Source organism: Nyctibius grandis, chromosome 5 (assembly GCF_013368605.1).
Source record: "Nyctibius grandis isolate bNycGra1 chromosome 5, bNycGra1.pri, whole genome shotgun sequence".
Lineage (NCBI taxonomy): Eukaryota > Metazoa > Chordata > Aves > Nyctibiiformes > Nyctibiidae > Nyctibius > Nyctibius grandis.
In genome coordinates, this window is record NC_090662.1 from 79,844,315 (window position 1) to 80,132,672 (window position 288,358).

Consider the following 288,358-nt stretch of genomic DNA (forward strand, 5'->3'; position numbering starts at 1 on the left):
AATGGCATTGCTACATAAATACTAGAATTATCTAGGTATGATACATTTTTCTCCTACATTATAGGCTTAATGCTCTGTACTACATTTGTGTTAGTGTTATGTATAGATAGAAGGAGCAGAAGTTAGCAAGGAGGTGAGGACGCCAGTGCTCAGTTCTACGTACACACTCTGGAAGGGACTAGCTGAGATCCATAGTTGATATATAGGGATCAATAACAACACTATATATGGAATTTCATCCAGGCGGCAGCTCATCACCAAATCCAAACATCAGAAACAGCAAAGAATCTGGCATTAATCTCTGGGCTGCATCAAAAGCAGCATGGCCAGCAAGTCGGGGGAGGTGATTCTGCCCCTCTGCTTCGCTCTTGTGAGACCCCACCTGAGTACTGCATTCAGCTCTGGGGCCCCCAACATAAGAAGGACATGGAGCTGTTGGAGTGAGTCCAGAGGAGGGCCACGAAGATGATCAGAGGGCTGGAGCACCTCTCCTATGAAGACAGGCTGAGAGAGTTGGGGCTGTTCAGCCTGCAGAAGAGAAGGCTCCAGGGAGACCTTATAGCAGCCTTCCAGTACCTGAAGGGGGCCTACAGGAAAGCGGGAGAGGGACTTTTTACAAGGGCATGGAGTCATAGGATGGGGGGTAACAGTTTTAAACTGAAAGAGGGTAGATTTAAATTAGACATTAGGAAGAAATTCTTGACTGTGAGGGTGGTGAGACACTGGAACAGGTTGCCCAGAGAAGCTGTGGATGCCCCCTCCCTGGCAGTGTTCAAGGCCAGGTTAGATGGGGCTCTGAGCAACCTGGTCTACTAGAGGGTGTCCCTGCCCATGGCAGGAGGGTTGGAACTAGATGATCTTTAAGGTCCCTTCCAACCCAAACCATGCTATGATTAAGGAAAAAAAAAAAAAGAAGAAAACCCCACACCCCTTTCAGTCACTTCTCGCATTATTTGTCTCCTGGGTAGCTTCCAGCCGAGGAAGCTTCGGGGCTTCGCTCGCGGCGCTGGGCGCCGGCGGCCGCCCCGGGCGGCACCTTCCCGCGCGCTTCCCGCCTCCCCCCGCCGCAGGCCCCGCCTCGCGCCTTCGGTTTCGATTCCTGCCCAGCCCGGCCGAACAGTCTCGTCCCTCCCCGTCCGGTCCTGCCGCGGCCCGCCGAGGCGAAGGGGGAACGATGAGCGACCCGGCGGTGTGCTGCTTCCTCACCAAGACCCTGTGCGCCCAGGGCGGGCGGCTGGGGCTGACGGAGCTCCGGCAGCACATCGGTCTCTCGGCGCAGCAGCTGGAGGAGACTCTGTCGGCGGCGGGTCCCCAGCGGTTCCTGGTGCTGCGGGACGGCGGCGGCGACGCGGGGGTCCTGGCCGTGTCGGCCGTGCGGGTCTGCGTCCGCAAGGAGTGCGGGGGCTGCGAGCGGCTGCACCTCTGCAAGCTCCACCTCATGGGCAAGTGCAACCGGGGGCCCAGGTGAGCGCGGCGGGGCGCGGGCAGCGGACGGGAGGGTGGGCGCCGCCCTGACTCCCCCCCCCCCCACCGGGCTTCTCCTCGGAACTGGCCCGGGGCGGCTCGGCGGCAGCCTGCCGCCGCTCCCCTCCCTCGGCTGCGCCGTCCCGTCCCGTCTCGTCTCGCCGCGGGTGCCGCTCCTGCCCCGGCCCCTTCTGCCCGGCTCCCTGCAGGAGGAGAGGCCCAATCCCCCCCAACCCCCGCCCCGGGTACAGCCTCGTACCGGGCGTTTCTTGCTGGCGAAGGGCTCGTTTGCTGTTCTGGCTGGTTTGAAGTGACTGACTGCCCGAAGTGACCGCGGTAGGTTGCAGTTTTCTAAAGCCTGTTTTTCTTTGTCAGTATTACGATTTTTTTTTCATTAAAGCCTCTTGCCTGCCACACCCCTCCCTCAGGCCCTGGCGTCTGCATGAAGTAGTTTACAAATGTTCCTCTAGTGAGAAAAAAAAGCCAAGCGCTAGCGTGCAGTCTGTTTTTAATCTAGAAAGTTACGAACGCTTGATTTTGCTGTAGGGCACCGCTCGGCGTGCGGCCGTGGCTGTGAGAGGCGGTGTTTGGTTTCCTGTTTACGTCAGGCCCCGTTTTCTGGACGGGCAGAGGGCTTGCAGGAAGGGTAGGCCCGGCAGCCTCCCGAGGCACAGGCTGGCCAAAGGTGGTACCTAGTTTAAAAAAAAAAACACCATAAAGGAAACCAAAACAAATGCAGTAATGAAAACCAGAAGCTTTTCGGTGGCAATCAATGGCAACAGTGAGCTCTGATGGGAGAATTTGCAGTTCGAGGCCCAGACCTTAGGCCACGGCCTGTACTTGTGCTAAAAGTCTGCTGAAGACAGGGAACGCCATGATTGCGCAGGTGGAGAGCGGGGCCGGGCGTAGGCTAGGTAGCCTCTCCCTGCCTAGTGCAGCCACCCCTGCTGTGCAGAACATGCTAAGGGTGCCTCCGCTGCTTCTCCCATCGCTTAGCCATAGCCCAAAAGTCATGGCCTAACTCATGTCAAGAGCCTGTGGTATGCTAAATGGATACCAGGGAGGAAGTAACTCTGACACAGTCAGGGCACTGTCGCCCACTTGCAACCAATACTCCCTGGAAGGGACAACAAGTGACCAAAGGTTTTCTACCCTTCTTCCTTAAATTTTTATCATAAACATAGTGGTGTATGTGTTTTGCTGAACCACAAGGACTTTTCCTTACCCTTTCTGCTGCCCATTTATCTGTAAAGACCATCCCTGTTTACCACCTGAGCTCTGGTGGGCATTCAAAGGGTTGAAGAGTTTATCTCCACACTGCATGTGCAACTCAGGGTTATAAAAGTATGGCTATGAGGGTCGCTTGGCTGAGCTCCCTCTCAGCTGGTCTGAGATCCTGTCACACCTAACCTCGCTTTGGACTACTGAACAGGTCATATGGTCCCTTTTCCCTCATGTATTCTACTTTTATTGATATTTTCTTTGCTGTGTGTTGAGCTTGCAATATTGATTAAAAATATCTGTTTAAGGATATTGACAAGAGTAGTAAAACTGCTGTGTGAATTGACTGCCTGGCATCAAGTCAGTGAAGTGTGTTGAATCTGTTGCATTGCTATCAAGTGCAGAGTTAGCGTCTCGTGACAGCCCCCAAGCCCCAGGTCTTACGCTGTTGCAGTGTTAGTAATATGCTGATACCCCACCAGATTCTTCCTCTTCCGCCCCAGCAAAATAGCTCCCTGTGAGCTCAGATCTGAAGAGCAAAGAGGAGAAAGGCCATGTCTATCTCAGAATGGTACTGGGAAGGTATTAAGATGCTAAGATTTTCTTACTGTTTCTCGCTTTAGTGACGGTACAGTAGGCTTCCGTGTGATTCACTGTTAGAAAAACCTTCAAGTGCATGTAGGCACTTGTGCTGGATGACTCCGTGTGAACAAAAATGTGCAGTGAGGAGATTCCCTTTGTAATGATAAACCATTCTCTCCTCTCAATAGCACTAAGTATTTTAAATCACCTTTGTATGTGTAAATAAAACAAAGAGTATGCCTTTTGCAAGAGAGAGGTTGATTAAAATGAGGGGGCATCCTTTTTGTTTTAAAATATCTGGAAAGAAAAATGTCTATGCAGGTTACTTCCTATTTAGTGGAATCACGATTTTAGTCCAGTTAACCCCATTTTTAACTTGTGTCTGGCAAGTAACTTCTCACTGCTTTTTTTCTAAATATGTTATTAAACTCAGCTGATTAGTTATCGCTGTATTTGTGGACTGTTTCAACCATTGACTTAGAAATACATACTCAAGTGATGTAGATCACCGTTTGACTGTCAGTGGAATCTGAAGTTAACTGTGGAGGAACGCTGGTGATGGCTCCCACCTCTAATACTCTGTAGCTTTCCTAGCTTCATAGCCATTAATCAAGTGTCTACAGAATCTAGTATCCTTAGAAGATCGTTTCTCAGGACCAAAGTTGTCACACTTCTGCCCTTCAGACTTCGCATTCTTGTTTATTTGCTTACACAGCAATGTCTCCAGCAGGTAGCGGGGGTCAAGGGCGAAATGTCTGCACGAGGGTCTGTACGGAAGGATTGGATCAGCATGAGGTAAAAAAACTTTCACGAGCAGAGTTTTGGGAGTTAACTAGGGACTAAAAGGGTAAAGGGGACAGAGACGTGAGTCTGATAGATTAGCAGGTACTTTTATTGGTTGAGTATGTCTAGTCTTAAGGCTGTATCAAATCATACTTTTGAAGAGCAAGACATAAGGAAGCTATATTTTACTGCATTGAGTTAATGCACAGGTTGACTATTTCTCTTATTATTGATTTGCACTATCTTTTCAAATAGATGCAAAAAAAAGCAAACTTTCTGTAGTTCATACTCGCTTCAGACATTTCTCTTGGGTTCGTAAGTGGCACCAGCATCTTCGTCATTGTCTTTAATCACTTCTTTATCCAAAACTCAGAAGTTAATGAACCTTCTTGGATTTTTTCTTTTAACTTCCCAGCCAGCAAAGTTAACAAATTGTGTTGATTTCAGCTTCATTATCTCTTCGTTCTGCACTCTCGCACTCTTGCATCTTTCTTTATGTGCCATCCCTGGGACAACAACCTTTGATGTTCACAAAATCAAGGGCATTGCAACTTCCATGTTGTTGATGTATTCTTCTAAAATTAGCTTTCCCTCCAGCTCTAGGTCGTGTGACTTGACTTGCCTCTTACTGGAGGGGAAGAAAGTGTGGGGTAGACGGACTTGGCTTAAAATCTGTGTTGCTAGCTTTCTTAGAAGTGGTCTGGCCACATCGATGTTTAAAATGGGGATGATAATGCTATTGTATTTTACAGAGTTATGCTGTTTGGTCTGTTCTCTAACTGATTACAGAGACGATCTAAATGTTCACAGAGACTTTTGCCAAACTGTCTTTCTTTCCATGGCTATTCCGAAGTTGCACATTATCTGAGGTTCTTCTTTAAATCAGCTTGACTGAAGAAGTAAACATCAATATTTCTGTATATTTTCTTGCAGATATTGTAAGTACTCGCACGACATCATCAATGCTGAGAACAAAAAAGTTCTAAAGACTCATGAGCTGTCTGGCCTCGACGAGAATGAGCTGCGAGTCCTGCTTCTCCAAAATGACCCTTTCCTCCTCCCTGATGTGAGTTGTACTGATTTCTTAAGAGAAGCATTTGTTAATTAGGAATGGGAGAGGGCAAGAGAGAAGCTGGAGGTCTGATCTCAATTTCAACCTGTTAAGATGTGTAAAAGAAATAGTAAGGTTAGTCTGAATGAAGTATGAATGGGAATGGCTGTGTGTGAAAGCACCAGAAGAAACAATATGGAGCAAGAGTTGTGAAAGTAAAGGTACTTATAACCAAAAAAAAATTACAGCAATAAAAATGTTAAACACTGAGGAGTGTGTTGCTTACATAAATACAAGAAGGCTTGCACCTGTGTAAGGCCACGTCAGCAGAAGACCTGCCCTCTGACAGCAGGAAGTGGACAGCAAGGCTACAGCCTGTTTTGTCTGCCATTCCTGTTATCCCAACAGGATAGCCATAAAGTTACTCAAAACAAGCAAACAAAAAAAGTCAGCAGCTTCACCAGAGATTTACCGATGGTGAGGTAATCAAGGCAGAGGTGATAACAATAATTGTACATGCTTACAGGATAAAAGGCCTGACCAAAACCAGTTTGTTGGCTGTTCTCCAAGATATTATGGAGCCTAGGAAGTGAGGGCCCCTTTCCTTTTCCAGCTTACATAGGCTTGCACATTTTGGTGCTTGAGGATATGGGGGAGTGAGAAAAATCTGTGGAAAAAATGACCAAATGACTGCAGTCAGTTTCGTGTAAAATCTGCCCCTTCCAAAGTGCACTGAGTTTTTGTACATTAATTTTCTACGAAGCAACCTTTGTCCGGTGAGTATGCAAGTCATTGATTTTGTTAAATTTGGCTGAACAGTTGTCCTGGTTTGGCCTAAAACAGACCAATTTTCCTTTCAGTGATCTTTACTTTCAGCTAAGTCTCTTCTAAGTAACTGCACTTTCTGAAACTAACTGCCTGTTTTGCAGACAGTGTCTGCTTCTAGGACTGATAGTGCTCGAAATTTATAGTTATCACTGAGGCACCAGTAGGGATGTTATGCAGAAAGGCTCTTGCTGTACTTATTCTTAGAGAAACCAAGGTCACTGCAGAATTCCTCACCGATTATGAGTGCAGAGCCACAGGGGGGTTGCACCTCCAGGGAGGAACAGACAGGACAGGTGACCCAAAATTGACCAGCGAAGGTATTGCATCCCATACATGTCATTCTCAGTATAAAGCAGGGGGATCACGAGGGTCTTGGCCCTTCTATGGCCGGTGTCCAAAGAGGACTCTGTCTGTTTTCCTGCTGCCCCCAATCCGTGCACTCCTGAGTCCAGTTCCTGTCCGTCGCTGGGCCCAGCCTGGGCCTTCCCGGAGCCTGCCCTGCAGTGCCGGGGGGTGACGTAACCGACATGGGGGAAACTCGATCTTGGTTTTGTATATATTTGTATATATTTATTTCCATTATTATTATTATACTCTTTTTCATTATTATAGTTCATTAAAACTGTTTTAACTTTCCAACCCATAAGTCTCTCTCCCTTTTCCCTTTCCCTTCTGGCAGGAGGAGGAGGGTTAATAGAGAGCATCTGCCACTGGTTTAATAGCCAGCCCAGCCTTAAACCATGACAACAATCCGTTCTGGTTCTGCATGTGTGTATAAGGGCAGTGCTATCTTCAAGGTATGGCTGTTTCAAAGCCAGGAATATCCTGTTCTGGCTACAGCTGTTCCTGGGTAAGAAATTATCAGAGTACTGCCTGTTACCCTTGTCTTTTGGAGATTGTAATCTCTGCAGACCTGTTGGCACAACAGTTCTATTGTTTTCTTGTTCCCTGCTGGGAATAAGCCCAGGCAGTGCTGGGCTTTGACAAAATAGATATTTTTTTTTTTTTTTTTCTGTTTTATAATATGTTGTGCTGGCAGATTCAAGGAACGTGGTGCTGATGAGCAAGGAGGATTAGTAATATCTTTGTCTTGCTCTACTACATCTAAAACTTATGTGTTTCTTGTTTAATTAGTCCCAGTATTACTCTTAAGCTCTTATCTATAGATCTCTTCAGCCCTCACTGCTGGCAGGCATCATTAATTACCTCTAATTGAGCACCTTAACTCCTATTGATGAGTAAAATAGCAAAACCAGCAGAAAACAGTGATTGATGCAGGCCATTCATAAACCTGAGAGCTGGGGAGAGGGGTGTGAAAGCCGACTTGGCTATTTCTTGCTTAGAAGTGTTGACTATCTGTGTGTATGCTGATAAATGACATGTATGAAGCTCTCAAGGAAGAGGAAAATGGTCTTCTGTGACCTGAACTGGGGTACAGGGTAAGAAAAACACAACAGCACCCCAAAATCAGGGGTTTTTACACTTTCCCTGGCTGCCTCTCTGGCTCTCCTTTTTTTTTTTTGTTTCTTGGCAAAGGCAAGGGGCAGTGTGCTTTCTTGATGTAGCTAAATAGTGGGTTCCTTATTTAGCTGAGGCAGCATTTTGTTCTGGTTTGGTAGTTTATTCTGATGCTCCCATGTAAAAATTTGGTCTTGCATACTAACTGGTTATCTTTTATTGCATCTTCCTCTGGATGCTCTACAAAATCGTTCTCAGCTGGATTCAGTGTCTTTAAAGCTCTGGGAGCTTCACTTTGTGACTTAAGTGTCTGGTATCTCCACTACCCTGAAGTGATATTTTGTGTAATGGATGCTCCATACAAAATGTTTGTATTTTTAGTACTCTCTCAGCTTTTACCTGATTCTGTGTTTTAGTTGCTTTTTTTTTCCTACTCTCTTGAGCAGGGAGATGCAAGCACGAAAGCAATTCCTGCGCTCTGGCCCCTAAAACCAGTCTTACGCTTTTTTTGGTAGTTCTTAAACCATCTTCAGGCTGCGTGACAAGCTGTGCTTTCTGCTTCTGGTTTTGATTAGCAGTACTCCTGCAGGAGAAAATTTCTAGAAAGGACAGGATATTGAAGTTAAGGGAGTAAAATTGGTTTGGGGAAAGACCTGTTAAAAAAGCAGTGATTTTAAGTTTTTCTAGAAACATCCAAAGAGCTATATTACTCCTTTGAACCAAGAGACTACTGTGTAAGTTTATGTTACAGCCCTTAGTTTGTACTTGATTGTCTGTCTCTGGTGGATGTTGGACTAACTGTTTGTTTCCAGCTCAGTAACTTGAACGATTATCTCCACTTCGAGGGGTGGAAAAACAAACTGCATATTTAAAGCCTTAACACATTTTTCTTGTTAGGGAGGCGCTCAGATGAAGCACGTACATTTTAGATGAAGATGAGACTTTGAGTGGTATCAGGCCGTCGAGCAACATTCTTCAGCTGAGGAAGACCATAAGATGGCAGTGGTGTAAGATTTGAGTTCTTCAGCGACTGAAGTTGCAAAGCATCTCCCACAGGACTATTTGTCATTACCTAGCACTTGCATATGTTCTTGATACATAGATCTTAGAGTGCTCTGTAGATGATAAGCCTTTCTGCATTCCCCTCAGACAAAGTTGGGGAAATGAAGGAGAGAAAAATGAAGGGACTTACCCAAAATTCTGGAGTAGTAATAATTGCTTTGCATTGGCTGGTGCTTTTGGATCTCACTAAGAAAGGCACATGATGCTTAAGATAAATAGCTGGTTACTACTAAAGGTTGTAATGAGAAAAAATCTTATGTGTCCCTTTTGATGTCGTGGGAACCAATGACAATACAGCATCAGACAGACCTCTCTGGTAGGGCCTTGGCTTGCTGTGCAGAATTCCCATCCATGGTGAGGCTCAGCACCCTTGCTGTTCTTCACATCTTTGTAGTATTTTTCTGCAAAAAAACCCCAAAACAAACAAAAAAACAAAGCTATTGGTCTTCTGTCTATATGAAATGGAATGTTCTAGATGGTACACCGAGGTTCACCGAGAGCATTACGCTCTTATGCATCTCTATAGGAACAAGCTCTTACAAGCAGTCCATACAGGTTGTGTTGTTGAAGTCAGTCCATGCTAATGGCTTGGTATGTGCTTTCATTATGTGGCTGTCACTAGTGATAACGTATGGGCCTCTGCAACCAAGGCCTACAGGTAAACTGCCTAAATTTGCTAGAAGTCACTATCTCCTCATTATAACATCTTGCACAGTGACCTTCTACATTAGCTGGAAATAGGTCCAAGATTCATTTTCCAAAATTTATTTTCCCAGTATGAGAAAGTGATGGAGCTACTGGAAGAGGAGTTCATTGAAGCACCACTGAGATGATAAAGGGACTGGATCATCTCTTGCATGAGGATAGGCTGAGAGAGCTGGGTCTGTTTAGCCTGGAGAAGTGAAAGCTTGGGGGTTCTCATCAACGTTTACAAACACCTGAAGGGGAGGATGTAAAGAGGACAGAGCCAGGCTCTTTTCAGTGGTGCCCAGGACCAGAGGCAATGGGCACAAACACAGGAGGTTCCCTCTGAACATCAGGGAATGGTTTTTTACTGTGAGGGTGACTGAGCACTGCCACAGAGAGGTTGTGGAGTCTGCCCCCTTGGGGATATTCAGAAGCTGTCTGGACATCGTCCTGGGCAACCAGCTGTAGGTGGCCCTGCAGGGGAATCTCTTCTCAGGCACATGGAGCACCTCCTCCCCTTCCTTCTTCTCACCTTGGTGTCTGCAGGGCTGTTTCTTGCACTTTCTCCACCGCCCCCCTCACTACTGTGCAGCATTTTGCCCTTTCCTAAACATGTTTTCCTAGAGGTGCCACCAGCTTGGCTAATGGGCTCAGCTGTGCCTTGCAGTGGGTCTGTTGGAGCCAGCTGTGTCCGGCATGGGGCAGCCCCTGGCTTCTTCTCACAGAGGCCACCCCTGCTGCCAGCAACTTGCATGGGCACCTAACATTGTAACACCACTGATAGCATTTTGTGATGCAGCTAAGCTTTAATATATAAATAATAGCCATAATCGCAAGGGAGTAAATGGGAAGTTGAGATATAGTTGCACAAACAGGGTGCAGGAAGACATGTAGAAATAAAATCTGCAAGTTATCTGGTAAAACTAAAATCCTACAGAGCAGGCAGGAAGGGTATGTCATGGAGGCCGAATCATCTAGTAGAACAAGCAAAACCAGAACAAGTCCAGATCCCCAAAATAAGATGTCAAAAGCAAATGAGAGGATTCTTTGCGCTCTTAGGGGTAGAAAAGCATAACCCGTCTGCAATGACAGAGGGAAGATGGGGAGGAAACCAGACAACTCCCTCTGGTTTCTGCTTCCCTCAGAGACTAAGAACCATCAAGGACAGCTGTCAGTGCTCACTGAAGTTACACCAGTTCTGTGTCTTTGTATGCTGCCACCTAGTTTTAAGAGTAAGTTTGTGAAGGCTAATTGTTCTGTACGTGGTACTGACTGATAGCGATGAGGAGCTCACCTTTGACAATGGGTATGAATCCAGTAAAGAGTTATTTTGCAGTTGGAACTGGCCTGACTTTTTAGTCTTTTAAACACTGCCATCCCAGCAATCTCTAATTCCCTAGTTGATATATAAATCTGTATATATTAAATTGCAACACAGCATAAAAACTCTCTGTTGCTTGGAACAAAGGTTGGGAAGGGATCTGTGACAGTTCTGGTGTGACGTTAGGGCTGTCTGCCAGACAGCTGTGTGTCCTTCTCAAAGCAGCTTTCTTGTTACGGGCTACATCTCTGTGCTGCAGGAGCAGAAGTGTTGCTGTGGCGCTTGGTGGACAATATAAAGGAATTTTTGGTGTGTGATTTGTTCCCTGGGTCCAATTCACTGTATATCTCTTTTTTGGTGAGCAGAGGAATAAAGAAGTGTGTTGCTTTTTCCATATGTACTCTAATCTCAAAGCATTCTTCTTGTCATTTTTAGGTGCCCAAATCTTCAATGCAGAATAAGCTTTACAAATAGGAAGTGCAAATGCAGTTTCAGCTTCATTAAATAATACCTCATTTGACACAGGAGATGTTTTTATGGAGGCACGTGTTCTTTGTCATGGTTTGGGTTTTTTGTTTTGTTTTTTAAAAGGTTTAACTTTTCTGCTGTTAAAGCTGCATGCCTATAGAACAAAGAAAAAAATCACTGATTCTAACATGCTTTTCCATTTAATATTGTATCTATCCTCCCCACTTCTAGGTCTGCCAATTTTACAACAGAAAGGATAGTACCTGCAGCCAGCAGAACAACTGCAACAGGCTTCATATTTGTCGACACTTTCTCCAAGGGGAATGTAGATTTTTGCCCTGCAAGAGGTCCCATAACCTCTTCGATACCCATGCATTGAGAGTGTTGGAAAGTGGAGGCATTAATGTGACCATAGCTTCAAACATCCAGGCTATATATAATCACAAGCATGTGGAATTCAACAGGGAACTGAAGAAGGGGAAAAGTAAGTTGTAAGAAACACTGGGTTTAAATAGGATTCTGAGTTTGATAGAGGTAGAAGCCATTCTTGCCTTACCTCATGGCTAAACCCCATTGTTCTTTCTGTGCTTTCAGTACACAACTACAAACCAAGAGAAAATTTATTGAAAAAACCGGCAGTTGTAAGGAGTAAAGAACTGAGGATACCTTTGCAAACAGTGGGCTCCACACTGCAGGTGCCACCTTCAGAAGGTGAATATCTAGGTAAGTACCAACTGCTTTCATGTGCAGTCAGCTTTCCTATTTGCCCTCTTACAACATGTATATATTTTTTTCCCTTCTGCCATTGATCTGCTTTCAGGAATGGAGTAAGTCAAAGCTGAGTCGTGTGGGAGGGAGAACTGTATTACTATTGCCTAAAATACTGCATGCGAAATTGCTATCGAGTGGTTGCTGATAACTGTGACTAGCTGGGATTTGTAACTGTTATTGCTGATCTGTTATGTCACCAGTGGGGTGCAGGTGGAAAATTATATGTGTGATGGACATAATCCTCAACACACAAATTGAGATGTTGCTAGCTAGCTGAGGTTCTGGTCTGGCAGTGCTGTTCAACTTAGTCTTCTTGTGCAGGTCTCAGTAGCAACGTACCTGGTCAGAGCCAACACCAGTTGCCAACAGGAGCTGGAGGTAAAGACGAAGGTATGGATTGTGTCTAAACCTCCAGTCTTGAGATCAGTGGTTCTCATTGGGATTTGGTTTTGCACAGCCCTACAGCTCCCTGTGGTAGTCGGAGTGCAGGTTATGTGCTTACCCTACCGTATGCTGAAAGCCAGAGCACCAGACAGCCTGCAAAGGGGTGTTGAGATTTCTGCCTGAGTATTGCACAGCACAGAATGTGTGTGTCCAGTCTGGGGAGTAGTCTGGGACTGATCTCTGTACTGTTCTGGACACATTGCTTCCTTCCTGGAAAGGAGACAGAGTTGTATCTTTCCTTGTGTGTGTGATCTTTCCTTGCCTTCTGTCCCTCGGGAATGGATATAGCTTTGTCAGTAGAGTGGCTGACTTGATATACCTTCCAGGGAGTGAATACGAACTCGTAAATCTCCTGTCTTCCTGGGCAGAAGAGCCTTGGCTTTAAAGCCTGTCAGAGTCCAATATTCTCTGAACAAGTTCTTTTAGATATTCCACACATAAAGGGTGTAATGTGTAATATCAAATTTACTTATTTGAAGATAGTTGATGTTACACGGGTGTTGTGGGTTAACCCTGGTGGGCAGCTAGGCACCACACAGCCACTCGCTCACTTCCCCTCGGACCCCCAGTGGGACAGGGGAAGAGGACAGAAAGAATAAAAGCAAGAATACTTGAAGGTCGAGATTAAAAAAAAAAAAAAAAGCGAAGGGTAAGTGGAAGAAGAAAGAAAACAAAGCAAAGCAAGTGATGCAAAGGTGATCACTCACCACCTCCCACGGATAGGCTGATGCTCAGCCAGTTCCTGAGCAAAAGATGGCTAACCCTCTAAAACTCCCTCTTTCCCTTTCATTGCTGAGCATAATGTTATATAGCATGGAATATTTCTGTGGTTAGTTTTGGTCCTCTGCCCAGTTGTGTCCCCTCCCAACCTATTGTGTACCCCCCAATCTATTCTCTGCGGGGGCAGAGTGAGAAACAGAGGAGGCCTTGATGCTGTGCAAACACTGTTCAGCAAAAGCTAGGGCATCGGTGTGTTATCAGCATTGTTTTGGTCAGAAATCTAAAACACAGCACCCTATGAGCTGCTACAAAGAAAATTAACTCTATCCTAGCCAGGCCCAGTACAATAAGATTTCTGGTGTAGCAGAGTGATGCAAAATACACTGAAAACACAATACAAATGTTAAGTTACGCTTAACATAGCAATTGCAATACACAGCTCAATCACAATACCAATGTGATTCCCATTACAGGTCTGTATAATATGCTCACCGTCACAACGCTGTGTGTCCCCAGTCCTCAGGAAGGAATATGTGGGTTGAAGCCAGCTCAAGCCCGTTGCTCTCTTTGGAATTCTTTTGTTAGTTGTTCAGGTTTTATACCCTGTGTTGGGCTGAGCCCTGTATTCACTCCCCCCATGCTGGTCTGGCTAACTCGGGGAGAAACATTTATACCACCAGTTGATCGACTCAGCTGACATAGCCGTTTATCTACAACAAAGGCCACCCTCTGGTCCCCATTGTGTTGAGACAAAGTCAGCTTCTTTGCAACAGCTGCGGTCAGTCACACCCTGTGTTACTCTCTGAGCTTCGTGACATCACACTTGGACATCTCCACTGAGCCTTCTTCCATTGTAGGGCTTTATTGGTCAGTCACGAAGCTCTAACTGGTGCGGTGGGCTGTATGGGGAATAGTCAGATCCTGAAAGCGCTTGACTTGGCTACTGAAGTCAAGTCCTTTTTATTTCTGGGGTGAAATACCAAATGCAATGTCTTTCTCTGAGAGTTGTATTTTGGTAGGGCAAATAAGGACTGATGTGTTCTTTCCTGTAGATAAAAAAGACAATTCCTCCGCTAAAGCTTTGAAGGACAAAGAAGAAAAGTGTGATGAGATATGCGTGTTCTATGTCAGGAAGTACTGCAAAAATAAAGGTAAGCTTTATAAAAAGTTATGTTATTGTCATGGTTTAACCCCAGCCAGCAACTAAGCACCATGCAGCTGCTCCCTCACTTCCCCCCGCAGTGGGATGGGGGAGAGAATCAGAAGAGTAAAAGTGAGAAAACTTGTGAGTTGAGATAAAGACAGTTTAATAAGTAAAGCAAAAGCCGTGCACACAGAAGCAAAGCAAAACACAGAATTCATTCACTTCTTCCCATTGGCAGGCAGGTGTTCAGCCATCTCCAGGAAAGCAGGGCTCCATCATGTGTAACGGTTGCTTGGGAAGACAAATGCTATCACTCTGAATATCCCCCTTCCATCTTCTTCCCCCAGCTTTATTTTGCTGAGCATGACATCATATGGTATGGAATATCCCTTTGGTCAGTTGGGGTCGGCTGTCCCAGCTGCACCCCCTCCCAGCTTCTTGTGCACCCCCAGCCTTCTCGCTGGTGGGGTGGTGTGAGAAGCAGAAAAGGCCTTGACTCTGTATAAGCACTGCTCAGCAATAACAAAAACACCCCTGCATTATCAACACTGTTTTCAGCACAAATCCAAAACACAGCCCCATACTAGCTACTATGAAGAAAATTAACTCTATCCTTAACCAGCACATTCTCCACCTCTTATTCCATACCATTTATGTCATGCTCCAACACTATCCAATACATTCTCATTAACCAACACCTGCCTTCCTATCCTTTGATACAATATATAGATAACATTGCCTTAGTCTATGAACCACCTCTGTGAAATGTCTGTAAAATGTCCATAAATGTCCACAAATGTCCACTGAGTTCATTTAGTCCATAGCTGATTTAAAAAACAAAACAAAACAACAAAAGTCTTCCTCTTCCTCTGTGAAGGGTATATAGCATTGCTGCAGGTTTTGCATGGAAAGCAGTTAAAAGTTGCTGCTTCCCATTTTCTGAGAAGCAAAGCAACAATTCCAACAGTGCCTAGCAGTCTTGTTACTAGAGCAGTGTGCTACTTGTTCGGGGGTGAGTGTAGGGTCCCTCCTGGGGGATGTTCTGTGGAGTAGTCAGTCCTTTTTGCTGCCTCATTTGTAGGGCTGGGCCTGAAAAAAAAAAACAAACCATTCAGGCCTTGGTAACCACCCCATAAGCTCTAAGGGAGTAAGGGAAAGAGAGGGCCAGATACATCAGAGTGCCTGTGTGATGTGTAGACTAGACTTTTTACAGCTGAGAAGCATGGTGGTGTGACACATAGACACACTTCCTATCTGTGGCACTGCTCTCCCAGCTGCCAATGTCATGTCTCAGGAAAGGGAACGTTGTGATTTCTTTGAAATGTATTTGGCAGTATGAGAGCTTATGTTGCTTTTCTAGATAAGACTGGAGAAACACACACCCCCTGTTGTTCAAACACATGTCTATTTTCAGCATTCTGTCTTTATTGCTCATACCAAAGCCCAGGAGATAAAGCCAGAGTGTAAAAAATGCTTATTCCTTTTTTTTCTTTTTTTACCTTGCCTTGCTGTCTGTGTTATGCTTGCAGAGCTCTTGACTATGTCTGATCTCGTTACAGATAAATGCAGATCTGTTCATTACCATTTGCCATATCGATGGCAGGTATATAATGGGATCACCTGGAATGATCTTTCCATGATGGAGGAAGTTGAAAAGGCCTATTGTGACCCAAAAACCAGCAGGTATAATGATGCTGGGCTGCTTGCTTAGAGTACTGTGGTTGAGCCCCTGAGGAAAAACTCTCGTTTTCTTCCTAAACATGTCTGACTTCCATAACTTCTGATTACTGAGCTTCTCTGAATCTGGGAGGATGTACAAATGAGAATTTTTCTTTTTAAAAAGAAAAGTAAAAGTGATTGCATGGAAATACCACCCCATTTTCGTCTTCTAAAAATAACCATATCTTGCATTTCAAACTCTATACAGGGTAAAAAGAAGTGGGTGGAATTTAGTGCTTAGAATATTAGTATTTCAGATAATGAATCACAATTTATTTATAATAATTAAATTTTTATTTATAATAATTAAGTTGGGCCTTTTAACAACAGTTCAGAGCTGGTCATTCTCTGTGGCTAGTCTTTTCCTAATACAGCTAGTATCTATAATAATAATATAATTCAATAATATCTATAATGTGCATAGCGAAATTTTATGAAATGCCCTTTGTGTAAGCAGCTCATTTTTTTTTCCTTTTTTTTTTTTTTAAGAGCATGCATTTTCCCTTTAACTTCTTTCTGAAAGCCCCACTGTAAGTCACCTGGATTCATAGGGGACCCCAAGTTTGGCCTCAATAAAATGGCATAGTCATTTTGGCCCATGCCTCTTCAGACAGCAGATGATTTTGATTTGCAGCTTGACTAGGCTGCTGGATGGTGCAAATCACAAGCAAGATTCCCAAGAGGAGGCTGCTTTCAAAGTCTTTCTCCCTGAGAGTTAATTTTTCAAGCCTCCCAGAAGGAAGAGCCCAGGTGCCTCCAGTGATGAATGCTATTTACAGGACTCACAGCTGTGATTGCCTCCTGTGTCACTACAGAAAAAGAACAAAGTTGATAAGCTGCAGGTGTTTGCTGGCAAACTCAGTCACGCACTTACCAACTTGAATTTTGGTACTGAGAAAACCTGTAACCATGCTTATTTATTGCAGAAATACTTTTTGCCACGTTGTGCTTGTAGCCCTAGACTGTAAAGCTGGCAGTGCAACATCTAGATGTCTAGCAACTGAGATGACTTTCAGTGTCTCACAGGCCATAGTTCGCTTCAGAAAATTGGAAACAGTTCTCAGAGCTGGCATGCATGCTGTGGTAAATACTCTTATTTCAGGCCTAATTAAGTTCAAGCAGTCACATTAGATTAAAGAAAATTGTGCCAGCTTAAACTGGGGATTAGAGGATAAAATATATACTGTTAACTATAATAAACCTGAATTTGTCCTTACAGCATACCAGATAAGAACATTAATTTCCAGACAATGACCTGCTGTTCTTCTTCACTTCGACGCCTCTCTACACCATCATCAGTCACAAACCCCACGTTTGTATTGACCACGCGGTGGATTTGGTATTGGAAGAATGACCAAGGCCAGTGGATTGAATATGGAGAACAGGTGAGTCCACATCTTGTGCTTTGAACCACTTCTGAAGAAATGTGTGGAGCCTCTTACCCCTGCTCCCCTTTACTCAGCAAGGTTAATTAAGCAAATACTTGTGCTTGAATTCTACAGTATCAAGTAAGGCAGTGAAGCTACAGATGTTCGTAACAGATGTGAGAAAATGATGACAGGCTGGAGGGGAGGGAACATGTCTTATCTCCTTGCAGTGAGGTTCAGTACGAATGCTTGTCTGTCTGTGTCTGGATGATTTGTTATAACTACTTTCCTGACAAAGACCTTGTTGCCAAATGCAGGAAAGCAAAATTCCCTTTTTTCAACTTGTGTTGATCAGACTGTTTTTGATGATGCATGCTGGCTTCTCTAGTCAGATTCCCTTTTGGAGTTGTCCATGGCTTCTATGCAGGTTTAAAATGTGTACACTGTCCTTGAGATGTATTGCCTTTTACATTATTTAGGAAGTAGTCTTGCCTCTCTTCTGAGAATTGTCCTGCTTCCTTGGATGTGCAAGGATTGCTCTGCTCTCTCAGATCAAATGTTATCTTTTTCCTTGAGTGGCCAAATCCTCTTTGATGAGTGATCTATCTGAAAAATGCAGGAAAAGAAATAAATAAGGAATCTCTCCTTCCCCCAAGGCAGATGAGTTTTCCCCATCTGGTTTACAGTATAGCTGCACAAATGGCAGAACACAAAGGTGATCCAGGGATGTGGAAAAGTATGCAGGGAAAGATGAATGGATACAGTGGCTCTGGCAATGGTGGGCCTTGATTTCAGTAGGCAGCTTAAATAGAAAGCATCTCCATCAGCATACCCTCGTATTTTACATTGTTTTCTACTTTAGAGAATTATACTTGCATCGTGGTTTAACCCCAGTGTCGCAGAGCAGATTTAGAATCTGCTGACTATGACAGTTTGTCGCGGGGGAGATTTTAGACCATTTGAAGAAACCACCACCAAAGGTAGCAGCAAAAGTAGTTCTATTGAAGTAGGACGTTGTAAAAGTGAGACTTAACAGAGACTGATGGCAAGGTTCACTCTGTTACTTATTGCACGGAGGATATAATAATAACTCGAAGTTACCAGTACAAAATCTTAGTACACTATAATACAAGGTTATGCACGATGTTGGTCACTTACCAAAGATCTGCAGTTGGTAAGGGGTCTCTCAGCCTCAAGGAGTAACTTTGAGAGGTGTCCCAGCTCAAGGGGAGGTCACCGCTGGGCAGCCTGCTCCTTAGCAGGAAGAGCTCAAATAAAGCTCACTCAGGCTGTCCAGTTTATGGAATAAAGGGATTGGCTCGTAGTCAAATTACACGCGATGGAAAAGGTAAGCATGGGACTCCCTGTACCTGCAACTTTCTTTGTTCCTTGACAAATTAGTCTTGGAAGAACCACCAGCTATTCATGTGTTAATCGCATGATTGATGTTCCAGTTTACAAGCTCATGCACATGCTCACAGTGTCACCCTGTTCCTGTGTAGGTTTTCAGAGAACAGGTTGGAACTTAGAGAAGTTCATGGCTCGGTCATGGCCTAGGGCTTTACTTCCTTTGGAGCCTGAACCAAACTAACACTAGTTTGGTCAAGGACTTGAGTGCATCCATCACAGGCGGCCAGCAACTGAGCCCCATACAGCTGCTCACTTGCTTTCCCCTGGTGGGACAGGGGAGAAAATGGGAAGGGTAAAAGTGATAAAACTCATGCGTTGAGATAAAGACAGTTTAATAGGTAAAGCAAAAGCTGCGAATGCAAGCAAAACAAGGAATTAATTCACCACTTCCCAATGGCAGGCAGGTGTTCCACCATCTCCAGGAAAGCAGGGCTCCGTCATGTGTAACCATTGCTTGGGAAGACAAATGCCATCATTCTGAACGTCCCCCCTTCCTCCTTCTTCCCCCAGCTTTATATGCTGAGCATGACGTCATATGGTGTGGGATACTCCTTTGGTCAGTTGGGGTCAGCTGTCCTGGCTGTGTCCCCTCCCAGCTTCTTGTGTACCCCCAGCCTCCTCGCTGGTGGGGTGGTGTGAGAAGCAGAAAAGGCCTTGATGCTGTCTAAGCACTGCTCAGCAATAACGAAAACATCCTTGTATCATCAACACTGTTTTCAGCACAAATCCAAAACACAGCCCCATATAAGCTGCATGAAATTTAACTCTATCCCGGTCCAAACCAGTACAACTTGTTATGGAAATTTAAATGGGATACATGGGTGTCCATCATTAGTAATTATGTATTTGTGTGTATGTTATGAGTGTTTGGTAATCCCACTTTAGGCCATGATAGTTCTGGGTAGATTCTTCTTCGTCCTACTCTTTTCCTTGTCTCACCCTCTACCCAAACTAATTATCCAGGGTTTAGTGCTGACTGTGTTTACTCATTACTCTTCTCTCTCTTTTTTTTTTCTCCCCCCCCAACAAAGGGAGAAGGGGATAGCGCGAGCTCACCATCTTCTGATATTCTTGAGAATTTGTATCTAGCAGATCCAGATGGCGCCATATCTTTCCAGGCTGGCTTGCATCATTACCAGCTCAGTTTTAAAGGTACTCGTTTTAAAGGTTCTCATTTACAACTATGCGGTGCTTTACAAAGACTAACTTGCAAGCTATCGCAGCTCTTAGAAGCTATGACTTGTGTTACTGACATTACCAGATCTACTCATTGCAAGGGGAAGTGAGGTAGTGATGGCCCAGAGGAAATTCCTTACAAAAGTAACCTTCCCCCTTATTCCTTGACACTATCCAGACTCACATTGGACCAGAAATAGAAAGATTCATAGTCTTCACATAAAGGCATAGTAAACCTTAAGTAAAGTGAGTTAACCCTGTGGATGGTAAAAATGAAAAATCAAGCATCTTTATGTCCTGCTGGAGCAACATTTAAAGAGCACGAATGACTTAAGGGAGCAAGCAACATAGGCACAGGTTAAATAACAGAGTTACAGGAAGGACAAGAAGCTTACATAGGCTTTGTGCAGCTATTCTTCAGCAGCTAGAAATGACAATGAATATGCACTTTTCATTAATGAATGACTGTCATTAATTAATGACCCCATCTTGTAGACTTATTCATGACTTTTTCTTTTTCCTTCTCTTTTCTCCTCAAGAAATGACCCAGACAAACACCTTTTTTAAAACTCAAAGACAGGTCTGCAGGCGACCAAAGTTTGTGTCTTCTGAAGATGTGCAAAAGATAAAGAAAGGGTAAATGATGCTCTTTAAGTTGTTGGTTTTTCATATTTCAGAAGTAATTATAATGCAAAATGGCTGCCACTGCTGGCAGTAATTGTGCAAAGAACACAGCTGTTGCTAGAAGAAAATGTATGCATTTGAACAGAAGCTATATCACAAACTGCCAGCTCGGTGCATCACCTGGTTTCTGGGGTACATGTTACTCCAGGACTGGTGATGGAAGCAAGTGAAAGAGGACTGTGACAATTGAATGGCAGCATGCAAAGCCCAGCTCACAGACTGAGACCATTTCCCAGTTTCTTTGTGGTTTGTTTTGTTTATTTATAAATGTAGGAGTTGGCCAAAGGGGATGCTGCTGCCAATTTGAACATTCAGAGCAGGACTAGAATTACTAACCCCTCGTTTTCTGTCTGTTTGCAAACAGCCAGCAGGATTCTTCTATTCCAAATAAAGCCTGTCCTGTCTACTGGGATCAATCTGCACTGCCTGACTTGGGATACAAGGTATCTTCTTCCCCCCACCCCCCCACCCCCCCCTCCCCCTCCCGCCGTCTTGTAATTCTGATGGAAAGACACGATTCAAAGGAGGATGCTGCTTAACTGAAACAATTGTAACTGGGTAGATGCTAAAAAGGGACAGGAGTGATTTCTTGGGTGGGTGTGCTAAAGGTCTAGCTGATCTCCCAAGAGCTCCTGGAAAAGGTGCCAAATTCCCATGAACTTCATCTGCATTTTAGGCATCTATCTTAATGCAAAAACAACACTCATCAAATTCAAGACAAAAAGATTCACTGTTAAAAATGTACTAATGGCTTACCTGGGTGACTTGGTGGACCAGTTAAGCAAGAGGCTTCTATGAAGTGTGTATTTCTTTACTAGAAGCTGGGCTAAGACCCAACCCTTTGTGTAGGCCATTAAAAAGCCATCCAATAATAATACCATATTAGTTGTTGGTGGATAAAGTCTGGATTGGAGACCTAGGAAAGGAAATGCTCTTTCAAGTCGCCCAGTACTGTCACGTACATCAGAGATCTGAGCACAGGCCACAGCCTGGAGGAATGGCAGAAATAGTTACAGCCAATAATATCTAAAAACATTTACAATGATCTCTTCAACAAAACAAAACAAACACCTGCCAGCCCAAAGTCTGTGTTCCTATTTGGTCTACAAAGATCAAAAATGTGCAGGTATTTTTTAAATTACTAGTTCTAATGACATTGAGGAGCAGTCCTTCTGGAAGAGCAACACAGACTGTGGAATTAATACAGTATGCTAGAAAAAAAGGCTTTTCATGTAACACTTGTCCTTTTTTGTAGTGGTTTTGACCCGGATTAAGGAACAGCACATAATGTGGGGCATAAGAGGTTTTCCTTGTTGACTATGTCACAAGACCTTGAATGATGCTGACCACATTGTATTGGCACAGATACCTTGATGGCTAGGAACAGGATGGAAGTAAAATCATATTTCCAGAATTCTTTCTGTCTGCTTTCAGTTGACAGAGAGCTCCATTGCTGTTCTCACTCTTTGTATTTTATTTTCCATAGTGTAGTTACATTGGCAGTGGCAGGAGAACCAGAAATACCACATCTGTCAGCTTCCGTGGGCTGGTTTCTGCTATTCTGCTTTGTGCTGAATGTTTCATTTTACCCTGACTACCCTCTTGTGTTGGATTATGCCTTCCTCAATGTAATACCCGTATCTGGTCATGTGTGTTGTCCTGGTTTCAGCTGGAATAGAGCTAGTTCTCTTCGTAGTAGCTAGAATAGAGTTGCATTTTGGATTTAGTGTGGGATTTTGGTATGAGAAGAATGTTGATAATACACTGATGTTTTTAGTTTTTTCGAAGAATTCAAGGACTTTTCAGCTTCCCATGCTTTGTTAGTGTGCAGGTGTACAAGAAGCTGGGAGGTAGCATAGCCAGAGCAACGGATCCAAACTGGCCAATGGAATATTCCCTATCATGCAACATCATGCTCAGTGTATAGATGAGGGTTAGCCTGGAAGCCAGGCTCCCTCTCTTCTGGGATTGTGGGTTTGGGGTTTCTGTCCTCGGGGATTGTAGCCATGGACAGGCTGGGCATTGGTCCGGAGGTGGTGAGCAGTTGAACTGTGCATCACCTGTTTGTGTATTCTATTGTTGTTATTATTGTTGTTATTGTTATCATTATTATTTTATTTCAATTATTAAATTGTTTTTATTTCAGACCATGAGTCCCTTTACCTTTGCCTTTCCAATTCTCTCCCCCATTCCCTAGGGGGCCGGGGGGAGAGTGAGCAAGCAGCTCTGTGGTATTTAGCTGCCTGCCTGGTTAAACGATGACAGTGTATATAGCAAATTAATCTACATACAGTTCTGATGAAAAAAGAATGGGTAAAATTTAAGTCAACTGTTCTGTACATCAGCTCCCTTCAAATAGCTGTTTTTCACAATTAGCAAAAAACCCTAATTTTTCAAGATTGTAAAAGTGTCAGCTGTCCAGCACCTGCTGAATGAACTAATAATGAGCTTGTGTGGGAATCCAGCAGCCAGACCTTTTGAAGATTTGGGCCTGTGATATTTTGAGCTCTGTGAAATTAATAAAGGATATAGCTAATCAGCTCTTCCCTTGGCTTATCAGCAGCTTAATTGATTAACATAAGCTTGAATTTTTCAAAACAATGCCAGGAAGACATGTAGCTCAGTTCCTTTTAGGTCCTGAGTTGTATGTACTTAACTACTTCCATTACTTACTCTGAAAATTTCAGTCTGAATTTTAGTTGAGTCCATTTGTTGGGGTGTTTCTGGAGTCACTGAGGTGAGTGTGAGAGGCTTTGGAATGCGATCTGCAGATCCATGGTATCGCTGGTGGTACTCGTGGGGATGCATGAAATAGAAGGATCATCTTGTTTCCCAGAGCTCAGTTTGCTCGCTTGAGTTGGCACCTAGACTAAATATTTCTGTGGGACCCTAAGCTTGTTTTTTTGCAGTAGGTGATATTGGGACTGGCTGGGATTCTGCATGCGTGTGGTGACCATCGTAGGATCTGACAATTACGACTTGATGACTTCCCTTCTCTTCAGACATTGACAAATAATACTGGCAAAATTTGCTGCGCTGGAAGTGATGCATTTTAAAAAAGGAACATCTGTATAAGATAGGGAGAAAATCGTCTTTGCTTAAAAAGAGCAGCTCTGTTTTGGTAACATTGCTTATTTTTTGAGTGTTGCAAGTGTTTTAATCTGTAAGTCATTTAGAATCATAGTTCTATAGAAGGTGGAGTGTATGAAATGCACAATGGGAATTGGTAACACCAACTGGAAAGTCGGTGTGAATTTCTTCTGTCTTTGTTTTAACAGACAAAGTGGAATTAGTAGTTGGTAAGCCTTTTAAAGGCAGAAAAAAAAAGAATTTTTATTGTCTTGGAACTTCATGCTGGGTTTTAAATTACATCTTTAATGTACAGCTGAGAAATGTGCGCAATGAATGCGTGGTTTTATGTCAGAGGATTAGTCTTTGTGTGGCTGCTATGTTGCTGAATCCTGACACGCATGCCAAAGATTGCTGTGCTGTAACAGGAATGGGAGCTGATGCAACATGAAGAGTCTGTCTGTGTACTTCATAGACATCAGTTCTAGTTGGGTCACTGTCACTAATACAAACGATGCTGCTTCCAAAACCTAAGTTAACTAGAGATCAAGGTTTGATATCACAGAGTACTGTTCTTGTACAGTCATACAATAACAGAAATTACTGTCAGGGCAGTGATTCTTTCTCTGCCTCAGAAACTCCTGTCCTTGATAGTGCGTTAGCAAATGCTTTTGCTTGCTAGGATTTTCCTTTTTAGGTCTGAAGATGAAAAGAGCTGAAGAAGTTACGTTGTTACGCAGTATCAACCTGCAGTAGCAATGTGGTGTTACCCTTTATTAGCAGGGGAAGCATCCTTGGGGAAATAAGGACAATCCCACAAAGTTTTCATGCAAAAGAGAACTGGGTTTGTTGCTTGGAGGCCATCATATGATAAAATAATTGAAGTACCTTTCTTACAGGATTAGGCCTTGTACCATTACCCAGAAAGGTTACAGTTCCTCAGTAAAAGATGCACCATAGCAAAAGCTTATTTGTAGTCTAAACAAGAATTGTTTATGTATAAATAAAAGATGTAGTACTGAAATGTAGTGACATAATTTTCATCTTGTAGGTGATGGTGAGCAACTTGAGCTGTGGTGTCATAGAGCATGCAGATAATAAATACTCCTCCATCCAAATTGTTTTATGTGTTGTATTGTAAAGAAGCTTTGGAAAATACTCTTGTATTAAGACATGGGAAATTTCATTCAACCTTGTAAAAGCTTTTTAATAAATTCAAAGAAATAATTCTTCCTTGTGCAGCTGACTTTATTCTTCAGCCTTAGAGGACTTTCCTATGATAGGCCTCTTCGTCAGTAAGTACTTAAAGCACAAGCTGGACATGGTATCCAGAAAAACACTTCTTTATTTATATGCAGTTGTGAAATATAAGTCCTATTTTATCTCCTCTCTAAACTCAGCCTTCTAAAACACGGAGCTTTTGCCTGACAGGTTAAGATGCTGATTTCATATTACCTCCTAGGATGACTGCAGCTTTTCAGCTTAAAACACAACTTTGATACGTGGGATGCTGGGCATTTACTTTAAGTCATCTTGAGTCCCCACTTGGCTTAGGCAGCGGTAAAGTGGAAAGTATTACCAAGTGACATCAATCTGCCATCATTAAGTTTATGGAAGTTTAGTGTTTGTTCTAGAAGATTAAAGACACAGATTACTTTGGAGAAAAACTGGAAAATTTACGCATGACATAAGCAAGCAGAGCTTGAATCATGTTTTAATTATGTTTTGTCTTAACTTTTCTTCGGGAAAAATGTGCATTTCTTGGTGAATTTTTAAAAATGAAAAGTGTGGATGGAAAAGACTTTGTTTCCTTTAGGAAAGGAGGAGATGTATTTGCTTAAGCAGGTATTTAGTGTAGCATAACTTTTAGAATCTTAATTGTTCTCGTGTCTAGAAATGTAGCTTTTTTTCTCAAGTCTGTGTTTAAGTGCAACTTTCCAAGTTTTACCTTTGCCAAGTTAAGGAGCTATGATGCTGGGAAGTTGTATGTATTTTGTTTTTCATCTTTAATAGCTGAAGCTCCCTTAAATGTCTGGTTACAAATGATACTGTTATCTAACATACTTTGTTCTTAATCAGCTTTATATATAAAACTAATATTAATCTGGAATAATCAGTCAGGTTTTCTTTTTGAAATTACTCTTCCATTGAGATTTAAAGTTACAAGTGTCAACCCTTACTTGGAGATGATAAACATTTAATTGATCCTTTTGCTTTCAGCATCCTTCCTGAAGAGAATTGAGGTGTCCTTGCAAAGCAGGAGTGACACACTGATTTGTGTATTAAGCATCTGTCCCAATTATTCATATAGTCACAGTCCAAAGCATTAAGTTAATCTTCATAAGTATTGTTTGGGGACGCTTCTGAAAGTATATCTGCTGTAATTAGGCTTCTGCGTGTTACGAACTAACTGAAGCCTCATGTCTTCTTTTGCTTTGCTTTATATTTTATAGGCAGTGGAGGTCAGTAATACAACCTCCGAATACAACAGAATAAAGCAGCTGTTTCTTCAGACAATGAAAACCTACGATGTCGTTAAAATATGGAGGATTCAGAATCCATCCCTCTGGAAAGTGTTTCAATGGTTAGTATTTGTTTCCTCATCTTTAAGGGGAGGGAGTCTCCAAGAGCTGGTGTCCTGTAACTCCTTTCTAGGGAAGGAAAGAAGTTAACCGCCTTTAACGTGACTGGTATTGCCTTCTCAGGGCATTTTCAGGAGTGAAATTAAGGTCTGAGGCCTTCCAGAGCATGCCATGCCCCAGGGGGAGGGTTCCCTTTCCATGACTCCTTGGAAGATGCTGGGAGGGGGACGGATAAAAAGACATAAATGACACGAAATTGGGATAAGGATACCCACAGTGATGTGAAATAGCATATTGTCTCAAGGACTGAACAGTAACTGCCTGCTGCACGCGTGTTCTGTCCGTTACAAATGTTGATCCATTAGAGTATATGAAATACTTGCTAAAAAAGAAGTGGGTAAGGGTGCTTGGGCCTTTTTTTTTTCCCAGTCAGATTTATTTCAGGCTTCTTCAAGAGTTTTTAGTACCTTTGCTGAATGAAGTCAGTATTCACTGAGAAAGAATCCTTGTACTTCAACATAACGATCTCTGAGTTCCAGAGCTTCTTTCTGCTTTTCAACATCTGCATCAGTGATACTGAACGCCAGGTACTTATGCCAAGCTAGATACCAACAGATTGAGCTGGTGATGGTGACAATAAACAGCAATGTTCAAGTTAACCTGGTAGCAGGTTAAGCTGTTGCATAGAACAGTTGTCTAGTTTAAAACAAAAGCATAGATACTTAATAGAAGCATTCAAGGACTGTATGGAATGGTAATGGAGAAGAAAAATACTGCTCAAATAAGTACTTTCACCTGCGAAGTGACTGAACCCAGGAAGTTACCAGCTAATAATTTCATAAAACCTTTTCATCTAGCAAAACTTAAGACACTTCAAAACATGTACTACTGCATACTTTTTTTGTTGTCCTCCTCCAATAAGATAATTAAGCTAAGCAGGCAGAGTTTAACATTGCCAAGTTCTCAATGAACAAATTTCAGTCCGTTGCTCTGAACTTTTCATTTACGCAGTATACAAGTTGGAAGGTTTCTCCCCTCTCCCTGGCTCTGTTTACTTTGTAGCTGATCACTTCCTGAAGAATATTACAGTCTTGTCCACTTCGATAGCTTCTGAAAACCTGTGGGATGTCTGGATGCTGTGAAACAGTGATGGGAGATATTAGTTGAGCCTTCTGTTGTGATTCCTCTTTTGATGCTGGTCATAGCTTACTCTGGCCTAGATCAGTAACGTCTTCAGTGGTGAAAGAAGGCTCAGTTTCTCCCCTTCTGGTTCTGTTTCCTCAGCTGCACTGATCTCACTGAGGGGCAGGAGCTGCGGGTGCATGGCAGTTTGAGTTCACTAAGGGAATGAAGAACAAGCTGCCTCTAGCTTTTACCCACTGCTGGAGCATGGAGGCTCAGCGGTTAGTGCAGCCTCCACTCCAGAGAGTTTGGGGTGGGAAGGGACAAGAGACATTAAAGCAGAACTAGTAGGACGCTACAAAAGAGCAAAAGGTTGGTACAGTGGGGACTGTAATAGTGTCAATGCTTACTTAAATTCACTGAAGAAAGCCAGAATTTAAGAGTTGCTGGGCAGTGGTGTCAGTATATTGCTTGTCTTGTAATTGTTCATCATACTGCTAGTCTGTCTCATCTTCCAAGCTGAGAGAGGAGAAAGCAGACTGGAAATCTCATCCAGCTGGTATTTACATGTACATTATATACTTTTTTTTTTTTATAAACCCCTTTCTCCCTTTTCTTCCATGGCTCACACTCTTCTCCCCTGCATTTTTCTGTTAGGCAAAAGGAGCAGATGAAAAGGGAAAATGGAGGGAAGGAAGTAAATGAAAGGCTCCTGTTCCACGGAACCAAGACCTCCTACATGGAAGCCATCTGCATTCACAACTTTGACTGGAGAATTTGTGGAAGCAATGGAACTAACTATGGAAAGGGTATGTAGGAAGTGACTCTGTGTGTTAGACATCTACTTAAGACTCCACTGATACTAAAGCAATCTAAGTTTTGAAGTCTAACTATAGAGGGTGAAAAAAAGAGGGAGGAATTGGTATTATGATCTTCCCTCTGGAGAGGACAAGGATTTTCTTTGTGCAGGGGTAAGTCTTTTCACAAGGTGTGAAGAGAATTAATGAAAAAGCCTCTGTTACTGTAGGTGAGATCTTCTGAAGGCTCCAGGTTATAATTTGAACTTGCCAGAGAAATGGCTTCTAGTCTTCATGGCAGGGAGCAAGAAGGATGTGCATTCCCTCAGTATGGTCGTGGGAGGTCCTCATGTTTTTTTGTCTGTCTCATCATAATACACATACCTGTAATGTTTTTATATGGTTTGGTCTTTTAAAAATTATTCCTAAAATAGCAAATTCTGAATGGAAATTCTGTGGTGAAATCCTTTCTCTGGTAAAAATTTCTCTGGTATTATGTAAACTGAGTAAGAGGAGACCTGAAAGTTAGGTCAAATGCCTCCTGAAAAACAAGGAGATGCTCAGTTTTTGCTGTCACTTTATACATATTCCTTATAACCATGTTTTCGTATCATTTTCTAGGAAGTTACTTTGCTAGAGATGCTTCCTATTCCCATGGATACTGTCAGCCTGCGGTGAAAACAAATGTCATGTTCGTGGCTCGTGTATTGGTTGGAGAGTATGTTAAAGGCAACGCAGCCTATGTTCGCCCCCCGACAAAGTCTGTTGACGGGCTTCGGTTTTATGACAGCTGTGTGGACAATGAGTTAAATCCCTCCATTTTTGTTGTCTTTGAAAAATACCAGATTTACCCAGAGTATATAATAGAGTATAGGGAGGAAGAAAAAAAATGTATTGTATCTTAGAGGGACCAGAGCTGTTTGTATCCCTTGTCTGATTTTCTGTATTGCAGGTGTACTTATGCTTGGTGACTTCTTTCTTTTTAATACAATCCTTTGGAATGTTGATCCAAAGAATTTCTGTATTGAGGAGGGCTGGCAAAACAGATGTTGGATTTGTGGAGACTAATTGCCTTGTCTTCTCCTCTTCCTCTCTTAAATGAAGCATAGACATTTGGATAACCATAGCAGAAAAATCAGAATCGTGGGATGGGAAATAGAATGTTACGACTTCTGTGGGCAAATAATTGCAAATGCATTTTCTTAGAAATAGAGTAGAGAGGATTTCTCTTTGCAAACAATTCAGTTAAGAGGAGATGAACAGTACAGTAGTTTTTAAGCAAACTCTCAGATTTTTAGTAGTCAAAGATTCTTTTCAGTGCAGGGTATGGCTGTTCTTGATCCTCTTGTCTATCACAATTCTAAACAAGTCAGTGTGCGTAAGAATGACTTGACTTAGTTTTCGAAGTGCTGCTTGTTAATGCTGATACTAGTTTCAAGTTTAAGACGGTAAAACAAAAAAAAAATAAAAAGCTTATTTTAGATACATGTCGTAAGTTCTCAAGTGGAGGTTTTATCTGTACGACAGCAGCTACTGTTTGGATCAGAAACTTGTTGGATCAAATTCTTTTTGCAGGTCTACAGTAACTTGCTCTGTGACCTAAACAAAAATAGACCTCAAGTGAAACTGTGAAAGTCACAACCTACGAATAAGCGGGTGATTTGCCTGCAACTAATGGCCATAAGTCTGTAAAGGCTGTGTCACAACGAGCCAGGCTTTCAAGTGAAAGGGGCCACGTATTTTCTCAATGTGAACATTTGCTTAGCAAATGCCATAGGACAGAAGAAACACCTTAAGAAGCATTGATATTTTCTGTCCTATTTGTATACATTAATTTTCGTTTTTCCAGAAATATGACATGACTGGAAGAGATCAGTTGTGTTCTCTCGAGGCCAGTGGTAGAACTGCTGTCCTAAGACACTTCGTATACCGGTTTTGTTGCCCATGTTGTGTTGGGCAACTCGCTGAGAACTCACTGACAAGTGTAGTTCCTCTCCGTGTTTTGAGGTCGCTGTGGGTGATCCTGGATGCGGCTTCCCTGGGTCTGTTTTTTGATATGCTTGCTTTGTCTTTGTCAGTGATGTACAATCCTACTAACGGTGGTTAAGCCCTTTTTTATGAAGTTACATGCTTTTTATTGTCCCAAAAAGAAAATATAGAAACTCAGAGTTTCTACTGAATTTTAATACAGAGTTTGTAAGTTAATTGAACTGAAGACCCTCTGTACAAAGGTGTCTTATTTGGGCAGTCTAGCTGTTAAGAGGGAAACTGTTGCTGAGGACAGAGGAGCAGTAACTTTTGCTTTCAGATAAGCTTTACAGTAACACGAATAGCCTCCCAGTTATTTGCATCTTCAATACAAATCTGTCCACCACATGTACTACTCAGTTTGCAAGTCACCAAGAGGACGGGGAAATAGATAAAACCAGGAAATCTTATTAAAACTACTGTCTCAGAACTAAATGAAAAGATGCATCAGTAGTGCATTAAAAGGGGAAGATTTTACTGCTTTTTAAGCTCTTTCTCACTTTTGTTTGCTTGTAGAGTTCCTGAAACGTTGAGTTTTGCCATATTTGCAAATAAAATGTGTTTTCACTCACTTTTTGCTTGTTAGTGTGCAGTTTTGTCTCCATACATAAACTTACGGCACAACTGAACAGACCTAGTGAACGAGTGACTTAATACATGTGCTCAGCATCTTCCTTTCATCGGTGTTTCTAGACCAGGGAACTGCATGGATGTAGCTTTGTGTTTTAGTGTAGGTGCTTAGCTAAGTATGAATAGAATACAGTCTGATTCATGGAGAATATGTCTGTAAATGAACTTCCTAAGTAGGATACCCTGAGTATTAAGTGCTGTGGGAGTTTGGTTGGATTCTGTGTAATTAAACAGCTGCTCTGAGCAGTTGTTAAAGTCCTAAAAAAGGGGGGAAAGAATAAGGTGAAGTAGCTGCAGAACTACTGGTTTTAATACGTAGAAGTAGACAGGTGTTGACTTATTCTAAGGATGTACTTTTTTGAATATCTAGATGAGTAACTTTTAAAGAATCTGAACTAAGCACCTATAAGACACAGTGCTGCACTTCCTCCCCCCACTGTAAGCTACAAGACAGGCTTATGGAGAATGCTGGTGAGATGCTGACAACTTAAAATCAGTCCAAATCACAAAATCTAGAGGAAGGACAAGGGAAAAATATGGGAACTGCAGGGCTGTGCTTCACATTTTCAAGAACCCTTCCCTAGGTCTGGCAGGAAATGCTGCCGTGTGGGGTACAACTCTCTGGTGGTACACTGGATATTGGCTATTTAATGGGTGGCAGGGTTGGACTGTAGATGAGAGCTGCTCTGGGGGAGGAAGGAAGAGAAGAACTTCAGTCTGGGTAACTGAGCTGAAGAGGGAAGAAAGCTAGAAAAAACATACTCTGAATGCAGGAGGATGGAGCATAAAGAAAAATGGTTCTTCCACCTACTGGCACCTCAGCCTCTTCCCAACTGATGCCAGGAAAAACCCCTTGCAAGAGAAGTGCCACGCTTGCCACAGGCTGACGGTAATCCTTTGCCCTTTGAGCCTGGGCAAAGGCATCATGTGTGAGAGGAAAGGCATAATGCCTTGTGTGGCAGCTGTGTACCCACTGGGCTGAATTATGGTTCCAGGTGTTGCTGCAACAAGCCAGCTTCAAGGTAAGACCAAATCAGAGCATGCTTTCATGATAACCCAAAGACTTTTAGAAGTAAATTTTTTTCATTCCTAGTGACTCTGAGCAGAAACCGTATTTGCTTTATTTCTGGCAATCCTAGCACTGCCGATTGAGACTGCCACTTGTGGGCCATGTTTTTGTCTGAAATAGCCTATGTGTGATAATAGCACTTGGATTTGTCACTGCTGATGCTTTTCTTGGCTTTCTGGATCAGCCAAAAGCAGGTTATTGACTGCCTTGCTGTATCTGCCTCATTCCGCGGATTTTAACGCGGTGAAACCAGAACAAACAGCTGACAGCGGCGGCAGCAGCGAAAAGCGGCGGCAGCAGCGAAAAGCGGCGGCAGCGACTTGAGGTTAGTGCGGGGGCGAGGGCGACATCGGGCTTAACCGGGCGGTTTTTCGTACTCTGGGCCCCCCCTGAGCCCCCCGCGAGCATCAGCCCCGAGCTGCTTCCCTCTGACCCCGGACCCGGAGGTTCCCGGCAACGAATCAGGAGAGGAGGGGGCGTAGCCGGAGGCACCACCCCCTGTTACCGTTGATAAGAGCCTCCTGGAGGGCAGGGACTAGTCCCTGGCCAGACGGGAGAGGGTGAGGGAGACTCAGCAGTGCCTGGGTGAGTCAGCAGTGACTGGGTGTGTCCCAGGGCAGGAGAGGCTGCAGTTGTTTGCAACACGTTGGGGAGGGCACTGACTCCCTCCCAGTGCACAAGGCGAGGAAGGTGCCAAGGAGCTGTGAACCAGGGGTGGCACCAACAGGTATTTCCCAGTTCAGTGAAAGAACAATGGTATCTACCCGGTGGAAGAAGACCAAAATGGATGTGGGAACCCAGACAGAGCTCCCACAGAAGGAGGCGATGGTGCAGGTTGCGGGCTGCAGGGAATGCTACAGCATCTCTGTGGTGTCAGGGGGCTGTGTGCGCTGTGAGCAAGTAGATGATCTGCTTGGCCGAGCGGCACAGCTGCAAAACCAGGTTGAAAGGCTTCAAGCCGAAGTAGAAAGGCTTAGGAGCATTCGGGAGGCTGAAATGGAGATAGACTGGTGGAGCCAGGCTCTGCCCTCCCTGCAACAAAAATGGGAGCACCTGCCGGAGAGCTCCCAGGATCGAGGGACCCCTGTACTCTGCCCCTCTCAGGTGGAAAACAGTAACCTAGAGGGGAGGAGTGAGTGGAGACAAGTCTATGGCCGTGGCAAAAGGCGAGTGCCCTCCTTGCCTACTTTGCCTCCACAGGTGCCTCTGAGAAATAGATATGAAGCCCTAGTGGAATACAGCCGGTCCAAGGGGGATGTGGTAGAGAGGCAACCTATATCAGAGGTCCCACCACAGTCAGAAAAACCTGACAGGCGTATAGCTACCTCCTCCACAAGGAAGAAGAGAAGAGTTTTAGTGGTTGGAGACTCCTTCCTAAAGGGATCTGAGGGCCCAATATGCAGAGCTGACCCCCATCACAGGGAGGTCTGCAGCCTGCCTGGAGCCCAAATCAGGGATATCACCAGGCAACTCCCCAGCCTGGTGAAGGCCACAGACTACTACCCCCTGCTGATCTTCCAGACAGGTGGGGAAGAAGCTGCATCCCGTAGTCTGAGGGGGATGAAGAAAGACTACAAGGCCCTAGGACGGTTGGTGAAAGAGTCTGGGGCACAAGTTGTTTTCTCCTCCCTCCTTCCATTTTCAGGTGATGACGTGGGATGGAATAGTAGGATTCTCTCTATTAACGCCTGGCTACGAGACTGGTGCTACAGGCAGGGCTTTGGGTTCTTTGATAATGGCTGGTTTTATAAGACAACAGGCGTGACAGTGATACATGGGAAAGGTTTATGTCGTAGGGGCAAAAGGGTTCTGGGACAGGAATTAGCAGGGCTCATTCGGAGAGCTTTAAACTAGATTCGAAGGGGGATGGGGTGGTAGCTGGGCTTGCACCACTGGGGCAATGCTCTAGTGTTGAGGTAGACCAGGAGGCCCCCCATCCCCCTGGGGTGAAATCAGGGGGTGAATCTGGGATGAAATCGGTGTGCCCAGCTCGCTCCCTGAAATGCCTGTACACCAATGCACGCAGCATGGGGAATAAGCAGGAGGAGTTAGAAATCCGTGTTCGGTCGGGGGGCTATGATCTAGTGGCAATTGCAGAGACTTGGTGGGACGCCTCGCATGACTGGAATGTGGTCATGGATGGCTATGTCCTGTTCAGGAAAGACAGGCCGCTAAGGAGAGGTGGTGGAGTTGCTCTTTATGTGAGTGAGCAGCTAGAATGTATTGAGTTCTGTCCAGGGGCGGATCAGGAGCGAGTTGAGAGTTTGTGGGTGCGAATTAAGGGGCAGGCTGGCAGGGGTGATACTGTTGTGGGTGTCTATTACAGGCCACCGGATCAGGATGAGGACGGTGATGAGGCCTTCTACAGGCAGCTGAGAGCAGTCTCTCAATTACAGGGCCTGGTGGTTGTGGGGGATTTCAACTACCCTGATATTTGCTGGGAGGCCTACTCAGCCAGCCATCCCCAGTCCAGGAGGTTTCTCCAGTGCATTGATGATAACTTTCTGATGCAAATGGTGGATGAGCCAACTAGGAGAGGAGCACTGCTGGATCTGATCCTCACTAACAAGGAGGGTCTGGTGGAAGAGGTGAAGGTTGAGGGCAGCCTTGGTTGTAGCGACCATGAGATGGTAGAGTTCAGGATCTCATGTGGCAGGAACAGAATAGCTAGCAGAATCGCAACCCTGAACTTCAGGAGGGCCAACTTTGGCCTTTTCAGGCAATTGCTAGGGGAAATCCCATGGGACAGGGTACTAGAAGGTAAGGGGGCTCAAGATAGTTGGTTAGCATTCAAGGACTGCTTCTTCCGAGCTCAAGATCAGAGCATCCCAACAGGTAGGAAGTCAAGGAAGGGTACCAGGAGACCTGCATGGTTGAACAGGGAACTGCTGGGCAAACTCAAGTGGAAGAAGAAGGTGTACAGATCGTGGAAGGAGGGGCTGGCCACTTGGGAGGAATATAAGTCTGTTGTCAGAGGATGTAGGGAGGCAACTAGGAAAGCTAAGGCCTCCTTGGAATTAAACCTTGCAAGAGAGGTCAAGGACAACAGAAAGGGCTTCTTCAAATACATTGCAGGTAAAGCCAACACTAGAGGCAATGTAGGCCCACTGATGAATGAGGTGGGGGTCCTGGAGACAGAGGATAAAAAGAAGGCGGAGTTACTGAATGCCTTCTTTGCCTCTGTCTATACTGTTGGAGGCTGTCCTGAGGAGCCCTGGACCCCTGCGGCCTCAGAAGAAGTCAGGATAGAGGAGGAATCTGTCTTGGTTGATGAGGGCTGGGTCAGGGACCAATTAAGCAACCTGGATGTCCATAAATCCATGGGCCCTGATGGGATGCACCCGCGGGTGCTGAGGGAGCTGGCGGAAGTCATTGCTAGGCCACTCTCCATCATCTTTGCTAAGTCATGGGCAACAGGAGAGGTGCCTGAGGACTGGAGGAAAGCGAATGTCACTCCAGTCTTCAAAAAGGGCAGGAAGGAGGACCCGGGTAACTATAGACCGGTCAGCCTCACCTCCATCCCCGGAAAGGTGATGGAGCAACTTGTTCTTGGTGCTGTCTCTAGGCACATCAAGGATAGGGGGATCATTAGGGGCAGTCAACATGGCTTCACCAAGGGGAAGTCTTGCTCAACCAACTTGATAGCCTTTTATGAGGATGTTACCCGGTGGATAGATGATGGTAAAGCTGTGGATGTGGTCTATCTCGATTTCAGTAAAGCGTTTGACACGGTCTCCCACAGCATCCTCGCAGCTAAACTGAGGAAGTGTGGTCTGGATGATCGGGTAGTGAGGTGGATTGTGAACTGGCTGAAGGAAAGAAGCCAGAGAGTGGTGGTCAGCGGGACAGAGTCCAGTTGGAGGTCTGTGTCTAGCGGAGTTCTGCAAGGGTCGGTTCTGGGACCAGTTCTATTCAATATATTCATTAATGACTTGGATGAGGGATTAGAGTGCGCTGTCAGCAAGTTCGCTGATGACACAAAACTGGGAGGAGTGGCTGATGTGCCGGAAGGCTGCGCAGCCATTCAGAGAGACCTGGACAGGCTGGAGAGTTGGGCGGGGAGAAATTTAATGAAATATAACAAGGGCAAGTGTAGAGTCCTGCATCTGGGCAAGAACAACCCCATGTACCAGTACAAGTTGGGGACAGAGCTGTTGGAGAGCAGCGTAGGGGAAAGGGACCTGGGGGTCCTAGTGGACAACAGGATGACCATGAGCCAGCAGTGTGCCCTTGTGGCCAAGAAGGCCAATGGCATCCTGGGGTGTATTAGAAGGGGTGTGGTTAGCAGGTCGAGAGAGGTTCTCCTCCCCCTCTACTCTGCCCTGGTGAGGCCGCATCTGGAGTATTGTGTCCAGTTCTGGGCCCCTCAGTTCAAGAAGGACAGGGAACTGCTAGAGAGAGTCCAGCGCAGAGCCACGAAGATGATTAAGGGGGTGGAACATCTCCCTTATGAGGAGAGGCTGAGGGAGCTGGGTCTCTTTAGCTTAGAGAAGAGGAGACTGAGGGGTGACCTCATTAATGTTTATAAATATGTAAAGGGCAAGTGTCAAGAGGATGGAGCCAGGCTCTTCTCAGTGACATCCCTTGACAGGACAAGGGGCAATGGGTGCAAGCTGGAGCACAGGAGGTTCCACTTAAATTTGAGGAAAAACTTCTTTACTGTAAGGGTGACTGAACACTGGAACAGGCTGCCCAGAGAGGTTGTGGAGTCTCCTTCTCTGGAGACATTCAAAACCCGCCTGGACGCGTTCCTGTGTGATATGGTCTAGGCAATCCTGCCCCGGCAGGGGGATTGGACTAGATGATCTTTCGAGGTCCCTTCCAATCCCTAACATTCTGTGATTCTGTGATTCTGTGATTCTGTGATTCTGTGATTCACTAGCCTTATACTGTGATCTGATTAATGGCTTTCAGGGAGTTCAACAGAGGATTGGACTAGATGATCTTTCGAGGTCCCTTCCAATCCCTAACATTCTGTGATTCTGAGATGCAGAACAAGCGTGTTCAGAAAAGGCTAAAAATGCATTTGCTAGGGGCACATGCTCTGTTTAATCCAGTAACTTCACCTTCTTTTAGGCACAGCATTATAGGGTCTATTCATGGGCACAGATACTGCTGCTCTTGACTTTGGATGCCTTCTTTTGGTTCCTGTCTTTAAACTGACTAACTACTTCTCATGTTTCAAGACAGACTTATAGAATAGCATCACAGAATGTGCCAACCAGCTAGTTTGCTTACAACGGAGCATAGGCCAGATGCAATCCTAGCAGTCAGCTGGTCAGCAGCTCTGTTAGTTGTGTCTCCTCCCTCCACCCCACCTAAAACCCTTCAAGTATTAAAGACAGTGTGATTTGAGGTATCTGTGAAAGGGAATGGCATGAGCACAGTTTCCTAGCCCCTGCAAGGCTCTGGGGCTTTGTTTTGCTTCCTGGCACATGCAAGCCTCTGCCAAAAAAAAACCAAAAAACAACCAGCTCTGAAGACATGGAAGCTGTGACTGTGCAGCCCTGTGGCACAGCTGCTCTTTGGGTTCTTACATCTCAAAGACCAGGCAGCTGCAGTGGGAGCCTGCAAGACAAATGCAATGCCATTTTTCAGGAAAAAGACTCGAGGCCTTGGAACAAGCCCGTTCACCGATGCCAAGTGGTGTCATAGCCTGTGAGACTGCACAATGGTGGCTGTACACAGGTAGGCACCATCTCCTCTCGAAAAGCCTTGGTCCATAGCTATGCATACAAAGAACTTAAAGAAGCTATCATCACTTGCAGAGGTTCCTGCAGCTGACTGAGGTCTTTATTTTGTATTTGAAAAGATCATAAGTATGCCTTTATCAGGAAAACATGGGTTGAAAACTTGTTTAAAAAAACATGCTTCACCCTGGGTTAATAAATCTGGTCTTGATTTGCAAACAGAAAAAATGACTCAAAACCAACGTACCTGCTATGATAATTGATCATGATACCAGTAATGCTGTGATATGCTTTCTTCACCAACAGACCCAAGAAGCTGTAGTACTGGAGGGCTTTGGGATTGAGTCTAGGCAAGGCCTTAGACAATGGGTGACAGCTGTGCTTTCACAGCAGTCTCCTGTACCTACCACAAATCATCACGGTAGCTTTTGGTACAGCTTAACAGCACTAACATTCTAAACCAGACAGACAGGTCTTTAACCATTCTTTTAATGGGTCCTAAATGTAGACCCACTGTAGCAAAGACTTTCTAAGAACCTTTTGGTTCAGCTTGCTTGATGTTAACAGGATTGTTATAAATACTGCAGTAGCAACTGTGACTGACAGTACTGAAGTCCAACAGAACATCACCAGCTCCCTGCTTTGTTGCACTGAGCTACACCAAACAGCTAACGCTGAGAAGCTGTTGAGGTAACTGAGCTGATGTTGTACACAGTTTCAGCACAGATGACTAAGCAAGCAGTTCAGTAAAGGCTTGTAAAGTGGGGGTATTGCCCGTGAAGCCACTCTGGGGATCATGAAAAATACCACTGAAGTTAAAAGTAGATGGTTCCTGATGTAATGTTGGCAGCGGAGTGCGACGGATGCACTTGACCCCATACCCAAACTAGCAGTAGTTTGGTACAGGCTCCAAAGGAGGTGAAAGCCTGAGCCATGGCCAGGCCGTGAACTCCCCTGGTTTCAACCTGTTCGCTGAAAACCCGCAAAGGAGCAGAGTGACACAGTGAGCATCGATGCCTATGAGCTTGGATCACCAATCATGTATCAATACATGAATAGCGGCTGGCTTTTTCAAGAGTCATTTATCAAGGATCAAAGTTGTGGGTACAAAGAGTCTCATGCTTACTTCTTCCATCACATGTAACTTCATGACGAGCTAACCACTTTATCCCATAAATATGACAGCCTTGGTGAGCCTTCTTTGAGCTCTCCCTGCTAAGCAGCATGGCAGTGATCTCCCCTTGAGCTGGGACACCTCTCAAGGCTGCTCCTGGAGGCAGAGAGACCTTTTACCAATGGCAGATCTTTGGTAAGCGACCGCTATCACAGAATCGTCTTGGTGGAAAAGACCTTTAAAATCATCGAGTCCACCCATTAACCTAACGCTGCCAAGTCCACCACTAAACCATGTCCCTAAGCACCACATCTACACGTTTTGTAAATACCTCCAGGGATGGTGACTCCACCACTTCCCTGGGCAGCCTGTTCCAATGCTTGACAACCCTTTCGGTGAAGAAATTTTTCCTGATATCCAATCTAAACCCCCCCTGGCACAACTTGAGGCTGTTTCCTCTCATCCTATCACTTGTTACCTGGGACAAGAGACTAACAGCCTCCTCACTACAACCTCCTTTCACGTACTTGTATACAGCAATAAGGTCTCCCCTGAACCTCCTTTTCTGCAGGCTAAACAACCCCAGTTCCCTCAGCCTCTCCTCGTAAGACTTGTTCTCCAGCTCCTTCACCAGCTTCGTTGCCCTTCTTTGGACTCTCTCCAGCACCTCAATGTCTGTCTGGTAGTGAGGGGCCCAAAACTGCACACAGTATTTGAGGTGTGGCCTCACGAGTGCCAAGTACATGGGGACGATCACTTCCCTTGTCCTGCTGGCCACACTATTTCTGATACAAGCCAGGATGCTGTTGGCCTTTTTGGCCACCTGGGCAAGCTGCTTCCTCGTATTCAGCCGGCTGTCGATCAATAACCCCAGGTCCTTTTCCACCAGGCAGCTTTCCAGTCACTCTTCCCCAAATCTGTAGCGGTGCATGGGGTTGTTGTGCCCTAAGTGCAGGACCTGACACTTGGCCTTGTTGAATCTCATACAGTTGGCCTCAGCCCATCAATCCAACCTGTCAAGATCCCTCTGTAGAACCTTCCTACCCTCAAGCAGATCAACACTCCCACCCAACTTAGTGTCATCTGCAGACTTACTGAGGGTGCACTTGATCCCCTCGTCCAGATCATTCATAAAGATATTAAAGAGAACTGGCCCCAACATTGAGCCCTGGGGAACACCACTTGTGACCAGCTGCCAACTGGATTTAGCTCCACTCGCCACAACCCTTTGGGCCCAGCCATACAGCCAGTTTTTTTACCCACTGAAGTGTACGCCCATCCAAGCCATGAGCAGCCAGTTTCTCCAGGAGAATGCTGTGGAAGACTGTGTCAAAGGCTTTAATAAAGTCTAGGTAGACAATATCCACAGCCTTTCCCTCATCCATTAAGCGGGTCATCTTGTCATAGAAGGAGCTCAGGTTAGTCAAGCAGGACCTGCCTTTCGTAAACCCATAACCCTGTAGTATAACCCTGTAGTATGGTAACTTTGATTTTTGCCTTGGTAACTTTGATTGCACGCTGAACAGATGCTAATGAAACATTACATGAACTTTGCATATATGATCCTTAGACATACATAAACTGTTGACCAAGTCTGGGACTAAGTCTGGATCCAGCCGCATCTAAACTCCTCTCTGAGAAGGAGTGTAGAAAGCAAGGGGGTCCATTCTGAACCTCGTGACTCAACAGGAGGGTCTTCCTTACTCTTTTAACCTCCGGTCTCTCTCTGTGAATCATTCTAACTTGAGTGTAACTCAGTTTTCCTTTGTATGTTTCTTCCATGTAGTAATTAATAGAGTGAACCTTGCCCTCGAACTTTGTTAAGTCACACTTTTATAACGTCATGTTAAAACCACTTTTGCTAACACAAAGGAGTTTAAGCGATCTAAATCACCAACTCTGTCAAATTATTATTCTACCTCAATAAAACATATTGCTGCCTCTCTCTTTGAGTGAGGTGCATTCCACTCATTTCTGTGACAAATAAGCAGCAGGATGGCAAGCACTATCTCTCATTACTTACGGAATCATGGAATAAGTCTGAGTCCCAAATTCTCAGAAGAATGGGCTCATGAGGACTGGTATGACGGCGAAGCTGTGGAAGAACAGCTAAAGATTCCAGGGGGCATACAAAGGCTGGAAAAGGGAAAGGAATTATTTGCAAAATGCTAGGTACCTGTTTAGAAGCTGCTTATCAAGACGGGAAGAATAAAAACAAAAAGGAGCAGGACCTAAAAGAGGAAATAGAAGCCAGAATGGTAGCTGAATTAACACTGTCCTTGAAAACTGAACAGCTGCAGAAGCAGTTACAGGAAGAAATGGAGAAAAAACAAAAATTGGAAGAAAAGACCAAGATGATGCTCATGTGGGCCTCGCATTCCCCTAACCCCATGCCAATTAGGAAACTAACAGTGTCCCCGGAGGACTGGGATGGTGATAGTTGGGGTGATCCTGATGACTGTGATGAGGGAAATGATGACCCTTTGTTCCCCTCAGATTCCTCAGTATGAGGCTAGACCCATCATTGAAACAGAATACATGCTGACTCCAGTTGGTCCTCAATGACACCTCCTGAAATTTTTAATAGACACGGGAGCACAAATTTTAGTACTAGCACAACAAGATGCCAAGATTGTGGGCGTACAACCTGGACAGCAGACAGTTAAAGTCACCTGAGTAAACGGAGCAAGTGTTATTTGCCAAACCACAAGAGTTAACTTACAGCTCCCGGGCGAGAAGCGCACGTCCTCTACTCGCTTTGCAGTTAAAGAGCACAATTAAAATACTTTGGGTTTCAATGTTTTGAACAGCTGAACCTGGTGCCTGCTGGACGGCAGTGTGTAGTCCTTCAGTTCAAATGTCAGGGTTAGCCCTGACAGAAATTGGGAGGCTACAGTGCATGTACTCTGTGCAGACCCTGCACTCCTTGATTCAAAAATTACTAATGTCTTGCAATACCCAATTCCTGCTGGGGCACGAACTGAAACGTCTGAAGTAATAAAAGGTTTGGAAAAATGGCACATTATTTCCAGAAGCCACTCCCCGTACAAGTCACCTGTCTGGCCAGTCCAAAAACCACATGGGAGATTGCACCTAACAATTGATTATCGGCACTTAAATGCCAACACAGCCCTGCTAACGGCTGCAGTACCTAATACTGCAACTTTAACAGCCACACGACAAGCAGCCGCACACCCAGGGATGGCAGTGCTAGATGTGAGAGATATGTTCTTTATGGTCCTCTTACAGGAGAAGGATAAAGATAAATTTGCTTTTACTTGGGAAGGTGTACAATACAGCTTTAACACACTCCCACAGGGCTATAAACATTCACCCACGACTGCTCATGCTGCGCTTGCTGAACTTTTACAGGCAGTCTCCCTCCCTCGAGATGTGAAACTGTACCAATATGATATTCTAATCAGAGGAACTTCCCCTGAGAAGGTGGGGGAAGCAGCAGCAGCAGTGTGGCAAGCACTACATAAAGCAGAAGTTGAGATCCCACCTGAGAAATGTCAGGGACCAAGTGGAGAAGTACAATTTTTAGGTACCTGGTGGATTGCAGGTAGTGTGGCAATTCCACCGGACACCCTATGTAAAATAGAAGAAGTGCAGATGCCCCGATCTAGGAAAGACTTACAACAGCTTATGGGCAGTGGAGGGTACCAGAGGAAACATGTACCTGGGTTTTCCATCATTGCTCGCCCGCTGTACTCACTTTTATGAAAAGGAAAACTGTGGAACTGGAACCCAGAACATGAAGAGGCAGTCAAAACTCTAATACAGGAATTAAAGACATATCAGTCCCTGGGGCCAGTACACCCTCGCAACCCTGTTATAGCAGAAAGGGGGTTTGCTGAACATGGTACTTACTGTCATCTGGTCGTCAGGGCCAGTTTGGAATAAAGAGACCTTTATTATTCACCTCGACTGTGTTTAAAGAGACAGAGCAGAGATGTTCTGATTGGGAAAAGGGACTTTTGTCTTTAGTCCAAGCAGTAAAACAAGTTGATAGAATACACCAGGGACAGCCCGTACAAACCAGAGGACCATTTAATTTACTAGAAGCAATCCTAAAGGGGACTGCTCCCCAAGGAGTTGCACAGAAACCCACTATCAGAAAACAGTATACCTACCTAACAGGAGTTGCAGAAAATATGCAATTAACTGAAGGACACACTAAGGTTTCCAAATTGCAGGTGCCCACTAACACAGACCCTGTAGTGTTACAACGACCTTTTAAACGTTCACCCACCCCGGATGCACCGCCCCTCCCTGAGGAGACACCGACTGAGGGCATTTGGTTTACCAATGCCTCAGCAAAGAGGGTAAATGGCAGATGGTAGTATAAAGCCGCCACATTAGAAATTACCACTGGCAAACAAGTAATAGAAAGCGGCAAAGGTAGTGCACAAGTAGGGGGATTACGTGCAGTTGTTCTAGCAGCACAAAATGGAGCAGGAGTTATCTATGCCAACTCCTATGCAGTATGGGAAGGTGCCATACAATGGCTTTGTCAATGGGAAGCCCTAAATTGGGAAGTAAATAGATGCCCAGTTTGGAAAACTGGAGATCGACAATTACGATTAGATATAGCCAGACAAACGCCATTTAAACTAGGGTGGCTAAAAGCCCATGTAAACAACGACCAACCAGCCACAAAATGGACCCAGCAAATAGATGAATTAGCCAGAACTAGGTGAATAAAAACAGGAGACATACCAGATACTGAATGGTACCGACCAGGGGAATGGTTACATCAGAAATCAGGCCACACAGGCCGAGAAGCACTTTATTTTGTGGCCCAAAGCCGAGGCTGGCCTTTAAACAGAAAAACATGTGAAGCCATCCTTACAGAATGGCCCCAATGTAAATTGAAATTGCAAACAGATCACCCTGCTAAAGCACCACCTCTACATATCAATGAAGGGAAAACTTTATGGTCTACAAGGCAAATGGGTTATATCAGGCCATTCATACCTTCTGTGGGATATAGATATATTCTCACAGGAGTAGAAGTAATCTCCAGCTTGTTTATGGCAACTAAGTGCCAAAAGGCCAATGGACGAAATACACTACAAGGGCTATCATCTTGGTTCTCAAATCTACCTAATCCTGATGTCCTCACACTTCTCATGTAATGAAGCACATGGGTGGGAAAAGCAGGAAGACATTCCATGCGTACTTCATACCCCCTGCTATCCACAACCGAATGGGACGGCAGAAAGAGCTAATGGCTTATTGAAAAAGAGCCTTAAGCCACACGAGGCCCAGTGTGATACTCGACTTTCCGAAATACTTCATCTATTGAATAATCCCCGTGGACCCACTGGAAGCCCTATAAACTGAGCATCACACACACAATCACACACAGAATCCGTTTAAGTTCACATACAGAATCTAATCAGCACTCTTTGCACAAATTGAGTTTAGCACTCCATCTACTGGAAAAAGAGAATATCCAACAACATTACAGCCAGGACAGCCTTTGATGGCCAATCCACCATCCATCGATACCGTACCCATGACTCTAACTAAGCCTTGTGGCCCACTTGCCTGGGAAGCTACTGATAGCAGTGGTACAAAACATAGAATTACTACATGATGGATTTTTCCTTCTTTCTAACAAACAGGGTAACCTGTCTGGAAAACCCCACCAAGACCAGTCTATTTTACATTTTTGGCAGACCTCCTCCGAGAGGAGAGTAAGATACATCATCCTGCTGCTGTTGAAGATTTTAATAATCCTCACTTCTCCATGAACGCCCACCTGTCTCAACTTGATCGTCAATCAAAAAATCAGCCGCGATTGTGTCAGTACAGATAAGTCACCTGTCTTGTTACTGACAGTATAAACGTGACTTGTAAAACACGACCACCTGTTAATAAGGGATATAGATGTGTTACGATTACTCACAATAACTCTTACATGCCATACAGAAAACGCTGTAACGTCATTGCTCAATGCATGACATAGCGAAGGGATGTTATGATGTTGCTATATCATGCAGATGGAACACTCTAAAGGGACGCAACGTAATGCTAGGAACAATGTCTCTCAGGATCACTAAACCTATCACAATGATGTCAGTGCCCATCTTGAATACTCCCCCATTTTTACTAAGGAGTCTTACTGAGAAAGCCCTAAAGCGGCCATGGTCTCCAGCTTGTGTTAAGTATACTGGAATCATTGGAACAGTCTCTGGTAAGGGAAATTGAAATCTTTCCACCTTGGTCATGCACAGAACTGAAGTATACTTAGAAAATGAATGGAGCTGGGATAAAAATGAAACTGATATTAAGAAAGTTCTCTGACTTTGGGGGACAGCAGGGGAGGAAGTGAAAATAGGATGCCAGATGATCAATGGATCTATCCATGAGAAGGCAATTGAGATTTCTGTGCACATCAAACACCACAGACACGAAACACTGCGCCTCTGAAAGGCTGGACTATTGGTACAATTTTACCTTAGTACAACCTGTCTTCATAATCTGCCTCAGGGCTCGCAGGGACATAGGATTATCGTTTAAATTTAAAATACACATTACTGAGCCTAGCACAACAACATCCACCACTCCTCACTTAACATCTATGGCAACTGCAAAAGACAAGAAAACTCTATTCCGACTAATTTCTGAAATTGGACTGTATGTAATCAAAAATACAGGCGAGGAACAAACATTGTTTAACCCATCACAGTCCCTCAAATGAGTCAAACTATCAATGCAACTTAATATCTCTACAATTACACCTACCTGCTCACCATTCCTAAACACATCTTACACAGGATGGTTAGAGTGGTTGCTTAGGCACACTCTTCCCTCTCCAAAACAATCAAGGAGAGATGTGACTGGTGTCCTGGGAACAGGAATAGGAGTATTAAACAGCATGAATACTGAAGTTTTAGCAAACAAAATAAGCTTGGCAACAAATGATTTGCATAAACTATAGCACCCATTACGATCTTCTTTGATGGCACTGGGAACTAATCAATGGCTTTCCACTGATATATTGCCTAAGTGGGAAAGAATTAATAAAAAAGACCACCAACTAATTGTAGACACATTTGGCATTACCCAGAATAATGTTTCTGTAGCTCTCAGCTGCATCCAAGCTCAGTTATGGGTGCAATCTACCGTAGCAGCAATTATACGGGAAGGCGATGAGGTCACCTTGTGCACTGAAATTCAAAAGGGAATTTGGGATAATGCAACTTAATTCAAAAGGGATTTCCAATCTTAGTAGCATCTAGTTAATTTCACTTATGACACCACCGACAACAAAGCCACAGCTTTTGTTTTAACAATTCGCAATGCTTCGCTATACACCATATACCCAATCATTGCACTGGGATTAAATCACAATGGAACTGTACTCTATCCATTAGAACATAGAGTATGGGCCCAACAAAACGGAAACAAATGGCAAACTGTCGATGTTGGTGCATGTGTTGTACAGGAACAACAGGGATTTATTTGTGAAAGTAATACTATTAAGGCCCAAGACATTTGTCTTGATACTGAACAAAATGTTTGTCATTTTGAAATACATTCCAAAGAAACCCCTGAAACTGTACCAATATACATTGGAAACGGATGTGTTTATATGAGGACCCTTTTGTGATTCTGTATCGATAGATGACATCACCATAAAACCACATAATCACTCAAACATCTGTATTTGTAATTTTACCAGACTTACACGATGTGACTTCCAACTATTCAGCTCCTGTCATAACCCACCAATTGCTACAATCTAAGTACATGTTGTATCAAGATTTATTGCCTGCCCTCATTGGAACAAACCTCAGATTGGTGAGAAAACTGTTACGTCATGATGCCCTGAATCAATTGCTAAAACAAATTCGAGACAACAGACAAAGAACCCTAATTACCGTCCATCGTGATACAGAAGAGATACACCTTATCCTAGAAAGAGTGAAGAAAGATGGGGAACATCACTGGTGGGAAACTTTGGATGGTCTCCAACAGCAACTGGAACACTGAACCTGATGCTACATCCCATCGTGGCTCTATTGGCTCTTGTCATACTATTTTTAAACGTTGTCCTATATATCAGAGTTTGGAAGATGACAAAGCAAGTTACACTATTACAAGAACTTCCCCGCATATATAAAACTGTCTAACCACATTTGATAAAGCAACATGTATATTCTTTAATAGTTATAGAGGTTAACCTAACATAAAATTTCCCACACATTGTAACTGGAATGCAGCATTATCTATTTATAGGCACAGAGGCAAGTGGTGACCACGCTACCACTCTGTGAAGAGATAGATTGACTCCAGTCACCGGGTGGAATGTGGTGGTGCAGCCCCGCCCTGGGCCACTTTGCGATCTCAGGATAAGCCAAGACTGTGTTCTTGTTTTGGCTACAAGTGCAGTGAGCTGGGATGATCAGGCACTCCCCAACTGTACCTGACTCTTGCTGCCTGGATCATAGCCCAATCTGGTAGGTACCAGAACTGTACAATCTGGAAAATACTGGAATTGTACGGTTGCTGAGATACCAGAATCACCTAACACAAGTTGTGACCAAAATGAAAAAAAAAAAGGTACTGACCAAAGGCAATCATCTTGCGATCCTATAAATACTGACCCTAAGTGCGACCCTTTGAGCTCTCCGGGATCGCAGACGGCTGTGACCCACTATCTCCCCCTGGGCTGGGACGCCTCTCAGGGTCGATTTCACGAGGTTCACAGATCATCTGCTGATAGATGCCGACAAAGAAGAGTGAATAATTGACTATAATTGGCTTTTGTGAAGTTTAAGGATCATTTGGTACCAGTAATTCATTACAATTTACAAAGGAGAAAATCTAAATCATAGGCTAACCTCTGTGTTTGTGTGTTTGTGCGTGTGTAATTTGATTTAAGAAACTCTGTCGTAAGTCTTGTGTGAACCTTGCCATTCTTGAATCTTTAATTAAGTCGCTGTTTGATGTAACAACTTCTGTTAAATCACTCTGTTAATTGGCTGATGATCAAGTATCAATAAATACCATACAATCTAATCCTGTGATTTACCTAAGAATCAACCCTAAATTGCTGCTACCTCAAAGTTGTGTAAAGTCTCAATTAGCAACAAACTACCTTCCCACTCTTCCATCCAGGACAGGGATTGTTACTGCCTGGGCTCAAATTCTGATGCACAGCAGAAAGGACTATCGCCTCTGTCCCTCTTAATCCAGAAAAAGAAGTGCCATGGAGGCTGGGGCAGATGGCCTGCTAACTTTAAAGGGAGTGGCAAAGATAGAACAAAAGCAAGTATGCACAACCTGTGCAAAACCAGTCTCTCTTTTGTAAGCAGCAGATATAAAGTTTATGTCAACTGCTTTCCAACTGCTCTGCTTAGATATAAAAAGGGGAGCTTTTAGGAGTCAGCATGGTCCTTGGCGAAGTTCTTCCTCTGCTTGTTCTTCTTCTCCTGTTGTTCTTCCTACTGAGCTACCTGCTTGTTAATTATTTTCCATAATGGTAATTGAAAACAATTCAGCATAGCATGATGAAGCAAGGGGAAGATAAGGCAGAAAACCAGAAGTTCTCATTTAGGGCAAAATAGGTAGTACTAGTTGAATGAAAAAGCTTCTAGGTCACATTCACGGAAGGAAAGAGGACACATACCGTTACAGGTTTACGAATTTAAGCTGAATAACCAATTTAAACGCTTCATCCATACGTGCAAAGAAGACATGTACTTGCTGCTCAGCAGAGCACATCTTTGAATTTATTGATGTAAAGCAGACAAAATTCTAAATCACATTATATTGAAAGTACTACAAATGTCATTCTTAAATTTGTGTAGCAACGGATCATCAAAACTACACACTTCATAAACAGCCAGCAGATTTCCCATGCTTTTGTTCCCTAATAAGAATTGTTATATTCCCTGAGTAAAAAGTTATCTGTCTAAAGTCATTGCTTGAAATGCACTAATTAAAATAACAATAGTAAAAATCTAGTGTAACTTTAGCACAGAGCAAGCCAATCACAGCCATGGCTAGACAGATAAAGCAGTGATGAAGCTGAAGAACCGGGAACTATGACTGTCCGCAGGATTCAAAAGGCTGCAGGCAAGGATGCAATACCCTTATCTGGTTTTCACAAATTATCATTGATTTAAAAAGAAACTATTTTTTCCTCAAGTGAGGGCTGGGGGAAGAAGGGTGGCAGCAAGGCACTTCCATGTCTTATTCCTCTATGCAGGACCTCCCAGGGCAGTGCAAGGCCACCTATGAAAGTGCTTTTTTAGCGCAGAAGGAAACTGTATGTGGGAGGGGGCTGCTGTGGGACATGGGGAAGAGCCTGAGCTGGACAGGAAGGAGGGACAGGCACGTGCATGTCCAGAAGAGCTTGTAGATGTGATACCAAAGCCAGAGCTTGGGCAGCTAAAAGCCATGGCATTTCTATTCGGGAAGAAGAAGAGGAGGCCTTAGTTCAGTTTTCGTTTGAAATATCATCTTTCCCTTCATTAGGGATTTCTGGATTACTGTTGCAAGACAATCTGCTAGCTCTGCTACGATGCAGGAATCCAGACATCAGAACTTCATAAATGTACATGGCTCATATCGTGCCTCATTTGCAGCACCAAATCTTGTCACATCAGTTGTGCCAGGACAAAGCTTTGTGTGAGCTCCCCCCTTAGCTCTCTTCTGTGAGGGAGCTTCCTTCCAGTTTTCACCCGCTCTGAGATGCCTCTATAAAGTACATGCTTTAACACGGGTTTTAAACCCTACTTTGCTAACATCTAGGGGCTCATACTATTGAGATGGTAGTAAGGCCTGACTTTCCAAAAGCTGAGGTAAGCCCAAAGACGCCAGTCTGAACTACCATTCAGAGCTGACACTGTTTTAGCTGAAATCCAGGCTTTTTCTTTTTGTTCTGAAAGATTTCAAAGTGCCAAGGGAGTAGCTGCATTAAAATAGTTGCAGTCAGCTATTACCCCTTTTGCCTGGTTTCATTCACATAGTAATTTCAGAAAGCTCTGAGGCTCTATATTGAAAGGAAAAAGTTTAACATTTTATAAGAGGGAGTGTGAAAATACGCACCTGGAAAGAGATCCTGAATGCAAACAGATCTGTAATGCCAGAGCCTGTGACTCATGCCTGAATGGACTGGAAGCTTCATATGGAATTCAGTTTATGCCTGTATTGGGTTTGGCCCCATACTTTCCTATTAGCTAAGTTTAAAAGTTCCATTTGATTTACCTGAGCAGTTTAGTGATTATTTAACATATTAATGAAGTAACAAATCGGGCCAATGAATGACTGAAATCCAGGCACTGTTACTGTACTGTATATAATCAGGCTCAGAGGGAACTTTCAGGAAAATATACCAGAAAAGCAGTGTCCAGGGATGCTTCAGAAAGCTGTGCATTATCAGCAGGTTATCTTCTTATTTCCTTGTGCAATCATCTAAGATACAACCTCCTGAAGCACAACAGCTGTATTTTTTTTTAAGGAAATTGTCATCAGATCTCTAACTCATAGGTTACCCTTACCTACTGTGAATCTCTAGCATGGTTTACAGCATAGCACCCCTCCACTCCCTGCACCCAGACTTTGATTGGTAAGCTTATTGCTATTTCAGCTGAAGCACAGAGGAAAGACTTATGTCATTGAATGAACAGCTGCTGCCTTCCTAATAAGTCGCTCCGTCATTGGTGAATTTGGTCTCATCACATCACGTTCTCTCAGGAGGCACCTGAGAAAGGAGGAGAGGTAGGAGAGAAATAGGAAGAAGGTCATGAGTACATTAGTTTTCCCCTAAGATTACCAGCAGTATCCTTGTAAGAGGAGGAAAACAGTACCTAAAGACCTGCTCTTGAGGTGCAGGTTTCCCTTATTTGGCCTTGGCAGTAAGTTTGGGCAGAACAGTGTTCTTTTCAGCACTTACAGAGACTGAAAATGAGCACCCAGAGATGAGAGTGTACAGAAGAATAATTCTGATATTTTATCTAATTTTTATATATTTCAAAGAGACCTCAGAAGGGGAACAGGCAAGGCTCCATACTGTCCCGAGGATCCGTTCTTTTAAGTGCACAGGCAGACCCAGTCAATACATTCCAACAGAAATCGATATGGGTGAATAAGCAACATCTATGATTTCTACCAAACAAGGCTCTTGTGATTTGTACTAAAGCAAGCTCACATATCAGGCTCTGTAAATCCTAGTTCCCAATAAAGCAGATGTCATCATTAGGACAGATTTGATTTTCAGCAGTTCACAGACATTTAGCAGTCCATTAAGTACACTGATCAACAGGCAGGAGGCCACATTTTAAGACAGAACCATTTGAAAATCAACTGTCCTTGAACAAATACAGATCATTCATCTAGACTGTAAGAGTGTACTTTTGGAACTGAAAGCTATTTTACTTTTTATCCTAGTTAAATGTTGCTACATTTAACACAAATGCTCATGCATAATTTTAGCCTTAATTTAGTGGTTTTAGTATACTTGCTGCTGCTTACTTTTAGCAACAGTACTACTTCCACAAACATTTATCAGGAAACACACTCACCTTGCAAGGTTTTGTTTGGCTTGTGATTTAGAATTTAAAGCAGCGTGAATCAATAACTGGCTGAAAACGTCTCTCTGAAAAAAGAAGTCAGCAAAAATGCAAAGTAATAAGTAACTCATAAAGTATTGCTGGTTACAATGTCTTGTTTACCAAATTATTAAAACCACTGAGGAAAGAAATATATCAACAAAAAAATTAAATAACTAACACTGCTAGTAAGTGTTTGCAAACAGGATTCAGTCACAAGCACAGTTTTGCTTTTCACTTTCTAAGAACGAAGTGTTGTTAATAATCTAAGTTCCTAATGGAGGCTACTGAAAGAGGATTAAGTCACATCAAAAAGTCTTTTATTGATTTACCTGAGCATTACTGCCTCCTATTTGGATTAGTTGATAACGGATTGGGTACAGCAGGTCTACAGCTTTATCACAATTTCCATTTTCAAATTCTACAAAAGCCTGGCACAGTGGCAACCCCAAACTAGGAGCCAGGGAAAGCTCATGGTCTTCAGAAGGTGATCTGTAGAATGAGAAAGTGGTTAACTCCCATAAGTCACATTATAAATACGCATATTTCAGTGCCAGTCTGTCACTGCCTCAGACAGAAATTTTTTTTACCATGTATGAGGCTGATGTTTCAGGTACTTTATTTAGATAATATCTTCTGGTGTGGTTATGTTACTTTCACTTTTTTGTTACTCATCAGTCAATCAGTTTTCGTTCGTCTGAATATATCTGCAAAAGGCACAAGCCCAACCCCTCCTGCCTTTGCAATAACAGTTTTTGCTAGAAAAAGCGAGAAAACTGCTTAAGTTTCTCTTCTGATTATCTCACCAGAACACCCTACTGCTAGTTCTTTGACTGTCCTCATCTCTGCCAAAAGTGGCAATCAGTCCCTTGCACACAGCTCCAAATAATAATCTTGCAAAACAGCCCGCCACACAGCACAGTGCCCCACTGTCTTTGTAATACAAACTGCATTCCCAGTGACAGCTCTCAGTCTGCTCTCTCTTATTCTAACCATGGCAGACTGCTTTTAGGCCCACAAACAGCAACAGATTTTAGCTAGCTCTTACGTTCTTTTTTTTAGTGCTTGTGTCCTAACCCGCTGAGGAGTGGAAGAGGCACACAGCATGACAATATGCCTGCAGAAGAAAGTATACATTCTAGCAGGCATCCTTGCCAATATTTAAAAAAAGTAAAAATACAAGTAACCACACTGTAGCTCTTTGGTCTAGAGGCAATACCTGCATGGGACAACATGGAATGGTGTTTTTCCACTGCTACAGAAGGAGCTGACTGTGATCAGGTCTTGGAGGTAGTGCCATTTCAGTGCCAAAAGGTTAGCTGGCAATACAAGGAGAGGAGGGCTTTCTATCCCAAGCAGTATAAATTATTCCTGAGAATACAGCACACAGTTCAATGCTAGAAACTCCATCAGTTGTTTAGAATAGATTTTTCTGTAAATTTTCCAATTAAATCTTTAACATTGAGGAACCTTAGTCACTGGCTTTTGCTTTGAGTGCTTGCAATGACAGAGTCACACTCCCACACTTGTACCTTAAATTTACCAAACACAAAGCATAGTCTGTGCTCTCCTTCTTGAGTCAGTATTACAAATTTCCCATTTCTTCCACTAGGGTCAATGTTGATTTTTCAGTATGCAGTGTTGCCCTATGTGTTGTCATTCCTTAAACAAAATATGGCATTCTGAAAGTTCGAAGTGGACAACAGATGTGCATTTTAAGTAGTTTGAGATAGTTAATGATGAAAATGATGAAACAATTCTTCATTTAAACGTGTTTGAAAAAACTGGAGTTCTCTGAGAAAATGCACAGGGAAGACTCCCTTTCTCTTGCAACTGATCTAAAGTATTGATTCGTGAAGAACAATGTACCCCCTGCATTAACTAACATTTCCATCCATGAAAGTAAGCATGTGATACCAACCACCAGAGAGCGCCATGGAATACTTTAAATTGCAAAGGCTAGGGAAAAATAGCAATGAAAAGCCAAGAATGGCTGTTGTTTGTGCCAAAGTTCTGTGACTGCTTTTTTTACAAATACAAAACGCATCTTAGGCATCATTTAGCTATTACATATTTGTGATACACCTAAATTAATCCCTTAAGCCAATCATTAATATAATCCCTTCATCTCACAGTCTGTTTTCTCAAATAATAAAATTAAGCTTTATAATACCTCAAACTACAGCTAAAAATGTACAGTTGTGTTACTACAAAAGGCTGAACACACAGGCAATAGGAAGCACTGGGTGAAAGGATAAGTAGCATATGTTCATTAAAGTTTCCCTGAAACGGTGTGCATGTGCAGTTTTATATACTTCAGATATACTTACATATATTTATATACTTATATAAAACATATTTGCCATTTCCTACTTTCGTCAAATCATACATGCTTAGGCTAGATTTGACAGTTATTTGTTTTCATAAGTATTCTTAAAAATCACAGTTATTTTTTATTATTTTTGATTGATGGGTATTATAGTCAGGAACAAATAGTGACAGTTTTAGGTTCTCCTTCCTTCTTTTTTAAGGCAAGGGAAGTGATAGATGCTGAAACAGAGGAAAAATAGGGTGTAGAGGGGGAAGAAATTGCATTTAAAGCATCTATATATCAACCCCTTCAAAAAAATCAAGACAATTTACAGTTATTTAAAACATAAGGGAACCTGAAAAAAACATTGTTTAGACAAAATACTTAAAAACTCAAATTTTGCAAATAATTGAATTTGAAAGCAAAATGTTCTCTACAATTACTTTGCAGAACTTTAAATTCAATTTCCTGCAGAGGTATTTCACAACACATCAAACTCTAGCTGTTAAGAGTAACACTACCAACTAATGCTCTATTATTAAAGAACCTTTTAAATGAGAGCAAAAAAGAACCACCACAGATAGCTGACATATGTTGTAGAACACCCTTACTAATATACAGGTGAAAAACTTTATTCATTGTATGTAACATAGCTTAGGGTGAACCCACTGGAAGGAAATATACAGCAGCTGCTCAGTTAGTGTCCATGACCTCAAACGTAAGAGATTTCTGCCTAACAAGAGTAGAAGCCCCTCTAGACATCAACTCAAAAAATCATTAATTATAGGGGTTTCCTAACTGGAGATTGGCCTCCTGAAACCAGACATGTCCCAGTGACATGCTAAAGCAGAGAAGAGTGTGTTGTAGTGCTTCGGCAAGCCAGAGACTTTATCGCCCTAAAGTTCAGAGGACAAAATATTTATTAAATACAATACTTCAATTCACTTGCTTACTTGGCAAGTTCCTGAAGAGTTGTTAAAAGCTCATCAGTGGTTTTGTGGTCTTTGGCTCCAAGTGAGGACATCAAGATGTGTACATCATTGAACAGAAGAATGTGATCTTTGGTGTGCTTCTTTGTAAGCTTGAGAACATTGTTCCACCTCTCTCCAAGCTTTACACCTAAGAGTAAAAAATATTTTTCCTCAATAAAATTACCACATGCAAAAGCATGACTTTGCAATATACATTCAGCCACCCAGCATAAACAGCGTTCCTACTAAATTCAAGAAAACATTCCCTGATGTGGCAAAATTTATAGGGTAATGCTCAGCTGCAGCCTGCCATATTTGGGCAGAGAGTTTATTGACTATCCATAATTTATAACCAATATTCTAAATTGCATTAATGTGAGATTCTGGCTTTATTACAAGATTGCTCATGTCTTCTTGGAGATGATGTTCATAATGAACCGCCTGTAGCAATGAAATTATACAGTGATAAGACAGATTTCGTAAACAAACCCAATGCATTATTAGCATTTCAGCAGAATACTGTGAAAATAACATTCTCCCCCCTTCATGAACTCTAGTGTATAAACACTAGCTTTAAAAAGTTAAGGAGAAATGCCACTTAGGAGAGCGCACGAAAGTCAGAGGCTAATATATGTATACTATATATGTATGCTATTTCAATCAACATCAAAATAGATAAGTACCTAACTTGAAATTTACTTCAAGGAAGCTCTACAGCTTTTTAGAGGCTTAGGTACTTGCCGGTCCAGCCTCAAATCTCCAGGGACAATAGAACTGAATTTCTCTAAAGAGAAATATATGACCTATGCTAGCTTGAGCTGAACGAAATACCATACTGGCATGGAAAAAAGAAAAGTCCTTGGAAAGAATAAAGGTTATGTACATTATTAGGAATTTCGTGTTGAGGCTTTTCTCAAGATCAGAATTTTCTTCTGTAAAGATTTCTTCTGTAACACTGACCAAGCTTGCTCTGTAAGTATCTTTAAATATTACTCCAACATGCAAGGCAGGGAAGGTGAGGCAAAAACTGTTCCCCTTACAGTTTAAAAAAGAATGGCAGGTGGATATCCTACCTTCCAGATGAAGCCTGTAGAGCATTGAACAGTTATCTACTACATCCAACATGCTTCCACTTGACAGACACCGGGGAGCAATCTGTAATCACAGGTATTCATAAGCTGTGAAACTCATGTGCTAGTAGGAGCTTATTCAGATAATCAAACTCATTTTCACTGTACATAATTAATTTTCTCTTTTCATTCATTCAAAAATACCTGTTTTGCAATAGCCCTAATTGCAGCTTTCCTGAATACAGCACTTCGCAATGACAAACACTTATTTGTTTCATTTGTGTTGTTTTTCCTGTTATGAAGTTAAGCTCAGTAAGTATGGAGAGTTACCAAGGTATTTTACTTTTTCCAAAATAAATATTACTTCACTTTTCCAAGGTTAGTAGATAGGAGTCTGCCCAGCAGCTTTCTTAATGCTTGCATTATTTTTATAATCCTTACAAAGATATGTTATCCTATCTAATTTGATATTGCTTCTTTACAAAGATTGTTTTGAAATCCAGACAGTAAAGAATAATAATAATTTAACTAGGAATGAAAAGACATGGTTTTGTTGACTTAGTAGCTAACATGCAAAATCCATTCTTTGTAAAGGTAACTTGACTTTATAGGAAAATTATTTTACATCCTTTTAAAAAGCTTTTTTCAGCAGCAGTGTTTAGACCTACAGAGAATGAATAAGAAACACGGGCAGAATGGCAAACAGTACCAATAGTGCCATTGTAGCTCTTTCAAGCACAAGCACAAGAAACACTTGAACTATATAACATGTGAGTCTTTTGGGCATTTCACCAGTTAAGAAACAGTTTCCCTAAAAAACTGTAACAACAGATGTAAATAATATATATACTTATATGGCACACTGTGATAGGTTTCAATCTCATACAGAAGGAAGAAAGCACGTATCATGGTCTTAAGCACGTTCTCAGTAAAGAAAAAAAGGCCCCCTACTCACATGATTGTCATAAATTGTCAAAGCGGCCTCATATTCACCCTGTAAAAGCAAATGAGGACTGCACCATTAACATTCAGATACAGTAACCAAAAGTGACTGGTAGTAACCAAAGACATACAAGTTAATAGATGTCATAATATTACTTCACAACTGCCTCATGGCTTGATCAAAACAAACTGAGTCAAAGAAACCTTGAGGTATTAAAAGAAAGAATGAAGCCTAAGATAAACCAGGATTTACTAGGCAAAATAATCAGTATGTTTAGGTTTCATTTAATAATATGTACCAATACTGGCCTAAGCTACACATGAAGGAGAAAGACAAGGTATTATCTCTCATTCTAATGTTCCTTTCAGGGATTTTTGCAAAAATTAGTGCATCCCACGGTGTATGCAAAGAGGTAGGAAGAAAAATAATTTTAAGCAGGCTACAAAAAAGTTGTATAGATAGAAGACGGCAAAATTATTAACAAGTTATTAGACTACTATTGAGAATTATGCTCCTTCTATGTTAATAATACTGAACACAAGCAAGTTGCTCTGTTTTCAAGTACACTGCGCCTTTTCAGCGATGTCACATTTGTCTTCCTACTGAATTGAACCCCTCAAGTGCTAAGCATTATTAAATCCAAGGAAATTCTGACAGGTTGGGTAAAATTGCAACCATTTTTAAAGTGTTTCAATAATAAGAATTAGTAACAATAATTAATAACATTGGTGACCAAATTTAGAGCTCACTGCCTCTTTCTTAATTTTTGGGCCAGCAAATTAGTATTAAATTTGAAGATAATTTTGTCTAATTTTTGCCTGAAAATTAGAGATCCAAGTTCATCCTTCTATCAAATAAGTGTGCCAAGTGTAATTACTAAGACTATTTGATCTTTAAACATGCAATAATCTCACAGCAATTTTTCAGCGTTCTAACAAAGATCCTGGAACTTTGACCAATGTAATTAAAACTCCTCAAAATAATTGTAATAAAAGACTAGATTGTAAAAATGGCATTGTGCTATTTTATAAAAACATCCCTTTAAATAGCTGAAAAAAAACCCCTATAAATGTTAGCTCTGCCTTTCAAATAGCATTAGATAAATGACCCATCTGGACCATAAAACACCTATATGAAAATATCTCATACCTTTTCAATAAAGTACAAAGCCCAGTGCCAGTAATTATGGCAAGCTAGCATATCACTGTTCTGGAAGAAAAAAAGAAAGAAGAGAAAATATTATTTACAAAATAACTTCCCATTTAAATGTATGTAGTCAGATTTCTGTTTACTTCTTCAGCAAAACTGAGTACTTCATGAGACAGAAGATGAAGGAGCTTTAAATCAGCTGGCCATGATACCTTCTCATTTGATACATTTGCTCCTTGCAGCTATTCAGGAAGACACCTCAAAAACAAGGTTTTCCCCATATAATTTTCCAGAGAAGAATTTCAGTTGGATGTCTCAGAATTCACCCTTCTGCAGCCTTTTTTTTTTTTTCTTAGGAAAAAAAACCCCATATCTATAACAAGACTAAGATTTCTCTCATCTAAAATGTAGGTGTCTTGTCTAAAGTAACCTGGATAGATAGTGGAGAGAGATACACACCTTATGAAGGCCATCCATCCCGTCCATCTAGACATCCAGCTCAGACAGAGAGGAATCACTTCTTAAACATATGTTTGACTATGGACTACAGAAGATGCACTAGATACCAAACACATTGGTAGGTCATCAGATGAGATGAATATTTGCTGGACTGTACCAACTTTGCACTGTCCTTTTCAGCTGGCACCAGAACTTCAAATACTCTTCCCTAGCCTGCACTTCAAGAGAACGTCATTGCAGTTTACTTTTGTGAGTGCACTAAGAACAGACAAACAGGAATATAATTCCATAATCCTTTGGTGAAAATTAAAATACCAGAGAGGTTTGTCCTTCTTCTCTCATTCTCTCCCAGGGCTGTAGTTAAAGTTAGTATCTCACAAGTGGAAAAAGCACCTTCATTTTCAGTGGCAACTGTAAAACCCACTTTCAGAAAGCACAAAGGTTCCCAGTGAATGTCAGAGCTTTATGGTGCTAAGATAAACAAGTAAAGATTACCAGAATGTTTAATATTAAATCGCAAACCAAACCTGAGCAACTGAAGTAGTTAAGTGCTTGGCATAAACCTGGTAATATCAAGTTTAATACCATACTACCATTCCAAATGTCATACAAACAAGAACATGGGATTACCTCACTGAATAAAACCAAACCCTTTTTCTGCTGCTGATTTTGAGTTCTGAACGAGATTAAATTGCTAAAGGAGAAGTGGGCTTGCAGGTTACTAAAGTAAATAAATAAAAGCCGACTATGGGAACTCATTCCAACAGCTCATGAGAAAAAAACATTCCTATTTAATAATGAATAGCACTGGCAGAGAGGTAAGATAATTTTGCCCCTTTTGATTTTATGCTGAAATAAACACATAAAACAAATGGCATCTGCTTTTTTTTGGGGGGGGGGGGGGCGGGGGGGAAGAAACAAAAAAAATAAAGTACTCTGTAAAGAAAACCTGTACCTAATATTTGCTGCTCTTACTGGGAAAGAGAAAGATGAATTAAAAGCAACAGAAGGAGCCTGAATACTGTGGCAGTACAGATAGATGATCCTGGTCATTACATAAAAATTAAAAAATTCAAACCACCAGGCAGAATAGAAGCAACTTTATTAAGGCCCTTAGAGAGACGTGCTTTTTTTCATGCGCTTACATTTTAACGCTCTGTGTTCATGATGCCTAAGATGAAAAACACTGCACAAAAGACATGATTATACTCATTATCATTATGACAATGTCAGCTGTTATATATCTTAACTACACTGGGTCAGGCACGAAGGTACATCAGACAATTCTACTTACTGGTCTTGCACTTTAGTACTTTTAGTTGGATAAAGGGTATAAGTGACAGAGGCATACAACTCTTAAGAAGGAGTTCAAAAATCGATCCAAAAGTTAGTGATTGGGGGTATTTAAGGCATCACCCAAACTGTCAGTCCCCTGCATCACTGTCTCATTAAAACTGATATATCAAAGGACAAAATGGTTTCTGAGAAATGACAGACATGAACCTCAAGCAAGGGTTTTCTACCTGCACTTCGAAGCTCGGTGTCTGAATGCTTAACTTAAAAACAAGTACAAAATAAACAGTCCTTCGAGCCTCATTATCCATCCCTGCTCTTTGGGTGTGGTGGAATGGTCAGCTCAGATCACTCTAAAACAGACTCTTAGCAGGTTCTAACAAATTCAAACCTCACAGCCTTCTGCTCTGAATATGACACAATCATTGGGAAAACATGCTGTCCAACACAAATAAAAACTAAGCTTCACTTACAGCAAAGGACCCTATAACAGACTAATTAAGCTGTTCAGTACTCAGAGATACTCAAATTTGTTGGATTTATAAAGTAACTTCAGTACACTAGAAAAGAAACAAAAGCATCATTTTGCTTTTCTTTACAGTTGACCTTTAAAAATCTTTCCCCATCCAGGAGCAAACAAATATTTTATGAGTCTTCTAAAACATTTGATTTGACTGTGTCATTTCACACATCATCTTAGGTCCCCGTGAAGAGGTTTAGCCAGGTTCCTCAACTGACTTTAAGTGCTCATCTCAGCATAAGCAAAAAGCTTCTGAAAATATCACTGGTCACTTTACTTTTATAAACACAATAAATCACATATCAATAAATCACAATTTTCACTTCTGATGTTTCACCTGTCTACAACGGCCATGTCTTTATGAGATGTAAAACACCTAATCAGCTCCACCAGCAAAAAGAAATGGGGGGTGAGGGTGGGGGGTGTTTGTGTGTATATGCACATGTACAAACCACACACTTGTTGAAAAGCAGTATTTGTTACAATAGTCCTAGCTAAAGTAAGGCAGTGTGAGAGGACAGACTGTGTGAATCCCAGCCTACTGACATGTTTGCCATTTTTGTAATCTAAACAGTCATAGTAACAACAACTTAAAGTGGTCCACAGTATGTGTCCCTCATAATATGCCATTTTTCCTGCCTCTTGCTTCAAAAGTAGCATGGCTAGTAGCAGCATCTCAACTGATGGTTTCTTCTAATATGTAAACTTTGCATTGCTTGTAACATGTCTGCAGACAGAAAGGAATTGCATGCAGAGGAATCAAGAACTTGGCTGGAGGAGATAAAGACGACCTAGAAGGAGCTTTTTCAGAGATGCTACAAGAGTGTTTACCTTCCAGTTGGTTTCCGTTTCCTTCATAAATTCTAGCCCTTTCTTCACCTCTGCTTTCATTTCATTTACGTGAGCTATAGTATGAACAGACCACGCATCTGTCTGATTTATAGCCAAAGCCTATGAGTGAAAAAGGGAAAATGTGATTAAGCTTAGAAACTTGCAAATAACAGTATTTAGAATCATAGAATCGTTTTGGTTGGAAAGGACCTTTAAGATCATCAAGTCCAATTTATCACTGCTGATATAGAAACAAGAGACTACTTTTTACTTGCTGCATGTGAAGTACATTCCTGTACCATTCCAACTAACTACAGCCAGGAAGTTTGATTTGGACAGAAAAGGAAGAAAATGTTTATTGGCTGACTTCACTTCCCAGCTTGTACTGCACAGAGATGAACACCTGCAAAACACTTTAAAATGCAGGCTTTAATGAAGATTATCAAATGACATTTTATTTTACAGACATGCATCAACATCAGCCATGAAAGAACTGCATGCACAGGCATGATAGATTCCATGACATAGTGCCTTGCAGGTGATCATTTCTTCTTCAAGAACATGGCCAACTCTGAGTACTGAGCAAATTCCTCCTTCTTGCTCCAACAACTCCCACTAGGTTTTAGGCATTTTGTGAGGTTAGTCATTAACCTTGTAAATGTTAAATGTTAAGGTTTAGTCTTTGTTGTCACTTTCAGCAATTTGATGTAACAGCAGTTTGGCAAAAACACCCATTAGAAATTAATTGTATCTGAGACTCCTGGAGGACAGGGATAATCCTGGGGACTGGAGAAAGTCACATGTAATTACTACCTTCATAAAAAGGAAACAGGCCGGCTAATATTGATCCCCAGGAACATTGTAGAGTTAATTGTCCAATAATCAAGGAACAAGGATCTGGGAAAAAAGGGAGGGGGAACCCAAACAGGATGGATTGTCAATAGTGGATTACAAACTAATCCAACATTCTTTAATGGGAGTAAACAGCCAATTATACATGGGGAAAACAGCAGATGGGATAATATACGGATTTTACACAGGTGTTTTGACACTGTCTGACAAGGCATGCTCATAAGCAAGTGAAGGAAATACAGTCAAGATGAAACTGCTATGGTATGGCATAGACATGGGAATCTTTCAGTAGTCTCTTCTGAACCTCTACGAGCATTTCCATGTTGAGCTTTCTCTCTTTGCTACTTCTGTTAACAACCAGGATGATGGAGAGAGTCAGTTAATGGCATTTGCGCAAACCACCACCCAGAGACAGGGACCACGTTTAAGAATTCTAAAACCTTTTAGCACCAGTAACAGGCAGTTTACCTCACGGGCAAGCTCCTCAGCACGATCAAAAAAGTTTGTTTCCATGAGTCCAAAAGAGTAGTAGCCTTTCACGTAGCTAAGCAAAAGGGGAAAAAACAGCACGTCATCCATTTAGAACTAGATTTAATCTAGGACTGAAAAACGTATTAGAAATAGCATTTAACTCAAAACAGTCCTTACAATGCACATTACAATGAGGGTTCAATCTTGCAGAGTACAGAACAACTAGCTAGTTGTCATAGGAAATGAAAGGCCCAGAGACACCAGCATGGGAAACAGTAACAAGATGCACATCACTAGTGTCTTGAGAACTGATATTTACATCTTTGGATAAGCTGGAATTAAGAGCTGCACAGAACTATGTGCTGATCTCTGCAACAGCTGCAAGACACAGAATTAGAAGGCTGGAAGCAAGACAGTGCTGCCAGCAAAGTTATCTGAGAGTCTCAAAGGCAACACGAGTGTAGTGATCTGCACTTTCTTCAGTGCCCACAAAACTACAGGAGAGCACTTTTGTGTGAAGTGACTCTTTAAAACTGGTTAACGTCATTGTAAAGTCACAAAGCATCCCCATTAAGCAATAAAGGCCCAACATAAAGGAAAATTAGGGGTGTCATATGCTCTTAACGTACATACTTGATGCAGTCATTTTAAGAAATATTTAACTGCTATTGTATTTGCAGATTTGTAGATTGCAAAATACCACAGGATATGTTTCTGTTTCTCAAAATATCTGTTGGGATTTTGGTTTTAAACTCCTGAGGCAAAGGAACTACTAAAATGTGCGGGGTATGTGGCAACTGATTTATTTCATGGATCAAGATGAATAAAAGCTGATTTTTTTGTTTTGTTTTTTTTTTGCCAATGTATCAATTCATGTGTAACTCTACACACCTGTAAGTTTGAAGGCAAGGGCTTGTCTCCCTTTAGCCCATGTCCAGGGCTAAACAATAACCAGCTGTTCCATCACCCAGTGACCCTTCCCCAGCCAAGAAAGGGAATTGAGAAAAGAAAGGAGACTTGTGGGTTGAAATGAGAACAGATTTAATAAAATAAGAAAACCAACATTAATACTAGAGCTGATATAAAATACAGAGTTACACTAAGCCCATATAGTTGTCGTGAGCTGTGCACTCCCAGCAGTGAATGCCAGCTGTCAAACGCTGCGAGCACCACAGCTCCAGAGAAACTGCGACGGTCACAGCAAGCGGGAGAGCAGCCTCAGGAGTAGAATGACGGGTGAGATCCTCTAGGGATGGCAACCATTGAGAAGAGAGAGCCGTCCCCAGCAAACTTTCCAGTTATAGTGAACTTGACATTTATGGTATAGAACACACCTGTGGGCCAGCCTGAGCCAGCTGCCCTGGCTTTCACTCCTCCCAGCTTAAGCACCTGGCTAGCTCGAAACTGCTAACGGACTTGATCACCATCCAAACCCGCACACCATGGCTGGCCATGAACTAAAACAGAGTGTCTTATCAACTTTGCTCCCACCGTATCGGGTGCTGCAGCCTTCTCAAAAGTGCAGCTTTTCTGAACAGAAAATTGATTCTCTGATTCCGTCCCAGTGAAAGCAGGACAGGGGTACTTGCCAGGTTTGTATACTTCAGGAAATGCTTGGCATATGGGTGTTTCCTGTTGCTTTACAATTAAGTGGACAACAACCTGCACTTCTGTAGCATTGTGTCTAGAAAATGCAGTCAACACTGCTAAGCTGTCTTACTTCCCCAACAAATGAAACCAGCATTTTGTAGTTAAAAAGAGCTAAGGGTTTGAGATTTTTCTGAGCTGAGGTAACACAGCTGGAAAAGTGAGACTCCTGACACTACTCTCTGAGCCATGAGATTGTGGGGTACCTCACTTAGCTTCGTTATTACCTTAGCATTCAGTCTGTATTCGCTGCACTATTTGTGGAAGAGAAAAAAGGAGAAAAGATTGTGCTGGATATGGAGGTACAGTGCATGGGTCTACAGCAACATTTATAAAATATTCAGAAAGTTATGGTTGGCTGTGGATTGGATCACCTATTCATCTATCTCTAAATTATAAGTCAAGACATACATTTAATGTTATTTTTTATATAAAGCTTTTTATATTTTTTATATAAAGCTTTCCAATAATTTAACAGGTCTTAAAAAAAATTTTAAAATGATCCCAAGTTAGTTTTTATAAACGATTCACTTGTCAATAGATTCAGATTATCCTGAATTAACTTTGGGAAACCAAAACTTTCAGGATTAAACTAAAGAAATTTTTAAAACATTCTGCCTTCCTGTCAGTCTTGGCTGCTGTTACGGTATATCCCAAAGTTTTATTTCAGAACTACGCTTCGGTATTCCAAGTTACAACTCCTTTCTTCCTTCCACTGATGCACTCTATCACCCACAACATGAGCCCCAAATGAAAAACTGGACCCATAAAAGCCTGAATGAGTTTTGCCACTGCTCTCAGTGAGGACATGATTTATCCTGTTTGTACATGCCATGTGCCATATTTGACAGCAAAATTAATAATGGAGCCACAGCTCACTTAAGGAAAAACCTCAACAACAGTGTCAACAGGGACACAGGAGAGGTGTTCCAGCTGTGGTCAGGTTTGTTTCAATTCGAAGCCCTTGACTTTGTCTACATGTCTGTTTCCAACAGATCCTGTGATTTAGAAGTGTCTGAACTTAAAAAACACGAAGTACATGCACACCAGACAAAGAGCAAGTCTCAAAATAAAGCATGACCCACCTGCTCAGTGGAATATCAGGTGTCCAGAAAGGATAAACGCGGGCAACAGAATCTCGCATCTGTACCTGATATCCCAGGTAGAAATAAGTGTCCTGGGAAAATTTGAGGGCTAGAAGGTCAGTTGGGTGGCTCTGCAGAATCTGTTCCCACAGATCACAAGCTTTTGGAAGCTGGCTAGAAATAAAAAAATATTTTGATTGCTGACAGAAGGCACACATATCTGCCTCTACGGTTAGTTCTGAACTCATGCTATTCTCAAAAATAGAAAATTCAACATCAAATTACTTTTTTTTCCTCAAATTTCTTAGTCTTTTTTAAAGCAATAATGCCATTATCTTCACTGAGCACCTTCTGGGAAATCTTTTCAAAGAAATGCCTTTGGGTTACAAGTCACTGAAACACATAAGGAAAATGAAACAAGCTTAAAGGATAAATCTAAAGACTTTCCTACAGGGTTCAACCATTTTTACAGAGACCTACCATAATTAATCTAACTTCACATGCGTAACGACATCTTCCCTCTCCTCTAGTGGGAATTAAACCCATAGTAACAGGGCTTCAGTAGCTTCCTCTTTACCTTTGCTTAGAAGTATGTGAGGTAAATCCATGCTCATCTGTTTAACAAACAAATCATGAAAGTGAATCATTAGCCCATACTTTCTGCAGTGCACAGAAATTCATCATATTGAATGGAACAGTGAGCCTCTATAGCACTTCTGATACTGCTACCTCCCTGTTTTACAGAGGAAATAGTTTTTTTGACCCACGGAGACAACAGAGAGGAGAAGTCTCTTTATAGCTTTGCTTCTGGGGACCCAAGGCAGTGTTACATTCTAGTGGACCTTACGGTAGTTAAATATTTAGTTTCCTAGTTCTAAGCCATATATTCCACTGACAGATCTATGATAGATTTAACCATGGAGTGCTTAATGATATGAAGCAGGGGCAATAGAGCACCTCCCCTCCTACGGGTCTGCTCACTAACTAGTCACACTACTTACAGTTTGGAGCGATACATTCAAGAACAACCACTGACATGATCCTTTGCTAGATGTCAGCTAATGTCAAGCAATGCTACTACCAACTAGCACTTCCACCTATAGGGGCTAAAACTCTTCACAGACCTTTAAATGGGATGACAGTGCACTTACCCACTGGCAAACATGTACAGCGCTGATACATGAAGCTTCTCCCGCTCAGTCAGTGGCTGTGATTTTGAGAGAGTCATCATTGTTCTCATTGCGCTGTCCAGCTCTTTGTTGAGCCGCACTGAGCTTCCAGTGCCAATCAGCTCCAAACCATTAGCAATGACATGTCCCATTGCTACAGAAAATAGAACATTACAACTTGAGCTGTACAGCATTGCAGGTAATTTACCTCTACAGAAACACAAGGGGAGGTTGGTTGGTTGTTTGAAACACGACTTTTACTCACAGGGGTCTGGGAAGTCCTGTAAGCCTGAAGTTTTTACAGGCTTTTCATGATAGCCTTTTAAAAAGACTTGAAATTAAAAGAAAGGCGAGGCTGCACCTCAAATACTGTGTGCAGTTTTGGGCCCCTCACTACAAGAAAGACATTGAGGAACTGGAGCATGTCCAAAGAAGGGCAATGAAGCTGGTGAAGGGTTTAGCGAACAAGTCTTATGAGGAGCGGCTGAGGGAACTGGGGTTGTTTAGCATGGAGAAAAGAAGGCTCAGGGGAGACCTTATTGCTCTCTACAACTACCTGAAAGGAGGTTGTAGCAAGGTAGGTGTTGGTATCTTCTCCCAAGTAACAAGCGATAGGACAAGAGCAAACGGCCTCAAGTTGCGCCAGGGGAGGTTTAGATTGGATATTAGGAAAAATTTCTCCACCGAAAGGGTTGTCAAGCATTGGAACAGGCTGCCCAGGGAAGTGGTGGAGCCACCATCCCTGCAGATACTTGAAAGACATGTAGATGTGGTGCTTAGGGACATGGTTTAGTGGTGGACTTGGCAGTGCTAGGTTAACGGTTGAACTTGATGATCTTCAAGGTCCTTTCCCACCAAAATGATTCTATGAAAAAACACACACAAAACCATCCTAGCCTGCTCTAGACTCTGAAGAAGTTTTACAGAATTCTACAATCCAACACTTCCCACTTGCCAAAACAAAGTAAGTTAAACACCAAGACACAAGGTATTATCCAGCACTTTCCATGCTAAGAATTAAAGGTTATACTTACTAAAATTTGGGTCTGCTGCCTTTAACTTGGAAAGACACTCCTCAATACCTCCAAGGCTCTCATTATTGGCCCAAGTAGCATACTGTGAGAGAGACAGAGAAAGGGGCAATGAATACCCAATAGTATTGGGCTTCTTTTCATTCTCCCATGTGTGTAAAATCCAAAAAGTAAGCAAGACAAATGCAGAAAAGACAAACTGTGGATTATGATAGGGCTACTGTAGTAGGAAAACAGAAAAACTGTTTTCTTTAAGGTAGTTTGGCCACCAGCAGAACTAATAACTGTGGATTTCTATGTGGTTTAAGTCGACTGCTTGATCCTCCCATGTCAAGTAGGGTGAGCACGCTGGCAGAAGTTTTCCTCACAGCTGCAGCATCTGGCACAGCCCTCTGCTACAAGGGTTTTCTGCTGCCTGCTAATGGCTGAACTCCTGGAGCAGCCTGATTGAGAAGCTCTCCCAGCTGGTAAGAAATTTAAACACCAACTACAGCAAAGACTGTTTCATGCACAAGTCCCTTCAAATCACATTTTCTTACACTTTTTGGTCATACCTGGGTCAGCGCAGCATCAAATAGTTTACAGGCTTCATTGCTGGTAGTGGACAGGACAAGTCCAGCATCCTGCCAGGCCTGCACAACAAACAAACACAAACCCGCTCATTTTACACTCTCCTTTTCCAGACTAAGCCAACAGATTTGCACATTGATCATGTTCCGATATTTTTGTCAACTATGCCTTTTCTCTTTAAAAAAAGAGAAAATCTGGAAGGACAACGTGAGCAGATACACAAACCTGTTGTGTCGTTGCAGTTACATCCGAAGACTCAGTAAGTTGGGGTTAACAGTGGGAATAAAGCAGCAACAAATTTTAAAGTGTAATAGAAGATCTTGATGGGTTACACATCTCGTAATGAGAGACCCTTCTTAATTCATTACAACTCAATTTTTGGCTAGTCCCTCTGCTGCAGTCAGACCTCAGGTGAAGCAGAGACATGGTAAAAGAAAACCCTGGGGTTTTTATAACTTCAATCAATACCTTAAGTAACCTCTAGGCCAAACAGCCTGACAAAGCAAACCCATCAAGTCACTGGAGTTCAGCCAACAAAGAATTTGGACCACAGCCTTGTACACGAGCCTTATGAAAAGGAAGAACATCGGCATTTGATAAAGCTAAAATGCAAAACAGAATCAGGCTGCCACGGTTTCTTAACAAGCTGTCTAACACTGACTGAGGCGCTACATCTCCTGGAGAACAAAAAGAGTTTATTAGGCAGAGGTGCAATTTACTCCGTGGTGGAATTAAGCTGCACCAGCTATAGCACCCCGGTTCTTGGTTGTCTCCACGACTGCTCTCTTAAGTAACAGGCAACAAAATGAAAAATCCAATGCCCATTTCAAAATGCCTAACTTATTCATGTGGGTGCCTCCAGCAAACAGGCATGTAATCTCTTGTTGCTTGCACGCCTTTTCCCCAACACAGGATGGCCACAAAACCACAAAGCCTGTCATCTCACAAGCTGAGGTGCTTCCCTTGGCAACCTGTTCGTATCACTTTAATAACATTTGGGTTTATTTCTACTAATCACTCTCCATTCAGCATTCCTATACTCTAAGACCATAGGCTTCTCGAGCATAGACTTACATTCAGCACACCATATATATTCTTGTTGAAGTACACACACATCTGAGGATCTGCCCCAATCACTTCGGCATCACTTTTATTCCAGTACACAGAACGTACAGTACAGACATAAAAAAAGACCCGGGGCAAGCCAATTCAGACTCCTCCTAATGGGGGATTAGTCCTTCCAGATGCTGCAAGAATTTAGTTAGTCTCATTTTACAGTTTAGGGTATTTCCTGGTGCTAATGACCCAACTGTCAAAAATTTTAAGTAACTAGGCAAAGACATCTTTGCTAACAGTATTCTAAAGCTTTGCCACTGTGATTGGATTAAAGGCTCCCATTCCAGCACTTCAAGAACTTGTGTGTTCAATTACAAGCCTGAAAGACAACTGGAATGTTAAATTACAAGTTTTCTTTACAATCCACGCTATATCCAGAAACAGTGTAAAGAAAGAAGTCAAGAAGGTAGCCAAGTTAGGCCTGCTACTTACAGGTTACCTTTCAAGATGCCCTGCAAAACAGGCCACAAACCACTTTCATCACCAGTTGTCAAAAACAAGCTCCATTCAAAGCAGCTCTCGATGCCGCTGCCTGTTTTGCTCAAAGGCTCAAGGTACTTGCCAAGCAGAAAGCGTCATCCCATTTTGAGGAGATTTGTTAATACTAAGATTCACTGGAACAAAAATGTCAGTGCAAAAGCATGAGAAAAACCAGCAGAACTAGGGTTGGTAAAAAAAGGCCTGCATCCATCACTAAGGACACTGCTCATCTAGTTGAGGTACACGCAGCTTCCATCTACTCTAGAAAGCCTCTGCTCTGCCAAGGCTACAGCCCAGGTAACTCACCCCTCACTGCAAGACTCCCACTCTGGCAATAGGAGGATGGCAGCAAGGCTGCATCACATCATGTATGCCAGTACTACTCCTGTTAGAGTGCCAGGACAAGAGACTGCAGGGAAGAAGCACCCTGTAACAGCTGCTGACTCCTAAAAAACATAAAAGATCTGCCCTAAACCTAATCTGTTGTTGCCAAGCTAGAACCAAAGAGCTACAAGGAGCACAGAAGAGCCAGCACCCCTCGTCCTCTGAGTCATACACAAGTGGTCCTGCCCAGACAACTTGGGACACTCGTGTCTTGGGGCTTGTCTGTACTCAGCTATCAGCCTGTGGCTGAAGACATCCTCAAGAGAGGGAGTGCAAGTAGGTAAAAATTAGCCTGGAGAGTTTGTAGAACAGTTATCACCTCCCATTTCCACACAGGCTGCTTTTGAGTTCTGTTACACTACTTTCCCACAACCTTCCCCTCTAACTCCAGAAGACACTCTTCTCTGTAATGTTTCTTGGAGGAGAGCGCCATGGCCTTGGCTCTTCTTACTGCTTCTTGGTGACACCAAAGCTTTAACATGAGAGTTTAGTCAAAGGATCTGGTGACTGTCTATTTGTATTTTTGTTCCTGCTAGAATCCCAGATGACTCTCAGGAATCTCTGCTCTTTGCGGGTTGCTGTTAGCACATTCTCTATTACTCGAGTGGTGGCTCTCCAGAACTCTGGCACTCATGAACCTATGACACTCTCAGAAGATCTTCAAGACTTCTTTTTTTTTACCTCACCCTGCCTAATTAACCAAAAAACAACAAGAGGAGTAACAGAGAGAATGAACTTCATCGGGAAGAAAGCATGCAAATGACTAATCAGTAACTAGCTCCTGCAGACAGATTTTTAACCCTTGGACTTGAAGCTGGTTTAGAGTTCATAGAATCATAGAATGGTTTGGGTTGGAAGGGACCTTAAAGATCATCTAGTTCCAACCCTCCTGCCATGGGCAGGGACACCTTCCACTAGACCAGGTTGCTCAGAGCCCCATCCAACCTGGCCTTGAACACTGCCAGAGACGGGGCAGCCACAGCTTCTCTGGGCAACCTGTTCCAGTGTCTCACCACCCTCACAGTCAAGAATTTCTTCCTAATGTCTAATTTAAAGCTACCCTCTTTCAGTTTAAAACTGTTACCCCTTCTCGTAAAAAGTCCCTCTCCCGCTTTCCTGTAGGTCCCCTTCAGATACTGGAAGACTGCCAGAAGGTCTCCCTGGAGCCTTCTCTTCTCCAGGCTGAACAGCCCCAACTCTCTCAGCCTGTCTTCATACAAGAGATGCTCCAGCCCTCTGATCATCTTCGTGTGCCTCCTCTAGACTCACCCCAACAACTCCATGTCCTTCTTATGTCGGGGGCCCCAGAGCTGGACACAGTACTCCTGCTGAAGGAGGCCTGACCGGTTCTTGAGGCCCACAGAAAGGGCAGGGGAGTGCCCGTCGCACCAGTCTACACTATGAACTACACCCAGAGACGTTCAGACACGCGTTTGCTTCCCCCGTGGTAGGGAAGGGTGCGGCGACACCTCCCCATTTTCAGATCCCAGCAGCTGCCTCACCCCTCCTGAAACCCACCCGCAGTGGGAGGTTACCGGGGGGTTAAGGGACATGAGTTCCAACCGAGGCCTCACCACAGCGGGGCCGGCTCTCCGCACCCTGCCGCCAGCCTCAGCCCGCTCGGCTCGGCTCGGCTCGGCTCAGCTCCCCTCCCGCCACCGACCCACCGCCCGCCAGCAGCCTCCCTCCCAGCACGGCTCTCAGGCGGGCCCGGGGCCTTCCCAGGACCCACACGGGAGGACACCGCATACCCGCAGGGCACCGCACGCCCGCCGGCCCTGTGCGCCCGGCAGGAGCAGGGGCTCTGCCCCCGCGCCCGGCCGCTGCGGCGGGGCCGGGCGCTCAGGCGGGGCCCCTCGCCGTCCCGCTCCGCCTCAGACCTGCCCTCACCTTGCAGTCCCTCAGCGTCGCCATGATCCCGCGCGCCACCTCCGCTGCAGCCGCGCGGCAGCTCCGCGCTTCAGCCCCGCCCCCGCAGGAGCTGGAGCCGGAGCCGGGGCGGGGCGGGGCGGGGCCAGCAGGGGGCGGGGGCATCGGGGGCGGGGCCAGCGCTGGCGTCCGTTCCCTCGGCAACGGCTCGCTCCCGAGGCGCCGGGCGGTTCGGACGCGTTTCGTGGGGACTCTCGGCCCCGAAGTACCTGTCTCGTGTGGCACCGAGTGTACCCGCACACGACCGGCTGTTCCGAAAGAGAAATACCTTTCCCACCAGCTGTGCCGGGGACGAGGGTGGGGAGGAGGCTCGGGCCGCCTCGGAAACCCCCTCCAGCAGCTGGGACTCCCCAGCTGCCCTCCCTGGGGCTGCGCTCCAACGGCTCTGCTCCCTCCTCTCCTTCGCCTCACACCGCGATGGCAGCGCTCCTTCTTCTCCTCCTTCAGCTGCTCCTCTGCTGCCCCCGACTCTCCTCTCCAAGGCTCCAGCCACCTCCCCTGCTGGTCACCTGCTGGGGCCCTCACGGACAAGTCTCTCAACAGCACGACAATGAGCGCTGTGTCTCGTGCCTGTGGAACAGCACCACGAACCTGCGTTACCAGCCCACCTCAGGAGCAAGACCAGAGGCGGAGAGGAAAGAGGGGTGGCCACCGGCCCCACCACGCTGCTTCTGGTACCTGAACTCAGGCTGGGTGAAGAACACCTCGTGCTGGTCAGGCCAAGTCGTGCTGCCCACAGGCCTCCTCCCAGGAAGCGCTCCTCCACCCATGGCCTCCAGCCTCCTTATGGTGCAATGCTCATCTGCTTCATGCGCTGCACCCGAGTGCTTTCACCAAAACCTAAGCATTGAGATGCCTACGCAGGAGATGCGGCTGTTCGTGCTTTGGCTGCAGACACATCTGATCCACACGTGGCAGCCAGTAGAGCTGGGCTGGTGTGCACGCCTCAAGAGTGCCAGCTGGCAGTACCGCTTCAGCAGCCACGGAGGTAGCCCCTCTACCCTTCTCCTTCCCAGCAGTGAGCACCAAGAGATGCCACCACCTGCTGTCTACCCAACAGCCAAGTTGCAACAGACCTGTGCCAGCTACTACAGCTACCGCTTGACTGTGCGCGACAGGCACCATGGGCTCCACGTTGCTTCGGTCAGCATCGAGCAGATGCCTCAGATAAGCCTCAGCCTCTCTCTCAAGGTAGAACGTGACTTGCTGCATGTCCTCAGTGTCAGCTCCAAGCTCCTTAGTCTTCCTCAACAGCCCCTCAGCCTCTCCTGGAGGCTTCAGCCCCTTACCCCAAGGAGACTGGCCTTCAGACTGGTGGACACTCAAGCTATAGGAGGTTGGCTCTGTTCCTACAGTTTCTTTACTCTGCAGAGCAACTTCTGTGCCGTTTCAACACCTCAGAGCCCTGGTGAGGTGGTGGTGGCCAGCATTTATTTCTGTGTTGATGCAAAGAGCTTCGAGGAATTGACACAACAACATCTACTCAACAGTACCCTGAGCCTAACTGCAGGCAGAGAAATCCCCACCCATGTCAACCTTCACCCGGGAAAGACCAACAGGAGCACTTACATTTTCAGGTACAACCATGGAACGTTTTACACGACCAAAGAAAAGAAAAGCCCTACTTCCACAGATGGCCCTAACACACGCACTGTGTTCTACCAACACAAGGAGCTCTCCTACTTACTCTCCATAGAGTTTGTGGCCTTCCAGTGGTACAAGTTCAATATGTACCTTTACATGAATCAGAAGAGGGCTTTGTTTAGGTCTCCGGCAGAAAGAAACCTTGAAGTCCACGTATTCAGCAGCGGCCGTCCTTCTTTTCTGCAGAGCTTTACTTATTTAGTGTGGTTTATCCCTGCACAACATTCGATGCTACAGTGCGAGTGGACCTTCTATTTGCAGCTTTTTGGAGCACAGAAAGACCAGCTTCTCCAGAATAGCACGTACACATACAACGATCATGTAAGCAACGCCACACGTTTTGTCCATCGCTCTGCTTTACCCTTCGATCCAAAGAAAGACATGGGGTTTGTGGCAAAAGTGAACTGTCCCAGAAGTGCAATTACACCAGCTCTTTTAGGAGCCAGAGTCAAAAACTATGCTGCAAAAACCACACCGTCTCGCCAGAGAGGACCTTGTTACATACACACCGTGTATATTCAGAGACCTGTTCTTCACACCTCTGTTCTGCGCCAGAAAAGGGGGACATCTTTTTACCTCTTTGTCAGATTGCTAGTAGACTGCAATGTTGGTATAACTATCAAGCCCCTGTGGCGAGTCTATCCCGTTCAGGACACAACAACTATTCCTGACTGGAGAAACCCAATTAACTCTTCTTTGATGTACGGTGTAGAAATGATACTCTTAACGGTTCCCAGTTTCGCTTTAGATTACGGGTTGTATCTGTTTTATTTCACTGTTGAGGTAATCCCAATTAGGACCACAACAGTCCTCAGGGGCTCAGATCAAATTTATATTCTGATTGAGAGCATCGATCTAGTGGCAAATATTGCAGGAGGCATGTTCCGCACAGTGGGTTTTTCTGATAATTGGACTCTTGATGGCTCTGCATCCTATGATCCTGATTCACAGGAAGGACTAAAGGGAATCACATTTACTTGGTACTGCACTAAAGAGGCGTCAGACTATACAAACATGAAAGTCAGCCCGGGAAAGAAATGCCATCCGGCCCAGAGGGATTTGAAATGGTTAACATCCTCAGGTCCAGTTCAAGCAATGCCACCAGAATCCCTCCCAGGAAACGCTATATACTACTTTCGTCTAGTGATTCAGAAGGACAGTAGGATGAGTTATGCCGACCAAACTGTAGATGTGCAGCCCGGCTCCCCACTCCTTCTGGACGTGGCATGCCTTGAAAACTGTGGTAGCACTCTCATTCCAACAGAGAGATTTATCTTGTCTGGAAAATGCCAAAACTGTAGAACAAACAGCCAGCCAGTCTACTACTGGTCCCTTTATTCAGAAAACTCTACAGAAGTCAGCTTTGACTGGGCTTCCAGAACCTCAACGGGGAGGTCTGGGGCTTACCTGTCTATACATGCTCTGACATTTACAAAGTCTGTTCGTCAATCCTACATACTTCTGCTAAAAGTAACTACCTGGGATGGTAGGTCCTCAATCTACAGACACGCATTTAAGATAAATTCTCCTCCTAAGGTTGGCAAGTGTACCATCAACCCACAATGGGGTATGGCCTTTCTGACAAAATTTGTTGTTCAATGCAGTGGATTTTCTGACAGCAATTTACCTCTCACATATAAAGTGATAGTAGCTTCCAACGTACCCAAAACTACCAAAATAACTTCTGTGGAGGAAAATACATTTGGCACAATTCTGCACTTTGGTTATCAGTCTAAAACTCCACCGTCTTTTCTCCCAGTTGGAGTGCCTTCTCAGAAGTACACCTTGACACTTTACGTTCAAGTCCGCAATTCCCTTGGGGCATTTACCCAAGTGAGTTTATATGTCCACGTACGGAACCCAGTTAACAGCCGACGAACAGCTGTTATGTTTCATGAACTGCTGGCCTCAGTGAGTGGTTTAAGCGCACCGATGACATCTTACCTCCAGACTGGAGATTATTTTAGTGCAGGTTATTTGGCTTATGTGGCAGCCTCAGTCTTAAACTATATTAAAGCCGCTCCTTCTCTCCACCTCCCTAAGGCTCAGTTTCGGGAAAGCCTGATTAAAACAGCCCTGAACATTTCAGTTGAGAGCACAATGGAAATCAACCAAGTAGTTGCTTCTCTTTCTCAAGTCACAGAGGAAGCTGATGAAATGAACGTCAGATCACAGGACCTTGCCATTAGGAAACTGACAGAAGTAACGGCAATGCTGAAGATACAAAGGAATGAGAGCCATTGGTCTGAGGAAGCAGAAATTCAGACCAGTGGAATACTAAGATGCTTGTCCAACATCCTGAAAGCTGCTCTTCTGCATCGCAGGAACATCAATGTAAGTGGAGCTAAACAAGTCTTTTCCATCATGGAATATTTAACAGAGATAGTTTTCCAGGGCAAAGTCCCCGGAGAAACAGAAACTGTAATGGAAACAAAACACTGGAATATCACTCTGAAGAAAGACGAAACCTGGAACATTGCAAATGCTTTCTCTGCCAGAAACACCTGCAGGAATTGCTTTTATCCATCACTGAAGAAGGGAAATTATTCAGGACTGCCCCATGATGCTGTGATTTCCACTGCCCTTTTTGAGTTTGATGAGAACCCCTTCCCTTGGTTAGGTTACACATCAGAAATAGCAACAATGGTCTTGGGGTTCAAAATGGCAGAGACCAAAGCTAATGGGCACCTACAAGGGATCGTGCCTGAAGGAGCAGAAATTACTCTTGCTAGGAAAGATGCGGAATCTTCAATTTTTCAATTAGCAATGGGACCCGATCAAACACAAGCTTACACAACTGGAGGATTTAGTTTTGAAGTCAGCAGAAACATGAAAAGCCTATACATCCAGATCCGGACAAAATTAAAAGCTACTTTCAAGGTGCTAGTATTTACAGGTGCCAACATCACTGACGCTCATCCCATAGCCTCGTTTGCTGCTTTTCACAACATGTCAACAGTTGCAAGCAAAAATGAGACAGCTAGCGCTGACTGTAACATTAAGGCTCCCTATATTATATGTCTCCCAGAGTCCTTCCTGACAGCCACAGCTCAAGCAAGCGGTACAGACACTTATAACATCTCCATTGTCTTGCTGACACCCTATGTCGTAAGGTATCAAACCCAGAGACTGGTGAGCATATACATTTTTAATGATCAGTGCTTATTTCTGGATGGGGTTCAAAGTCTGTGGAGAGAAGACATATGCAGGCTTGGCTCCCTGACCAACTGGCAGAGGGTACACTGTGTCTGCAATATGAAGCAGAGCCGCAGAAGTCTGTCAGTCCACACTGCATCAGATGCATCCACGTTGAACATCAGGTTCCTGGCAGCCAAAGTAATAGTTATCCCCAACACAGTAGATCTGGGGAAAACCCTGATAGCAGACATACCTAAAAACCCAGTGACCCTCTTAACAGTGTTCTTTATTTTTGCTCTCTACTGTCTTTTGTTGCTCTGGGCCATAAGAAAAGACAAGGCTGACAGGGACAGCAAAGGCACCATCATAGTTCTGCCAGACAACGACCCCTTTGATAAAGTGAGCTTTTTGGTCACTTTATACACCGGCAGTCGTTGGGGAGCGGGCACCAAAGCAGATGTCTTTCTTCAGCTCATTGGCCAGAATGGCACCAGTGACGTCCATTGTTTACGGCACCCGCAGTTTCTGTCTTTCCGACAAGGAAGCACTGATTGCTTTCTGTTAACTACTAAGAAAGACTTGGGAGACATTTGTTCCTTCAGGGTCTGGCACAATAACAAGGGCCCATCTCCAAGCTGGTTCTTAAGCAGAGCCAAAGTTGAAAATATGTCCACCGGGAAGACCTGGTTCTTTATGTGCAGGAAATGGCTTTCTCTTGACAAGGGCGATCACGTACTAGAAAGGACATTTTCTGTCACAGACCCCAAGACACCTCTGCCCAGAATCGACTATTTTTTTATTAATCTTGCCAACAGCCTGACACAGGACTATCTGTGGTTCTCGATTTTTGCTAATGTTCCCACTGGCACTTTCAGCAGGGTCCAAAGGTTGTCTTCGTGTTTAGCAATATTATTATTAGACTTGCTTGTTAACATTATTTTCTTCAATTCTGACAAGTATGAAGAAGCTCCAATACACTTGAGGTATTTGAGATCAGTAACAGTAGGAATTGAATGTGCTTTGTTTACCATACCTGTGCAAATGATAATAATTTCCTTATTTGAGTATTCCCAGAAGGAACCTTCTCCTTGTGGTGTGGCTCAGATGGACCCCAAGACAAGGTCACCCCTCCTGTCTGGAAATCTTAAGAATTTGAAGGAACGTTTGCAAAAATTGTACCTTTCAAAAACTTCAGCACAATCGAGGGATATTAGTCCTTTGGAGAACCTTCCTGGTCCCACCAACTCACAGAGCCCACCATGTTCCAGAAAGACAAGAAGCAAGGGAGCTCCCCGGAACGGGAGTAACTGCACAGTTTCTGAAAGAGATGCAAATGTAATTGAAACAGAGGAGCAGGCGATAAACGTGAATTCCCCTCCAATGGCTAAGGCCTGCCAGAGAAGGCCACCATCAAATTTCAATTGTAGTAATAATTACGCAGAAGAAGGGGGCAACTTTCAGAAAGAAAGGAAACCATTAAGCGTTACCTCCACGCCCTCTCGCAAGAGATCGCAGATAGTTTTTTGGTGGTGGTGCGTTTATCTCTCATGGCTACTAGTTACAGCTATCACTGGGCTATCATCACTTTTCATTGTGATATATGGTTTGTCTTATGGCTATCAGACTTCGATGGAGTGGCTTTTAGCATCTGCAAGCTCCTTTATTGAGGACGTGTTTTTCATTTCAATTCTAAAAATCATTTTTTTCTCAGCTATGAGTACAATTTTTCCAAAATACTGTGAAAACATCATATGGTTAACTCAGGAAGAGTATTCTAAGATCAAGTTGGCTAAAGAAATGATGAGTGCTGATGAGATGAGAGAGATGCATGTGAAACTTGCGAAAGTCAGAGGCACCAAGCAGTATAAGCCTTTAGAAGGTGATGAAATTGCAAATATGCTGAAAAGGGCAAAAATTAAAGCCAAGGCATTTATTTTCACAAAAGATTTCATCAGTCACTTTGTCTTTTTAACACTGCTATTGAATTTTGCCTATTCCACTGAGAACACCAACAGTTTCCACTACAACCGATTCATCCATAAGCAGTTCTCTCCACGACTCTCCAGTGTAGATAAGCTAGAACATATCTACACCTGGGTGAAAGACTTGTTCTTGCCTTTGATCCACAATGACATTCAGCCAACCTTTCTTCCCGAGAGCTGGTCCAAAATCATTGGTTTGCCTAGGATGAGGCAAGTGCGGGCCAAAGGTACTGAGAAAAAATGTTTCCATCCTCACAGCTTTGTAAATAACTTTGTGATCAGTAAAAGCCACTGTCTGCATAAATATGGCAGTGACATCCCAGAGACAGGTGACTATGCTGGCACTTGGACAAATGTTGCCAATCAGTCTGTTTCCAAGGATGCCAGCAGTTACAGTGGGTTCACTTACCAGCCAAACAGGACTCCGTGGATATATTATTCATATGGAGATTTGCACACATATGGACCAGCAGGATACACGTTTTACTTTTTCCCTGAAGAAGGAAGACCTAATTCAACGACAAGGCTGGATACTCTACAACAGAGCAACTGGCTTGATGAAAACACATGGGCTGTGATCATTGAACTAACTACATTTAACCCAGATGCAGATCTCTTTTGCACCATCTCAGTCATATTTGAAATGTCTCATTTTGGGATTGTAAAACCAAGTTTGTCAGTACACTCTTTTGCACTCCCCATTCAGCAAACTAAAGCTCAAATGTTTGTGTTTGTAATTGTTCTCGCCTTTCTGTTAGTTTACATCGCAGATGAGCTTCACACTGTAATCCAAGAAAAAAAAGAATACATTAAAAAGATCTCCAATATAATCAACTTTGGCTTAAAATCAGCATTCCTCCTTTTTGTTTTTTTAAAGGTCATAAAGTTTAAGATGGGAGCAGATATAATGAAGTTTTACTTACTTCACCCAAATGATTTCATTCATTTTCATGCAGTTTCTCATTTAGACCAGATTTTACAGAGTACTATGGGCTTTTTGGCATTTCTTGTCATTTTGAAAACTCTAAAATATTCTCGACTCTTTTATGATGTGCGCCTGGCACAAAGATCGATCTTGGCAGCCCTTCCTAGAATCTCTTCAATGGCCCTCATGGTGCTGGTGTACTTCTTTGTATTCACGGCTTTTGGCTACCTTGTGTTTGGGCAGCATGAATGGAATTACAATAACATGATGCACTCAGCTCAGACTGTATTCTCTTACTGTGTCTCAGCGTTCAGAGGTACCACATTTTCATCCAACAGGTTGCTGGGTGCTCTTTTCCTAGCTTCTTTCATGTTGGTGATGATCTGCGTCCTGATCAGTCTCTTCCAAGCTGTTATTATGGCTGCCTACGGAGATATGAAACAACCCGTATATGAAGAACCATCTGATGAAGCACAAGTCGTTACTTATGTATTGCAAAGGCTCAGAAAGATGTTTTATCTTCTGATCTGGAAAACATCCAAAAATAGTGAGCCGTGAGCCTGACCTTTTTCACAGTGTACTCTATGGGCAGCCTGAGAGAAGATATCAGCGACACTTAGGGCTCAAGAGCAGAAAAAGAAATGGAAAAGAAATGGTTTATGTCATCATATGAGCAAGGAAACATTCTGTATTCAAGACCACCTTTACTCTGTAATACTTCCGTTTCAAATAAATGTTCATAAGCAAATTATTGGCTTTTAAGAATTTTTTTACATTCAAGCCCTTACTAGTGATTGTGCTCAGATTTTCTCCACACTATTTTGCATCAATTTCAGTGGTACTTGGCTGTCACAGGGTGGTGGGTTGACCCCGGCTGGCAGGTAAGCCCCCTGCACGCTCACTCCCCTCCCAGCGGCACGAGGAGAGAATCGAAGGGCAAAAGTGAGAAAAAAAACTTGTGGGTTGAGATAAGGACGGTTTAAGAAGTGAAGGGAGAAAAAACCCAAACCCACAAGTGATGCAAAAGCAGTCACCATCTGCAGAATGATGCCCAGACAGTCTCTGAGTAAGTTGTTTTCAGAAAACTTCCCTCACTCCAGTTTTCTTGCTAAGCATGACCTTATACCTCACGGCATTACTAACCCCATGGCAGCCAGAGCTGGCACACATGGGAACTGGTGCCCATTCAACAGAGGTGATGCATAAGGAATTAACTCGGGAGTCTGAGCGGGACTCTTGCCTCTGGCTGAGCACGGGCTAATATAAGAGCAAAAACGGCCTGACATCTGAAAACGCTCATAAATCCTTACTACTCGGAGCACAGGGGATAAAAAAAGACGGGATGAGTCAGCAGGGTGTGACCCAGCAATTAAAAATAAACCTTCCCAACACTGCACTGCATTTGTATGCAGAAGACACCGTTACAGCGTCCCTTTGGACGACATTAACCATGGACTATAAAATCCCGTTACACAGCCTGGGGGGCGGGGTTAGTAGACTTCTGTATTGTATAACTGTACCTGTGCAGCGGTCACTGCGTGACCTCCTGTAAGGTAAGACCGTCCAGGTCAACTGGGAAGACTGGTCAACTTGCTCAAACCCCCTATTTCTTATTCATAAAGCTTGGGGCATCCTCCAGGCAGGTCACTTTCAATACAAACAGACCATACATTTTTTTCCCCCTAAATCCCGCATGCTGTTCGGAATGCAGTGAGTTTATGGGGAGCGTTACGGCTGGTGGGACGGCCTCTCCCAATGGCCCTCAGTCACTCGCTCCTGGCTGCACCGGTCGCGGCCACGCACCGCCTGCCGTTCCCCAAGTCAAAACGCCTTCCCCGCCTTGAACTCCAGGGACCATCTGAGGCAGGACCGTCGGGGCCGATGACCGGCAGCCGCACGGGGAGGCCCCGGTCCCACAGCCCCGCCAGGCCGTCCCCGCACCAACCCGGGGCGGCGCCGAGAGAAGCGGCTGGCGGGACCCCAGCATGCGCACAGCGCCACCTGCCGGCGGCGCACGGCGCGGCCCGCTGCGGCGCTGGCCCTTTAAGGGGGAGGATCGCCGGGGGCCGGGAGGGCCGGAAGTGGCCCCGTAGCCACCCGCCCGTCGCCGCGCGTGGTGGAGGGGTGGCCGCGGCGGCCCTGGTGGGTGCCGCGCAGTTCGGGTGGGCGGGGGTCGGGTGGCTCTGGCTGAACCAGGCTGCGGCCTTCCCGCGGGAATGGGGAGAGCGGGGCTGAGGGCCGGGCCCTTGTGGCAACCGGGCCCCGGTGCGGGGGCCGCGCGGGCAACCCGAGCTCGCCGGGAACAAATCCCGCTGAGAGATGATATTATTGCTAATAAAGGGGTGTGGGCATGAATGGATCTTTAATCTCTCCTCAGCAGACAGTGTGTCTGGGATCTGAAAAAGGATTTGCTTTTCTCGTTAGCAGCCGGGATCTCTCTCTGGAAGACGGGCGGTCACAGCCCTCTTCGGGGCAGGAGCCAGACGGGCTCATGTGTTGCGGCGGAGGCAGAGCACAGGGCTTCTCCATCACAGAAGACAGCGAGTCGACGAAGCCTTGCTGCAGAGGTGGGAGAGCGGAGTTCAAACCCCTGCTTTGCTTGGAGTGGGAAAGGTTGAAAATCTGCAAAACCTGCGCTTCCCGCCTCCAGAGTGCCTGACTCACACGCTGAGTGGAGGGACCGTCCCCTTCAAACTGCAGAAGCAAATGTGAGAAGAGTGTAGGTCAAGAGAGAGCACGAGCCTCCTGAGAGCGGCCTGCTGACCAGGGTCACTGCTTCACAGGAGACACTCGTGACTCTGGCTCTGGAGCCAAAGTTTGATTTTGATTTTTTTTTTTTTCTATGCAAGGGTTTTAATATAAAGTATATTCTTTGTTTAATAGAACGTAGTGGCCACAGCTTGCTTTTTCTGAGGAACTTTATGAATTGAGGTTGGAGCTACATGATGCAGCCTCAAAGGGGACTGGGGAGAGGATTCCAGGGAAGTTCCGAGCTGTTTGAGGGCACTGTTTTTGGACATACACAAAGAAGGAGCTTTAAGGAGTCTAGGGAACTTAGGGGAAACCTTTTTTTCCAGTCATATGTAGGAATTTCCAGTATGAGGTTGCACCTGAACAAGGTGGTGTTGGGATCACAGCATCTACGAGTCAAAGAATTGAATTTATGTAGTAGCAGTTAGTTATACCAGTACTTATGGGTTTGTGCATTGGTTAATTTTTTTTTCAGTTAGGGTTTTTCCCCTGCTGTAATGTTACCAGTATACCACCTCGGAGGCACCACTAGAAGTATACCAATGCAAAGATACCGTATGCTGATTAATTTCCCTTGATTGTTATAGTTTACAAGTTGTATTGATATGAACCCCTTTTTGTCATCATAACTAATTATAACATGAAAATGTTGCACTACTTTAACTATATCCTTACAATTGAAATGGTATGTTTTATATAAACAAAATTCAAGACCTTCATGCTTCTGGATCCCATGTCAAAAATGTTTTCCTTATGTCTTAATTTCCCATGTAAAGGGAGAAGTTTGCCAGGCAAAGTAGCTGTTGTAATGAGAGCGTTACTTTGTATCTTGTCTCACTTTGTCTTGCCTTAAATGGAGTCAAGATGCACATCTGTGATCTCTACAGATACAACAAGGTTGCATCAACAACAGTGGAGGATCCCCCGAAAGTTTTACTCTGCACAGACACACCAATCTGGGGTTACCGGGAGGTGTTCTGACCAAAGAAGGTTTTTATTTTATGATAATGGTAGGAAAAGATTTGGATTTCACTGTTAACCTGACTTGGAATGGGGCTTTTCTCGCCAGGCTTGTTGAGATGCTAAACTTTCTAGCCTGTACACTACCTTTGCACTGGCCTGTTTGCTAAAGCAGTGCTTTTACTGGCACAAAAGTCAATAAACCAAAAAAGCAGTGGAGGCCCAAAACTCTCAGTAGATAAGCACAGATCTGAGATTTGGATTAAGAAAGAAATTAGTTAGCTATGTGATTGCAATGGTTTGGGGTTTTTTTGTTTTTGTTTTGCTCTAGGCCAGGATAAAGCAAGAGGGGGTCAGTGAGTGCTTTGTTGTTTCTTTTCTCAATGGCTGGTGAAAGTATTTTTCACCTGCTCTTTCTGTATTGTTTTTTACTGGCCAGCTAACACATGAACCATGCTGCCTTCTGTAGAGTCTTCTTCTAACCACATACCATAATAATTTTCCACTAAGCCTTCTTCCCTACCTGTTCATTTATTTAGCCATAACTTTCCTAACACTGAGTAAAGTTATTACTAATTAACCACACTTAGTGGTGTGTATATGTGCAAAAAGGAAACATGCATTTAAATCTGTAACACACATCACAGCGTTCTTAAGCCCTATCTATCTATATCTATAGCTATAGCCAGGACTTTTACAAACTCTTGATGTAAACATAGGGTGTAGAAAATTTCTATCCAGACCTCATCAACTCTGATGCTTAATTAGCTTCACTCTGCAGTCCACACTTTTCTCTCGGACGTCAGTGAAATCCTATTCAGACCCATCTACGCTTGCTGAACAGAGATCTGAAGCCAAAGGAAAGTTACTTAAGTGTCTGTGACACATTGAGGATGCTGCTAATTCTCACTGGATTTTGAGCTTCTTGGGCAAAAAGACAGAACTGCATGCCTGCCCTCCTAGCATATGTCCCAGTAGGAGCAGTCCACTCTGGTTTTAGGGACTTCTAGGATTCACATGTCTCCATCCATGATTAAATTTGTCACATGTGAAAAACCCGCCTTCCTCCTGTTTTTACAGAGAAGTAAATTTGTCCAAAAGAACTTCTGTAAGGAAAGAGCATAAGCACACATGCTCTGGAGAACGGGCTGTGCAGACTGCAGAGCGTGCACAAAAGAAATGGCCTGGCTGTCTATGGTAAAATACGTCTCCAGCTGGCTAAGAATAAGTATCATTCCTCTGTGTCCTACAGAAAATTATGGATGTGGTTCTTGTATATGTGCCTTGATACCCTATTTAATGAGAGTATGAAGTGTTGAAAGAAGTGCAGCCTTAGTACCTGCATATTTTTTAGGCAGAGTAATCCATGTACTGGTTGGGAAGCAAAGCCTTTCTGAGAGGAGCAAACAGACCAACCTGAAAATGTGCTAAAAATTCACGGTGTTTGTGCCTGGCTGAATTCACATTATTTCGTATTGCTTCATGGTTAGAAAACAGGAATTTACCATATGTGTAAGGAAGTCTTGAAGATGCTAGTCCCTGACTGGAGTACTAATGTCCTCTATAATCAAAGGGGCAAAACCAAAATGACCTCCACGTGAAGGTGTGAAACAAGGCACCTATTTGTAAATGCTTGTGACAGAAGTCCTAGCAAATGCCCTGGAAAAGAAAGCTTTGTAGGGGTTGAGTGACAGTGGACTTCTTTGCTTTCTCAAACATGCTGGAAATACCTCTCTTTGGTGTTTTCTTGTGCTCGCTGTTCACAATAGCTGGGATACAAAACTTGAGGAACATGTCTTTCAGAGGAAACGGGCATGCCTGTAAGACGGTGTGTGGGGCTACGTGCATGAGAAGGTATAGGTGTAGTAGGTACAGGTCTTTATTTGTAGGCTTTCTTGAAGATGACACTCTACTCCATACCCCCACCCCTCCAGTAGTTTTGTGGGGTTTTTTTTTTGAAGGTTTTGCTTTACTTCGTTATGCAGTCCTCAACTTGAGCTCAGTCCTAACAAACGAGAGCCTCAGTCACATTTTACTGGAAAAAATTCTCTTCTCCAAGTATATTAATGTCAAACAACTTTCTATTCGCAGGGGAAAGTGGGCACTGGCTGTCACAGCAAGGGCGTTGTAACATGCAACCCCACATAGTGGGGGCTGAGTATTTCCTTCCAGTACCAACTTTGCTTTCTCTAGGGAGATATATCACCAAAGCTATATTTATTTCTTTCAGGATTATGTCAAGTTGCAGTGTCTTATTTCCTGAAACACTGTGTTAGCCTCTCCTTGTGTATTTCTATAAAATCTTGATGTTCTTATTTTTAGACTCTGTTGGAAAGTGTTGGACTAAGTTTAGATTGCTTAACCAAGCTGATACTTTCAATGGTACATGTGTAGCCCTCTGTTACTTTTCTGAAAGGACAACTTCAAAGGAATCATCATCGCATATTAAAGCCTTACCATCTTACTCTTCTCCAGTATGGATATTTATCTAACAAAGCTATAATAGGGAGCTACAGTTTGGAAAGAAGACAAAATCAGTTCAGGGTAGCAGGTAACCTATGGCCATAGCATGCTTATATATTGTGGCTATATCAGAAGGGAGATTTAATGAAATCAGACCTCAGGCCTGGTTTCCTCATTTTGGCAAGGAATAACTGTAATCCAGAACTGATGTTCACTTCAGTGAACACTTCAGTGTTTGGATCTCCTGTGTTACCTCCTCTCCAGGAGCTTGTTTTGCCTTCCTTTAATTTTAGGCCATTTTACGTATAGAATGTTAGAATGGCATCATGGATGATGATGTGATAAGCTTTGTACTCTGCTTAGGAAAGCCTGTTGGAAGAGAAGGAGAAGAAAGCGGAATGAGGAGGATTGAGCAGAAAACCAGTATGACCATAGATTAATTCTGGGGGGAAGGAAAGGAAGAACTAATGATAGATACTGTAGTTCTCCTTTCTCTGTCAGGATTGTTTGTTCTGTTACACAGCAAAGAGATCCACCATTCACTGTGCCTCTGCAACCAGACATGGAGGTGGCCTCTACCATGCATGCTCGGGCAGCTTGCTTTTGTTTTATTCTATCATTCCCTCTGACTGTGTGATCCACTTAGCTGGGGTTTTACAACTGAGTCACTGTAACCAGCTGAGGTGCAGAAACGACAATTCCCTGCAGCTAGTAACGGTGATACTGCCATTCACCGAGGCTGTACAGAGCTGATGTGAACGCTAGAGGACAGTGGTATGTACCGGTTAATCGGTGCCTTGTTGCAGCATTCCTGTGTGAAGCTGTTAAATTCTCACCTAATTTGAGATTCTTCTCTATTAAATTCTGTGTAATTCAGAGCTGGCTGCCTGCCACATTCAAGTAAGGAGTACTTGGGCTAGATTTTTTTAAGTGTTGGTTTCTCAGCTTTGTTAAATCACGCTTCTTACCAAGAGATGCCTTTCTGAGAATCATCTTGTGTTCGTAAAACCTTTTTACCTAAGGAAGAGTTTTGATTTGCTTGTCTGTATTACTCCTTTCTTTCTTCTAACACACCCTGTTCAAACATTGCCTACAACTGTTCAGAAAACATGCTCACTTTCACATCTATGACCACCTAGGCTGTTTATCCTACTGCCACGGGGAATTCACATAAGCTGTCATTAAAAGGCAAGGCTTGGGGCTTGCTATATGACCCATACTTAGAGGGAAGCCTGTGTGCTGCAGTGATCTCAGTTCCTTCAGAGCAGAGAGAGCATAGCAATACCAGCACAATCCCCCTGGCCTGAAGGGAGAAGTTGCTGCAACAAGTCAAGGTTTAATTCAATCAAGTGATCTTTGGGAGAGGTAATAAGGGTAAAAGTTCCAAATAGCCATGCTTGGTGAAATTGCATTCCTGGCCTAATTTGTAACGCTGAACCCAAGGTAAGTCACCTGAAAGGAAGAGCAGGAAGGCAGCCAACAGGTGACCTAAACATGCCTTTGGGGCAATAACATGAAGGAACTGGAGGGAGCGAGTTGTTCACCTGGGGATTAACTAGCAAGTAAGAAGGTTCTGCTGTTCCATCTATTACCTGAGCAATTAGGCAACAGATCATTTTTCTGAAGGAGATGAGTGCATTCCTGGTGCTGAAGTGTATTTAAATTTATATCACATGAAACACTGCAAAATAACTTGGCATTTACCAGGCTATGAACTCAGTGGCTCCTACCCTTCTATTAGAGAGCATTCCTTCCCATAGAGAATCAAGCTGTGAATATTTTAATAGGTCATCATCATCAACAGTGGATACTGCAGGAAAATCTTGGCAGGGAAAAGAAACAAGGGCTTAATTGGAGAGGATTAAAGGTGTGTCACTGTTGGTTTTCTCTTACATCCTTTCAAATCAAAGTCTACATCTGTTTGTAGGCAGTTTGTTTCTTGTATAGTTTCTCTGGTTTATCAGTGACTCAGAAATACATGAGTCTTCTGTGGAGTATTAAGAGGGGCTTAACCTATGCATTGTAAAGACTTGTGCTAATGAGGTTTGAAGCAAAGAAAATCAGATTACTTATCTGTGCCACTACTTTGCCACTGACCCTGACAATTTAATGGTGATTTATTATTTCTGGCATGCTTTCCAGGCCTGTTAGCAGAATGCTCCGAGCAGAACTGCCCTGAAGCTTTTAGGAGTCCCTAGAGAACCACACTGAGAGCCGTTTCCCCACATCCATATCACGTATCAGTCACAGCATGGAGAAACACTCTTATAGCACTGCTATCTAACCTGCACCTTTATTTTACTTCAATTATTTCCTTAGTATGGCATTCAAATCTGTGTGCTTTTATCTTTCACCATGACACGTGGGCCAACCTCACACATGTCCTGCAGCATTCTGGGCTTGACTTGGCAGGTTTCTGCTGAGCATGCTAGTTCGGTGTTTGCTTCATAATCAAGCATGTGTGGGTAGCAGGGTTCTTTTCAGAAGAGCTATGCATATGCTTAAAGTAAGTATGTATCTAAGTACCTTGCAGCTTCCAGCCAAAATGGCAAACGCTTGTGCAGAATTCAGTTCTAAACAAGCTGTTCTAAAAGACTTCTTCAGTACATACAAGCCAGCCAGATATTTGACATGTTACTGGGACATGGTGCTGCTTCAAAAATTTTCAAGGAAAAGAGAAAAAGCCAGTGGTAGCACTGGTGATGATTTGAGTCACTTGAGGTCCCAAATTTGCCTGTCATCATTATGAAGAAATTAGCACCCTAGACTTTTATCTCCTCAAGAGATCCTTCATCCTGCTGTTCGTATGCTCAAGAGAAACGAGTTCTCACTCATGCTTCCTATGTCTGCTCGGAAGGGAGGCAGACACCTTGTCATAGTTGTCGTATCAGGCATCTTGCTAAAATGGTGTAAAGGGCCAAACCAATGAGCTTACTTTGTGATAAACCAATGCCTGTCTTGACTGTGGTTTTATCCCAGAATTGCTTCTGTGCATTTGCTATCTGACATAAAGATACAGTTCTTTTAATTGCATATGAGCTTTTTGGAAGTACTAGAAGCTTTGTGAGAGAGCGCATCTAAGGACTTGTCTGCTTGGTGGTTTAGACTAAAGGTGTGAAGCACATGCATAAACTAAAAGCTTATTCCATTTGCCATTAAATTTCTTTCTTCAGAAGGAAAATGGCTTTGCTTTGTTATATAGAAAACTTTACTTCTGAATGGGAGCATTCACTCTGAAATCTGTGCATTCATTAACTTCACACCTTGAGTTAGTGACCTTAACTTTCCCAAGTGCTGTTGTGTAGACAAACTCTCAGGACAAGTGATGTTCCCAGTGAAATAAGGCTTGGTACAGCTGATAGCAGTAACTTGTAAGCTGGGAGTAAAATGGAAAGAATCATAAATTCATCTGTGCCTTGCAGGCAGGATCATATGCTTTTCAACTGGCATAGCCAAAAATCTGTTTGTACATAGATATCATTCCTTCCCAGTGGTAGTCACTGAACAGATTCTGTTCTACATGCCAATGGTCTATAAGAGAGCAGGTGTTTCTATATCTAACGTACTTGAGCCCTGAACCCAGGGCTGTTATTTTGACTTGGAATCAGGACACATTCATACCAAAGTCGATGATCCTCACTGCCATAAATACTCTTTTGTTGTTGTTGTTGTTGTTCTTAGTGTTTTGCATTATTTTAAAGAAAAGATCACCATGATAGTCTTCTCTATTTGATAAAAGTGACTTTCCATACTCTACCTCTGCAGGGTTAATTATTTCCCCTTTTTAAAAAAGATTGATTACAAAAAATTTCATGCAAGGTTCTGGACTGAATCTCATTTAGACAGGTGGGTGTCTTGCTATTGCTACTGACCTCCTACAGAAAAGGTAAATTTAGGTATGTTTGGGGGACTTACCTGGTAATCCTAAAATGCAGGGTTCAAAAAGCAGACTTAGTTGAGTTTGTGTATAGTTTGAAGAATCCCAGTTTTAATATACAGGGAGAAATAGGTAGCATGTACATGCCTTATATCTAACTGAAAAATCTGAAAGCACTTCAGTTAATTAAATTCTCTCAAGCATCCCTGTGAGGTAGGGAAAATACATGATATTTAAGGGTTACATCACTTTCGAAAAAAATGTAGCTGCCTAAGGAATTCATGAGTTGGATTTATTTATTAAACCAGCACCCATCCCTATTTGTCTTACATTTGAAGAACTCCCTGTATTACTGAAATGCCAGGAATGGCAGCGGAAACGCTGGTGGTGAAGAAATGATGGCGTAAGGGAGATTATTCCCAAAATTAAGTTTCAGGATTTAACAGGCTAGGGCTTTCTGAACTGGGTGTCTGTTATGAAGCCTCTGTAACCTCTGAGGATCTTGGGGCTCCCTGTTCTTCTGGAACATTAGATGACAAGTAGTCACAACTCTGTTTCACCTTGCCCCTAATTCACCTTAGCAGCATATGTCTCTAAGGATTCAGTTTCACCACATAGGGTGAGCAGAAACAGCAGCTTACTGTCATTGAAAGAGGGAAATACAGGTCCCTCATCTCAGCCCTCCCTTTCTTCTGGCTGTGCAGTTTTGCCTCTTACCTTGTTACCAGCTGTTAGCAGTTGTTGGATTCCTCTGCAAGCCAATTTAGTTCCCTAAAACAAGAAATAAAGAGACATTGGAACAACAACAAAAAAAATAGTTCTTTTATTTGTTACTTCATTAGTAAGTAGTGTGATGCAGTAAGAGTAAAAGCATAGACCAAGGTGTTTGACGCTGGATACCAGCTGTCCACTCTCTGTGTTTCAGGGTATTTCAGATTATCTCTGGTCCTAGCCAGTAGACTGCATGGCCATTAGTTGGGGAATCAAGTTGGAGTGTATTAGGTGTGCTTCTGGAGTACATCTTTCAGTTTAGTTTCATCTGAAACTGTCCGGTTTGTGTACTTCAAGACTGCTCTGTGATGCAAACCAAGTGTGGTAAGCGGGGACAGTCAGGCAATTTGTTCCCAAAGAAGACCCCTGAGCTGAGCTAAAATATAAATGAGACATGGCCTTAGTGAACTAAATCAGCTCTGCAGGGGAAGGGTATGGCTGCAAAGCCAGAAGAGTGGGAATGACCTGCTGTCCTTTGGCAGGCTGTATGTCTGCTCAGCTGTGAGCACACACAATCTAACTGCTGAGATATTGCCCAAGTCCAAGCTCCTAGGGCTCACCTTCCTAACAGCTCGATGCCAGCTCCACCTCACTTAAAAAAGCTGACAGGCTTGCAGCAGGAGGGGTTTTAGCTAAAAGCTTGAGTTTTGTTGCTGACTGCAAGGTGAATGTGTCGAGTGGTGCAGGTGAGCGAAGATACCCAATTTGCAAACAAGCGATCACATTTCATTCATGGATTCGTGCCATTTTTGGGCACGCACATGGTTAGCTGTGTTTGATCTGATTGTGCACACATACCAAAAATCAGTCCTAAAAGCATACTTGCGACGCCATGCTTTTTGAAAAACTCAGGGTGTGACTCTCAACTAAAGTGGTATCAGTGAAGGATAAGCTCCCAAATGTAAATCAATGGCCAAGATTTTAAGCAAGTCATCTTGTAAGCACCAAAGCTGATGAAGCATGGCTTCCTATGTTTTATATCCCATGACTAACCGCTACGCCTTTGTAACGAGTGTCTGAAATCTTTCAGACAGATGGACAATATGTGCAGATTCTCTGATTTATAGAAATATATGGGTATCCTCCATGAGGATAAAGCAGACTCTCCCTCTTCTGCCTATTTTCATAAAAGTTATAGGACCTCAGCTTTTCTGAAGGTACGTCCTCCTCTGTCCTGCATGGCTTGAATGGGCCAACACTCTATCTAGGCACAGGGTGATTACATCAGCCTCATTGCCACGGGAAGCCAGATAAGAACAGGGAGCCAGGGTTAAGCTCCCAAAACTCTATTCGAAGGTGAACCAGAAGCAAAGAAAAAGACACAGTAAATCATTGCAACACCTACCTTTCTGCCACCTGCCTCCCGAGCGGGCTCCCAAACCTTTTCTTGGCTTCATGTGCAGTTTATGGGAGGAGACAGGTATTGCAGAACTGGATTGGGATTCTGCACAGCAGACAGGGAGTTGTTTCCTGGAAAGTGCTTAGGGAACACAGGACTCAGTTGAGCAAAGGGTTTTCCAGTCATAGCCAAATACTTTGTTATGTAAATTCTTTTTTGGATCAAGTTCTAAATTAATAGGTGAACTTTTATAATTAGGCTCATAGGCTGCAATTTCTAAACCTATCTAAGGAATTTTGAAATTTAACTGGGACGTGGGAAACCAACTTGATTTGGGAGAAAAGATTTACTAATCAAGGTTTGCAACAGTCAATTTTCCTTTGGATTTTAATTTGCATAGCCAGATGTCCCACATCAGTTGAATCTTCTTGCAGGCGTGTTCCCAGTACTGCATTTTGGAGCTAAAAGATTTTTGTGTTTCTTGTAGGTAGCTTAAAGATGGATGCTCCCAAAGAAACTCAGCCTACAGGAGAGTTCAAATGTCAGCTATGTGGCTTAACAGCTCCGTATATGTACTATGGCCAGAAGCCACCAAACACGCGCTCTATTGTGTAAGTACTGTCTTTCATATTACAGACTTCATTTATACTATGAGCATTAGAAGCCTTGTACTGTGGAAGGATGTGCACTGCATGAACCCAATAACATGCCATATTGCCCCTAAATATGAGGCTTGGTACTTACAGTGACCTTCTTTTTCCAAAGGGAAGAAATATTAAAAATTGTTGGCATCGATAGCAAAGACAAAAATCAACTTTCCCATCCTGCTTCAATACATGCAAAGATTTGTATTTAACCTATTTCCTAACCCCGCTGGCCACCCTACTATTTACCATATTTTTTTTACTAGAATACTGTTGACTGTCAGCCTAACATTTCTGGGAATAGCCCTTTACTCACAGCTGTGTCAGCTGGGCAACATGTAAACACAGCATGAATTAAATAATACATATGGTAAAACCACTTTTTAAGAGCTGTTTGACATGGCGTGAAATTTTGAACAGCAATGCTTTTTTGCATGAATTAGACAATTCTTTGGCAGATTGTGTGTGGAAATTTAGTACATATTTACATTTTAGGAGACTGAAGCCTTTTCCGTCTCTGCCAAGTAGGGATAGTTTGACCAGAAACTATGCAGTTATGACTTTGTCTGCAGACATTAAACTCCCCATAAAACAAAGCATTTAGCTTTAAATGTGCGAGTAGCTCTGTTGAAGCCATCGCGGTCAATGAATCCATCAGGCAAACATGGTCAGGAACTCACTGGATCTGGAAGTCAGACATGTACTCAGTATTTCACCTCACTAAGACTGCTCAGTTTCTTCTATAATGGAAACAGCTGTTGATCACCACCTGCTTGGGCTAAGACCAGATCTGTTTTCCTTGGGCAGCTGTATTTTTATCATTCCAAATCCCATGGTGCTACTGGTTTTCTCTCTTCTATTCAGCAGAGCAATGGCTCACCTTTGATCAGGTCCATTCGTAAAGAGTCTGAATCAAAGCTGAACATGAATCTTAACTTCAGGTTATCCAAGCTCAGTGTTAACATCTCAACTTTATTTGTATTGCTGAGGTTCAAAAAGCAAAAGAAGAATGCTGAAACATAACACTTCTGTACATGCATGCAAGAAATAGCTTTGCACACTGCCTGTATTGGCTTACTTTCTGGTCTACGCACACATTCTAAATGCAGCGCTGCAGGAAACATATGCCAGACATGAACGCTTGTACAATGGCCAGGTCTCTGCACTGATGATGACTACATTAAGACTGTGAACCTTGTAAGGGTAGCTTTGCAAACGTAATCCAGTCTTTGTACATGAGGAGACAAGGTGACAAGGTGATCTGCCATGTTAAGATGCCTGATCTTTCCTAACAGTGGAAGGCTTGAGACATACCATTTTTTTGTTTGAGTAGAGAAGAAAAGGAAAGGATGCACACTCAGATGCACACATACGTGTGTGTGTGTGTGTGCACGCGTATGTATGTATGTAGAAAATGAGAAGGCAGTATGAGTTAACAGAATACTTTTAAAATATGTATTGTACTCCATATTACTACAGAATGTAAGTTTGATTTAAGGCCAAAAATAAGCCAGCCTTGCAGGGTGCCCTGTGCAGGCAGACACCCAACTGACTTCTGTAATATTTTGCTAGGAGCTTCCAGGAAGAATAAGGCCTTAGTCTTTCCCAAGCAGGTTGCCAGATTATTAATAAATCTACTCCCTTAATACCCTGAAGCAAACAGTACAGTCTCTGACTTAAAGTAAGCCTAATTCAGGTCATTGTATTGTTCTGTGCTAGTAGCTCTTGCTTGCAAGAGGTGCGAACCTTAGCTTTACAGCAGTGAGATAACTAAGAGCAGTAAAAACTTTTTGTTTTATACTCACATGCACACAGCTTTGGAAGAGAACTTATAATTAAAAGCTGTACAATTTAAATGATAACTTGACAAGGTGCTGAAGTTGGCCATATGAAGGAGAGCCTGACATAAAAATGGAAGATAAAAAATACTTCAAGGTGGAGCACTGAGAAAAACCTAGTAAGACAACGTTGAGGTGATCACCAATTGCCATAATTTTGGAAGACAGATAGAAAGTGCAGTATAGGACTGAAGGCAGCCACCATGTTGGTTTTGAAGAGGAAGGGAGCTGCATAGCTGCTACATTGCCTCACGTACAACACCAGGCCTGCAAATCAAGTAGAAAGGGCTGATACCTTTTCAGCCTCCACAACTTCCCCATTTCAACTCTCCCATACTGTGAAATCTACCCTTAAACGCCTGAAATTACTCTCTTACAGGCTTTTGGAAGAAAGCTATGTCATGAAGGATCCTTTCATCCCTGACAAGGACAAATTCCTCATCCTTGGGTCTCACTGCAGTTTGTGTACCAGATCAGTGTGTGTTGGTACAGTAAGTAACAAGCAAAACAAGCTTCCTCAATCATTTCTTTTTGTTCTAGTCCTGGTGACCTGTTAGAGAAAGACCAAACAGCAAAACCCCAAACAGCCTGTTTTTAAGGCAAGCTAATTGTATGTTCTTGTTGATTTCCCCAGATAAAGCTCTTTGCATTAAATAAAAATGATCAGCAACTTTTAAGTGTTCTATTTACAGATGAGCACAGTCCAGCCTCACAAACACAATGAGTACTCTTTTCCAGTGTCTCAGCACAAGAAAATGCAAGGGAGAATCACTTTAAGACCTTTAAGGTTCAGTAGATCATACTATACCAACAGTAGATTTTTTTTCCCATAAAGGAAATATAAACATCCATGGATTGTTAGGTTTACATCCACAGCACAGGGCTGCCATCCTATTTGTGAAAGCTAATGTAGAAAGTGAGCAGGGAGGGGAGTTGTGCAATGCTATAATAGCTCTCTGAAGAAGAATGAATTTGAGTAGCAGCTGGTAGGCAACCTTAAAGCTATGAAATCTGAGTGGGGTCCAGAAAGATGGTGTGAAATTACAGTTGTCTTAATTCCTTCTCCTCAGTGCAGAACTGATCCCTTTGTTTGCTGTGAGTTCAAAGCAAAAATGAAGACAAGTTATTACACAATTATCAGTGTCTGGAGGCTGTACTGTGCTTCTTTGAGGCAGTACAATGAATGGAGAAAACTTAAGTTCCACTCCTTTTCCTCAGCAAGCCAGTTCTGTGGTATAAGGAGACTCGGGACTCATGCAGTAGTCAGGGCTCACGCATGACTCAGCCCATGAGGAGACGTCACCTGATTGCTTACACAGACAACGGCATGTATTTGTTATACCAGGCACCATTGCCCGAACAGCAGCCAGATCCTGGCCTTCTCTTTCAAAGTGGTTGTTTGCTATCCTAGAGTAACGTACTTAAATCTAGAGTGCAGCTAATAGCATGTTGAGAGCACACCTTGGTCTTCAGTGTCATCTTTAGCAGTTTCAAATGCAACCTTTTCAGCCTATTCTTTAATTGCAGTGGTTAGGGGCCAGCTCCAGTGACATGATCCTTACTGAAAGTAGATAGTAGCAGTGTCACAGTTTAAGGCTGGGCTGGCTATTAAACCCGTGGCAGACGCTCTCTATTAACCCTCCTCCCCCTGCCAGAAGGGGAAGGGAAAGGGAAAAGGGAGAGAGACTTATGGGTTGGAAAGTTCAAACAGCTTTAATAAACTATAACAATATAAAAGAGAATAATAATAATGATGGAAATAATTAAATATATACAAATATATACAAAACCAAGATCGAGCTCCCCCCATGTCGGTCATGTCACCACCAGCACTGCAGGGCAGGCTCCGGGAAGGCCCAGGCTGGGCCCAGCAACGGATGGGAACTGGATTCAGGGATGCACAGATCAGGATCGGGGGCAGCAGGAAAACGGACAGAGTCCTCGTTGGACACCGGCCATAGAAGAAGAGCCGAGACCCTCGTGATCCCCCTGCTTTATATTGAGAATGACATGTATGGGATGGAATACCTTGTTGGTCAATTTTGGGTCACCTGTCCTGTCCGCTCCTCCCTGCAGGTGCGATCCTTCTGTGGCTCTTCACTTGTAATCAGTGAGGAATTTAGCAGTGACCTTGGTTTCTCTAAGAATAAGTACAGCAAGAGCCTTTCTGCATAACATCCCTACTGGTGCCTCAGTGATAACTATAAACTTTGAGCGCTATCAGTCCTAGAAGCAGACACTGTCTGCAAAACAGGCAGTTAGTTTCAGAAAGTGCAGTTACTTAGAAGAGACTTAGCTGAAAGTAAAGATCACTGAAAGGAAAATTGGTCTGTTTTAGGCCAAACCAGGACAAGCACAAACCAGGACAAACCAGGTGAAAGAGTCTGGAGCACAAGTTGTTTTCTCCTCCCTCCTTCCATTTTCGGGTGATGACGTGGGATGGAATAGTAGGATTCTCTCTATTAACGCCTGGCTACGAGACTGGTGCTACAGGCAGGGCTTTGGGTTCTTTGATAATGGCTGGTTTTATAAGACAACAGGCGTGACAGTGATACATGGGAAAGGTTTATGTCGTAGGGGCAAAAGGGTTCTGGGACAGGAATTAGCAGGGCTCATTCGGAGAGCTTTAAACTAGATTCGAAGGGGGATGGGGTAGTAGCTGGGCTTGCACCACTGGGGCAACGCTCTAGTGTTGAGGTAGACCAGGAGGCCTCCCATCCCCCTGGGGTGAAATCGGTGTGCTCAGCTCGCTCCCTGAAATGCCTGTACACCAATGCACGCAGCATGGGGAATAAGCAGGAGGAGTTAGAAATCCGTGTTCGGTCAGGGGGCTATGATCTAGTGGCAATTACAGAGACTTGGTGGGATGCCTCGCATGACTGGAATGTGGTCATGGATGGCTATGTCCTGTTCAGGAAAGACAGGCCGCTAAGGAGAGGTGGTGGAGTTGCTCTTTATGTGAGTGAGCAGCTAGAATGTATTGAGTTCTGTCCAGAGGCGGATCAGGAGCGAGTTGAGAGTTTGTGGGTGCGAATTAAGGGGCAGGCTGGCAGGGGTGATACTGTTGTGGGTGTCTATTACAGGCCACCGGATCAGGATGAGGACGGTGATGAGGCCTTCTACAGGCAGCTGAGAGCAGTCTCGCAATTACAGGGCCTGGTTGTTGTGGGGGGTTTCAACTACCCTGATATTTGCTGGGAGGCCTACTCAGCCAGCCATCCTCAGTCCAGGAGGTTCCTCCAGTGCGTTGATGATAACTTTCTGATGCAAATGGTGGATGAGCCAACTAGGAGAGGAGCGCTGCTGGATCTGATCCTCACTAACAAGGAGGGTCTGGTTGAAGAGGTGAAGGTTGAGGGCAGCCTTGGTTGTAGTGACCATGAGATGGTAGAGTCCAGGATCTCATGTGGCAGGAACAGAATAGCTAGCAGAATCACAACCCTGAACTTCAGGAGGGCCAACTTTGGCCTTTTCAAGCAATCGCTAGGGGAAATCCCATGGGACAGGGTACTAGAAGGTAAGGGGGCCCAAGATAGTTGGTTAGCATTCAAGGACTGCTTCTTCCGAGCTCAAGATCAGAGCATCCCAACAGGTAGGAAGTCAAGGAAGGGTACCAGGAGACCTGCATGGTTGAACAGGGAACTGCTGGGCAAACTCAAGTGGAAGAAGAGGGTGTACAGATCGTGGAAGGAGGGGCTGGCCACTTGGAAGGAATATAAGTCTGTTGTCAGAGGATGTAGGGAGGCAACTAGGAAAGCTAAGGCCTCCTTGGAATTAAAGCTTGCAAGAGAGGTCAAGGACAACAGAAAGGGCTTCTTCAAATACATTGCAGGTAAAGCCAACACTAGAGGCAATGTAGGCCCACTGATGAATGAGGTGGGGGCCCTGGAGACAGAGGATAAAAAGAAGGCGGACTTACTGAATGCCTTCTTTGCCTCTGTCTATACTGTTGGAGGCTGTCCTGAGGAGCCCCGGACCCCTGAGGCCTCAGAAGAAGTCAGGATAGAGGAGGAATCTGTCTTGGTTGATGAGGGCTGGGTCAGGGACCAATTAAGCAACCTGGACGTCCATAAATCCATGGGCCCTGATGGGATGCACCCGCGGGTGCTGAGGGAGCTGGCGGAAGTCATTGCTAGGCCACTCTCCATCATCTTTGCTAAGTCGTGGGCAACAGGAGAGGTGCCTGAGGACTGGAGGAAAGCGAGTGTCACTCCAGTCTTCAAAAAGGGCAAGAAGGAGGACCCGGGTAACTATAGACCGGTCAGCCTCACCTCCATCCCCGGAAAGGCGATGGAGCAACTTGTTCTTGGTGCTGTCTCTAGGCACATCAAGGATAGGGGGATCATTAGGGGCACTCAGCATGGCTTCACCAAGGGGAAGTCATGCTCAACCAACTTGATAGCCTTTTATGAGGATGTTACCCGGTGGATAGATAATGGTAAAGCTGTGGATGTGGTCTATCTCGATTTCAGTAAAGCGTTTGACACGGTCTCCCACAGCATCCTCGCAGCTAAACTGGGGAAGTGTGGTCTGGATGATCGGGTAGTGAGGTGGATTGTGAACTGGCTGAAGGAAAGAAGCCAGAGAGTAGTGGTCAGTGGGACAGAGTCCAGTTGGAGGTCTGTGTCTAGCGGAGTCCCTCAAGGGTCGGTTCTGGGACCAGTTCTATTCAATATATTCATTAATGACTTGGATGAGGGATTAGAGTGCGCTGTCAGCAAGTTCGCTGATGACACAAAACTGGGAGGAGTGGCTAACGCGCCGGAAGGCTGCGCAGCCATTCAGAGAGATCTGGACAGGCTGGAGAGTTGGGCGGGGAGAAATTTAATGAAATATAACAAGGGCAAGTGTAGAGTCCTGCATCTGGGCAAGAACAACCCCATGTACCAGTACAAGTTGGGGGCAGACCTGTTGGAGACCAGCGTAGGGGAAAGAGACCTGGGGGTCCTAGTGGACAACAGGATGACCATGAGCCAGCAGTGTGCCCTTGTGGCCAAGAAGGCCAATGGCATCCTGGGGTGTATTAGAAGGGGTGTGGTCAGCAGGTCAAGAGAGGTTCTCCTCCCCCTCTACTCTGCCCTGGTGAGGCCGCATCTGGAGTATTGTGTCCAGTTCTGGGCCCCTCAGTTCAAGAAGGACAGGGAACTGCTAGAGAGAGTCCAGCGCAGAGCCACGAAGATGATTAAGGGAGTGGAACATCTCCCTTATGAGGAGAGGCTGAGGGAGCTGGGTCTCTTTAGCTTGGAGAAGAGGAGACTGAGGGGTGACCTCATTAATGTTTATAAATATGTAAAGGGCAAGTGTCAAGAGGATGGAGCCAGGCTCTTCTCAGTGACATCCCTTGACAGGACAAGGGGCAATGGGTGCAAGCTGGAACACAGGAGGTTCCACTTAAATTTGAGGAAAAACTTCTTTACGGTGAGGGTGACCGAACACTGGAACAGGCTGCCCAGAGAGGTTGTGGAGTCTCCTTCTCTGGAGACATTCAAAACCCGCCTGGACGCGTTCCTGTGTGATATGGTCTAGGCAATCCTGCCCCGGCAGGGGGATTGGACTAGATGATCTTTCGAGGTCCCTTCCAATCCCTAACATTCTGTGATTCTGTGATTCTGTGATTCTGTGAAGCAGGAATTTTAAAACAGACAGATCTGTTAAAGACTTTCTGAAGAGGTAGAATTTTTTTTTCATGGTGTTTGGTGACCAGTTATAATTCTGGTGAGACAAAGTAACATCTCTGGCCTCCTCAGAACATGAGATGACATAATCTGGGCGACTGAGAAAGCTCATGTGCCAATGCCAGAAAGTTTCTGTGTGGGGACTTGAGGAAATTATCTTGAGCAAAAGAAAGGGTCAAATTACACTGACAAAATTTAGAGGGTTGGACAGGCACAGCCAAAAGGAAATTGGCATGCTTGGTCAAGTTTGGCTGCTATTCTGACTTGCATCCACCAAGGATGGATTTGGTCCACTGTCCTAAGAGGAGCGTGCAATAACACCTCTCTCCTGATTAGGTTTGTTTCCTATTTCTGAAGTCTCTTCTGTCATTTAAATGAATGAAAATCACCAAACAGTCAGACTAGAGATTGCAACTGAGATTTTTTTTTTTTTTTTCCTTTCTGGAACTACCTGAGGACTGTGTGGGAGACAGATGAAGAGCCAGGGGTCTCTGGTTATGTCTCTAGTAGCTGGGCTCAAGTTTCCAGAGCCAAGTAGCTCAAGCCAGTTGTGTGGAGGCAAAGTTCACATGTGAGCAAGATCTTCCTAGTGACAATGTCCCTGTCTTGGCTGGTAATGGACTCACTCCCATGCACAGCCAGAGGAAGAGGCAAGTGCAGCTAGTCAGATGGTTTGGGCCTATGAGCTCGATTCCTGCCCTGAAACATATCAGGTTTATCCCTCCTTTTTAACAGCAGAGGATTAGCAGCTCCGATGGATTTTGGGCAAACTTGAGCACATTTAGCTATTTTCATTCCCAAATGAACTGTCTTGAATTTATGAAGGATTCAATGGATATTTCCAAGTCTGGCAGTTAAATCTGTCAGAAATACAGAGTTTCAGCCTCTCAGTATCTTTCCACACAGTGTGCATTTCTGAATGAAGGTGGGGCTTTTTCTTTTAAAAGATTTAATAATTGTTTCAGTTAATCTAGGGCATAACAATGTAAGAGCATATTAGCAGTGAGCTAATAGAAGCCTCTTCTAATCTTTTTGACTTTCCTGCCTATTTTGGCCATTGTGGAAATACGTCAATCATTTACTTGTTGTTATCTGAGTCTTCAAGATTCCCCCATTGGTATCACTCAAAGAAAAACCTTGACTGTAAATAATTGAGAATACATTTCTTACCAAACTGTCCAGGCCAGATAGTGAATCACAGAAATGACTATGGTTTCAAAATGTATTTAGCAATACTGCTTAGGTAACATTGAAAGAGATCTGCAGAAATGCTAATTAGTGCTTTAAACAACCACACCACGAAGTAGGTAAACATATACTATTTCTCTTTCATCTAGGGAAAATTAAAAGTCCAGAGAAGTAAAAACTTATCCAAGGCAGTAGAGAGCGCCAAAGTTAGGATAATATCTCTGTGGATTGGTTTTGGTTCCTGCTTGTGCTTGACCCAAGTAGATCAACTCAGCCCTGCACCGAGTGTTTCCATAATGTTATAACATAAGAATTGAAGCTGAAGAAAATCATGCTCTCTTGGGCCTCTTTGGCAAAGAAGCTGGACCAATTTGATGGAATGTTTTCAGTGACAGGTTGCTTTCATTTTTATGTTAATGCAAAATAGTACTAGACTAACCTGTGGCAAAATTAAGACTTTTTCAACCTTAGATTTGGCAAAGGGATTGGATTTAATTTGCTAGCTTTTCTATCTAAGGAGGCTTAGATACAGATCAGATTTTAGGCTTTTCGTGAGACAACCCATGCTAGCTGAAGTGTCTTTTCCTTATAGTTGCTGTGCCAATGAAAGTAAAGACTTAGCAACTGTTCTGTATAATGGTCATAAACTCACTTCAAATATTCTCTTAATTCTCGCTCAGTTAATTTACTCCAGTCACCCTACTGAACCAACCATAAAAGCACAGAGTATTGGTAAGTGCTATTATTTCCAGTCCAACCAGAAATAATTCTAATGATTTTTCTGTGACATCTTAAAACATATCAAAACCCCACAAAAAGGAAGATAATAAAAATGCTTTTAAAAGTCCTTAGGAAGGTCGAGTGCCCTTGTTCCTGTTTCTCTTTGAGAAAAGGGGAGAGGAAATGATATAATCTGACCCTATTAGTCATTTAAAACTGTTACTTCTTTTTTATTGAAACACTTACTAAACATAGGAAAAGAAAAGATGTGGCTTTTGAAGAAGAAAGGAGGAAAGGGAGCAAGTTTCATCCCTTATTGCTCACCTGAGCAGAGGGTGACTAAACACTGATCTTGGACATGATTGTAGGTATTAGTTGATAAACGTAATACTACAGCTACTTTCCACTCAACTTTCAGTCAAGAGAGGTCAGTCCTGGGCATAGTTAGGCAGAACCCTTCCTTTACATAGAGTTTCTTTTAAAAGTGTGGTAAAGATAATATCCCTGTATGTATTACTTTCAGACATGATCCATGTGAAAACAGAAAGAAACTCTGGCAGTATGCTTTGGCAGCTCAGTTTTGCCTGAATTTGACTATTAAGTTTGAAATTGAAATGGGTTCCTCCTGCCTTGGTCATGGAAGGGATGAAAGAGTAAAGAATTACCCGATTAAACCCAGAACCCTGTCAGGATAATGGTCAAAGAAGGGCTTGACTATACATAATAAGTGTAATTTGTAGGGCTTTAAAACAACAGCTACGCTGAATAATCCCATGACAGAGTAGGACTAAGGGTAGATGGACCCAGCACCCAGATGTGCAATGGTTCCATATTCATGATTTGTATAAGTCCCATCGGCCGAATAGCAAAAGTTGGCAACTCATTTGGGCTAAAAGAATGCAGGTTGAGCACCTGTATATCCGTGAGGAGCTGCATCTTAACATCAGAGTTCCCCATCTGCACAACGGGGGAAAAGCCTCTCCCCTCCTTTGCCACTGCCCAGTAGAAACCAGTGGTGCAGTGTCCATCGCTGTGGAGCCATGAACTTAACCTGGAGGTGGGGGGAGCTGTGTGCCGTTTTGCAACACAAACAAGAATAGCAGGGCAAACTTAAACTCTAATCTTCCATTTTTAATTGGCAGCTTAAAGTATTACAGATACCAAGAGACAAGAAACAATAGGCTCTGGAGGTTGTGCAACTGAAATCCAGTTTCAGGGCCTTTCAGTGACCAAGGCCTCACACTAGCTCTGACTATGAAGGGGCCTGGCAGTCAGTGCAGAAAAGGACAATAGATGAAGAGAAGTTGTTCCTTGGGCTTGAAAGTTGCACAGAGGCAGGCTGATTGTGATTTTGATACAATCATCTGCTGAATCTACTGCTGAAGTCCAGATAGTGACATGGGAAACAAAAGCAAGAACAGAAACACAGAAATATCCAAGCCAAGCCCCCGAGAAAGGCAAGAGGAAAATGTCACTATTTAGGTAAAACTCATCGAGTCCATTACTCCCCAAAAGATGTCCTAATCCATCTGAACTTATGTCTTTATTCATGCTTAAATCTCCAAGAATATTAAATCTCCTCATCAGCAACACTAGCTCCAGCTTACCCATTAAATCCTATTTGGAATTTAGTGATCAGCATGCCAGGAGAACCATGGGCTTCAGTCTCACCGCAGTGCAAAGGAATAGTACATTAATAAGCTGCTCTTCCAGTTGTCCAAACTCTATACTGCAAATAGATTAAACTATTCCATCAGTTTTGTTCTTCCTCGTCAACAGCTAACATCTGGTTAAAGCTAACTGGGTGAAAAATAAATATTGGGTCTGTAATGCTTGCTAACCAAATCAACTGTGAACGAAACATGTCAGATCATAGTGTCATTCCATTTCAAGAGCAGGGAAATACCTTCTTTGTGCACAACAGCTTTTCTACTTTACCATCAAGAATTCAGAGAAGAGACATCAGCTCAACCTTTAGTACCATCTATGTTTTTTTGGTTTTAATCAGCGAGTACATTTATTCAAGGTAAAGGTGGTTAAATGGATGAAATCTCAGTTGAATTGTCTTAGCTGAATTAAATTCTTTTAGCTACTCTCATTATTGGACACCTCTATGATACTGATGTAATGTTTACACTTTTTAATATTCTCCCAGGGCAATACAAGCACATAGATTAATAGAAAGAAGAGTAGGTTTTTTGGGGAGTTGTGGAAAAAGATGAAGCTAAAGTCTGTGAGAGCCTACAGCCCCTGGCCTACGTTCTTTGTGCTTGTGTTGGCCTTTAGGTCATTTTTGTGGAGATTGGTGAGGAAGAGTGTTCTGAGACTTCAAGTCTCACATACCAGCGCAGGAACTTGGAAGATACTCCCAGGAGGGAGAAATCTTCATGAGCTAAATGAAGATCTAGCTTTAGAGGAAAACTTTCCTATTTAGGTAAAACCCATGGAATCCATTATGCCCAGAAAGATGTCCTGATCCATCCGTGCTGATGCCTTATTCATGTTTAACTCTCCAAGAATAATCCATCAGCCACACCAGCTCCAGCTTACCCATTAAATCCTGTTTGGAATTTAGTGATCAAGGCAGGAGAACCATGAATGATGCTTGAAGGACAAGCCATTATTGTAAGGAAATGTGTTACTGTTCTCTGTAGCAGTGAGCTGATGAAGGTCACTTCTTTAAAAGGAGCAATGTGATAGTTCATTTGATTAGCGATTGTTACAGACCCAGTTTTTATTTTTTAGCCAGTTAGCTCTAACCAGATGTTAGAATTATTCAATAGGAAGAAGCAAAATTGCTGGAATATTTCAGCCTAGAAGAAGAGTTTAATTTAGAAGAATTCTAAATATAAATGTGGTTAATGGGACTGGAACTTAAGCAGTTCCATTTTGTGTATCCTGCTAATAATGTTATTTTCTTTACAGGAATGTAGTCTGTTCTACTCCAAAAGGTTCTGCCTCCCCTGTGTGAATGAAAACCTAAAGGCCTTTCCTTTGGAAATACAAGAAGATATGGATAAAAGGAAGCCCCAACCAAAATCCTTCCTATGTGAAAAAAAGGATACAAGAACATAAACACTGAAGGACCAAGAGAGACAGTTCTTTGGCTGGGGTTTCTCCTCCCTCCTTTTGGAGACTATCATGTTGCTCCTTTTAAAGAAGTGACCTTCATCAGCTCGCTACTACAGAACATAGTAACACATTTCCTTACAATTGGCTTGGCTTCAAACGTCATCATGCAGCGATTGCAGTGCCAGCAGTATGGCCGTAAGGTGTTGAAGGGCCAGAAAGAAAGGCAGACAAGCCTCTTGTCACCACATAAAACCCATGTAGTAAAAAAACTAAGCCGCGTATAGCATAGGAACCATGTCCAAATTTTCACATTTGTTATTTTAATGTTTTGTGTTGTTCTTGACACTCCTACAGTGTTATGAAAATCCGAGACAGATTTATCTGGCTTAATTCAGAATACATCCAAGAAAGTCAGTATACACCAATTGTTAACCTGACAGTGCTGTCCTGATCAGATTACAGTAGGCAAGGAATTCAAAGCTTTATTTTTAAGTCTAAAATAAAACCATTATGAGAAAATGTCACAGATATTCATAGAAATATCTAGATTCTTCAAGAATATAATCTCAATACTATTACAGCATTAAGACTTCTGAAGGTAGGTGCTCCTATAATAAAATACCAATATAATAAAAAAAAATAAAATAAAAAAAGAAGATATTTACCAGTCACTTGCACTTGCAGTCACTCTTCCAGTCCATGTCAGTACTGCAATAGGAGAGGACCCTTAATACATCTAGTTCATGCTTTACGAGTAAAGATGACTTCCTTTTCACTTTCACATCAGTTAATCTGGAAATAAAAAAGTTCAGTAATAAGCTCTATTCTTTCCTGAACTGGGCAATTAAACTGCAGCTAGAATAGGGATTTCAAAAACATAGTTTCAGTCAAAAAAGGGTAAAAAATTCTTAGGGAAACAGCAGTTTGTTTAGCTCAAAAATTAGCTTCACAATTATCTGTGTTGACTTTGTCTTAATTACAAGGAAGATTTAGGTGGCATTTATATGAAGCCACTTAGTCACACACTTTAAGGATATGTGTGGAATGCTCCCTAATCACCACATCACATTATTTCCTCAAGCTTTTGTTGGTCATTGGTTCAGAACTTGTTAATGCCTTGGTTAACATCATCTCTTTTCTCAGCTCTTCCATCCATATCATTTGTCATACGTCAACATCTAAACTTGATCATTTTAGTAGAAAGAACCACGTGTCTGTTAAAAGAAATCAACATGATTTCAATGAGTTAATTTTTAGTTGTAGTGTGTCTGCTCTGTACAAATAACAGACACATATGTTATGCTAAAAACCAGAGTTGTAACAAGAGAAATGCTAGAAAGAGAATCACAGCGCTTTTCCATCTTAAAATTGTAGTCATTATAACCAAGCTGACAAAAAGCAACATCATTACGTGAGATCACATTCTATGTTTATACCAGCAAGTGTCTTTCTAAAACATTTTATTTCCTGTATTTCACAATGTTTGCAACAGGTTGTATCTTAACTCTTAGCTTGAAAGTAGGTTTTAAAAGCCTGGCTAGTGCAGTTCCTATCTAAATGAGAATGTGCCTTTGGGTTGTATGACCCGGAGGCCTGTCTTGGGACTGGGAGATGCAGCCACTAATGTGGTGGGAAGGATCTAGTGTCTCTGAACTGTTCAACCCCCTCTGTGCCCTTTAAGAAAAATGCAGTTAACTCTTGTATTCATAATCATTATCTTTGCCATCATGATATGACAGAAGAATCATTTAAAGCCCTCAGAAATGACCCTACCTTTAAGTACTTGTTACGTTGAACTGGCCGGGGAGTAGACTCAGTATTAAGAAGGAACAGAATCTGTAACTACAGGATTTTTAATTTGCCCCAGTACAGCTCATTTATTTGTCTCAAGTACAACAGAAAAAGCCAAGTTAAGGATATCTATGCTTCACAATTACCTGGTTACACATACCTTTTAGGCGAAGAAAAGCATACTTCCAGCAAGTACCACAAAGTGGTTCAGTAGCCCACGGTCCTCCGAGGTGTTCTGTCATCTCTGGTCCATGCTTTAGGGAAAGAAAGCTGACCCACATGCAATTTGGTATCTCCTGGAATGACAAGGGATTATTATCCGTGCCTAGCTGTTAAAACTTATGTGTTGCACATTTTCATAGTCCCATTGAACATGGGCATTATGGTCTCTGTATAGAATCATAGCATGGTGTGGGTTGGAAGGGACCTTAAAGATCATCTAGTTCCAACCCCCCTGCCATCGGCAGGGACATCTTTCCACTAGACCAGGTTGCTCAAACCCCCATCCAGCCTTGCCTTAATGTTCATAATGTTTTGGTATATATATATATATATATGTGATTTTGCAGACCAAATGCCATCATGCCCAAACTTACCAGCCATGAGGCCTACTCTTCAAGACATGCAGAGCCTTTACAGTTTGGTTTCATCAGGTTCTCCGAGCATTTGCTGCTGCTCAAAATCAGGCCTTCAGTGCTCCTGAGCACAGCTGATGAAGAAATGTGATTCTTTACCCTCTGCTGTAATTTTTGCTTCAGCACTCTTTTACCAGCTTAATAAATCCCCAGATTCTTGAAGGAGAACAATCATCTGTGACATACCCTCCCAACTGATTCAATTGAAGCCATGCTCATCAAATTAGTTAGTATGCTACACTTCACATACAAGTGCATTCAATGCTTGTTGAATTCAACAAATGTCTCAAGCTGGTCATACAGTCAGAATGGATGGAAACGGCAGGACAGCGGGTCAGCAAACAAACTGATGTAATATGTCTATATAAATATATGTGATGTATATATGTATGTTACACATTCCTAATTTAAAAGGCATCTTAACAATGAATCTGTAAGCATCAGCACTTTAAAGACGCTTCAAAAATCATTCTGCCTGTAAAAGATCCTTGCAATACACACATCTTACTATGTAGTAAACATACTTAATACAATTTGTTAATAGATATTTGATGTTAACCCAAAAAATCTGGGCACCAATTCCACCAAGGTTGTTTATCTGCTTTTGTTCACTATTAAAAAAAATCAGCATGATTACTCACCGGTATACAGTTAAGCAGCTAAGTGTTTTCTGAAGCAGGGCTTCGTATACCAAATTAAGGCCAAATCATTCAAGTTCTTAATTACAGTAGAGAAGCACAAAACGCACGTTCACGCCACTGATCCTATCGCAGAAGGAGCAATGGGTGTCACCATTCCCAGGTGCGCCACCACCCTGTGCTCCCCAGGTCGTGATTCTGCAAACAGTGACACAAGCTATCAGTTGAGATCACAAGTGGTTGTACAAGAGCACAGAACAGAACTACTTTCGTGTACGTAGCAGTTACTTGTGCGTGCATGGTCATTGAATGAGGGACTCAAGTTAAGACTTGGCAGTGGCTTTGGATAACATACAAGAGGCAGTCAGCAGAGGGTAACAAGTATGTTTGTCTCAAAACCATGACATTACAGTGAATTACTTTCCTGGAAATAAAAAGATCAGCAGAAGTCATTAAATTAACTTTTAAAAATACTTTATTTTTTTAAAACCATTAAGGCAAAACCATATTTCAAAGTAAGTGTTTACATTCAATCTTAAAGGATGACTTTTTTTTTTTTTAAAAGCACATTGGTTCCTACCAGTCTCTATACAAACACTATGAACTCAACCTCTTATTTGTAAAGGAGACAGAAAAAAAAATCAGAATGTAAAAAAGAAGAAAAATGTTTAGTTCAAGTTTTTTCATCCTAGATCATAGGCTGGTAACATTTAAGAATGCATCATCGTATTTAGCTCTATGTAATTTTTATCTTCACAAGTGCAAGAGACTTTGTCTTTCCTATAAAGCCCTGTGAGAACAGGGCTTCCGCTCTTTCTTCAAAATGTCATTTGCATTGTTCTGACAGAAAGAAACTTGGGAACTTGGCTTGAATTAGTGGTATTTTACTGGGAAACCAGCATTCCATGAGAATTAGGTTTGACTACTCCCTGCAAGAAATGCCTGCTCTTTCTAAGTTCCGTATTTACGTACCCAAAAAATCCTAAACGTGCCCAAAAAAAACCATAGGTGTCTGGAAACAATGATCTGTGTTTTTTTTCTCTTTAATATTAATATCTTGATTTAATTAAATACGTGTTAGCTCTAGTGATTAGGGTTTGGCAATGTTAACAAAAAATGTGCTTTTTTTGTCACGACAGATAACAAACAATTTAAAATGTGATAAAGGGTTTTAACATCATGATGTAATTAAACTCTTGTGTTACGTTCCTAAAGAAAATTCAGAGCAATTGTTTGTAAAAGCTGTGAAATAGCAGGAGCAATATGAAATGCAGCTCATCCGAGAAGCTGATAAAACAGACTTTGTCAAACATTTAAGAGGGGTGTTGTTAAAATCTGCAATATTAAAACGTCAATTAGATTTGTTATTACTAAAGAAATAACTAAAGCAATAAATGTTCTTCCACTTGTGAAACCAGAGGAAAGTATTTGTGGCTACTGAGATGGAGCCATGGCTTTACATATCCACCTGTCCCACAGGATTCACTTCCCAGGGGAGAGGGAGGAATGATTCGATCAGAAGCAGCTCCCTCCCACCATCTGTGCAACATGCCACCGGCCGAAGACCCACAGCAATCTGCTCAGTAACCGTCTGCCCAACGGCACTGCTGGTGAGTGCCCGTAGATACTCATCTGAATACCCACACGGCACCCCGAACAACTCCGCTACTAACAGGAGGGCAAAGGCACTGTCTCTCCATGTGGCAAAATATACCTAGAGTATCTGTATGAGCCAGAGGTAATGACTGTGTGGATCTGAACAGCACTCTGCGTGGTTATTTGCATATGAATCATCCACCAGAAGATTTGCTGACCTTCTTACAGTTCCTGTTGCACATCACAAACAGATTTTGAATGATTATACTGCACTCCTACGCAGTAGGAGTAGAACGCAGTACTTGCATGTTGCCAGTATTTCGGTGGTTTAGTACTTTCCCATACCATCAATTTGTTTTTCTTTCAAGTGTAAAGAATGCCGTGAAACTTTTTGCATTGATCATAAGGCTGGTGTCTTTTCCACAATAGGGATTACTGTACCTGCATATCCAACCTGAGAAAATATACCAAAATACTTAAAAACAACTTCAAGTACCTTATGCTCGATCTTGCAGTCCTTATTTAAGGCCCAGCCTGTAATCAGATTAATCTCTTTTGTGCATGCAGCCTATCCCCTGGGCAGAGGCAACTCATCTGAAACTGAGGTGCCTGCAATAGGAACTCTGTTTTGAAACATCCTTGCAATGGAATCTGACAAGATCGACTAGCACAATAAAAGAGTTCAAGAAAAAAAAAAACAAAACAGCTTCAGAAGCCAAAATAGATTTAAAAAAACCTGTAAGCACATTAGAGAAAACAAAAGAGGAAATACCCTTACCCTAGGATGGGTTTAGTTAACAATGAATTTGTATCACATATTTACAGTGTAAAGTGACATATCTGTTAGTACCTTTTACAGGGTTTTTTCATTGCTGCATATGAAATTGAGAAAAGAAGTAGCTGTAGGTTACCGCAAGAAAGTCCAGTAGACCTTTTACAAATATGACGCAAACAGCAGACAATATACCTGTATGGTGACACTGATCAGGTGAAAATTTCAAGTTGCAGTGATTTGGGGAAATAAAATTTCATCTATTACAAATGAAATACAGTAAGTACAAATCATTGCTGGAACACTTGGAATATACTGTGCTTGTACTAGATGCTATGTTTTGACTACAGCAAAATAAAAGGTATACCTTTAAAAGGCAAACCTTTAAAAGGCAACTTTGATCCTATATCAGAAGTCATTAGCAGGAATGCTGTAGGCACAGATTGTCACACCTGAATCACAGGACACAGAATCCCTACGAACAGATCCTGAATTCATCTCCACTTAAAATCATAAAGGGAACACTCGTATAGAAAAGCCAATAATGGCATTTCAGCATTTTGTTTTGCACTGCCAAATCACATATTTTAAAATACATCTATAAAAACTTCAGATCAACCTCAGTGCAGGTAGCAGGAAGTAATACTGAATACACATTGTTATTTCTCGTTAAGCCACAAGTCAGTTCCTCACAGTATATCATTACCATCAGTAATGGAGTACTAACAGAATGTAGCTGCTCTTAGCGCTCTTTTCAGACTTTTAAGGAAAACGAACTACCGTGCTGTAAAGCAAACATGAACTTAGTTCTATAAACTGTCTTTTATATTGGTGAACTTGAGTTAAAACATTAAAAATATTACCTCGATTTTGAGATTACAGCCCTTCCTCACCGAGACTTACTTTTATTAAAATTGAATAAAAGGAAGTCTATGTTCTATGTGAAAATATATTTTAAAATTTGGTTACAGTTGTCAATACCAAACACTGAGAAGTTGCAGAATTTGTGATACTTCTTCACAAATGACACAGTAATAAAGACGAGACAGGAATAAATAGCAGTTTGTCTTTGACTTGAGGCCCATCGTTCTTATCCCATAAAAGTAAATCTTTCCTCACTGTACAAAAGGGTTCACAAGATCAAGTATGAAACAAATATTTAAATTAAATAATTTACATATTTTTCTCAAAGCACCTCTGTAATATAATTTAGTGAAAGTTTATATCTTGCAATTATATTCTTGTATTTTTACAAATTGAGACATGAAGAAATGTTATTACATTAAATTAAAAAAATCCCACAATACATAACAACATCAATAATCTTAGATCAAACCCACATATAATTTAAATCTCTAGTAAAAGAAGGATAATAAAGCTGATTGATTAAACCTAGATTAAAAAAATGATATGCAACTGATTATCAAGAAAGCACTTGAAATATAAGCAAGCACCAGATACCACACTACACCTTACATTTCAACACTTACTGAAGGATTAGGGTTTTCAGGGAAGGACCATTATTGTAAGACCTTGCGCTTAAGCAATATCAAAACAGCTGCAAATGCATTTGTTAAATGTAGTTGCAGATTTTCAACTAAGTAACAGGGATGCTTTTAAAGAGAGATAGAGCTGAAATTGTTCCTCTTCAGACACAGTACAGGCAGCTCCAGTGTAATCTTCCCCAACTTTGTCTGAGATGGTGCATAAGTCTTGCAGGCTTTCCATTAGAAATAAGGAGGAAATTCAAATCTAATAGTATGTGACCCAGCTCTCATGATGAATAAATCTCCCCAGGTTTTAGCAGTTTGAATAAACAAACAAATGTTTAGATGCTTATTATAAGCTCTTTGATTTGCAAACTTGTGCTAGCTCTCTCATGAGAACGGACTTAGTGCAACTGCTGGTATTTCCTAAATCTGTGCGGGCCAGAAATAATGCAAAAATATGCTCTTTGGCAACACATCAGCTTTCTAGCAGCTGGCTAGAACCAAAGCACAAAGGCACATGGAAATGGCAATTAAGTAAAAAAGATTTCTTTAAATGTGAAGAAAGATTCTATTTCTTTAACTGGAAAACATTCCTATCTATTGTCTGTCAATTTGTGTTTAAAATAAAAGTGGGATTCTGAACTTTAAAAAGGTACACAGTAACTGATTTTTTTTTCAAATGGCAGTTGTGTGGTTACACTGAAGACAGTACGCCTTTAAAAAAATATTTAAGAAGGAAATGAAAACTAACATCAGATTTCCCTAACACTTGACACAAAAACCTTCCTTTTTTTTTTTTCCTTCCCCTTTGTCAAAGTACCTAGGGCATCCCAATAAATAAATAAAAAAAAACCCAAACAACCCTCAAAAATGAGTAAGATGTGGGTTTGTTGAAAATTTAAGTCGTACCATTGTTTCCTAGGATTTTTCTCTATCCATGTGCTGTCTCTTGTCTTAAGCTGTCTGTGGGTACCTGGTTGCTCACCAGAGTTCTTTGGTGCTATGATAGTAAGATCTTCAGTGCTATGTTAGGTATAGATCAGAACTATACCTAACAAGCCAGTAAATCTTTAATAATTTTTTAATCCTAAAATCTGATCACTTTATTTCCCCCCTCCATAGAATGGGTATTTTAAAATATTAAATGATCTGTACAAGGTGGAGATGCTGAAGGCTCCTCAGTAATGTATCTCAGACCAGTTCAGATTGCAAACTTCAAAAAAAACCCAACACAAATTGAGTAATTTTGAAATCTCATTGGCAAAAGCCTGCTGCAGTCACCTACTGAAGCAGCTAATGGACTTTGTTAAAAGTGTTATGTAGAAATTAAGAACTTCTTTTGCCCATTAACAGTCGGGAAGTGAATTGTCTGCGCTGTGTCGTTCTTTGAAGAGACTGTGGGTATGTGCAGGGTGGAGCAGTGCGGGCAGTGTAATCTATACAGGATTTTAGGCTCTGTTAACATCTTGTTCATATTTCTGTAATTCAGAGATGCGTTCTTTCCATTTTTTTTCATTGAAGGTCTGCAACTTAATTTAGAACAGAAATCAAACTTCAGTGTCCAAAGAACTAGTCAAAAAACACTTGTTGGTTTTCAAGTAACAAAACAAAATGGATCTGGAACAGGAAAAATGCAAATTACGCACTTTCCTAATGCCGATAACAGGAACCTGTTACAAGGAGCTGCTAATACAGCTAAATGTTATGCCTTCCACTGAATGATGCTGTTTTCAATTCTTTATAGTTCTGCTGAGAATTTAAGTATTTATTATTAAAGTTTCCATGCTTTTTAAAAGTTTCACTAAAGTGTCTTAGCCACTTTTCAGAACAAGAGCAGGAAAAATAGTTTTTGTCCACACTGACTGTGTCTGATTTTCCTGAGAAACTTCAGCACACCCAAACCATGGAACACAACTTTGAAATTTACCCTTTGAATAAATCTGAGCTTTGGGGAAAAAAAAAATCAGCTTGTACTTTTTTTAGAAGATAAATTTAAAACAGTTGGCTGTTAGAGTTTCAGTATGCCATCACAGAATGGCTGATATTTTGACAATTTTTTTGAGTAAGCAATATTGCGTATCAGTTATTTCAATGCTCTATGTCTTATGCGTAAACCCCACAGTTCCTTAGTAAAGCATGGCTGACTTGAAGAATAAAGCAGCGTCATTGCTAAAATCCTCTTGTTGTTTCTGAGGACATACTACATACTGCTGTAAGACACAAAAGACAACCCATTTCTCATCTGCTGTTTCCTGGTAAGACCAACAATCTTCTCTTAATGAAGTGTTAGGAAGAACAGGCCTTATGTTACAGCTACTTCTGTTGCTGACTGGCGACAGGGAAGGGGAGAGAGTTTTGTGCGTGTGCATTTATTGTTTCTATCCTGCCCCAGCTGGTCACCAAATTTGAAGACTTCAATATTTTACATTAAATATATCTGACACTAAAACCTCTGCTAATGACCATCACCTGGATAAATACCAAATTGCTTTTAAACCTGTAATTTATCCAGTGTCTAGCCATGCCAGCAGGCCTGTAAAGAAACAAACATTGTGACTAAAGTAAGAATCATAGTGTGATGCTCTCACTTTATCGATCTTGCTTAATTCTTGTAGTGAAGGTTTAAGATGCTGAAGTCTTCAAACGTGCTACAATAAAACAAGTACAAAGTGTCCTCCCGTGCCACTGAAAGCTTAACTACTGTGAAAATGCTAAGATTGGCTCCTGAGATCTTTGTGTTATGAAACAAACAGTAAAATAAAGAAATAATAATGTGAAGTTACCATATTAAAAAAACAAAAAGAAATAGCACAGTGTCTTACATGCAACCAGCACTCTTGTGTTGTACTCTCTGATACAAGGTCCTGTAAAATGGCAAAGTCGAGTGGTTTCCTTATGGCTTATTTTGCATCAGGAGTAAGTATTATTATAAAATCAGAGTTTGCTCTTAGGAACATAATAAACTTACCCTCAACTGTGCTCTCTTTCATAATATTACGCAATCAACACCTACAAACACTGTTCTTGGTTATATTGTCACCTTATCCACTATGGCTGTATAGACAAGGACAAAATTTGGTGAAATAATCTAGCTAATACTTCTATTGACAAGGCCTAAGAAGGAATAGAAAGAAATATATCCAAGTGGATAACTGGAAAAAAATGAAACCGTGTACTCATCAGAAAAGTAAACGGGTCCAAACAACTCTATACCGCCAGGACGCTTGTCAAGAAAGAAGGTGCCTTTCCTATACAATCATTTCTTCAGAGTAAGCTATCACTGCACTAGAATGCTGTGCAGTTGAAATTCTTTTCTTCTGGGCTAGGATCAGATTTTTCACTCTCTCCAAGAACTCTTGCTAATTCAAAATAGTATTTTAAAGTTAAACCTGCATCTTGAGCTAGTAAAAGTTCTCCAAAATACACATGGTATGATATATTTTTCCTCAGGGACATTTTCATATTTTCTGAAAACACTTTTGAATAAAGGGTTCCATCGTGTTATTACATTTACTCTTCAAGAAACACCTGAATGGAGCATCTCTGCTGTATTTTAGGTAACTCTTCGGATTTTATTTCATTTCATAAAAGAACCATCTTTTAAACACGCTAATCCTGAGGTATACCAATGTGACACTATATGAAGCTGTACTGCATTTCATGGAATTAAAGCAGCAGCGGATCAAAGGTCTTTGAAATTTTTTAGAAGTGTATGTACAGTAATATCCAACCATTTGATACACCTAGACTGACTGCTGTAAGAAAAAGTATTAGTTGGTTCTCAGCAATTACCATTAGCCAAAAGTGCATAATCGTTATGATTGTGCATATACCTGGAGAGAATTTGCTGAATTTGTTATATGAATTCTAAAATGACTAAGCCAAGAGGAAATTCAGTTTTGTTCATTTCTGTTACTTAACATTCTGATTTATTATACAAATATGTGTTTCTTACCAATCTTCAAATTTCCAAATAAAAGAACCATTGTAAGACACTTCATGAGCACTATGATCAGTATTTTTCTGCAGAACTCTTTCAAAAGAAGACAAAAGATCCCAAACCAAAAGAAGTGTAACACTCCAGTTATCTGGCTTTTAGATTTTTCATGCTCTGGGATGAATGAACAGCAGATAACTGTGCAAGTAGTTTTGCTCCCATCTATTATCAATATTGCTCTTCTCTTTAAATATTGTGGAAAAAAAATACTTAAAATCCTTAATACATATCCCTGTAGATTTCCTGTAGTAAAGGGTGTAAATGTGCATCAGATTCAGTCTTCTTAATTATCTGAACAAGTTGAGCATGCTCTGTGACGAGTTGTCGGAGGTCAGCCATTTTTTGAAGAAGTTTCGGGAAGAGGAAGATGTCATCAGGATGGTTGGTTTGCAAGTGAAGTTTCAGTACATGCACAATGCTCTCCTGCATTTTTTCAATGTGTCCTACATTTACAAGACCAGGACGATCTGTTCTCAAAACAAAGAAAATAGTACAGGTCATAATTTTATGATTATTCTTTAAAGTAGGCTACTTTATAGCTTCTATATTGTAGGCTACAGTGTATATTTACATTATACACTGAAGGCAATGAGGCTTAAAATGAATCTTTAAAAAAAAAAAAAAAAAGGGCAGTCTTCCTTATACTTTCGGCCAAAGTTTTGTCAATGCCCACAGTTATTTGAGGAGAGGTTTAATACTACTAAATACAACCCATGCTACAAAAGAAAAAAAAACACACCACCCTCTCACTCCAAAACCCAGCAGAAGTATCCAGCCTAGCAATCCAATTCTATATTCTGTATGTCCTGATAACAGAATTCAAACACTAAGGACAGAGAAAAAGGCATGTGGCTACTTCTAGAGAGTTCTTGAAGTTTGGTAGCAATATAGCAAGACATAAATGACAGGCTTTCATGCTTGGTTCCCATACGTATATTGCCATAGCACAAGTTATTGACAGGATGTAGAGAAGCACCTGTTAGGGATGTTTCACTCTTTCTAGTACATGATCTCATTTTCAGCTACTTACAGTCCTGTAATAGCTTCACTCTCTAGATCAAACTTCTCTGTTAGAAGTCTGGGACAACAGACTAAATATGTTTCTTGAAAACTTAAGCTAGTTCCAAGGAGAAGGATAGAGGTGGAAAAAAAAACCCCGAAACATTTTGCCTGCAAAGAACTCTCTTGACTTTTGAAAACGTCAAAATACCAATGTATTGTGCAAAACTAATTCAAGATTTGATGGGAACCTGCTGTCTAAACTAGCACATGAAGCTTTTGAAAGTCTACAGATTCTGCCTCTGTTCTTGTAATTGCTGAGGATGCAACCGGGGCAGTGAGACACCCTATGAGCTTGGCAAAACACAAAAAAGGCAGGTAGGAGTAGTTGTTGGAACTTTCTTGACCTTTTATTTCCCTTTCTCAAAATGCTTATGGATAGTTTTAAATGTAACCTGAAATATGGACGTCCTTACTTTCTGGAGGAAAGAAAGGATTAATAAATTGTTATTATGTTTGTGTTCCTTCACTCACAAAGAGTTCAAACAACAGGCATTTAAAAAAAAAAAAACACCAAACCCCATATCCTTAGGTACTATGAAATAATTTTTTAAAATGCTAAGTTGTTTTTTTAAAAACAGCCTGTGATATTAAAATCAGAACACAGGAAGTGCATCAACAGAGCTGTGCATTTGTGCAGAACTCATTACATGAGGCAATCAGCAAGTGTCAAAGATGAGCAAAGCTATAATCTGCACCTGCCTCCAGACTCATTACATGGTATTTTTCTGCCCATTTGGCAGATACAAATACTGTTTCCAACACAGCCTTAAACATAAAAAAAAGATCCTCCAAACCCCCCAAACAAAAAACCACAACACTCTTCACATCCCACTTCTAAAAACAGAGAGTGACTAGACCCCCCTCTAAGCGAGGCTAAACAGTAATTCCCAGCACATCTACAATTCTGCAAAGCAAAATACAGAATCAAGACTGTTAACAGTTACACAGTGTCTTCCATGAAACATGCTAAAAGGGAAGATGACACTGTTAGTGGTAGAACTGAATCTTCAAGAAATATAGAAGCTTTTCCATTAAAATCATTAATTCACATGAGGAAAATTTAAAAATTTGCTACCTTAAAGAACAAATATGTAATGCTTACCTCCACAGCAAATGATGGCAGCAACAAAAAGGGATATATCGCTGTCATCCAATTCTAGTGCATTGAATTTCATTGCAAAATCAAATTTTGGCTCCATTATATCACAGAATGGCTTTCTCAGGCTTTTCAGGAACTCTCGGGTTATAAAACCATTTCCATAGGCTACCAGCATCCCGTCCTTGTTCATCACAGATGCTAACATAGCAAATATGGCTTCATAAACTCCATATTTTAACAGTGTCACTTGATCATTCAAGTCAAGATTGGAGAAGCCAGGGATAGATTTAGCAAATTCAGTAAGTTCTGTGACAGTCTCTACAGACGTACACTGGCAGCAGTGGAAGATTCGAACTTCCGCTTCCTTGTTCTGAATTCCATTGGCGACCAATTTTGCCACCAGGGTCTTCTCTGCCATACACAAGGTAACCATATCATGTATAACAAATGGCTACAGAGAAAAAAATACTAGTTCAGTTACAAAATAATGCTTATTAATCATTGTTTCCTGAAGAATAGGAATTTTGATTAACTTTCATGCTAATCAGTCTTCAGCTGTCAATAAACCTCGAGTTTTTTCATATTTCTGCATAAAGAGAAATGACGTATTACAGAACTACAAACTGCAATGTCTAAGAACAAGTCTGCTCTGCAAACAACAATGCACATAGTAAAATGTTAACATGTATGACATATCTTTAATCTAGTTTTATGTAGTAGTTATAGTGAAGATCCAGAAGTACTGTGCTTAGTATGCATATATCCATCTCAGAGCAAGTCCCAGAAGGTTCACAAAAGACTTGTATTACCTTCTCCAGAAGTCCAGGTTATTCTGCCTACACTCCTATCGATTCCTAAACTAACTACACTTGATGCACATCATGATGCTTTCCTGAAGTATCCTAGGGGGAATACAGACAGTCATTTAAATATAGGACAGCATATTTGCACAAGAATGTGAACCCTGTCCTGCTGTGTTTTATTATCCCATTTTCATAGATTATGTCCCAGCTGATCTACCACAGAAACTCAGCTCATCTTTCTAGCTACTAGTGCTAAGTCATCTCTAAACCCAGAATCCCTCTAGAATGTCAGACAACACAAAATTTCAGTCTTGATCATGGTCTTTTCCATAACCTCCTTAATTTAAAAAAGTACATGCATTACAAACTGATGAGCTGGCCTCTTAAAACATCATATAAAAAAAAGCATTCAGACTTTCTTAAGAATAATCAGAACTCAAAAATATTTTGATACGTTTCTGAAGAGAAGTAATCAAAACAGAGGACAATTCACTAAAGAAAAACAACAAAACCCAATGCTTCCCAGCCCACCAAAGTCATAGCGATTGACCTTGAACGTTACTCTAGTCCCATAAATGCTAAGCAAAGCACCTTCCCTGTGCTGTTTTGCTCATCTCAGATTAAATGTCATGAGGAATATTTGGTGTTCTGTTAGAATTCACTTATTTCACTTAGAAAACTATCAAACGTAGTTTCCCACAGTTGTCCACTTTTTAAATGCTTATTGCAACCACACATTCCATCTCGCTTCAGTACTTATTACAGAACAGAACTTTCTCTGTGCATGTGGATATGAGCAGAAAGTGGCAAAGCAATAAACCCACCACATTTCTAAACCCTTTAAAAGATGTAGGCTATCTTGTAAATCCTTTTGGAATTTATCATCATTTCACTATGCAGAAAAAAGGTATGGCCAAGGACCATTTAAATTTAAAAATGATACCTTGTCATCATGAAAAATGCTAGTTCATTCTGAAATCAGTTAGAGTGGTGCCAAGAATTGGGATTCACTGAAACCGTTAACGCATTGTTCAGAAACAGGTGGATTACTAATTACCAACAAACCCCTCATTATCTTTTTTTTTCTTTTAAAAAGTCAAAAGAAAATTAAAATGTCTGTTTTCCCAAGAGATGTTGAAATAGCTTAAAAACCCTCTGCTCTTCCCTGCATATTGAAGAATGAGGAAGCACCCTGTTTATAATATACTAGGTCTGATTCCTCATTAATTTTTACTTGTAAATTCACTAGGACACGTGCAAGCCACTATTAGCTAGTCAATTGGATGACTATAATCTGAGAGCCTTGATCACATAAATGCAAACACAAAAATTAGGATGCAGTGATCTAGAATCCCTGCATGTACAATACATATTGTTACTTATGAATCTGACATGTGGTAACATGCTTGCAAAGAACTTTATGCAGATACCTGCTTGGTAAGGTGTTAAAACGTGGTGTTTACTGTAGGCTTATGTCAGCTTGTACCCCAAAAAAAGTTTTAAGCCTGTACTTAATTTTAGGCATCTCTTTAATCCAGTGAAAAAGACTTGCATTATTTGTATGTCTCTCTTTTAATGTAGAAGCCTGTATGCTTGGCTAGACTAGACTATAATACGCCAAACTTGCTTACAGCTTTTATAACACTCATCCCCACAGTTACACGGTTTTTGTTACGGCATATGTAAAACTCCTTCCCTGCAAATTTTGACTGATATTAAGTATCTTATTTTACCAACAATTTTATCTTCTACATACAATTAACATAAATCACAACAGAATTTAAAAAAATATGCATAAAGTGAAATAAGTCATTCCTTAAAATGATTGTACTATCTCGTACACTACAAAACAAAAAGCAGTTGATAGCATTAGATAGCCCAAACTTTTCATTGTCTAATGATGATTTTCTTACCATACTCAATCATTTTTAGGAAAATTATGCCCAATTGTCAAAACAGTATGGCTCAGAGTTAAATCTCAAAGATGTTGTGCAACTAGTAAATATTACACAATACATATTAATTAGTAATGACCTAAGTACCGTAAGTAAAAAGTCTTAGAGAACATTCACTATTTGGTGTAAGACTTTCACTAAATTATCCTGAAGGAAAAATAACCTCTACAGCGTAGGCATCTTCACAACCATGCTTGCTTCTCCCTTTCAAAGTAACCATACAGTAAAGACCAGGAAGGTAGGGTGAGGAAATGGCCAGAACTGTAAATAAAGAATTACAAACTCAAGTTTTCTTTCCCCTCTTGCTATTAATATTGTTGTGATTAAAACAAGAGTCATACAGAGCTCATATACACCCTAAAAGATAACAGTATTTATCCTGGCATTTGTGGCAGAAAAGCATTATATTTTTTTTTTCACTGTCATAATAGGAAATTAATTTTGAACCATTTCCCCCATGCATACCAAGAGGCATTCACATTCAGATGTCACTTTTATTTTTCTTTCCTTTGTGTGTCTATTACAATTTAAGGTTATGAACTTCTATTTACAAGTTAATCACCTGATTTTCCTAAAGCTTCCTATTATTCTGATAGTGGCTAAAAGCAACCATATTTACTACAGGTATTCTTTTTGCATAGTTCATGTCTGTATTAGCATAATATTTATTTTCTAAAAGATTTGCTTAAGAGTTTCACAAATTATTATAATCACCTTATGTACTTGCCAGCTTTACTTTAAAGTTACAGCAAAAGTACTTACTGGATTGTTATTAGTTTTCCCTGCAAGGATGATTCTGGCTTTAACCTTGTTCATATTGAAGTTTTTCAGGTAAGCATCATGAATTCTTTTGGCAAGTGATTTAAGATCTGCCATTTCTGAATCTTCTACATAATTTTCACCTGTTAGAATTTCTGCTTTCAACTTGGCCTTCTCAGATCTTGGCATTCGTCCAAAACGTATTGCTGATGGGAAGACATAATTGTAAAACAAACGTATGTTATACAAAAACCTATGCCTTTTACCGTTGCTGATAAGAGCAGTAAGACTTTCTGTCTAGAAAAACTGAGGTAGAGGTACTAGCTTTATTATGATAAATTCATGAGTGAAAAAAGTAGTCAGTGACTAATTATCAAGACAATATGCTAAAACTGAAGGTAATCAGGTGTTTCAAAACACAAACTGGTATCTGCAATGAGCTAGAACGCATGCCTTTCTCCTTCTACATTACCTAAGTAGTTGTACTTTGTTTTTGCTGTATTGTGTTCTACAACTCTCAACATGAAACTCAAAGTCCACCTTGGGAATTCTAAAAAACTGAGTAAACTCATGTCAGGAGCCTGGCAGAGAGCACACACGCCAGCTGGAGAGCTGCCTGGGGATTTACTCCACAGAGGACACTGCAACTGATTAGTCAACAAAACCTCTTCCTAGACCCAGCATTTTATGCTTCTTTGTTTCAATAAATTAGCCCTTTAAGACTGGAGATTATGAGAATAGAGTTTGAGTATCCATTCTAGGCATTAGGATAATCTTTTGAGAGGCAGGAGATGCAAGTTTGAAACATCACTGGGTATGGAGGTCTCCCAGTTCTTGGGCAAGTAGTCTTGCCATTTAGCAATAAAATAGGCATGTCCACATCCTTCTTCAGTTTCAGTTTAAAACTAAACCAGCTCCACTTCAAAAGGGGCCTTACCCTCTGATGGTGTGCAAGGTTTTAAGACGGCTAATACAGCTGGTTACTCTTACTGCATTTCAGCATCTAACCAGTGAGAGGATAGAACCTCACTGCTTAGACTGAGCAATTCAGAGCATGTGCAGAATTAGCCCTTCAACATGCCCAAGGAATTTTCTCATGACATAAGGAGGTGTCTCATGACATAAGGAGGTGACTCTACGCATGATCTGAAATACAGTTTTGGACTTCAAAGGAAGTTCAACATGGAAGGCCTGTTAGGAATCTGGCCACGGGTCTATTGGAAAAGTGGAAGAATATCTGCTCTAAACTGAAGCTTACAGTTTTAACGTCGTGGCTGTAAATCTAGTTCTAGCTCTTTTCCTGAGAAGTATTGCCTGCAAGTTAGCAGTCATCTGCTTCCCCCACTGTCTCCCATGTTTGCTGCAGTAACACTGCTACTACTCCCTTCAGCTGGAGCGCAGGAGCCCACAGCGTTTTAGTAGGATGAAATGCCTTCAACTGAATGTCAACTCCTGCCAACCAGCACACGTCTCTGCTCAACTCCTGCCCCTGAGATGTTACTTTGTCGGCTGGCACATGCTTCCCAAGTCTGCTGCTTCAGGAAGGTTATCACCAGTCTTGCAGAGACTATCACCCCTCTCCCAACCTTAACCTCAGTCAAGGCTCACCACAAGGGAGCCAGACTTCCCCAGAATCAGAAAGTCAACTCTCCCAATGTCTCTTTCTAGGACTCTAGACTACAATGACATAGGCAGCTTCCCCAACCACGTCCCCACGCCAGCTATCTTGACTGCATAGTTTCCTTAGGAAGTTCATCTCCTAACCCACAGCTTTTCACCTAGCCCAGCATTTTCACCTACTTTTCACCTACTCCCAAATTGCACCTGCTCCCAAGTTCAGCCTTGACACTGTCAGACCTACGTAGGGAAAGCAAACTGCTGTCATCTGGCCAACCAAAATGTGCTTTCTTATGGCTTGGCCTCTCATTCTTTACCACAGTTGCTTAGCAAGCTACATACTGTGCATAAAACTGCCTTGTGGGTTGAAATTGGCCTGTAAGCCACAGGCTTAGCAGCCTTCTCTTAAATAATTAACATAAACAATAATATAATTTTTAAACTGGATATCTAAACACTCTGAATTTTTACCATTCCTTTTAACAAGCAACCTACCAGAATCCTGTTCCACAGTCAGCACAGATCTTTACCCTTCCCCCACACTCCCTGAACCATCTGCCCAAGAGCTGTTGCACTGTAACTTGAAAAATAATGAAGTCTGGTTTCCTACAGATTTCTATCCTATGTCATTCCCCTCCACAATGAGCTAGTTGTTCTCCTCCTACTCCTTTACAATGTCCTTGATCAGAATTCTTCCAGTATTGAAATTTGTTTCAATGGGACAAATGGTGCCAAAGTTCTGGGTGAAGAAAGCAACTAAATGAACATTCATATGGACAAACAGACATCCAGCACAATTGTGTAAAGCTGACAAAAGTACATTTGGCAGCTGTGTATCTATTACATTAACTACTCATTAGGGAAACTGGTGTCCCCCCGGCACGATCTATACTGTAAAAATCTGAGGTTCAACTCATATGTGTAAGTAAAAAAGCTATCCAAGTGCCTGCTTCCAGAAGCAGACCCTGGGCAGGAACAAGCAAATTATTAAGAGCACTCTTACCTACCATTATGTGACATTCCAACTGAAAGGCACTTTTGAAAACGACAGTATTGGCACTTATTACGATTTTTTTTCTGAATTTTGCAGTTGCGATCACATTTATCATAGATGAGTTTTAATCGAATTGTTCTTCTAAAAAAACCCTATAAAAAGTTTGAGAAAACAATATGTAATGTTAAAGAATGTCGAGTACTAAACTTCAATCATACAGGTACATTTTTTTTCTTTTATTGTTTATTGATGTCACTAACAAAACAACAGGCAAAGTATAACCTGTGCAAAGGTAAGAATCTCCTGTGCTACCCAGCTTAGTGGTGTGTATAAAGGCACGTATAGAATGGGAAACACAAAAGGAGGGAGCAGCTCTCAGCCCTCTTTCTTGGGATAGGACCAAGAGCCCAGAGTACCCGAGCAGATTTGCTCTTAAGGATTAAGCAAGACAGTCACATACTGCTTTTGTATGCATTCTGTCAGCATCCTCTGTCAGAAACAACCTTCATCATTCACATGTGTAAGTCACAAACACACAGATTTAACACATCTTTTCTTCATCCAGCAAATGTGAGGGGTATGACAACACAGCATAATGTATAGAAAAAGCCAAAGACACAAAAATCAGCATTACAGAAAAGCCTATAAATCAACAGTTCTTACTGTGATGTCTTGATACTGCAACATAATGCTAGTCTCACACTATGAAATTATAGGGTTAGCAAAATTTTTTAGACACATTGCAATATTTTGCTTCACATGACATAATGACATGTCATTTAGACTGTACGACACATCTGACTATGAACTGGCTCCCCATCTCTAATAGAGATTCTAGTGTTATTCCGTAAGATTTATATTTTAATTATCATCTTCTGACATTAAGCATGAGAGAAAAATGTACACATACAATTATTTCTCTCACCTTACATTGTTATTTAGAAAAAAATGGAAAATAAAACATTAGAATGAAAAAGAAAAGAATCTTATAATTCCTGGGCCATATCAAACCAAAAACTATACATTAATGATAACATTAATTTGCCCCAGAGACGTGCACTGGCCCCGAAACTACAAGAGGTACAATACTAAGCGATTCACGCAGAATGTGGTGGAGATGAGAAATTCAGGATTTGTTACTGTTGTAATGGAAATGTAGCAAACTCACATGCTTCTCACAGCGATAGTCCCAACACAAATAAAACACTAGTGGAGCAAGTAGGCTTTGACTTTTAGTCACAGTTTAGCGTTTTAAGTTGTTTTAGTGTTTAACTAACTATATCCAGCAAAGCAGCATTAAAATTATCATTGTGAATTGCCCCTGCTTGATGAAGGTCTGGTATTGACTTACGGTATCTGAACAATTTATTTCGGAAAAAAGATCACAGATATGTTTATTATTTAAGTAATTGTAATGGCTAGAATTATATTAATTAAACATTTACGTAACAAATGTTTATCTTCATATAACCCTGTAAATAAAGCAACATGATTTAGGTTCTTAAAAAGAAAATTACGACTGTACCTTACAACCTTCACAAGCATGTACGCCATAATGGTAGCCTGAGGCTTTATCCCCACAAATTCTACATTCAATGTTTAATGCTCCACTGGGTGATTCATCTATGCTACCAGGTGCTGTGGCAAAATTAATGGATGAAGGACTGGATGCTGGTGAAAGGGTGTCTAAAAGAAAAAGGAACACTTTATAAATACTATACTATCAAGACTGATACTGTTTCTATACTAAATCCACACAAAAATGAGCTTATTCTAAAAAATAATCATGAGTTAACAGTCATTAAGTGGACTAATAATTTGGCCATAAGTGTTTGAAAAATAATTAATGTTTATATTAACAGTGCAAACACACACAACATACAGGGCGTACACTGCTAATTGTCATGAGACATACAATGTCAACAAACAAAAAGCCTTACCAAAGTAACCCTCATAACAAGAACTAGAAGGGTGACAATAGTTCTTGAGGATTCAATAAATATGCACCACACAAAATAAGAGAAAACCAAGCTTTTCTGGATTTTCCCGTGTTCTATTTTTTACTTTGATTTTTTTCAAATGTTTCTCAATTTGATGTGAACATGAAATTTTTTTATCCCACAATTTAAAATAAGTAACTAAAAAGTACTGAATTAGCATTTCTTTTAAATCAAGGAAATTTTCTTAACCATAAAAATGCACATATACCGTCTTCACAAACAACATAAATTTGAAATTGAAAAGCAGTATTCAACATGTATCTGCTGCTCAAGACGAATAGTACAAAATATAAAAAGAAAAAAAAAACCCACAATGAAATAGAACCCCCCATGACTTCAAGTGTGTATCACAATATCCATTCAGTCTGACACTCACTCTTTCCAGAAGGGTTACTAACAGCTCATCTTGCCATTACATCTTGTGCCATAGCATTGAGCATCAGATCGATTGCTATGGTATGACAAGAGACATATTCCTAGCTCATGCTGAGTTACACTTAAGATACACTTAAAGTCCCCTTGACTTTCGAAGAGCTACTCAGTTTTAAATGATGATCTAAATTGAGGCCTAAAAAGCAGACAACTTCTCTTTCTAAAGACTTTTCTCCAAGTGAAAGCATGCTCCTGCACATCAGTAGAAAGGCCGAACAGTTGTTAAAAGGAAGGTAATGCAAACGTCTGCTTCGAAGATAATCCAGCGATAGAAGCCTTGCTCAGATATTTTACCTTTTGATTATAATGGGAAAAGCATCTCTGAATTGTTGTACAATGAAATAAACTCTCCAGACATTTTATTACTAGGTGAACTTGTTACAAAACTAACACATTCCAACCTTAATTATTTCAATTAATATTTCCACCTTCTTTGAGGAAAAATTTTTTCTGAGGCCAGAATTTCTTTTATCTTCCATCTTGCAACTTGCACCACAAGACTTCAGCAAATTAATGGGTGTGTTATTTTACAGATTAAGAAACACTCATGAATGTAGATCAGCAAGTATTACGTTGGAAAAAAACTTGGCATAGAACTCAGCATCTGCATTGCCAGCACTGCCAAGCCCACAGGCATCAGAGTCATTGAGAACAGCCTAAAACCCAGGATTTTTTTAAAGCGCGATTCTCATTTCTTTTTACTTGCCTTACAGAATTCGAGCCTTAAAAGTTTACATTTTCCATCTTCTCTAACAGCAAAACTAGAAGATTTTGCAATGAACTCTGAATACTCAAATTAGAAGGTGACAGTAGAAGCTGATCTGAATTACTGTAGGACTCGTGCACACATACACACAAAAAATTAAAAAAACCTTCATGCGTCAGAAGGACTATGCTATAAACCCAGCACATCATAACTTTTCCTGTAGAAGGCATCTCTCTAATGTGAAGGTCTGCAACGAGAAGGGTTCCAAATCATATTTCTACAAACATTCCTGTGGGCAACAGTGCCAGGAGGCAGGTCTCCCTTCTCCCTTCAAAACTCAAGACTATTAATTTCAACCACTTTAGCACAGAGGCACACCTCACCTGTATCAGTGCAGTTTTTGTAAGGTAAAACAGTGATCACAGCCTGGGAATCAATTTAAAGAAAGAAACCCCCAAAACAAAAGATAATGTAAAACAACCAGAAAGTTAATCATAAACTGCTTAAAATGGCTCTACTGCTAAAAGATTTGTAAACCCACAGTTTCAAAAGGAATACTTTACTGACATTATTTCAGTGTCCCATACCACCTCAGTTATTTCCATTTTGATCTCTCAAATAAAGCCTCTCAGAAAGATCTTTTGACTCTTTAGTATGTAACGTATTAGCACTCTGGGACTGTTACTTCAACCAGGGTAGAAGTCATTAGCTGAACAATGCTACTCTTGAGAAGGGGCAGAAAACAGCATGTTCAAAGCATCAGTACACGAAAATATACTGGAATTCTAGGTCAGCTTGTAAGGGTTAGATTATAATATTTGGCAAACATTTCACAATACTTCTCAAATATATGTGATCTGAAGAAACTTTAAAAAATGGGGAATTCCTTTAGTGTAATATTGTGACTTCCTATATGACTACAATACATAGTAACTTCTTTGCCAGTAATAGTGATTTTTAACAGTTATTTTGAAAAAGGTATTGATACTAATGATAATTTGAAACAGCAACTTTACCTTAAGTAATTTTTCAGTGACATTTGTCTAATAAATTAACTTCAGCCTTAAATAATTTAAGACCATGCTATAATCAGCTTATATATTTCTAGTGTCACTTAGTCACAAGCAACAATTGCATTTTAGAAGTTTTTGGTTTCTATCACTATGTATTTATAACACAAAGTTTCATGGTAAACCAAAACTCTCTTACCTGTTATAACTGATCCATCAGATCCTGGACCATTTCCCAGTGACTGGAACTCTGTTAAACTTAAAGCTCCAGAGCTATCATCACCCAGAGACTGAGAGAGGTCTTGAATGTTCTCCATATCTTGTAGGAACTCTCCAGATAAAGGGCTGCCTATATCATCCTCCTCCAAGGGAGTAAGGGGATAGAGCTGGTTTTCAGTGTCCACCATTTTGATCAAGTCGAGCAGTCACTTAAACTTCTTTACACTGGTGAAAGAATAATTTAAAAAAATCCTGTACTTACAATATCAGAATATTTAGGGTTTTTTAAATATTTGAATCAGTTACAGCACACTGAATATATTAATTCTAATCCAATAGCGAAATGGTATACAACCTGCTGCTCCAGAAGCTTTATGCAACAGGAATCATCAACAGGACACAGGAAAAAAAAAAAAAAATCCCCAAAATACTTCAATATGAATTAAAATTATGATGAGATCAATCTGTAAATTGTTGTTTTCTCTTGTTTGATGATAGTGATAAAGTTACATATGGTGTTTCCATAGCTGGCATTATGCACTTCCCACCAAAATCTATAGAAAAATGACAAATATCAATATACATACATACTATGTTTTAGCAGTGTTTGCTCAACAGCTTTAGATATATTGGCTTCATCCTCTCTTCTCATCTCTTAAATTTGTTCAATAGGTCTTGCGACACTGCAGAGAACAAAATACTGTCTTCTACTAAACATCTTTGTAGAAGTGGGTCAAACTAATACTTTTTGATCTACTTCGGTCAAAGAACACCTTCAGCAAGAGTGCTCCAGCACAAACAGTCTTATATATCTGTAATTCCTACAGTTAGTTTTATTTCCTACAGTGAAATAAGTCTTTAAAGTTGCCTTCAAAACTAGCCACCAGTGTCATCAACTTTGAGTAACAGCAGAGATTCCTAAGAAAACGTTGCAAATTTTAATTGTTCTTCTATTGACTTGTCAGGTAAGGAATTGGTAAATGTACTGCAGAACATTACTACTGCTGCATAGATACACTTCTGCTAAAAGAAACTCATCTTTTACACCGAGTAACGAACACTTGCATTATACTCGGTATGCGTACGAACACATACTGCTGCAGTCTTGTCTGTGCAATGAATATGCATGGGCAGTTAGAGGAGCTCTGGTTGTTACTGTGGTTACCACTCAGCACTGGCCTTTGCAAAGAACACGTGTTCACTGCAGTTTATTGTCAAGCTTGAAACTGCCAATAACTGGCTATATGGGGATATACAAATGCTGATTTTACAATAAAAGTGCTCTGTTATGATAAAAAAAAAAGAAATCTTCCTTGATGCTATTTATAGTTGTGAATACCAACTGGTTTGATTCCTATGACACTAAACATTTTATATTAAGAAATCAATCCTTTTCTTTGATAATCTGCAACAGAAAATCAGGCATTTATTCTGGAGAAAAAACCATATTTTTTTGGCTATGTAATTGACCAAAAGGCTACAGTTAAAAGTAATACAAAGTGCTGACTACTGCTTTACATGCTAATGACAAAAGACAGACATAATTTGCATTCAGTTATATAAAAAAAACCCTTCAAGATGTTTTGAAGCAAGATATCTATAATCAAGCCTTTTATCCCCAGGCTGGTGGCAAAAGGCTGCCTTCAAGTATATTTGCAACTTTACAAGGTATTACACAGATGTAACTGAGGCCAGAATGACCTACTCTAAAGACAACTAAAAAGTTATGCTTGTAACAACCTGCAATGTACACAGTTTTTAAATTATTTATTTTTCAGGTGCACTTATCAATGCACACTGCTACTTCTTTCTGCTATTTCATGGAAAACCAATGGTGCATATATATCACTCCTAGTGTTTTCCAATGTGCTCATTACTGACCATAAGGCAAAACAAACAATTTAAAAGAAAAAAAAATCTGTATTACATAAGGCTTTCTATTCCACAATTTGCATCCTTCCAGCTAATCAATGTTGTTTAAAGTATATACATTAGACTTGGCAAAACTTTCCTTTGATTTTCAGAGTACCAGAATTTTTTAACTGTGATACCAAGTGGCTGCAGTGGTACATCCTATGTACCCATTATTCATTTTGAGCCAAGGGAATACACTTAAAAATGTCAGGTACAAGGGCAGATGGAAATTGTAGTGTAATCATAAACTCTGATGATTAGAACAAAGCAATATGTTTTATACATCTTTGGGCAATTTATTACAGCTCTGTGCACCATTGTACCTGTTTTTGAAAGAAACTATGTTGAGGCTAAAAAAAAGAGTTTAGTTAAACAGTGTCTAGTTAGATTATCTTTCCTGCATTTCATGAAAATAATACTGTTATAGTATTTAGTTTGTGGCACATTTTTTTCCAACCCAAATACCACTGTAGTGCAAAGATACAGATTTTTTTTTCCCCCAGTGTTATACCTTACCATGTACCTGGAAGGAGAGAACTAAAGGAGTAGTAGACACAAACACATAGCAAAATCCAGAGCTTCTACTCATATTACTCAGTTCACACACTGAAATGGAGTTCTTTATGAAAGTAAACACTGAAGATTTCAGGATCTGTCCAGCATAACTGAGATAACAAAGTTTTCAGAAGGTTCATCGTATTTTTACTATTAAAACTAAGCCAGATACAACAGACACTTCTGAAGGCTGAAGACTGAAAGGAATCACAAATTATAAGAATCAGATCTCTAAATATCTGATTTTATAAACCAAGTCAGATACAATTTCACTCTCCTTTGAGTAGGAAAAAGCCAGATGCTGTCACTATTACTAACTTGCCATCTCAAACTACAAGGACGCCTAGTAAAGATCTATTGCCCAATTTCTTTGAAACACGATAGTATTAACTAGAAGAAGAAAATACGTTCTATACCACGTGGTGTAGCAAATAAGAATACCTAGGAGACTAAGAATGGGAATTTATCCACAATTTCTAACACCCATTACAGCCAACAGATATGTTAGTGTTGATTTTACTTGGACGTGTCACATTGCTACTCTATCACTATGCACAGCTTGGCTGTATTTAAAAATAACAGTCAAATTAAGCTTTCTAATTCAATATATTAAATACTCATTAGGACATTGTGCCAGATTGCCAGAACTGTAATAGAATATTTATAAGCAATACAAGAGTTTCCATGCATAGCTCAACTTCTTTCTGAAGGGATCAGTTGAAAGGCTGGTGCAGCTTTTATTTTAAGAGCATCCAAGCAATACTGATTGTGATGCCCAATTATTTTACAATGTAACAGAACATTATATTGGAAAACGGAAACAAAATAACTTCTTTCACATAGAGGACTGAAGTGTAATTGCTATCAATTATAGTCCCTACAGAATTTCCATAATCTGAAACTATTGAGTAAAATAAATTCCAATTGTCACTTTCTTTTAAAGCTCAACAGTTGTCCTGTCTCCAAGAACCATCTTCGTTTCTCTTATAAATACTACTGCCTTGTAACCTGACAAAATATTAAGAAATATCTACATTCGATACTCATAAGCCTGTCAGAAGACATAAAATAGAAGTTAAAATTATTGTAACATACATGACCATAGTTACTGAAGAAAAAAATCAGAAATGACATGAATGAGGACTCTAAATAAAAGACTACTTAAAAAAAATTAGCCTAATGCTTTAGGAATGTATGGTCACACCCCAAAGGAAAATAGCACAGATTATTGTAGATTATCTGACAAGCATTTTATTGCTAAACCATCTGCATGTTTTCAGAACGCTTCCAATCTCATGAAGACTCGAGATGCAGAGTAATTTTGCAGATGCAGAGTGCCTTACGAAACATTACTTTGTACAAAGTATGAAAGACAAACGACTGCAAACATTTCTGGTTAACATAATCTGTAATCCTCTGCCAATACTTTCAGTCTTGAGTATCTATACACAATTTCTCTGTTGAGGCAGCATGAACCAGCTCAGTAACACCTGGAACTAATGGCTGTTTGCTGTTAGTTATCTAACAGAGTCCAAAACATGACATTATGCACCTGATATCCCTGACATAACTGGAATATGCTCAAGCCGAGAAATGAGAAATCACTTTTATTGTATGTTATTTGTGAAAATGAAGTTAAATTGATATCCCCATGATGCAGCCATTTTGTGGTGAGGGGAAAAAGTAAAGAAACCTTGACGTATGTTGTTTTTGTAATGATAGCCAAGAATAATAACCGCTCTCCAGCAATCCAAAGACGACTACCAAATTTGTCTCCCTAAGAAACCAACAGCAAAAAAGGAAGAAAGGAATGACAGAGCATATGATCAGCACTGCTCCTCCAGTGTGCTCTTCGTGAGGTTCTCCCAGGCTAAAACCGTTGTTCATGGCACAGAAATATAATATTCCTCTGCAGATAACGTAGCAAGAGTACTTTGCCCCAGGATAGCTGCGGAGGTTCCAGGAGGCACTAGGCTCCTTGTAGCCAACGTTACTTCAAGTTCCCCACTGAATCATGTACATTTCTCCAAGTACGACTTCTTCGTCCAGCACAAGTATTTTTAAAAGATTAAGTGAACACTGAAGTCTGCCTTGAAGCAAAATAGGCATTATTTGACAGGAAAGCGAAGGAAAGGCTCAATAACTGAATCCTGAACATGGCAACAGCTCTTTCAGCAGTGCACCTGGTATTGCCCAAATTGCACCATACTTTTCCACATTTACAATAAGTATTTAAAATTCAGCAGTCTTTTTAGCTAAATTTATATAAGAACAACCTAACAGCTAGCAAAACATAAATGAAGGGCTTGTTGTTTTAACTATTAAATTACATGCCCTTTTGTACTTTCAAACACTACTGGTAAGTTACAGCTGCTTAATCATTAGGGCTCTTGTCAATGATTAACCAGCCACCTTAGCAAGCACAGCGATTACATAACCATTTCTGAAGACTGCCAAAATATATTTTCATTACTGAAAAAGTTATAAGTAATTTTAGTATTTTTTCATAAACATGGAAAACCTTTAAGTAAAATGTCTAGTATTCATGTAATAAACCATTTGCCTTCTGTCTTCTCTGTATTTTGTGCATGTTTACGCATGCGTACGCTTTCATTGGCAGGTTTCACTTAATATGCATTGCTCCTTGCTTGTATGAAACTAAAGCTTCTAAAATAAAAAGGGTAATGAGTATGAAGTTCATTCAAGTAATATTCACAGAGACCATCTTGCTTTACAAAAAAAAGCTGTACATGTACAGTAGATGTGGTAGCTGCAGCATGATGATTCCACTCAAGTATCTGTATAAGTCAACATTTCTTCTTACTCTTAAGACTTTAGAAAAATTCTGTGTCACAAAGGCATTGGCAGAGGATTTTCACAGTTTCCCATACAATATTTTAGTCTCCATACTTCCTTTCCTACACCTGCATACAAACACACACAAAGTAAACTGAAAACAAGAGAGTATGGCATAGAAAAAATAAGAACACAATTTAATGTAATTATCGTTTTAAGGATGAAGAGGTTTTACTGGTGCTCTCTCAGAGCGTTATCTCTGAAATACGTCTCTTTTCAGAAGTCCTCTTTTCCCACCACCACACTGCGAATACCCAGTGAGTAACTTACCTATAAACTTCAAACAGGTCTTAAAGAAACTGCAGTCAGATTATCAAAGAAAAATACCTAATCATGCAGCAATCGGTGTATTTTTGCAAAGCGATAGTGGGAGACTAAACCCCCGGCCCTTCCACATTTAATGCTTGCCACACTAGGGACAATCCCTGTAAGGAAACAGGTCTCTGAGATGCAAAGGTCTCTGAGAAGCAGTAACAAAGTCTGGATTTACTGCATAAACAAATTGATCATGTACAGGGCTTGCTTGCAAATATCAAGGTTAAAGTTGAAACAATCATTACCTCTAGGTCACTTTGAGGATGTTGTGGTTGAACACAGCACATTTAAAACCAGTGGCTGCCGTAGATGCTTTTAGAAAACTTAAGTGAATAGGAAAAGCCTAAAATACCTAAGCTACAGGATATTTCCAATATGCCGATTCAACACATAAAAACCAACTGAAAATAAAACCATCTGAAAATAAAATCTGCCACCTCAAATACGAAGTCCAGTCTCCTATCTGGGAAAGGATGCATGTTTTCCTCTCTATCCTGTGACATTTGAGTCAGTTTTCATACTTTGTAACCTTACGTACTAGTAATATTTTATATTTTACAAAGTATTAAGAACCTAAGAGAATTTACTATGCATGAGATGAAGGATTTTCATGAGCCACCTCTTCATCAAGTCTGCCAGTTGCACCCCCCCAAAAAAAAAACCCAACCTATTTTTTCCATCTACACAGTTGCACTCCAAGATATCATATGTAACTTATAAGCATCCTTGTATTTAAAACAAATCAAAATTCACATACTCTCATTTTGAAAAATGATACTAAAATTGCAAAGTTAAGCTCTTAAAGGTTACGTAATGAAAAATTCTATGCAACCTTGATTATGCTACCTTAGTTTTTATGCGCTATGGTAGAGTGTACATATATGCTGCACAATGTTCTTCTTTCCCCAAATCACTCCCGTTATAATTGGGCAATGCATTAAACAGAGGTGGAATTACACAGCTTGTAAGGCAACCTGGTCTATATTAGTCTGCAGCAGGAAAAAAGCTGTTAATTTATTGGTTGATTGACAAGGAAGAACATTCTTTCCCTAAGAAAAAAGGGAGAAAAGACAATCTTCTTTCTCTGATCCATAAGCACTTGCAGAACTGGAGGAACACTAGAGAGTTTCCTGAAGGAAGAATACAGGCCACAGAGGCAAGACTACTGACTTCAGAAAGTGGGGACCATGATGAGTTTTACTTTCCTCTCCTGAACACATTTCCCTAATTGCATCAGAAGACGCAGAGATAACACACTTCTAATCTCACATGAGAAGAGTTGATACAGCTTTGAAACACTGCAAATATTTTGCTGATTGATATTAAAAGTAGTAAAAAAAATATGGGAATATTTGTTTTGGTTTTATATTACTCAGCCAAGCCCAAGCAGAACTTTCTGAGCCAGTCAGGAGCATTTCTTTGGTCCCAGGATTTTCTGTCCCATTGAATTTTAAAATACATGATCCAAAAAGAGAGAGGAAAGGCGAGATTTTCTTATTGAAAATTAACAATTTTTATCAACTTTTCCATATGAGTAACTAGCCAACACCATAAGCAAATACTTTTAAAGGCGAGACTAAATCAGATGAATTAACATGCTGTCCAAGTAAGTAAGTCAGCAGTAAGAAGATGCACATAAGAGCAGTGCTGATTAACGACAGGTCAGGTGCAAACGGTACTACATGAGCGACTGACTTTGTACGTTACACTAAGCAGAAGTATTCTTCAACTAGATGTACTCTGTCAGACTGCCAGGAGCATATACGATTCTTTTATGTTGCAGCACCAGCTCCTATTAGCCCACCACGAGTCAAAGAAAATGTAATGATAAGGCCAATGTGGCTTACTTAGCCAAAGTGTTGAGATTTTAAAATTAAGTTTATTTTGTGGCATATGCAGAACAGATGTCTGCCAGCTATATAGAAAGGTATAATGATGTTGCCAGAAACTCTTGTATCATGCAATATACATATTTGGCATGTAGGTTCCCACTAGTTTAACAAAAATCTCAGTTCTTAGAATGTCACTGTTTTGTTAGTTGTTCAGTTAGTTTTACTTTGAAAAAAATAAGGAAATGACTTAATAAAATTATAAAATGTAATTTACAAGTCAGTGTTACAAATCCACACTTTTCCTGGTGTAAATCACTTTTAAAAGTAGGAGCATATGTAAGGAGATACTAACATAAGCAACACCTGTCATGTGGCAAGAAGAGTATTATCAACAATAAAACATAACATCAGGATACAAATTCTGTAGAGAAAACAAACAAGGGTTGTCAAAGAGGAGGCAGCCATACTAAACATGAAAGATTCCTTACATAATATTCAAGTGCAAAGCAGCCATAATGCATAATCTGCATTAATAGAAATTTAAGGCTCTAGTAACATCTGTTTAACATTTATGTCCCTCCCAAGAAAAATTCTAAAACCTCAATCTATATGATTATAAAAACACTCCGTTAAAGGTAAGACATACAAAGTCACCCTGGATTGCTAGACAAAATGCTACCGTAGCTCCTTAAGAAAGAGAACTTTGAATTGCTTATAATTGCAGTACATCCAAAGACACGGTTAAAAATTTAGCATTTGCACCAATATCACAACCTACAACGACCAAAAAGCCCAAAATACTTGTTGAAATGATTAACACAGCTCAGCTACAAAAATCTGGGCAGACCCTACACAGAAACAGCCAGAAAAAAAAAACAGCAAAAAAGCAACTAATCAGCCAAGGAAGCAGGGGGAAAGCACAGACTGAAAAAACACAGAGAACAATAACATAATCGCTAACAGTCACTATTCAACTACTTTGCGGTTAGTGAGCCAGCTTCAATCCCTGTTGGCATCTCCCTGTAGCTTCTTTCCAAGATTTAGTGGCACAGGGTAGAAGCTACTTCACGGGTCTTGACTCTCTGAAGTGGAGTCTCATGGCCTTCAATGTATTAAAGATAAATGTCTCTGAACAGGGTCACTCATCCCCCTTTTAAATGCAACACTTCTGCTCTAAAACTGTTCAGCTGCTTTCTATACCTTCATGATTATATATTCATGATTTCCTCCAATGTTTTCTTTCAATTATGTAACACATTCATTATACTCTAACTTGTTCTAAAAATTGTTTGTTATGCCAAGAATACTGTTTAAGAAGTAACTCACAACAGGACAGCAACAAAACTATTCAGAAGGTAATTAAACTATTTATCCCAAATATCATACCCTCTCACTTTCTCACAACAGATGCAATTACTAATGGAGAAAAAAATTACAAAGCAGAAACTAATTTTCATCAGACAGACTTAAGAGGGGATTAATCTCATCTAATGTCAAGCACCTCACTTACATGTTTGGGTTGAGCAGAACTCAATGGACTTTCTAGAGCCATGACTGATCTTTGAGGCCATGGTTACAAATTAAAAAGTGATACTTTTCAATCAGATCTCTTCCCTGATCCAGTTCACTGCAAAGCCTTACAAATATTTGTGCTGGCTCAATGGAGGGAGCAGGATAAGCAGTTGGGGAGAGGGATACATGCACTGCACGGCCAACAAATACATGTGTTATGTGCAGCCTGAATCCCCTCTGAAGAATCCAATGATTGTACCAACAGGCTGGACATGTAAACCAGGCACTTGCATTGCCTGAAGTAAAGCAGCCATACTTCTTAAAGTCTCTGATGAGAATTGAAAACTGCTCTACAGATCAGACAGCATCTCTATTAGATTAAGCAGTATCCTTTTTTGACAGGACCATGGAACTGTTATATAGGCTGGGGAGATCATGCACATCCCATAGGTATTCATCATCCTTCCAGCAGTAAAACTCCCACAGAAATGCAGTAAATGGCAGAAACAGGCATTTACTCCGAGTTGAAACAACAAGCTCCAATAAATAAATAAAATAAATAAAATAAAATAATAATTCCAATGCTGAAAACTCAAGCTGAGAGTACAATCTAGCTCAAAGACTTCAGCTGCTTGTGAAGGATAAAACAACATCCTAGCATCAAATAGCTTTCTAATGGGAAATTTTAAATTCAAGAAGCCCGTCAAGAACTGTGTAACTAGGAACTCAGTTGAGAACGCATGACTTTTACACTGACTTTATATTAGACCAGAAAATATATTTCATCATATTTGATCCACAACATTAGACTAGTCAACCTCTAGCAGACAGAGCTCAACTTAAGATGTAAATACCACAGTTCCAGGTTATCAGTACGAGATCTGAAGCCCGTCTTTAAATTAGCCACTGCTAACCCCTTGAACAACAGGAGCCAGATTGACTTCATCAGCAATGGGACATAAAGGTTTTGTAACCTTTGCCTTCAGGCTCCAGAGACAAGACTTACAGGTCTGTCATCTCAAGTTTACATCTATCTATTTTTTTCTCCTCTAAATGTGGGTTTTCATATCCAAAAAAGTGAATACTTTGATGGTTTCTGTAATTGAGAATAGAAAGACCTGACTTCTCTGCCTAGTGAAAGCTGAACTGAAACTAAAGTCAGAAGCAGCTATATGTCAAAGTCAAGCTTCCAAATCTCTCTTTTAAATCTGTCTACTGAATCCTTTAAATTCTTGTAAGAGTTGACTAGTCAGGGCTTCAGTATCAGTCAATAGTAATGCTAGCTAACTATATAATATTACATTAGGGTTATTGGTAACCTATAATGTTCTCCTTCACTTTACTATTTTCTTCAAGAAGTGTTTTTGGTGGGGTCTTTTCTTTGTTGGGTTTTTTTGGTTGGTTGGTTGGTTTGGTTCGGTTCGGATTTTTTGAGGTTCTGGTTTGGTTGTTTTTTTTTTTTACCTACCATATAATCCAGTCTGATGTCTAGATGATTCTTGACTTTAAAGCAAGCAAGCACTGTCAAAAACTTAAGTGGAAAACTTTATGTTAAAGTCTTTAGTCTTGCTTCAACTTCCATTGTCAAGGTGCCTAGAAATCCTGAAAAACTGGCAATTTGTAAATTTTTTTTCTTTCTCTATTTATCCTGTCTCTGTATCCACTTTTATAGTAAATAAGGAGCTCTGACACATCGTTGAGAATTGACTACAAGCTTAATCTACAGAATAAACATACTATTATTAACATGACACTTAAAAAAAAAATTAGCCTGGACAACAGTATGAGGGAAGTTTATTTAATTTATTGCGTTAGTTATTAATGCATGTAAAGCAAATATTCAGACTGAAGTTAATAATAACCAGTATTTTTGGGGCAGGACCATTGAAGCAAGTCTATTTTATTAACAGAGATTCAAAAGAACAACAGGATTTTTTTTGTCTGCAAGAAACTAAGCCATGGCAACATCTTAGTAACCACTATGTTATAGAGTACTCTGTGTTCTCTGATATGCGTTCTCTTTCAAGTTCAAATACAGTTCCACAAGTACTACTTACAGCTCACCACCGTTTCTAATAAAAACCCCACTTCACTGTTACATATACCTTTATGCTTGCAACACACTCTCCCTTTTTCTTTTCCTCTCTCCAAAGAATCTCCAGGTTTTGCTCTTTATCCAACGCGTTTCAATGTCAGTATCTCTTCAAGTCACTGTTATACTCCACTCAAATTATTCCATATTTGAGCAAGATTCAATTGATTACACATATTAATCATAGCAGCCATAGCAATTTCTGCTTCAAAGTTTTACAGATTCTAAATCATTCATGACAACATCTTGTAGGTGATGAAGCTAAAAGAATATAGTGTTTAGCATACAGATGCTCTGTGTTTGCTGAACACTTACACGTGAAGACCCCAACTACTGAGAATTGAAGATTTGATGCATCATTTAAGAGTCTGTTTTCTTTACATGTACATTGAAAGCTAGGATTTGATTTATGATTGATATTTGAACCAATGCAAGGTCACATTCAGACAACCATGACATTTATGCATTTGCTATTTGATCCAAGATCCAAGGTCACGTTCACACAAATGTGTCATCTGAGTATTTGCTATATTTTTATTACCATGCAAATGAACTCCAAGCTCTCTTACTTTCCCCATGTGTCTCAAAACTCCTTACCCATTTATTTGGAAGTCATCTGTTTTTTCTAAGTTTTGCAATACTATACAAATGTCTGCCGAACTAATTACATACGCCAAGATTCTGAACTGATTAACAGTTAGGGATACCTCAACTTTTGAAATCAGTGCTCTGATTGATGCTAAATCTGGTTTCATGGTATGCCCAGAATTAAGAGAATTTTAGAAAAGGAACAAACCAAAAATCCCACAAAAACTATGTCTTATGAACTGCTGCACATATTACATGTCCTAAACCATTTTTTCTAAAAATAATATGTAAAAATAAGTGGTGAAGACAAAGTTGATTCTGACATGTACAGCATTTACAAACAGCCTACACATCTGTTCTAACATGCTGCTCACTGTAAACTAGATCCTGAAGACTAAATTGGAATGTTGCAATTGTTTCCTTACACATATGATCACGGCAGCTCAGATTATGCAAAGTGGCTTCTCAACAATTTTCTAACTATATCCTGATATTCTAAAGAGTTCATTTGTTGAAGGATAAAGATATCTGAGGGTAAAAGGCAATTACAAGTTGCATTTTAGTGTGGTGACTAAATGATTATCTCCTATATAATCAATTTTTGAAGTAAATAAAATATAAGCCCCTTGCTAAGTCTCCTGCAGAGTGCTTTTTCATTACATGTGGTAAAAATAAACTTCAGAGGGTAACAAACTAAAGACATCTGTGCAACTAAAATTGTCAATTAAAATTATAATCTAATACATACATAGACACTGCCAGGCAAAATTTTTGGCCATTCTCCATTAAACATATTGACTGTGCTATTACATAAACCTCTGTAACGCAGAAGTTTTACTTGCTCACTTGCTTGATAAAAAAAAACAAAACCAAAACAAACAAAAAAAACCCCACAACATACATGACTGTTCTATCCAGAAAGACATCATAACCTTTACAAGCAAAGCTGCCTAGTACCTCTTACTAACAAATGTGAAATTTTAGACATACTATATTTACAAAAACAAATAAAAACCAATTGCCACTAACTTACAGAGTCAAGCAAAGACTTTGATGCACTTTCTAAAATTCTGATAATATTTCAACAATCTTTAGGGTTCACGTGTATGTATGGATACCTTAAAATGTATTCTTATAAACTAGGACATAAGAATCCCTTTTAGTTTATATCCACAGACCTTTACGTGTGATAGCAATTGGTGTCTATTGTCGATAGTTCCTTATTGGCAGGACTGGTAGTAACATGCTCTTTAGAACTTGGAATCCTTGCTGTGTTATAAATAAAAATACCTGCCTTAAGTTTAAATTTATAGTAAAATAAAAGAGAAGAAATAATTAACTAATCTTTTGTTCTGTGAGTATATTTATTATTCCCATATGATTTCAACCTTGCTTACTCTTCGACAGAAGAGCAAAGGAATGTTCCTGTGACATAAATACCAACTGAATACAACCTAATTCAAGGCCACATATTATATATAATAATAATACATTATTATTCTGCCACATAATCTAATATTTTACAATTACCAAGTAGTTTTGAGTTTGTTGACTGGTAATGAAATTTTTGAAGTTATATGTAATTTGGGGAGTTTAAACGACATGACAAAAGCTTGAGAGCATTAAGTTGTGACAGCACAAAAATTTGAAAGGTAGAATTCATATCAGTTTTTACTATTACCAGCATTAAAACACTGGGAAAAGGGCAACTTTGGGGAGAAGAAACAAAAAAGCTTTCATTTCTATTGATTTTCTCCCAAAGACATATTTTCGTACCATTGTCACCCCACATTGTCCTAGCATGTCTCCCTGCTCTTTCCCCTTCTCACTACACTTACAGTTCCCCCTCCCCACACAACGTCCCTGAACTACTGACTATGCAAACAGCAAACGTGCTGTAGCTGGTTCAGAGCTACGTGTTGCAACTGGCTCACTAGCGCTCCTATGCTGATTGGCAATTGACAGGCCAAACAGAACAGATAATGGTTGAATTCATATTGCATCATTTCCTCAGCTGGGTCAATAACGTGTTTTCCTTTCTTCTTTCCAGTTACCAACTTTCATGAAAATTATAGAACTTTAATGCCTTTGCAACCACCACTCTTCTGTCAGATTTGACAAGACTTGCAGGTTCAAAGTTATTGCAGACCATAAAGCATATATCTCACTTTCTTAGGTAACTAGACTAAAAGAGATGAGAAAACAATCCTGAAAAGTTTTCAGTATAGCAGTTTTGGAGCATAACTCTCTTCTAAGATAGATGTGGACTTTTGCCCCCTCTTTTTTGTTGTTGGTTGGTTTTTGTTTTTTTCTTTTGCGTTCCCTTTCAGTATTTGTTTTATATATACTGAGGTTTGTAGAACACACAAACAGTACAATGGGTGCCTGAAGTTATGTCGGTACTTAGAGTATTCTACAATTTTCCAGGGTCCCTCACTTTGACTCCTACTTGCATACTTTATTAAGAAAAAGAAAATGGGCTGTCCTTGAAATAGTGGTTGAATATTCACTTTGGCTGAGGATTTCTCACCTGTGGGCAAAAATACTAGTTCTTACAGACATCTTAATAATAACATTCCTCCTAAATAAAGAGCTATTGTTTTGGAACGATACTTTTTATCTAAAAAGAGAGAGAGGGTGGAAAAAAAAATTAATTAAAATTACTTAATGCAAAAAGCTGAAAGATGATTTGGACTTTTTAGCATATTGGTTTAAGATCAGGAAAAGCTTCACTTGACTCTTACCTGCGCTCCAACCACAACCTAGGCCTTGCAATCCCCTTTTTTTAGAACATCTAGTCAGACACAACTTCTCCGCCTGGCAAACTCCCACATTTTGCCACCCCGATCTCATTAAACAGGTCCTGTTCAGAACAATCAAAATAAAAACCCCACAACTTTGTATCTCTATCTGTTACTACAGTAGCTCTCCTACTTAACAACCAGCACTCCTTTAGAAGGAACATAAAGTCTTAGTTTCCTCTTTTCATTTACAGCTTAAACTTCCACATCTAAGCTCGGTCTCCTTGTTTTGGCTTGGGACAAATGTCCAGTTTGATGTTGCAACTTTTGCTTCAAAGATCAACAACAACAACAACATATCTTTCTGCCTCAAGTATACCTCCTTTTCAGTCTCCAGCACTCTCCCCATCCCCAGTCTCAGGTTTCAGTTTCGGCTTTACCCTGGCACACTCAGCTTCAATACTCTTTCAGCTGCCTCATCCCTCTCTTTCATAAGCCATGTCAACCCATCCTCAAATCACCTGCATCCTCTTGTGTCTTCTAGCCTCCCATCTCCGCCCCTCTAGTATCTGCACAGCTGCACCCTTCTCACCATCTGCAACCCCTTGCATGATTCATCACCAAACATAACAGACCATGATTATTCACTGTTTGAAAAGCTACAGTGGAATTTACATCTGTTTCTGGAAGAGATTCAAGAAGCCTGAATTCGTCTTCTTAGCAGAAAACACCACCACTGTGTATTTTCAGTGGTTTTATTTCACTGATAAACTTTATTCCCTTGCCCAGACATAATAACAAGACATATTTGATAACCTAAATTCAGCTTAAAACAGAAGGATCTATATCCTATAAAAGAGAATGACCCTCAGCCAAGATATTACAGATTTAGGCCCCTTCTGCTTGCAAGTGCCTTTTTGAAAATTAATTGAATAAACCCAGTGGGCGAGCTTTGATACTTTTCTACCAGTAGACAAAATCTAATGTCTTCTACAAACCATCTGGAGTTGTGTAGTTTACTTATTCTTCAGAGTACTACAATTTTACTCATTCCTTCAAAGTATTTTTATGGTGTCTTGTTGCTCAGCTATCACATTTAAATAAATAAATAAGTAAAAACTGCTAAAAATAAACCTACTTTGATTTAATGGCATGCCACAACTCAGAGTACCCAGAGTGGAATGTGAAACAAAATGCTTTCAGTTTTTGTTGTTGGTGGTGGGTTTTTTTGTTAAGAAAAAGGCCCTCAGTTTTGTACTGGTAATTTAGAAATTTCTGCTTTAAAAAAGCTTTTCTTTGTGATAAATGTATCACACAAAACCAAAGTTTACACTGCCTTAGCATTGCTGACAGGAGTCTTGGCAACAGGTATGAATGCAATGAATCTACTTTTTTTGGCAAATGGACATCAAGTACTTGTACTTCCAAGCTACTGACACATGTCAGATAGAGGATATACTTAGGACACATGACTTCACAGTTCTAAATCAGGTCATTTGCTACAGTATAGAGATCACAAGCCTCACACTCCTGCACAATCAAAAAATGTCAAAATACAACCAATTATTTTCCTGACATCTAAGCTCTCTGCTCATCCTTCATATGACATGAAGGGTGTCTACTTACCAGTTTAACAGCCCCATATTGACAACAGTATCACCACTGCTGCCTGCCTGCCATCCCACTTCTCCTCCCCACTTCTCTTCACTAAGAAAGCACCTGAATTACAGGAAGGTAGAAGAAAAACAACAGTCCAGTGAAACAGCCAGGATAAGAAAACCTGTTTAAAAGTCATATATACTTTCGCATGCCAGTTTTAGTTCACTTTGTGAGGCATTTTAGATGACGGATTCAGACTTTGAAAAAGAATTATAGGGACAGAGCACTCACAGCCCTCTGCAGAGCCAAACTGAGGGTGTTAGCTGCAAAATAAAGTTATGTTAAGGGTACAGTTAGACAAGCCAGCTTAAGTAATGTAATAGCTCCCTGACATCAAAAGGATATCCCTTCTGTAGCTCCCTGACATTGTCAGCCCTGCACCTTCCCTCCCCCTTCTTCATTTCCAGCTGCACAGCTCCATCCTGCCTGTGCTGGCTCTCACACTTGTCTGACCTCTCTGGCCACATCTATACTAGTAAATAAAAACGGGGCCAGAGCACAGGCTGGAGCCATGCTGCTAGCGTCCTCTCTGACACCATTCTGGCCCATACCAACTTGGCACTCTCCCAGACAAATGCACAGGCATGGTTAAGGGGACAGCAAATGTGGAGCAGCAAACTGCTCTCCACTGGTGGTTTGGATGCAACCATGCTGTTTCAGGAGGAAGGCTGTTAGGTGTGTGCAAGCTTACCACTTTGTTCCGGGTCCAGAGAACAGTTCCTGGCATATTTTATTCCCTAGTGTAGACACAGCCTCAGTGAAACAATCCAGATCATTAAGCGGGTAGAAATGTAACACAGGAAAAACACAGCTAGAGACAGGTGAAGAGACTCACTGAGGGGCAGCAAAAAGGAAGGATAGAAACACAGCAATGGTAGCAAAGGAGAGAAGCACGAAGAGGGAGCCTGACTGACCTTTAACAATGGTTGCCAGATCAGATCAGGCCATGCTGTGTAACCACACCTCTCGCTGTAAGCCTCATATTTGCAGGGCGATCAGGAACACCACAGAGAGGGGACATCCTATTCTATTTTTTTTTCATATTTATGTGCTCATATACATATACACACATGCACGCACACATGCATACCACGTAAAAGAGAAATAAAATGAATAAACTGAACAATTCTATATTCTTAAAGGATAACCACTATTACATTTCCACGGTATTTATTACAGGATTTACAATCTTCAGAAAATGCAACTCCTTGTAAATTTAGTTAGAATTATGGCAGCTCAGGATGCTGAAAATCAGGTGCCCAAAACATACATTTAAGTTGAACATTTGACAGCCGTTTGAAAGTATTGGCCTATTTATGTACAGTCCCACCTCCATGGAAGCACAGTACACAAAATGTACAGCTGCTGCTTTTTTCAAAAGCAGTATCCTGTGCTGCTTGTCTCTTAGTTACATATATTCTAAAGCTGCTACCTGACTTGCTTCTGATCAGACTGGCCTGCCTAACTGCACACAGCAGTCTTTTGTCCTGAAGTGGATAAGAATAAATAAATAAATAAATAAAAGAATTTATTTCAGAGGTAGAAAACAGTTCGTATTTCCTATGTGCTCTTCTCTTTGGGCAGCTATGTGGAATATGAATATACACATTACGCCATTTTTAAATTTCACATCTATTCAGCGTAACAACATAAGTTTATCTTATGCCCACAGAGCAAAATTTCCAACAACCAGCTGGTCAGAAACGACCACAGACAGAACATTCTCCTGTTTAGATAGCTCTCTCATAGTGAAACTGCATCCATACAGCATCTTACACTGACCATAAACCCAGGCAAAACCCCCTCACAATGCAGCACACTTACTCCAAACTGAATGTTTACCTACAGGCTAAGAAAAAAGATTTGAAAAGCCACACTTAACCATTTTCAACTTCGCTGAGTAAAATTCAACGTCCAATATTCTATGCATATCTACACTGGCTAGTTTTTCAAATTACTCTTAGGACTCCTAACTTCATCAAGAATCTAGTTCTAGCCTCCATTAGAAACATAATTTTTATGCTAGCAATGCATAGTTCTTGTAATCTTCCCCTGAAAATTGCCAACAAGCCACCAATATTCACTATGTCCTGTGGGTTGCCATTAATTTTATTTTATTTTAACACCAGAGTGGGTGAATTCATCGACGGTTGTAACAGAGCATTCATCAGCCCTATTGTACAGAATCCCGTCAAGCACTCCCTGCTAATAAACCCAGGAGTCTCCAAAGCAGCCTCTTGATACAACACCCACCTTCTCCCTCTTCCTCCCCCTCAAATCCAAATGGTTCCGTATTATATTTTTCAGCCATACTACTCTAGGCAACATGTTCTACATGTTGAATAAAGACGCGAGAAGGTTTTGTTTTGTTTAATATGAGCCTGTGTCGTGACTCCAATGCCACGTACTTCATAACATTCTTGCTGAAGCAGTAACACTAACACAGGAGGCAAGGAAATGTCAACCATAATTTAAGTCTTCACTTTCAAATAGGTTTTGCAAATAGACAAAAGTTCTTTTTACCGTCTGAACACTCACATTCAGTGTTTTCTTCTGTGAATTGTTATACAAGTAATTTCCAGTAAATAATTATTTAAAATAAAACAGGCATGTAGCACTCTTGTTTGTGTACCAAAAAATGAATGGCAATATAAGCCTGTATGCAGATAATAGAACTTACTCCGACAGCGTAACTGTGCTGGATGCATGGATACATACAATAAGACAGTAAGCCTGCCTGCCTCCAAACCTTAATCATAGGCTGTAGAATAGTTTCAAACGATGCAATTTTGTTAAATCTAAATAACATTAGGGCAGATTGTGGTATCATTTTTGCATGCAAAATGCACCAAACTCTGAACTATTCACAACAACTGTTCTCAGCTCCACGATGTTATACATTCATAGATGAGTAAGTAGTTACTCAGTCAGCAGTTAATCTGCACACTGAACAGCAGCTCTGGTTTCCTTTTACATCCTTATCAACAAACTGAAAATGGACTAATGAGGTACAAAAATATGAAATACGAAAATACTGGACTAGCTCACTTTCAAATGTATTTCAGTTACCTGGAATCAAATGCCAAAGAATCTTACAACTTCAGTAGCTGCTAACTACTCTGAGTTCCTCAAGGCAGGCACAGTTATGAACAAGTTTCTTTTACTATTTGGAAAGATTAAGTGAATAATCTCTTAGTTTATAATTTTTTTAAAAAAACATGATAGTATATCAGTACTTCTAGAAAGGGATAGGTAATTTGCCAAATGCCTGCAAATTTATCTCATACTGTTAGTGTTTCCACAGGCACGAGACAACTTGATCTTAAAACAATAAATTTAAATGAATATAGTACCACAGAACAAAATATGCCTGTTTGGTAGTTCTCATCTTTCAATCTGCAAAGTAAAAATAGTTTCTACAGCTTATGCTTACAGCATTTTAAAACACAGCAAGCCACCACACAAACCAGTCATGTAACAACTTAAGCCTAAATCAGGATTAGAATACCAATGAATTGTATTTTATAATTTGTATTAATCTGTGCACGAGAAACCTTTCACTGGACACAGAAATTATACTTCCTAGATACTTAAAAGACACATGCAATGCACTTATAAATAAATATTGTTTCATAAGCAGAAACTATTACAACTGGTATGAGGAAGTGGAATCACATTTGGCAACATCTCAATGCCACATGCAATCTGGTCACACAACAATCTGCTTGTATCAATTTAATGTTTTTAAAACATGCCAAATATGACACTTCACAACAGAGAGATTTTAGTTTTGTTTGGAGGACAGTGATGATTTAGAGCCTAACCTTATCAGATAAGTACTTTTTCATTCAGTGAATATTCAGCATTCTACTTAATAAAGAGTCATTCAATATTTAATTTTACAGACCTGGTCTGGTCAAATGCTGAGCACTCTACTTCTAAAATATTAAGAATTCAGAATTCTACTGGATAACGCCTTTATAAAACTTTTACCTAGAAGTCTAACACAGCAATAGATACTGGAACATAAAGAAATTTTACTTACTTTGTTCTCCTGATTGTGGTACTACATTTATCAGCTATTTGTTTGCACTACTTGCTTAGATTTCTTTCCTTGTCAGCTGACCATACATTAGTTACTCTTTACAGAAATTCTACCTCAAGTGTTTTTTCTTCTGCAGTTGTTCAAAAACAATGCCAAGATAGCTCCCAGTCCACATAGGTACTCACCATTTCATGCAGCATCTTGCAAGGTTGAAACAGAAGTTGTTTTCCAGAACCCGTTCCCCCTCCATTTCATGTGCACACTGGCAATAACAAGTGGCTCTTTATCAATAAAAGGCTGCTGACATTCTTTCTTAAAAAAAAAAAAAAAAAAAAAAAAAAAAAAGAGTCAACAAAATTTCCCAAAGCTTACTATTCTAATTTTATATTTATATCACGGAATATAATGCTTTTTAATATTTCTTTATGCTTCTTCAGAAAAAAACACTGTCATTTAACTTGGGAGGAAATGATTTTTAAATGACTGAGGTTTTAAATAGAACACCTAGTTTTCCTAGTTTTACAGCAGGACTACACTGACATCTAGCTAACTAGGGTATATGACTGGTATATTGCAGTATCTTTCTGATCTTTTTTCTTCATACTAGAAAAATTCTAAAGCACTCAACTAAGACCACTACAGTGAAAGCCTTGTGCTATTTTAATCACCTTTTACAAAGGAAAATACTTTTACTCATAAAGAGCATTCTCACAAACGTCCAAGTCTTTCTGTGGACAAACTGTTAGAGTAGTTATGGTTTCCGAGGTGTACACACACACGTCCCAAAACAGGTCTTTGCAATTGGCCTTTTAACTACCTTTACACCCCAAAGGTAGAGATTTTACTTTTATAGACTTTATAAGGCCTGTTAAAAAACAAAACAACAACAAAAAAGCATACATAGCTATAAAAATAAATAAAGGTTTGATTAAATTGACTCCCCTGTCCACTCAACTAAAAACCAACCAAATTAAAGATTCAGGGAGATTTTGCAAAAGCAGTCAGATTAAATTAAAATGTTAAAATTCAAAAATACTGCAAGAAAATATGTTTGTCTTTATAATAAATATGAATTCAACTTAATTTATTTTCCAAGACAAGTAAGGTGTTCTCTTTTTTCCCCTTGCCACAAATATGCCATGTGCAAGAGAAACAGAACTCAAATCCCAGCAGATAAGCTAAAGCAAAGTAAAGAGAAAAAAAAAAATGCTATTTGCAATTTCAAAGTAAGAGCTTCTAAAAAATACTAAGAAAATATACATTGCCCTCCTTGACTACTTTGGGTCAACAGTGGGCACCACAGTCTATTTTCTAGAACAAGATGAATATCCTAGGCCATGTATCCTACTCTCCTGTAGGACATTATCTTCTCTCATATATTTATAACACTCAACATGTAAAATATTAAAAGCATAACGATACAAAATCACAACTGAAATGCAACCCTTCCTCCATGGTTTAAAATTCATGATGCCCTACAGTATTGAGGGATATCAATGGCAAATGAAGACATTAAAGAACTACTGAAAAGCAAGTGAGAAAGCCAGAAGGTTTTCAGGACATACGGGTTTGTAATAGGCAGCCAAAACTCCCTATGCCACCTGATTGCAGAGGATGACAGTCAATATAAGGCATCAACAGGTTGATAAGAACTTTTTTTTGGACTATACCAAGTGTTCCTTCCAAACATGGGAAAAGAAAGGGAGCGTGCTGGCTAGGCAGTTCTACAAACCTCTGACAAGCTCTGCGCACACCCTCATCCTTCTGAAACACTACATCGCGCTACTTAAAGTCCAGAAAGTTGCCACTACAAGTAAATAAGAGCCAATGGCTGCTTGATAGCTCATGCCAAGTAACAAAGGTTATGATACTGGTTTAGCTTTGAGTAGACTTGTGACCACATCGCATGAATCACAACTGCCGTCAGTTTCAGCCAGGTAGCCTCAATATTAAGTCAGTGATTCAGAATTTACAAAGGAAACACTTTTTATAGCTTATCAGTTTTGCTGCCTGCAAAGATGACGCGCATTTCAACCCAGCAATCAATGTTACATGTCAATAAGAAAGCCTGTGCATGTTCTATAATACAAGTACAGTTTGATTAAAATTTTCCTTCCCAACAAGTTATGCAACATCTTTACTTGTGCAGTACTACTAAGACATCCAATGCCACCAAAGTGCCAAACATCATTATTCCAGATAATCCTGTCTGACGAATCCTGTACTCATACTTCTTCCATCAGAGAGCTTAGGAACAGCTACTCCAGTCAGTGAGGCTGCGCTAATCTTAATATGAATACAAGGCAATACCTGTTAGCACTCCTTTCCATTCCTTTTTCAATGTTACCTTTTTCACTTGCTTTTCAGAAAGCAAGCAGACAGCTCTGTAGTGACAATCAAGAGCACGTTTTCCTCATCAAACCACAAAGGCAAAAAACAGGGGGAGCTCCCAATGACCCACTCCTCACTCCAAGGATACAGGACTCTCCTCTGACCAACCGACTGGTAAAGGCACAACCTGCCTGACCAAACCAATCCAATAAAGGTAACCTCCAAGCAAGGTATTTTCTGTCTAGTGCCCAAGTTCATTTGTCAAACCAGGTTACAGACAATTAAAACGTGCTTCATTTAAGAGTCACGACAGTTGCACAACAGCACCTTATATGACAAGACATTGTCTTCTCCTCCGTCCCCCTCACCCCCCAGCACCCTGAAGTCTCCCCACGACGTTTTCAAGATCGCTCTTTACCTCCACAGGCCAGCCTCCGCCGGGGCCGGCTCTTGCTCGTCCTTTAGCCCCTCTGACCCCGGGCTGCCGCCCACGGCGGCCCCCGCACGGCGGGCGGCTGGCGCGAAGCCCGAGCGCAGCAGCAGGCGCAGCTAAAGCATCTCCCCGGGCCAGCTACCTCCTTCCCCGCGCCTTTGCCACCGCCGGAGTTTCGCAGACGGCTTCAGGGAAAGAGAGAGAGAGAGAGAAATCAATAAATACATAAAAAATAAAAAGGGGGGGGGGGGGAGGACAGGTCATTAGCAAAACCGGCGCCGTGTTAGCGGGGCGGGGGCGTCACCCAGCCGCGCTCCCGCGCCTCCGCCCCCTCCCCGTGCGCCCCTCCGCCGCCGGAGCCCCGGCTGCGATACGGGAAGCCTCTGCGCGGCCGGGGCGGGGGGGCCGCCCCTAAGGCACTACCGTGCATTACGGGCACTCCGGCCCGCTGGCAGGCGGAGAGGCGCAGCCACCAGCGGGCGCAGCGGGCCGGGGCCGGGCAGGGTCTGATCGGGCAGGCACCGGCCGCGATCCGCTGTCCAACGCCTCCAAACCACCCTCTCGCCGCCAGCCTCGGCCACGGGCAGCAGCCGCCCGGCCCTGCCAGCCCGGCGGGGCGGGGGTCGGTCGGGGGAGGTGTGGGGGGGGGGCTGCTGAAGTACCCCGGTCCAGCGGCTGACGGACTGCGGGCGGCGGGGTGACAGGTACCGGAAGTGAGGTCGTGGCACACACCTCCCGCAATGGCCGCCGCGATTGGCTGGGCGGGGAAGAGACCTGCGGGGGCGGGCGGGGAGGGGCAGCCCGGGGCGGGCGGCGGCGGCGCCGCGTTCCGTCAAGGGCGAATAAAGCCCCGCCGGGCGGAGGGGCCGGACGGCTGCTGGGGGTGGCGGGGGGCGCAAAGTCTGCGCTCGCCTCCTCTGGCCGCCCGGCGGGGCTGCGGCCGGGACAGGCTGCGGGGGGCGAGCGGCCGTGGCCGTGCTCCGGCCCTGAGGGGAGGCGCGGAGGAGCCGTGCGGCCCGTGGCGCAGGGGCTTCTCCATGAGCGCTGCCGGCTGAGGAAAAGCTTTCTCGTGTTCAGAAAGTTATCGCGGGTCACGTCTGCAAAGCAAAGCCCGAAATGCTGAATAAAATCCAGCGAACCCCTGAAGGAGGCTTTGAAACAGGCTTTGGCGTCCTGAGGCTCTGAAATCTTGGAAAGGGAACCAGAAGCATAAACACAGTGGTTTTAAAAGGGGGTCAGCTTCCCCCCCCCCGCCTCGATTTCTGATTTTTGGCTGCTTCGTGTACATTACATCTTATGATCCTCATGATTGTTGTCATTGCTGTGCAAAAAATATCACTAGCTTTTTTTTTTAATCATATAATTGCATTTTCACTTTCATGTTCTCACTCCATGTGGGAGGGAAAAAAAAAGGCACTTTATTACCAATCTTAGCAGTCAATAACACGGGTGCCAGGAGGAGAAGCCATCATGACCTATTTCAGATGTTATTTTACGTGTACCAAGCACAAACACGTGCAGCTTCTGCTTATTTTTACTCAATGGAAACAGTTTGTGGCAGTTCAGAAAATAGAAACAGGCCCAGAGGGGAAGGAAGGGGAGCGCTGCCCTGGAGGCTCGGTCACCACTGCAGGGAGCAACATCTGTAATTCCATACGTTTCTCATAAATTTGGGTTAAGCACGTGGACCTGGACACCGGAGCACTCCATACAGGAACAACAGTAACGGTAGAGGCTGAAAAACGACGAGAAAGCATGCCTCAATGGGAACCCATAAAAGGCAGTATTAACAGCAAAAAACAGAAGCTAGTGAAAGCCCTCACATTTACAGTAATTTTAAGGCTTTTCCAGAATGTTTCAAGCAGGTTCCGGTCACAGCCCGACTTCTCAATGGGTAGTGCTGCTCCGAGTTCTCTTCCAAGCTGGGCCAACACGAAGTGCTACAAGAATCAGTTGACTTAGAAAGTTAATTCCCAATTTTAACACCTACATATTTCCCCACAGCCCATGTGTAACAGAGCTCAGCTGATAACACGGCTAAGGGACTATTTCCATAAAAGGTGTTATCTGAGCAGATGAGCTTTTCATTCAGTTTGGTTTTCTTTCTTTCTTTCTCGCCCTGCCCCCCCCTTGAAATATACACAAACAGAATAAGCTTCTGTGCAGTTACAAATATGTATTGGTTTTCTTTGGGTGTGTGATCAGCTCTTAAAACTGTTTCCCCTCTTGCTTATCAAGGAAGCTGTGGAGAGTGAGGACGCTTGTATTTGAGTTTCCATATTGACCTTTCAGACTGGATTTAGGAGGTCTGTTTGCATGCGTACTTGTATTGCTGGTCCCTGACGTGACATTGTACAAATGCTGCAGTACAATTCTCAAAAGTAAGATCTGGGTATGGTGTGGGCTTTTGCCTTTGAAATATTCACATTTTGAGGGATTCACCACGTCAGGGTTTCGCTGTGGCCAGTGAGAGGCATGCCAGGCTGCCTAGGCTTTATCCTAGCTGTTGAGCTGGGCCAGCTTTTCCTGAGGGGCAAATAGATGTTTCATACATCTTCCCGTGTCTCAATCACTAACGCTGTCCCAAAGGCAGTAAAAACACAAAATATTTATTGGAATTTAAAATAAGTTGTGGGCTGTTTCCTGTTTATGAGCTGTGGGTTCCCCATCCCACACTTGCTGATAACCAAACTCGCAGCAACCTCTGTCTACAGTGTGGTCAGCAGACTGTGTTATTCCAGACATGGAGAAGAGCGCTCTTAAGCCCTATTTTGGAAGTGTTTTCTTCTATAGAATTTGCATACATTTTGTCCATAAAAACGGCTGGTATTGCAGAAAGCATCTGTAGTGAAGGAGGAGAATGTATCCCGCGTTTAAAATATTTACCCAGGAGACCGTACTGATTCCTTTTGTACCGAAAGCACTTTTTAAGTGTAGATTACTGACTGGATTGCGTAAATGTGTATCGCGGTTCCAGTCTTAATAACATACTAAATATCATAAACATCCATTAGCTATTTAAATGTGCAAGCTTTTAGAAATCAGAAATTAGATTATTTACTAGGCTTTTAGCTGGAATAAGCTTTAATTAAGGTTATATTCTATTAATATGCAATAACCATATTACTATTGCTTAACAGCTCGACAGTTGTGAAACAAGCAGCCAGACTTGTGCAGTCGTTGATCTTCCATCTTTCCAGTAGCCAGCTGGCTTGGTCAGAGGTCTCCATGGTCACATGCAGCATTTCTGTCACAAAATGTTTTCATTTGCAAAACAAAAGCACCTTTCCGTTTATTTAAAGCCCAGATACGGAGAGTCTCATAACAATTCTGTGGAAGCAGATGAGCAGATCCAAGTCAGCACAGACTCATTCAGAAGTTTAGGAAACGGACTATACCAGCAAAACTTGGCAGCGCCTTCGCCACCTCCTCCAACTACTGGTGAAACGCAGGAAGTGGGCTGACCCCACGCTCAAATATTTGCTGTGGTTTCTCTTGCTGATCTGATGATAGAGATTTTTAACAGACAAATGTGCCTCGTTTTTGCTGGGTCATCATGAAAGACTTTCCTGACAAAGTCGATATAATAAGTAAAATAAGAGCCTTCCCATTGAGGTTATTTGAATGGGAACTGCAGAGACCAAGCATCATAGCCAGCATTTTATAAGCTGAAATAGCATACGTGTGGTTCTGTTTTTGTGCAACTACTGAAGTTTTACTGAACCAACATGTACTAAATGAAAATTATTTTAATATTATACTCTTCTTAAAAGAACAAAAGTGACCAGACCGTTGCAAGACAGCAAGTTTTATGAACAGAGGTCACTAACAGACGTATAGAAAACCATTCAAGTGTAATTTAAGACTTTTTGCGTATAATTTTGTGCATGCTGAATCCTGCCCATTTGTGCCTGGTCAAAATAAGTCAAAGCCAAAAGTCCCATGTGATAATGAACAGGAGATGATTACATCTGATTTATTGAAGTTAATACGTGGGTTACATGCATACACAGTATGCAAATTATTGTTAAAAGAGCAGTTCTCTCTCACCAAATCAACCTGCTTAAAAAAAAAAACAACCACCAAGCAAACTGGTGAAACAGAGGAGAAAAATGTGAGATTTATCCGTCCTGAACTTTCATTATGAAGCTCTGTCCCAGCATAGCAGTCTTGTTACGGAAATGTCTGTGCTACTTTGCTTTGTTGTTGGTTTTAGGGCAGTTTTTAGATGCACGTCTCTCTGCTGGATTAGAGCAAAGCTCTGAGACGAAAGATGATAAATGAAAATGTTTTAAGATAAATCATATGAGGCTCATCTGCCTCATTTTAATATTATAGGTTTTGGATGGAACCAGAATGCAGGTTACAGGTTTACACAAGTCTCACGTTCCACCAAACTATTTAGACATTGGGTATATATTTTTTTAAAATCTAAGATGAGATTTTATTTCCCAACAAAATAAGCGAGTAATGTTGTTACTTACATTCAATTTTCATTAGAGATGTTTACCATGCCATCTCATCAATGTAAGGTATGGACTCTGTCATTCAGATCATTTCTATCCATATTTGAAAGTGACTTTGCTCATTACTCTTTACTTACTAGTGAAATAATCCATTATTTGTCAGAGTGTCGAGATCAAACATTCCAGAAGCCTGTACGTCTCTTTCTGTGTCAAAAAGACTAAGAACAGTTATGTATAAGATGATGGCGCTTTAAACTTATCAATTATCCCTTCTTAACCCAAAATGTTTAGAATTTCTTCAATAACCAATATTCTTTTTATGCTGGTGCTGTCATCGTCGCTATGGATAGCTGTTTTATTGGCAGCAATGTTGAGAATTGTGGAATTAACATTTTTTTAATGTGACAGTTCTCCCCCCCCTTATTACTGTCAGTCTGTTTCATTTCTCCATTTTAATAAAAAAGTTCTTTAAAGAAAAACTATTAGCAGTGAGCAAGCACCTTTCTTACAGTAATGCAGGATGCACACAGTAACAGTGAACTGAAAACAGCACACACTCCCCCCCCTCTTTTTCCATGGGGAAGCCCACACTTGAGCCTTCTGCAGGATATGAAGGAACCATAGGGGAAAGTATCAACTTGAAAACGCTTTATGGGGGTAAGCAATTACTCTTAAAACTCCACTGTGCTGTTCTTTTCCAAATCCCCCCTACCTTCTTATCTGTATCATTTCTTTCTCCGGTGTAAGATTCCTTTTCTATACATTTATTTTTGTACTGGACACTGTATTACCAGATTCAGCAGGATTTAGCAGATTTATTTATGGTTTTATTGTCTCTGAGAACTGCTAAAATATCAGTTAGACTTAGTATAATAAAATCACACAATTTTAGAAAAGAAATCACTGCTCGGTATCTTGAACTAGGGAGAAGTTTTGGTATTCTGTTACCATGTTTCTTTGCTCCTTCCTTTGATGCACATGGTACTTGCCATGATGTGTCACTGAAGGGATAACAGTTTCCTCCCATATGTAAGTTTTTTTCCTATTATCCTTGGTAATAGATGCACTCAATTTAATTAATTCTTAATTTAATTGCTTAATGCAGTTTAATTTATCAATCCCTCTATTTCTATTGAAATACTATTTTTACTGAAATACTATTTCTACTAATACTCTTTGAATGTTTCCCATTTCAAAGAAAGAGTTTCTTTTCTTATCCAGGCTTCTCACTTCTTCCGACTTTTGCTCTGTTAGCTCAATGAAGTCTTTGTTACCCCTTTTCCCCCAATCTTGGTTTCACATTTGGTGTTTTATCTATCTCACTGAGATTCTCTTCCCGAGAGACATCTTTAAAAATCTCTCCCCGTCATCACCACCACAACTGTGATTCATACCTTATTCATTAGTTGACTATTGCAACATCTTTTACAGCCTCCATTCTTCCCCCTCTCCAGCTAAAGCTTTTACTGTCCCTCTCAAGTCTCTTCACTATTTACGTCAACTCCGTACCCATCTCTGACGTGTGCTTCCAATTCCCAGCCCTTCTTTCCCGTAATACCCTGTGCTCTCCCTACTGTCCCTTAATAATCATGCAGCAAATCGGCCCTTTCCCTGAAGAGCTTGTATATTAGCAAGACGTATTAGAACAAAAAAGCAAGAAAGAATGTATGGTGGAATGTGTTTCTTGATGCAATTATTAGCAACTTCTGCTTGGTTTTCTTTAAAATGTGTCCTCCTGTATACTTCTGTAGCATGTATGTATTCCTTTGCATGCCTAGATTAGTTTACACTGTAACTGGTAAATTCTCCCAGCATACTTTGACCAACACTTATTTATCCTTTTCTGGCTTTAGTTGTAGCTTTAATCTAAGCTTCAGTAGTTTCTGCGCCTTTGCTCATGTTTTATGCAGATTTTAAGAAGGAATTACCATGTAAACGTCAGCTTGCCATGATCTCATCTCTTTGTAAATAACTCAGGCCAACTGCAGAAATTAAAACTGAAGTTGGAACTTATGTTTGCCTCCATACTAAATATGTACAATTCAGACCAAGTTCTTCATGCACCAAAGGTGTAAGCACGTTTATTTAGCAAGCAGCTGCAGTGATTTTAAAAGCTGTGTTAGTGCTAGAGCACCCAAGGAGAGTCAGTGTGAATCATGTGCATGTATATTTGCTTTGGTGCAAAGTCCGGTGGCTTTTGAAGGTGAGTTTAAAGTAAGCTGTTTTGTTTTTTGTTTAAGTGAGGCAATTAAAGGGAAAGCACAGGTTGCGTGCTGCTTGCAGAGTGATAGCACGTGGCGAGCAGGTAGGATACGCACCACACAGCACCGGTGCTTTGTATCCAGTCCAGTGCATTTTCCAGAGCTCATTGAATCACAGTTTTGCAGACCTCCAAGATCCTTAATGCAAGCACTTTCTTCCCCTGTTTGCTTGTACTGCTGCAAACGCAGTTTTAGAAAGCCTCTAGTACATTTTTTTCCTCCCTGGAGAAAAGGCAAGTATTTGTCTCGTACTATAAAGTAAAAATTTTGAGTTTGGGTTCTAGTGTGTGTAAATCTGAGACTTACTCAAAGCAATTAGCTGAGTAACTATTCAGCTTGAATTGTTTTCCTACCCTGTTTCCAGGCCATGACTAACACTCACTGTGCTACACCCAGTCTTTTCCAGCATTCGCAACTGATACACTAGGCATATGCTTGAACTGCCTTCTATGAAGAACAATCATATATTTAATTTCTGGGCTCTTTGCTCAATCACTGCGTATCTGCAAGTCAGATTTTTAAACAAAAGCTGCACACCTACAGCTGGGCTCATGCTTTTCAGGTACCAGTTTTTCCTTCACACTTTGTCTGTCCATGTGCTCATTCAAGTATTTCTCCCTGTTCTTTACACTGGTCAGCTTTGTTGCGTTAGTATGAACTGCTTATAACTAAGTCCTAGCTAGATTTTTTTAAAAGCAAGACTGTACTTCAAGAATTGTTTAAAGTGTTTGATAAAACAATTTGCAAGCAAGACATTAAATAACACAGAAAGTAAACAGAAGAGGGAGGTTGGATGAGATTTGAACACACATGCAGATTTACTGGGCTATTAGACATATTAACAAGTTTGCTAGAAATTGAGGGAAGGCTCATCTCAGGCCGGTAGCAGAACGGCTACAGTTTTCTGATCCTGTGGCCTCAGAAACATCCTGACACCCAGTTCCAACTTTTTTTTGTCCTTGTGTAATACTGCACCACCCTTCAATTTTCCCAACTCCAGCTCTTTGCAGGGCTGTGCAGTGAACCAGATCAGGGGACCTGTTCCGCTGAAAACTAATAAAAAAGAGCAGCAGGAAATAAAAATGATTTCCTGATCTAATTCATGGAACACCTCCCATGTCCTGGAGAGGTGGTGTGCTGCAATGGAGGAGCGCTGGCTGAATTCCTTCCATCTGCATTACCTTGGAAATCAGCCTGGCATCAAACCACAGTTGAGCCTGGCCAAAGAAACAGAGAAGATGACTGTAGCGAGTTATCTGAGGGATAAGGAAAGGGACGAAAGGGCTCGCTTTAGGTAGAAGGCGGCTATAAGGAAAATCCTGGAAAAGAAGGTGATTTTCTACGGGATCATGAGGAGCCAAGCCAGAAGATGTCTGTATGACTGGAGCACGGGCAAGTCCCGGTTGTTTGGACATGAGGAATGTAAGCAGCAGCAGGAGTCGTAACATTGAAAGGCTTCTGAGCTTGGGGAACTGGGAAAGGACGTCATTTCAGCAACACAAAAGCATCAGCTGCTAACACTGTATTTATCCAAACCATAAAGAACACTTTTAAATAAGAAGAGATTGTGGAGCTGTGTTTAGCTGGAAGATCTGTGTGGGAGAGGGGTGGATACCTTTGGACTTTGTTAATAATTAAGTGGAGGAGTGTGTTAAAGCCTATGGAATGGATAGCATGGTAGTAAAAATACTGTGACTCACTGAAATTGGAGGTTAGCAAACAGGCAGAAGTAAACAAAATCGCACATGACAGATCCTTGTGCAGCTAAACCTGTCCCTCTTTAGTGAAACCATGCCTGAAATGCTTCATTCACTTCTGAAAATCTCATGGAAATCATTTGATACTGAACTTGCAAGAAATAAAAATTGTTGCGTTCAGTGCTGGATGCAAATTCAGCATGTTTTCCAAAGCTTTCCTATAATAACTGCAATATTCAGCATTTTTTCCAAACATTTTTTTTCTCATAATAATCCCTGAGCTGATGTCTTGCCAGTTAAAAAAAAAATACACAAAGAAACCTTTTCTCAGCTCATTTCACTCACCCCCAAATGCAGTGAGAGCCAGAATAAAAATCTGGATATATGGTTTAAAAAAGGCAACAGCAAGGACTTCTATGAGCAGCAGACCTTTGAAGTCTGCTTTTTTGCATACTAGTGTCACCAGATGTTTAGTTTTTAATTGAGCTGTTTTAAAGGGCTTCCCCCATTTTTTAAAATTATTATTAATTTTGCATATATTAATTCCCTTCCTTTCTCCCTTTTTACCTCCTGTTTATGGCTTGAGGTAACACACAGCCTGCTGCTATATTTAGCTCTAGAAACTGGCAGACGAAATTCGTAACGGTTGAACGTAAAGCAGCAAATACCCAAGAGCTGGTCTCCTGCCAGCTGCCTACCTCTCAGAGTTTGCATACACTTCTTGTCTGGGGTCCCTGCTTCGACAGCCATAGCTGGGAAACACGGATGACAGGACCAAGTGGATCACCGATGCCGTTCCACAAGAAGCATCATTCAAGAGTGTTTAATTAGAGCTATATCATAGAGTTTCGCATCCGTTTTGAGACATGCTACCTGATTCCAGTTTCTTTGATTACCTAATTCATCTGTGCGTAACTCTGCAAATATTTGATAAAGAACACAAAATATTTGCTGTTTATCCTGGCGCTCAGCATTACAAATGTTTGTTTAATGTCCAGACTGGTGACTGAAAAAATGTGGTGAAGGCAAGGCACTGTTATGTTATTATGGAGTAAATGAGCCTAGATTAACCAAAGGTGTGAGTGTGCTGACATCACCTAATTACCTGGTAGTAGAATTACAAGTGTCGTCTCTCCACTTCAGATTTTACAGTTAGATTAACTATTACATATTATTGTGCTCTAAGACAAGTGCTTCGGTGTAAGTAAAAACAAACTCAAGCCTTTTTTTTTGACCCAGTAAAGCTCTAATTACAACAGAAATTAAAAATGCATCTTTTTTTTCTTATAAAGGGTAATGCCATAGCCTAATTTTAAGACTGGAAACTGAGTCAGGAAGAGATCCTCAAACCGAAGTGTCGCAGGCTACAGAACTGTATGATGTGGTGTTCTGGTTGGGATAGTGTCGATGTAGCTGCTCAGCATTGCTGAAAACAGAAAATCCCATTCCCTTGTCCTACCCCTTCCTTCAGGCACGTGCTCCACTGTTTACCTTCTTTGGGCTTTGGTGTTTTTCAAACCCCTTAGTGAATCAAAATTTGACTCACTAACCTGCCAAAAAGACTGGATAGTTTTCTGTAGGTTAGTGAGTTGAGTTGCGTTGAGTTGACCCAGCTAGGAGCCACCAAACACCAGAGCAGGCACAAGGGCAAGGAGAGGACCTCAGAAGAGGGCAGAAGGAAGCGAGATCTTCCCCCTTGCAGCTATAAGGTGTTACGTCAGTTCAGTTGTTTGTTAAACGACACCTTGGAAGAAGGTGATAAAGGCCACTCGCTTTGGATATTCCATTTCTTTTGCAAACTTTTTTTATTTTTTTAATTAGCCAACTCTTCATTGACTGCTATCAACGTAACTATACTGGAATTCTTGCTCCTTTTTACCTGAGTATTCAGTTCTTTGGGGCAAAATCTTATCACTTCACTTGGCTTTCTAGAGTGCTCTTCACCTATACATAGCTAAAGATCCTAAGACAGTTTAGCAACTTTAATTTGCTCTCAGAGAAGAGACAAAGACTTGAATCATTCATTATCCCACTATCCATCGCATGAACTATATACCAGAAAATATGTATTATTAAGTAAATAAAGGTGAACTATACATTTAAAAAATTGGAGTGGAATACTGGAATCAAAATGTACTTAATCCAAATCCAATTATTCTCTGATTAAATATAAAATATTAATACAAAGCTGATTTTTTGTAAACTCTGTGATTCCTAGAAGAGGCCAGTTGGAACAACTAACACTTTTTCATTATTTTTTCTGTTTCTAGCTCTTAAATTGTTTTTTTCACTCCAGAAACAGAAACTTTACAGCTGGTATATATATTACACTAATGATGCTTTGATATAAAATATACTTACAGATGTTAAATTAATCTGGTCAGATTTTAGTTACCTTTGAGACCTAGCTACAGTGTTTTCTTCTGGAAGGTATTCACATTTTATTTGACCCTGTGGTTCATGAAAGTCAGGCTGTCTTTGGGTAAATTATGGTTGATTTCATGTTTTTCTCAGATAACCACTCGTGCCCATAAATTTTAAAGATGTGTATTGTACTAATGGAGAATGTACTTTGCAATCAGTTTTAGATTTGCTTGCTAATCTGGTGGCCCTGCTTTTCTCTTCTGTAAACAATGTTAAATAGCGTCCAACAGGCACGAATCCAGCAAGGCTGTTCGCTAAACAGCCTCCAGGTAGAGTTACTCTGTAGCGAAGGGACAAACCCTTCATTAAAAGAGAAGTTTGATAATACAAATGTATGACAATCTATACTGAATGCTATACATCTGTGTGCAGCTTTCTGAATTTGGATAGATGAACTGGATACCATTCCAGCGAGAAACAACAAGCTGTACCCAGAGCAGCCTATACCTGATACGAGGTTTCTGATAAGGTCCTGGATACCAAAAAGATTATCGAGCAAATGTGTTTCATACAGTAGTCTGCTATTTTATATTGTTTTTCCATTCCTGATCACAAGTAATCACAGGGCTCATAAAAATTAGGTAATTCAATTTAAAGGCTTTGTTGCTCCAGCAGAACTAAAACTTATTTTTAAAAAAATATTCGTGTGCCTTAGGAAAAAAAACCCTCCACCTTTATTTGCTGGATTAATCACTTGGAGCAATGTGCTAAGAACACTGAGCTGTTCTTTTTGTGGAACACCAGGATCAAGCCTTCGTTCTTGGCAGTCACGTCCTTCATGCCATGCATACTGTAACCCACCGTTGTTATTTTTTATTCATCATGGGAGAGCAGAGTGCTTTATAGCAAATAAAGGGATAGCTCCTCCCAGAGGAGCTTATGCTACAGCAGGAGATAACACCCAGGAAGAGCAGAGGAACACAAGGGTCATAATAAAGGTTGCAATGAAAGTTTGACGTGGCACATATGTTTTGTTAACGCTGCTTTGGACTTAGCATGCTTCATCGATTTTTAAGGGGGGTATTCAGATTGAGGCTGAGCAGTGGGAAGCTGGTATAAAAACAAAGCAAAATGAATGTACTGCTGAGACCTACCCGATGCAAAAACATCATGGAGGGATGAAACAGAGACCTTCAAATTGTACTTTCTTAACAGTGAAGAACTTTGAGTGGAGCCTGCAGGCAGGATGGCTGTTGACACTCCTGCCCTTTAGTCTCTGTTAGTACCATGCAACCTGTCCACCCCATACCCTTGTGCACTTGGGCAAAATGACTGGGTTTTATCTCATTTTTAAGGGGTTCTGTGAGATAAAAGTGTTGTGATTATTTTTGCTTTGCCACATTCACCAGTGTAAAAGAGGGACAAAACCAGAAAGTTATTTTAAAAAAACCCCAACAAATAGCAAAGTTACATTCTCGTCTTCCGTATCATTATCAAAAAGTACCAGTGGTCAACACAGCAAAACTACACCCTATAAGGCAGCTGATGGGAGGTCAGTTCTCATGCAGACCACATAACAAAGTTATAATCCCTGTCTCAGGGGTAACATATATGGATGCATTTATTTCTTTTATATACTCAGCTGTTATTGACATGCCTCCAAAAAACTGTGCCAGAACTTATAGAGAGATGAAGGCAGAAGCAGAGAACACATTGCTTTATACTAACCTTTCTAGCATTAAATGGATTTTAAAAGCTTTGCTTTTCAAAAAAAAAAAAAAAAGAATAACTATCTGCAGTGGCTTAGCTTTACGAAGCACAATAATCTAGTGTTAACAAAGTTATTCTTCCTGTTTGCCAGCATGCACAGAAACCTTGCACTGCTCACACTCAGAAGTGTATCATCAGTGTGTGGTCATCATCATAAAATTGTTTTTAAGAATTCAGCCCTGCAGAAAACAGCAGGGCTCACCGAGAACACTGACAGGTTGTACTCAGGAGTTGTTCAAGCCATTCCTCTAAATATTAGTCAAAGCTAATTTAGCTACTGCAGGTTTTACAAGGACTGTATGTATGGAATAATTAAAAAAAAAAAACAAAAAAACTTTTGTGTTAACTTCAGGCAAAACCATTCTCGGATGCCACAAGAGACGATGCAAACTGAAGCCTGAATGGGTCTGTAAAGACATCTTTTTCAGCCCTACAGCACGAATGGAAATTACTTCTACAGCACCCCAAAAGAAACTGTGTTGTAATGTACTGCTGTAAGCACGTTGCCATACTCTCCAAAGCATCTAGCATCTGCACAAAACAGGAGCTATGAATACTCTCTTATTTAGGCTATATAGCTTCTCTTTGCCTGCTATTCACTAGGCTTTACCTTCTGCTGCTTTTCAGAAACTCACAACTTTTAGGGATGCCTCTTTCCAGTTGAATTTGTTATGCTTATCTATCACATGGACTGGGTTTAACTGCGGTGTAACAGCTACAGTTCTTTCATAGTCTTGTATGTATTATTACTAGCTTCCTTGTCCTGGCACCATAAATAAGGTGGCTTTTTGCCAAATTCATAGTACAGAAAGAAAAGTGACTTTTCTCTTCTTAACTGGTTTCACACTTGGATACAGAGAAGATGTTGGCACTGTTAAGAAATTAATTGAAAAGTTGTCCACAAGGATAAACGTCTCTTGCTATAAGTTCAGGATATACCAAGGTGCACGTGAAGCTGGGAAAATTTACTATTTAAAAAAAACCCAGTAAAACCCAAGCACAGTATATATTGTAGAGATGTCAGGCCTGATGACAAATCAGTGGGAGTTTGATGTAACAGGTGATATTTTAGAATGACTTTTTGACATTCAACATATTTACATGACGTTTCCAACAAAACATTGTAGTCTCTCTTCTGAGAGCATTCTCAGAAGCAGACAAAGCTTTATGGCACAGACAGCAGAATCTAAGCAATGTAGCCATCAAAACCACTAAAGTAAACCCTAAATCCAGTTTTAGCAAACCATAAAGTAGTATTGTACAGTACTCTGTGAATAGTTTCGTATTACCAGCGGCTGGTTTAAAATAGTAACAGGACAATTGTGCCATCCTCTAAAATAATGATTCTATCATAACAAAAATATTTGCATGAAGTAAACGGACATTGAGTAACCGTGGACTTTTGTACTGGTGATTACATTGCATCAAGCCATGTTAAAAACAAGGTGAGGAGACTAGAAAAAACCTGGACATAAAATGACTCGCACCCTTTTTCTATTCTGCTGCTTATAAGAATATCCATTTGTTCTTTGAACAAGGACAAAAAGATTTACTTCTACTACCAAAAATCCCCCTGCCAAAACCTAACCCCTCACAAAATCGAAATAAACTTGTAGCACCACAGTTCTTCCTCATTCCTAGTCCATTTGACTCCTACTCAAAGCTTTGTGATTTTTATTCTTTCTTCTGAAACTATCAAATATACTTTTGTAGCAGAGAAAGCAACAATCTCTCTCTGATAGTCTGCAGTTTTTCATATTGGGCCAGATCCTGAAAGATGTTATGAGCCTACGATGCACTTCCCTGAATCATAACCCCTAGAAGAAAAATTGAGCGTACCTGTCTCTTGGAAAGAGGGGAGACTAATGTGCCCCAACATAAAGAATTTTAGGATACGGTCTGCACATATTTAGATCCTGAATTTAATGTCTTGATTCAGTTTCTGCAATTTAAAAACCCCTCTTGCATTCCTTTTCTTCCCTCTGCGCTCTTGGGAACTGTAACTCCAGGAAATTACCATCTCCAGGTGGCTTCTGCTTTTTTTTTTGTTGTTGTTTTTGGTTTTTTTTGTTTTTTTTTTTTAAATGAAAAAGGCTGCATTGCTTTTGACTATTCAGTTGCCAATTTTTACGTAATTTGTGAGGACTTGAATTCTTTGAATCTAATATCCCTCTGGCAATTTTGGTTTAAGTCAGACTGTGGGGTCTATGTTGCTAGGTCCACACCATCTCACTGTTCACCTACCAGAACTCAGTCTAAATGCAAGGGACAGGAGTATCCGTCACCAAATGAGAAGCGTATTCATCTACTTCGGGCTGGTAAAAATTACTGTAAAAAAGCTGCTGTACACAATCCAAAAAGTACAAATCCCACATCTAACAATTACTTTTATCACCATTGCTAATGTACAAACTTCCTCTAGCTCCTCTATTATTTTTGGTAGAGCAATAACTCAAATCAATGAACGTTCATTTGCGTGTTGGGAAATTTCACCTTTGTACATAGCACATTACAACATCCCCCCCGCCTCCCCAATTTTACCAAGTGGCAGTTCCAGGAAGACTGATAAAAAACTTAATAGTTTACGTTAGTTTGGTTTTTTGAGGATATCAAACTGAGACAGGCACAAATTACACAGACACGGGCTTTCAATGGAAATCAAGCTCTACAAATTTCTTACACAAAATTCTAACTAAATTTTAAGTGTTCTGATTTCTAAAGGGTGTCAATCACATCTGTATTTATATCTGTGTATAAAGAAATAAGAAAGAGAAGAATTTTAGGCAGCTTGCAGTGATGTTGTTTTCAAACTGTACAGCACTAATGGTTATTAATGTCATTAAAGAGAGTGACATCTGACCTCTAGTGGCAGCTGTCTCAGGAACAACTGCAAAGCGTACATGATGTGGAAGAAGTGAGGGATTTGGGAAGGGGAAGAAAAAGCGGTTCTAGAGTAAGCTGGAATTGTGAAGTGGAACCTGAACTTTCATTAGTTGCTTTGTTAGTTTTTGTTTCATAATCTTTTCTATTGAGATCCCAGTTCAGAATCCAGGATATTTTTGTTTCTAAAACTTTTATTCTTGACTCTTCAGAGTTTATTACTCTGTTTAAGAAATGTGTACGTGTTCTTCCAAAAAGAAGTTTTCCAAAAGAAATACAGCAATATTCTAACAGGTTTTATATCTTCATATAGGAAATTTTTGGTAAGTTTGTCGCTTTGGTTGTTTCCCCTCTGTGCACACACGGTTATTCAACAAGCACATTTGGACCCTCATTAGACTTCATTCCTTCTCCTCAGCTGACACAAAACATTTCCCCAGTGAAAATACAGACTTCACTATCAGCACTCTATACATCAAAGCTTTCATTCCTATTGGGCTAAAAATACAGAAGCTATTCCATAAACAAAGGTCATAACCTTTCTAATCAAGTGGTTAATCCAAATATTAAATCCCCTCCATGAGAAACAACAGTCTTGTTTTTAACCCCCGTAGGATTAAATTTAAAAGCGCTAGTTTACGCAAACTTTATCCTAAGCCAAAAACATTATCTGTAAGCTGAGGTTAAACCTAATTCTCATTACAGCTTTGTGAAGCCTTCAGACCATTGAGACAGTCTTTTTAACATGATGGTGACAAATCTGCAGGAGCGCTGGAGCAATATCAATTTCAAAGGGCCCTTATTTTTTGAGTTGGAGTTAGAATAACTTATGCTTATTTCCTGAAGCCAGAATGAAAATGAAATTATGTACGAATCAAATCATTTTGTACATTAAAAACAAGTCATTACAGCTATATGAAGATACTATTTCTGTAAAAACAGCCATGATAGCAATATTTTAGTCCGTTTAAATGATCAGATTAATTGGGACATAATAGGGGTAAATTTACGTTTTCCTTATGGCTGACAAGCGCTGATTTGAGAAGGGCATAGACCCAAGTACTAAATTGTTTAATTTTAATGTTTCTCATTAAAAAATGTGAAATTATCATAGTTATATTTAAACATCCTTTAATGTTTGAGCCATTTATATGTTTTCTATTTAATGGAAAACTTTCTGTAATATTTTTCATCTAGAAGCCTCTGAGAATCAGACTTTTCCTCTGTCTGTTGAGACTACTTCAAAATCTCCTTCCTTATCTTCAAGGTGCTTTGGCACGAGCCCAAGATACCCAATGGTTTGTCCTGCACAAGATGTCAAAGTGAATTAACAAAAAAAGATATGAATTTAAAGTGAATATAACTTGAGTATATGTAATTTCTCTACGGCCACTCATTTAGGAGTCAGCTGGCCATAATTACCTTAACTTAATTCATGCTCAAAGTAAATTCACAATTCATCAGCTACTTTGCTCTGACTTGCCTTGTGGAAATACAGCGTGCCCTCAAGGTGCCTTTGTATGAGGTAACTTAATTTTTTTTTAGGGAAAAAAAAAGCTGTATATGGAAGCGTAGGCTGATTGATAGCAGGTGCAGAAGTGATTGTCTTTCAATGGTGCTACGTGTAGAAAGAAGGTCAGCATGTATCATCTGTTCAGTTGAAGTTTCTCTACCGTCTTGTGACCATAATGGCACTTTTCTATGCTATAAGGTCTATTTTGAACTGGAGAAAGCCAAACAGTATTTTTGGTGTTTCCATAGCAGGGAATCTGCAGGCAGCAGATTAGTACTGAGTACCTGGTCTACCATCAATTCATATTTTAACCTTGTAGGAGTGTAGAGAAGCCTTAACCATTTCTGAATGAAACCATCCAAAAGCAGTTACATACTTTAAATTTACACCGTTACCTAGCTTGGTTTAACTTTGCTGAGTATCTCGGCATTAATTTTCCCCTAAATGATTTCCTATGTTTCTTTATTCATTGGATTTAATGCTGTTTTCTGTTAGCATAAAAAAAGCAAAGCAATAAGGAATATGGAGAAATACCCCTACTTGCAGTATCTCCTTTAAATTTAATCAGCATCGTCAGGCAGTCTCTGACATTATTATCCAGCTATGAAAACATCCCCAGCCCTATTCATTCAGCCTTTTCTGCTCATTTTTCCAGGCACAGAAAGTTTGCGCCGTAGCATGCCTTGTCAGATTTGGAGCCCTTCCAGTACCTGATGAGCATATTAACAGTGCTCCCATTCATAGACGAGAGCCTGCCAGTTCTATCTAATTTTAGTTGAGTTGCTATTTATAGTTAGATTGCTGCGTTTTTCTCTCGTGAAAGCCTTGCAACTGCTAGGCGTGGAGGGAATATATTTTTTTGTGCTGTTTTAGTTGGCACACAAGAAGCTCATGGTTGTAATTTACCTAAGTCCAAAATACTCTGCAGTCCTCCCGAAGTAACAGCAATGCTCTGCATGATGATTTACACCAAAAATATTGTGATACAGTTGGCTATTTGTTTCTCAGTCCACCAAGAAGCTTACTGTGTCAATAGTATAGGCGACCCAGGAGTCAGATGATAGTACGAAATCATAGGCTTTGCTAAATATTACTATATGCAGAAAGGTTTCAAGGTCTAAAGGATTTGGAAGAGGGGAAGAATTTTGTGTTGGATCTCTCTATGCTGTAACACCCGTAATACAGGTCAATTGAACTGAATTCTTTCTGCCCTGTTTCACTGTATAAGAAAGAGCGTATTAATAACAGTAGTAATAATACCTACCTCTTCACCACAGTATTTTGTGAGAATTTATTCACTAACTTTGCAAGTAGTGTTAAATGCCAAGAAGTGTTATGGGGAAGAGATTCTCCACTGTAGACTTGGTGGTCAAATTTACATATATAGGTTGTTACAACTTAGGCATTTCATTAATGTACCGAGCATTTATGCTCCACTATGTATATATGTACATATATGTGTGTGTGTGTGTGTATATATATATAAGGGAACTTGAGAGACAGCTGAGAGGAAATCAACATTACAGTTCATTCTCTCTTGCAGCAAAACATGCATATGAAAAGTGAGCACTTTGAAACTATTTCATTTAGAAATACAGTGTTCAAATCATATATAGCATAGTGCTGCAAAGTTGTATAAAAATCCTTGGGCAAACACAAATTGGCCTCTTCCAGTTAAAAAGACACTTCATTAGTTTTAGTAATTGATAATTTGTTCCCAGTTTTGTTGACATGACAGGATGGTGGTTGAAAAATTAAATTTATTTTTTGTAAGTTGAAACTGGGGTTCATCTCATCTTGGAATTTCAAAATCAATTCTGACCTCGGTAGAGGGAGGTTCAAGTGACAGAGTTTCAGTCCAGATTGGAGCATTTTGGGTTCAAAGTTGATAGTGGCTTGCAGGGGTTGTTTAGTGTCTTTCTGATGTCATATCTTGCTTACATAGAACACATATTCTGATCATCCCTCATTTTTGCTCCAATAGCCATGAAGACTTAGAGGTTGGAACAGATACAACTACGACAGTCACAAAAAGTCAGAAAATAAACTTCGTACTCATCAATCTTAATTGCATTCTAATTCCTAGATAATACGTGTATCACAACAAGAAAGGGGCATTGAACCAGCAGAGATTTTGTTTCAGATGAAATTCCTATTCAGCCTGGCTGGGATTATGCCGAGGCGGAGTTGAACTGGAACTGAACCAGAAAAGTAGTTGAAGAAAGAAATAATGGCGTAATTCTGTGGCTAGCATCGTTCACAGGACAAAAAATAATTTTTTCTCAATTTGTAGCTGACTGCTCCACATGATAAAGTCCATATGTGCCAATCCAGAGGTCATGGGCTGGCAGAGGACTGTCATTCCTCTAACTTTCAGAGGCAGAAATGTGCTTTAGCTGCATGGTTGTATCAGTAAAACTATACACCTCCCTCCCTCCTCCTCCAGCTGAACACAGATGTTCCGGAAAAATGACTGGTTTAGATGTTATTGCAGATACAAGCTGCAGTGTTGCTTAATGAGAACTACAGGTAAAGCTGTAACACAGCTTTAAAACGGTCCTAGATTAACAAATATTTATATTAGTTTGAACACAATTTATGGTGGATGAGGATGTTCCTTGTGTGTTACCAGCAGGATAACATTGAGAAACCCTTGCAGCTGCAGGTGTATTTGGGTCTTTTTCTTTAGGGGATGTAGAAGGAGAGGTGACGCAGCATGCAGAGGTGTCAGCACTGGCTGAGAGCTGGGAGTCCAGAGGGTTTCAAGCTCTCGTGTCACTGGCAGACCCAAACCTCTGCGTGGGAGGTAAAGCACATACATGTGTGCTCGGCCAGCCTGTGGTTGGCATCATACCTATGTCTCACTGAAGTCCTCAAAATCTTAAATGGGGCTAAGAGGTAAGCAGCCCTTCTGCTGGGTGCCCACACCACAGGTTTCCCCTTGTGTGGTCTTGGCAAAACAGCCATCCCCTCACGCCTCAGTCAGACCATGGCTACGGCTTCTCTGGCAGAAACCCACCCCTCCTCGCAGTCCACGCTCTTCTGGAGGCTGACTCCTGGGCACATACATTGCTTTTTCCCCCTCTGCCTCACTGCAATATATTACTAACCCTGTTCTATAATCACAAATCAAGATTTTTTTTTAACAGACTTATTTCCTAATGCTTCGATCTAGTCACTTCTGAGAACCTCCTTCAAGCATAGCTTTTCACAAAAAAACCCACCACAATTTGAGATATTCGTTCTTGCTTCACAGGCTGTCAAATCTCGCCTCTTGCACCACACCAAGATATCTTGTTTGCTTATCTTGTGTTGCTTTGTTGTATCTATTAAGCAAATTAATTACACTGTCCTTGTTTGCATTACTGTATTTTACGTGTCTTTGCAGCCTTCCCAGAAAAAGCTGTCACATTATTGCGGCTCCCACAAATTGTACTTTCTTCCATGTTTTCTTGCAACCCATGGAGACATTATGCAATTTTTCAACGCTAGATTCAGGCCCAATGTGATTTCTCTTCATAAATGCCTCTAATGAAACCTAATACATCATCTCCTGTTGCTCTACACCCTATAAGAGAGAGTAAGAAAATTGTACGTGGTGACCAGCCACAAAAGCTTCTCCTGCCACCACCTGGTGGGTTGGGGCTGGGTTTTGCAAGCACGGAAACGCAGTGTCTCCATCCTTCTTGGATTTTATCTGGCTTCAGTACTCCTACTCATCCCAGGCATTTAGAGCATTGATGAGCTTAATTACAGTGACTTTATGGAACGATTTTGAAAAAATCATCCAATGTAAAATTGGTGACGTTTTTCATACACCTGCGGTGCTTGAACTACTGAGTTTTCCTTTATGGAGAAAATCTGGCTGATAGTGAGGCAGGGATTATAACTTCAGGGAAGGTTTTTGACCTATGTGCTGAAGTAAGACATTTTCCTCTACAGCTAATATTTGCCTTTCCTAGTTATTTTAAGGCAAAGCAATCACTTTCAACCTTCCTATCCCTCCTCCACCTCTTTATGTTTTAGGTTTATTCTAGTTTATTGTTCCCAAAGCAGGGGCAGCAGAATCACTCTATAGAGTCTTGACTGATGCTGTGTCTCTAGAAAATGTAGACTTTTACAGTAATAACCTTCCACTCTCTCTTATGGCACTCATTTTTGGGTCTATAAACACTAGCATCTTTATCCAAAGTAAAAGAAAATTTGAAATACTGGAAGTACCCATGGTTCCATATCAAGGAATCTTGACAGCTTTTAATTTCTCGTCAATCTTTTAATTTCCTTTTGCAAGTTCCTTGTTGCTGCAGTTTCTCTCTGCTGGTGTGAGCCAAAAGTTTTTTGCTCTTCCATAGTTCTTCGGACATTTTCTGATCAGTGGCAGCCAGCTAGCTGGTGGCTTTATCTATCCATCTTGTTTTTCTGAACTGGCAACATTGCATCTGGGCTTCCTAATTTGCCCAGACACTGTGTAGCTGCCCCAAAAGGTTTTATCATCTCCCCAGTTCTATGCCACCTGTAAGCTCATTTTGGGAAGCTACCTGCTGTTACTTTAAATATTTTTAGTAAACATCCAGCTCTTACTTAAGATTTTGGTCTTTTTGATTTTTGTGAGACTGTCAGAGTTTATTCTCTTTAGCCCCAGCAGTTAATCAGCTTTCAAAATCTTGCATGTTATTTCCATTGGGAAGACTAACTGATAAAGGTACAACTTGTACTTATATTTTTTAATATATAATCCTATTTATTTACAAAGAATGTACTCGAAGTGCTGTTTTCCCAAAAACACCTCTCTGCTTGCATTTCTACTTCTGGCTTTTATCTTGGACACACTCACTTCACCAAAACAAGGACCTGGCTCCCACATCTGCTTTCAGAGTCAGGAGGTCTATTTTTGAGGCTTCAGCTCACAACCTACCCCAGTATTGCCATACTGATTTGCAGCTGTCATGGTTGCATCTACTACTTCAGCTTTCAATACACAAAATGGATGAAAGGAGCTGTGATGTCTACAAGTTTCAGTGAGGTTTGCGGCCTCCTAAGGACCAAGGACACGCTACTTGTAGGAGCTACCCAACCTCAAGCATAAGATTTTATCACCACTCTAGAACATGATGTGTACTAAACAAATGACCACAGAGAGTTAAAAGATGAGACAAAAATTGACCGTAATGCTTACAAGGTATTCGGTATCTCGCTACAGTGCAGAGCATTGCTAAACATCCCAAAAACAAGGTGGTCAGTTCAGCAGTCTATGTTCTGGACGAGTTATTTGGAAATCAGGGATTTTTGTTCTCCCTGTGCAGTGTTTCTGATTCCAGTCTGCACATGAAGTTCACCTAACAGGCACATCAAACGTCACTCTGCAGCCCCTTCCTTGTCAGTGTCGAAGCTTGTCTTTTTCATCTTGCCCACTCTCTCTTCATGAAAGCGCATTGTCTTTTAGACAGGGAGAACATCAATTCTGTAACATTTTTCCCAACCAAACTCATTATGCATTTTTCCCATGAGCATCTAACTGCAGCTTTTAAGATTTCATGCTGTGTAATTCATTTGTGAATAAACTCTTCCCCTGAAAAGTTAAAATTAAACCAAGCAGCTTACTGCTTACATCAAAGCCAGTACAAATAGGCCTCCACCAGGGACTGAAGGAAGCAGCTCTGCAACTCAGGTCTTGGGGGGAAAGTAGCACAAAGTTGAAACAGAAATATTTAGAAGTGCCAAAAGGGAAAGTAAGTCCTCTTTCAAAGAGCAGCTTTATATTAAGTCAGTAACACTTGCTGCAAAAGAGCTGAAACTTTGTATAAAGGCACTATTGTACATGGAAAACATGTCAAATAAGTACCAAGTGAGGAAGGAAGATGTTAAGACAGATGCGTATTGGGGGTTGGTAAGCCATAAGTAAAGTTTCAATGCTTTTCTTTATAATTTCTACTGCTTCATTATGGATTTTCTTAAATAAAATTTCCTAATATTTTAGGTGTCTCAGTTTCTGCCTTTTGCCAGGGAGCTTCACGTGCATCTCCCAGAATCTCAGATGAGTCTAGCAGCTGAAGCTCTAACCCAGATTCCCCGTGTTTGGAAGTTGAAGTCCTCATTTTATATTTCTGATGCATCTAGAGATAAAATACTTGCCCATCCCTGCTGTGATCACTGATGCCCCAGTCCGATCTTTCTCCAGCCTCTCTTCAGATCAAGTTTATTTCAGCTTGATGTGTTATATCAATTCAGTATTTCATTTTTCATCCTTGCCATCTTTAATACACATACTGACAATTTCGACAGTGTTGAAACATTATCTTTCTCAGCAGCTTCTGTGTTTCTCTCCAAGTCCTCTCTGCCAGTTCCCCCGTACTTACTTCAATCTTCAGTGGACATTTACACCTGCAAGTCAATAACAGTGCTTCTAAAAATCTCTTTTCCCCTGACTCTTTTTTCCATGACTCCCTCTTGCACATTCGGGACTTAAAAGCTTCAACAGCTGCTGAATATTGAATTGCAGGAGATCCTTCTGGCTCTTGCTTGGCTTGCAGAATCTCACACACACAAGAGTTCAGATATTGTTGGAGACAAACTCTCAGTTTGAAGACCAATTCAAATGGAGTTATTTTAGGCTAATGATGTCCTGTTCTGCATGAGGAATTTGCATTTTGAAAACTCAAATCGGATTGATCAGGCTCAGCTTCAGACTCTCTCCAGCATCAGATTTCTGTCTCCTGACTAAGCCAACTTCTTTCACTACAGGTTCGTTTTGCCATCCTGCAGCTCAACTAATTATTTTTCCAACCTGATCATGTTGCTTGTATACAATCTATTACATTTTCATCACCTGTTGAGTCATTCCCTACATCCTCCCTCCTGCTTCTTTTTTTCCATTTTCAGGATTCCCTCCTCCTTTAGGAGAAAATGGACAAGTATCATCTTTTGGCTTTCAACCTTATCTTGGCTTGCAGTACTTTTAGCCCACTAAAAACTTGATTTAGCATCCGGCTGGACACATTTCAGGGCATTAATTACAAACACCAATCCAATAGTGCATATCCAGACCTTATTCTGCTTTTCAGGAACTCCTGTCATGTAGTTAGTCTATGTTAGATAATGTAAACTTAAAAATCAATCAATCAGTAAATAAAATACTTTAGTACATTTACTCTATTGTTCAATCAGAAGGAATGTAAGAGACAAGCAGAATTTTCTCCCAAGAATTTCCATTAAATTTTGTATTTTACAGCATATTACTATGCTTTGAATATTGGGATTTCTTATTATATAATCTGAACTCATTTCCCCCTGCTTTACTCTCCATATCACCCTGCTCATGGCAGGACAACTGCCATGAATAAGATGAAATAGACAAAATAAGTAAGATGAAAAAGCCAAAATTTGCTTTAAGGCCTATGTTTTGATGAAATAACTGGTATTCAGGTTTTTTTGTTTTGCTTTGGTTTGGGTCTTTTTTGAGGTCTCGTCTTTGTATTTGTATCTTGCAACAGGAGTGAGTTAATCTGTGGTTCTGAACTTGTTTTGGTACAGAAAGAAATTCATTCTGTATTTCCAAGCTGAGTTTTAGATGTTTTAAGCTGAAGTCTTTTATTCTTTTATTCCACACATTTGGAAATTTACTATTCCATATGAAAACAACCTTGAAGCACAGGTAAAGATAGATATTTTAACTGCAGACTGTCACTTCGGTTGCTTTCATTTGTGTGATCACTACTGCAGTAAACAGAGCTTCAGTTAATGAACAGATATTCTAGTGGGTTTGTGTTGTAGTGTGTTTTTTTGTTTTTGTTTTAAAAGCCTCCCCTTAATACAAAATGCAGTTGCCTCTTTTGGTTTAACAATAGCTGGTTAGGATATCCCTAATTCAATAATCTTCTGGAGGTCTCCTAATACATCTATGAATGCAAGACTTATCTTTATTGATCTAATCAGGTACATATTGGCAACAGATACATAACTGTGTTTCCTCAAGAATGCAAGAAAAGTTTTGGCTATGAAGACTCCATAGTTCACTCTTGTTTAGCAATGCATCAATAGAGTGCATAACAGCCAAAACACCGTATGGATGTAAATCAACAAAGACCACTATAAATAAAATGAGATTAATAGATTAATTTTTGCTCAAAGATATAAGGCATTGTGATTTGGTCCCCAATATACATGGCCTCTAATTTTTGAGAGCTAGTTAGAACTGTTATTTCATATTGTGTCAGAAGCTGTTTTGCCTCTTGAATATTGCTTTAATATATTTTATGCCAGAACTCATTAATGTCACATATACTTTTTACATATTTTTATTTTCTGAGGAAAAAGGATTTTTATTTTCTGAGAAAGCAAAAACAACTAACTCTTGTATTATTCCCAAGTCCCATGACAGTTGTCAACCTCCTCCTTTTCCAGGTTCAGAAAAATCAGCATCAAAATATTGTTGGTTCAAAGTCACACAAACTGCCAGTGTCTGCATGAACATACTAATTAGACCAGTCAATGTATATGTAACTCTACTCAGGACTTGTTAGGCTATGCATGGAGTTTAATGTCCACTTTTGGGCCCCCAGCTCAAGACACTGAAAAACTGGAGAGGGTCCATTGGAGAGCCACCAAGATGATTAGAGGGTTGGAGAACCTGGCATATGAAGAAAGGCTAAAGGAAGTGGATTTGTTCAGCCTAGAGAAGAAAAGGGTCCGGATGGATCTAGTCAGTTTCTCTAAGACCCTAAGAAGGTAGTTGTAGAGAAGATGGAGATACTGTCTTCAAAAGGATTCCCGGTGGCAAAACAAGAAGCTGTGGGCACAAGTTGCTTTCGGGGAAATTCCTTCTGGATATAAGAAAAAATTAATTATTCAGCCAGAGAACAATTGAGTATTGCAATAGGCTTCCCAGAGAAGCAGTGGGACCATTTTTGATGGAAATATTCAAGACTTTGCTTGCCAATGCCCTCGATAACCTAATCTAAGGTGCTGCTTTCAACAGCAATTTGGACCAGATGATCTCCAGAGTTACCATCTAACCCAGACTTTTCTGTGAATCAACTATGGAGCTTACAGCATCATGTCCAGCAAACAGCTAAAGTGCATGGGGGTACAGAGGGAGAAAGGGCGAGTTCAGGCTGAAGTCTGTAATGCTAGGATAGACTTAGGACACAATCAACAAGAAATTGCATTTCATTAAATGTTTATAGAACAGCTTGTCTAATGTTGCTAATGTGAGCAGAGCTTGTCTGGTGCTAAAACATCAGCGAGACATTTCCTCAAAGTTGCCAAGCTTACTTAAAGCCAAAACACGATCTATTGCACTAGTGCTGTCATACCCATTAACTGCCAAATGCAGTTCCTTCTCAAAGCTCAGAGATGCCTGGCTGTTTAGAGCACAGGAAAATGTTGCCGAGTCTCTTAAATTAGGCAAATAACTCAACAGCTGATAGGCTAGGCATGTAAGGCAATGGGAGATCAATGCATTTAGTTAACAGAAAGTCTTTTTGTAGTGTGTGCACAGACACTCGCTGGATAGTATTAGTTGAGAGGCTTCTTAAGTGAAATTGAAGTCTAAATCATCCAGTGTCTCCAGGAAGAGGCCTATATATATTTCAGATGCATGAGTGAGAGATTGCATCAGCAGATTTATATATATCAGTTTACTTTAATTAAACTTTTTGCTTGGCTCTGGAGTCTGCAGCATTTATTGCAGCTAGGGAGTTGTGGTTTATTACAGCCCCTGGTTGAGATTAAGTACTCTATAGAGCCAGAAGAGCGTTTAGAGGCCTTCGTTATTGATTCATGGGTATGTTCTGCTTGTAGCTATGAAGTAGAAAACTAAAGCTGTATTTAAGAGTTTTTGGTTTTTTCCACATATAAAAGCTGGATCTAGATTTGCCACCAAAAGAAGAATGAACATTTTCAAAGTTTAGAACTGATCAGTAATTTCTGGTATTACTTTATCAGGAGTACGGTCTATATTTGAGTCTTCGATTGCGTAGGAAACAAGAGGCTGTGTTCACCTGAAACTGTTAAGCGTAAAGCAACAGCAAGTGCAAAAGGTTCAGTCCCTCATCTACTGTTTGACAGTTAACCAGTATCTGACAGTTGTTACAACTTATCCTAGCCATGCCAAATAAAACTTCAGGTTTTGTGCCCTTAGACTTACAGTAAGTCTTGGTATTTAAGCATAGAGTATTATGTTTTACAGATAAAGACATCATGTGCCCCTTTCTATGGCAGTGCAGTATTTTGACCTTTCTTTAAATATGCATAACACAGCCCAGCAAGAAGTGCAATACAGTTTAAGCTATGACATTATACTTCCATTCTACCGTAAAATCCGAGTTATGTGTCCCACTGGAATGGTTATAATTGAGTGCACAAATTAAGTGCAAGAACAAGAGGCTCCTGACAGAAAGAACAGAATCTGAGGAACATCTTCATGACTCTTGCGTAGGCCAAGTACATTATATTATAAAGGCAGTAAAACATAATGCAAAAATTACTAACTTTCACCCCTAGCAAAGTCTGCTATCAACTCGAGACTGCTTTCAGTTGGAAGTCTACCCCTGGCCAAAGTGGGGGACACACACAAATCCAGCAGCTTTGAGATTTATCTTCACCATGTTTATCTCCACAATTTTCTTTTCAAGCCAAGTCACTTCTGCAGAGCAAGCACATCAAAGAGAAAACCACCTAAATGAAAGCAAGCTTAGTACTGTGGCAGCTTCTTGCTGAAACTCTTCCAAGCCAGTGCTCCTACTGTAAGAAAAACCTTTCACAACTTTTAAACTTAAGTGAAAAAGTCCCTTCATAAAATTAGACTCCGTCCTTCCAAGAATCCATCCTTAGCTGAGACAGGAGTGCTACATCTGCTGTGGTCATCCACATACGTCTATCACTCTTAGTGCTCTTTGAGCTGCCAAGGGCACCATGGTACACTCAACAGAAAAGATCTCCACTGTTTAACCATAATAGCTTGGGAAAAAGCATCCCTTTTTGATCATTTTGAATCTGCCATTCCTTAGGTCTCTTACTGCATCAGGCAGGATGCAGTTGCTCCCTGCTCACCTTCTCCACATCATCAATAATCAAAGACTAAGCTGAGGACAACCACTTAGCAAATACGTAGCATCTTCTGATGAGGTAAGTCATCAAAACAACATTGGGAAAAAAAAAAGGAGGTAGCATGTTCATATTGTACGAGGTCTTGCCATATGTCGTGAGTGGTATAGCATATTCAAAATACACAAGGATTGATTTAGATGTTACTCTTAAACACATACTGTAGTGTTAATATTTCAAAAAGAGATTGTTTTTCATGTCATCATAAACAGTACATACTGTGAGGAAATAAGCATGAGAAATTCAGTAATCAGTTGGCAAATAGACAGCTGGGAACACATGGATCCCGAGGTTAGTGGGAAGGCACCCATCTCCCTTTCCAGCAAAGTTACATCACTCACCCTTCTTTGGATGCCATTTTGGAGGAGACCATGTATCTCAGAAGATCCACAGCTGTGACCTTCTAGGGCAAAGCCCCAGGCGTTGAGGCACTACACCTGGGGAAGAAATGGCAGTGGTGGTGGGTAACTGAGCAGTGTAACAAACCTCAGACAATTATTTCCAATAACCGCTATACTTGTCTTTAAAGATATTTCATGTTGAAAACTAAAGAGGTGCTGCTAACTTTAGAAACTTGAGTCACCTCTACATTCAGGTAAACAAATTTGTCTGCAGAAGACCCCAGGGAGGCAGTTTTGTGTTGACCATCAGTTCTGATGTCTATCTTACATCTCATGAGAGTCCAAACTTCCAAAGAGAAGGTGCTTCAGGTGTGGACTAGTGGCCAGTGAAATTACCAAAGACTAATCCAAGGCACGACTTGCTTTAACTTTCCTTGCTTTAGAAAGGGCTTACAGCGTGACCAGCGCCAAGCAGCTGGAGAATTGGAGGGTATGTTGCTCTGCAAGCTTAGAAGAGCAGATGGACTATTATTTGGACTGTTGGATGCCTTTCAAAAAAAAAGAAACCCCCCCCAAAAAAACACCAAAAAAAACATGCCATGGGAGCCTTGCTATAGCCCTAGGCTGTAACCAGAAGGGAGACAAATCGCTTTCCTTAGATAGAGAAATAATGATAATAAATCTGAGCGAAAAGGAGCACACCAGAGCTTGCCTGATTGATGAAGGGAATGATACTGTAGCTGGAGGGGATTACGGAACTCACCTAGGAGGGAAAAAGCTCCTGTTCCTGGCTTCTGTTTCAAGACCAGGGCCTCAGCAGTAGGTGTTGGCTCAGGAGTCATTTGTTGGCTGTAATTACAGCTTTCCTCCCTCTTGCCAGCTGTTTCGCTTTGCATCTTGATGTAGAATGTTTAATGCAGACCATGGTCCTGCAGGTGACTCCGTGCAGCTCTGCCCTTGTGCTCGTGTCATCCTGCTTGTGCTGCGGGTGTCATGTTATCCATCTGCAGAGTAAGGGCAGTGCCTGTGTTTTTCCTATGTGCCACAGTTTTGGAATAATTGATGAATATATGTAAATAATGCCACAAAGTAGAATTACTTACAGCATTGCTTTCCTCCTCACACCATCATATTGACGAAATCAGGCATAGCTTTTGCTCCACTTCCGTATGAAAGACTATCACAAGTTATTTTCCTTCAGCACCAAAAGCAGAGGAGCTCTGCAGGACGTATTTAACCTAGAAAAGCAGAGGTTGGTGCCATACTAAGAGATGGCACGAGACAGAAAACCTGTTCGGATGAATGTGGGATTCCTACCTACCCTGATGCTATGTGTCTGTCTGGCACTCTGTGTCTAAAGTTCATTTAATTCACCAACGGTATTTTGGGATTTCCTACGCGTGCTAAATCCTAATAAAAGACATCCGCCGACGCCAAAGCGTCTCGGCTCAGTGGATTACAGACTCCTCCCCAGCCATTGGGTAGGGCCGCCTGAGACAGCCAAAATCCACTTGAGATTGAAAAGGTGTGAGCAGTAAATAAAAGGAAATCCTGGATCACTGTATAGTGTTCAGCTCCCACGCTCTGACCTCCTTTGGTCCCTTCTCTATTTTGTTAAGATCATATTTCTTTACGTGCTGCCTGGCTTAAAAGCCGTCATAAATCTGTGGCGTGCAGTAAGAATAACAGAGAAGGCACCGTGTAATACAAGAGGCTATAACTCCTTCCCAGTCACTCGGAGGGAGTTGTAAATCAGCGTGGCAAAGCTTTAGCTGGGAGAAGCGGGGGCTGAGGCAGGAAAGGCGGCAGCAGCCTGGCCCCTGCCCACCACATGGCAGCCACCAGACCCCAGCCTCCCTTGGGCTGAGGTGAGGAGCCCACCTGCCTCGGTGCTTCCTTCCCAGGGTGGGGGAAACAGCCTTCCCCCCGCCGTGCTGTGCCCAAACCCCCATGCCCTCTGCCAGCAGGTATGCCCACAGGCTGTGCTGGCCCCTCCTATGCTCCCGGTCCTCTCCCTCACTCAGTCATCAGGCTACCTAAATTAAGGTAGAAACTCTAAGTATCTAATGAGTAACACATCCTCAGTGTTGCTGGTGATTAAAAGCATGGTCTGCAATTAAGCCAGAGCACCAAAAAAAAAAAAAAAAAAGTTCCTAGCGTTCTCCAGGCTTGGACAGTGATAAAAACACTTTAAATATTTATTGGGAAAAAGCGCACCTTACTGCCTTTGGGGGAAATAACCTGCTGAATGCGATGTACAGCTGCAGGTTGGAGCAAAGCCCAGACGCCGCTCACGCCGTGCGTGCTGAGGTGTTTACCTCCACTTGGCATCACCCGTATAAACGAAGTCACCACATGTTTTGGCTCACATATGGTCAAACCACATCTTGTCTTCCAGCTGCAGATGCTGAGCAGGGTTCACATAGCTGTAGGCAGGAATACGCCATCATCAGCTGAGGGTGGTTTCTTTTTGTAGCTGCTTTAGCTTTATGTGAGCAATGACCGTTTCTTAGTGTGTGTTCATGTACTTGCCCAAACTAACGTAGGTGTAGCTCCTCAGTTAGAAATTTTGGCATAGCTTGAGCTACACTGGATAATACAATCTCTTTTTTTTTGCTCTAGCGTGAAAAATCTTCTTTCAAGTTGAAATCTTCTTTAAACTTTCTAAGGTAGATTTTCCTAATTCTCATTTTGCTCAAATTTTAATAAAATTTGAGAATGATAATTTTTCTTTTTTTCTGCCAGCTAGTACAATGTGATGAATGTCTGAAATGTAATGTATTTAGAAGGGTTTTTTTTGCTACAGTTAAAACTTGTTAAGCTTTGGAAAAGCTGCTGAATTGCAAAGGGGAATGAAATGGAAACTAATTTGTCCATTCGAACTTCCAAACTCATACTCTCAGTTTTGATAAGATGGAGAAATAAAAGGTAAATCATTAAATCCTGGGCCATCAATCATTTTATTTTGCCTGTGGTAAATAGCAAAAAAGGCGAGAGAAAAAGAAAATGTAACCAAAGCTTTGGACACATTGAAACCTTAGAGGAAAAAAGTTTTTATATTGTAACCATGTGTACCGTATGCCTAGGGCCTCAGTGGAGGTCACTGGAACAAGCCAGCAAGCCAAGCCTAAATAAAAATAGGACCTATGGGATTCCCCATCTGATTTTCAAATAGTCACTGGTGCAACACCGTTTGTCAAGCTCGCAGGGTAGCTTTTTAACAGATGTTAAGACAGACAGTACCAAATTCAGGTCAAATCCAGAGAGAAGAGCATGTATGTGTCCACACGGGAATAATCGGCTCAGGAAGGACTGTAAAGACCGAGATTAGGTTGAAGCCTCCCAGACCCTGCAGTGCTGCACACTGTGCTTTACTTTTAACAGTTCCGCAAAAAGTGAGATCACCGAAAAAGCGAGATGTTCGAAAGACCTGTCTTGCTGTGTAAAGGAAGGATTAGCTGCCATTTTTCACAAAGGGTAAATGCCAATTTACCTTATCAGGAATTATTTTCTCTTCAGTTTAGATGTTTACATTGAGAAACATGTAAGAAAGGTACTTTCTATTTGTGTTAGTTCTAAGTGCATCCAGTGCTTCTTGCTTTCTTCCAAGTGTTAATTAAAAACATATACTAATATGTAAACTGCTGCACACTTTCAGCTGATTGAGGGACCTTTTTAACACACTAATGCCTTTGTCTGCATTATAAAATCTCACTGGGGCTCCTCGAGGCTGGAAATATTATTGTTTACGTTTGCATACGCAAGCTGGACAGGGAAAATCTCAAGTAGGAGCCTCAGGCCCTGGCTGGAATACAAACATAAGCCACATCAGGGAACTTAGTTACAACTTGGTTGTCTCTTAACCTGGTTACTCATATGGTTTTGATTTGTGTTGGAGACCAGGCATGGACTGTATTCCACCACCAGACAAAAGCCTTTATACCATCAAATGCTTAGCGTGACTGGTAATTATTACTGTTAATTGTAAAACAATTAGAAGTGACATGTGACTTAGGAACACAGATCTATTTGAAAATCAGTGGGTATTTTGGCCTCATTTTTTTGATGTCTTTGTCTTGCTCTGTCAAGAAGTGCTGGCACTCATTTTTTTCCTGAGATCTGGGCATCCAAGTCACTGAATCCCAGATCCTCCTAGACATCTTCAAAGGTTCCCATCTCCCATAGTTTTTGTAATGGAAGTTAGTATCTGGATACCTTCATGGATGGTTTTGAGCCACACAGACCAGAGCCATACCAATATAGCTTTCAAATGTTTTGGTAATACTCCTGGCATTCAAGTCTGGTGTGCTGCTCTTAGGACTGGGCTAAGTTTTACTATTTCCCACTGATGCCACTTCTTGCATCTGCACTTGCAGCAACAAAGATGTCTGCAGCTCAGCTGCTCACAGCTCTCCCAGTTCTGCAAAGGCCATGGTGCTGGAGGCTTTTAAGCGGGAGCCCGGACTTGCTTCCTTGATGTTGCCTCGGTGAAACTCCAGAAATTCACAGGGAGAATAAGTCAGGCAGCCATGACTGTGCGCTTCAGCGTCACTGCAGGCAGGTGTATCTATGAGCCTGGAATAAAGGAGCTGGGCTGTGCTACAGCCCAAACCTGAACACAACTTTGGGTTCAAGCACTATGGAAGACAGCTGAGGCTGTATTTAATCAGGGCTAGAGGCTGTGCTTGAAGGCCCTGGAGCATATCCTGGGTGGTCCTAGGGGAAATCCCTCTCTGCCAAGAAGAGACATGCCCATCTTGATGTCAGTGCAATTGTACCAAAGGCCTGGCTGGGCTGGGGGCTCTAAGAGAGGGCATATGAGCAGACACGCTCCTTAAGCTGATCTTACACATAGTTAAACAGCTTTTTTTAGAGCTAACATCCTTGTGAAGTCTCTAAATCTCAAAAGCAAATTGTTTTGATCTTTTCCTAGTACATTTTTGTAAAGTTGGTGCCATTCTTTTTCGTTCAAAAACCTCCCAAACATTACCAGCGAGTGGGGCACAATTTGGTGCATCCTGTTATTGACGGGCCCCTGTACGCGCCTAGGTGGGCTTCAACTCTCGCACTTGCATTAAGGGTATTAATTAATGCAGTAATTCAGACAAACACAGCTGCAGGGGAGAAGCCCAGCAGAGCAAACAACTCTCACGCAGAGAGAGAACTGAAGATACAAACACTTACAATCATAGAATCGTACTGGCTGGAAAGGACGTTTAAGATCATTGAGTCCCACCCATTAACCTAACGCTGCCAAGTCCACCACTAAACAATATCCCTAAGCACCACATCTACATGTCTTTTAAATACCTCCAGGGATGGTGACTCCACCACTTCCCTGGGCAGCCTGTTCCAATGCTTGAAAACCCTTTCAGTGAAGAAATTTTTCCTGATATCCAACCTAAACCTCCCCTGGCACAACTTGAGGCCGTTTCCTCTCATTCACCTTCTTGCTGTCTGTAACTCTTGCAGCACTTTCACATCGCTCTGCCCCACCTACAGTGATGCAGCACGTGCGGGGAGCTGCTTCCCGCGCTCAGGCCACGCACAAGCACTTGGCGGACCTCACAGCTGGGCTGCTCCTTCCCATCTGCCTGCCTGGTGGAAAAGTGAATTCAGTGCAAGAGGTGGCATCTTCCTGCTTAGATGATCATTTGTTGGTATTCCCATTTTTTTTTCCTAAGCATATGTACTTTAACCATGGAGTCCTGGTCAAATTCCAGTTTGTACAACCACCACCTTGCTTTTACCAGTCCCTTTTGCAGTTTTAATCCAGTTCTGTACCCTCCCTCCCTTCCCACCTTCGATTTGCTGTTGTATTTCATGACAAAAATTACTTTATTTCATCAGTAATCCTGATAACCGTTATTCCCATAACTGGTATGCATTCATACTGTGAGAACTGCACAGCGCTAGTTACAAAAACCCCTCCAAGCCCAAACAGGTTTTAGCTACACCAGCTCTAGGATCACATTCATGGTAATTAGCAATATGCTCAGGCCTCTGATTCTCTGAATGGTGCATGTTGTTTTACCACAGACAACTTCTGCTAACATTTTATTTTGTTCTCATTTAATATTTGTCTCCCAATACGAGCACAATCCTGGGACCAGGCTGGAGTGGGGAATCTCCCTGAGCACAAGGGAAGGCAGGCATTTTTATTTTCCTGATGAGCACCAGCTCTTTCGCTGCAATCACAAGCGTGACTCTTGTTTAGCAATATGCAGTGTGTCACGTTGAATCTGTACCAGCACGGACTGGCATGCCAGCTACGGTCTTACTGCATTTTTGGCTTCTCTCCCAGTATAAATCCCTCTCTGTAATTTGCCCTTGCAGCGGAGCACCCGGGAACCACTTCTGTGTTCAAGGCCTTTGCCCTCTCAAGAGCAGCCATGGAGGAACAGCCCTGGCAGTTGGCACATCGTGGTACCTATGCACAGTCGCAATGCTGGATTTTCACAAATGGGGCCGGTAGCACGGCCTGTTATTAGGGTTATCTGGATTGTCTAAAACATTTACCTTTGCTTTATCGTTTTGCCAAACGGAGTAAAAGTTTTCATGCTGGGCATCTGGTTTTAGAGAATATGGAGGTTTGCTTACTTTAAAAAAACCCACAAAAACATAACAGCCTTGAACAGGATCACGGAAGAAGAGGTATAGTGCTCCATGCATCCATGCAGCAGAGATCTAAAATTCAGCAACAGTGGCTTTAATGTCAGGGATCTGCTTGATGTCTTTTTCGTGCCTTGTCTCAAAACACCATGTACTTTCTCCAGGGCACAGAAGGGAAACTAACAACTGAAATCCTGGCCTCACAGAAAATCCTGTGCCCGGCAATTTTCACCTGGTCTGTTATAAGCAAATGTACAGGCTTTGTTCCAGCAAGATGTATTAAGCTTCTGCCCATCGATTAATGCTGTTGTTACACTAAAAAAAAATATATATGTTTAAACAGACACAGATTATAATAAAGTGTATGTTATGATATACAGTTATCATATGTTCTGTTATGTGTACTCATGTTTTTTCCTCACACCTAACGTGTGCCACACAACAGCGCATGACCTCAAGAAGTAGTAACGCTGACTTGAGTTTTAAAAAAACAAATTGTTTTTCATCATGATTCCAGCAGCCCGAGCTACTACTGACATTTTGATACAAACATTTTCAGTATACAGTTCTGGAAAATATTTGGTACTGCAGAGTTGTGCTTTAAAGTTTCTGTTGGACTTCCCATTAGCTGTAATGACATCTACTGCTAAGGACAGACCTGATTAACTGCAGGCTTGCACACTGCTAAATATAGGCACATGTTTTTGCATTTACTGTGGATCCTAGCAGAGAGAACACTATGGATTTTTTTGGCCCTTTGTTTTAATGGGCTTGCCAGAATGACTAGAATCTGAAAACTCACAGCTCGTTACCAAGAACAAAATGCTGACCCAGGCAGAGCCAAAAGATTTTAAAACTACTTCAGAGACAAGTTCTAACAGGCTGTTGTAGAACGTGGAGAGTGTTTTCCTTCTGTTCACCCCTTTCTCCCATACAGAACATTTGCTATGTATTTACTGAATGTAAGACTAAGCTAGAAATTTCCAGCCAATTTTGTATCCTGGAGAGGAGCAGGATGTTTTAGGCTAAACACAGTGCAGTCACTACTCACACTCATTTCAGATGTTTACACTGCAGCTGTGAGTCTGCATTTTCAGCAGAAGAAAGAGTTCAGAATCTGCAATGCATGTACCGCAGCCCTTGAACATGGCCAGCATGGTAAGTATCCTTACAGCAGTTTTAAATTAAGAGATTCTCTTTAAACAGTAAGAAGAAAAGAGAAGATTAAAACCAGCCACAGTATCGCCTATTCTCCTATGCTTTTCAGACACGCAGCAATTTTTCCTCTTGTACCAATGGCCTTTATCCCTCTCTATGAACACAAGTCAAATAACATTCCTAACCTTTCATTAAAAGTATTAACAAAAGGCCCTGTTTTGAGGTGTTGAATGACCTCAAGTACCGAGTCCAGATACGTGTGATATTTTTGGACCAGAGAAGCAATAAAATACCCAGTTTTGCTGTCGAATGTAACATCAGGGGTTTTTCATTTGCTCTCACTGTGGATGCCTCAGCTTGCCTAGATACAGATACGAGGGTAATGCTTTTTGCGCGAGCAAGGCTTTCTTTTGTGTAGCATGTAAGATAGGAATAGAGGATTTTGACTAACTTAAATTTTCACTCTGATCTACAGTAATAAGATGCGGTAAAATCAAAATATATACAAATGGTTATACATAACCAGTTTGATACCTCTGGTCTTAAGGTAACCTTAAGTTTTACATGATTCCTATTTCCTGGTATATTTTGCATGTGGGAGAATGATTTCTGTGTACACAACCAAAAGCAGCACCTTGTTGTTATATTCCCTTTTTTCCACAGTTTTTTGGTGTAAGATTCTTTAGTTTGTATTCTCAAAATGTCTTTAATAGACCTAAAATTTTCTGACCCTGGTTTTCCAGGTGCAATTTGTGCCTTTTAGATAACAGAGAATTCTCTTTTGGGGGCATTTAGATGTCATGAAATGAGCTTGCTTATGGGAAACTGAGGGTACAAATCAATGTCTGGTTTTGTTTTTTTAAATCTGGTCCTTGATTTTCATTGCTACAGCTTTTTATTTGTAAATAAAGGTGACCTGCTGGAGAGTGTTGTGTGACTTAATCTGGTATTATTTGTAAAACACTGGAAGATTCCTGAGGAGGAGGTACAGTTGAACAAAAACAGTGCGTTGCTAGTAAAATCTGTTGCACTTAAAATAAGATGTCAAGGAAATATGAACATCTCAAGTGCAAGTTCACAGCATTTTTTGAATAATTTCCCACAATAACTTCATTCTGCTGAAATGAACCAGAAATGAAACAGATCAAGAGCAAATGAACTTTGAAATAAGCAAAACTTCTTTAATTCATTTTTTCATGATAAAGACTTTTAAGAAGATAATTATTTTGTAGGCAGTTATTAAATGTGAGACACTAAATTTAGAGCTATTAGAGACAGGGTAACAACAACTGTATGAAGACTTACTTTTCTGGTCACAGAAGTCTATTCTAGCCCTTGTTCTTCTGTGAATTAAGACACCGGTGATGTTATGCTGCTTATCAGGGAAGGCAGTAGGTTGTATAGTTATCTCCTGATTGGGGCAAAATCACTACCCTGAAACCACACAACCTACTACCTCATCCTGTTAGAGCATTAAGCGCATCTTCCGAAGCAAACTAACATTTCACAATTTGCAAGTAAGACTCTTTTAACACTTTCTAGCCCACACATTTCTTAACCTTAAACCAACCATAATTATGTCCTGTTGGCCCTTCCTCACAGTTCTTCCCAGAAGTCAGTCGGAATTGGTGGAGTAACTCCAGAGACATAAGAACTGCAGTGGCACGCAGTCTCCTTCCTGAATTAGCATTATGTAATAAAAAAGCAAGTTAAATCAGTGTACAAAAACTGATTAAAGAAACCTCTTTTCTTAGGGCTCAAGCATTTACCAGTTCCAGGGCAGAACACAAGCAACTGGAAGACATCCTCTTCATTTTTTGTCCAACCTATAACTTCATGGTTTCTCAAACAGCCTATGCAAAGTGGATCTAAATAGCTGCTGAATCAAAAGTGGCATTTTCCGCTGAATATGAACACAAATGCCACAAAGTAATGGAGAAATGGGTCAGCTGTTTCCAAATGGCCATGCTAATGGCAGCCTGAGAAAGCTAAGCGTAAGCAAGCCTGTTGCAGACTGGGTCGTACCTCTGTGCCCTGTCACTTATACCCCACCCTCTCCGAGAAAATGACAAAAAGGAAACTGCTTTTGAACCTGAATGAGAAATATTGGTATCTAAACACTATGAGGACATTTGTGTTCTCTCATAACCCTGCTACAACAACCAAATCCAACATGTAGACAGAGCCAGAGAATGTTATGGTTGAAAAATGTTTGCTTTGTCTTTTGAAGACATATCCAGCGATGATATCACAGCCACTTCAGGAAAGACAGTAGATTGTATAGTTATCTGACAGGCAGGGCATAACCCTAAAACTATACAACCTACTACCTCACCCCAAAGGACAGTCAGACTTTGATCAGATGAAACACAAGCTGTATTCCCAGACAGATGGATTGCTTGGTGACAACCTAGAAGACAAAAAACCCTGGAGACAAATATTAACAGTCTTCAGTCTGAAACAGTTTGCTATACACCAGTCGACATTTTGCTTAATGAGCTCTAGTTTCACGTTTGAGACGTTTAATAGATTTGCAACTTGTGAAGTCATGTCAGTGACAAGATACATGAGGGGAAAGAGGATACAGCATTCATTTTTAATAACTGCACTTTTGTACTTCCAGCTCTGACACGACTACATCTTATCAAACCAGTTTTTTGTCACTCCAAGACAGGCATCGTTATGACTTAGAGAGTGGGTGCTGACTTAGAGGGATTGTTTAACATGCTTCTAGATATTCCTCTATTATCCTAATGAGGAAGAGCTGAGTTTCTCTAACTGAACTTCCCAAGTTCTGCATGGGTAAGTCCATAAGACTGAACAAAGAATTTGTCAAGACCATGAGGAAATGTTATGGCCTACTTAAACAATATGCTACTCCTCAAAGAACAGTAACCCAGCTCTGAATCAATGGCCAAACTAAACATACCCCACTGTAATACACAGACTTTGGTTAATGTGACTAGCAAAACTGCCACTATAGTATAGTCTACTCTAACTTCACACATGCTAGAGTTTGAGGGGGTTGTTATTTCCCACAACCTGGTTTGATGGACCACAACACTTCTCATTCAGGGCAGATCTAAAGAAGTGGAAATAACTGAGATACCAGTCCATAATGTGATATAAATACTGCTTTAATAAATAAGCAAACTTTTAAAGCAAATACCCTAACTTAATCAGCTAACTTACTTTTTGTTAACAGTTAACTAAAGAAAACAATAAATGATACATACACCAGCCACACCCGGACAAACTAAAGTGATGTTTGACTATAAAGCAGATCTCACCCCAAAGGCAGTAGGTCACATTTCAGGGTAACTGAACCGATCTGCTACTGCGTTCAGCATAATTGATATGGGGACCTAAAAAGAGAGGAGAGAGAGAATACACATACTTATCAATTTCATTTCACTGCATACTGAGACAATTACAAGGTGCATGAGAGCACAGGCAAAAGCAGAGAGCAGCTTCTCTGTACATTTTCTCAAGGAGACCATGCACAGCACCAGCTTTCACATTCAGTTGTTACTACCACAACTATATCGTGGCCCACAGGGACCCTCAATTTGAAGCAGACAGGCAAGAGACAAAGTATAGTGAAAAAAAAGAAAAGGTATTTTTTTAGATTGACTTAAATGTTAAGAGCATTGCAGAGACAGGCAGAGAGAGGTGTCTGCTACTTCACCTTCAAGGAACAAACACACTTTTAAAAGAAGCAGAGAAGGAAGGAGAATGCAGATGTCTAACCAAATCAGATAGCAACGTGTTAATCTACAAAAGGCAATGTCAACTTCAAAGCTCATTTCACTGTAGTGGACTCAGCCCACATGTAGAAAGAGGTTACTGGTTGTGGTGAGCTGTAAATGATGCGTATTTGTTGCACAAAACAGGAACGGTGCAACTCTGTCTGTTCTGAGACCACTGTATTGGAGGAAATATTGTACAACCCCAGGTTTCACATCTTGTAATATCAATGCCAAAAAGGATATAAAATATTCTCTGTATACTATACATAAAGGGTAGCATGAGAGATTTCAACGTCTCATTAATGTAAATGGGAAAAATTGGTAGCAGAAGCTGCTCTCTAACCACTATCAAACAAACCCATTTGGAAAGCTCTGCAGCAGAAAGCATTGTAGTTTTCTCTCTGTACTTAAGGGTTTTAAATGTCTGCATTTTCTGACTGCCAGCTTTTTGGCAAGGTCAATTACTCTCTGAATAATTCTCTGAAAAAAAAACCCCTACCCTGTACCTCTGTTTTTTAGATAAAATATTTTAAAATAAACATAATCCTTATGCGTGCAGTCAGAGATCTCAGTATTTTTCCTAGGAGCCCAGAATTTCTATTGGAGCTTTGGCTAAAATTCTGTGCAGAAGTCCGTGAATTTTAGCAACGCTGGGTGGGTACCTGTGTATTGTGCAGTCATCTCAGAGAAAGTGCTTTCAGTGTAAAATAAACCCCATGCTTATGTAAATATGACAGCATTATGTAACATAATTGGAGGAAAGCTCTGTATTGTGTGATTTACTTCAAAGTGAGACTTGTATAAGCATTTGCTTTATAATGGAAGAATAAAAACAACATACCCGTTCAGTGTAGCAGCTCTTTATGCTAGATGGTCCAGAGAAAACAGTTCAAAGGACCAATCTAGCATTAAGAGGATGTGTCCACAGGAGTGAAAAGCCTGAAATACCTTACAGACCCAAACACCTCCACACTGGAAATTTCGTATGAAGATCCTACACTTACGGCTAATTCCAGTGACTGTAAGAGACAGAAGTGAAAAAACAGATCCAAACAATGGCAACATTTTGGAAAGCCTGAATGTGTTCTAGGGATTTACATTGTCTGTTTATCACTTCACTTTCGCTTTTTGGTGCAATGCTAGGTGGGAGACTGGAAAATGTTCACCCTTGTTGAAAAAATGGTGAGCTTTTATTAACCGTTTCAAAAGGTTTCTCATATTTTCTCCGTTGATAACAATGTTAAAGATTCTTTTCTCTATGTGCAGTTCTGATATAATGTTGCCTTAATGTATATTTTCCCACAAAAATAGGAGTAGTTTGTTAATTCACAAAGACATTGAGATAATTATTTGTAAACTACCACAAACTTTGTGTAATATTATTTTCTATAAGATCTGTTATTATGGGTATTTGTAGTACTCATTAGCAGACAAAAATGGAAAAGAATGTGCTTCATCCAACAACTAAAATTAATTAGTCTTCTGCTCTCTCAAGCTGCTCATAAACTTATTTTAATTGACTAGATCACCAAACAAGGATGAACTTTAAAATACTTAATGAAAGGAAAATGCATGTTCATTTTCTTTCGATGAAGAAGACATGCATACAAAATAACTAACTGGCAAGAGTTATGTTTCTAGTTTAACAACTGTTTAACACTAGGAAAAATATGACATTTCCATATTCCAGCTCTCACTGCTCACTGAAAAATGTCTTGGAGCTGATGTTAATAAATACCTCAGCAGTCACTTTTTAAAAGGCACAGGGCCAAGTCTGCTATTTCTATGATGTAACAGGAAAGAGGACAGTTTTGCAGTAGGGTTGTTATATAAATTAAAAGCCTTACTAATTAACAGACTCTGGGACAACATAGACCGAGTGTTTTGCTATTTCAGAGCACCTTCCACCCAAAACCTCAGAATGATTTACAGACGCAAAACCTCTCTGGGCTCCCAGGAGGAAGGTAAATGCCTGGGTGCATGCTTGAAGTGGTGCACCGTGACTACACCGGGGGAAGAGGTGGCTCACAGTTCTCTGTACAAGTGTTTGTCTCTCTCAGCTGGCTACAGAAGAACATTAGCCTGCATACACTAACTTTATAATATCTTTACCTAGGCATTCGTATAGCCAGACTGTAACTAGGAGATCAAATTTAAGCAACTCAGAGGCTAGAGACAAGGTAAGGATGTTCCCCTGGAAAGTTGAGGGTCTGGATGCGAGCCAGATCAGCGTTTTCCAACATGTCTCCATATAATGATTATCTTCTGGCTTCCAAAGTGGTGTACAGTCACCGCTCTGCTCTTACAGACTATTTATTCACTATTAAAAACGTCACAAACATTTGCTGTCAAGAGTGGTTGTGGGGTAAATGGCTGAGGTTCTGCTAAAGTGGATGCTGAGGCCAAGGGAAGCTTTCTGACTGAATTGCAACAGGCCCTAGATCAGGGTCTGGGCAGGAATTTGAACTGCCACGTCATCCTTCCAGGACAGGGTTGTGACAGAGCAGTACCATGGCAGGTAAGTTTTCTGGAGATTTCAGCCAGAAATTACATGGTGGAGGGAAGGATTCAGTTTCCTGTGACCTACATATGACAAACTTCACACACAATATTTTCAAATATATTTTAAAATAAATATAACAAAAATGACACACCGCCTTCATGCAGCTTGCGTCCTTCAAGAAGTAAGAAGTATTCTGGGAAATACTCAGAAGACCAACCCTCCACAGCCTCCTCCCACATTCAGTGGACAGGCACAGGTTTTTCTAAAACTCTGTTCAGTCAGGCTCCTGCTCCAGACAGTTCTCTGTACAAGTGTTTGTCTCTCTCAGCTGGCTACAGAAGAACATTAGCCTGTGTACACTAACTTTATAATATCTTTAACTAGGCATTAGCATAGACAGACTGTAACTAGGAGATCAAATTTATCATTCTCCACCTTTGTGATAACATCCAATTGGGTGATCAACTTTGGTCTGATGTTAGCTCATCAATGAGGTTACTTGGTGCTATAACGCTCAGGCACGCTGTTCTGGTTTCTACAAACCCTATTCACAGTTCTGCGTGGAAACATTTTCCTCAAAGTCATCAGGAGACTTCTTTTAAGAAGGGGAGCAATTCACACACTATTGATACCAACAGTACGTCTTCACTTGGCATCAGTGGCTTTGAAGAAAGTCCTGATAATCCAATATCAGTCCTGATAATCCAAAGCACAAATTATGGGGCTGAGAAGTTAAAATCAACAATTCCAGATCCTTAGAAATCTTACACATCAGAAAAGAATTTAGGAGCCAACGACTACTTTCATTGAGCAGCAATTCTATTAAAATCAATTATATAATATTTGTTTACCTTTGTCTACTTTTTTATTACATCATAGGTATTGTAACATGGTTCTATTTAATAAACAATTTTACATATTCACTGAAACCATTGTCTTTATGTTTTGCAAATATTTGGGAAAAAGGAGCAGCTGTGAAATGCGTCAGAACTCTGTGGCTAAATGTCTTTGAGCTCTGCAATAGTTTATGTGTGTTCCTAAAATCTTGAACATTTTATGTATCAGGGGAAAAAAAGGCAACAGAATGTAAAAACATACAAATACATTAGCTTAACTAATTCCATCTCACATACTGTAGCCTGACTACCAGTCCAGACCTGCGCAGGAGCTTCCTTAACCTCACGTGGATCCATGCAAAAGTCAAGGAAATTCCTCTGTAGAAATGATTGCTTATGCAGCATGTTTCAGAAGAGATTTATGATGGTATCAAAAAATGGGACGTGCTTAATGATACATGCTTTAACCTACTGAATGGGTGTACAGAGATCTGACCAGCAGTAAAGACAAGGAGCCAGGGCTGGGTATACATCAAAGGTGTTCTGCACCTTCACAGCCATGTTCTATACATATATGTTACGCATTGCATAGACTTACTGCTGTAAAATGCCTTAAATGTTAAACAGATGCTTCAAAATGGAATGCTTTAGGAAAAAGACAGTTTTCCATCAAAACAACACCTCATTTTTCTTGGATGTGGGATCATGTCTTCTGCTTATGCAAACTGCAGTACCTATGCTGACAAAATTTTTATTTTTCTATTGCATTTATTTCTGAGTTTTGCTAATGTAATACTCTGAACGCTAAAAAGCCATAAAAGCTAGTATTCAAGAGAATGATGAAAGCACTCAGAATCTCTCAAAGCTTCCACAAAAAAGGAGAAATTAATCCAGGGCTAATCACTGGCTGCTCTGTACGTTGCACTTGTATTCTTAAGCAAACAAATATTTAAGGAGATATATTTTTTTAAAATAAACTCCAAAAGGAATGCAGAACTGTTCAGTGTATTATGAGCTACTTGTTTTGTAGGACTTAAATATTTATCTTCCATGTTTTCTGGCATAATCTTTCCATCTACTTACTTCTCAGACGAGTTGTTGTGTTCGCCCCGATGGGCTTTCTGCCCAGGTCTAAGATGGCTGCCAGGCGTGAGAGCAGCAGCAGCAGCAGCAGCAGCAGCAGAAACTCACGCCGGGCTGCGTTTCTGAGCTGTCCACAGCAGAAATGACGATTATCAGATCCTAATGCCCAGAAACCAGGGTGAGGCTGGCGTCCAGGGGAGATGAAATCTGTGTGGAGATGGCAAATCCACCTGGGTCAAGTGAGGTATGTCTTATGAAAAAGAAATGTTACAGTAAAACAGCAAGGGCTGGATTATCTGAGAGATGAGTGTCTGCAGTAAGAGGAGACGAAGCTGTGACAAGTTAGGGATTGTTTCTTGTTAAGAAAAGAGCTAAGAAAATGTGTCAGTTTTATTTGCCCTTGTCAGGGATAGCTAAGAATAAAAGGGGCATATAACACCTTTCTTGCAGTAAGCATTTCCTAAACATTCATAATTTATCTCCACGCTCTAATGCAGATTGTATTCATGCAGATGACACAAAAATGAAATATTAATGACACCCTCCCAAATATTCGCTTATTTTAGGATGTGGAAAGATTGGACCTTATTTTTGGAAGAGCTGAACTCACGTAACTCAGCTGACATTACCTGGATTTGCTTAACATTTTTGAACACAAAATTGGATGCTTGAATTGAGCACCATTGTCTTTGATTGGACATGTGATGTCCAACTCCTCAAAATCGTGTCTCTCCTGCTTTCCCTCAAGCCCCGTGAAAACAAAAAATGCAACTCGGCATGGTCACTGATGCAGAGAACAGACAGGATCACAGTCTTCCAGTCACTCTAGCTAAATACTCTGCCATCCCACAAAAGCAATTATTTGAGTAATGTTTTTAAGCATTTTTGAATGGAAAAAACCCTTACTACACAGAGAATCTTAAACAAGCCATTTGACTTTTAAGTCAATCAGATTTGGCTTTTTAATATGTGCAATTCACACACTGTCACACCTAACCTGTGTGATACCACTGACAGCAAGTGTTATTTATTTCAGTTCCTTCTGTAAGCTAGGAAAATAACATTAACCAGAGCCACAAGATTGTGAAAACAATATTCATCTGACATCTTCTTAAAAACCGCCATGTCCAATCTCAGCCCACAAATTCCTTTTTTGGAAAACTGAATTTTCACTCTGAAATGGATTTAAATCCTTGGAAATTGTGTTCCTTTTTAAAAGACATGCAATAAACCAGTATGTGCAAGTCCTAACTTAATTAAGCACCAAGAGGGAATGTCTGTCTGTTCTAAACCTCAACAAGAAACTAAAATTCATTTCACAGAAATGCAGCTGTGCCAATAATTCTAGTTGGTAGAAAAATGTCTTCTGCCCTTTACCCCATAAGGCTTTCATTTTACATTTTAGCCTTTAGTGAGATCAAGCAGCTGACAAGTAGGAGTGAGGAAATTAGTAGTCTGGGACCCAGGATTAGACCAAGGGTCTGAATAACCCAGCATTACATGTATTTAGCCTAAAATTCTGTATTTACATCAATGCACACTTACACTTGTCATCACCACAAACAGGATAAAGTTACTCGAGTGCTAACGAAGAATAAGCTTTGTATGATGGCAGGCAAGCAAAATCCATCCCTTACAAACTGTTACATTTGTCATGATCACTTTAGACCCGTAGCATTCAAAATCATTCATAGCATTATATGAAAAGCTGGCATAAAATCACCAATTTATGTAGGATGTTTGTTTTAAAATATTGTTAAAAACTTAAAATTCATTTCCATTTTAGAACGATGTTCTGAGGTCTGGACTGTATTTTGGCTCAAGCTACTGGGCTTGGTTCAACCTGACAGTCCAGAAGTAGAAGCCTGGAAGTTCACATACATTAACACAGGGAAAATACTTGGGCAGGCCTTGTAAATCAAAACTGCAGTGGGCTGTTTATTTCTGTTACTTTTTTGGGGGGGAGGAGAAGAGGTTATAGACCTGCTCAAAAAAGCCCTTTTGCAAGAGCACGTATTTTCATTGACCCTGTCAGACATTTTCATGTCCCTGTTAGGACATGGCTTTACCAGGCCAGGGCACACCAGCTGACGGGTTCTGGAGGTGCAATGCCACCCCAGTTCACATCCTGCCTTGTGTCCCCTTCCTCCACCGTCCTTCTGGAGCCTGAGCTGGGCCCTGCCTCTTGCACACCTCTAACTCCCAGGGACCTCCATGAATTCGCCACTAAAAATGCTGCTAATTATTGAGATCCCTTTTTTTCCTTTTAGTGGTTGTTTTTCTTTGTTACCAGCAGACGATCTCTGTGCACAGTAACAGCTTTGTTACCACCCTTTGATATCGTCTCAAGTTGTGTTATGATTAAAAAAATACACACATGTGCTTTTGTCACGATTACTTTGCCTCTGCTCTGATCAGTTATTTTCCATTCGGAGTACTCCACGCTGCGGGCGCAACAAAGACACCGAAAAGAAGGCTTATACACAGACTCGCTGTACAAGCTAATGAGATTACCAGCCTCATTAGCCATCCAACGCAGCCACCTGTCCGAGACCCAGACCAGGTGTACACAACACAAGTCTTAAAAAAAGCAAGGGGGGAACCACTGAAAATTGCTGTTTTCACTGCAAGGGCCCGATTTGAACATTTGTACCCACGCATTGTGGAGGATGAAGGCTTTTGGAGTGCTGGGGGTGACCGGGGCAGTGACACCGATAGGGCACTCCCTGGCACAGGGAGCTCTCCTCGTGAATTACAGGTGAGGCGCTCGGGTGGCCAGACACACAGCGCTGCCTGTTTCGGCTCCCTCTGAACAACCTTTTGTTTTCTCAGGTGACCGGGGCTCTCCATAGACTTACTCTACTGTAAGTCTTTTTACCTGAGACAAAAGCTTTCACTGGTTAAACATTCATTAATGGACTTAAAGCAGGGCTTCAGGTGGCAGAGAGTGAGCAGATCTCTGCCAGAGCTCGACGGTGTGTCAGACTCTTTGTGTCCATTATTCATGATGCTGTTGCTACAGGCCCTAATTTTACATAAATGAAAGTCACAGGAGAACTGTTAGGATGAGCAACTAGGAAGAGCACAGGAAAAGAGCGCCTCGTCGGTTGGTATTAAAGACACAGTTAGTATTACATTTTCTGATTTTGAAGCCTCTTGAGAGTGGAAATATGCAACACATGTTCTCTGAAGAGTGACAAGCTGAAACCTAAAATATTGAAGACGGTCTTTAAAATCAATTTCTTCATGTCCTCTGCACAACTCCATTCCAATTCCCCACGTATGAAAAATAGATAACCTCTTATCTCCAAATTCATGTGCCTTACAGTACCTTTTAGCTCCTGTTTAAAAACTACTAAAATCCTATCATCTTAGCTAGCTTCTGCGCCTGCTCTGGGATGTTGGAAGATTTCAGAATTTAAAATCTGTTGGGCAAGGAGCATTTTATACCTTCTCTGAAAACAGAAACGTGCATACTAATAGTACCAACCCAACAATACAGCAAGCAGACTTGAGGCAACTGAAATAATTAATTCTCCTTCCCTTATTAACATAAAAAATAGAGTAACATAAAAATACCTACTTTTCTATCTCACATCATTTAGAGCAAACATACTGGATAGTATTTCAACATTTTCCTGTAGGAGAAATGACTTTGAAATAAGCTTCAGGCACAGAATCCATGACATGTAAATTGAGATATACTGCTCAAGATATATCTTAGTTGTGAAAGTAGGTCATGCATTTAAGACACTTCTAGACTCTGTTTCTTGATGTCAATATTCTGAAAACATTCTTGAGTGTATAGAATAATATTTTAATTATTTATTGGATTTCATTCTCTAAGAACAGTAAAGGAACGGGTATTTCTAAGAGTCCTCAAAGGTTAATAACTATAAGTACTTTTTTATAACCTTTTATAACTTTATGTGGTGTATACTCGATCCCTAAGGGAATTGCATGTTTGAAGCACACCACAGAAAAGTTGATGCAGTAGAAAAAGTTGATATGTGAAGATCACACACTGCACTCGTAGGGATCCTGACTAAACAATATAATGAAATTTTCAAATGTTTACTACCTTGTATTATTTTGGGACTCCTGGAATTTCCTCAAGAGTGGTGTTGGGTATTTGTTCACCTGGCTATAAGCAAGTTATTCCATGAGCAAAGTTAAAGGGGGAAAAAAAGGGAGGGAGAGAGAGAAAGTAAGAAAGCAAGAGAGTCTATGTGTTTGTAATGTGAATTGAGTTTCCAGGCCAGAATGTCTATCAAGAGAATCTAAAAAAAAAGAGGAAATTCAAATTGGCACTACTAGCAATTTATCCACTAGGTGTCACAAAACAATCATACAACCAGATGAAAAGCAATTATACGTAAAATGTGTCAGTGTACTACATCAATGAAGTGCTGCTTTGAAACGAAATCTGTTATAAGAGCAGATGCAGGAAAATGTCATGAATCTCATGAATATACATACTGTCAGGAGTGTATGGGAACCTGAGCCATGATACACAAAAGCTGTTGCTAAGAACGGTGTATGTCATGTAATGGATTCACATACAAGCATACAAATGTTCCATTAAAAAAAATCTTCCTAAATCCTAAAAATGGTATTACCAGTTCTTAGAATCGTGAGTCTTATGTTTCTTGCTTTTTAATGCTCCAGCTACTGGACTAATGTATTGTGTCAGAATCTCTACAAATATGTCAAAATCTCTCCTGACCACAGGGAAAACATTGCAAAGAAAACAAGTTCTAAAGGCTAAAATGTATGAGGAAAAGAAACAAAAATATATTATTAATATTACTATAAAATCACAACAAATGCCAAACATTGGAATTGGCAATAACACGCTGATAGTCACTCCTTAGATTTTGAGTGTTCTTATGGAAGGGTATATTATGAACGTTAGGGTAGAAAATTACCAAATCGTTCTGTAGCCATTATTCATGAGAAATTAACCTCTACACTGGAGGTATTTTTGTTCTTAAATATTCCTGGATCATTCTAAATTCATAATTACATGTACACCTGCACTCATCCAAAACACTGACTGCATTAAAGGATCAAGGCTGGGCTGCTGAAACAGGCACTTTGGTTTCCAAAATGGTTCTTTAATAACAGTGACTTTTCCTCAGAGTTGCATAAAATTTTTACGGGTCAAGTAGACTCCAGTGTGAATTTATCATTATCTGTACTCACACATAATCCACACAATTAAAAATATTGTAATCAATAGTATATGCAACATTATAAAGTAGAACAGGCCAGTTAGATAAGAGGAGGAAACATACCCTGGACACTTTTTATCACACAAACATAACAGTAACAGGGCTATATACACTGTGCTGACAAGTGCCGTTTCATAAAGCCAGCCTAAGCAATGTTAGAAACTCTTCCCCCTTTTCAGAAATGCAGGAAGGAACATATGCCCTAACATGGCATTGTATGTTTATACTGCATTTTATATGTTTTATCACGGTTGTAAAAAGCAAGCATTTTCAGGGTGTAATTAAGCTCACATGATAAGGTTTGGACTTTTACATAGTCTTTCTTTATAAGAAATGCTTTGTAAATATCAGAGCTGGCCAACAGTTTCCAAAGCTTTGAAATACTGTCTAACTTGGGGATCATAGGAAGGAAGCTTTTCTTCCCTCCAATTTTCCCTCCTTTTTTTTGAACAACTCAATCAAATACTTGTGCTTACAGGAACACAGGTACAAAGCTGAGAGAGAAATAGTTTTTTTGCTTCCAACACTAGCATAACTTTATCCGTATATGCTGAAGGAATCTGGTGGTAGTGAAACATACTTTCAGAAAAAATGAAAACCATTGTCTTGAAGTTCTCCCCACATTAGAACCACTATCTAACTTTAAAGAACCCTCCTATGATCTCCATTTAAGCTGACAGAATTCAGAGCCCCGTGAAGTCAATGAGAATTTTGTTATCTGACTTCAGTGAGGCTGTGACTTCACTTGAGGCAGAACCATATAGAAGAAATGCTGAGGTAACTATTCGTTACATAAACCCCTGACTCTTTTGATGCCAGAAGGTGAATTGATCAGATGTACAATATTATTAATTCCACTCTGATTTTCAACAAGCTCTTCCTTTTCGATCTTCCAGTGGTCCAAGTCTGCCATATTGTTCTTGTTTTAGTCCTTGTTATGACAGAATCAAAGAACCACAGAGCAATTCATGTTGGAAGGGACCTCTGGAAGCATCTAGTCCAACCTCCTGCTCAAAGCAGGTATAATTAGATCAGGTTGCTCAGGCATGTATCCAATTGAATCTTGGACACCTCCAAGGCTGGAGAACCCATAACCTCTCTGGGCACCTGACCCAGTGCTTGACCATTCTTTGGTAAAAAAGAATTTCCTTATATCTGACTGGAATATCTCATGTTCCAACTTGTGGCTGTTGGCCCTCATTCCATTGCTGTGCACCTCCGAGAACAGTCGGGCTCCATCTTCTCCTTACCCTGCGATCAAGTAGTTGCAGATAGCAATAAAGTCTCTCCTTTGCCTTTCTTTTTCCGGCCTGGACAGACCCAGCTCTCTCAGCTTCTCCTTGCTTACCATGTGCTCCAGCCCTGACTAGACTGGTGGCCCTCCACTGGGCTCATGCCAGTATGGCGGTATCTTGCTTGTACTAGGGTGCCCAAAACTGGACACAATACTCTAAACACAGTCTCACAAGTGCTATAAAGAGGGGAGGATCACTTCTCTTGGGCTGCTGGCTGTAGTTTTGCTAATGCAGCCCTGGATACAGTTGGCTCTTTGCCGGAAGGGCACACGGATGGCTGACGTCAACTTGTGCACCAGGACCCCCAGATCCTTTTCTACAGAGCTGCTTCCTACGCAGCTGGCCCCCAGCCTGTTTCATCATCATCTCACTGATGGCAGTATATACACCATTTCTCAAATTATCAATATTAAAACTTTTTTTTTTTTTAATTTGAAACCTCATCTATCCTAGGCCTCACTTGGCCTTGAAGTACCATGAGTAAACCGGCTTAGGAATGTGAATGTACAGCAAATGTGCTTCCCATTAGCTCTTAATGCCATAAATCTGAAATCCTTGATACTAGTGCTAGAGCAGTGCTTCCACTCAAATCTTAAAGAAGCTTTAGTCAAGATAGTAAGTCTCAACGGCAGCATATAAGACACTTACTTTTGCGTAGGGCAGGCTTGTAAATGCTGGTGGTTCAGAGGTCCTGCCCTTGTGCATCAGAATTTCACTTACAATGGAATAATTTTAAATTACATTAAGAACTATAATCATATTCTGCTATCCTTTACTTTTTCATATCCTCTGCCACTAGAAATAAGCTTGAAGACATCCAGTCCCAAGTGCACTATTCTGGAAAACTTTAGATTTAGATGAGAACATTTATGTTCATAACAACAGGATTTTTTTTTAAGCTTAATTCAATACGAATAACTGGTTCAACTTGGTTTCTGCTCATTAGTGAGCAGCTGGAAGGAACTGGTTAATCATTGTTTGCCATCTGCTTTGGAGAATCAACACTGTACAGAACCTTTTCTGCAGCCAATGTAAAACCACAATGCACAAAGAGCACTAAAGGAAAATCCTGTTTTCAGCTATGGTTTTTTTTTTCACACACTAAAATGGTAAATATTTTGTGGTTAACCCCCCTCACTCTTTTGACAGCACTTTCCTCTGGACAGTGGTCTCTGTGGTACATACCACATCATTTAGCAGTCCCTATAAAGGTACAGCAATAGTGCTGTGGAGAAGCATTAGTGGTCTGCCCAATAACAACTTGCTCACAGAGAGCCAACCTATCAAACCACAAGGTCATCTTTCAGAAGGAGGTCAGGAGGCTCAAGACCACATACAAGATGTCACCTGGGGACTTTGCTGTAATTTACATTTTTAGAACACAAACCTAGAGGAATATTAGCAACATTATTAGTTTCATCTTTCCCCCCACCCCCCCATCTTTCTTCACATATGAACAGTGAACTGCTCCTGTGCACTCCCCATTGGATTTCCTGGCCAAAAATGAAGGCAGCCCCTTTCAGATATTTGCAGTTCTCCCAGGAAGGCTCTGAATTCTCTAAACTTCTCCAGGCTGTTTTATTAAAATCAGCTTTAAGTTCTTCTAAACTTATAGGCCAGGACTTAAAATGCCGTATTGAGTCAAAGAAAGCATTTTCCTCCTCACAAAAAAAGTGAAAATGAAAGAATAAAATTGGTTGACTATCCATGCTACTTTCTGGCTCATCTCCCCCATCTGGTGGGATTGACAAGAGCTGTGTCATAATCAGAGAGGGAAGGAAGTTTCCATTTTTAGATTAGTTTTGGAATCCAGAATCTTCCTCAAAAAATGCATTTTCTTCAAAATGCGGGAAAATATATGTGAATGATGTAAAAATGTTCCACTTAAACACAGAAAGATTGCTGGGAAAAGACGCTTCATAAACTGAGGTTTTATTAAAATATACATTGCTAACAAGTGGCAAAAATATCAGAAGAAATGCTGAGCATGAGAAAATCAATACTAGTAGTCTCACTCTCCTATCAAAGATCTAGCACTGGGGGCCATAATTCAGGTTATTAAAGTCTTTTTTCAGGATTGATTAAAGTTCATTTTAGTAACATCAGCAGGGAACCCTGGCTCCAATGATCTTAATATTGAGAGTGCTAAGACTGCAGTCTTCCAGCAGAAAAAAACCCCCTGTGTTCCTCTAGGCCTTCTTGCAAATACAGAACTCACAGAGTATTCAATCATTTGAAAGGCCTGTCAGTGAAAAATATTTTTCCTTTAAAAAACCTCATAAAAACAACACTGGGAAATGTTCCCTCTGACTTCTTCTTGCTCAACCCATAAACTTTAATCATCCTCCTTTTCTTTGCAGATCTCCCTGGATATATAACAACTGGGGAGACCTACTCTTGCAGATTTCTGAGACCTGCCAATGGTTTGTAATTTGAGATAACTGGTACCAGCAGAGGTCTTAAAAGGAGGATCATCCAGTAAGACTTTGGAGACTTTAGGGTTCAGGACCCAGTATTGTCTGATGTGCACTATGAGACTTTCTGAGAGTACTGTTGGGGGTCCCCCTCTATTACAGCTTGCAGGAAGAGAAAAAATGATTCAATTAGAACAGTTCACAGAAGAGCTGCATTGTCTTCCAAAAACTCAGCAAAATAAGGCATTGGAACAGAGAAGAGAGTAAGGTGGGAGGGAGGATGATCCTTTGGTTATGCAGAAAGCTGAGAGAGCTGGATTCATTTCACAACTGTACCACGTATTTCCTTCATGATCTTGGGCAAATACTTGGTTCAGGTTTTCAGAAAAATAAATTCCGTTCTCCTGGCTTCTTTAGATGCTAAAATAACTAGTCAGACTTTCAAAGGCAATCTGGAACCTGGCTGTTGTTCTCCCTGAAAATGTTATAAGATGAGCTGACCCATGCTGAATGCTTTTAAATATCCAGCCTCAACTGTTGAGGCTATGCATCTTAAAGTATTCACATCTGTGCTTCACTTCCACACCTGTAAAATATTATGTTCCTGCCTCTATGAGCTGAGGAGAATGAATTTGTAACATTCATGAACCAGCTTTGAGAATCTTCAGTGATAAGACCATATAAGTATGTAGACTGATACAGGAAATCTGTTTCCTGGAGACCCATATCCTACTTCTGGCTTTGACAAGAAGGGAACTGTGATTCTACAAACCCCAAACTCATGATCATGAGATGCCACAGATGCCAGGGTAGGTTGCTCTAAACTCTGTGGGGTGTATGGCCTTCAGGCTGGTCATGGGAATGAAGAGGGCACTTTTCACTCCTTTCTTTAACCGAGACAAGTGCCCACTCTAACTTGTCTGTGTTGAGTTCAAGGGTTTGCTGTGCAGGTTATTATTATACAGTACCTCATTATAAAGCAGAGATATTTAGATCAAGATATGACTTCCCTTCCTGAACTCAGCAATGTTCTTTGACAGCAACAGGATACTTGACCAAACAATTCAGATCCTGTTTTTGAGAGATTAAGACTATGTCAATACGGACATCTTAATACATCTTCAAACTCCTAAAGGTGTCTTAAAGTACCCTGCATCTACCATAAAGGTCTCTAGCTTGCTTAAAATTTAACTGAAACTTTTGGACTTGGACGCGTTAGGATTAATGGATCCACTCTCAACATCAAACTTCTGGCATTCCGGATCACCCTTGTAGCATTCCCTCAGAAGGAACACAGTGTTTCTTGAACTTATTTTTCCAGAACAATTTGGAAACACTTTAATCCACTGCTCATTAGGGTGAGATTGGAACGGGTAATGACCTGAAATACCTGCAAAAGTCCTCTCTTTCATCCCTCAGCTGGGTCCAGCAGAAGCCGCAAGACAAAGACCTTGCCAGCAGGAATTTCTCACCAATTGACTCCACATTCTGCAGCCGTTTTTTCTAAGAAATTTTTACATTTGATATGTTTGATTTAAAAGACCCATCAGGAAGATGTATCAACAGTTTTCTGCAGACACATAAGAGTAGAGGGAAAGCAGATTATTAATGCTAGAGTATCACCCTTAAGTTGGGCAGGAATCAGGCACAATAAACCATAAGGTATGGGCAAATACTTTCAGTCTTTATCTATGCCAAGACACAGCTATATAGGGCCACACTCTTGTAGACACAACCCAAGACAGACATAAAAAGTCTATATTCTGATTTTTTCCTATGGATATATCCACATGAACGTCTTTGGTTGAGGATCATGTATTTTTTATATACATTTTCCATAAAAATCAACAGCCTTTCCTCTAGCATTCCACTCATTATCCACACTCCCTACATCACCATATCAACATTTTATTTGAAGTATCAGCGATAGCATCCCATCAAAATTTGATAGCCACTTTCTATAATTGAAACTTATTAACTCTTGGTTTCACCTATGCTAAGGTTTATCCTTCTCCTTCTTTTAAAATTCTAATGATATTAAAAATAAAATATCTTTCTACAGCATGACTCAGAAATGCATAATATTCCTTTCTTCAACTCATGGTAAAGGAAACAGATACAAACAAAGGCAAAAGAATTCTCTGTTCCAGTCTATAGCTTTGTACTGAATCTTCAGTGTCAAATGATCACGGCTTTTAAGGAAAATGTCAACAACTGTAACAGTTACATAAGATATAGTTAGAAAAATATTTTGCAAGGAAAAATGACAGTTTCTGTCACTTGAGAAGATGATTTATACTTCAGTTTTAGAATGCAAGCAGCCAACGTGTGACCTGACATTTACTAAAGGAAATCAGAGAGACATTCGGCAAGATTACAAAAGGAAAAGCATTAATCGTCCCATAACAGCAGTTCCTCTCTGTACTACAGAAAGATCTGCACAGTCTTCCTCTCAACATTACTAAAAAAAACAGAAAGAGAGGTCACAATAACAGATCTCCCTTTTGGCATTTTGCACTAACTTGCTCAATTTATGAAGGCCATCTGGTGCTGTTTATGCTGGCCTTTTTGCATTGTGTCTCATGTTGTTCTTTATGGACGAGCATGATTCACGGTTCACATTAACTGTGTGTTTTAAGTTACACTGCAAGAGAATTTGATGGTTAAAACTGTGCATAAAGAATGTATAGCTATTGATGTACACATTCCATGCATGACAGAACATAGTGAAAAGGATACCAAATGCAGGGATGTCCAAATAGGAAGGATGACAGGTCAGGTGAGCTGGCTTTCATCGCTGGCTCTATCTTATACTTCCTGTATGACTCAAAATGATTACACAAGCCCTTTGGGGCTCAGTTTTATCACTTGTTAAATGGAGATCATAATTCCCTATCTCACAGTGACACTGTGAGGCTTATTCATTAATGGGTTCAATTCAATGCTGGGCAGATGGTCAATACAAATTTTATGCATCACTGAATCAACGTTTAACCTCAGAACTTAAGTGGCACATAGCCTTGTGACAGTCTCTTAGCAGTCACTGTACCAATATTATACATTCACATGACTGAAAATATTTGAGAGTCATGAGTTGTTAGTAGTGCTCATTTTGCATTCCTCAAGTTCCAAATCTACAGGATGACAAATGCAAGAGAACATACTCTTTAAATGCAGTGCAAAACAGGTACTAGCCCATCTCCTTGTAATGGTCATAAATGACAAAGAAAAGAGAAAACGGTACAACTTCTGCACTGAACGTACAGTGATTTAAATGAATCCATGAAACAATTATTTTAAAGTCTCAAGAATGATCATTGACAGTGTCTGGAGGGATTTCAGTTTGGTGTTGGGAGAAAGGTTGTTTTTACTGGGCCCTGCCAAAAAAAAAAAACAATTCATGAATGTGACTGCCATTTACCTGTAGAAATACAGCTATAATTCAGCATAATGATGCTGATTTAAAGGTGTATCCTCAAGATATTTATGAAGATGTAAATAGTTACTTTGCTTACTCTGGCAACCAAAGAGAAGAAAAAAGTTCTTTTCAAAATATCTTTTTCAAGGTTTCTGAGGACTATTTTTAAACTTTATTGCCAGAAGTAATCTACCATGAAGACCTAAGCACCAGCAAGAAATGAATCTCCAGTGTGATTGCTATGCATACCTTGTCATTTCCTCTGCATAGATGACCAATCTTCACTTCTTTCATCTTCTAACTTGGTTCCTCAGTAAGTCATTCTTTCTGTTTCAAAAAAGAAAGAAGAAAACATAATAAAATTTTTATGGTTCATTATGAGGGGAAAAAAGTGAGAAAGAGACATACAGATATGAAATGCAGGCCTTCCAGAGTCTTTTCTGCAGGTGAGGAATGTGCTTCAGTAGAAGGTCAGTGTCCCGCTTCAAACTTATTTTGAAAGCCTTAATCGAGGGTAAGTGGGGCATGAATGGCATTGTAGAGGGATGACTTTACCCTCAGGGAAGCACTATGACTTAAGATTTCTGAAACTACTCAATTTAGCTGCCACAAACCTTGAAAGCTTCTAGTAAAAAGTCTCCTCTACTGAAGTGATTTAAAGGAAAAGTTACCAGATAAAAATATTTCAGCCTTTACTCTTGAATATCAGTCTTGTTTTCCTTTAAAATTACTATACTGAGTGGTAGTAGAAAGATTAACTGTGCTCAGACTAATCAACCAAGCATGGACATGAATATATCCAGTATAAATTATTGATAAAATGTAGTATTTAGCAGATTAGTCTCACTAGCCAGTGATACTAACATTTTTGGATAATGCATTTGTATCAGTAATACCTTGGCATATGCTTTGTAATCATAGTCATATACAGAAACCACTAATCACATATAAAATTATATACCATATGGTAAAATAACAATTTTTATTTTCTTGTATTGCGATAGTGATAGAACTATGGGGAACGTGAAACAACACTCTAGACAAATTATTCTGGGTCATCCCAAAGACGTGATGCTGTGACTGTTCTCTGCCTGTTCATCAGACCACATCCTAAATCTATTAACTTTTGTTGCTTATTGCTTCTAGTTTTCTTCAGCTAATTCTGCTGCTGTTTTTTGAAGAAAGGTTACTTTTCTCCACAACATACTTAAAACTTGTATATATGCAACAGCCCATAAAATCTCCTCAGAATACTGTTTTCCTCTGACAAAAGACACCTCCCATTTTGGCATTTCTCAATTGGTGACCACCATAATATGCAAGTGCTTTACAACTACTGTTGAATGCTACTACTCTCACAACCTCACAGTAGAAAAATTATTGCCTTCATTTACAGAATAGGAAAAAAAGAGACAGAGAGAGAGGATACAGCTCACTTAATTGTCTAAATCAAGATGATAGAATCATATATAGTGTCAGTAGATACAGGGTCCTTCAGAGAGAAATCTGTAGTACATATCTAACATAGGTACCCCGAACCAACCCCTTAGGAGCCTCTCTCTTTTTCTCTCTCCATAGCAGCAGCTTAGAAATAACAACTACCTATACACGCACCTAAATAAATTAAATCTAAATGCAAGTGAATATTCTCCTCACTGCCAAGTCTAACAGCAAAGTCCTATAAAGACTTAAGCATCCTAAAATTCGGGTTTGGGTCACCCACTATGAGATACCCAGCCTTGGAATGAAATACAGTAAGGCATCAGAGATCCCCACACAATCTACAAGGAGAGCTTAAGACTTCACACTGGTATTCCCATGCTTGGATATCAGACAGGTCTTCATACTAATGCCTATTCACTCTTCATTCCAGTCTTCTCTTTCTGTGAAGATATCATGAAGATATCAATCACGTTAATATTATGGCTTTTATAAGCTTTCTTTTTTTCCTCCCTTTTATGCTTTATGTCCCAAACTGATTTTCTATTTTTCTCCCACCTGTTTCAATATTGCTCTTTCACTCCACAGTATACCTTTATACTTTTCCCACATTTTTCCTTTGGTAAAATTTTTCTTTCTTTTATTACTGCTTCCATAGTTCATCTAAGTACTAGCATAGTCTGGCTTATTTTTCTCAAAGCCACCATCTTAGCACTGCTTTATTTTGCTTTAGTGGCCAGAGACCAGCTCCTCTTCTTCTCCTTTGGTGACATAATACTTTGCTCTCTATTTAACTAACTGAAATGTGCCAGTACATCTGTGTACCATTCTGAACAGCTGAATGAATTTATTTTAAATTGTCACTCAGTTTATTAAGAAGACAAATGCATGTGTATATTTTTTCCTTAAAATAGAATATAGGTACTGTACAAAAATGTACACAAAAATAATCTTTAGCCTCAGTCAGACATGTGGCCAATGGGAACCCACAGGCAGAAAAAAGTCCAGACACAAGATGGGATAGAAATGCCACAGATAAAGAAACTCTTCAAACTTGACTGCCTTAAAGCTGTATAAAGAATATGTGTTGATACAGTGCCATACTGAGATTTTATAGACATGGTTTTCAGACTATTCCATTATTACAGTAGGCTAAAATCCTGCAGATGTTTAGACATGAAGAATTTTACTCAGTCATGTCAGTGTTTTCATGACTGGGTCTTAAATTCCTTCTCCAGAGACTTAATAAGAAAACCCTCACTCTTAGATTTATCATAGAAGAGCAGCAGTTGCCAGGTATATTTCTGTTGAAAAATGAGAATGTACAACAAGAAACACCATATTAAACTTGCGTCCATTTTCTGAAATCCACTATGCCCATGCTTCAGGGGCTTCAAGGGCTTACTTAAATACGGAATTCAAATTAAAGACGTGTTCATGTGCTGTTCTGAATTGGGACATTACTGAACATCACATATATTCTTCTCCAAGCAACAAATATGACCTTCTTTAGCAAGAACTGTATTTTACCATTGTGAGTAAAAGCAAAAAGAGAAGGCAAACAGCAGGAGTGTGTTAACTGTAGTATCTGAGACAGCAAAGTGATATAGCCTGAGAGCCAGAGAGCTAACAATAATGCATCTCTAGAAAAGAGAGTAAAATTGTCCTTTGTACTTAATATCTACATGCTAAGATAGTTAAGCAAGTCTACATCTAGTTTTAGCCAAAGTCACAGAGCTAGTGGTTCCTCACTAAACCAATGCACCAAAAAAGGGTGCTAAAGATAACCTCAAGGATTAATGGCTGGAAATGGAAATCAATGTGCCTGTTTTAGCTTAATCTGGGTATACATTTTTGAAGGCCAATGGGATAAGCCACCCTTTTACCATGGCAGGTTTCAATACAACAGGATTGCTGTTTAAACTCGTGATTTTTTAAATGTAATTCTTACACATAATGACAGTAGTCATTAAAAAGCAGTTAAAAAGCAACCTAACCACAACTGGAAGTACAGGCCTATGCTGCCCACTACGGAGATATCACCTCTACCATCATGACCAGACTAGAGTTTTATTCCTTTAAAATGGTCAACTATCTTGCTATCTTGAAATAGGAATCTGATTTAACAAAAATTGATCTGAGTTCTGAATGCTCCTTAAACAATCTAGTGTCCTCAGTTTAGCTTGCTGGGTCTGATACTTTTATTTTTTAACTTTATGGAACTTTATTCAACTTTCAGGAAAAGAAGTGAGTATCTCCTAAATATATATTGGAAAACTGTAATTCATTTCTGCTTCACCTGTTCAAGATAATCTTGGTGGAAGTAAGAGAACATATGAAAAGCATAAAATAGCATTTGTGGTCAAATGCAGTCACATGACTGCAGAGGTGAACCCTACTAAAAGACAATGGATAAGGCTGAAGTAGGATCTCCATGAAGTGGCATTACAAATCCCATTTCAGGAAAGTGTTGGCTATGAATCTTTTTTGAAATAATTTCATATTTGCCAAAAGACATCCTAGGTGTGGTAACTACAGCTGTTTCCCATGCCCATAAGCTCCATAGCCTGACTGTGCAACTTTACTAAAACACTTCTACGCAAAATGCAAATTTTCATGACATGATGCCACTTCAAGCAGCAATACAAAATTGCTTCGACAGTCAAAGTCCTCAAAACACCTGCAAAGACTAGAAGAATGGGGTTTATGCTGGAGTAATATGGAAACAATCAAGGCAAATCAAAACTATTATGTAAAGAAGAAGGTTACTAAGAGTAAGTTAGTTATTGACTGTATTTGAACAATCTTGTATTTACTGTCATTGAAGATGAATGCTCATACAATTAGATCATTTGCAAACGGCTGGAGTTTGTGGACTTAACCCCAGACTTGTCTGGTGTTTGACAAGATGCACTGTGCAGGCCCGTATGCTCAAATATGTTATTGTGAATCCAATCATACAAATTGCAGGTTTTTGCATAAGAATGCTCTGGCCTATGGCAACCACAGTCCAGGGTGATTTTCCACATGCAGTGTGACTAACTTGAATAACCACAGCACTTCTGCCTATTTATTCCATACACATACCAGTTGTATTTTTTCCATAACTATAGTCTACTAATCACTGCTGGAAACAAGACAGTAGCCCAGACAGACCCTTGGTCTGGTCCAGACTGTTAATTCTTAAGTTCTTAGGACTTCTAACAGAGAAGACTGTGTTTCTTAAAGTTGTGTTTAATACACATGCATATTGAAATTGCCACATACTTCTCAGGCTATAGCAATTCACAATCAAATGCTGCAACACAGTATGAGCAGAAAGAACATCACTGCAGATGGAGAAGTGCTGGAACTGAAGTATAGCAAATTCAGTTCCTCCAGTGTCTCTCTGATTCACTGCAGCACATTTCACAGTAGAACTGCTGGCTACTGTGAGCCATCAATAGCTAGTGCTAGGATTCAAACCTTACTGAAAACTTCCATGGAAAAAGCTTTGGAAACAAAAATAAAACACGGACATTATCAACTGTGTATTGTGAAAACAATCATGAAAACTGTGAATGCAATAGCAGATGTGCCTGCTTACAGAAATTTTGCTCCACACATGATGTAACAGGAGCCACGCAACTACCAGGGTGTCCCTCGGGACCGACCTGTGTGCAGATAAGAGCACGTTGCTGGCTTCTGGGTAAGAGCCTCAGAACATCACAGCTTTGCAGCACCTTTGGACATGCTTGGGGGAAAAACATACTTTCCTTGAGAGCTATGTGAAGCAAATTTACTGCTCTTTTATGCAAAATGTGGCAAGGGCCTAGAAGAAGTACTGACACACATGATTCCCAACGCATTGGTCAGGAAAACCAAGCTTGGTAGCCAGAAAGTATACGGCTCCGTGGCTATGCTAAGCTTTTGTTCCTGTGCTAAATCAGCAGTTGTATCTGATACTGCTTTTGATCCTTTTTTTTTTTGTCTTTAACAAAGAAGATATGTAACTTTTGAGGTAAACCCATATTCTGGAAGGTGCTGAACAAATATTTCATAAAAGGGGAAAAGTTTATCTTAGAGTCATTTTGCTGTCAAATGATATATTAGAACTCAGAGCCAAAACAGGTAAAAGCCCTAAGGAAGTGCTGTATCTTTCAAATAGTTCAACTCTAAGAGGAGTTAAACTCTATACATGAACAGGAGGGTTGGGGTTTGGGAGGAAGGTGAGGAGCAGAGTTTTGCCAATCAAATAAAGATTTCCCACACATACAATGCACATACTCAATTGTATGTGCATGTAATACAATGCACGATGCAATTCTCTGCATCAATACCTGAAAAAGGAGCAGGCATTAAAGAAATGCACGCTTAAAGAGGCTACTAATGAAGTTACTTCTGTATCACAAAGTCTGGATTAGCCAATGAATCTTTCAAACTATCTAACTTGAAAAATAGCGTTTGGCAAAGTGCGCTGACATCTGCCACAACTTTATTTAGCCTTCTACATTCCCTGGAGGTACTGCATACGAGTTGCTCTGCAGTACCACACTAGAGCAACTGCAGACAGAAGGGAATGTAGACAGACATGCAAAGTGTTTAAAATAGGAAACACAGGCTCTGTGCTGGGGGCTAGTATAACAGGTGTATATATATCGGGAGCTTATATTAATGAGGCTTCTATTACACACGTACAAGGCTGCCAGCAGCCTTTTCAGAAGTAGATGGGTATTTTGGTTAAAGTCAGACAGAGTAACCTCGTAGTAACCTCTAGTCTGGCTCACAGCCACTACGGAGGACTCTGAAGGACTGTCCCTTGCTGCTGCATTGATTAGATTTCTTCCCATAATACATCCAGTGTTTTTGCTCAGTAAACCTTACTAACAATTGAATCAAGAATAAAGAGTGAGAGGGGAAATAAAAGCTGATCTCCATGTGAAAACGGGCCATAAAATTAACAAGGTTCTCAACATCAAGTAATTCTGTCTGCTCTGTTGTGGCCAGAAGATCAGAGCCTGTAAAATACATAAGCAAGCAAGGAGAAAAAAACAAAGAAAAAAATCCATAATTTATACAACATCAATGTCGAATATTTAAACACACAACACCGAAGAAATCTAAAAGCTTAACTTTCCCTACCAACATTTAAATATTTCCTTGTCCGTATATTGTACATGCATCATTTTTGGATACTAGTTATGTTGGCAAGAGCACATTTTCCACAATCTTTTATGGTGCTGTGGAAATGTTAATATACAAGTTTCCTAATTTCCACGTCTTGCAGCATCAACAGTGCATAGAAAGCGCCTTTACAAAAAACAAACAAAAAAGCCATATACTCTTAAATAAAATGTGGATGATAAACTGGGACATAACAAGTCTACAGTGGAGTACTTTTTCTTCTAAGAACATTAGCATCAATGCACTGGGCTACTATAATCCCAGAACACTCTCTAGTCTAATTGCTGGATACTGAAAGTGCACCGTTGTCGGTTGTGTGCTGATTTATTTCGGTGAAGGCAGACTGAGCCTGTCCAGTAGGAGATGTTTTGAATGTACAATATTTTAATTATAATTATAAACAAACTTTCATAGAAAATTTTCAGGTGAACGAGAATTTGCAAATGCAAAGATTCAGCACAAAAGTCTCTCAGATTTGCTGAATTCTTTAATGACATTTCCGTCTTTTGCAGCGTGCTAATCTGCCTCCTCCAAAGATAGCAGATATTGTCTATACAAAAAGTTGGGCTGGCAGTAAAACAGGAACCTGCAAAGTTTGGTGGTGGATTACCAATATTTTTTGCTAGAATGATTCTTAGTTGCTAAAAAAGAAACCAAACCCCAAATCATCATCACTGGAAAGACAACTGTAACACTGAATGTTCCAAATAAACAGCCCATTCATTTAAGAAAAGAACACCACTTTCTATCAATAATGAATCATCTAAGCTCTGAATAACAATTATAACACTCACCTACTTGGTAATTCATGTAAGAAAAACTATGATCTTTCTAATGTAAACATAACCTTCTACCAAGTATTAAAGTATAAAGGATGAATAGGATTGTCATGACTTCAACTATCCACACTGCATGATAAATGATAAAGCAAGTAAACAAAGTATTTTGCAATATCTAGAGTAAGATGGGAACATAATACATAGGATTGCTTTAATAAAGCATATGAGAATACACAAATAATTCATTTCTATCTTCTCTAATAACACAAGCGCTCTCAGAATCTGTTATCCAAAAATGATCGATATAGGTAGGAAGACTGGTATAGCATGCAATGCAATTTTTAGGGGTTTATAGCTGTATCTGGATACCAGACTAGATCTTAAGTATATCTACTCAAGCTACACATGTTATCATAACTAGGACCTGATAAAGTAGAAGCAAAAAAAGCTTCTTGCTATGTGAAAACAGGTGTCTAATATCAAAGGGAAACAATGGTAATGACCTTTAAATACTGGCATTTGTTTGAGGTCTTCACCCTGAGATCTTTTGAACAAATGACTCTGGTAACATAATGTCAAGAAGGAATAATCAGATAAAAAATACCCAAATAAAAAGTCATCACCACAAGAAGCCTAACACAGCTGATGCTGAATGTTAGCAAGCCTTTTCGCTTCTGGAAACATGGGCGCTGCAATTTTTACAATTTTGTTTAAAAAACTGATCTGATCATTTCTGACCCTTTGACATTAACTGTGGGAAAGGAATGAAAGCTGGCCATTCACCTGGCACTAGCTTACATTCCTAGCCACAGCTGATCTGTAAAGTCCTTTTGAGTGTCCAAACACTGTGCAAACTAATTGCTTGCAAACTACTTGCAAAAACTTGCAATCTACATTCAGAGGAGAAAGGTCTTACTTAAATAAAAATAAAAATCAATTACAAAATAAGCCCAAGCATCTTCATGAAAGAAAATGAGATTTTCACGGAGGGTCTTTATGTGTTTTGGAGCTTAAAACAATTGTGTGGTAAATATATGATACATTTTGCAGAAATGGCACTTCAAATATTCAAATACAACTTAAGTTTTTGAGTGCCATGCTCTTCCTATATCCAACATCTTCTTTTCAGAAAAGGCTCAGAAAAGAATCAGACGCTTGATATACTCCACCATGATAGTCTGTCCTCTACCATTCAAACAAGCAACGCATAGAACTGTAGGATGAATTCCAAAACACATACTAACAACATACCCTACTAAGAGGCCTATTAAGTCTTTCATTTATGTCATAGGTATTTAAATATGATGAACTAAAACCACACATACTTACATAAATGTGCAATAAGCTTAAAAAGCACGAGTATCAATGTCACTAAAAACAAGCTGCTTCCACAAACCTCTGAGAAAGGCAGTTTCTTACAGAAACGGAGACTGCAAAATTTTGCAGAGAATCTACACGGTTTTTCATCCTCTCCACTGCCCTAGCATTTGGGAAAACTCTAGGCCTTTTCCTGGCTTTGGGCAGAACAACAGTCAACAGCCCTTCTTAGAATTATTGGAAAGCTGCAGACCTCAGCTGAGAGATCCCAAAAGAGAGTTATTAATCTATTCAGTTGTAGGATGCATTGTTCATGTGTGTGCTCTGCTGGTGGAGTACATCATGTCTGCTATTTTAGAACTGGAGTATTCTGCCCAGCATTGTCCTCCAAAGTTCATTACGTGCTCCCATGTCTCATGAGGATAACAGAAAGGACAGTGTAAATCCCACTTTCCTTCCAATTTCTTTGTCAACTCTGAATACAGTTTGTGACATTATACTAATGAGAGGGAGGCAGGTCACGGAAGGTACGGGCAGATAACTCACCCTCAAGCACTTTAACTACCACACAGAGAAGTCTTCCTTTCTTCTTGGAGCGTCTGTCTACAAGCCACACTCTTGTGGCTCACACACAGTAATCTGATGTACAAGAGTTCAACTAAAAATAGATGGCAATAAAGTTCTGCCAAAAGAGGTGTCTGCTCTGGATCGTTCCATCAGCAAATTGTGTTTCCAAAAGCTACGTGTGGAACCCCGTATGGCTGCTTTCCAGATGTCAGCAATGCAGACGCATCTCAAGAAAGCAGTGGAACATGCTTGCTGCGTGTTGAAATGAAACATGTAATGGGAAGGGACCTAGTGGACCAGGCAAACACAAAATATAAGCCCTTTCTATTGTTACTTCAAAAAAATCCTTTAAGATATTGCCTAAGATATGGCTTATCAACATGGTAAACGTTTTAAAGAAGTCTTGGCATGAATCTTTGTATTCTGCTTGCTGAGGCAGCTGTCCCTAGGAAGGATGTATTTATATGCAAAAATCACAAAAATACTCTATTACAGTTATGAATGCATAAGGTTAGGAAGTACTATCATAAACTGCCTTGTAGTTCCAAGTTGGTTATTTTGAATTAATGCAAAAAAACTTATTAATCCCCCAAGGCACCTAGATCTCAGCCACTGAGTAAAAAATGCTCTTCTGTAAGTGGAAAGCAAACCTTATTAACTCCCAGTTACACCTTCAGAGAATTGACTGGAAATACAGACGTCTTATCTCTGTAACCTACAATCTGAGTCCAGATCATTTGCGCCTTTGTCTCCAACTTCACCTCAACTAAACTTGCTTTGCATTGTGTTATTTTTTGTAACATAAATACCCATTTGTGGAGGTTACTGTTCAACTGAAACTGAAAATCTCTTTCAGAAATTCCTTGTTTATTTATTGTTGGGGTAACAAGAACGTTTGAAATTAATTCACAATTCATATGAGATGATTTTGGCCATTTTTGGTCCAATGTGATGGTCCTACCAGTTTGATGACTGAAAACATCACTGTTTCTTGCTGATCCTTTAAAAAAAGCAAAGCCTTTGATCAATACAATGGGTGAGGGTCAGTCTCAGAAAATTAATGACCAAGAAAAAGCTCACTCATGAGAAGATCCACATGGAAGTGGAAATATGGGTAATATACTTACAGAGGTATGCTCTCACTGTAGTTGGTTATTTGCTGGAATATGGTGCTGGTATTTTTATATTCAAGTTATGTTAAAAATCCTCCCAGTTAATACACCATTAACGTGACTGAGGCACGTAGTTCACATTTGTATCACTAACAACAGTGATAAGTATATTTGCAGCACATTGGAGGAACTTCAAAGTAATTTATAAGCACTATCGATAAGGAAGCATTAATCCGTACTTTGCAGGTGAAGAACACATGCACAAGACACTTCTGTGCTTTTGTGTGAATCACTGCCGCAGAGGCAGAAACTGAACTTGAATTACCTACAGCCTCTAGTACATCTATATGAACAGCTTTCTGAAAGAGCATGGTAGACATAGGAAACTGTCCTGAGAAGAAAACAGAAAGAAGCAATTTTCAGTGTAATCTTCTTAAAAGAAAGTCTAGCATCTGTATGCAACTCCCACCTCAAAAGACAAAACCAAAACCCAACAAAACCCAAGAACAAACCAGGACATCCTGTATTTCTAGAGAGAACTGTCAGGTGTGGCAATTTCTCTGTCCCTCCTTGCTCAGACCATAACAGCAATCCCCACCTGGCAATTGGTCTTGTTTGGAGGACTTACTCCCTTGTTATGTCATTCTAGATTTTTCTTGCAGCTTTGAGATTTCACTGTATGTGTATGGGTAAGAAAGAAAGGAAGAATGACTCTATAGAAGAAGTTTCAGATGCTTTCTTTTTATTGCCATACACACTGTTTTCTGAGGTGTTTGGCACTAAGGGTGCAATGTATTAAAATGATTGATTGCATTTTAAAAATAGAAGTACCGTCCTGATACTAGGATTGACTATTATCATTAAGAAATGGCAGAATTTTAAACAGCTTTGAAGCTGCACCCTACTGTGAATGTAAAGCGTCCTGTCCCATCCCCCTTGCCCACATTATACACACAAAACAGAGTTTTTCATAAAGGAAGCAAGTAAATGCCACTAACTTCACTCCTCACACAGTGAGTACTGTACCCATACGGCCACAGTAACAACTCCATAGTGTCCTTTCAATTCCCATCATGCATTTTTAGTTTGCTTTCAGCAAACTTGTAGCCTCCCCACCTTTTATTCTGAACAACACTATGTGTTGCTCTATGGGAGAAGCTTAATCACAGCTATTTTGAAGGTTCTTATTTTTAAATATCCCATATATTCTAGATCAACTCTTGGTTATTGAAGGGGCTACAAATAATATTTGGAATAAATGGCATAATTTGGTGGCCGAGTACAGTGTAAGCAGGTTCTGATTCAGAGCTGGGTGAGCGACTGCAGCTACAGGGAGACCCTGCCAGCAGCATGTTCGTGCCAATAGAAAAGAACAGTTGATGGCATCTACCCAAGGTCAGCTCCTCAAATTCGGGAGCTGGTTTTCTTCCAGACACTGTAAAGTCGCTTGTTTAAATGCAGCCAGTCGGCAACAATTAAGCGTCTAAATAAAACATGCAGATTTTGTACTCCTTTTGAAATCTCCTCCATGCCACGTTGTTTATTTTCTATTTCTCACAGTCTTCATTATCCAACAATCAGGCTACAAAATGGCGGTCAGAGTGAGGCAGACATTTTGTAACTGTCTCATTAAAAGCCTAATAGAACAATGAAAATGCACCGAATGAAACAAAGCAATCCGAAGAGCCAAAAGGAGAATGTAGCACTGCGACAACTGAGCTTTTAAGCAAATCCTTTATCTTATTTCATAGCAAAGCTAAAACAAAGCTGCACTGAGAAGCAACCTGACCGTATTTCACCCCCGTGCAGGCAAAATACAGTCTAGCACGGCCCTTTTCAAACACTTTCACTTTGTCGAGCGCAGCTTGTCACCTATCTGAGCAAAGGCTCTTCTGTGCCCCTGTCTACTGTGTGCCATATGGACTCAAGACCACCCATTGACAGTGACTCAGTCGCTATAATCTTAACCACATTCTTCCCTTGAAAGTCCAGACACTAATGTTTTCTATTACAGCTCCAGGAACTTTACACTCTTTAGCACAGCTTTAAAAGCACTTGCAATAAAATCAGCAAACGAACATTTAAAGAATGAAGCCTACCTCCATCTCTGCAGATAACTTTTCATTCAAATTTAACTATGTAATGTGAAATAAGCTAGGGACAGCAAAAGCAGAACAAAGTAATACCGTAGCTGATAAAAGCAAAAGACCCCAGGAATTAATAAGCATGTTCCTTTTTTTTTTAATTATGTGCCCACCAGACTGCTCCTAAAAGTATTAGCAACTGATGTATCCTAAGGAGAAAATATGTAAATCTTTAGAAAAAACTGCAAAGCCATAATACTCATTAAAGATTTAGGTACCTGACAAATTTCAGGTTTAAACATTCAGACATTTTACACTGTTCCCTGAGGAAAAAAAAAAAAACACAACAAAAAAACAAAACCAAACCTACACTTTTTAACACAGAAAAACTACATTTTTGTTACCCTCCTATGAATAAAAAATGGCTGAGGGAATTTGGCTTACATTTTTTAACGACACCAAATGACCAAAGAGGCTGGGGTAATGTTATTTTTGAAAAGGGGGACACAGGTTTCAAAAAAACACCCGGGAATTATATAACGAAAAAAATAATCATTATTAATTTAAATGCATCTCTGATTTTGAGGGACTTGTAATATAGAACTTAAACCAACAGAAAAGGTAAGGAATAATTACACAGGCATGCTGAAAAGACAGGCATTACACAGATGATACATTGATTTTAGAAGAGATTAGGCTAAAACACTGCATCTCTGTTCCCACTCCTCTTTTCTTACGAAGACTAGCACTCCAGTGTGATGCTGCTACCTGATGTTCAACGAACCAGGCCCTGAAACAGGCGACTGAATGGGAAGAAATGGATGGCACTCAAAAGCCGAAGTTAGGTAATCCTTCCCAGAGTGCAGGTGGCAAAGTGAACCAGCTACCTAGAAAAACAGCCTGGAGAAGCTTATTTTGAAACTTTATCTCTTGCTGGTAAATGAAAGAAAGCTGGTACGTCTGACGGTTGAAAGAAAACGACTCTGAGCCCCCAGAGGGCAAAATGTTCTCAGAAAAGGGAAGAATTTAGACTATAGTTTACATATGACTGTGACACATTTGCCAGTAACACTGTATCTCTCTGTGCTTTTTACAGGTGAGAAATCTCCAAGCTACACACTGACCCTTCTCTTACAAGCAAGTAAGAGATACAGCAAGTGAAAGGTGATTTGTTTGGGCCTCCTAGACCTGTAGTATATATAAAAGGACAGGAGGAGAATTATTACCACAGCCTGTACCCTCGACGGAGCCAGAGCTGCCCGGGACAGGCACATGTGCGATGCTGTTAACATATGGTGGAGGTCCCACTCCAGACTGTGCTACAGCAAGCCCTGAGAGAGACGGCGTCTGAAGAGTCCAGCTGCTACACAACCCCCTCCAGTGCTCGCGTGAAGGCTGTCTCTTACAACACAATATAGCCCTCTGTGTTTTACGGGAGATGTTATTTCTCCGAGACATATTTTGCAGTGTCCCGTATCTCTGCGGCGGGGCTAGCAATCTGCCGCGCTGCTGTGACAACAGGTGGGACAGCTCTTTCAAAACTTGAACAAACCTGCCAAAATCCAGATGCCTGCCAAGCTTGCTACACAGATGCTACGTTCAAAGGTTACGACCCATCTCTAAAACCACCGATTTAAAAGCAATGTTGATTACAGTTGTCCTTTGCTTTTGTTACAAAACCCCGAAATTGTGGAAAGAATTCTGAGTTTTGTTGCGTACTTGAAAACAGGCTAAAGCTCACACAGAAGTTCCCTAAGGGTTGTGATCCTTCAGAGTTAAGCTAACTCCAATCCGAGCTGGAAAAAAAATCTCTGAGTCAACACAAGTTTTCACACTGGAAGTGTGGGAAATTCATGATTTGACAAGATTTCCTTGCAAAGCCAGGTGAAGTTCAGTGGTTTCTGTGATATTTCACAAAGAGCGTCTGGGTGCCTTTGAACTTGAAACTCAAAGCAGAATCCAGCAGCTGCAAACTTAAACACAGCAAGACAAAGATTAAGAAAAAAATGTTTGCATGAGCTCCTGGGAAGAACATACTGTGTTTCACTTGCTGACATTTGAAAAAGCAAAAGTCTACACACCCTACTGCTCAGCTTTAATTTAAATAAAAACATTAGGGAGGTCTGTTAGAGGCACAGTTGCATTACACTTTTGCCTTACCTAAGTGAGGTAGCTGTGGGCAGATTGTAGGCTCCCCATTAACATTGCTGCCCACTGCTGTTGTTGCAACTACTCACACTGATTTCTAGAAGTTATGCAGTGCCATCCCCACAGGCTGTATCACAGCCCCTGTTCTACAACCACCAAAGCTACCAAGGCTTGCTTTCAACAATCACGAGGGAATGAAAAAGAAGTTGGTTCTAGCCCTTCAATTTGGAGAACTGGAATTAAAAAGACAGAACAATCACGCAGGTTTAAGGTTTGAAGCAGTGTTTTTCTTCAAACAGCACTTTTCAGTCATCTCCTCTACAACCGCAAGCTTTCAAGGATGATGAAACACTAAATGGCTTGGAGTCACTTCCATGAGGGTTATTATATTAGTTCACAACAGTGTGAATCTCTGTGCTGTTTGGCATCTGTTAGCTAGCTGATGCAGAATACTCTGAGCAGCCCCAGTCTTCTGGTCACAATAAAGAGCAGCTTGTAAGCAAGAGAGGGAAACCAGTGTGGAAGAATACCGTTTGCATGGGCACCAGTGGTCTACAGCTGCATAACTTGTTAGCTTTGTTTTGCTGTATGTTAGAATAGGAATAATTGTATCCTGTAGGGAATTTATAATATTTTATATTTTGAAAGGGCTTTTCTTACTAGCACTGAAAACAGAAGGATCTACATGCAGTTGTAAGGGAAAAAGTGAAAATTAATTTAGGCATGCAGGAAACAAGAGTAAAGGACTGTAAGCCAAAAAAAGAGAGGATAGGAAAAGCGAGATGATTACAGACAGATGAGAATAAAGATTAAAAAACAACTGGCAAATATTGTGAGAAAGGTTTAGAAATCATACTGAAAATCAGGTAACAGGGATAAAAAGACTACACATGATAATTATGGCACATTTCTTTGACATGTTTTTCTTATGTGTAGTAAACTTTTTGAGAAGTAAACAAATATTAGTATTGTTTAATTTTGATTCTACTGTTAAATCACTAGGGAAAGAATCCTAAAGTCTGTCAGCACAGTTTTGGTCTTTGGGGTTCTACTTCTTCGGTGAACTATTCCTTAACCACTTGTAAATGCTGGAAATTATATATGCTGATCCTAGAATAATATCCCCTGCCCCTCCAAGTCTCCAATTATCCTTTAACACAGCAAAGCTGTAAGAAAATTAACCATTTGTATTAAATGGTTAATCAGATCACCTCAGGGTCACTGCAGCACTCTCCCTATCTTTGTAGTTTCTGCCTATCTGACTGAGTGAAGTTTTGGAAAAGAAGGGCAGAAAAATATTTTGTGAAGAATCACCAAGTATCACATCTGGCTTTTTATTATAGAGTTCTGCGCTTGTTTTTGACAAATCTATTTCCTAATGGAGGAGCTTAATAGTTATATAGATGAGAGAGTCAAATTGATACAGCTGTGAGCATACAAGTGTTGTTGTTTTTGATTGTGGACCTGGACAATACTAAAGTTGTAAAAATCACCTGGAATAAAATGTTCTACAGCAACAACAAACCCCAGAGTGCCTTCTTGTTAGTTTAAAAAGTACTGGATTTAGCATTATGACCTAATGCATCTCTTTATATACGTTCCTCTTCTCTTCATCATTTATGTAAGACCAGTTGCCGTAACAACTAAAAGAATTGTTTTAACAAAGCAATGTCCCCCTATATTTTAAATACTGCAGGTTCCTGAGACAAAGAAATCCACCCCACAACTCCAAAGATACAAAATAATACAACACAAAAAGAAGCTGAGGAAAAAAAAGGAGAACCCTGCACAACGAATGAATTTTGCAAGGAAGTGATATTTCTGGTCCACAACTCCAAGCACAAGCTTACTGCTTATTGTAAGCTTTATTACAAAGACCTCCTACATCCATAACTTCGTTCTGTGCCCCCATGGCAAACCAATCAAAACCTGTCTCTTAATTGGACTCCAATAAAATAAGCATAACACAAGGCATAACGCAAGTATTGCGAGGATGCAGCCTTAAATGCTAAGAGCTCTATACCTACTGAGACCAAGGCATCAGTTAAAATCTGATGTGAGGCAGTGATGAAAGACTCGTGAAATGCCAAGGGAGAGTAGATCCTGTACATCTGAGCAAACAGTCTTCAAACAAGACTACACAGATGGCCCAAAGGAGGTATGTCTTTGCAGGATCAGGTCCTTGCAGTGTAAGCAGCAATCCTAAAGTTTACTCTTTATTACAGACGCATGGAAGTGTATTGGTCAGTACAAATAACCAGAGCCTGGTAGGAAATTCGGGGAAGGAAAATGTGAACCTCTTGGTTCACTGGAGTGAAATGCTAGTTCTCTCAATTCTCTCTGCATGTTGGTATTCTTCAGATACGGACTTCTGTGTGTTTCGTGCTGGCCTGGAGTGACGTCTACCTATTCCACGAAGTTATCCAGACCACTAATAGTTAACAGAAAATGTACAAAAGAGAACAATCACACATTGTCAAGGGAGATGAAATTAAATATCCCAACAGACATTCCTGTTCATACGACATTCTGGCCAACAGGCTTTCTCAGATACTACAGTGATAACAATACAATTAGTGTCATTATTAATGCTAATTCTATGGGAATTTAATGGAATAAATTGTTCAAATTAGCAACTTCTTTTAGGAATTCTAGGCTGGCAACAGTAACATCTGTCTCTCTGTAAAGCGACAACAGACAGCTCAAACTTCAGGTTTGCCTCCTCTGCAACATCAGGCATCACATTACTAACCCGGAGCTTGGTAATCATTCTCCTGCCAACCTTAATGAGTTTTCAGCTACCTAAGCGGGCTTCAAACTAATGAGCACAGGTAGCATTAGCAGCAGCATGGTGTTCGCAAGGGACTGGTTTAGCTTCCTTAGAAGCTGATCTCTCATACTGCCACATCCAGACAACGCCTGGGACCCAGACCAGCCAGCCAGACCTGGTTTGGGTACGTTCTGCTAAGTTGCAGTTCTGGCATGGACTTCAACCTAGTTCTTACTTGTGCGACAGTGACTACACCAAAAAACAGCTCTTGGACTACCAGGATGATTTGATTAGCAGCACAGCATGACTGGATTAGCAGCTGATGCACTGTGTTAACTCCAGTTTGAAGTCTCTCGCCACTTCTCTATTGCACTACCAAACATCGGTAGCTATGTTCTTCAAAACAGGCTCCCGAAGGACTTGTTGACTCAAGTGAAAAGCACCACTCCGCACAACTGGAGGTTTTTGTAGGTGAATGAAGTTAAGGTCCCAGTAACACTTGAGTTGAGTCTGTAGTTAACACTTCAGTGAAGACAGATCCTTATTTTACACATGCACACTTTTATGCTCTTTTTTTTCCCATAAAGTATTTATTTTCTGAAACACTTTTAGAACTGTGTAATTAACACCATGCTTCTGATTTTACATGGGAGGCTGCTTTTTAAAGATATTTTGAAGCATAAATTCTGCACAAACTATTCCATATACATTTTTTACTTTTAGAAGCTTCCCTCTGCCACATTACATATTTCTGAGTAGGAATCACATAAAGATTATCTAGTTTAGAACCATTGTTTACAGGAGTTTTACTTTCAAAGATTCCATCTTTCATTCCTTCACAACTGTGAAAGAGTTAATCTCACATCTTAATGGGAGTTTGCCCTTAATAAGAAAGCATTAAAGCAAGCCAATAATAATAAGCTAAATGAAGGCCATTCTTTTGTCTTTTGTCAATATTTTCACAGCGACAAATAGATCAAACACAAGATATTTTTTAAGGCTTTTATTTTTTCCCTCTTTGTAAATCATAAATGCTTTGGTATATTTAATTTCAAAATGAGTTCCCTGCAGATTAGGCTAACACGACGGATTAAAAAAACCTTCCCAAATCCTGCAATATCTTAGATGGAAAAGTACACAAAATGTTCCTTTGCTATTTCCCTCTGCTCACTTTCTGGCTGTTCCTCTTTCCCCTACACCTAAAGACCAAGCTGTCTGTGTTAATCAAAGAAGTTTCATAGTCCTATTCTGAGATTTCAAAACACGGTAACACATATTTTTCTAAATAAATGAAGGATTTTAGACTACATTCAAAGGAAGATACTCAAGTGCCTAAATATTTGCTACACCACACATATAGCTGGCATATTCATATGGGGAGAGGTAGAAAATTCCCCTCTGCAATATCAACGCAGCCCTTGAAAAGCAGAGGGAATACCTGCATTTTGTGACAGTCTGCACAGGCATTACTTGGTGTCTGTTTGTGGGAGAAGGGTTTGAAATGTGTCTGAAAACACAATGGACTGTTACTCTTGAATCTGTACCAGTTTTAAACCTTCCAAAGCAAAGTCAGAAGACGCTTCTGCCCAGTGAGAGGTATTTGTAACACCTGACTAACTTTTCCATGAGAGGGCATTGGCCAGACTGAAAATATTCCTCTGCAATACTTGTTTGTCAGAGGGGATGTCACCTGCAGACTTGAGTGTGCTTTCTCCTGCCCTTCTGTCCTTACTGGTTATATATGACCAAGAGCTCCTCAATCAAAAGTATAGCCGTTAACAACCACTTTAATGTATGGGACACAAGCCTTCCATTAATGTAACAGGTTGGGGCTTGGTTCGCCCCCTCCTATTAAATCTGTTTGATGGTAAGCACTTTTCCTGGAAAAAGCTTTTGTATGAACTGTGAACTCTGGTCCAGTTGCAGATGGAAGTGAAGGCAGCAGTGGCAGTGGTGACAATGAGACAGCCTATGGATGGGGTTATTCCATGGCCCCAATGCAGAGGGGAGGTCCACGCTGGACAGCCTCCTCCATGCAGCTGAATCGGAGTCTTAAAGCTAGAAGCAAAAGTAACAGAACAAGCTTTCTGTTCGATAAATTGTCAACTGTTCCAGCTGGCCCCAGGCAGCTGTGATGTCTACCAGCACAAAAAGAGACCATCAGGAGAACGCCAAGAAAACAGCCCAGGATCACCACTTCCTTAGCTGTTTGATGCCCCACCTGGCCCTCGTCCAAAATGTAACTGTCCCCTCTAAAAATCTTGCAAAATTTTTGTAAAAGCATGGCATCCTAAGTTTTAACAAATTTCTTTGGAGAGAGAGGCAGGCATGCAGCATGAAGACAAAATAATGAATGCTAACTCTCAGAGAAACAAAAGTCCCAGTTGCAGCTCCAAAAGATTATGAATTTCAGCTTTAGCATGGATGCAGTTTTGGTTACTTACCACGTATTTGAAACAATTGAAGCGTTTTTTTTCTATGTTTATTTTGGAGCCAGCTATTTTTAAGGTCACAGTCCCTGCTAAGGGAGGAAACTCTGTCTCTAGGGTATTGGGAATTAAACAGAGGAAAGAAAAAGGCACAGAGAAAGTAGCTGCCTCACAGAAAGAACTCAAGTGTTTTGTTTCCTTCCTTGTTCAGTCTGTAGTCAAAAAAGAATTTTACAGTAAACATTAACTCATATTTTTTAAAAAAACTAATGTAATTCTGAATTTCACAGGAATTATTTTTTAACTTTTTCCCTCCTGGAATCCCTTCCGATAAACTGCAATATAAACGGACATTACCACTTGTCAATCAGCTTTTACAATTTCAGAGGTTAGGCTTACCACTCTCCTGTCTGTGGTGACTTATGTCATGGGACCTATATCAAGCCAAATATTTTGTGCAGGCAGTGTTCTGACTTGGAGATACAAGTGAGGAAGGGCGGTGAAGGCAGCAAATGTTTTGAGAGCCTTGGAAAAGCCAATCGAGACAGAAATCAGCTACTGCAGAGGGCACATACTGCACTGAGATCACAGACCTTTGTGCCGGAAACCAGACAAAACCAGTGAAGGAATGGTGCCAGAAAGGACGGGAGTGGGTGAAGAGAGAGGCTGTGAAGACAACCAAGACAATTCCAAGACATAGGAAAGTGCAGCACCTACTCCTATCAGCCTGCAGTCTGCTCTGTCCCTGCTCGAGGAGGTCACGTGAGATGTTACCACAGCAAAGCCACACTCTGTAACTGACAAAAAGAATTCACTCTGGAGTCTTTGGTGTTAAATAATGCAAAGCAGGATCAAAGCCAGCAGCTATATGAAAAGAGGCTTCTTTAATAACTTAATTGCTCATTTGCAAAATACCAGTGTTATTTATTTAACCAACTATGACCTTTCTTGATGCACTGGTAATGTAAATGCGCATGTGTGGGTGTCAGAAGAATCACAGAATCATCTTGGTTGGAAAGGACCTTTAAGATCATTGAGTCCAACCATTAACCTAACACTACCAAGTCAACCACTAAACAATATCCCTAAGCACTACACCTACTCCTCTTTTAAATACCTCCAGGGATGGTGACTCCACCACTTCCCTGGGCAGCCTGTTCCACTGCTTGATAATCCTTTCCGTGAAGAAATTTTTCCTAATATACAACCTAAACCTCCCCTGGTGCAACTTGAGGCCATTTCCTCTCATCCTATCACTTGTTACCTGGCAGAAGAGGCTAACACCCTCCTTGCTACAACCTCCTTTCAGGTACTTGCATACAGCAATAAGGTCTTGCCTTAGCCTCCTCTTCTCCAGGCTAAGCAACCCCAGTTCCCTCAGCCGCTCCTCATAAGACTTGTTCTCTAGACTCTTCACCAGCTTCCTTGCTCTTCTTTGGACTCTCTCCAGCACCTCAATGTCTTTCTTGTAGTGAGGAGCCCAAAACTGAACACAGTATTCCAGGCTCTGCATTTGCAGAAGATAAATGCATTTGGATGCATTTTTCAGATGTCTTTTACTCATGTGCGTACCATGAGAAATATACCAAGATTTGGGGAATCCCTCCTTTTAGCTAGTCTCTACTCTTCTTGTCATATCCCAGATTATGGTAGATGTCAGGTATGTTCCTCCAACTGTAGTGCCAAGAAGCATTATTTTGAGGTGTACAAGATGTCTTCCATGGCTCTAATTAAACAGATAAAGCACGTACAGGCAGGGAACAGCATGTACACACCAGTCCAGAGGATACATAATGTCAACTAGAATTGTTTAGGGAACAGTGTGACTAGAACAACATCAAGAAGGCTAGAAAGTGAAGGAAGACACTCCCATGCCCTAACAGTGGTACAACACTAGTCGTAATCTATTCCTTACTTACAAAGATGTCAGTGGTAAGATACAATGATGAAGGGAAAGTCTGTAGTTTCTACTGATTACTTGGGCCCAACTGGGATAAAGAACATGAAGAAAGTGCAGCAGTTCTTGAAACATCAGATTATAAGAAACTCCAGGGGAAAAATAAGTGCATGTGTGGGTAGATATAAGAGTTCTAGAGAGTGGAAAAATAAGGAAGAATTTATCCAAATTATTCTTAGACAGTGTTATTTTGCTTCAGAAAGGGCTCTCTGTCTCACACCCAGGCATTATAGTAAGAAATTCTCTTTTGTTTCAGTAAGGATTCTCAAATTTGGGACATTAATAAAAATGGGACAGGAGCCCATGATGGTACAAAATAATTTTCTCTTCACAAATTGTCTTGTAGATGTAATGCAAGGTGGTATCTACGTGTTCATATGCAGCCTGACCTGAGTAGGGTACACACCTGTACCCTACTTTCCAGTGACACAAGAGTTACACAGCTTTTTCTTTTCATCACCTGCATAGATATTCTGTAATATAGCTCAATGTAAGTATGTAAAAATACATATCAGAACTGATTGCTACTGGTGTGAAGGGAAACTGTGTGACCTCTCAATCCCATTTGAACACATTAGTAGGCTTTAATAAAGTCAAGCCATATTTTTAGCTATATTAGCACAACTAAAGAGTCCTTGAGGTATAAGAGAACTGTACATGCTAGAATGAGAGTATCAGTAAATTTAAGAACAAATAGTATTAAAGCCATATGGTTACCACATTAAAAAACAAGCTTTTAAGTGTTCAGGAAGGAGATTAAAAACCTGTAAAGCATATTTAGATAGTGAATACACAGGAATTAGGTGTGTGTTGGGATTTGTTTTATTTAAATCCTGCTGTAATCAATACATATTTTGGAAGGCAATGAGAAATTCTGCAAGCAGATTATGTTATTCAGTGGATATGAGAATACTCCTTCTGACATGCTGAGGGAACGTAGGCTTACCAAGATGTTCTAACCAAAACATGTGAATAATTAACTCTGGAAGAACATGGACGCTGCATAGATAGGAAGAGCACTGTGTTACACTTGACCAAAACCAGAATGCAACGCGGAGGGACTGCAAAATTTTCCAGAAGTTTAGGCTGTGGCAGGATGTTCTAACTAACCATACCTTGCAGGAAGGTACTGGTTTTGACTCACTAGCCTTCTGAAAGGATAAACAGTTTCCAAAATGTGATCAGCCTACTGTGTTTTTAGCAACGTTTCTTAAAAGCATACTTTTTAACTACAAAGTAGTAGAAAAAAAACTGTTCAAGTGAAAGATCACTTTCTCAACTTCTTAATGCACATTAGGTGACTTACCAAAATAATTCTTTTTTGAGTCACTACTTCTAAGTCTCCCTTGTTTGCTTTGACATCACATCTGGAATGGACAATGGTAAGCAGACTCTGGTTTGCATGTGATCAGTGAATCTGAAATAAAGAAAAGAATTTTGTTCAGAATTACTTATATTCTCCATGCCTCAGGGAACACAAGCACTGTCAAACTTCAGTACCGACATATCTGAAAATCCCACTGAGCTGTCGAAGACAACATCCCAACTCATCAGAAGCTAGTGCCAAATGATTCCATACAAGACGGATCTAAGTGAAGGCAATTTTAAAATAAAGTCTCACCTACAAAAGCTTCTTACTCATAACATTGTTCAGCTGATGTCCAAGAATAAGGCTGAAGTTCACTTAATTTCTTCTTGTTAGGTCTGTTTTCAGTGGCATGCTGTTCAAAATATGACCATTGCTTAAATAAACTGGAAAATTTTCTATTTCTGACTCTCAGATTTTCACTGTGACCATTTCAAAACCTCTCTCTTATGAAGAATGTCACATTTGTATTTATGAACAGCATGGCTCATGCACTTTCATAATGATTGGAATACTTCAATAAAAGCAAAAAGCTACAGCTTTTTGCAGCTGAATCTGGTGAGCATGCAAGGCAGCAACCCAAAGTATCAATGTAATTAATCTCCATGGCCTTGATTCTATATGTTAATAATCTGATCATTATTTTTATCAAAATCGAGAAAGAGTCCGTGTAAGTTGATAATGAATTTCCGTCACCACACAGCAATGTCAGACTGTATAGAAAGAACACAGTCTTCTGATGATCTCTGCAACAATTATGTAACTTACACTTTCTGGTTTTTAGCATCAACTGTTTCCTCAGTTGCCATAAGACCCAGAAAAAGCACGTGAAGCAAAGAAATCCTGTTGCATTGAATGCGAGAAACTAACTGGTGGGAAAAAAATCGTCTACCTTTTACACTACGCATTTTTGTCTAGGAACAATCCTAAACTCGCCCTCAGGACTGTTCCAAGAGTTCTACCAGAACTGTTCAGTGCATTTAACATTACATCACTGAGCTGCAAAATCCAATCATGGCGATAATAATGTTTGCAATGTTTGTAATTACTCCAAGCATCCCAGTACCAAAAGCAAAAATACACCATCTTTCTCTGTTAGAAAGTTATTGAGAAGGTAGTTTTAGCTTCAGAAAACTAGGACCACTCTTGTTAAGTTGGACACATTATAATCATGGTCTTTTCTGTCATCCTCAGGTCTGTAAACTTGTTAGGAGAAAAAACTCCACAAGCCTTGCTTTAAGGAAGACCTGGTGCCAAAATCTACACTGAAATAATCTAACCATCTTCTGTATAGATTAAGTTATACTCAGGATATGAGACCTTCCTTTTTTGGTGGCTGAACTCTCACTTTATAGCTCTTCAGAACATTATGCAGAAATACATTTTCTCATTCTTCCCATGTGAGAGCTGTGCAAACATCTACTGCTGACACAAGCAGCAGCATATCCAACAGTGAAACAGCCTGTAAATGTCATTGGCAAAATATCTTTTAATTAAGTACGAAAGCACACCCATGATGGAATCTGATTTGTGTTTTCCTGCTTTTAAAACTTCACAACTTACTAATTCCAAGTAATGATGTGCCTACCATTTTGGTAAGCAAGTGCAGCTTTTTAATATAACATCAGCCAGTGGTTGTTACTGTATTATTCACATATCCTTTCACCTTTCCCAAGGTAGGGCTCACTAAAAGTAAGTTTTGATGGGGCTTGCTGTCTTGAAGAAAAAGTTTTAAATAACACTACAGCAACAGAATATAACTTCTCTTATATTTCTGCATTTCTAAAGACATAAATTAGTATTAATAAAATACTCTTAATAGCAGCTGCTGTAATTATTCACCAAAACACTGAAAAAAAAATATTCTGTTACAGCTTAAAAAGCTATTAAACCCATTCAAAAATAGCCTGGTTGCATCCTTCAAGTCAAAGGGAGTAAACCAGGAAGCTGAGTTTTAAGGTATAATTCATGATACAGTTTTCATTAAGCACCCGCTGCCAGAGGGACTGAATAGGCCCAACATTTGTTATTCCTCAAAGCACTGCACTGAAAATGCACATATGAATTAAAGAATCATACAAAGTTGTGTGTGTGCCTCACTAGGCTTGCCCCCATGCAGAGAGACATTAGTACGTTCCTCGCCTGGACTCTGACAGTTGCCTATGAACAGTTATGATTTGGCTACAAAGAGCAAAACTCTCTGCAGGGTGCTTTAATGTGATTTTATTTTTAAGGGAGGAGTAGTATTTAGTCTTGCTAATGACATTTTCCAGAAACAGCTTCGGATACATTCTTTCCCTCCCCAAAATTATTTTTATCATCATCAGTACAAATTAGGCTCCCAAGAATAGACTGTTTTCTTACTCCTACAGTGTCAAATTGAACAGATCAAAATCTATTTTCTTTTCTTCCTAGACTTTTTTCTACAATGGATATATACATATATGTGTAAATATGTACTGCAAACATTATTATTTTAAATCACAGAATCATAGAATGGTTTGGGTTGGAAGGGACCTTAAAGATCATCTAGTTCCAACCCCCCTGCCACAGGCCCAGGGACACCTTCCGCTAGACCAGGTTGCTCAGAGCCCCATCCAACCTGGCCTTGAACACTGCCAGGGAGGGGGCAGCCACAGCTTCTCTGGGCAACCTGTTCCAGTGTCTCACCACCCTCACAGTAAAGTTCCTAATATCTAATCTAAATTGACCCTCTTTCAGTTTAAAACTGTTCCCCCTTGTCCTGTCTCTACTTGCCCTTGTAAAAAGTCCCTCTCCAGCTTTCCTGTAGGCCCCCTTCAGATACTGGAAGGCTGCTAGAAGGTCTCCCCGGAGTCTTCTCTTCTCCAGGCTGAACAGCCCCAACTCTCTCAGCCTGTCTTCATAGGAGAGGTGCTCCAGCCCTCTCATCATCTTTGTGGCCCTCCTCTGGACTCGCTCCAACAGCTCCATGTCCTTCTTATGTTGAGGGCCCCAGAGCTGGACGCAGTACTCCAGGTGGGGTCTCATGAGAGCGGAGTAAAGGGGCAGAATCACCTCCCTCGACCTGCTGGCCACGCTTCTTTTGATGCAGCCCAGGATACGGTTGGCCCTCTGGGCTACAAGCACGCACTGCCGGCTCACGTTGAGCTTCTCGTCAACCATCACCCCCAAGTCCTTCTCCTCAGAGCTGCTCTCAATCCATTCTCCGTCCAGCCTGTATTTGTGCTTGGGATTGCCCTGACCCACATGCAGGACCTTGCACTTGGCCTTGTTGACCTTCATGCACTTCACACAGGCCCAGCTCTCAAGCCTGTCAAGGTCCCTCTGGATGGCATCCCTTCCCTCCAGCGTGTCGACCACACCGCACAGCTTGGTGTCGTCGGCAAACTTGCTGAGGGCGCACTCAATCCCACTGACCATGTCGCCGACAGAGATATTAAACAGGACCAGTCCCAATACCGACCCCTGAGGAATGCCACTCGTCACTGGTGCCCACTTGGACATTGAGCCGTTGACCGTAACTCTTTGAGTGCGACCATCCAGCCAATTCTTTATCCACCGAGTTGTCCATCCGTCAAGTCCATGTCTCTCCAATTTAGAGACAAGGATATCATGCGGGACAGTGTCAAATGCTTTGCACAAGTCCAGGTAGATGACATCAGTTGCTCTTCCCCTACCCACCAGTGCTGTAACCCTGTCGCAGAAGGCCACCAAATTTGTCAGACATGATTTGCCCTTGGTGAAGCCATATTGGCTGTCACCAATCACTTCCTTGATTTCCATGTGCCTCAGTATAGTTTCCAGGATGATCTGCTCCATGATCTTGCCAGGCACAGAGGTGAGACTGACTGGCCTGTAGTTCCCTGGGTCTTCCTTTTTCCCCTTCTTGAAGATGGGGGTTATGTTTCCCCTTTTCCAGTCAGTGGGAACTTCACCAGACTGCCACGACTTCTCAAAAATGATGGGTAGCGGCTTAGCAACTTCATCTGCCAGTTCCCTCAGAACCCGTGGATGCACCTCATTAGGTTCCATGGACTTGTGCACCTTCAGGTTCCTTAGATGGTCTCGAACCTGATCTTCTCCTACAGCGGGCGGTTCTTCATCCTTCCAGTCCCTGCCTCTGCCTTCTGCGACTTGGGTGGTGAGGCTAGAGCACTTGCCAGTGAAGACTGAGGCAAAAAAGTCGTTGAGTACCTCAGCCTTCTCCATATCTCGGGTAACCAGGTCTCCCGTTTCCTTCCAGAGAGGGCCCACATTTTCCCTAGTCTTCCTTTTATCACTGACATACCTATAGAAGCATTTCTTGTTGTCCTTGACATCCCTGGCCAGATTTAATTCTATCAGGGCTTTAGTTTTCCTAACGGGGTCCCTGGCTTCTCGGACAATTTCCTTGTATTCCTCCCAGGCTACCTGCCCTTGCTTCCACCCTCTGTAGGCTTCCTTCTTGTGCCTGAGTTTATCCAGAAGCTCCTTGTTCATACATACAGGCCTCCTGGTGTTTTTGCCTGCCTTCCTCTTTGTCGGGATGTGTTGCTCCTGAGCCTGGAGGAGGTGGTCCTTGAATACTAACCAGCTTTCTTTTGCTCCTCTTTCCTCCAGGGCTTCATCCCAAGGGACTTTCCCAAGCAGGTCCCTGAAGAGGTCAAAGTCTGCTCTCCTGAAATCCAGGGTGGTGAGCTGGCTGCATGCCCTCCTTGCTGCCCTATGGATCTTGAACTCCTCCATTTCACAGTCGCTGCAGCCACGGCTGCCCTTGAGCTTCACGTCCCCCACCAGCCCCTACTTGTTGGTGAGAACAAGGTCCAGCATGGCACCTCTCCTCATCGGCTCCTCTATCACTTGGAGAAGGAAGTTGTCATCCATGCATTCTAGGAACCTCCTGGATAGCTTGTGCCCAGCTGTGTTGTCCTCCCAACAGATGTCAGGGTGGTTGAAGTCCCCTGTGAGGACCAGGGCTTGTGAACTTGAGGCTACATCTATCTGTCTGTAGAGGGCCTCATCCGCTTGGTCTTCCTGGTCAGGTGGCCTATAGCAGACACCCACTATAATGTCTCCCATCCCTGCCTGCCCTTTAATCCTGACCCATAAGCTTTCTGTCACCTCCTCCTCCTTCCCCAGACAGAGCACTCAAACTGATCATTGACATAGAGCGCAACACCCCCTCCTTGTCTCCCCTGCCTGTCCTTCCTAAAAAGCCTGTATCCCTCCATTCCAACGCTCCAGTCATCAGAGTCATCCCACCATGTCTCTGTGATGCCAATAAGGTTGTAGCCTTGCAGGTATGCGCACGTCTCTAGCTCGTCTTGTTTGTTCCCCATGCTCCGTGTGTTTGCATAGAGGCATTTCAGTTGGGGCCCCGACGAAGCTGCCTTGCTGCCTGAAATTCCTATCCGTGGCTCTTCTGGCGCTCTCCTGCCGACCTGCCATCCTTCTCCAGTCTCTGGGCACCTATTACTGGCCCTGGCATCGGACTGGCTGAATTGGGTTGGTGATAAATAATAGATAATATTTTTTGATAATAAGAATAGATAATATTTTTAAAATATAATGTAAAATAAATTAAAATAAATAACAACTTTCTAAATTATAAATAATAAATTAAAAAGAAAACCAATACTCAGCTTTCACCATCAGACCTATCATTTCAAACTTCTATAAGGAAATTAAAGTTTTATGCTGCCAGTACTGAGAATCCAATATGAGCCCAATCCTTTGCACATAAAATGCCTTGCCTTTTCTCCAAACTCTCAAAGCCAGTTACGTTATGGTTATCTCCTTCATGTGCCACATGTGCCCTACAGCACATTAAGTACCACAACTTCTTGCCTCCCTGAGAAAAGGCAGTGCCAGCGTTTACACCATGTTTTGTATGCCTACAAACAGCAAGTGCTAATTTCACAGATTAAACAAGTTTTCTCTAACTGTAACCACAATCTATGTATTGCAATGCCACTAGGGATTTCTTTCTGCTTTACTCTATTCAGAGTTTTACTGCATCGTATCCGTTATAACCAATGTATATTTATCTATGCACATACATCTCCATAAAATAACATGTTCTACGTTTTTATCCTCTGAAATACGAATTAAGGAATTGTCTTTGGTGACAGTCTGCTCTTTTGTCTGTGTATTACCAGCAAAAGAATAACAATGCTCAATGGATTTCAATCAAGAATTAACAAGAGGAATGATAAATATTTTATGTAGTTCCCTTTCTTCACATGCACAACTAAATCAGGTGTGTCTTCTCGGTATTCGTGCAGATAGACACTGTTTTCGTCCAGTTATAAATAATCACTGAGATTATTATCACAGGAAGAAGTTAGTGGGGAACAAACACAAAAAAAGCCTTTCTGATTTTGTTTATTTATACACTGTATTTCACAGCACTTTTTCGTATCCTAAGTCAACCAGTTAGGCACTGCTGAAAGAAACCTTGTCCAACAACAGCAGGAAAAGAAAAGAAGCCTTGGAATTATTTTCTCAAAGAAACTAAAAGCAAACCAAAACAGAGCACAATATTCAAATGACATTATATTAGAAATTATATACTGAATTGTACCAGCTGGGGGGAAAAACGGCAAGCTAAGCATATCCCTTTAGCTCTCCCATTTTGTTAATTCTTCACTAGTGCACGTACCTACAAAGGACTTCAGCTGAATTCCAGTTTAATCTCTCCCTAGACTATCCTGGAGACATTCTATTTAAATATGTTCTCATTTTCTTCATGTCATGTCATGTGTTTCTTCCCTGGAAGTGCAGTGTGTTGTCCTGAGAGAGTAATACAGGTAACATTTAATATATAATTGTAAAATAATAGTAGCATTTATCAACTCTGAATTCCAGCGGCACTATTAATTCTCACAGAATATACCCACATAACTGAGGCCACAAGCTCTGGGACTCCAAAATGCTGCAAACCATTTTTAGCTCCAGCAGCAGGGAAGGAGGGAAGACAAGAGAAGTCAATTTGTACGAAGACCGGTGACTAAACCAAGTCTCTGTTTGGAGACTTGCCCTTAGAACTTTAGCTTACTCTCCCAAAAATACAGTGTTTGTGTAATCACAAGGAAGCAAGAAAAAGAAACTCTCCATAAAATGTATTTGAGTTTCCCTTTCAATGGCATCTAAGTTTTCTGTTGCTGTTTTGCACTGAGCATTCACTAATTCAACAGCAAAACAATGGAAGAACCGCAAAGTCTGAGAGGAAGTCTTTAGTTTCAATTTTCTTTGTCTAATCATTGACAAAAATATCCTCAAAGTAGATACCTACTAGACACTAACACACCTGTATCTAGCTCCAAGGATGTAGATGAAATATGTAAACTAAATGATGTACCAACTAGTATATACCACTAATGCAGGTATAACCTTAAAAAACACAAATTCTGTCTAAAATCCAGGAAAATTCAGTTTACAAAAAGATCACCATCTTTGCTTCTTACTAGCTAACGGTATACGCTGCTTTCACCTGAAATATTGTTGCATTTTTCAGAATCCTACACTGAACTGAGTGGCTGCTTTACCACATGCACTCTAACTAATATTATTTCAGCAAGTGTCACTGGAGAAGCCCAATGCAAATAGAACTTGTATTCTCAGCTCTACTTCTAAATTGTACTCCTGCCCTGAAAAAGTAGAACGCATGGGATGAATTCAATGCACTTCTTTGTACTTTTCATGAGTAACAGAATTCGGGAATGACCTGAGAAGCTCAGGCATACGACTAACATTATGCATGTGAGTGGTTCTCCACATCTCAGAGAAGCCTACGCTGACCAGTCACCAAAAACCCACTGAAGCCTAGTTAAGAGAAAAACAAACATCCTTGCAATGAGTGTATCTGCTCAAATCCAGTTTCCACTTCCATCACCAAGAAAAGCTAGCTGTGGTGCCCTGCATGCTGGTCTGTATGTACGAGCCTAGAAAACCATGTCCTCTTTGCCTCTGTTTCTCTCAAAGGCTGCAGACCATCAGCCACTCTGCTTAAAAAGCTGGGTGGCGTGAGATCTGTAGCTCACAGCCTGCACTGTGTGGCCCGAGGAGGACACAGAAATGAGCTCTATGGCAGGTGGCTCAGAGAGCAAGTTCATACATGCTGGACAGAAACCCAATCTTTCTAAAGACCTAAGAGGATCTAAATACCTACTCTTCTTTTGGAATCTGTTAGCAGTCACAAACCTATGAAGTCTGAAAACCACTCCTTTACACAAAAGCTAATCCACCAGCACATGCAATAGGATGCTCAGGTTTGCTCACTTCGTACTCCCAGGCTAAACATCCTACTTGAGCACTGACACCCAACAAAAAGACTTAAGAAAGCCTTCCTATAGTTGGATGCATACCTTCTTCCAACATTAATAAGTTACTCCAGAACAGTGCAACATGGATGAACATCTGAAAACACTATGGCTATGTGAAAACGGTATGCCTGCATTTTACACATTTTTTTTTTCATTTTAATTATCAAAGTACAAAGAAGTTTAAGTATTGAAGGTTATAAGTTTAAGTTCATTAAACTTGTAAGTTCATTCATCTAAAGAAAAATCATCGAACGGAAAAATAACTGAAAAATATTTTCAGTAATTGAAATTAAGTAACTGACATTAGGTAGGGAAGGGAAATTTGTATTTTGTTTTAATATGCAATTTTAATGTAACACCTACTTAGGATGGTACTTGAGAGTTCACATAAATATTTTAACACTCTAAATTGCATCTTTACTGAACTGCATATAATCACACTTATTATTTTAATAATTTTCACTGAAACAGAAACCTAGTAAACATACATTTAATTTCAGTACCTTAAAGCAGTAACAGAGCTGTACCTTTGCCTGCACTCTATGTCCATCTTCGCTGTGCCCAGGACTATTTTCAACTGCGAATGACTCCTTAAGCTATAAACGCACAGTAAGATACATAACTGGCTGCATGATTGAAATGGCCTCCGGAAGGAGGATGCAAAATCTGAACTGTCACCTCCAACTCTGTTTCTCAGTGACATGGAGTTCCACAAATAGCTGGGAAGTTATATTAGGAGGTTGTGTGATGTCCTGCCAGGGTCTTTACTAGGCTTCTAGAGTACAAAGGTCATATATTATTTATTTATAGAGATGGAGTATACTGTACAAACCATATGAGGCTTTAGGAAGCCCGTACCTCTAATCTAAATGAGACTGTGATTTTGTGAAATAATGCAATGTACATCACATTTTGAGAAATGGCACTGAAGTATGCCTATAATTGAAAAGTGTCCTCTTCAACTAATATATGGTCTTGATTCAAGAAGCAAATCAAGACACGTGCTTAAATCTTGCTCAGTTGGGACACAGCTTACCTTGCTTTATGATTTAAAAGAAATTTACAGGAGACTTCCATCTCTTTTAGGCAGTTAGACTGAGCAGTGCCAAAATGAGGATTCCTCTTATTATGTGTTTGTAGAGCATTTAGCACAGTTGTATCTTTTTTCTCTACACATAAAATGACTTTCTCTTCTGCATTCGTGTAGCACACTGTATGAGATGTAAGTATAACCACTACGAGTCCATCCTCCTCAGCCATAACATACATCACTTTATCATAAAGGGGTTGGTTAAGATTTGATTCTCACCCCAGTTCTGCCATCTAGTAATGCAGTTGCTTGGTCAAATCACCCCTGCCTTGCCTCTGCTCTCCTGGGACCAGGTAGGAGAGCGCTCATGTTTGCTAGACAGCTGTTGTGTGGCTTAATTATCTCCACGAAGGAAAACAGAATTACTGCAAATTGTTGTTCAAGGACTTGAAATGCATGCCATGTCTGTCAATAACATCAGCAAATCAATCAGTATTTTCAGTACATACAAATACAGGCTGTTCTTTAAAAAATAAACATCTTTCCCCCTTTTCTGTTAAAGAAGGGACTAAAGTAGCCCTCAGTCCTGTAGTGAACCCTGCCTTCCCTCCCACTTGTCACTTATTAACAGCCTGGAAAACTAAAGCATATTGTGCCTCTCTCTCTAGACACTGTTTTTATTTTAACATTACTGATTTTCAAATTTGACAGAGCCTTTAATAAAACATAATAGAAAAGCTGAATGTCAGTCCCAAGAGTCAGAAAAACACTCCATTTTAACCTGTCTGAAATGCAGCAAACAGCTTCCAGATAGAAAATGAACAGGCAGAATTACTCCAGTATTCTGTGTTAAGGTACTTCTATTGTATCAGTACAAACCTTGAGTATACACGAAACATATATGCCCTCTGGACGATGTATAAAGTCACTGATTTTAGAATTTTATATTTGAGATTTTTTGCTTAGGCTGCATTTATTTTGATTATAAACAGTATTCTGCCAATTCAATTTAGAAATAAACCAATTTCCTACCTTATCTGAAAAAAACAGCTATTAGCGATCTTCCTCCTACAATGAAGCTGGTCATTGCTGGCACACACCAGTCCCATAATGGTGGGTTTTATGGTGTCCTTTTATGCTGTCTTGATGGGCAGTACCATTTTCTGAATGTATTGATCCTCACAGTTTCCTTCTGATTTCTGCTTGACAGGAACACATTGTGGGAAAAATAATTCCCATTTTTGTTTACCTCTTCTGGCATCTCAAGCTACTTTTGACATTTCTTTTGATGGGTTCCATCTTTTGGTGCCAGCAATGTACTGTCTTGGGCATGTTCTTACTTACACCTTCTCTCTTGTCTTTATTTCTCTCCACTGTAACGATGGCTTTTTGTTCCTTCTGTTTCCTTCCCCTTTACCATCTGCCTCTTAAAAAAAAACCTAGCAAAACCCAGAAACTTTCATTCAAAACACTGGATTAAATGTGAGCATCCAGGTTTATTTCCTGCACTGAACCAGATTTTCAAAACAGCTTCTCTATTTTCCAGTGCTAAAAGCCCACCACTGATGTCAGATTTTCAAGTGAGCTCAGTATCAACTAGTTCCTGCTTCAATTCTTATGATATTTGGAATAGCTCAGGGCCAATAGAGCTGAGCATTTTTCAAAGTCTAGCCTTCTGTTCTACTGTCTAAATAGGACTTCACAATTTTTGACATTCTGTCCCTGATCTTTCAGTGCCCCAGTTTGTCATATGAAAAGAAAAAAAAAAAAAGGTATTTGTCTTCTCCCAAGCTTTATCTTTGCATAAAAGGAATTCAGGATACACACGATCAGATATTTTACTATACACAGCTTGTCTTTAATTTTAACCTGGAACTCTACTATAAGACTCACTTAAGAATACCATGGTTATGTAATGTAATGTTATAAATTATATTTACTATAATATTTTGCCAAAAAGAAGATTTGACATTTAAGACAGCTCAGTTTCAGTGGACTAAAATGTGCAAAGTCTGTTTGCATTAAGAAACCTTCTCAAAATGAGATCCAGTAAGGAAAAAATCCCACAGACAGCGAGACTGTATGGTGATTTAGTTAAAAACAGTCTCTCAATATCATGATTTTGCATGTTTGTTCGTCTGGTTGTTTGGTTTTGCAGGAGTAATCTTAGCAGCCTGCAAAACTTGGTGAGTAAATAGTGATTTTGATACTTTGCTTTTTCCATTGCTTTCCATTTGACGCTCTTAATGTGTTTTACAAACACAGCAAAGAGCTTTTCTTTTTATTTAACAGAAGATGTTATAAAGGGGCAACTGTGTCTGAGGACAAAGAGCAGCTCAGGCAGTTGCAATTCGCTAATTTCCAACTCTGTGCTATGCCTGTTCTGAAGGATAGATAAATCTGCTCACTCTTTTCATCCCATAACCTGAGGGTTCGGTGACGCATAGAGGCTACATGGGACCTATAGTACATTATACGTGTTCTACTGTTATGCCCAAAAGAGTTTAAGGACAGTCTAATCTTAAGCACATCTTGTGACTTCTGGCAACGTCCTAACTCATTAACCACAGGTGTGTTTATAAAAATACTGGTTCTACCAGGAAATAAAAAGTACCATCAAACACTTAGAAGGTGGAAAAATTGAGAATTTAACTCTTAAAGCCTTTCCAATCTCTTTCGTCTATTTAAGTAGCATTTAACCATTTATTAGCCCATTCTAAGGAGATCTTGAGTCTCAACACGCAACAGACTGATAATTTCTGTTCTTCCTATCTTCTTTAAATGACAGGGTTCCTCATGCACCTTTCCTCTCCTCTTCTCACTTCTGTCTACCATTCATCTCTCTTATCACTGGAAAGCTGAAGATCACTGAACATGTTGATCTCAATGAGATTCCAATTAGGATCAGCGCTCTACACAAAATGAAGGATATCCAACACATATCAAATAATAGCAAAGTCAAAAGCATATGGTGTTTATCAAGCAAATATAAAAAAAATATACATGTGCCAGCAGCATTAAATTTCAGAAATGGAGAGGCACCTCAAGAATAACACCCAGACTCTACTGTAAAGTACCCTAGCATATACTTAGTCTGAAACATGGCAGTGGAGTTAAACATATGCTTAAATGCCTCCTTTAACTAGAACCTATAATGAGTTTTTCTGCTGTTACCAAATATGCCCATGCTTATAACTGATACGGCTGCTAAGACACAATTTCTCCTGATGTACAGACCTTTTAGGTTAGTAATTTCATTTACAAGGCCACCCTGTCCTGGATTAGTTAACTGTGTTCTATCTATCACACTAATCTAACTTCTAAAAATGAATCACATTTCAAAAATAGAATCTCAATAATCCTTTACCAGCTTTACTGTCAGATTCCATAAAGCATCCTTCCATCTCGAACTAGCAGGAGGTAGTTTCAAAACAAACAAAAAGGAAGTAGCTCTTCATAACACGTGTGTTAAGCTGTGAGACTCCTTGCTACAGAGTAATGCGGATGCTCAGAGCTTGCAGGGCTTGGAGGGAGATCGCGCAAGTTTACAGAATAGAAATCCACTGTGGTTACTAAACAGAAAGAAACTATGCCTGGCTGCGTACATCTCTGGGATGGCTGAACACCAAGAGATTACTTAGTTGAAATACGATATACAATTTCCTTGTTCTTACACACTTCCTTCGGCATTCGCTTTTGGCCAGTGCTGAGGACAGGTGACAGTCCGAGCGGCTGGACAATCCACCCGCTGCTAGATGACTCCCGGGACTAAGCTCACGTGCTCATTCTTACACTCAGATGTTCCAGCCCTTCCTAAAGAGAACTCCTACTCCTTGTACCCACTGCTGTTGAGTGAATGATCAGCAATAGTTAAACGAAATGTAAAATATTACAGACTAAGGCCTAACCAAATCCTGTTTCAGCCTGGCTCAAATTGAGCAAAAACATTTCAGCATTTTAAAATTTTCCTGTTTTAAGGAAAAAAAATACCCTTTTTTTTTCAGTTCCATCCAAAACTAAATAGCTCCAGATACAGTTTTAGAATAATAGAGGTTTCATGAATTTTTAATGTAGTCCACTTTTACATTCAAAATTAAATTTCAAACAAAAAGTTAACAACATTCAACAAAATCAAAACTGCTTTATTGATTACCTCAAGCTCTACCCACCAGTTACGAAGTTTAATGACTTAAAAGTCAGTTTAATGACTTAAAAATCTGACCAGCAGCACAGATGTCCCCTAGTATTCTTAGCTAAGACATGGAGCAAAAATGATTGAATCTGTGAGAAACACTCTTTTGCGTCTTCCCAATTCCTATCTATTCCTATCAGAATCAGATATAAGAAGAAATTCCACCAGAAAAGTTTTTCTCAGGAGCCTGCCAACTGATTCTGCAGATTCAGCTAAATAACAGGCTTCTGTGCACTCCTCTGAGATTAGAAAAGTGGCGGGGGACGCGACTAAAGTAACACAGAAACTTCACAGATCTGTATGTGCCATTTAATACTTTGTGAGCAGCCAAGTATTTATTTTCATCTTTTAGGTGGGAATTTTAAGATGCTGAACCTTGAAACCGATGATAATTGTGCCAACTGAAATTTCATTCAAATAGACTTGGCAATCAATTCCACCACTTATAATTCATAAAAATGCTTTGGCTGCAGCGTAGCACAAAGGACGTAGTTACTTGGAAACACGCTTTCAGTTTCAGGAATGAAAGGCAAATTTTAACATTTTAAGAAAACTACTGTATTGTTTAGATTGAAGGCGAGAATTTTACTGCCTGCCTTTATTCTAAGCAATGCAGCAGTTTCCTTAAAGTGCTGAAAATTGCCTTGCATTACCAAAACTGAAAGCATGTTTATGCAATTTTAGTGAGGTGGGATTACCATCAAGGTGCATGGTCTCCACATGCTGTTGAAGGCTCAGAGTCATCCTAACTGTTGTTTCTCTGTTTTTTGAAGCGTAGTGAGAGAAAAATCAAGCCCCTCTGAGGTTTGGGATCTAACCCATCGTTACATCATTTTTAATACTAATTTTCCTGTGGCTTAAATCAATCCTCCCACTATCCGCAAGAGGCTGCTGGGATCTGTCCTGTGAACCCCCTCCTTTTCCCCTAGCATACTTCTTTGTGATGATCTCATTCTCCACTCATATATCTTCACATTCCATCTGTAGGCCGATAACTCATAAATCTGCCCCTTCTTTCATGGCTTGTCTCATTTCATCTCATCCTGTCTCATGTCTCTCCTTGGGTGTTTTGTTGTCAGCTATGAGTCATTGTAACTTAGGCTTAATTCACATCTGAAAACCCTCTTCCCTCTCCACATTACTGTCCAATATATGCAGCTTAGGTCCAATGAATGTCCTGCCTCCACGAAAAAAAAATAAGAAAAAGGAAAAAAAATCAATTCATATTTTTGACCATTATCAAGGAAACCAAACTTTTAGACCACAAGTTCAGGAACTTCCAGCATGAAGGCTGTCAACTAAATCATCATCATGTCTTAATTTTTTATTTTCTTCCTCCGCAGCATCCTCATTGCATTTAGATTTTTCAGCTGACATTCAACTAACCACTGCTACCTAGTCTTCATTTTGCAGTAAGAGCTGCTCATGCCTGAGCTGCATAATAGATGCAAAGCTGTAATTTTGAAAGAAAGGCATCCAAACATCATCATCAACTTAACAGCACCCAGACATCACTGTCACCACTCAATCCAGAATCAGTGTTCAAAAAAAGTAACTGATACTCCTGCACTTTCTGAAGTGCAGCAAATTGCCTTGGTTGCAAGATGCAGCAAACAGGAATGAAAGGAGTGGTTAACACAATTAACTGGAATAATCCCACATCACATTCTCTATTAGTATTTTGATACTAATTCTTCCTATACTCAATGCAGAGTGTTTTGGAATGAGAAGGACTAGGGTTTGAGAGCTTCAAAAAGTTTTCCAATTAGGAAAAGTTCCTTTTAAAATGCCATCATCTTCCAGAAATATTGACTGTGATAATATACCGATTTCAAGTTATTCAGGTCCCAAAATTACAGAAAATTTGTGAAATAGAAGTACTCCTTCTGTAAAAACCGAAATTAATTAAAATCTGCATCTCTTGAATACAGCAACACTTGTAAGTAGCTTTGTTATATTATAACTGTAATTTATTTAGAAAATAGTGTATTGAGGTAGTGTTAGAAACATGAAAGTTTTGCAATGAGTATTAAGTGTAATTTTTTTCCCAAAGAAAGAAAAAAAATCTTCCTTTCTAAAGTAGTTTGTTACTCATAGTTATTCAAATCAGATATAGTTTGAAATTTCTAAGAGGAAAATCTGACTTTTAGATTTTTCTTATTTTGAGGGAATTAGAAGTACTGGAACAATCACAACCTGAAATTCGAAGTTAAGCTTATTTTCCCCATAACTATGACTTCTTAGAACATTAAGTAAGGTCAGTAATTCATATCTAAAATACTGGATGTTTGATTTGACTACTGCCTTTGGGTACAGAATTAATGCTTAATTTCAGGTTATAGAACCTTCTCAGGCACTATCCCCCCTATCTATTGTGAATAAAATTCGTATAAGGCTCATTTCTCCTGTCTTAAGAGTGTTAACTCTCTGAAGGAGCTGCATAACTGAGTAGTTACACTTTTTAATCTTGAGTGTACTTATTTTCCAAAAGCTTAAAAGTTAAAATGATTTAGATACAATTAATCTTCTTAAAGGAAAATAGTATCACTCTTCAAAGTTGAAACCTTTCCTAAATCTACATTAGAAGATTCTGACAGTAGTTTCCTTTTCTTACAGAGAAAACTGCAGCTCTAAAGAGAGACTGAGAATGTTTCTGAAGGCCAATGATGTGACTCAAGGTTCAAAAATACTTGAAAGAAAACCAAGAGTTTTCACTACTAACTTTACATTTTGCAATGCCGCAGCTAGCAACTATTTGCATTGGAGGACCAACGTTACAAAAAAACAGCCAGTGAAGACAAAATACTGAAATGAAAAGTACTAATAATACTACATCATCATTCACTGGTCCCATGTGTTACCTCTGTATTATGTGTAGCAAAACCTAGTGCTCTGGGATTTAGTATCAATTTTGCATATGAGTTATCTGACGCTCGTTCAGATGAAGCAAACTGCACGAAGTCAAAGAAGTAGTTTGGTAGCAAAATACGAAAGAGTACATCAATACTGTCTATGAACACATTGCCAAAACCACGGAATGCACACATAATATGAATGTGAATAAATATCTGGAAGCTGATACAGTGTGTAGTTCAGGATTTAAAATAATATTTAGAGTGACTTTGCTGTTTATTCATATTTGCTTTTCAGACAGTCACATATGGTATAACATTTAACAAGAGTGATTTTTCACATATTAGTGAAATGACCATTAAATATATACCCTCACGAGGTACCTCTGCTTTTGTGGTTTTGTTTAAAACACTTAATTATGAACAATAGTTTGCAATGTTAATTATACCAATTTAATGATTGTAACGAGATAATGTAAGATTGTAATGACTATACAAGTAAAATGTTTTCTCTGAATGCACTTCGTGTTGATGCATTCTGTAAACACAACTCTTACCTTTATGCCTGTTAGCAATCCCATTTGATTCACTGAATTAATCAGCTATAAAGGGATCTAGCTGTGTACAGACAATCTCTCTACACTGTTATCATAATACAAAAATGTATGTAATTACTTGTTGCTATTAAGTTATCAGTTTGCACATCTACAGCACCTCTGTCATCACCTGCTCACAAGGAGCTTTGAAAAGTAAGCACACAATTGTTCTCCTTGCTTCAGAGACACATAACGTAGACTAAACAGACTTGTACTACTATTCCCTGTATGTACTCATAAAACAAAAATCTATTTTCTTATAACCTAGAAATTTACAACCTTTCTCTGGATTGCCCTTGCTATCCAACTAGGAAGTCCCACTTCTGCACTGGGAAGAATTGCAAATGCCTTATATCCTTTCAACTGTATACAGGACACATACGCTATTTAAATCTCACTAAAATCCTGGAGGCCTGGCAAGAGGTACACAGGACCTTCTGTCGTCTATGGGAACCAAAATTAATTTCACCCTCACTGCAGGCCTAACCCAGGGCTTACACAGTTCCCAGGATCTAAGTCCTGAGGTCACTGGGAGTTTTATAGTGCTTTAGCCCATCAGTAGAGGAGAACCCATTCACTTTGCTCCTGTGAATGTCAGAAAACAATCCATTTTGTCCACCGTTCCTCAGATGGTCATCGATGCTCTGGGTAGTAACAGATGGTAAAATCTGACTTAGCTAACAGATGCGATGGAACATCCAGAAGCATCAATGTGTGTCGAACTTTGAGCTGCAACTCTGATACAGCACCTTTTCAACTCTAGCTTCATCTTTAAGTTGCGTGGTGGCATTTTGACTAAACAGCTTTAATCCTTCTTGTGACTTATTCATTTATTTTATGTCATTTTATCACCACTTTGCGAGAGGTAACAAGAACGTTTTCCTTCAAGTGCATGAACTGTAGAGTACCCCACATCGCACACCAATTACTGCTATACGTAACAAAAGCGCAAATACCTGAACACCTTGCAGATTAGTCTCTAATGTCGTCTTTTTGTGTGTCTTGAGTTCACTTTGCCAGATTACTACTTCATCTTTTTAGGGGCAGCCTGAGACAGATATGCTGTAACAGCAGAAGAAAAAGCTATCTGAGTATGAATTCAGTCAGAAAATGCAGAATAAACACAGCAAAAGCCAAAACATCATAAAATAAACATTTAAGTACTGTTACCCCCTACAGTCTGTTTTACTGATAAATGTGACATATCATGCAGAGCAGATAAACAAGAAACAGTAAACAAACCATGTCATTTCATATAAAAAGATGGAAAATATTTGCACTGTTCCTTTAAGCAGTGGTTTTGAACTTTTTGAACTGAGCTGCACTCACAACTATTGGCAGTGCTTGACGCTTTGCTGGATTTAGAGGCTTCTTTGCCAACCCCTCTCCTTCTCCCCTTCTTCAGCTGAACCAGAAAAGCATATTAGCTGGAGTACAACATCTCCGTTGTGATACACAGACACCTCACTGGCTTGGGACTACTCATCCAGAGTATACACATTACAGCAACTCGAAGTCTAATGAAAACTTTCCCTCTACTGGTTACTCAGGAATTGGGAGAATGAGAAAAAAAAACATTTGTTGTACACCGAGGCCAGATCATCTGCCACATAAACTGGCATAAGCTTGCATTCAGTAGAGTGATGCTGTGCCAGTTCATACAGAGAATTTGGTCACTACATGTATAAAAATCTCTGTGAAATATCTTTTAATTCATCAGAATAAACACAAGAGAGCCCTTTTCTCTTTGGCCCGGTAATAACACGCTTGTTCTATTTTTGTGAGTCAGATCACTGACATTAACATAAAGATAAATCAACACGCACACAAATATTGCAACTTCACACAAATCTAGATGAGAATGAAAATGTTACAGAATGTAGTACACCTCAGTTCTTCTTCTGTATTTTCCTTGATTCTCTTAATCTTTCAAAAAAACAATCCAAAAACCTGCCTCCCTCTCTAACATTCTTAAACCACTGTGAGCCTTTTCCTGGTTGAAGCAACTTGGATATGGCCTCCTCAATACAAAATTTTGAACATCAAATAAAATGCATTCTTGTTCTCACTGCCCCTTCTAAATACTGCTAGCCTGTGGTACTGAGTACCCAGTACAGATAGCTGGTGCAGGACAGAAACACTCTCTCACTGGAGGTCACCTGGCTAGTCCAGTCATCACATGTGTATCATAGCCTGCATCAGAAATAGTGAGGCCAGCAGGACTAGGGAAGTGGTCGTCCCCCTGTACTTGGCACTGGTAAGGCCGCATCTTGAATATTGTGTTCAGTTTTGGGTCCTTCACTACAAGAAAGACATCGAGGTGCTGGAGAGAGTCCAGAGAAGGGCAACGAAGCTGGTGAAGGGTCTGGAGAACAAGTCTTATGAGGAGCAGCTGAGGGAACTGGGGTTGTATAGTACAGAGAAAAGGAGGCTGGGGGGAGACCTTATTGCTGTCTACAACTATCTGAAAGGAGGTCGTAGCGAGGAAGGTGTCAGTCTCTCCTCCCAGGTAACAAGTGATAGGATGAGAGGAAACAGCCTCAAGTTGCACCAGGGGAGGTTTAGATTGGATATCGGGAAAAATTTCTTCACAGAAAGGGTTATCAAGCATTGGAACAGGCTGCCCAGGGAAGTGGTGGAGTCACCATCCCTGGAGTATTTAAAAGATGAGGAGATGTGGTGCTTAGGGACATGGTTTAGTGGTAGACTTGGCAGTGCTGGGTTAATGGTTGGACTCGATATCTTAAAGGTCCTTTCCAACGAAAACAATTCTATGATTCTATGATAACCGCTTCTAGACTGCTTCTGTCAATTTACCTACATCAGCTGTTATTGCTGACATGGCGTCTCAACTTAAGGTTCATGTTTATCTTAAGAAATAACCATTGGTATGGTCTGAGTTTCAACACTCATTACTCTCATATTTAGTGCAAGTGACTGCATGTTTAAAAATGTATATTCTAAATCACATTTAGTAGTTGTGTACAGTACTTAGTTTCTTCTACCTTCAAAAAACAGCTGGATGAAAGTTAGTGGTCATCAAGGACAAGCAGCTTTACCAACCAGACACTATCATGGGCCTGTAACAGGCACAAGTCCAAGTCTCCACTACCCTCTGCTTCTTCAGGTCTCTACCTCTCCTTATCATTAGATACTGATTACAGCACATGGTAGACTGATGTGTTATGTGGTCACACAGCAGCATATAGGTCTAATTCAAGTCCAGTTCCAGTAGCAGAATACTGACACGTTAGTTCCCAGTTTCACAGAATCACAGAATGTTAGGGATTGGAAGGGACCTCGAAAGATCATCTAGTCCAATCCCCCTGCCGGAGCAGGATTACCTAGACCATATCACACAGGAACGCGTCCAGGCGGGTTTTGAGTGTCTCCAGAGAAGGAGACTCCACAACCTCTCTGGGCAGCCTGTTCCAGTGTTTGGTTACCCTCACCGTAAAGAAGTTTTTCCTCATATTTATGTGGAACCTCCTGTGTTCCAGCTTGCACCCATTGCCCCTTGTCCTGTCAAGGGATGTCACTGAGAACAGCCTGGCTCTATCCTCATGACACTTGCCCTTTACATATTTATAAACATTAATGAGGTCACCCCTCAGTCTCCTCTTCTCCAAGCTAAAGAGACCCAGCTCCCTCAGCCTCTCCTCATAAGGGAGATGTTCCACCCCCTTAATCATCTTCGTGGCTCTGCGCCGGACTCTCTCTAGCAGTTCCCTGTCCTTCTTGAACTGAGGGGCCCAGAAATGGACACAATATTCCAGATGCGGCCTCACCAGGGCAGAGTAGAGGGGGAGGAGAACCTCTCTTGACCTGCTAACCACACCCCTTCTAATACACCCCAGGATGCCATTGGCCTTCTTGGCCACAAGGGCACATTGCTGGCTCATGGTCATCCTGCTATCCACTAGGACCCCCAGGTCCCTTTCCCCTACGCTGCTCTCCAACAGGTCTGTCCCCAGTTTGTACTCATACAGTTTCAAATGCTCCTGTTTGCTAAGTTTTGCCTTTCTGGTGACATCAGAATCTACACGTACATTTCAAATGGGTACTAAAATGCATCTACTGTGCATGTAAAGTAGTTTCCATAAAGGTATTCTTTCATTAAATATCGCTGAGCTTAGATCTCTCATGAATATTGATGCAAGCTTGAAATTTTCCAAACTTGAGGCAATGTGATTTTAGAAGATGCAATCTTCCCTAACAGCAATTTCTGAAAATTTTGGGTCCCTTTGAAGATTCCTGAAGTTGATCACCCAAAATCACTAATTATTTTCCAATCTTAAGGCAAGGTATATTGTGAAAAGTGATGGAGTGGCCACTATTTGGAAGAGATCAGATGATTTACACATCAGTAACATCCCACAGAGTTCAAAACCATGTCCTTTCCTAGTAGCCAAATTCTGCCATTAGCAGTAAGTATATAATCTAACTAAAGTAGGCTAGAGTGGAAAAGGATAGAGAAATAAAACTCTGTGCACTGAGTAACTGCAGGGAGTCTAAAGTTGAGGATCTAATAATTAGTCTTATCTCTGTCAAGGTGCAACAGAATAAGCTGAGAAGTGCAAGAATGCCTGACAAGGCCCTAGGGCTCTTCACAGCTCCAGAGAAGCCTCATTGTTTTGGAGAATTTTAAGGACAATCTCATGTGGAGAGAACATGAGAAATTTCTTTTTCCTGCCATGCTGCTGGTGCGGGTATCTAGAAGGTACATTCATCTACACACTCTTCCCTTCATACAAGCCACAACAATGCCGAAGGTTCACTGTTGGGTTCCCCTTTACGCAGCTGCTCAGGTACAGCAAGCAGTAGGTGCATGAAGAACAGCCTCTGGGGCAGCCAAACTTCTGCTGTCTTGTGGCTGGGAAGTCCAAGGGAAAATTCACCTTAGAGAGAGAGATGCCTTCCTTGAAGGTCTTACATTTCAGTTGCTGCTTTGCACAAGACTTATTGAGGATACTTTAGTTCATTAATGCAAATATTTAGATTTAGAGATTTATTGGTGATTATTACACATTCAAACAGCAGCTGACACCTCACTTTCTAAATTGAAGGAAACACCCAGGAAAAGAAGGTGATTCCTCCTTCCCTATGCTCTAACACAAACTCAAACAAAATACTAGCAGGTAGGAATGCAGTCACACACTTTACATCTTTCTCTGGATGATGAGTAAGTGCCTGAGTAAAAAGTTTGCAGGACTCTTCCTCCAAAACCAGAGCAGTTTCTCTCTGAAATGAGCAAAGGATACAGCACCAAATTGATAGGGATCATATATCTCTATCTGTAACATTTAAGTTTCATTGTCCTTCTGTTTTAAGACATGGTGGTAACTAGAATAGACATGATATGATTGCTTCTTCCTAACGTTCACAGTTGCTCCCCTTTTCTGTCAGTGTTTTGCTGAATAAGCAGGGCAAACACTTTAACAGTGAGTCCTGACTGCAATGTCCTACGCAGCCATTAGGCTAGTTTTCTACAGACAGCAAATTCTTGTTTTATGGGCCATCCCTTCAACTGTCTGGAAGAACAGGGCTGTTTCAGCAATCCTTGTTACAGTTATTTTCTGTGACCAACCACTTCTATATTCTCTGAAGAAAATAATCAAAGAATTAGTTATACTAAACCCAAAAGGGAGTGTACGCATTTTACATTTGCATGGTACTATGGACTCACAGCTTTCTCCTGCTCTGACAGAAACAGCATCATGGGTCTTTTGCAAATTCCTATTGAAAGCAAGTGGAATTTTGCCACTAGCTTCAAGGAGAGCTGGAACGGCTTTTGTGTTATTTTAAAGTGCAGCAAACAATATCCTTTTCCTTGGGCAGCATAAAATACTGCACTTTGGATATAAAAATTTGTTTATGACTATGAAAAAGGACCCAAAGCTTCTATTTTTAATGCCCCAGCCCTTTCAATGCCTACAGCCCTCCAGCCAGCTGCACTACTTTAACAGAACAGTGGTGGAAGAGAAACTGGAAGAAACACCATAACTGAAATATAAGCAAATGACCTCATCTACAACATGGATCTTTAGCAAGCCTGATTCCACTGCCAGTGATGTCCAAGACAAGTTTCATCTTCAAAGAAAGCAGCAGAAGATCTTTACTCAGTATAATAAAGCGTGAGCAGTTTGCAATTTCATATAGTTAAAACATGTTGACCGTAGCTGGGTCAAGTGAGTGGTTATGCCACGTGATTTTTTTTTTTCCAAGTTTCCTAATGGTCTCCCAAACACCAGAGCCTTCTTTTTGTGTTTTCTGAGAGAAACAAAAAAGAAATGGGGTGTAGAAGGGAAGTAAATGGGAGATCTGTGTTACCCTACACCTTCCTTTCTCAAGCAGATGACAAATTTTATCATTCTGACTTCATGATTAAGTTTTATTACCTGCGGTATTGTTGAGCCTTTCAAGTCTAACTCAATTCACCCCAATATCAACTGACAAAGCAAAATAAGACGTTTACATAGCCTGCAAAAAAGTACTACTGGCAGGTTGAAGCACACAGACAAAAGCGAATACCTTTATTTGTTTCATGATTTGTACAAACACACCCATTGCAGCCTCTAGTGCACACCTAGCAATTCTGAAAATCCAATAGCTGCACAGTACCACTGATATTTATACTAGACTGGGTGATGAAACCCACAAGGAATACCATTTAAATAGAAATTCTGACCCACAAAGTCACTATCATACTCCATAGATCTGTTCTTTGCCAAATGCAACTGGTCCAAGTCTGCCATCATGTGTCCCATCTGCTTTTCAAGTGATCCTGTACCGGCAACCTCATGCAGATAAATCACCCAAGGAGCTTGTTCCAGGAAGGGCCCTGTAACACTGCATGCGGAGAGGGCAGATGGAATTTGCAGCGAGCCACAGCTTGATCATCCTGAGAAAATGCCACTCCTTAGCCAGGCCCTTGCCTGTCATACAACACAGGCAAGGGACTGAACTGTAGCCATTTGTCTCCAGTCCATAAAACAGAATAACAGTACTGCTCTACCTCACAAGGTACTTTCAGTGGTTGAAATGAGTAAGGCTTTCAAGTCTGTGAAAAACTCAAATGCTACACAAATAACATCCAAGTGCCACAGGCACAGTCTTTATTAGTGCTGAATGCAATTATGATGATGATTTGAAAAAGCCGAACTTAACATTTAGAGTCTGACTGAAAGGATTCAGACCTGACTGAAGAGTTTAAGTTAGAAGATGTACCTTACAATAACCCAATCTAGTTCATTGAGAATGTCTGTATCAAATCCATATTGCTATTTCCACAGTGGAACTGCATCACCAAAAATATTGACCTGCGATGGCCACAAAGAAAACATGCTAGCAAAAATTATTCAGAAATAATTTTAGCCACATAAAATGTCTATGCTGCTTTGGCATGTTCCATCAAGAAATAGTTCACAAGATTCTGCCTTGAAGGTTACACTTATTACTCACATGTACAGAAAACAGGATTTAGGACAAAGCATCTGTGTTTTAAATACAGAGGACTAAGGTATGGAAGAATAATGTTCAACCTCTCATAAGAAATAGTGCAAAAAACTATCCAAAGTAAATAAATACTTTGTGAACTAGAGGATTTTTTTTTCAGTTAAACATTTCTTTCCTAATCCTTTTAGGACTAGAATATCATTAGTCTAATTCAAGACTATGTGCCTTATTTCCTCCTTCCCCCTCAGAACAAGGCCATACCAATCAGTGTGTGTTAATCTTGCAAATCAGTTTCTCCGAATGCCTTGCTCTTCTCAGCAGCTGTACGCTGGCTTCATCACGAAGCTGAAGTCAGCTGCTCTGGTACTTGCCACTAAAATGCAGAATGTCAATCACTTACACTACTCATGAGAATTAGCACAACACAAGTCTAATTAGAAACTAAACACTCTGTTATCTGCGATGATTCGGAGATGGAGTAAGATGATGCACGTTTTAGGAACCTTTCTTGCTGCGCAGTAGTTCATGATAACGCCCACCTCACAGCTCATTAGCGAATCAAAATATTATACTGTATAAATACTACTTTGCTCTTCTACATTTTACAGAAGCCCCAGGTCTCAGAAGCCTCCATTACAGAGTATATGTGATTTAGTTATATTGGAACATTGTAGGAAATGGAAAGCAGTCCTGACTGTCCAAAACCAGCAAAATGGAAGCCAATATACTGTATACTTTGGTCCTTTCTCTATAGAAATAGTCCCAACCAGCCTCAAGACATTTTAAACTGAAATACATATTGGCAAAACACAAAGAAACTATATACTGTATGACGCTGTACGTGAATTCTCAGTACTTCTGTGCTGGATTTATTTCTTTCTCTTGCTCTTTTCTGCAAAAAACAATGTAACCCACTATAAATCTAGATGGCACTACCGCAAGCTTCAACCAGAAATCCAAATGCACGAAGGGGGAAACCTGGCAAAGAACTGAAAGAAAAGATATAAATGTTTAACAGCAAAAGAAGGACATGAAAGGATATGCAGCTGTTTTGCTGCACGGTTTCTCAAAATGGGAATTGGAGAGCACAAACGTAGACCACGTTCTCGCTTCTAGCTGAGATAAACGTTTACAAGCTATTCATTTTAAACAGGAAGACATAACATTAGGACATGACCTTTAATTTCACTGAGTCTGTGAAGGCAAACCACCACAGCTCTACTGCAATGCAGTTAAACATCCAGGAAGAGATGCATACTGTTCCACTGCTTTGTTATTACAGGTGTACTTGATTTTATATTCAACAACGAAGGTGCAATTTTATGGCTGTGTGGAAAAATCTTTAAAATGCTTGCGGGTGGATGTCTAATGATGCCAGACTGGTGTTGCAAAACGTAATATGAAGATAAAGCACCCAAGAAATTGTCTACGTGCCAACGAACGAGCATTTAGGTAAATAATACTAAACCATACGTGTACAGATTTGGTGTCATTACACTATTATTACAGACATGTACCCTGCTTTTCCTCTTTTAAAAGGGTGCAATTCTGATGTGTTATCATTAGCTTTCTAGATGGAAGCCAACAGAACTTGAAAGATGCCAACAAAAGATAGTGGAATATTAATTTACAGAGAAAATCTGCAGATTTGAAAAGCCACAAACTACTTGTAACTTGAAAAATTAAACACATTTCTTGTTTGTATATCATTGCTCACGTTTCCCACATAGAAATACGTGCAGACGATTTTTTACTGTGGGAAATTAAATATATAAGATATCACTCTCCATTAACGGACAAGTATATTTTTATAGCATTTTCTTATAAAAATGAAAGTAGGTCGAGGCTGAAAGGTGACAAGTTTGGACTTTTGTATGCCAACCTGAGATACCTTATAGGGGAATCTCCTGCACAGAGCTGAATGCTTTGAAACCTATGGAAGAGGTATCGGCAAGGTCTCAAGCTTGGTTCTCCAACATCAAAATTTCCAGAATTATTAGTAGTTTTTAAACCTTGGCTCAGAATCTTAAAAAAAAAAAGTTTTGTAATATGCATACAATCCATGATAGAATCTAGTAATTCTGTAGGGAAAAAAAAATACTGCTTTTTAACTTCTGATTTTTAAAACTTTTGAATTAAGGGCAAAATTCTTCCCCATTGTATAACTGGCTTCTCACCATTAAAGGCCTTAAACAGACCCTCTGCTTTAGCTTACTATTACTTTCCATCAGCAGAAGACTGAGGATCCCCTTCAAAAGGTTTATTTCAGGCTTAGAAAGCAGTTAGTTCCAACACAGGCTGCAACAGAGTACCAATGCTCTGGAACATGCAATTCCAAAAGCTTGAGAATTTTTTTTTAAAGCAGCACTAAACACAACCATGACTTGGAAATATGAACTTACTGTACCGAACTAGAAAAAGTCTTTTGTATTATTTAATAACCTGGCAAAATGTTAATGCTGTATGTTATTTTTTAAAATTATAAATACTATTTCACAGAATGGTTAGGGTTGGGAGGGACCTCTGGAGATCATCTAGTCCAACCCCCTGCCAAAGCAGGCTCCCCTAGAGCACATTGCACAGGGTCACGTCCAGGAGGGTTTTGAGTATCTCCAGAGAAGGAGACTCCAAACCCTAACTTTATTGAAAGGCAGGTATACTATTTCCTATGAGACAAATACACAGCGCTTTGTGAGGTTCTATAATTTTCAGATAGGTCACTCGTATAAACACAATTTTTACTAGTAAGTTTTTTTCCATTCTAGAATGCTTTTATCACCATTTAGTTTTCCTCAACAATAACACATGCAAAACAAATACTTCCTGGGACTCTAGGAACTGTTTTGGACATTGAGACCGGGATTGCAATCCACATCCATAACAAACTGGACTGAAATCTCAGATCCTAAAGCATACGTTAACTTGATAAAAATCAAAATTAGTGCTTCTATCTCACTAGATAAAATGCAAACGGCCTCCTTGCACATGATTTCTCAATGCCTTGCAGGTAGCAAAAAACATTTAGGAATGGTATTTTATATTTCTATCATCTTCCACCTGAAACGTCTGCGTGCTCAACAAACATTAACACAGAGACCTTTCACAAGGCAGCGGTGTATTATGAGATGGCAAAAAGAAGGTGCAGAGAGAGAAGAGACCTGCAGAGGCCATGAAGGAAGGCTGTGGCACAGCTGGGAGCAGAGCCCTCACTGCCCCGGCCCAAGCCCTCTGCTTGAAGCACGAGGTCAGTTTCCCTGGTTGGAGAAGCACGTAGGAGGTGTGACAGAGAAGTCTTCTACCCCATCTTTTAGAAGGACAACTGTTCGAAATCTTCTGAAGAGAAAACCATGTTCAGCTGTTACCAGGTTTGGTTGTCAAACTAAAACTGGAGAAGCCGGTTGAGAATTAGGAACATGTTTTAGAGTACCTGTATGGCACCTCACTGAAAGCTGGGGTACAGATTTCTAACTTCAAATAAAACTCAGTTTTACACAATTCTGGCACAGGAATTACCGGAAAGCTCCTGCTAATTTTCAGTTGACTTCCAACTGAAAACATGCAATAACTGAAGTTACCTAGCTTGCCATATCCTACCTATGAACATTTGAAGAGAGCACGTTTCTTTGACCTGGGTCTATTAAAGGACAAAAATGAAGACAAGATCCAAATTTAAAGCAACGCTCAAGTGCTAGGAACCTATTTGTAAGCATTATGACAGCAAATATATCATCATTAATTTATGAATAAAAATTCAGGGAAAAGTAAGGTGAAAAGAAGGGAAAAAAAAGACTTTGGGAAACATATAAAAGTCACCAAGTTTGTCTTACTCTAATTAAAGAATGGTCCTGGCTGGCATTTCCAGGTTCTGTAGTGGCACTGGTATGTCTGATTTTGCTATAAAATTCTGATTTTATTTTTCTTTCATGAAATTTACTGTCCTTGGTTAAAAGTTGTTTTTTTTTTTTCATAAGAGATTCACCTTCTATTCATATGCAGATGAAAATGATATAACTAGAGATGGATGGGATGAGTCTCATGAATAGGGTCCAGAAACATTAAAAAAAGGGGGGTCTGTTTTATGCAGAAAAACTAGTACAGTCCATTTGCAGTTTAACAAAATACTAAGATCTTGTTGCAAGGTGTATAAAGCTAGATCTTCTTCTTTTAGTTCTAGGGCTGCTTTCAGGTTATAAACATTGTGAGTTATTTTTTCTGAAAATTAATTGCTATAGATCCAGGCCAGTGTGGTCAGGTGAAAAGCAGCACAGGGCAAGACTGAGTAACGAGATTTTCAGTTAAGCCTTGAAATACGTTAATAAAGGCAACATCTTAAAAAATATGTACATACATACATAATGTATAGATGTATGTTTTAGATAGTTCTGTATTTCTGGTAATAACTGTGGTTATTGCACAGAGAACAGTAATTTGTCCAAACCAAACCATAAATAATTAAGGCCAGGATTTCGAAATCGGATCTGTGTGGGTGGATTTTCGCACCCCCGCGGATTCAATGGCAGGATCAAAGATTAGGAAAGCCAGAAATACACTCAGAATCTGAATATTGCTGAAGTAGAGCACCTGGCATTTCCAGCGCGGGGAAGGGTCTGTTTTCACTGCCACCCTCCCACCCGAATGCCTGACGAACAAACACGTTCAAAGCAGCAAATCATATTCTTGTCCCACCCTCCCCACAGTAGCCAATTCCTACCGCATCCATTTCTTTGAGTTATGAGTTAGAGCTAAGGAAACAACAGAGCTGGCATTTTGAGTTTCACTTCTCCTTACTATTCTAATTAAAATAAGTTTAGCTTAAACTCTTCTTCACAAGCTATATATCAAGCACTGATTTTTTTTTTGTTTGGACTTTCTAAAAAATAAAGTGTTTATTTTATTTCAGCTGCTCTGAAAGTCATCAGAGAAAAACTACACCCATCACTAGTGGTGATAGTATGGAGCAGGAGCAGATCTGCTGGCTCGTGCTGAGGAAGTTGTTGATAGCTGTCATGCAAGAAGTCACTTGATGCTGACAACTGGACAGTAACTGCCCACAGACTGAACTTCCACTTTTGGACAAAATTACGGAGAATGCTGTCAGGTTCAAGCATATGAACAGAGTAGCTCTGTTTGACCAATTTCATCAAAGGATGGACACGGAGAGGTCACAGTGCTCTGTTATTACCCTGGTATCCTTCTGAGAACTTGCGATGGTCATGTATTAAGTGATTGCAGCACATCTATGAGCTTTTAACACTGGTCATCAAGAGACACTATCCTGTCCTCTACAAATCTTAAAAGTCACTGACTTGCTTTTCCTCTTCTAGAAACCTGGAAAAAACCCCTCTGCTATTCTCTTCGACAAGTCTTGGTCACATGTTGCTTTTCCTCCTACTCAATATGTCCAGAGGGTAACGAGGGAGGTTTATGTCCAGCGGGCATTTATGTGGATGACGCTCAGACCCGTTCAACATGTCTGTCAAATACCCTAGCAATAACTGGAAGAGAAACAGGCTGTGAATGAAGACTACACAGCTGCAACTCAATCTCACTAAAAGTTAGGTGGGTTGGTTGAAGAAACTTAAAAGGTAATCATGACAATGACTGCAGCTGTCCCTGGGGTGTCTTTGAGCATGTGTATGTTGCCAGGGTGTCAAGCACGTGTGTAAATGTAATACTACTTTTTTTTGCATTTTTAGTAAATTTGTGTTTCTCTTAATACAAGAGAATTTGTTGCAGTTACATTCAGGAATCTTGTCTTAAATTATCACCGGAATACAGCTCCCATTCATATGGGATAAAAGGGAAAATACTATGGCCAACATTATGGACAGAATCAACCTAGATAATGTCCCCCAGTTGCCTTAATTTGTGGGAGAAATTCAAAGCTGATCAACAGTTCTGCTGATTTCCATGGAAACAGGATTTCAACTCATGAATCAAAATCGCATGAGGGCCAAAAATGCCAACTACAGATTATAAAAATATTTTTCTACATTGGGATTCTCAAAACAAAAGGCAAATAGTTAAGCAGAACAGGAATAATGAATTCACAAGGGACTAGTTTTTCATCACCCACACTTTGTTTTGTATAGCGCACATCTACCTTGTATCTACATACTTACATTCTTTGAATATTTCATTAAATGCCCTAAATATAGAATCATAGAATCATAGAATTGTTTTGGTTGGAAAGGACCTTTAAGATCATCGAGTCCAACCATTAACCTAGCACTGCCAAGTCTACCACTAAACCATATCCCTAAGCACCACACCTACACATCTTTTAAATACCTCCAGGGATGGTGACTCCACCACTTCCCTAGGCAGCTTGTTCCACTGCTTGACAATCCTTTCAGTGAAGAAATTTTTCCTGATATCCAATCTAAACCTCCCCTGGTGCAACTTAAGGCCTTTTCCTCTCGTTCTAAATATAAACACATTTTCATGGTTTTAATATCTTTAATAACTTAAAAGCTGAAAGTGTTTATATGTGGAAAAGACATATCAGCGTTTAGTTCAGCATTTCACCACAAGCCACCTCATGATCTGGACTTAAACTTTGCTTAAACTTTGTTTAGGGGAACAGCTAAATACGTTTTTACTGTGTTTCCCAGTGGAAACATTATCGATAGCATTCTCTGCTTCAGAATTACCACTCCTCTTGAATACCCACAAAAAAATATATGATTATTCCTCTGGAATACATTTGGAGTATACCATTTCTTTAAGCAAACAGGACTCATTGTCATACTTTTGTCTTAGTAGTAACTGATGCTCTTGCACTAAATACTTGCAGTAATATTTAACACTGACAGTGACAAAGCTATGTAAGAATTAGATTATTTCATAGTTTTCAGTATTTCACTGAAGGAGGTTTTACAGTCCTCTTTCAGTTTACGTAATTTCTCATAATCTACAGAATAAAACCAAATCTGCAAATATCCAGTTCAGCTCCAAGGACACAGAACAGCATGTGGTATTCTGCATTATACCAAAACTGGTTAACTTGTTAACATCTTGCTGTCTAGGAAGAACTTTTTCAGATCACATAACTTGAAGAAATTTGAAAACCTCTATAAAGATTGTGTAGTGTTAAGGACATGATATAGCTCAGATTTTAAACATATGAAAATAAGAGAGAAAGTTTAGCAACTTTGTTTTTTGGCTCTTAAAATAATGAACAGATTCCCTTCCAAATTGAAAAAAAAAACAATTGAATAGCTTTAACTGAAATTACTGGGAGTCCTTCCATTGCATTCAATGAGAATTTTATCTGGCACATAGCTGGTGGTTTGTTCATTTGTTTTTTCTTGTAAATATCTTTATTATTTGGTCAGATCTTTAAGATGGTTGAATATTTTTCCATTAACTTTTCAGTCTTATGCCCAATTTTCTTTTTGAATAAACCACATGTACTGCAGATATATAAAGAAAGCTAGCAGAATACTTCAGAATTGTGTATTTGTTCTGTTATAGTTTATTTATTCTTTCTACATATTCTTGGGTTTAAGAAACCTTCAAAGCACTACCCAAAATAAAACAGCGATGTTACATGTAACTTTTTAACTCAAGGAATCAGGGTTTCCTAAAGATAGCTTCTAATGAAAGTCAGGGTTAGTTTTTTTTACACCATCTCTACTGATGTAATTATATTTAATCACTGCTAACAGTCAAGATTTTTAGCAGAGAGATGAAGTATACTGTATTAGCTTAATAGCCATATATTTTTTAGAACCTGATTTTCTTTTCTATTGGAGCAGAGAGCTAGGGCATTGGAAACTTCCAGTGATTCTTTTGTAGACTGAAGTGGTTTAACTGCATCTGCTCACAAGAAAACTCAAATTCTCACGGGTCAAGAAAAAGAACAAACAAAAACTACATTACCTTTCCACATTAGCCAGAAGCACATATTCTCAGAAATGAAACAGGACAGAAAACATTAGCTGCTCTATCAAAAATATACAGGCATAAAGCAAAAAAATTCAGGAAATTTGAGACTCAATTCTCTTCGAAGTTTTGTAAAAAGAAAGCCCATGCATTTAGAACTAAACTGGATGAATCCATCACTTGGCTCAATACCCCAAAGAAAATGTGGCACGTAGTATATTAAGTTAATAAAAAACAAACAAACGTACAGCTAATAAGTCTGAAAATTCAAACCTTAAGTTCCTCATTATAAAAGCCACAAGTGACTTTCTAAGCAGAACTACCCAAACCACTATGCTGTGCCCCTTGGGACAATCAGTTTTCCATCTCATCTTCTTTGCTGCTTTTGTACTGATGTATAAAAGTTTAGTTGTCTGGGGCCCAACCATTTCCAGGCAGCTTTGAGCAGTCACCAGTCTAGTGATGAGATGATCATACGTGACGAAAGGACAAGGTTAACTCACAATTTCTGAGTTAGTGTTAGTGTTTCATGTACCACATGATGAATAACAACATGAGAGGCCCCTCTTCTTCTAAAATATAATTGGCTTTTCTTTAGAGAATGGTGTACAGAAACACGAAAAATGGGGGTAACATTCAGGTCATGCTCAGACAGATTAACTTCCTGGTGCCTCTTTCAAACATTATCTTCCTCCTTCTCCTCTCTCTGAACTGCAGACTAGTCACCACAACTTTCCTTTTGACAGCCGTTGTGCTTTTCATGCAAACATTTGGTGACTAACCAGAGGTTGCTAACGCAAGGACACCTAAAGGCTGGCCTTCACTGCCAGCCCACTCAGCCCAGTTTGATTTCATATTCCTTCATACATGTTGAGCTCCAGAACAGCCTCTTGTTTCCTGTTCTGCTGAAACAGAACTTGCTTTCACCTCGCCAAAGCCTCGTCATACAGCCTGTTGGTTTCCTTCTGCCTCCTCTATCTCTGGCCGAGGAAGGGAGAAGACCAAGGTCAAGGACTGGACCCTAACATTATTTTGCTTTCGTGCATTGCTCACAGTCTTCATTTCGCTGCTGCTCCCAGACAGCTGCCTTCCCACAACCCGGTCGCACTCCTGCCCTCTGCTTCCCAGCAGTGCCTTGTTGCTGCTCGCTGCAGGAGTGCTGCTGGCCGCCTCCACGTTCCCACTGCCATCCTAGCAGCTGCTGATCCATGAGTGGAGTCCAAATACAGTTGCTGCAATCAGTAGCTGAAAACATAGGTGGTGACCACTTTCTGCAGCGGACACGTGCTACAAGATGTTGAATTTCCTTAAGTCTTGCTATAAATTTCCTCCTGTACCTTGGAAATTTCTCCACAACTTTAAGCACAGCTGCTTTTTTCACAGAAAAGGCTGCATGCAGCACTGAGACCTCAGTAATGACGATTTCCATGCTCCTGCCAGCATGTGTTCAGAGGAGTGTACCTGCACACTACCAGAGTGGCATCCTTCATGAGCCTGTCCCTGCCCCGTTCCCTGGATTCATTTTAAGCATAGCCTGTGTATTGCAAAAGTGGACGTCATTTTGCTCCTTTCCCTGGACAGTTCAGCTGCTCTTGTTCTTTGATTCATTCCTTTAGGGTTAGATGTCTTTTTCTCAAGCAATTCCTCCTATAAACTGGAATCACATGTCCCACAAATGATCCTGTCTCTAATTAGGAGATCTTTTATGTCTCTAAAGTACATGTGCATGCCAGAATTCTCAGCAACATGATGCAAGCATCTACCCTCTTTTCTGCTTGTTGCTTTTGGGATTTAGCGAAAAGTATCCCTCTGCTACCTCATGTACATTTTCCTCAAATATTTTCCTCAGCTGTTTCAGGGCTTGTGTATTCATTCCTGGCAATTTTATTTCGCTCTTTCATTTTGTCCTGTGAAAATGTAAAAAAGCTGTCCCTTCGTTTTGTCATTTTTATTCCCTTTGTCAGGTTCATATACAGACACAATTCTTCCACATAGGCATGAAAACTTCTTGGCCTGGAAGTTCTGCGTTCCTAGTGGTCCGGTTCCTTGCAGGGGATTAATTTGCCCATTTCTAGGTACTGTTAATCAGATTTTTTTCTCTCTGTGGGTCTCTCTCAGCCTGCCTGATGCTAACCATGTTTCCATGCACAGTATGCTAGGTAAATAACATGAGGGCTCCATATTTTTGCAGCCAACTTTAATACGGGTATTCGGAGAGCTTTACTACATATAATACGTGGATATTTCACTCAGGTACAATGAGAATAAAATAGCCAGTTTTTCAAACTGGCAAACTATGCTCCTCTTTCCAAGTTCCAGTTGGGTTGCCACAGCCACAGTGACAGGAGGTTGTTCTGACAAGCTTGGCAAACACCTCCAAATCTTCTGAAGTCTTCTCCCTCGCCCCCCACCTGCCCAAGTAAAGTATTACATTTCTTTTCCTAGAGTTCCAACAGCCATGTTTAAAGAAAACTACAACATTCTCTAATGGAGAGTTTCCTAAGAAGTGACAGTGTCAGTCAGTCCCAATTGCAGATAAACATGCTTGCTTGCAAAATCTCTGGAAGCATTGCTTGAACCTAACAAATCACCCAGCAGAACGATTTTTCTTTTCTGCAGCACGGCTCCTCGACTCTGTAGCAAACACAACCAGTCTCCCCATTAATTCATGCCTCTAAGAGCTTCTCAGCTCCAAAAGCTGAAGGGAAATTATGTTTTCACCAAGTACAGAAGCTCTGAAAAATATTCAGAGGCTCTGCTCTGGGAAGATACTAAAACCCACAGGAACAGAGCTCCCCTTCAGTCCCTCCTGCTGGGCTGAGTTGCTTTGCAGGCACAGAGCACCTCGCTGCCTTGGGTGAAGAAGCTCTACCGAGTCACCATCAAGGGTGCACCTGCCTGAGGCACGGCATCAAAGCGCTCTCGGACCACGCACCCCCAGTTTGTAGGTGGAAGTGGCCATTAACATTCATGTGACAGCCAGCACTTCAAAATGGATCACACATAACCACCCCCAGAGGGACTGACACACTAAAACAGACACAGCATCCTTAGGTCAAGTATACGACCCAAACAATGCTACACCTCAAAGAAGTAAAAGCATTGTTTAATGTACTTTAGGAGAGTAAGTGCAAAATACTGCAAAGACGTGAGAATTGCAATCATTTTGCAAGGTTACCGTATGCTTAATTTGACTTGGCCATAGAGAAATATCATCAAGCCACGCTACCAAACAACGCCTCACATCCAACTGGTCTTCCCTCAGGAGAACAAAGGTGCTGGAATTCAATCTTCCAGTGCCCCTCTGGGAAGCATGAGTGACAGCAAATTTTACAGGCTAAGATTTGGGATTGGTGCAGGCCTTTCTTCGTGCAAATGTGATTTTAAGGCCTAATGTAATTGTTGCTAAAAATAAGGTAATAGAAGGGTTCTGGTCTTGCACTATAATGAACTGCAGGCTCAATTGTTTGAAGAAGTAAAATTGCATTGATGAGACCGGATCAAAGACAAATGAAAAATCAGATATTTCCTCTTGAGGGTAAAAATTTAGGAGAGTCATGCTTTTTCAAGCAGCCTTCACTGCGGTTTAAAGGCAGAGAGATCTTGTAGTCAGATTTAATTTATTACCAAAACAATAACAAAAAAAGAAGTGGGCACATGAAAACTCCAGCATCAGAAAATGCTCAAAGAAAACCAAACGTAGCAGCTCCTATTACCAAGTGGCATGTGTGACCAATCTTGCTTTGTTTTAGAAATCAGCTGCAACACAGACAACAGAATGGCATTAGTAACAGCTACAACTGTCTACCATCCCCAGGCAGTAAACCTCCTGCAAAACTTCAGAGGCAGCACCATTTTTAATTCCTTGCCAACATATACACTTGTCATGATTGTTGGGATGCCAACCATTTCATGACAAAATCCAAACAGCAAGAATTTTTAATCCAGGCAATACTCAGAGCAACTTATGTCAGTCCCAGCACCTCATTCCAAAGTCTGAGAATAATGTATCACACAGCTGTTACAATTAAATCTAACATACACTTAACATTTTTTTTATTCTTTTTTTTTTTTTTTAATAAATAATTGTTTATTGTGGCCACTTTACTAAATCTGAATTTTGTGGACACACTTCATTGTGAAATAATACTAGAGAGAACTGAAATTTTAAAAAAAAGAGCAGAGAGGCCAGATAATTGCTTGAACCCAGCTTGTACAAAACCAGTTTTATAGATGTACTTTCTGATTATGTCAACCATCTCAGTAGCCCTAGACTCACTTGTGATTTGTGGAGCTTTTCCATAGAGAGCTGAGTGGTCAAATGGCATTGATTAATTTCATGTCTAGCTGCTAAACCGTATCTAAAAATGGGAAAAGGACACACTGCACTTTCTTTATACTATTATCCTATAATCAGTATCCGTAGCCAGAGCAGTAATGCTGCATGAACCTATGAATTTAGAGCAGTCTGCGCACCCGTGACCACAGCAGTTCCACATTTACATTAGAAATAACATGCCCTTAAATTTACTTCTCAACAACAGCGTGCACTCTCGAGTTTTCATATAGCAGAAGCAGTTCTCTCCCATAAAAAAAAAAGAATTTATTTTATAAAACCCCAACAAAATATAAGAATCGTATCCTGAATATCACATGCTTAAATTTAATCAAAGAATACCAGATATACCTGTAAAAGTGCTCCCATATCTTCAGCATACCACTTTCTCCTATTCTGCTACCAGTCTCAAGAATTGCTACAGTCCCCTGATAGGCACATCAGGCTGAAACTGTCTAAAGTCTTCAAAATAAGATATGAGAGATAATGACCTCAAAACTGGGTAGAGTTTTAACCAGCATCTAAACCTGGTTTCTTAAAAGCATACTCAAAATGTCCGTCCTCTCAGACCACCCGAAGAGAGATATTCTTCATTCAAGGTCCAATGGAAAGGAAAAATTGGAAGACTGGCCTCTAAGCAGTTCTTATGGGCCAGACTGTCTGAAACAAGTGTCAGTGCTAGGCATCAACTGGTAAACGAGAGCAAAGATAAGGTTCCTAATCAAACATCTCTGTGGCTGTGTTACAGGCTATCCGGATGCTACAGCCACACTCCGACCAGCCTGTGGGCTGCTCTGAGTGCTAAGGGACTATCTGAGAGCATCATTTTAGAAGCAGCGAAATTCAATGCTGAGTTTTAAATCATCATTAGATGAGAGACTAAACTGTTAATGAATGTTCATTCGACCAGGTGTACCTGAGGCCAGTTTCACACTAATGCAATACTACGTCTCAAGCATACTGAGGCAGAGTAGAAGTCACTCTTGAGATACAAGACAGCAGACCCCACAGCGTGCCAAATGCCTAACAGAGAAATTCCTCACTGCAGAGCTAAGTCCAGACTGATTGTGTTTAAAATCATGGCCATTTCTTAGGGGAAAAGACAGCAGGTGCCTTTAAGATCCATTTATTGATCCTCTGAGGTGCGTTCAATTCACTAAAAAAGGCATGCTTCCCAAATCCATTTCCTTGAAAGTACCAAAACCACACAGAAGCCCAAAGACCGAATAACATAATGTCTGATAAAATAAAAAGAAAGAATTGTATCAACAGATTAATCTGTCGCTGATGAGCTGCAATGTCATACTAACATTTCAAATGAGAATACTGGCACCTTTTTCATATGCCCTTTCTACCCCGATCTGTAAAAAAAAATAAATAGACACATACATATGCATTAAAAACGATGATGTTAACAAATTATGATACTTCCTAAAAAGAGATAACTGACTTCCAGTTTTTAATCATTTTTTTTTAGCAGAGACAATTTAAACATTTTTTTTAAATTGCAACAGGAGTCAAGATGCCATCCTGCTATTTCAAGACCTGCTCCAACAGGAATAAGCTGAAATACCAATGTGTCTAATTTAGATACAATATAGATGTCCATGGTGAAAGAGCTTTAGGTCCCAAAACATAAAAATGGCTCACTGCTTCAGATTTATACAGCTCTGCCTCCACCACTTGCTAGTTGAGGATGCTTTGACATCAATTGCATACACAGGTACAAAACATTATTAGCAGTCACCCAAGTAATCTGATCTCCAGTGTGGTAGCTGTCAGGAACAGCCACATGTTGCTAATGCTCTTCTGAACTGTAGTGATTAGGCTGCTAGTGTAAATAAAAATACAAAGCTTCAACACCAAAACTCTTCAAAATTCAGCACTGAATAATGTATCTGCAGTATATGAGGTCTTTATTTTATTTCCTTCAAAGTCAACATTTGTAGTAAAACCTCACGGATAAGGCATAATTTTTATTTTCTGCTTGTATATATTTAATAGTTTTTAATAACTAGGCCATCATTATTTCTGACAGTGAAAGGAAGAAACTCCTTATTAGAAAGAATAATTCCTGATGCATTCTGCAAAGCAAGAACACAGAAGGACACCTCTGTCTGCATCTGTCCTAAATTCTCCTGTTAAAAGCAGCACACCTCTTCCCAGTCAATTTAACAGGCACTGATTCCAGTCCCAAGCAACATGGGAGTGTGGGTCATCTCCTGTGACTTTAACCTTATAGACACTGGCTGCCCAGGAGTGGGCACTCACCATACCTGATGAAGAAGATATAGGCACTTATAGAAACAACCCTTCCATCCAGAACAGGTTTTTAAAGCAGGTGGGAAAAATCACCCATCTCATTTCATCACCCACAGTGAAATTATGCTCCTAGTGCTTTAAACATAGGAACTACCAACTCATTTGATGTCTGTCTGTCTCAGATTTTGCTTTAGCTGGGTATGTAGCTTCCAAGGGTGAGAATTCATATATGGTAATCAGTGAACGTTTAAAAATTCCATTTCATTGATTACTAATATAAGCAAGCTATTGGAAGTACTCAAGTAATATTACGAGACTATGAAAGTATTTAGTAACCTGTTTGGTAATTTCTAAAAATATAATATTTATGGAAAATAAAGAATATGACTCATGCCAAAATAATAGCAAGATTATGACTTACCCAAAATACTCTAAAGTAACATTACTGCCTTTCTACCTTTCTCCTGGTTACCCAAGGAATTTAATTACCCTCTTATGCTATTCCTTGCAAGCTCCTTTTGTTCCTCAAATCTTCAAAATAAAATTTCTTTTTTCAATGTTAGCTAGAGCTGAGTCACTTTTTCTTACAGGACCTCTTGCACAGGAATAATGTACAGAGAAAAAGAGCTACATACTGAAGACACTTGTCATATTTATTTAAGCCTGTAGACATTTTTAGAACCTATCAGAAAAAGGTTTGAATTATAAGGAACATATACTCATCTCACAATCACTTTTCAGCTGGAGATTCAATCAGCCAACTGAGTGTACGAACAAAGACTTATATTTAAAGGACTGAACAGAAAAGGTTGTGGTTAAAGCATAAAGTCTGCAAAATTTAGAAAATGCCAAAGGTAAGACTGCCCTCTTCTCAGGAAAAGCTAACTGTTTTGACTGAACTTGCCCTGTCACAGTAAGTCTAAACAATATGCTCAGCACTGAAAGTTCTCCCAAATATTTTAAGTTTGGCAATATTCTAAGGAACTGATAACAATGCAAATATGAGGCAACCAGCTTCTCGTAAAATTAACTATCATTTAGTTGGATGGAGAAAGTCAATACCTTTCCATTGAATTAACTAACTTGAGAATATGTCTTAATCTTTATGTTACATACTGTATTTCTACTCCAGCACATTCCTTCTCTGAAAAAAAAATACGATTATCAGTCATTTCCTGTGGACTATAAAGAAATCCAGACTTGAAAGCCTTGCTAGAGCAATTTAATATTGGAGCAACTGCACTGTCCATTTTCCGTATTCACTTCTCACCAGCCAAGTTAAGATCTTATGTACAAGTGAATCTGCTTTTCACAGGTGGGTCTAAAGCTTCTGGTAGGAAAAGTCCAAATTATTCAATTTCTTGTGGAATTACAACAAAAACTGCAGCTGAGAAAGAAAACCCCCACAAAACCAAACCTCTTTCTTCATCTGAACACATGTAAACTAACTTTCACGAAATGTAACAAGCACCGGGTCAGCCTTTCCCCTGTGCTGGTTTGAGGATTTGAGAACACCATGCTCCCTGGGCCAGAAACTGAGAAATTAGAAACAAGCAAACTTAATTTGTATCTATGTTTGCATCTGTTTTCAAAATGCCTCATTTCTCACTTTGCAACAGGTAAGACAAGGCCAGATTTACTGATTTCTCTTTCTGTTTATATCTGGAGCAATGGAACACCAGCTGACAGAGTCAACTGCACATACCCAGGACACAGGAAGCATAGGAGAACAGTTTCTCCTCCCTCTGAGAGTATCCAGAGCAACCGTATCTGAAGGAAGGTTTATTGGGCATTAAAGACTTCTAAGGTATGCTCCCAAAAATCCTCCTAAGAATACTTAAGCGAGTACCAACAGAATTAGAAAACAGTAAGAAGAGTATTGAATGTTAGTTAGCCCAATAAACTATATTATTACCGAGACAATTGTGAAACAACATAGTAATAAAAAGAGGCTAGTATTTATTGTATACATTGAAGATGTTCTGACTGCAAGTTTATTTTAATTAACTATTTGTGACAATATCACTGGGCATTGCCTGATTTTATTGTTAGCTGGGTTTCTTCCTCAAAAAAAAGAATGTCAACTTGCAGAGACTTTAACCTTAACAAGATTTCATAGATTAGCATTCTTGGAATAGACCACTTCCTTAAAAATACACGAGGATCAAGTTTTAGAATATTTTAATTTAGTCTCTGATCTTGCAATTTATTCTGAGGTCTAGTCCTAAAGAGATATATGTATTACTAGCCTTATGTACATCAGAGGTAGCAATAATAACTATTTTCTTAATAAGAACAACAGTCTCTTAACCAGATTGATTTTTCCTCTCTCTCCATTTTTTATGAGAAGATTCTTATGGTGAGCTTTTTATGTTTTAAATTCAGTGTAAAATATATGGACACCCAAATCTCAGCTTTTTACCACCACTGGAACATAATTAACAACATAAACCAAGACAAAAATCAGCAAACTGGTAACATTTCATCAATGGAAGTCATTATCTAATTATTTCAAGGCCTTGAAACTCACAACCCTCCAGTACCTTTCAAGTAGATATGCACAGCCCCAAACAAATGTCCCTAGTTGTTGCAGAGATAAATGGGCTTCAGAGCCAACAAATACACATTATTTTGGACCAAGCTGTGAGACAAATCAAATCATAGACTCAAAGGGCCCTTATAGAAACTGTGTTGCTGGCAACTCTCTTTCTTACACACCAGTGACCCTCCAGGACTGATATTTCAGCTGATCTCAACTATGTCAGAACTGATGCAAAAGACGAAAAATTCCTTAAGTTAAAAGGTCTGTGACAGACACAGTAAATCCAAAACACTTTATGTATTTATACACATGTACGCATGAAAACACATATATTCACCCACATGTATGTTTCCTATGCAAAACAAAATAATGTCATCCTATGCCAGGATTTCTGTTCAGCTTTATCATGCTCTTGATTTAAACCATAGTTGGGCCATGCAGGCTACAGATCAGTGCAATGGATTCATCAGCAAAAGGGTAATTTACACCATCCATTTCTAGAAATAAGACACTGATGTAATGCTTATATAAGTCTTCGCACGTTTTCATTAATATCTCTGGTGCTCTGGGGTGTGCGCAGAATGTGGTACCAGTGTATAGCTATCATTTTTATCTACAGCATTTCGAATTATAACAAAAAAAAAGTATGAACGCTTTTCCTTTATTGCAGATACACAGACGACAGGAGGATAGGGGATAAACAGATTTTAAAAATAAAAAATAAAAAAAAATCTGCATGCTATTGATTCTCCCACACTTATTACTGACTGCTATGTGTCCTACCACAAATATTCTCTTTGATGTTAACAACAAAGATGAGCTGCAAAGGCTGCAAGAATGCTTATGTCCATTACTGTCTTAATTATAAACTTTTCTGACTATAAACAAATGAAAAATAAATTGTTTGTATGCCCTGGCCAAATTCCTAAGGCTATAAAGTGAGCATTCCATTATTTGTTGTAAGAAGCATTTTATACTGCCGTGAAGGTAAACACCTTCAATATTAAAAACGGTACCCAATACACATTTAGACAACAAGATCTTTGGCATGAATTTTAGTTATATATATGACCTGAAACAGAAGCAGGAGAAAAAGATGTATACGAGAGAGTACTGATATCCCTTGGAAAATGCTCTTTATATGAAATACTATAATTACAGTCACAGAGAAAGTATCCTGATGACACCCCAACTACCTGTACTAAATTGATATGGCAATAAGGAAATAAACTGGAAGAATTTAATTCACCTAATGTAAGATAATGGATACTACCACTGAATACAAAACAAAAACACTAAGAACAAGGTAAAGACATTTACTATACACAGTGCAAATATTTCAGCTGTTTCTCAGGAGCTAAGCAAGCCAAAATATATTTTACTACTCAGCGATTCATACTTTCCATACTTAGACTAAAACTTATTTTTCATAGTAAAACATTCCTGTACTTTGACATATATTATCAAAAGAATAAAGAAACATAATATATGCTTTCATTTTTGAATAATAAACAATTTCTTCAAATAGATATATATATTTAATCCTGGTAGTATACCTGGGCTTGTTGTTTCTGTTTTTCATTATTTGAACAAATATTGCATTGAAATTTTCTTACATGGAATTGCTCCTATAGACATTTCAGCATAGAGCTCAATGCACAAACAGTATCTTCTCTGTCGTAGAATTATACTTTCATGCTTCATATCAGCTTCTACTTTACAACTAAGTTGTTTGTTCTTTATAATCTTACCCCAAGTTTCAGAAGAATCTCCTAGGAGTCCTGCAGACAATGTGATAGAAAACTTCTATTCGGCTACTTTCATCCTGCATTTTGAATGATGGTTCAGATGAGGAAGAGCTTTTCCAGTGTTAAACTGTAATTCTTCTGCTGTAAATTTCACACTCCTTACAGGGAGACTACATCCAGGCTGATACACTGAAAAAATAATTAAAAAAAGAGAAAATCTTTCACCACGCAGAAACATGTAAATACACATCAACTGAAGCAGCAAATGTCTGTAAGGGTTTTCTTTTTTCCTGCTTTTGCAGCTCTCGGTCAGGGTCATCAATATTAGCTGTAAAAGAAAGGATGCCTGAACACTGCATTTAGATCTCAAACATACAAAGAGGTACGTACAGAAGCGCAAGTCTAAAAATCAGTTTTACAGAAACACACATATTTAAAAACTGTGTCCTATATCAGAGCGTAGGCAGGGAAGAACAAGACATTTTTAGCGCACGCATTTTCACTTCGCAAGGGCAGCAGTTCTCAAACAATTCCCCGTGCAACGATTTTATTCTTTTTGTGTCCTTTTTATCAACACGCTGCTAGATACTTCTCTATCTTAATCCATTAGGTTCGTGATCACACTGCACAGAACGACACTCTTTGTCAGGAGACTGCACTGTAGCACGAGGAAAAAGCAACAGATCAAGCAGCGTGCACATATATTTCCAACTGCTCCCTATACAGTGAGACAAACTGTAAAAGAAAGGAAGTTATCTGCATTGTAAAGCAGGACAGCAGTATTGTTTTGAACTGTACGCCACATGCATTTTAGCGACGTGAAAAGGACAGACACCTGCTTTTTGACTTACAAGTCACGTAGTCTGTAAAATAACAGAGTAAACCTGATCTGATGAATTGTCCAGTATAGGAGTAAAATTAACCGTTTCTCAAACATCTTGCAGATTATTTCTTACAAAGGTTTTCGAGGATGAAGAGTAACTGTGTTAGAGACAGTAGCAGTACCTCACTTTGTAAGTGTACAGCCTGTAAATTCACGCTGGAGATTTCCTAAGGACACTGCTCAGTGTTCAGGAAGCCAGAGGTGGAATCAACATCGCAAGCTTAAATCTAAGACAAAACTAATTAATGGCTGAAGAATTATCACGCTTTCTCTCTAGAAAAGGGCCTCCACAAAGCTCGTCTCTTGGTAAAAATCCGTTCTGCAGTTTGCAAGAGAGGGGCCAAGCCTGGTGTGCTGCAAGAGGCTCATCCCCATCTGCAATGTGTATGTGGAAACCAGTCATCTCAGATGATTCAAATCTTGCAGAGGCAGGAATTCCTGTTGCCCCGCTCCCACAGATGCTTGTGGACAGCTCAAAGACTCCTTGAGCAGTATTTGAGTATCTTGATGATTTAATCGTTAGTTGTTACTACAGGGCAAGATTTACCTTTAAAAACACTTGTCCCAGACAGGTTAAATATGCAAATAAAACTCCACATATATTTAATAAAATTAAATGTATTTTTATATTTAAATTATATGTAATGAAATTAAATATATGAAACGTTAAATTTAACTGTACCCAAGCAGAATACACAAACATACAACTTTCTATAGAAACATATATGCTGTTGTACTCAGGAAGCAATTTATATAGTGACAGCGTGATTAATTTCAATCCATACTTCTAAACATGTGTCTTAGAGGGTTAATGTATACTTTAATTACTGTGCCAAGCAGATGAGCACATGATAGCAGCTAACATTTTAGAACTTTACAGACATGGTTTACTGTTTGAAAAAACCCTTCTTAGATGAACATTTGCTTTACAAAAGCAACAGACTCTTGATCTTATCAATACTGCTTAATTTTAAAATCAAATCACAAATTTCATGATGTTCAGTATTGTTCTTAAAGCCTTGGCTCCTGCAGTTAGGCAATTACAAGTCACAATGATTTTTAAGACTAAGTATATCTCTAACCCTCGTGTTTTATGATTAAAATGTGTATCTCAGCAGCTCAAAAACCACCCAGCAAACTAAAAGAAACTCTACAGTGTTTTAACACCTTATAGCATTTAAATTGTATCATGATTTTTGAATCCAGTCTAATATTTTTCTAAATTAATACCTGAAATTAGTAACGCCACACTATTAACCCAGGAATCTGCTGTGAAGGCCAAGGCCAGGCCAGACAACAGCATCAGCTCCTGGCAGTGCTTCTTGCTGACAGTGAGCAAAAATACCCATGTACCTTGGACGAGCCTGGACAGAGCAGCACGGCTCACGTGCAGCCACCAAGCCTGGCCTGGCTACAACCATTGCATGGACCTGCATGTGATAGCCCCAGCAACATCCAGATAGGCCTCCTGTGTCACTCATCAGCTTGCTGAGCGTTATCACAACATACATAGATTTAAATTACATTACATGAGATACAACCTCCAAGACGGTCAGGGGGCTGGAGCATTAGCCCTGTGAGAAGAGGCTAAGGGAACTGAGCTTGCTCAGCCTGGAGAAGAGGATGCTTTGGTGATAGCCTTTCCATACCTGACAGGAGGTTATTGAGAAGTCAGAGCCAGGTTGTTCACAGTGGGGTGTGGTGGGAGAACAAGAGACAACAGATAAAAGTTGAAATATGAGAGGTTCAGGCTGGAAATAAGGAAAATTTTTTCTGCCATGAGGCCAGTCAAGCAATGGAAGGCTACATAGAGAGGTTGTGCAGACTCCATGCTTGGAGGCTTTCATGACCCAACTGGATGAAACCCTGAGCAACCTGGTCTGATCTCACAGCTGACCCTGCTTTGAGCAGGAGGTTGGACTAGACGCTTCCTGAGGTCCCTTCCAATCTGAAGGATGATCCTATGATCATTCTGTGCTGCAGATCATTGCTGCCTAACTGCCATGTTTTCTGGAGCTAGTCTCTTCTCACAAGATTTTATTTGCTCTGTTCACTCCTTGGAGCCCTTGCTTTGACACACTTCAGGTCCCAAAAGAGTGTCTTATCTGACACCAGTGTTTTTTTTCTCTAAAAGCCAACTATTCTTTCAGGCACTTGAATCCCAAAGTATTTTAGCAAATACTCGGAAATCCGTTAGTTGATTCTGGACTGTAATTGTTACAATCTAACAAGTAACCTTCCTAGAGTAGCAACATGCAAAACATAGAAGGAACGAAATATCTGTAAAAATATTTCTTCATCATGAACAAAATTCAACTTAGTTCAGGACCTTTTCCCCTTATCTTTTCAAAAAATACAACCTCATATCTGACCTTGACATATCCTTTCTCATGGGGTTCAAATCAGCTGCTAAAACTGCTGGTACAGATGTATTTCCATTATTTTTTTCCTGCATATGTTCTACATTTTCAGCTCCCAAAGCATACTGCTGAGATCAAGAACAGCCCTGTGCAGGCAGGCAGCTTCCATACATAACAGAAAATCAAAGCACATGCACAGCAAGACCCGTGAAATAGATCTCCACACATATACCTGGTTTTATGACTACTATAACACAGAGCATAGCAACATAAATACGACAATATACAAAGGAACTAGGAAGCAACAGTGTTGAGCTACCTAGAACTTCAACCAACTGACATTTGAAAATGCTCATTTGGCTCTTACATCAGGTCCTGGGTACATTTTGGTACACAGACTTTATTATTCAAGTCTAAAAGTAGTGCAGAGTGAACTCACTGAAAAACCTTACTAGGAGTAGTAAGAAATATACAGTTATAACAGGCCACCCCAAAGCACTTCTAAAAAACAGTTAGCACAAACCTGCTATACTTTTATTAGAAGACCACCTTCCTAAAGCAACCTATTTTCATCAGTTCCTGCAGTGCTTTTGCTTAATTTCTTTTTCTCATCCAGCTGTGCCCTAACTTCATTTTGCTAATGTATATAATTCTCCCTAAGAAGAGATCAAGTGGACAAATCAGGTTCCTACTTCTGGCACCACGATATTACTGAGCTCCATAAGCTATTCAGGGATTCCAAACTATGGCGATCAAGTCCCTCAAGGCTCACTTAGAAAAAAATATAAAAATGCAGGTCTAAGCTTGCCAGAGTGTCTGCCTCTTACATTCATAGAAACCTGCCTCAGAAGGGGAAAAAAAAAATCTTTATTATGTATGAGGTACAGACCATCTGCGGTGGGCTCCGAGAGCCAACTTAAAAGAAGTGGAGGGGGAGGACAGCATTTCCCAGCTGCACTTACAGTCAGCAATGAGCTTGAGACTCAGAAGCTGTTTGTGAGTATGAAAGAGACAGTGGATTAGGATAAAGAAGGATGTACAAGACCTGTCATTGTAAAGGGTGCAAAAAACCATTGTTACATACATACTGTGCGTAGGGGCATACGGTGAAGAGCAACAAGCACAAAGAAAACCTGGTGAAGACAAAAAGATCAGGCCATAAAAAAAGTTTTCTAGGAGCGCTCCCTCCATGTCACTGTGGTAGAAGGAGCATACAGAAGGTAAGAAGGGATGATAGTATTATTACTATGGTTGTAATATGGACCACTGAACTGCTCATGACATGAGAAGTAAGAATGTCAACAGCAGTAAACTGGTAACAGCAAAGAATTTGGGAAGGCTTTTTTACTCTTTATTTTAAAGAATTAAACACATCTTTCCATAGTAGTCTCACAAATTTTCTTAATTCTTTTGACACCTCGTTTCACTACTGCCACTACACATACTCATATTAGCTCTTCACTACTATGCATGCCATACAGCTCAATAATGTTTCATTTCTGAAAAGGGAAAAATAACCTTGTTTTTTAAGTTTAACCACTGAAACTTGACTTACATTTAACCCTCCCACCAAAAAAAAACCCCATGAGAACATTTTCTAACTTCTAGCAGCTTGCTATGCATTTATGTGTTTGCAGTTCAATAAACAGGAGATAGTTACATTAGCTATAAATGAATTGTGACTAGGCAAATATGAGTAAAACTTTCGAAGTGACTGTTGCTGATTCTGTCAGGAAGCAAATCTCTTTACATCTCTATTCAAGTCAAAAATCATCACAAGTATTTGCCCTGTTATGTAAAAATTTGCTGGCTGTTTAAACACTAAAAATTAAACCCTGGTTTCACTGATATCCCTGGCTAAAACTCCGCTCATCTCTCTGGGGCCAGGATTTCACCTGGAGTTTGAGTCTATATACGGGCTGATCCTGTAAATACCTACCCAGGATGGAAGGGGCACTGACATTTGAGCTCTGGTGAATCTTGCCATCACACATTGAAGTGACTTTTCCCAGCGGTCTCCTCCACCTAGCTGCTGGAGATTATGGCTCTACATGCTGAATCAGCAAACACAAACCTAAGCATGCTCCAGCAGCTTAGCAGAAAGCGAGGCATTTCGAAGGGTTTGAGCTGAACCTGTGGGTTTTGCAATGAAGCAGCTAAGGTGTGGGCACACGTTCCCTTCTGCAAATTCTGCTGAGGAAGCACTAATCCCCAGTAAAAGGGCGGAGCAGGGAGTTTGGGGCAGTAGCAACTTAAACCACTTCAAGGAGGTTTGCCAGAGCTTGTCTGTCAGCGCTCGAGCTTTACTCCTGTAAAGAGTCCTATCAACTTCAAAGGGACTGTGTGCACCACCAGTGCAATTAGTGACATCCATGCTTGCAGAGAAGACTGAAGCCTAATTAAAATATGTATTTTTAAAATGTGCACGATGACGTCACTTTCACTCTGCTAAAGTACTACAGATACTTGGAGAAACAGTGCAAGATTATTGTGCTTAAATTTGCTTATTTATTTAAAATAAGGTCCATTTTGCATAAATATGCCAATATCCATAGAAAACTTACTAACTGTATGCCTGCAAATCTATGCTAATCTGCATACGCTAGCATAAATTAAGACGAGCCCTTGCTATAAAATGCCTTTTTATCCACGTATCTAGGGATATGCTTATGCCTAAGCGGGGAATTTTGTTTCCCAGACTGTTCCTGTATCCAACTGCAACCTGTTTATTTTGACCTCAGTTCTTAGAAACTGTTGATGCCACGGTAGAAATATGCTGTGTGTTCCAACAGGCAACAAACAGTCCTAATGACAGAATACTCCATCTGTGCTGCCAGAGCATACAGCCTCAGTCTATAGCTCGTATACGCTCTAGCTGAGCATGAATCCTCGAAACGTGGAGAGAGCAGGAACGTAACCTGCAATGCGGCTCCTATTGCAAGGTACATTCTGACATGGCAAAACTACCCAAAACAGGCCTTTGTAGAGAGCCCGAAGTCAGCCAGTTTACATCAGTACAACCCAAATGCACCAGCAGCGCTTTTATTCTACGCTCACCGTTCTGATTTTATTAAGTACAGGCTTTTAGGTTTTTTAAATGTTTCAAAACTACAAAGTAAAGAAAGCTGACTTAAAAATTGTCCAGTGCTAGCTAAAGGTAAGAGTTAAAGCGTGCAGAACACACGGCACTATTTGCAGCAGGCTAACACACTGAATTCAAAGGAATTTTCCATCAACCTCGTACTCTGGAAAAGGTGTATTACAGAAAAATGAATGTGGGGATCCTTTAATTTTTCTTGCATCTTCTCTTCTTATATGATGCAGCTGTGGAGTAACACCCACTGGTATTGGTAGCATGAAACGGCGATCCTTTCCTTTTACCAAGGTCTGGTACCAATTACCATGGATTTAGAGGCACTATATAAAAGACAGTGCTGATTTGTTTCTAAATTTGTATCTTGATTAAACTGTCAGACTATAGCACAAAAGCAGAGCTTACCTGACTTAAAAATGCTACTACAATAAATTATCCGAGAAGTGCAATACAATTTGAAAATGCTTGTAAATGGATCAATGCTACATTTTACGCTTAGATTTTAAATTTTGGTCATGCCAAATCAAATGGAATAGAAGCAGCATTTTATATTCAAACTGTAAACTCAGTATGTTCCAAATAAAAACTGTATGTGAGGACAGACTGTGAAGCAGGACTTTTAAAAATCAGCAAGTTGGACAAGAGAATAACAACTGCATTATTATTTTCAGAATTATTTTTAACTGTATTTTAGTACACAAAAAAGCAAACATGAAAGGCCAAAAAGCATATTCTCAGGAACACAAATGTAAACCTCCATGGGTCAGAATAGTGTCTTTCAGCATTTACCCCTGTAAACAGAGCAGAATTTGGTCTCGCTCCATTACAGTGAAGTCGTTTCCCCCAGAATAGCTTCAGTTATACCGAATATATTTTAACTATCTAGAATTTCAACATCTAGGATTAGTGCTGTAAACATACATAGCGATTGCAGTCTAATGAAAAAGTCAACATAAACATGGTGAAGCAAAAGTGAGATCAGCCATGCAGAACTTCCAAAAAGCAGTTTAGGAATTAAACTGCTGTTATTAAAGCTACTGTTATTAAACTACAATTATGAAAACTTCAACAGTATACGGAACCATTCTGTATAATGCAAATATTATAAAAAATATAGAAATTCGTTTTCAATCATGATTACAAGCCATCGCTTTTCCTAAAGCTTCTGCTTTTTTTGCCAATGTTCTTCTATGTCCTAGCACAATTTTTCTACTTATATTTAAATGGTATCCATGTAAGAAAACAGCTATTCTAAATTAATTAATTAACATGCACCCTTCCAGAGAGGGAATATATGATAAACGTAATACATAGTGAAGTTCAGGCATATTTTTATACCCTCAAAAGAGGGTAATTGATCCTCCCCTCTCCCCAGTTTCAAATGTGGAACTTGGCTGCTAAGGGTTCTTTCCCACACAAATCAAGCCTTAGCTCTTTTGAATTGAAACAATATGGGATGATTATTGTGGGAAATTTTTTACTGTTACTGTAATTTAAAACTTTCTGTACCCAATTTTGCATTTTCTATAAATCAAAAACCCATTTCACTTAGGGCTACAATTAAACAGAGGAAATCAAAGACTAACTTCTAAGCAAGTCTTGCTATTAATCATAGGATGAACTAGTAGTACAACTACTTTTACTGCAGTTTCTTTCTGCCTGAGAACTACATTTTAATCTAAAGCTTGAGCTCTTTAGAAGAGACTGTGTCACAGATGAGACAAATTAAATAAAGGTACACTAAATGGTATAGCATTGCATACTATTTAAGATGGAAGAAAAAAACCATAGCATACCAACTTCTGTAGTAACTCCAAAAAAATCACTAGCTACAGTACAATCAATCACGATTATTTATAGCAGCCTCTCTCACCTTTTGACACAACAGAAGCCTGCCAAAAAGTACAGCACCGGCAACGTGTGCATCATTGCAATGCTACTACAGAGACAACTATTCAGGGTCTGATGCTGCACTTACAGAAGCTATCGTGCTTTTTCTTTCACCAGAAGCAGACACGAAGTCACATCTTTTACTTTACGTACCTGAACTGAAATATATCTTTTTCTCCTTTTTAAAGAATGGTTTACAAAAGCAAATGATTTCAACATCAAAAATTAAATTTAAAACATGACATACAAGTGCAAAATTAAAATACTAGTGAAAAATGAAACTGTGAAGAATATGTAAGCTTAGGGCTTCCGTTTTTGCAAATTGGAAGTAAAAATGATGCATTTTTATTTCCTACAAAGAAAAAAATGCATCTTGATTGCTAGACAAAATAAAATACGAACTCTTAAATCAACAGAAAGACATGTTTCACCCAGCTGTCTTTATTTTTTCTTCCTCTGTCTCTGTTTCTCAAAAAAAGAATTTTTATGTCACTACTGGTTTTCAGTGCCCAGATATTTCTAGGGAGAGGTTTAATGCCTCATGGTGTTACTCTTTGCGAAACTCCTACAGAGGTACAAGTCACCACATTATTTGCAGCAGTACATCCACAGTAAGAATAAGCAATAATAGTAGTTTATTTGTGAAATACATACTCAAAATAAAAATTGGCTTTCAGTTAAACACAGTCTGCAATGTGTATATTCCATGCTAAAGAGGAACCTTTTACTGATTGCGAGGTAAAATTAAAATGTATCTTGTAAAAATTCCCCCCTTTTTAAATCAGAAACAAAGAAAATAGCTGTGAAGAGTTTTGGGAGTTATTGGAAGGGCTTCTTACAAAAAAAACAAAAATCTTCCCAACACTGACTTACTATTCAAATACTGTGTTTCAATAAAACACCAACAGAAAAGTTATCACCTTTGAGAAGAATTAGATTTTAAAAAGTAAATGACTTAATGAGACTGCAGATTGAAACATTGTTTTAGTATTGTTTTTCTTCCTAACGAAGATTTCTAATGTACTTGCAGATCTCATTATCTCTGACAATGAACTCCTGGAGCAATCAACACCTCTGTTTCTCAAAAAGTGCATTCAAAACATGTCACGTTTGTCTGTGACACAGTCAGTTCCCAGGTCTTTGCTTCAGATTGCTAAAACTTGCTCATAATTTTGAGCATACCATTTACCAAGCCGAAGGAAAGGAGAACTTCTCATTTTGTCTTTCTCTCTGATCTGAGCATCAGCCAAAGGCTGTACAGACTACACAGGAGGTGCACAAGCCAAAACAATTCCTGCAACCATAGCCTTGCCTACTAGTAATTTTGGAAAAACTGGATGTGAATTGACCTAAAGAGTGAAAAAAGAAAAAGTGGTGAAAACCCAAAAATCAAAACACAGAAGTTTTGAAAACTCTTGCAAACAGCATGAAAAAAACTGGAGCACCTACTCCATTTAGATACTTACAAACCCTGCCCAACTTAACAGTCCAAACTAGAACATTTGTCCCTTCTCTTTTTCTCCTGAGGTTTATCACAGTAATTTCTCCCATTCAATCTCAAATGATACTGTAAACTGAAAAGGGAAACTGCCTACCCTGGCTAGCTTACACTCCCTTGGTGCTCAGGACGCCTACATACACCTTGGACTGGAACTGTTCTCACACCTCAGGCAATGAGAATATAAGACGACTGGTTACCAGAAGCACTCACGAGCCAGCTGGAGACACCTAAATACAAGCACTAGAACATACCTGGGGCCCAGCAGCACTCACCCGAAGATTTTCAGCACCATTAATAATCAGGCTATAAAGCTTTCAAATTGGGCAGAGGATTACTAGGAAACAGTTCACAAAACTCTGGCTGTAGGTCTCCTGTATTTTCACTTTTGGTTCAAAGCACTGTTTTTCAACAGCCCTTACCAGCTGCAGATGAGAGGAGAGGGGAAGCAGTGTTAGGAGGGGGAGAGGACATGTAAGCAACAGAGTCTGGGAAATGTGATCATAATCCTACTTCTGAACTTCACTGGACTACCAGTGGGTGAAAAGTAAGTCTTATGCATGAGCATCTGCAGGATTTGATTGTCACAGGCACACTTAGCAGAAAAGTAGGGGGGGAAAACCAACAGTTTTTACAGTATTCCTGAAAGCACAGTTGGCCTTCTGCAGTAAATAAGGCAGTACAGCTTTAGCTGGCTTGAAGCTGTCCACATGGTGGAACCAGTGTGGCTCTCTGCGCTCAGTGAAATCCTCGTCTGCTTCCCAACTCCGTGCATCACGTGCATGTCTGGGGCACTCTCCAGTGTAGCTGTGCCCTTGATGAGAATGAAAATTGTAGACAGGGTGACTGAGAAAGCCTGCTCACTTGAGCTGACTGTTTTGCTACACAATGCCAATGCTGCATGAACCAGACACACTTGCCTGTCTTCTAGAAACGAAACTCTCACTACAAACAGAGGATAAGCTGCTGTAAAAAGAAATAAATTCTAAACTCAACTACATTCAAACAAGCAGCAGGATAAAAAGAATGGAATTATCAGAGAAAAAAAAAGAGTCAGCAAACAAAAGAAAAACAAGATATATGCCAGTGTCTTTATTTTAGAAAGTTTCCTCCCAGTTTTCTATTCCACAGGGAGCACATAAAATGTTATCATTTTTAAGTTTTAGTTTCCACGGTCATTGTTTAGTATTCTGTAAAGGTTTGGGGGTTTTGGGTTTGGGGTTTTTTTTCAATGATCTAATTAACTTCCCTATACAGTCTTAAGATGCTATCAACATACTGGATTTTAATTACTTGTACAACAGAATCCTAAACTGGAAGGGCAACAGATCAGGCAATTTCACAGCATCTTTCTATCGAGCTGTTCTGATCAGACTTAGACTTTGATTTGGGGTATATCCATGCAGATGCTGTGTGTGTTGCAATCTCTCCTATTACTTATGAATGCATAAAACAGAGTGACTAATTTACAAGATGGTGGTGATGAAAGAAATGTCATGGCAAGTAAGCAAGAGAGAACATAACCTTCCACTCTGGCAGAGAATACTACTGAATTTTGGGGGGCAGACAAGTCACCTCCTAAAGCCATGAGTGAAAGTCTCGGTTCAAAGAAAGTGACTAGAATAGCAGCTGCAACACAGATCTAGACTATGAGATGCCACCTTGTGCAAAACAGTATTTAACACCTCAAATTCTGCAGGCACTTCATTTCAAAACTGTTTACAACTACTCCTTTCTCAGCTCAGTGTTCTCCACGTGTATGTTGTACGTGTTTTATTCAGACATCAGCTGTTTTTCATGGAAGAAATCTCGTGGGCAACATAAGAGTTATCTCCAACTTGCAAGGGGAGCTACTGAGGCAGAGAAAGAGGACACTTGAAGACACTCTTACTGTTACACCCAAGGCTGAACAAAAAGAATCTCCCAGCTTCTTATTCATTTTTCCAGACGAGGGCACCACGACTCCCATATACGAATACTTCATCAAGACCTAATTTCTGGACAACAGCATGTCTAAGATACATAATTTACAAATTAAAGGATATTATATTAAAGGATAAAAGAATGACTAGACAAACTCTTGGGACTGCAGATTATATTGATCAGAAAGAGTTAACACCATTGATTTAAATGGCACAATAGAAATTATTCTTTGTACCCAGCATTTCTCCCAGTGGCTTCTACAGCAGTAGTTCACGGTACATAAAGGACATAAAAAAAAAAAAGCTGTGTTCTATCTGAAGTGGCTTGAGTGGGACTTAAACTCTGTGCAGGCCCTGAACTAGTCATCTGCAAAGAGGTGAAATTCACTCTGGGAAGAATGGCTTTACTTTTTTTTTAATTGCCATTAGAAGTAATACCCACTAGACAGTGATGTGAAACAACCATTGATCACCTGGATAAACCTTTTCATTATAAGCGTTTTTCAAAAATACTCACACAGAGCTGTAACAAAGTCTGCAAGTGCACTAGCAAAGTAATTTTTCAGATTGATCTCTTGATGTTAATTGAATTGTGAGACTTGTCTCTTTGTTCTTCCTCTATTTGCAACTTTAAAACTAATATACACAGTTAAGGTGTAGGCCTGTTTTTTCAGAAATTGAAAAGCTTGTTAGCTCTTCCTGCTGAACCTCCAACTAATCTGTATTTTAGGTTAGATTGTATCTCAGGAGCAACACACAGATGACAAGAAAAGTTACAAAATTCAGGGCTCTGATACTGGCTCACTCACCCGGCTTTCCCACGGGAAGTTCAATCCACTGCCAGGCGGGTGTGTGCTCTTTCACGTATTCAGCTCGGCAGGCACCGAAAGTTAAAAGGCTTGCAGCAATTATTTTGACAATAACGGAATTTTAGTGCTTCTGTGTCCAACCCAGAACCTTATATGGGTGCAAAACTGCCATATCCAACTGACAGTGTAAAGAAATCTATTTTGGGAAGAGAATTATGCTCATATGTTAAGTTCCTTCAACTTGCTAAAACTGATTGCAAGATGTGGACTGCAGTGTCACAGACTGAAGACGTATTCACCAGCAAGTACCTATATGCATGTACAGTACCTTCCATAAGCACTGGAAGTATCTTCATAAAGTCATGACTATTTTATTGTCGCTCCTGACTTCCACACTGGCCCGCTCTTCACAACAGGCACAACCACCTTTCAGTTTGCTTTCTCTCCCAAATCAGTCCTCTTTTTCTAGAAGCTCTAGACCACCTTGTTCCCCGCTGGCTCTATCTGCAGCCAAGGGCTATCTTTACCTGCTCCCTTTAAGCAACACTGTTAAGTTTTGACTCCTGAAAGCATTTTGGGGCAAAAAAATTCAAGCACCTGATAGATACCATTTTCATTCTGTTAAACCCAGCCCTCTGAGAGCATTTTACGTTACAGAGAAAAAAGTAATTGCCACTCTAAATAAAGTACTAAATAGCATCTTAAATGTGCACATGTGAATATTACATGTTCAACTTCATTTTTACTTACACCAAATAGGAGTGCATCCATACAAAAGATACTCTGATCTCATACGTGAAACATATATATTGTAGAGTGGGTTATGCTTTAAATGAAATAATTTGATAGAGACATTCAGAAGGCACCACGGAGACAGTAGAAATAATTGTTTTAGTATAATTTAAAATGTAAATGTCATGTAATATGTAATTTAAATGTAAATCTGCACCTTAAACCTTCAATCCATCAATGTAAATCTCCATTTAAGAAACAAAATTTCCATGTGATCACGTTAATTCCTCCTTCTGTAATAATTATAGAATGAGAAATGTATAACCTTCCATTAAAAAAACTGGTAACTAACTATCTTCATAAAAGACTGAGTTGGAAAACTATTTTAAAAAACGGTTACTAATAAAAATAGATTTAAAGATGTAAATGGTTTCTTCACATAATAACTACACAACAACATCCCCCCCTATATTTCACGCTGCATTAAAAAAAAACAACCAACCAAACAAGCAAACCCAAAACCAAACCCCATGATGAACCCCACAGCAAAATTTGTATGTGCATGCCCTTTGGGCCTGTAAAAAGAGTTTCCATCCATCTGGGGATAATATGATCAATTCCTTCCCATGCACCCTGCATTTTATAAATACTTGCTGGAGTAGGAAGAATGTCAATGCTGGGTCCCTTAAAACAAGAAAGCAAAACTCTTGACACTCCTTGGGTTAAATTAAACAGAGTAAGAAGGTAAAAAAGCTAACTGCCAAAGTCCATAAGGTCATGCAGAATGCAGCATTCTTTAAATGCACTTTAAGAGTCATTCGAGTTCAGGCTTCCTGTATCAGGTTTTTAAATTAGTGTTACTTTGGTTTGAGAGTATAATCCAAAACTCTCTGATATCTGTGGGAGACTTTCCACTGACTCAGGACTGGATATACTATTTTGTTTCCTATAGACAAATAAGACAATAAATATCATCTGCCAAAGGTAACAAAAATATCATGAGAACTCTCCTTTCTCTAAAAAAAAAAAAAAAGCTGCAACCAGAGAGAAAAATAAATATTAAAAAAAAAAGAAAAAGAATGATTTATCAAAGAGTAAAATCTTTTGAAAATAATACTTGCTGTATATACAAATGTAGAAGTAATATACCAGAGCTCTTTGTGTATGGATATCAAAACAAATACAGTGATCAAAATCTCTTGGATGCACACTGAATTCCAATAAAAAGCAAGACTAATTCTGAAAAGATTGTCAATGCATTCAAAAGTCCACATCAAAGCCTTGTGTTCACCAGCTCAGTACTTTCTGAACTGAAACAAGTAACTGTCTGTCTAAAACACTGTAAATATTAGTTATTTCTTTAAGGTTATTACATCTTGCAGATGAAAATGTAAATTAATTCTTCTA

The 288,358-nt window shown here is 40.5% G+C and overlaps 5 protein-coding genes, 2 long non-coding RNA genes and 1 pseudogene across 18 annotated transcripts in view; 4 read left to right on the forward strand and 4 right to left on the reverse strand.

Annotated features, from left to right (window-relative positions):
- Positions 1 to 1,116: 1,116 nt before the first annotated feature.
- On the forward strand, positions 1,117 to 30,529 carry LOC137663829 (protein mono-ADP-ribosyltransferase PARP12-like). 2 transcript variants are annotated; one of them, XM_068401420.1, is made up of 14 exons: positions 1,117 to 1,464; positions 4,984 to 5,116; positions 11,157 to 11,409; positions 11,520 to 11,648; positions 12,018 to 12,086; positions 13,913 to 14,011; positions 15,564 to 15,687; positions 16,943 to 17,108; positions 19,532 to 19,652; positions 20,216 to 20,312; positions 20,725 to 20,803; positions 25,883 to 26,013; positions 27,791 to 27,942; positions 28,552 to 30,529. In XM_068401420.1, the coding sequence occupies exons 1-14, from the start codon at positions 1,175 to 1,177 to the stop codon at positions 28,833 to 28,835; spliced, it is 2,127 nt and encodes a 708-aa protein (XP_068257521.1). In that variant the 5' UTR covers positions 1,117 to 1,174; the 3' UTR covers positions 28,836 to 30,529. The 2 variants fall into 2 exon arrangements, with proteins under 2 accessions (XP_068257521.1, XP_068257522.1); XM_068401421.1 differs by lacking the exon at positions 1,117 to 1,464 and adding an exon at positions 4,027 to 4,062.
- A 14,524-nt stretch (positions 30,530 to 45,053) lies between these two features.
- On the forward strand, positions 45,054 to 46,608 carry LOC137664072 (uncharacterized; annotated as a pseudogene).
- Positions 46,609 to 48,176: 1,568 nt separating this feature from the next.
- TTC38 (tetratricopeptide repeat domain 38) lies at positions 48,177 to 71,349 on the reverse strand. 2 transcript variants are annotated; one of them, XM_068400908.1, is made up of 14 exons: positions 71,276 to 71,349; positions 67,390 to 67,467; positions 66,839 to 66,920; positions 65,787 to 65,958; positions 64,636 to 64,809; positions 61,901 to 61,976; positions 60,581 to 60,700; positions 57,478 to 57,537; positions 56,341 to 56,379; positions 55,389 to 55,470; positions 54,298 to 54,463; positions 51,366 to 51,525; positions 51,007 to 51,080; positions 48,177 to 50,186 (listed from the first exon to the last, which is right to left on the reverse strand). In XM_068400908.1, the coding sequence occupies exons 1-14, from the start codon at positions 71,297 to 71,299 to the stop codon at positions 50,093 to 50,095; spliced, it is 1,401 nt and encodes a 466-aa protein (XP_068257009.1). In that variant the 5' UTR covers positions 71,300 to 71,349; the 3' UTR covers positions 48,177 to 50,092. The 2 variants fall into 2 exon arrangements, with proteins under 2 accessions (XP_068257009.1, XP_068257010.1); XM_068400909.1 differs by lacking the exon at positions 56,341 to 56,379.
- A 382-nt stretch (positions 71,350 to 71,731) lies between these two features.
- PKDREJ (polycystin family receptor for egg jelly) lies at positions 71,732 to 79,676 on the forward strand. The gene is given in 2 exon segments (XM_068402178.1): positions 71,732 to 79,546; positions 79,548 to 79,676. Coding segments are annotated over 2 exon segments (7,944 nt in total).
- A 1,391-nt stretch (positions 79,677 to 81,067) lies between these two features.
- Positions 81,068 to 108,779, forward strand: CDPF1 (cysteine rich DPF motif domain containing 1). Of its 4 annotated transcripts, XM_068401472.1 has the most exons (6): positions 81,068 to 81,145; positions 81,428 to 81,570; positions 91,652 to 91,775; positions 94,026 to 94,137; positions 101,190 to 101,241; positions 104,155 to 104,216. In XM_068401472.1, the coding sequence occupies exons 2-6, from the start codon at positions 81,495 to 81,497 to the stop codon at positions 104,160 to 104,162; spliced, it is 372 nt and encodes a 123-aa protein (XP_068257573.1). In that variant the 5' UTR covers positions 81,068 to 81,145; positions 81,428 to 81,494; the 3' UTR covers positions 104,163 to 104,216. The 4 variants fall into 4 exon arrangements, with proteins under 4 accessions (XP_068257573.1, XP_068257570.1, XP_068257571.1 ...); XM_068401469.1 differs by lacking the exon at positions 101,190 to 101,241 and having other exon boundaries at positions 104,155 to 108,779; XM_068401470.1 differs by lacking the exon at positions 101,190 to 101,241 and having other exon boundaries at positions 81,078 to 81,145; positions 81,431 to 81,570; positions 104,155 to 108,779.
- Positions 107,497 to 151,453, reverse strand: PPARA (peroxisome proliferator activated receptor alpha). Of its 6 annotated transcripts, none has more exons than XR_011048227.1 (10): positions 151,412 to 151,453; positions 150,735 to 150,934; positions 148,171 to 148,297; positions 127,857 to 128,101; positions 125,035 to 125,195; positions 123,523 to 123,661; positions 120,902 to 121,104; positions 117,385 to 117,832; positions 115,179 to 115,687; positions 107,497 to 107,563 (listed from the first exon to the last, which is right to left on the reverse strand). XR_011048227.1 is itself a non-coding variant. In XM_068401465.1 (10 exons), the coding sequence occupies exons 5-10, from the start codon at positions 128,062 to 128,064 to the stop codon at positions 115,440 to 115,442; spliced, it is 1,407 nt and encodes a 468-aa protein (XP_068257566.1). In that variant the 5' UTR covers positions 128,065 to 128,101; positions 128,468 to 128,559; positions 148,171 to 148,297; positions 150,735 to 150,934; positions 151,412 to 151,453; the 3' UTR covers positions 107,823 to 115,439. The 6 variants fall into 6 exon arrangements, 5 of the variants coding, with proteins under 5 accessions (XP_068257566.1, XP_068257565.1, XP_068257569.1 ...); XM_068401465.1 differs by lacking the exon at positions 107,497 to 107,563 and adding an exon at positions 128,468 to 128,559 and having other exon boundaries at positions 107,823 to 115,687; XM_068401464.1 differs by lacking the exon at positions 107,497 to 107,563 and adding an exon at positions 128,464 to 128,559 and having other exon boundaries at positions 107,823 to 115,687.
- A 2,525-nt stretch (positions 151,454 to 153,978) lies between these two features.
- Positions 153,979 to 179,980, reverse strand: LOC137664443 (uncharacterized). Its single transcript, XR_011048313.1, has 4 exons — positions 179,908 to 179,980; positions 179,145 to 179,240; positions 155,353 to 155,433; positions 153,979 to 154,079 (listed from the first exon to the last, which is right to left on the reverse strand). It is a non-coding gene; the product is annotated as an uncharacterized lncRNA (long non-coding RNA).
- A 10,053-nt stretch (positions 179,981 to 190,033) lies between these two features.
- Positions 190,034 to 288,358, reverse strand: part of LOC137664333 (uncharacterized) — a 111,739-nt gene continuing 13,414 nt past the window's right edge. For both annotated transcript variants that reach the window (XR_011048280.1, XR_011048279.1), the window contains 6 exons: positions 273,767 to 273,952; positions 248,490 to 248,595; positions 230,519 to 230,629; positions 207,696 to 207,773; positions 195,086 to 195,292; positions 190,034 to 190,279 (listed from right to left, as the gene is read on the reverse strand). This is a non-coding gene — a long non-coding RNA (uncharacterized lncRNA). The remainder of the gene's footprint in view (positions 190,280 to 195,085; positions 195,293 to 207,695; positions 207,774 to 230,518; positions 230,630 to 248,489; positions 248,596 to 273,766; positions 273,953 to 288,358) is intronic.

Excerpts from the sequence above, each read along its gene's own strand:
- PPARA (XM_068401468.1), bottom strand. The coding sequence starts at position 128,064 with ATGGTGGACACTGAAAACCAGCTCTATCCCCTTACTCCCTTGGAGGAG. Across the intron at positions 125,196-127,856 it reads TGATGGATCAGTTATAACAG|ACACCCTTTCACCAGCATCC; the intron begins GTAAGAGAGTTT and ends TTTTTCTTTTAG. Across the intron at positions 123,662-125,034 it reads ATGCTTGTGAAGGTTGTAAG|GGTTTTTTTAGAAGAACAAT; the intron begins GTACAGTCGTAA and ends AACTTTTTATAG.
- CDPF1 (XM_068401469.1), top strand. The coding sequence starts at position 81,495 with ATGTGTTGCGGCGGAGGCAGAGCACAGGGCTTCTCCATCACAGAAGAC. Across the intron at positions 81,571-91,651 it reads GACGAAGCCTTGCTGCAGAG|GTAGCTTAAAGATGGATGCT; the intron begins GTGGGAGAGCGG and ends TGTTTCTTGTAG. Across the intron at positions 94,138-104,154 it reads GATCAGTGTGTGTTGGTACA|GAATGTAGTCTGTTCTACTC; the intron begins GTAAGTAACAAG and ends TTTTCTTTACAG.
- LOC137663829 (XM_068401420.1), top strand. The coding sequence starts at position 1,175 with ATGAGCGACCCGGCGGTGTGCTGCTTCCTCACCAAGACCCTGTGCGCC. Across the intron at positions 20,313-20,724 it reads GTGCAAAAGATAAAGAAAGG|CCAGCAGGATTCTTCTATTC; the intron begins GTAAATGATGCT and ends GTTTGCAAACAG. Across the intron at positions 27,943-28,551 it reads TGGAACTAACTATGGAAAGG|GAAGTTACTTTGCTAGAGAT; the intron begins GTATGTAGGAAG and ends ATCATTTTCTAG.
- TTC38 (XM_068400908.1), bottom strand. The coding sequence starts at position 71,299 with ATGGCGACGCTGAGGGACTGCAAG. Across the intron at positions 54,464-55,388 it reads CTACAGGCTTCATCTGGAAG|GTGTAAAGCTTGGAGAGAGG; the intron begins GTAGGATATCCA and ends TTTTACTCTTAG. Across the intron at positions 51,526-54,297 it reads ACTCTTCAGGAACTTGCCAA|ATCACCTTCTGAAGACCATG; the intron begins GTAAGCAAGTGA and ends CTCATTCTACAG.